We start from the raw sequence: 288,358 nt of genomic DNA on the forward strand, positions 1-288,358 counted from the left end.
AGCTACCAAGAGTATCTCGCCTGCACCGGCAAAGCCTGGCAAGCTACCCGTGACTTATTAGATATACCAAACATAGTAACAATTGTCACAATGGAGACGTTACTGGGCCCGCTCGAGCAAATCGATGAAAGACGGGAGAACAGTGCTAAGAACAGTGCTAAGGTTTGTATTTGTTGTTTTATAAATGAAAGAATGTTGAACAGGACCTTCAACCAAATTCCAAGGACAGAGAAGAGATAAGTAGCTCCACGTTCTAAAGAGAGTCCCATACTTTTGCACCAGTCACCTGACAAAACAGGCCCCATTCTTGCCAATCTTCAGACCTCAGCAGTTGGGGATAGATGGGGCAGGGAGGCACAATTTTCTCCAAACTCTGTAAATACGGGAGGAGTTGCAAAATTCAGAGGTTAACTGGTGTGGGAGTGTAGCACGATTAGTGGGGTGCTCCATCACTTCCCTCTAGGCAAGATGAAGTGACTGCAGGGAATGCAAAATCAAAGCAACTTATCATTTCACACAGCTTGGCCAGAATGAGAAAAGCAGATGAGAATTAGTATAGATAAGGTAGGGGAGAAACTGTTAATCTCATGAATCTACTGGTGGAAATGAAAACTGGTACAGGCATTTTGGGAAAGTATGACAGTCCCTCAGAAGGCTGAACATCAAGTTAGCTTATAATCTAGCAATTCTACTTCTAGGTATACACTCATGAGATGAAAACATATGATCACACAAAATGTGAGCCCAAGAGATCATAGCAGTATCATTTATAAAATCAGAAAGTGGGAGTAAGCTAAATGTCTATCAAAACGAAATTAATTAAACATAGTAGTAAGCTAAATGCCCATCAACAGAGAAATTCAATGTGGCCTTGTCCTACAATGGAATACTACTCAGCCATAAAAATGAAGTACAAACACATCTATCGCATGTACGGACCTTGAAAATAAGTGAAAGAAGCCAGTTACAAAAGTGTAGTAATCTATTTATATACCATGGTCATGACAAGCAAATACATTGAGACAGAAAGTAGATCATTGGTTGATTTCATAGAGGGTGAGGATTTGGGAGGTTAATTTGTGGAATGGTGGGTAAATAGCATAGGGTTCTTTTTAAGGTGATTTGTGAATATATTAAAAGTGAGCAAATTGTATACTTTTATTGGGCAAACTCTATGATATCTTTGTAAAGCTGTTACCAAATAGAAGATAAAGAAGCAATATTAAAAACAGAGATAGTACAGCAGATAAAGTGTTTCCCTTGCATGCCGCTAACCCAGATTCAATTCCCAGGAAAACATATGGTCCTCCAAGCCCCACCAGGAATTGTCTGTGAGCACAGAACCAGGAGTAAGACCTGAGCATTTCAGAGTATGGACCAAAACCAAAAATATGCAGCATTACTGCCTCCCCACCAAACACACAAACACACACACATACACACGTGCACACGTGCACGCACACACACACACACACACACACACACATACACAAACTAGCTGGATATTTTCTGAAGGACAGACTCTCCAGGCTCACCCTAATTGTATGCATCAAATTAGAGGAATGTTGGGGAGTTTGGGGGGAATATGTGAATAAGGAACTGGGTACCTCCTCCTAGCCTGTATGTGCAGAATGCATAGAGCAGAATGAATATTGGAATGATAATGACATCACCTTGGAATGACAATAAATAAGGCTTGCAATGAATATGTCTGCATGATAGTTTTGCAATGCCTAGAGTACTTTTCCCCCAGGACAAGAAGACATTGAGCAAGAACTCCTTGGGCTTGAGCTCTGGGCTTGAGCAAGAAGGCTGTCTACTAGGCAAAGGCAACAAGGGACTTGTGGCATCCACCCAATGGCAGCTGCTGAGAGAGAAGGAAGAAAATAAAGCTCAATCAAATCTATTCCATCAAGGACCTTTCTAGTGGAAAGCCCCCACCCCACCCCCCACGCCTACACTACTTTACTGTGCTCTCAGTATGGTCCATCTGAGCAAGTTGTTCAAATGTAAGTTCTGATTCCATTAGTCTGGGATGGGAGTTTGCCTTTTAAACAAAATCCCAGTTGATTCGGATTCTACTGGCATATGAACCAGTTTGGAATGACATAGCTCAAAAATCACTGGTTCTTGAATTCTTTCTCTAGGAACTTTTGCAGTTTTCAAAAATTATTGAGGTTCCCAAGAGTTTTTATATTATAGCTATTTCCATTTACTATATTCAGTAAATACACAGGGAAATGAAGTGTGTATTGATAGGTTGATTTAAAATTAACAATCAAGTCTATTGCATGTTAGAATAGTAACATTTAATGAAAAATAGCTATTATATATTTCCCCAAACAAAAACTGAGCTAATGGCGCTATTTTACATTTTTTAAAATCTCAGATGACAGCCGGAATCTCAATCTGCTTCTGCTTTGAATCTGTTGCAATGTATTTGTTTTATTAAAGAACATGAAGATGATCTATCTGGTTGGTATGTGGTTGGTAAAGAGAGGAATATTTTAATAACCTTTCAGATAATTACAAATTTTCTATTTTAATGCTATGCTAAGACTTATAAGAGATAGTTTCTTAAAGGTTAATTGCAGTATAGAATCTGAAAACATAAAAATGAACCTTTAACAATTTATTATTCTAAAATCCATTCGTCTATCTTGTACTTTAAATGGATCTCTTACCCAAATATAATTGTGTTAAATTATGCATTATAATTTGAAAACACTGGTTTAGTAATCTACACAGATGCTCTAAATGTTAGCACATTCCATTATATAATTCCAAAAATTCACATTTTCTGCATTAGAGAGAGTTCAACAGGCTGCAGTATATGTTTTGCATGCAGGAGACCCAGGTTTGATATCTGCCAACACATGGTCCCTATAGAACTGCCAGGCAATGACCTCTGAGCACTATGAAAAAAGTTTGGTTTAGTCTCTGAGAACTACTATGTATAACCCCCAAACAAATCAACTTTACACTTTACTTTCTATATTGGTAGGATCAATATTGTCAAAGCAATCATTCTACCTAAATGATTATATAGATTCAGTACAATTTCTGTCCAAATTCCAATAAAAATCTTCAAGGACTTAAAATGGTCAATAATAAAGTTTGTAGAGAACCATAAAACCCCAAATAGCCAAAGCCATAGTAAGAAATAAGAAATTTGCAGGTATCTCATTACCTAACCAGAAACTATGCTATAAAACTACAGTAATCAAAACAGCATGGTGCTATAGCAAGGCAGACTTACCAGCCAATGGATTAGAACTGAGTACTCACAGACATATCCCCAGATCTATGGCCAACTTATTTTCAATAAATAAACCTGGTATATGAAATTGAGTAAATGTAGCCTCTTCAACAAATGGTGATGGAAAAAATAGATAACTGCATGTTTAAAAATGAAGATGGGGAAGAGGGGCAGAGCAATAATAAAGAACCGAGGGCATTTGCCTTGTACGTGGCTGACTTAGGTTCAATTCCTAGAACCCCATATGGTCCACCAAGCCCTGCCAGGAGTGTTTCCTGAGCATAGAACAATGAGTAAGCTCTGAGTACTAGCGATTGTGACCAAGAAAAAAAATAAGCTGGATCAATATGATATACCTTACACACAAGTCAACTCAAAGTGGATCAAAAACTTTTGTTCAGAACAGAATTCAAGAAGTATACTTAGGATAATATAGGCAGAACACTCCAAGATTTTGGACCTCGAAGGTTTTTCAATGATATGATTCCATTGTCAGAGATAACAGAATCAAAAATAAACAAATGGGACTACGCTATAGTAAAAAGTTTTTGCATGGCAAAGAAATATGAGCTAAAGTTACAATGTGCCCAACTGAGTGGAAGAGAATATTCACACTCAACACATAAGACAAAGGATATAATCAAGACATGTATAAAGCACTCACAAAGACCAACAACAAAAAATTCCAAAACCCTAACAAAAATGGGGAGAGGAAATGAACAAACATTTCTCTGAAGGAGACAGATGGATGGACAGTAGGCACATGAAAAAATGCTCATCTTCACTTATTATCAGGAAATTCCAGAGCAATGTAATATCATCTTACATCAGTGATAATGACACATATCAAAAAATCTTTGTTGGAGAGATTTGGTGGAAAAGTTACTTTCAACTCTCATCTACTGCAAGGTAGAAATGTTGCCTGGTTCAACTTCTATGGAATATAGTATGGATATTTATCAGAAACATAAGAATAGAGGTACTATAGGACCCAGCAATTCCACTTCTTGGTTTCTACACCCAAGACACAAAAAATGTTTATGTAAAAAGACTTTTGCACACCATTATCCATTGCAGCACTTAGCACAATAGCAAAGATATGGAATCAACCCAGGTATCCATCAATGGATAAGCTGATAATGAAGGTATAGTATATATACACAATGGAATATTATGCAGCTACAAGGAATGATGAAACCATGCTGCAACTTGATGCAATCATTTACAGCAACTTTAATAAAACTGTAGTATGTTGTTTTAAGTGAAGTAAGTAAGAAGAAGAACAAATATTGGATGAGAGACTCACAAATGAATCTCGAAAGAGAGCAACACACTGCAGAGATGCCTCCCCACCCCAAGCCAGATTGACATCATCGAGGCACATTGGAGGGTGACAGATGTATCCCCCACCTGCCCCAAAAGAACCCCTGCAGCCATAAACCTCCACAACACAATCATTACCACACTTATGGTCAACCTTCACAGGCTTGTCCCGAGCCCCCTTTGCATGAGATTGAGTCTGCTGAAAAAACCCAGGTATGCAGGACTTGTGACTGAAATCTCCAGGCTCATGAAGTCAGAAATGGGCACCTCCCCCATCTCACTGCACTTCTGCTTTCCTGGCAGTCATGCCCAAGAACTGCCTTTGGGCAAATTTAAGCCCATTAACAGCCATGATCCAGAATCACAAATGAATCTTGGAAGAGCAACATGCTATGGAGATGCCTCCAGACCCCCCCCAAATAACCATCCAGTTAAAAAAAATTAACTCCAGTTCTATCACCCTATGAAAAAGTTTAGAATCCCAGGAGCATGTGACTGCAAAAGCAGCCACACAACATCTCATACAATTATGCCAGTGATATGCCAAGTCTATCACACCACATTTGATGGGGTTTAAGGTAGAAGATAACCAATCTTGATTAATATATATATGAACATATATATGTTCATATATATCTCTAACAACCTAATGATCTCTAATACAGGGGCTTAATGGCTCCAAGATGAGAAACAATTTTCACACACTTTCCTCTAAAGGAAATCTTTTTGGATCATTTTTAGTCAATTACTCATAACAAGCAATACAAAATAAATTATTTATTATCTACCTTTGGGGCAGACTTGGGTGATGATGAGAAAATTCAAAATAATGGTGTTAGGAAGGTGTAATGGTGGTGGAATTGGTGTTGAAATATTGAATAATTACTGTTAACAACTCTTTGAAATAAAATTTAAAAAATATTAGATGAATTCACTTATCTGTTGTATATAGGATAACGGGACAAGAGAATTCAAGGAATCAAATGGGAGAGACCTTGATTATCCTGAACCCTGGCTAACAGAAATGAGAGGGAAAGGGAAAAAAATTAATCAAGGGGAGAAGTAAGAAGGGGTGGGAGGGACGCAATAGGGGCAGGGGCCAGGAGCCCCGAGCACATTGGTGGTGTATAGGTGAGCCAGCAACCCTGCAAATAAGATACACAAATTACAATTACTGAATTTAAAATGTGCTTTCCAAGGAGGCAGACAAGGGATTGGAGGGGAGCCTGGATCATTGATGGAGGTAAGATCGTACTGGTGAGGGGACTGGTGTTGCAACATTATATGCCTTAAACTCTATGATGAACAACTCTGTATATCACTGTAACATAAGTTTTAAATAAGTGTTTTACATTTTTTCTAGATTTTATTTTATAAAAGCATTGTGATTTACAAAGTTATTCATAGGTGGGTTTTAGACATACAGTGTTTCATCACTGGTCCTGCCAGCAGTTTTATCTTCCTTCCACCAGTGTTCACAGGCTCCTTCTCCCACTCTGCCCCGCCCCCACATCCCTAACACTCAGCCTGCCATCTTGGCAAATTTTCTAGCATCACCGCCCCTCTTACCAGTCAGCATTCTGGAAAAGTTTTAACAACTGGAAAGCTTTTATGCTTGTAATGTTGAATACAACTTTTGCAAATTTTTGATTTGGGCTTGAAACTTCAAATTTTATATTTATGACAAATTCTTTTAGTTGTTTTCTGTAAATGGGGCAGGCTTACTTATGTCAGTCATTCACAGGAAAATAGTTGCCAAATACCCAAGTCTAAATTACTATACTTTGTCAGACATTATTCCAGGTGAAAATGTTTTTCTGTGAAAATAAATTACTAGTTCAACTCACAAGTCAGTCTACACATATTTTTTCCAGACAACTCTCATATTCTGTACACAGCCAAAGTGCTGTATGCATTGTTCCCATTTTATACCATAGAATATTTAAAAGGCATGTACTGGATAGTCAAGATTGAACACAATTAGTAGTTTTTACTGTTTAATCAAGGACAGTCCTGATTGCAATTGAATTCTGTCTTGCTCTCCTCTGTTGCCAAGAGTGACAGTAATGAAGAGTACCATGACTACTAGTACAGTTTGGTGCCACTGCTTTGATTTGTACTAAGGCACAAGATGTTTTACTTACCATTGCTTTGGCACTATCATTCTAACAGTAAAAAAGATAAACAATATTTTGGTATTAATATGAACACAGTCTTGATCTCATAGGCCAAACAATGGCTCTCTAAGAACCACTTCCCTAAATAACTCACCATGTGCAAAAAAAAATGTCAGCATTTAGAAGTCAGCCTCTAGCAAGGTAGAGAGGTCTGGCAGTGTGCACCAAAGAAACCATAACAACCAATAATGACCAACGATAGCAGTCCATAAGTTTAAAAGAGCCTTGTCCCTTTTCATCTTCTAACTCCCCCTGCCAACATGCTTGGGGAGTGAGGCCTTGGAGAGGGCAGAAGATATATTTTAGAACTAGACTTGGCCACTTCAACACAGCTTAACCTTAGGTTTGGACAAGAAGATGAAATGAGACTGAGATCAAAGTTAATATTGAAATTTTAAACTAGACTGGACTTCTAACAATTAAAGTGACCAGAAAGTTATGGAATCTGCCCAAGATGTTATTAAGAAAACGGGAAAGGGAAAAAGAAAGAGCACAGTTGGAAGCGGAGATTAAAGTTAAATAAAACACTTTCATGTTTCTGTCCCTACTGAGTTGAAATTCTTCATTAAACAGTTATGTCTACTTCCCCTTCCATTTATAATACATACGTATTTGAACTAATTGAAAAGCTCCCTATGTGACATGCCATATTCCTTTTCTTCATTGTCAACATTGTATCATTTATCCATTCAACAAAGTTGGATTGAATGCCTACTGTGACAGGCACTTTTCAAAGAGCTCGGGAAAGACCAATGGAAAGAAAAGATGAATATTGTTGGACGGAGCTTACATTTGTGATTGTTGCTTTTGAAAGCTTTCTATTTTCAAAAATTTGAGCAGCCTAAGTAGTAAAGTATGTTGGAATCTTGAAATAACGTACCCTGAGATTAATAAAGTATGCCTAAAAATCCTCAGTAGTCGGTATGGTTGATCTCAAAGAACATGACCCGCAATCTGTATCACAGTGTTCCAGAGTCTTTCCAGCTTGATCCAACAATCGAAATTTTCTGATAATGTAATGAGTCATAACCCAGGGGCAAAGAGTTCTGGAAAAATTAATAATAGTGGTGATATCTTGATTTCATCCTTCTAGGAGGAACCAGCATCTGCAGTCACAAGAGACAAGGGACAAGTCTGGAAAAGGGTGGGAGGGGTTAGGGTCTTAACAAAATAATCTGGTGTTCACTTAGAAATTTTAGTCAGGAACAAAATCCAGCTTATAGGATAAAATAGGCACTCCAGACTGAATTTCATACTGAGGGCACTACCATAGATACGTGACTATTGAACTGTTTAAAGGGTGTTTTCCACGCTCAGCTCTAGTCTACTAAAGATGATATTCTTAAGAAGACATATGATATGAATGAAAACACATATAAAATAAGCATCAGGCCGTCCAACAATTTTTTTTGCTTTTTCCCATGCCATCTTTTTCACACTTGTCTTAATATTGGTCCAGTTCCTTCAAATCCTTGTGAGACTGTACAGACACACTGTAGTGTGTACATACATGTGTTGTAATCTCATGTTAGGCTGTTTCAGAGGTCATCAATTCTGGTCTAACTTGAATGCTAAAGATATTATCAAGAGCATACCATGGAAATTTCAGAATGAACCACTTGCATTCCTGTGATTAACCCTCAGCAAACCTTCAGTCTCTTAAGTCCCTCTCATTTGGGCCCCCAAATTGTTCCTTCACCCCATAATCATCTACTACACGAATTAAATCAACATATCCGAGAAGGGACAGAACTCTACTTTTTGATCAATACCCTTTCACTACCATTGGAGTATATAGAGTATTAAGAAACGTGGAATAGGATTAGATTTCTAATTTTCTAATGGCTTCCACAAATAAAAAGTGCCTTCTACCCTATCCCCCCTCCCCCACCAAAAAATCCAATTTTAGTCAGTCCTCCTTTTCTTATGGTTAAAGCATAATACTTGAGTCTACCACTCACCATTATAATCCCTAGGCTAAATTTCCACTTTGTATCAGGGGAGCTATTTTAGACAAACCCTGTGAACTTAAATAGGGAAAGTGATTCATTGGCATGTAAGGTCCGTTTCATGTTGATGTCAGGATGGAGAAATCAGATGGTGCTAAATGTTCTCTCAGGTCAATACTTGATGACTTCATAGCTTTCACCAGCATTTATAATGGTTCGACATTTAGCACTCAAGTCCAGGAGCTTTTTGCCAGCTCTTTGTGAAGGGGGAAGAAGGGGGAGATGATATTGAAAGGTTTTTTTCAAAAGGTTAGTTAATGCACTAGGGCATGGATTTTATTACATGATCGCATAACACTGAGTGGCAGAACATATAGTAGGCAATCTAAAGATAATTACTGCTCAGATGTCGATTAACTAAAGGTTGGCTATGAGCCAGGCTTTGGAAATATGAAGCTGGGGGCTGAGAGAGCAGATCCTTGGAACCCCAACCCTTCATAAGGCTGCAGGTTGGGAGCAACTAAAATCAAGTTCCTCCTTTTACAAATCTTCCTCACTTCCGTTTTCTAGTCTCTGTGATCACAAGTCCCTCCATACATAAGGGAGCTGCAAAGGGTTAAAGACTGCTCCTTTTTTACATGACGAGTCATCTTCTGTATGTTCCAAAACAGTATACGTGACCATCAGTGCTTACCTGTGGTATCATGCTCTTTTTTTCATAAGTCTCACCTAGAAAAGTGCAGTGATTGAGCTGAGACCAAGGGAAGAAAGAGAAGCTAGCCTAGGGTGTGGCATGTAGTTCTTCTAAGACACTCCATCAGAAATGCTGGGGAGAGACAGGGAAAAGTGGACCTGTGACTGAAACAGGCATCCTGAGCTTCCACTTCTGCCATTCACCTGGCTGACAGATCTTTGCCTCTCATCTCCCCTGTCTCCTCCCCTCTTCCATTGCCACTGAGAATTCTTGGAAGGCAAAGCTAAGTTCTGTTCATTCTCAAGTCCTTTCTGCCTGCAGTACAGTAAGCTCAGAGCATTTTGGTTGAGTGATATGTTAGTAATTAGCTTGTAAATCAGGTTGATACTGCCAGAAGAGAAGGAAGAAAAAAGGAAGGAAGGGTAGATCCAAGAAACCAGCAGAAAGAGGTCCCAATGGTCCAGGATATAATGGTTTGGACAACAAAATAAAGATAGTATTGGATATAATCCAAATTGTTAAGTAAATATTCATGAGTCTGTAGTAATATAAATATGTGACTAGATTACAAATGTGGGAGAAGAAACAAATCTTTCAAGCAGTACAATTTCAAATTTTGCAGCAATGCACCCTAAATGAGGAGGTTTCCCTCCAAAGAGGCCCTCCCGTTGATCGTCGATTTTGCTCGAGCGGGCCCAGTAACGTCTCCATTGGAGACTTTGTTGTTACTGTGTCTGGCATATCAAATACTCTCGGTAGCTTGCCGGGCTCTCCGAGAGGGGCGGAGGAATCGAACTCGGGTCGGCCATGTTGGCCTCTTGTAAGGCGAATGCCCTACCCGCTGTGCTATCGCTCCAGCCCTCCAAAGAGAATAATCGGAAAAGGAAAGAGTAAGTTTGCAAACACGGCTTTAGCCAGGTGGCCAAGATTAACCTCAAATGAAGTCCATCGGTCCAGGAATGTGGTAAAGCCCATGCCTTGCTTGTGTGAAGTCCTGAGTTCAAGCCTCACCATAATATTAAAAATAACAAATGCAGTCGATTGTTCATCGTGTTGATGGCAGGTAGCATTGATCATATGTGATGAAAATGATGGCACTTGACCTATATCATTTTCCTCCCTATGCCCATCACTCCAATTATGAGAAAAATATCAGATAAATCCCAATGGGGGTTGGGGGCAGCCTCAAAACAGCTGACCAGAGCTCCTCAAGACTGCAGGGATCATCACAAAAAGGGAAAATCTGAGAAAGGGGTAGGGGGGCCTCACATGGGACAATGCAGCATCAAGGGGGAGGGCTGCCTGGGACCCTGGGAAAAAAAGAACAGAGTCAGGGAAGTTAAGGAAATATGAATAAACATGGGTTTCTTTATGTCGGTGATTACTAATTGATCCATTTATCAGTATTGGTTGGTGAATTATAATAAACATATCTGGTAATGCATGGTGTTAATATTAAGAGAAACTGGAAAAAAGGGGAAGGGAGGCATATGATTATTATATGTACTAGCTGATTGATTTTTTCTGTGAATATAAATCTGCTCTGAAAAAATCAAGTCCTTTTAAAAATAGGAAGAGGGGCTGGAGCAATAACACAGCGGGTAGGGCGTTTGCCTTGCATGTCGCCGACCCGGATTCGATTCCCAGCATCCCATATGGCCCCTGAGCACCACCAGGGGTAATTCCTGAGTGCAGAGCCAGAAGTAACCCCTGTGCATCGCCAGGTGTGACCCCAAAAGCCAAAAATAAATAAATAAATTAATTAAAAAATAAAAAAAGGAAGAGCGTAGGAACTGAAGGAAAAATAGGAAATGTAAGTTAACTCTATGCTGTTGGCCATGCCCAAGCCTACTACAGAAAACCTATAAAAACATAAATGGAATATTACTAAGACCCATTGTCCAGGCACAGCTAAAGTTCAACAAGAATTTCGGCGACCCAACCTGGGCTATAAGTCTATGTGAGTGCCAGACGGTCACATCTGATTATAGAAGTTGTTTCTGAATACCAATGTGAATTTAATAGCACAGTCCTGGGTTCTCTGACTGGGGACATCTCGCAGTTTTCAGGCTGCTGAGTTCACTAAGGAAAGCAAGAGAAATAAGAGGGAACTGCCTCTAATCTTTATGTTACCTTGTAAGTATTAGTGGGTGCTTTGGGAGAAAATGGGTGTAAAAGCCCCTTACCATTACCCAAGTTTTCACTCTCAACCATCTTTGTAACTGAAATCAGAGTCCATAGTCTCTCTCTCATTGTGTTTGGGCCTGGGGTTGCCTTGCCCAGTGAATACTATTCTTCTATTCTGAATATCTGGCCTTCCCAGTGAACTCATATCTACTGATGGCTGTCTGAGTGCTGGCACGCTTGATGTGTTGTTGCATTAATGTTATTATAGATGCTATAGGGTTATCTTTTCTCACCCAAAAATGAGAATTTGAAGTACTAGAAGGCGTACAAGTTGAGATGATATGGCTAAAGGCAGAATGCTTTACACTTCTCCAAGCAGACAGCTAATGATCATAAGGGTCCAAAGGAATAACTCAGTGCATTAGAATGCCTGCAGGCACATGTAAAGTCCTAAGTTCAATACCCAGGGCTGCCACTGTGTTGAACCTGATTCTGGCAGATCAGTAGTTTGTGATCTCTGGAGCCTCAAGCAATTCCAGCCACAGTGCAGCTAACAACCAAGGGCTGTCATCCCCAGCGAGCACCACAACCAAATATGTGTCACCGCCAGGATGTGTTGTGTCCCCCAGGCCATTGAAACAACATCAGCAAGGAAGTGAAAATGGATAAGAAATAAATTGTATGCTATAGGTACATAGCACTGTAGCATTGTCCTCCCATTGTTCATCGATTTGCTCGAGTGGGCACCAGTAACGTCTCCATTGTGATTCTTGTTGTTACTGTTTTTGGCATATTAAATACACCACGGGGAGCTTGCCAGGCTCTGCCGTGCGGGCAGGATACTCTCAGTAGCTTGCCAGGCTCTCTGAGAGGGATGGAGGAATCGAACCCAGGTCAACCACGTGCAAGAAAAATGCCCTACCTGCTGTGCTATTGCTCCAGTCCCATATGTTTAATTTATTAAATATATTTAAAACATATATGAGAGACCCCGAGTTCCTGCTGGTTTGACATTGTCAAGAGCAGTTTTTGCTTTTGTTCGACCCTCCCAGGGTAAACCCCACATCAATAGCAGAAGTTCACATCATGATTAGCATAACTACCACTGAGATTCAAAGACTCCAGGTTTTCTTCCAGTTCTCCCTCTGACTAGTTGGAATATTCCTCAGCGTTCATGCTGGCACATTACACTGATGGGCATTGCATGGAAAACGCTGATGAACGGGGCACATCTGTTCATTTCATTCATTTTGATAATAAGTAACATTTTTATATCACACAGTCTGAGGTAGTCACACAGACGCTGTTCACTTCATTTTCAAAATAATACTCTGCAAAACCCAAAAGAATTGTTATTGTTTTCCTTTTGCTGAGAAGAGAGCCAAGATGTCTATAAAGTAGGCAACTAGTAAACGTTAATATAGCAAGGAAGATAGTCAAGGTGTGAGGAATCTAGCAAAAGACTCCTCCTGACACCTGCCAGAAGCAGCCTAATGGTTTTTCCTGGGGTGCCCTTCCTGCTTCTCTTACATGTATATTCCACCGATTGGTCTTTAATTTTATTTTTATTTATTTATTTTTTTGCTTTTTGAGTCACACCCAGCGTTGCACAGGGGTTACTCCTGGCTCTGCACTCAGGAATTACTCCTGGCGGTGCTCAGGGGACTATATGGGATGCTGGAAATGGAACCCGGGTCGGCCATGTGCAAAGCAAACGTCCTACCCGCTGTGCTATCGCTCCAGCCCTGGTCTTTACTTTTAATGCCAAACTCTCACAAGTCTACAAAATGGCATAGAAAGAAAGAGAAACAGGATCAAGTTTATTTTTACAGTATCATTCAACTCAGAAGATCTCAGTGAATAATATTCCAGTTTTAGGCACTGGGAGAGAGTACAGCAGTTAGACACCTGGGCTCAATGCCCCGGACCAGATAGATGGAAACTCCAAGAGCACTGCTTGGAAAGATTCTCCCACATAGACACAACTCAAAGAATTTTGTAATAAGACAACAAAACTCCTGAGTCAGCCTTGTCAAAAGGGGCTGTCTAACCACTAGACTGTCCAACAATCTAACCATTAGATCTGTCTCCAGCCCAGATTTCTCCTGAGTTACAGATCTATAAAATTTCTGGTTGGAAATTTCCATTTGTGTGTCTCATACACACCTCAAAATCAATATATTTTGTGTGTTTATGTGTGTGTGGTTGTGTGTGTGTGTTGTCAGGGATTGAGCCTAGGCTCTAGCATATAGAACTTGCCATACATCTCTCAAACTTGCTCCTCCTTGAAGGCTTCTGCCTGCACCAGAAGCCAGCCCATTGTGCAAATCAGAAACGTGGTGGTCCTGTGATAGTCTCTCTTCCTCTCCCTCAGTCCCATATTCAGTTGATTAACTTTCTCAATTCTTTCTCTTAATTATGTCTCTAACCACCGCCCTGCTTCATGGCCTCACTGTCACTCCATCCTTTATCTTCTACAGTGCACCTAATGATCTCCTTGCCTCGGGTCTCTTGCCTCTGCTTGCTTCAAACTGACTTAGCTACTGATTTAGCCTCATTACCCTTACTTCACCTCTGGCATATTGTGTTCCAGCAAGTCTTAAGTATGGCCAGTCGACAAACATCCATTCTTCTGCCCAGAATGCCTTGTTCCTGCTTTCAAGACTCAATTTAACCACCACTTTCACTTCATCTATGAAGCAGTCTATTCCCCAGGGAAAGTGGCTTATCATCTCCTTTGTAACATCCTTATACCTTGGACAATTCTTTACCTACATGCCTTCCCTCTACAGCAACCTCATGCTGAGTGTGACAGCTAGCAAAGACAAGGTCTCTCTCATCTTAGCCCCAGTTCCAATACATAATCAGCACTCCATGCATAAGCACTGAAGTGTATTCTGTATTCATCACCACTGCATTTTTCTTTTTCTTTTTTATTGAATCACTGTGAGATACAGTTACAAAGCTTTCATGATAGAGTTCCAGTCATATAATGCTCCAACACCCATCCCTGCATCAGTGTACATTTCCCACTACCAATATCCCCAGAATCCCTCCTGCCCACCCCCACCTGTCTCTATAGCAGGCACTTTTTTTGTTTTCTCTCTCTATCTCTCTCTCTGTCTTTATCTCTCTGTGTGTCTGTCTCTGTCTCCATTTGGGTATTATGGTTTGCAATACAGATACTGAGAGGCCATTGTGTTTGGTCCTTTGCCCACTTTTAGTACACATTATCCATCCAGAACTATCTCTTCCAACCATCACTGTCATAATAGTTCCTTCTCTGTCTGAACTGCACTTCCCCCAGCCCCTGAGACAGGCTTCCAACCATGAACCATTCCGTGGACCATGTGTCCTGACCTTTGTTTCTACTGTCCTTTGGTGTTAGTCTCACACTATGTTTTTTTTAATGTACCACAAATGAGTATCATGCATTTTTCAATCACTTAAGAAAACTTAGAGCAACTTGGTCTAGCCCAAACCCTCATTTTACAAATAGTAATACGGAGAGAGGTTGCAATCTGCAGTACTACATAACTACTCGGCAGTGATGCTAATGAATTGGCTCAGATCTCCTGCACAGCTTCCCTCCTTTATCAGTTCCCTTTCCGTGATTCCTTGCCTTTCAGACACAAAGCAGAAAAGCCAGCGACACAAGTCTGTCAGTGTCTCTGTTTCCACTCAGAGACAGCGGAAATTACTAATGCCTTCCTTTTCTACAACATACGAATTTTATTTAACTATGGTTGAATGCTGTCTGTAAAAACGCTTTGACTTCAGAGAAGTGATACACCACAGCATAGACTCCGTGGCCCACCACTTTGATTTCAACTTCTCAGTTTACTCTCTCACTTCCTCTATTGACTTTTCCTCCCATGCAGCCTGCAGCCCAGCAGAAGCTGGAGGACAAAGAGATTTGCAATTTCCTCTTCTACTCCAACTCCACTTAAGTGAGGAGGAAAGCACAGTAAATAAAATACAACAAAGGTTCCTGTACAGCAGCGTTAATGATATTGCCAGTGATTATAAGTTCTGGATGCAAATAAAAGGGGATACAAGTTTAGAGTCCTGCACTGGGAATAATTATATAACTACATTCGTCCATATGTATGTGTAGAAAATAGCCTGCCAAACCCACCAGATATTTTTTAATGTCAATGTTCTATTTTTAGAAAGGGTGAAGAGTGAGTGACTTAGCTTGCTGGTAGAGAATATACTTTACATGTCTGAGGCCCTGAGTTCCGTCCCCAGTAACAAAAATTAATTAAAAAATAAACAAAGGACCAGGGTTAACTTGAACAATGACAGTGTTATAAAGAAAAGATGTGAAAATTAAGGCATGCAAAGGAGACTTGATAGCTAAATGCAAGATCTGACCCTCTATTGGGACCTGTCTTGAATGAGAAATGCCATAAAGGACATGAGTCCATTGACAAAATTGGAATGATAGCAAATTTTAGATAGAAATTTAACAATATCAAATTGCTGGAAGTTTATCAATTGTCCCTACTCTTAGAAAAATACACACTGGAGTATTTCAGGCTAAAGGCTTATGAAATGTGTAACTTACTCTCATGTGGCTCAGAATTATACCACACACACGTGTTTATGTGTGTGTGTGCACGTGTGCATGTCTGTGGTGAGTAAATGATATATGACAGAGAATAGACTTGTAAGTAAAGAGAATACAGAAGATAAGGTTAAATGCATTTAGCAAGTGATTAAGTAAATGTACATAAAGCATTTATAGGTGTTATTTATTCTATTTTTATTTATTCACATTCTGTACTTTGAAATTATTTTCAAATAAGCTTTTTTAAAAAATCATATATAAGCAAGGCTCTGAATTTGTGATATTTAAGTTCAATTTGCTGTATTCTCATCCCTTGTCTGTCCATCTACCAATCTGTCTGTAGATCTAGCAATCTTTCTGTCCCTGTCTTCAATAATCTTGTCCCTGGACGTGGTAAAAGCAACAGGGATTAGAAAGAGCAATAGGTGATTATTTTCTTTAAATACTAGTCCATAAAGACTTATGTCAACACATAAAAAAGTAGAAATGATCTTAAGCAGTCAATTCAGACAGTAAAACATGTAGCAAAGAAAAAGGAAAATGGACTTTTAGGACTTTCAAACAGAGAGAGAATCTGAGCTAGGCCTGGAAATGGAGACTGGGTCCGAAAAAAGCAGAAATGTGGAATGCACCAGGAGGAAAACCAGTAGGAAAACACGCCGCTCCCATCATGTGAGTAGTATAAATGGAGACATTTCATAGGAGGGGACAAAGATCAGATGAGGAATGTAGATTGGGTAAGTGGGTAAACCTGGAAATGTCAGGTTAAGGAGTTTGGACTGTATTGCAGATGTCAGAGATTAACAGTCTTAGAAGTGGCGTCTGTCTTCTGAATAGCACAGATAAAACTGGAAGAGGCCTTTGCCTTTTATGCAAAGACACCAATAAGTCTCCAGGATCCTACCAAGGAGAAATACATTTAAAATAGAACTCTCTTTGGAAGCTAATTTGGTACTTATTGTTCACAACTGAGTGAACACTTTAATCAGATAATCGTATGTCTTGCCTTTAACACGTGGCTGTTTCCATGTTTCCATTCCATGCAGAGGGAATGAAAATTGTTTAATTAAGAGTTTATTGATCTGGGGCTGGAGGGATAGTACAGCGGGTAGGATGCTTTCCTTGCACATGGTCAACCCAGGTTCAATCCCCTGAATCCCATATGGTCCTCCAAGCACCACCAGTAACAATTTCTGAATGCAGAGCTAGGAGAAATCCCTGGGCCTCACTAAAATGTATGCCCCCCGCAAAAAAAAGTGTATTGATCTATCATGGTGGTACAGTACTATCTGGCTTTCGGCTTTACACTTCATAGAAACCTCCCCGAAAGAGAATGGAAATTTTTAAAGAAGGGAAGAGAACATTAATTTTGTAGAATTGAGTAAGGTCATACTGAGAGGGCCCAGCAATTATGCTAGCACTGTAACAACACAACAACAAACTCAGCAGTTTAACATAGTAAAGTTCCATTTCTAAGTCATTCATTCATTCATGTACATAACTGGGTCAAGTAGGAAGCCCCTTGGTAGTTCTCCTCTAATAGATGAACTCAGGAATCCAAGCAACTTCTGTCTTACACGCGGCCTCCAGAGTCTACCTGGAAAAGAAATACTAAGAGGGATGAGCACAGCAGGAGTTTTGAGGCCAATCCTGGAGGTGACATGATGTATAACATTTCTGCACATGTGTCAGAGCCTAGTCACATGAAGTTGACCAATCTTCAGAAGCCAGTGGAATGTGCAGTTCTGTGTGCCCTGGAAGAGGAAATGAGTTGGTGAGCTCTTGGTTCCCCACAAAAGCCAACTCTGAAACACGGATGTGGGTACTAGCAGTTTAGGTGAGAGGTGGTCTCAGAACACCAGTAGGTGATAGAGAAGTGAAACAGGAAAGGAAGCACATACAGCAAGCATTAATAAGCATACTTCGGGCACCTCAGGCTCACTGCTGCTAGTAAACTGCCAGAAGACTATAAAACAACCCCCCAGTTACTGCCTGGAAGGTGAAGAAGGTGTTATATTTATTTATTCATCAACTACTATCCAGTGATTAAGGAATGCACTCTGGGAAATGGACTCTCTGGCATTTCTGGCAAATAAGCAAATATGCTCTGGTGACCAGAGAAAGTCCTCAGGCTGAGTCACACGTGCTTGTGCACGATGCCAGCAGTACAGACTGAGTTGTGAGTACTGAGTCCCTATGAAAGGAACATGAAAATGAGCACCTTTCCATATCAGATAACTCCTACAGTCGTGCTCCTGGGAAGCCAGAGAGCACTTCCTGAGGCAATGACTGTGGGATGAGTCCTCAAAAGGTCAGTGAATTCCTGAGTTGGGCCCAACACAGTGCATTTACAGATGAGCGTGGAAAATACCTCCTGTTCTCTAATTCCAGCCTCCATCATCTCACTTCTCTTGCACACATTCTAGTGAAGTCACTCTCTGAAGGGCATCAGTGTCTTCCTTCTTCAGATCTTACTACCTCCTCAAGTCCTCAGCTTACCCTCTTGCTTGGCAAATGTCATCATTTCCTTCTTAAAACATTCTTCTTCCTTTTGTATGCCCTCCCTCCTGGGACTTTCCATGATTTCTCGGGTGTTATCACTGCACCTAGTAAACAAAGCATCAAACTCTTCTTTGGAGGCACACAGGTTTTTTTCTTCTGCTTTATTTTTATTTATTTATTTTAATTTTTTATTAGTGAATCACTGTGAGGTACAGTTACAGACTTACAAACTTTCGTGCTTTCGTTTCAGTCATACAATGATAGAGTACCCATCCCTCCACCAGTGCCCATTCACCACCACCAATGATCCAGGTAGCCCTCCCACCACCCCCACGCCATTCCCCCCATCCCACCCCGCCTCTCTGACAGGGCATTCCCTTTTGTTCTCTCTGTCCTTTTGGATGTTGTGGTTTGCAATAGAGGTGTTGAGTTGTTTGAGCACACAGTTGCTTGAGATCATTACAGCAAGACTTTGAAAAGAAAGCAGGAATGGTAAGTCAATTTACTAGTTATGGCTGCATTGAGAAGGGTTCTGAGACGATCTAGTCAATTAACTTTGTCTTGTCACCATGGGTGTTAAGGGCATTGGCATGGGGAGGGGCAACCTGAGTTTAGATATTAGATCTGCTGCAGATCTTTCCCTAGTTTCCATCGTACATGATCTCCCCTGACAACCTCATATAGTTCCAATATTTTACTTATCATTTCTATATAGACATTACCTAAATTCATGACCTTTCTAGGGAGTTCCAAATCCATATTCCCAACTCTTTTGGAAGAGAATACATTAACCTTAATATGTAGTTTCTAATTGCAGTCTCATCTGCATACTCCACGCCATGGGATGACTTTGCCATCTCTGAGGACACAGTGTAGAACCTTGGCAGCAACTTCAATCCCTTAGTGTTTCATTCTTTATTTTTTTTCTAGCATTTACCACTATGGGCAATAAATTGTATTAGAATTCATTGTTCACTCACTGTCTTCCCCTAAACATCGTGGGTTCATGGTACAAAAGAACCATATATAATTTAGCTTGCATCTCCCGCTGCCAAAAGTGTTTCTGGGTCAAAATAGACATTAAGTGCCTGAGGAAGTATTACATATTTACATATAAATAATGCATGAGTTGATATAAATTTAATGTACAAATTATGTCTATGTCTATACTGCTTCTTTTTAAAAAATTCTTCCATCCTTCTTACCCCACATCTCTAATTCAGCATTAAGCTAAGTCCAGCCAGTTTCTTCACAAAGCACAGATGTCAGCTCTACTCTCACCCTGTTGTCACAGGCTGGGTCTCCCAGAAAACAGACTACGGGACAGAGATTTGAGTGCAGAAAGTTTATTAGGAACAACACCTCTGGAGAAGTGAAGACCGAAGGATTGGGCAGGAGGAGTTGAGCTGCAGTAAGTTACCATCAGTCGCTGTTTTTTGGTGAGCTCTACAATTGGGCAGTGCCCTGAGAGACTGGAGAAGGTGTGGGAGCCATTGTAAGGCCCATTGACCAATCATTGGATGTATGTAGCACTGTAGCACTGTCTTCCCATTGTTCATCGATTTGCTCGAGCAGGCACCAGTAATGTCTCCATTGTGAGATTTATTGTTACTGTTTTTGGCATATCAAATACACCACGGGGAGCTTGCCGGGCTCTACTGTGCGGGCCAGATACTCTCGGTAGCTTGCCAGGCTCTTCGAGAGGGACAGAAGAATCGAATTAGATGTATATAGCAGAAACAAAAGAGATTGATTTGAGGCTAACACACTTTCTTCAGATGAAGGAAAGATCCAAAAAGACACTCAAACAGTCCTAGCAACTTATCTAAAGAGTGCTGGGTCCTGAAGGGGGGTTCTTGAAAGTGCTCTAAAAGCATCCACTAGAACACTGCTGTTCTGGTTCATGCATGCGAGTCTTCACCTCCTCAGCCAGAGGCATAGTGAAGCAGTCTCACTGCCCCCAACCTCATTTTTCCCATTCCTTGCCCTGCCACCCAGACTAATTTTTCAAAGAAAATCTGATGTGTTCCCATGCTCAAAAGCCATCACAGCTTATGATGCGGTATGCAGAAATCCATTTGTGTGGGTGAGAGAGAAGGAAAGTGACCACTAATGGGGAAAGGGGCGTGCACAATCTACACATAGAGAGTGTCTCTGGGAAAATCCATAGAGACAGAAAGCAGATTAGTGGTTTCCAGGGGTTAGCAAGAGAGGGAGAGGAGAATGACTACTAATGGGGATGGGGCTTTTCTTCTGGGGGGTGATGAAAATTTTCTGGATTCAGACACTGTTGATACTTGCACAACTTGTGAGTATACTAAAACCCACTGAAATTCACACTTATTTTTTAATGGGTTCAATGTGCAATGTTTTATGTATTTGGGGATAAATAGCTCACCCTGCAGTGCTCAGGGGCTATTTCTGGCTCCGCTCAGGCATGACTCCTGGCAGTACTTGGTGGGATGCATGTAAGGCAAGCCCTGTGTTCCTTGTACTATCTCTCTAAAAGTATAAACTCCCTTGAAGTTTATACTTTCAATGATACATTTTGTGATTTGTGAGTTACATGTTCGTTTCTCAAAAGTATCTCAGAGTTGACCTGTGAGAATGATAGCAGTGATTATAACAGTTTGTGTCCTTTATTGTTGAACATTTTAGATTTTTATGTTTCGAGACATCTTTTAAATATTAACCCGAGAAGAGTAAGATTTCTCTCTTCCAAATTGCCTTTCTTCTTTAAAACCTTTGAAATTGCACCCCTGCAGGTGAAGAACAAACTCCTTGCAAAGTAATTCAGCCCCTTCCAGAGCAGGCCCCTGCCTGATGCTCAGATTCACTCCCCCATGATTCCCCAGCCCTGAGTCAGCCATTTCTGGTTTCTCCATTGACCAATGTGCCTGGGCTTCCTGCCTCCAAGGCTCTGTTCCCTGCCACCCGCCCCTACCCCACCCACGTCTTTGTTTCCTCTCCCACCCAGTCCTATCTGCAGAAATATTTCCAGGGCCAGATCAAATTTCACTTCCCTGAAGTGGCGTTTGAAATGGCTCCTTCTAGCCCTGCTCAACACTGTTTGGCATCTATTTTTATAGCATTTATTCCTTCCTGCCATTTTGTCTAATCAGTTGTGAATTTCCCCTTAAGCTGATTCACCTTTGATGAGTGAAGTGACATAGAAAATAGATATTCAATCAAACTTAATTTTTGGTTTAACTTGTTTTAAATGCAAATCCACATTCATTCACTTGCTCAGTTAAGTGCTCGCTAATGGAATCCTGTGTATAACGCAGTAGGGCTGAAGTCAGAAAATGTCTTTGTTTTCATGGAACCTGCTCAATGTATTTTCTGGTTTTAAAATTTGTAGATATTTGTTTTTAACTGTAGGCACTGTGATTTGCAATATTGTTCATGATATGGATTGCATACATATAACATTCCAACACCACACCTTCAGCCAGTGTTCACTTTCCTTCACCATTACCTTAGTGTCTACCACCTCATACTACTACCCCCCAGTCCCCCAGCCATGCTAGGTTTAGTTCAGTAGACCAGCTCTCAGGGAACCTACTTTTTTTAGACTTAGTTATATTTTCCTATGGCATACATCAACACACACAAAAACCTTAAGTATAAACCTCAATGACTTTAACATATATACATACCCATGTAGCCACCACCCATATCTAGAGAGAGTGTTTCCATCCCTGCAGGCTCCCTCACAGTCAGCTTCTTTCTACTCCGAGGAAACCTCTATTCAAACTCCTTCTACCGTTGATTTATATTACCTATTCATGAATGCCATAAAAGTAGAATCATACAGTATATTCTTTTATGCCTGGCTTCGTCATACTTTCTGTGGAATTTATCCATGTGTATGTAATTCATTGGTTTTATTGCTGTGTGGCATTCCGCTGTAAAATATGCCATTGAATAATCAAAAATTTGTTTATCCACTCTCCTATTGATGGACAGTTCATTTGGTTGCAATTTGAGGCTCTTATGACTAAAACTATAATAAATATTTTTCCATATGGCTTTTGATAATTATAAATCCTCATTGTTCTGAACTAGATATGCTGAGGAATTGAATTTCTGGGTCATTGCTGGCTTTAATATATACTTCTCAGGGTCAAAGCAATAGTAGGGTGTTTGCCTTGTGTGTGGCTGACCCAGGTTCGATCTCCAGCATCCCACGGTCCCCTGAGCACAATCAGGAATGATCCCTGAGTTCAGAGCCAGGAATAAACCCTAAACATTGATGGGTGTGGCCCCAAAATACATATGAGGGGAAGTGACATCAAAAGTTAAAAGCAGATGATGGTACTACATTAAATTTGGTGACCATTCAGGGCCTCTCAGAATTTCACCTGAGCCCAGGATATCAAGAAGTCAGTGTGCCACTAGGGGAAAAGGAAACTCAGATAGAGAAGGGAGCACCAAATAAAGGGTATTGGGAGATCCTCCCAGGATGGGAGATGCATGCTGAAAGTAGACTATAGACTGAACATAATTGCCACTCAATGCCTCTTTTGCAAACCACAGAATCCAAAAGGAGAGAGAACAAAAGGGAATGCCCTGCCACAGAGGCAGGGTTGGGTGGGGAGATGGAGGGGTGGGAGGGATACTGGGATCAGTGGTTGTGGAGAATGGGCACTGGTGGAAGGATGGATACTCGATCATTGTATAACTGAGACCCAAGCACAAAATTTTGAAAGTCTACAACTGTACCTCATGGTGTTTCACTAATAACAAAGAAAAAAGAATTCAGCGTGCATGTCAGGAGAAAACTAGTTCAGGTAGAGGGCAGCAATAGCAGGGACCTTCAGACTGGGCAGGAAGTTTCAGTCATTGGGTAGTTGGGAAAAGAAGGGATGGAAAGGGAAGGAAAGGGAAGGGGTGGGCAGGGGAGGGGAGGGGAGGGGAGGGAGGAGGAGATGAAGGAGGCTAGAATAATTGCACAGCAGGTAAGGGTTTGCCTTGCATGTGGCCAACCCAGATTTGATCCCCAGAATCCCAGATGGTCTCCAAGAACCACTAGGAGTAATTTCTGTGCTCAGGGATCAATCCTGAAAGGCCTTGAGGGACCATATGGGAAGCCAGGGATTGAACTCAGGTCAACCATATACAAAGCAAGCACCTTATCCACTGTACTATTTCTGTAGCTCCATAGGAATAGGAATAATTTCTTGAGTACAGAGCCAGTACTACTAACCCCTGAGTTAGTGTGACCCAAACCCAAAACCAAAAAGAGGTTTTTGTAAAGCCAGCTGCCACAATCAGTAACTAACTGGAGCTTAATTCTGTGGTCAAATCATAGTAAAATAATATAAAAAAACCAATAGTATAAAATAATGTATGCCATTTGACATCTCTCCCACTGAGAGCTGTGAGAACTGGGGTGTTTTATGTACCTACTTACATGTTTGAGGATTGCTGCTGTCAAGAGTGTGGGAATAGATGTTAAGTTTTCAGCACTTTGGCCTTTAAATGACCTTCCACAATTTGAGGGGGGGCGGGGCGGAGAGAAAAACCTTAGGGGACAGAGGTGCAGATACTGGTTTCTGAGAATTGGGAAATATGGGGTGAAGATATACTGATAGCTTGGTGATCCTTTCTTACATTTGTTTTTTTTAATCTGTTTTCTATCTAAATGTGAATCACAGGTACACATCTAATACAGGTATTTGCTTCCATTACTAGAGTTTAAAATCTTTCTCTTTACCTAGACTGTTAAGGTCTTGCTGTTGTCATTGTTCTCTTGGACTCTTGGCCCTAAAAACAGCTCCTTAAATTCACTCTTCTCCCCTGCTCTAATTATCCTCAGTCGTTTGACTACCTTCATTCCCATGGCCAGGCTCTATAGATGTCTATCACTTACTTTTGCTTTTCTTGTGCTTTATTCTTCAAGTATTCTACATATTTGAGTGCCCTGTGAATAATAGTCAGTAAAAAATGTGCAGTGAGTATTGGAAGGGGATTCATAGCCTTTCTGATTTGAGAGATCACAGTATTGTCTTAGATCTGAGTTTAGTTCTCACTAATCCCTGCAATGCTTCCAGTCTTTTGTATTTCCTGGATGCTTTTAGGCATCTACAGTGTCATTCTCTGTACCAGTTATCAGTCATTGCCTGCAACTGTATATCAGAATACCATCCCCCAAATTTGGTGCCTTTAAATAGTATGATTTATTTAATTCACACACCTCTAGGTTGCCCACTTATACTGGTCTTCAAAGTACAGTACTTCTGGTCTCAGTTGAACTCACTTAGCTGATCTAGGATAACCTCAGCTGCAGAGATCGAAGCAACTCAGCACTGTTTCTCCTGTCACACATGTCAGCAGCATGACTGCGGCATACTTCGTAGCAAACACAGAAAAGCAAGACAGTGAGAAAACTCAGTGTCTCTTGAAGCCTACACTTGAAACTGACCATATTCTTGGAACGTAAAACTTGGAATTTCCACCATATTCGATTGACAAGAAGTTAAAGGTGCAGCTCGGCGTTTGCCTTGCACACAGCCAACATGGCCGACCCGAGTTCGATTCCTCCGCCCCTCTCGGAGAGCCTGGCAAGCTACCGAGAGTATTCGATATGCCAGACACAGTAACAACAAAGTCTCCAATGGAGACGTTACTGGGCCCGCTTGAGCAAAGGTTTAAGGTGAGGGAAAATAGATCCTGCCTTCTAAAGAAATCTCAAGTTCACGTAGTATAGGATGTGGCTATAGAAATAAGTGAAAAATCAAGGCCATTCATGCTATCTGCCCTATTTTATGATTTGACTTTGACTTAGATGATTGGTCATATATTCCCTGTCCTTTCTAGTTCTGTATTTCTGTTTTAAAACATCAAAGCAGCAGTCACTGTCCTCCCGTTGTTCATCGATTTGCTCGAGCAGGCCCAGTAATAATGTCTCCATTGTAAGACTTTTTGTTACTGTGTTTGGCATATTGAATACTCTTGGTAGCTTGCCAGACTCTCCGAGAGGGGCGGAGGAATCGAACCCGGCTCAGCCGGGCTGGCTGCACACAAGGCAAACGCCCTACCACTCTGCTATCAAAGCAGCAGTATCTTTTTAATTAAAATTATTAGATATTGTGTCATCTTCTATTTCCATATTTGTAGAAATCAAAAAATAACTATGGAAGTATGGTTTTGGTCATAAATATCCTTAGAGAATTTTTAAATTTTTAAACCTTTATTGTGTATCAGGTAACATGGTTACAGTGGTGTCAACAATTCTGGGTTTGGGTTACAAAGTTATTGCACCTTCACCACCATTAAGATTCTCCACAACTGTCCTTATGTTACTTCTAGTCCATCAATTCTTCCTGCCCTCAACTCCATTCCCCCACTACTTGGTTATCTCAGTTTTCTCAGTTTTGTAATCTGAGGCCCAGGATTTTCCTTACAGATTTTTAAAACTCTTGTTGCTAGCTAAAGATCCACCCAGAACAGAAGTTAGACAAAATCATGCTCAACAAATCTTAAACAAAACAAAAATTTTTAAAAAATTATGGTCTATTTTATCTGTATCAAATGCTCTTTCTGCATATAATGTCTTCAAGGAAAAGGGGGATGTACAAGAAGGTGATTAAATTGTGTGCCACTTATAAAAAATAACAAAGAAACTCACTATTATCAATGCTGCTGGGCCGAATCATTTTAAGATAGAGAGGTTACTAAATTGTCTTTTCAAACAGGGTGTCTCCTCATGAAACATCTCTGCCACTGACATCAGCAGGAACATCAAGTACAGATTGCCTAGTAGAAAGAACATTAAAAAAACACACAATGATGATAATCTTGTGAATCAAAATGCCCTGCTCAGCTCAGCACTGTTTCTGTCCTGTGTGAGGTGTGTGTTCTGAATTTGATTTACTATCTCTACTGCCATGTGGTGTGTGGGTGCAGCAAAGGACTCCCATTATGGCCCTGAATATCACCATTGTGCAAAAGAAGCATAACAATTTGGAACAGCCAAAGTTGTAGAGAAGAAGAAAGATGTGAAGTCAGCTCGTTCCTAATTTCCTACTTCCAATGGGATTAAGAAACCAGGTCTCTCCTCCTCTCTGAGTCTAGACTCTGCTGTGGCTGGCTCCATCACCTAGGGCAGGTTTGTTATTCTTTTACGCTTCCATTTCTTTACCTGCTAAACGCTGGCTCGCTGGCTCGACTGTTAAAACAATTTTGAAACTTAATGGAGGGGATGAAATCCATATGTAAATCCAAGGTACCTGGCCCAAACAATAAATGTGAACTATTGATTTTTTTTTACTTGAAAGAGCTCAGCAAGGTCCCTGTTTGCAAGCTCCTCATTCAGAAGATGAAACATGGGGCTGGAGCAATAGTATAGCGGGTAGAGCATTTGCCTTGCACGCGGCGAACCGGGTTCCATTCCCAGCATCCCATATGGTCCCCTAGCACTGCTAGGAGTAATTCCTGAGTACAAAGCCAGGAGTAACCTGTGTGCATCTCCGGTTATGACCCAAAAAGCAAAAAAAAAAAGAAAAAAAGAAAGAAAAAAAAAGAAACATAGAGCCCCAGAGAAGCTAAAGGAGTCACCCTACGTTGCATTCTTCATGGCAGAGTCAGGGCTGAAAGCTCAGGTTGGCGGTGCAGTATCCCTCCATTGGCACAGCCTGCTGCTGCCCACAGCCAAGATACCCTCTTTCACAAAGTGAAGTCTCAACCAATAGTAGAGTTTCCCCCTCTACCCTTAGAGATCCACATCCCAGATGTAAGCAACTCAGAAGGGTATGGAATTCTCTAACGTGGTGCTCCCCGCCCGCTCACTTTAATCTGCTGCAAGTGTCCCTGGGAAATAAAATATTGGCAGGTTTGTCCAACAGCTGCTCAGCCTAGAGACCACAGCTTATTTTGGTCCATTTATGTTAACTCATCTGCCTTAAGCTCTTTGTTAGTGACTCACCGCATACTGCTACCAAAAATATACACCAAAATCCAAAAATCATTCATATGAAGGGCAGACCTCTTCCTTAAAATACCACAATTCTGCTGTCTTGTTTTTATGAAGTTTTTCCTTCCTCCCGCCTCCACATCACATTTTCTTCTTCCTTCTCCATCTCTCATGGTCCTTGGTGGCACGGAAGCTTCCTGACATGGTGAAGAAGAGAATCACAGAATGGGGATCGGAACACCTGGCCCTGTTGCTATCCTCACCTTCCTTAGCTCTAAAAACCGAACAAATCACAAACTGTACGAGATTCAGTTTCCTGGTTCTGGAATATGGGAGGGCTGTATTAACTCTGCGAAGCCTCACCACCAACACCCCAGTGCAACCACCAAATTTTCATTACTTTTCCCTTCAGGGATTTTGATCTTTGAAAATGCTCCCCACCTTGTCAACTTTAAAAGTTAAATAAGATTAATGTTCCCCATTTCCATGAAAGGCAGATGTAAACTGATTAATATGCATTGGACTCAATAAAGAGTAAACAAGAAATTTAACATTTTAAGGATTAAATTGAATTAACAAAATGATTTATCATGCCAGTCTTACCATATGGAAATGTGCCATTTTTGATAAACTTGGTGAAATATTGAAATGGTTCATATGCTGTTTTGTGTATTTAAAAATAGATGTGGGAAGATATGTACCAACTTCAGGATGATGCTGATTTCAGGTGTATCTATAAGATTTCATTTATTAAGTTCTGAAGAAAATATAAGATAATCAACAATCATTCTTGTTAATAACATATTGACTCTGAATGGTAAATATAAGCCTATCAAAGATCAATATTTTATCTTTGCATATATCAAAGTCAAATACTTTCTCAAAGTATTTAAACTAAAATATCAACCAAAACTCTTATACATTATTTATGAGTGGGTCAAATGATATAACCACTTTATTAAAGTATGGCAGTTTTTAAAAGTGGTGCCTACACTGACCATATGAGCCAGCAGTTCTCCTAGGATTAGATCCTAGATAGACAAATGTATACATTAACCAAAAAGACATACACAATTTTCATAACTTTATTTATGATAGCCCCAAACATAAAGCAGTGCAAATGCCCACCATCAGTAAGAGAGTGGAAAAACAGTAGTATAATCATACAATGGAGTAATAATTAGCAATATAAAGGCGAGAACTCCCTTTATCTGAAATATGAATAAATATCAAAAATGTATTTGCTGAGTAAAAATGAAAAGTCAGGTAAGAAGAATATGTACTCCATGATTCCATTTACATGGAGCTCTAAACCAGGTAAAAACAAATTCATAGTGATAGAAATTGGAACGACTGGCATACAGTAAGAAGAGTTTGCTTGGAGCAAAGCTTAAGAAATTTCTAAAATGGGGGGGCATGTCTAGAGGAAATACTTTGAGTGGAATGGTAGTTATTTGGGAGCTTGAAATGACAGAAATCACTTAAAATTATATAAATGTGCATAATTCATGCATTTTATTAAATATAGCTTACCCCCATACCTGTCACTGTCACTGTCCTCCTGTTGTTCATCGATTTGCTCAAGCGGACGCAGTAACATTGTGAGACTTGTTATTACTGTGTTTGGCATATCGAATACGTCACAGGGTAGCTTGCCAGGCTTTGCTGTGCAGGCGAGATACTCTCGGTAGCTTGCCAAGCTCTCTGAGACGGGCGGAGGAATTGAACTCAGGTCGACTGGGTTGGCCACATGCACGGCAAACGCCCTACCTTCTGTGCTATCACTCCAACCCAGATACCTAAAGACCATAAAGTCACAAATTGCTCTTATGGATTCCCAGGAACCCTACAGACCTCAGGGTAGATTTTTCCCTGGAGTCATCATTTCCTTTTTGAGCAGTGTGGAATTTTATTTTCCTTACTGGTCTTCACTCTTCTTACAAGTGAGGTCTTTCTGTGAGGATTACTCCTGGCAGTGCTCAGGGGACCATATGGGATGCTGGGAATCGAACCCGGGTCGACCACGTGCAAGGCAAATGCCCTAACCGCTGTGCTATCTCTCCAGCCCCTGAGGATATCTTTCAAAGGCAATGTGATAGAAAGCATACAGATTTTAGAATTCACCAAAATCTTGGATTTAAGTTCCCTGGATCATCAGCCGAATGATTCTGGGCAAGGAAGTGACTTCCTAAGTGTACACAGGAAAGTATAAAACCTACTTCCGGGGTTATGTGGAAAATTAAATTAGATCACACAAGCAAAATGTCTCACATGCAGCGAGGCTTGGTACAGATGCTACATACATTTTGGTTTCCGTTTCTTCCTTCCTTTACTTTTTATAGAACCTCCATGTGACAGAAGTTTCATATCTCTCCATCACAGTTCAAATCCTAAGGATATAGGGAGCAGACTCACATTCCCATTCAAGGGTGAAATGCCAGAAGGCTTCCCTTACACCCTGGTAAAAGGGGCCTCTGCCCTGAGCCCCATGATTTTTTTTTTTTTGCTTTATTGGGACACACCCAGCGATGCACAGAGGTTACTCCTGGCTCTGCACTCAGGAATTACCCCTGGCGGTGCTCAGGGGACCATATGGGATGCTGGGAATCGAACCCGGGTTGTCCACGTGCAAGGCAAACACCCTACCCGTTGTGCTATCGCTCCAGCTCTGAGCCCCACAATTTTGAGAGGATTGTTCTGTCTGACCCTCTCCCCAAAGGGCAGTGTCAGTGGGATCAGTGGGTTATACTTATCCACATTTTGGTGTCCCACGACTCAGATTACCAAGACTTGCTTTCCAAGGGCAGCCAGAGTTCCTGTCCCCAGCTGAGCAGACAGTGTCTGGGATGGAAGCACCCTTCGTTCTAGATGCCATCAGAGGACATCTGTGCATCCAGAGCTTGGACACGCAGGCAGGAGATGTCAGCTCACATTGTGCAAGGCTCCTCGTGGTAATGAAGGCTCTTCTGTTTGGAAAAGAATGATGAGAGCTTGACCTCTGACTGGAACCAGAAATGAATGGTTGGCTCCCCCATACCACCACGTCTAGTGCAGGGCTGTGAAGAATCCAAGAATTCCAAATCTAACCCTGATGTTTCAGGCCAGTACTGAGGTGTACTTGTTAAGTTTGCGTGGCAGAATATGCATTATAACTTCCAACCTTTAGGCAGAGGACATAGATGGTCATTTGCGCCAGTACCCTGGGCCTCACAATGTTAAGGATAGACCTGGCAAGCATAATCTCCTCATAAGGCCTTTCCACTTGCTGTTCTTATTTATACCTAGGAATCCTCAGATGGTGACTTGGCTTCCTCCATCCTTTCTTTTGTGCCTCCCTTTCCCATCTTCCCTTTTCACTTCTCTATTTTAAATTAGCTCCCAGACTTGGAATCTTCTATGCCCTGGCTATAATTTTTGGTGTGATCATTGCTTGATATTTTATTCATCTCGAGTGTCAGTCCGACTCTCAATCCAATTTGGAATTTGTACGCTGTTACAAATCATCCAAATATTTCCTTCTTTGTTCATTACTGTACCCCACCCCCTACATTTGTGCCCGGTATATAGGAAGGGCACGCAAAAGTATCTGCTGAGTGAATTAGTGAGTCATTGAATGGATTTTAATTTCTTATGCCCTTTTTCACTGTTCTGGTCCTAATGTTTTACAACATAAAAATGAAATGACAACAAAGAAAGACTTTTAAAATCGATCAACTCAGTTGCATTTCAGATTTCCTTTGTTTTATTTCAATTTTAACAAGACTGCTGTACACAACCCTTTAACCTCCCAGTTCTGTGGCTCTGTTTTGTTACCGTTATATCCGTTTGTACTACAGAGACCTCTAGCCCCTTGATATCTCCTGTTCTGCCTTCATCTGTCAGCCTCCTTCCACCTCCGTCTCCGTTCCTCTGCTGCCTCTCAGAATTCATGGCACTTCATTTCAAGCATTCTTTTGCCTATAAACTCAACTACCCTGCTTTTCGGCCTGGTAAAACCCTGTGTCTGGATCAAATCAAGGAGCTTTCCCATCTCCACACTTGAGTTATGTCAGAGGGTAATAAATTAACAGGGGTAGCCAAATGATCTAAATATATAATCATTTCTTTCCTGGCCGAAACTCTTGCCTACCAACTATTGCACATTCTTTACATGGCTAAAATTAAATATGCATGTCTTCTGTGGCATTTAATTAACAATCTGGCAGAAAGAAAATTCTGCTCTACTTTCATTCACAAATTGTAGTCTAATTACATTCCATACCCTATTCCAACCAAGATGGTTGAGTTCAAATCTCTGGTTAAGAAAATCTGAGGTAAATATTACATCACTTTTGAAATTCTTGAAATTCACACAGCCAGCACATGTTGCCCCCACCCACCATTTTTATTTCTTTTCGGCTAGAATGGCACAGCTTCCTTAGTCCTATTTTTCAGTCTCCTAATAGAAATTCCAGATCACTTTTCAAGAGAGCTGACATTTAAAAGCAGAATATAAGATTGTATAGCTACTATGACTGCTACTACGTTTAAAAATAAGAACATGTGCAGACAAAGAATAGAAAACAGTCAATAGAAATGATAGTGGTGTTGGAAATGTTGTGCTTTTTAACACATAGATGCTATATGTTGTTTTTATAATCTAAGATGTGGAGAGGGTAGGGGAGAGGGCAGAACACCAAATGTATTACAGAGTGGATATGATATCACTGCAATATTCAAATATCTTTTGAATTTCAAATCAGCAATATTTTGTTCCACTAACACCTAGAAGCAGACATTTCTCTGACCTTTAATAAATGTCCTAAATAAATCAAAGTGGTCATAGTAGGACAATTATAATTCTGTGTTTTTAATGTCACATTCATCCTGCTTATTACAAATGTCAGCCTCTTTTTAAATCCCAGAATACAAAAAATTTGGACTGTTTCACGTGATCCCACAATCTGGGTACAGGTGAAAGAGAAAATCACTATAAAGCTTTATGATAAGATGACTTTAAAGATTACAAATAACAAATATATTACTAAAATCACATTGCAATGCATAAATATTGCTTTTCCAAGAAAAAAACTGGAAATACAAAACAAAAAAATCTCAATTTTATAGGGGAAATATATCTAAAACTAGAGTAACTCTGAACTTAGAAAAAAGTGAAAGGGCCTTATCAATTCTTTCAGGTTCAGGGATGCAAAAACCTCAGTGTAAACAAGTGAGTAACCCATTTATGACAGTTGTAATTGAGGTGACTTTCTAATCAGAACTAAAGACAACTCTACACGTAAACGCATTTCGCTAGTAAATAACACCGCAAATCAATAATTATATCCACTTTCTTGGGAATTACCTTATCATTCCACATTCTTCCATAGAAATATGAATTCAAATCAAACAAATTAAATAGGAAACATGCTAGCATCTCAATAGATTTACTTTGGATATATATTTCTTAGCAATTCTATTACTGTTACTTACAAAAGATTTTTTCAAACACAACTGCTAATTTATCTTACAGAATCCTGTGAGGGGTGAGAAAACTCAGTTTATGCTTTTAATATAGAATAATGGCTAAGTATAAACATTTGACTTAAATTATGAACTACATAACTCTGCTGGCATATAACTTACTCCAGGAGCAAATTACGTATTATTTCATTTGTTTATTATGTTTTTACTTGCTTCCAAAATGTGTTTACAGAAATAATGAAGATTGAAATAAAATGAACTGCATAGATCATGGAACAACATTTGTAGAAATAGCAGCAACTGGATGTGCCACCTCTTTAGCAAGATACTGCAATCATTTCGTAAGAGGCCCATTATACTCTATGTAAAGTGGAATTATTGAATAGTAAAGCATGAACAGTGTGAAACATGATGGAATCATTCACACTATTTTGCGCCGATTGAACTAAAGACAGGGAACATCTCTGCTATTGAATGTGTTTTATTAAGGAACAAAAAGGAGCTTTGGGAGGTGCTTTTGTAATGCACATTTTAAAATAAGAACCAAGGAAATCCACCAGCACAAATTATGTACAAATCTTTCAAATAAAAGGTAAATCACGCTCAAGAAAATGAATTTTGAGTGGGGAGAATTGTGACAGTTATTCCTCAGTAACTGTTGGTACATTCCTAATGCACTGGGATTCAATGTGGACTGGTGTGTTGCTTTTGAATTCTTGCAACCTTCAGGTTTCATATTTGGGACAGGGTACTTAAATATTTCCCAATTAATGACTTAAAATACTTTCTGAGGGGGCTGGAGCAATAGCACAGTGGGTAGGGCGTTTGCCTTGCATGCAGCCGACCCAGGTTCAATTCCCAGCATCCCATATGGTCCCCTGAGCACCGCCAGGGGTAATTCCTGAGTGCAGAACCAGGAGTAACCCCCGTGCTTCGCTGGGTGTGACCCAAAAGCAAAAAAATAAAATTAAAAAAAATAAAGTACTTTCTGAAGAGTTCACCTGAATTGCTTAAGGTAATATGTGGAACCTCATGGATGATTTAGGGGGGGGAATGTAAGTGCCATTTTTTAACAGTTTGAAGTGAAATGTAGTATCGTTAAATTTTTTAAAACAGAGTTTCTGAATTTTCCAGAGTTACTTTAAAGAGTTACTTTGATGGGCTGGAGCTATAGCACAGTGGGAAGGGCAAGTTGCCTTGCACGCAACCGACCCTGCTGACCTGAGTTCAATTTTTCCACCCCTCTTGGAGAGCCTGGCCAGCTACCGAGAGTATCTCGCCTACATGGCAAAGCCTGGCAAGCTACCCGTGATGTATTCGATATGCCAAACACAGTAACAACAAAGTCTCACAATGGAGACGTTACTGGGCCCGCTTGAGCAAATTGATGAACAATGGGAGGACAGTGCTACAGTGCTACTTTAAAGGCATAGGGATATAAATTCTTCAAACTCTATCCACTCTGCAGTACCCTAGAATCTGGGTGTGGTGTTTGGATCAGCCTCAATGTCTTTGGAGGTCCTTCCGCATACAGAACTGAAGTCTAGTATTCGAGTAGTTTATTTAAGAGGCAATCCCACTGCCTCAGTCTTGGCCAAATCTTGCGTCTAACCTTTCTTAATCTTCTCCAATGCAACATAAGTAACAGGCCATCATAGTCTAACATATGACATCTTACTCCATGCCACATTGACAGACAATAACATAATGTTCCCTTCTCAAATTCTAAATATTGCCTACTCTGAGAGCTATATAGCTCTATAATAAAGTTATTCATAACTGACAAATGATATCAACCACTTTCATATTTCCCGTTTGAGTTACCCACTTCTTTTTCTTATTGTTAATATGCATTAATCAAGTGACCTAAATTAATCATACTCTGAAATTACAAAGTGCCAATTCCAAAGAAACAAAAGAAATTTGCTATCAATAGCAATGATTTTTGTTTGCCTTTTTATCACACCAGCAATTTTTTTTTGCTTTTTGTGTCACACCTAGAGATGCACAGGGGTTACTCCTGGCTCTGCACTCAGGAGTTACTCCTAGTGGTGCTAAGGGGACCATAAGGGATGCTGGGAATCAAACCCAGGTTGGTCGCGTGCAAGATAAACGCCCTACCCCTGTGCTATCTCTCCAGCTCCCGCACCAGCAATTCTTGAAGGCCACTCTTTAGTTTTGGAGTGATGCTAAGGTGTAAGGCTCCTGTGTACACAGCATATGGCCAGTCTTTCGAGTTATCTCTCCAGCCCCAGATCAATGATTTTTTTCTCCTGTAGTGAGAATGAATTTATAAAAATGCTCCAAGGACATATCATTTGATACCTTGGAATATTAGAGGTAGAGAAAGAAAAGCTGTGATTTCCATTGCCACTTTCTTATTCTACATCAAAATTACTCTGGTTTTTGTACCCAATAACATAATTCAGGTAAAACCCAAAAGAGCTATTACCCTTGCTAAGTAGGTATGGGTGCAATAGGTCATAGCAGGCCATGGTTTCTTCCTTGAATTTACATTTCTTTCCTGTGTGACACAAGTAGTATTTGCATAATAGAATTGTTTTCAGCTATCATACAATATACTGAAGTCATATTATTCCCTGATTTTTGCTGTCCCTTCCTAACATACTCCATTATCTATACCTAATAACATTGTTCCTTCAGAACACAATGCTTTTAACTTAGTATTCACTGACCTGGGCTAGAGCAATAGCACAGCAGTAGGGCACTTGCCTTGCACGCAGCCAACATGGCCGAGCCGAGTTCGATTCCTCCGCCCCTCTCGGAGAGCCCGGCAAGCTACCGAGAGTATCTCGCCCGCACGGCAGAGCCTGGCAAGCTCCCCGTGACGTATTCGATATGCCAGACACAGTAACAACAAAGTCTCCAATGGAAACATTACTGGGCCCGCTCGAGCAAATCGATGAACAATGGGAGGGCCTTTACCTTTACCTATTCACTGACCTGTTGGTCCTTTAGTCATCCACTGGATCCTATGGTGAGACATTCCACGGGGAAAGTTAGAAGAGGCGTGGAATCATAATTTTAATTAGACTTATTATGAGCAGTTTTTCTAACTCAGTTTTGTTTTTAACCAAATCATTCTTTTTTTTAAGGTTGCCTTATGTGTGTGTGTATATATATATATATATATATATATATTAATCACCGTGAGATACAGAATTACAAAACTGATCATGATTGGATTTCAGTCATACAGTGTTCCAACACACATCCCTCCACCAATGCACATTTCCCACCACCATTTTCTCTAGTTTCCCTCCTGTCACCCTCCCTCCAGCCTGTCTCTATAGCAGGCAGTTTCCCTCTCTGTCTCTGTCTTTGTCTCTATCTCTGTCTTTGTCTCTCTCTCCCCCTCTCTCCCCTTCTCCTCCCTCTCTCCCTCTTCTTATCTCTGTTCCTCTCTCCTGCTTCCTCCCTTTCTCTCTCTCTCTCTCTCTCTCTCTCTCTCTCTCTCTCTCTCTCTCTCTCTCTCTCTCTGTCTCCCTCTCTCTCTCTCCTTCTCCACTTTGGGGCATTATGGTTTGCAATACAGATATTGAGAAGTTATCATGTTTGTTTCTTTACCTGTTTTCAGCACATAGTTGATCACTCTTATCCAAGTATCTTGGTCATGGTGATCCTTCCCTATCCCAACTGCCTTCTCTCCCAGCACTTGAAACAGGTTTCCAACCGTAGACAAATCCTCCTGACCTAACCAAGTCATTCTTAAGACTTTTTGATTGCGTGAAGTAATAGCATCATACAATGCAGAACTGAAAACATGCTTAGATTTTTCAGTCCTATTCTTTTCCTATACAACGAATGGAATAAGTTCAGAACAAGGAAATGATCTACCTGAAGTGACAGACCTAAGTATTAGCTGGGATCCAGTTAGAACCAAGTATTCTAACTCCTGGGCAAATGATCCTTGGTCTATGTATTGAGTACATATATCTAACACACCAACTTTAGGCGAAATTATTAAATGTATTAAATTTCTCTTCTGCTTTATTCCAATTTCATTTTATTTTTTTTTCTTTTCTTTTTTTATTAGTGAAACACCATGAGGTACAGTTTTAGACTTAGAAATTTTTGTGCTTGGGTCTCAGTTATACAATGATCAACTATCCATCCCTTCACCAGTGCCCATTTTCCACCACCACGGGTCCCAGTATCCCTTCCACCCCCCACCCCCACAATCCAACCCTGCCTCTGTGGCAGGGCATTCCCTTTTGTTCTCTCTCTCCTTTTGGATGTTGTGGTTTACATAAGAGGCATTGAGTGGCAATCATGTTTGGTCCAATTTCATTTTAAATTATTTTTATTGAGGTACCAGGATTTACAATACTGTTAATCATACTTTTTATGCATTCATCATTCCACTACCACACCCATCACCAGAGAGTTTTTTCCCTCCACCAGTGTCCCAAGGACCCTACCCACACAATCCCATGGAAACCCAGCTCTGTAGCCGAAGTTTTCAGTTCCAGTGACATTGACCATTTGTTGTTCTCTTGCTATGTTTCTTTTTTATCCCACATATGGGAAAGATCTTTTTGTTTTATTGTGGAGGTGGTGACACCTACACACATATAGATGAATAGAGCTAATCTCCTGAAATTACTCAAAATTGTAAATCAATGACAAGCTGATAAAGTAAAATTTTTCAAAAACCATTTCTTTCTTTTTAGAGCTATCTAAATTTAAAAATACTAGTATAACTAATTATGTCCTAATGCATTTTAAATTTTGTATGAAATACGTAAATGCTAAAAATATAAAATTAGTAAGAATTTAGAAAAATTTAGAGGAAAATACGTATTTTATCTTATGAGAGGTAATACTGGCTCTGTTATAAAACATTATATTATAGATACAGCTTAAGTATCTGAATTAATAAGTAAAAGACTATAATAAAAATCTCCATGGATTAAAAAATACTTGATTAGACATTAAGCAGTCAATATAAATGAAACTTTCATTTGTTATTTAAAATGTATAAAATACTGTAGCCAGCCAGCAGTGAACAGACCTCCCTTTTTCTAGTAGAGGACAATCATATGCACCATAAATGAGTACTGTTGTTAGTGTCGGTTCTGGGAAGTTTTTCCTGTCTTTTATAAGTTTCTTATTGTTTTGTGGTTAGGTATATCATTTCTCCTACCACAATGAATATATCTATCAGTTCATTCTTTCATTCACTTACCAAACAACATCTTAGTTGCTTGCAAATGTTGGTAATTCTGAATACAGCTGCTGTGTTTTTTTTTTCAATAAATAAAGAGGTTCCTTGAATGCTTTTTGCAAAACTGGTGTCAAGGATACAAATTCCCTAAGATGTTGCCTGTTCCTGAAGCACTGCATTGTTCCTTCAATTCTGAATGATAATCTAGCTAGGTAGAGTGTTTATGGCGAGATGTTTATCTCATTGAACTTTTTTCACTATATCCTTGCATTCTCTTCTGGCTCATGGAGACTCATCTGAGAGTCTGCTGTGAAGTTTATAGGCTTTCTTTGTATGTTAGTTCCTTTTTTGATCTTGCTGCTTTCAATATTCTGTCTCTGTGTTTGGTTTTTGGCATTCTGAGCACACGGTGTCTGGATGTTTTCCTCTTTGAGTCTGTTTTTGCTGGGACCCTTCAGGCTTCATGGATCTGGATGCCTCTATTTCCTCTGGGAAATTCTTATCTATGATTCCTTTAACTATTCAAAATTTCTTCATCAAATTTGCCTTCCTATTCCTCAGGGACTCCAAGAACTCTTATACTGTTCCTCTTGAACTCATCCTATAGTTCTCATTTGTTTTCATACTTTTTTCCCATCTCTTGTTGTTTTCTAGAGGTTTCCTCCATCTCATCTCAGAGCTCCTCGATCTTTTCCTCAGCTATTATTAGTCTGCTCAGACTTTCTATTGATTTTTTTTACATTGTCTACCACGTTTTCATTTGTCATTTCTGATTGTAATTTTCTCTTTTGTTGTTGTTGTTTTTGTTTGGGGAGGGGGGCACACCCATCCATGCTCTAGGCTTCCTCCTGGCTCTGCATTTGGGAATTACTTCTGGTGGACCATATGCTGGGGGTACCGTATGGAATGCCAGGAATCAAACCCAGGAGAGTGGCGCACAAGGCAAGTGTTTCTACTCACTGTAGATCACTCCAGCCCCTGTCGTTTTCTCATTTTGACTCTCCTAATTTCTTGTGCTCTGCTGTGTGTTCTGTGTTATTTTCATTCATTGAACTCAGTGGGCTTCTCTGCATCTTCCCCATTGGGTGTGCAGTGTTCCTGCAATGCTGACAGTGAATCTGTAGTTGGGAGACTCTAAAGGAGAGTTGGGGTGCTGTGGGATACTCTCTTTTCCTTCCCTGCCTGTCTTCACCCAGTGCCAGGAAGTATAACTGGAAGGGTAGAGAAGCAGGTTGAAGTTCAGGAAAGGTGACATTGGGCCCTGTAATATTGCAGAGGTTGGGCATGCTGTCAGGACCTAGCCATAAGGAACGGAAATCTGCCTCCATTCTGAAAAGGGTCCAACGATGTCAGCCCAGGAGAATGATTTGACCTGAAAGGCTGGGAAGCTTTAAATTTTCCTTCTGACCCTCAGCCCTGGTTTTCTGAACTTTGTGTTCTTCCTTAAGAAAACTTTTTAAAAATTCACCTATTTTCCTTCCCAAGTCCTATCAGAGTTTGTTTGTCCTTAGTCTTCAGCTCAGGCACATCTCTGCTGTGTTTCGGGTGGAACCTAAGTAATGTGATTAAGTTGCATGAGAGTATCACATGGATTCATACTAAGTTTTTCAGATATGGGTTGCCATCAGTATAAAACCATGTTCTATGGGATATTGGAAGCCATGGATTAAATATTATGAACCACCTTTACCAACCATCAAATTATTGTAAGAAGCTTCTGTGACGAGAGTAAAGTCATCTTTGCTCCCTCATTTCTCCACTCCATCCCTTCTCAACCCAGTTCTGTGCCCTTTAAGGCTGACCCATATGGACTTTATTAATGACCTCCCTTGTATTCTGACTTCCAATCGGGTTTGAAAAATATAAAGGAAGCATCAGTAGATCAGGGGGTAGAAAGAGCAAGAAATTGGAGTGTTTATTCCCCCAGCTCTGGCTAATAGCCCCCTGCTCTGCTGAAGAGCTCACTTTTACCTCCAGATCTAGAAGCTCATAACAGCATCTTAATATTGTTACTTCAGAGAAATGCACTACCCCTTCATGCGTTTCTTAATGCCTACCTATGCTTTGGGAAATAATTGTTTATCTATTAAGCCCTCTTAGTTACCCTCTTCAGTTGAATATGTCACCTGTTTCCAGGCAAGACTAATTGAAAGAGCAAAACAAGACATTAATTGATTTGACTAAGAGATGTTAATAGTTCATATGAGCAGGAACATATTAAAAATAAATTAAAGTTTTAAAAGAATACATTAAAATCAAAGTGCAAAATAATAATTTATTGTTCTCTGCCAAAAGGCAACTCGGTGGAAAATTTCAGCACACACTGGCAAATGTAATTCTCTTTCTTAGGAAATTTTAGGATAACTAGAACTCAGTCAGAACTATTGCATTACCACATTTTTTCTGGTCTGGCTTATAGTAAGAGAGGAAAGGGAAACAAGAAAAATGAAAAGAATTTCATGGCAGAAATTCAACTTACAAAAATGTTTTCAAATTATGCCCTGAACTCAGAACATTACTCTTTAAAAATCTGGTGTTCACATTAAATTTTTTTCCATTTTACCTTTCTTCTTCACACATACAATTTTTCAAAAATGCATAAATGTGGTTACATCACATACATTTGGATTTTTTTTTTGCTTTTTGGGTCACATCTGGTGATGCACAGGGGTTACTCCTGGCTCTGCAGTCAGGAATTATCCCTGGCGGTGCTCAGGGGACCATATGGGAAGCTGGGAATCGAACCCGGGTTGACTGCCTGCAAAGCAAACACTCTACCTGCTGTTCTATTGCTCCAGCCCCACATTTGTATTTTAATATTTTCCATTTCTCTTGTCTGCTTGAATTTCCTTTCTCTGTCTTTCAGATATTTAATATATATACTATAATAATATAATATATAATATATAATAATATATAATATGATATATAATATATCACATATAATATATATATAACATATGTTTCTTCATTCAAATAACCATGACAACTATTTAGTGTCTATACGTGCATTTTTTTTGGTTCAGGCTTATAATTTATTTATACACACACACACATATATTTGAAGGGGTGTTTTGGTCATTGTTTTAGAAAGATGGGACTATATCATCCATGCTTTTTCTGCATCTTTATTTTTTCATTCCAAAATACCACTTGGCGGGTTAGTGATAGAACACCACCAGCTCTGTGTTAGCACACTTGCCTTGTATGTGTGCAGTCCTGGGTTCTACCCCTGGCACCAGAGAAAGAAAAATACTATGTGGAAATTTTCAGTTAGTTGATTCATTTTTAAGCTTGTACCATATTCCACTGGGTTTATGTTCCAAAATGTATTCAAACACTCCCTGTTAAGGGGCATTTGCTTTTACAATCACCTTCATCACTACAAGTCAAGAATATATGTTCATAAAGTAACAAAATAGGAGACTACACCCAAGAATAGCCGAGATAAGTATCAGGAGGATTACTCCAAGGCTTTGAGGACAGCCGCACATGCTATGGGAAAAGGCAGCTCAGATAGAGAAGGGAGCACCAAATAAAGGGTGCTGGGAGGTTCCTCTCGGGATGGGAAATGCGTGATGAGAATAGACTATAGACCGAACAAGATTGCCACTCAATGCCTCTTTTGACAAACCACAGCACTCAAAAGGAGAGAGATAACAAAAAGGGAATGCCCTGCCACAGAGGTAGGGTGGGATGGAGGGATGGGGGTGGGAGGGATACTGGGACTGGTGGTGGTAGAGAATGGACACTGGTAGAGGGATGGGTATTCGATCATTGTATAACTGAAACCCAAGCACAAAAATTTGTAAGTCTACAACTGTACCTCATGGTGTTTCACTAATAAAAATTTAAGAAAATAAAAAGAATATATGTTCACAAGTTTAGTTCTGGATTTCTAAGAGTTGAATGTTACTCTGAGATGACTAGGTCAAATGGCATGGGTATTTTTAATTTTAATAGATGCTGCCAGATTGTCTTGCAAAAGCTGTAGCAGGTCAAATTTCCTCCAGCAATGAATGAGAGTGCCCTTTCCTCTGCATCCAACCAGCAGTGAGAGTTAGAGATACTTTTTAAAATGTCACCGAGACAACATTGGTTTATAACATCATATAGGTTCTAAGTATCTAACATTATAAGGCAATTCCTGCTTATGTTATGTTACTTAATATTCTATACTGAAACTCTAGTTTCTATCCCCCAATTATACAATTGACCCCCTTTACTTTATTTTTCCTCTCTCCAATCACCTTCCCTTCTATAGCCACCATTTTGTTTCTCATAACCTAAGAGTTCGCATTTTGGTTTCTTTTTGTTTGTTTGTTTGTTTGTTTAAGTTTCCAATTGTGCAGCTTTGTATTTTGAAAGCTGTATACTACATTGTGACCACTACTGAAATTCAGTTTTACATTAGATCCTTTTAAATTTCGTGGATTTGGGGCAATGTGTTATTACTACCTTGATTTTCATTTACTGTCACCAAGACCATCTTTTTACATGTTGATCATGAGGGTTTGTACTTTGTCCTATTTTTCCTATTGACAAAGAAAAATTATGAATAAAGCATAAATGTAGAAAGTTTAAAATATATAACTGAATTTTCTTTATATAATTATATTTAAATGTTCTACTCTACAAAGAACATTGTTAAGCTATACAAAATATAAACTTATACTGGGGCCAGAGCAATAGTACAATGGTAGGATGTTTGCCTTATACTGGGCCAATGTGGGTTTGATCCCAGACATCCCATATGGTCCCCCAAGCCCCAGGTATAACCCCTGAGCACTGCCATATGTGACCCAAAAAAGATACACATACACAGATCTCAAGATGGTTTTCAATTATCCAGTTAAAATTTTTCCTTGTAGCTGGAGAGATAGTAAGGGTGAAGGAACTTGCCTTGTATGCAGCCAAACCAGGTTCAAATCTCAGGTACTGTGGAGGATCCACAAGCATGACCAGGGGTCACTCCTAAGCACAGAGCCAGAAATAGCCCCTGATAACTGCTGCACATAGCCCCCCCCAGTAAAAACCCTTCACTTCATTGTTTTGGGGCCACATTCAGCAGTGCTCAGGACTTATTCTTAGATCTCTGCTAGGGATAACTCCTGGTGGCCTCAGGGAACCATATGAGATACCGAGGATTAAACTCAGATAGGGTTCAATCATGTACAAGGCAAACACCTTACCCTCTGTACTGTTGCACCAGCACCTAAATGCATATACATATGTGTATATGTATATATATACACTTATATACTTAAATTTAATTAAATTTTTTAAAATTTCATCTTATTTTATAAGGTGGTCCACAATAATTTATTACATTCAATATTCCAACACCAATCCCACCACTATTACACCTTATCTACCGCCAGCATTTAGAATTTTCCCAACCACCACCCAAGCCTACCCCAATCACAGGCCCTAAATAATTTATTTCATATTGCTTGTTATGAATAATTCTCTAAAAGTGATCAAAAAGGTTTCCTTAGAAGAATGTATGTGAAAATTGTTGTACTCACCCTGAAGCCATTGAGCCCTTGCATAAGAGATTACTAACATGTTGTTACAGGTTGAGTCTTGTGTGCTAATATTTTTTTAATTGAGATTGGTTGCATTCTACCTTACATCCTATCCAATGTGTACTACTCCAGGTACATCAGTGGTATAGAGTATGAGTTGAAATTCTAAAATTTTAAATAGGATGATACAGCTGGAGTGAAATTTTTAACCAGAGAGTGGCTTTGGGGTCTGAGGCATCTCTACAGCTTGTTTATCTCTTTTTTTTTATTAGTGAAACACCATGAGGTACAGTTGTAGACTTACAAATTTTTGTGCTTGGGTTTCGATTATACAATATCCAATACCCATCCCTCCACCAGTGCCCATTTTCCACCACCATGGATCCCAGTATCCCTCCCACCCCCATCCCCCCCATCCCACCTTCCTCTGTGGCAGGGCATTCCCTTTTGTTTTCTCTCTCCTTTTGGGTGTTGTGGTCTGCAAAAGAGACATTGAGTGGCAATTATGTTCGGTCCATAGTCTAATTTCAAGCTTGTTTATCTCTTGAGATTTATTTGTGAGTCTCTGGATCATGGCCAGTTAATAAGCTTATATGGTTCCAGAGGCAGTTTGTGGATATGACACCAGGTTCCTGAAAGAACAGGGGGGTTGAGGGAGGTTGCCCACCCTTGACTCCTTGAGAGATTGGAGATTTGATTCACAAACCCCACATACCTAAGACTTGCAACAGATTCATTCATGGATGAGGCTCATCTGAGCCTGTAGAGATTGACCGTGAGCATGGCAATGATTGGGTTCTGGAGATTTTCAGCTGCCAGGGGCTCTGTTAGGGTGGGTGGTAGGACTCACCCGCCCCTCCCTCAGGGGTGATCCAGATATGAAGTTCAGCCTGGTGTGGGGTCTGGTGGCATGGCTACAGCTTGCTGATCTCTTCCAAGATTTACCATAGGTAAAGGTAAAGGTAAAGGCCCTCCCGTTGATCGTCGATTTGCTCGAGCGGGCCCAGTAACGTCTCCATTGGAGACTTTGTTGTTACTGTGTCTGGCATATCGAGTACTCTCGGTAGCTTGCCGGGCTCTCCGAGAGGGGCGGAGGAATCGAACTCGGGTCGGCCATGTTGGCCGCTTGTAAGGCGAATGCCCTACCCGCACCATAATTATATTTTAAGTGATTTTCCCCCCAGCACTCCTCTGGGCCTAAGCAGCACTACATCTCCAGGCCCAAGAGCCAAACCCAAGGCCCACACTTCTAGGTCACATATGATTCCTGGAGCCCCAAGCATTGCTGAGAGTCCCCACAACAACAACAAAAAATGTGCTCTTTCAAAAACTTGAGTTTTTTTTTCTTTTTTTATTAGTGAAAAACCATGAGGTACAGTTATAGGCTTACAAATTTTGTGCTTGGGTTTCAGTTATACAATAATCAAGTGCCCATTTTTGAGATCATCACATTTTAAAATCTTTTGCTTATTTTTACATTGAGTTCAAAAGTTCTTTGGGAGGCTGAAGAGTTAACTCAAGTTAGGTAGATCACAAGTGAGCATGCTGAAGCCTCTAGACGCACTGAATAGTCCTAGACACACTGAATAGTCCTCCAAGCACTGCTGCGTGTGACTCTAGTGGCCCCCTGAGCATCAAACAGAAGGACCCATGGGGCCCAGAAATTGTCGTATGGAGCCCCTATAAAATTTTTTAAGTAAGAAAGGAAAAGTTGGGTCAGAGGATAGGGGATAAGGCAGAAGCCTTGCATGCGACTGGCTCCAGTTCCAACCCCAGCCCTAAAATGGTCCTCTGAGCATCACTGGGTGCAGCCCTGGAGGCCAGGAGTACCGTTCAGGTAGGCCAAATAATCTCCTGGCACCGCTTATCCTGAGCAGCACCGCATCCTGGGGCCTCACATTGAACTACTGAAACAGTTGGTGAAAACCTGCTGGAAGGGGCCCCCAGACTTCCTGAGTACCCATTTGGAGGTCCCAAAAAATATTAAGAAAAAAATAAAATATTATTTTTGGTAATATATCTGAGGATTGGATTGATAGGACAGAGGGTAGGGCACTTGCCTTGCATGAAGTGGATCCAGGTTTAACCCCTTAGCACCTCCCCTGAACCCTGGCAAAGGTGATCTCTGAGCACAGAGCTAGGAACAAGTCCTGAGCACTACCAGTTGTCCAAAAATTTTAAAAAAGCATCAAAACAAATATATTATACTGTCTTTTGTGACTAAAGTTTTCACAAATATACTATATTTCTGCAGTAGAACCGAGATTATATTGAACATTTTTTTAAAATTTTATAAAGCCAAACATACCTGAACTCAATTTTGGTTAAGATCCAGTCTACTAACCTGCTTCGTGTAGTTTCTAGGATGTTTATTATTTTATTTTAAACATATAATTGTTTAATCTGGATTAAATGTATTTATTTATATGAAGTAGAAGATCAAATTTTAATTTCTTCCAGATTCACCCTTCAGTTATGTCTGTCACATATTTTAGTTTATCTCATCCCTATGTTCCTCCCTTCTCTCTTTTTTTTTGGTAGGGAGATGGTTAGGCCACACATAGCTGTTCAGGACTTGCTCCGACCCTGTATTCAGGGATCACTCCAGGTGATGCAGTGCTGGGAATCGAACCTGGACCAGCCACACGCAAGTCAAGCACATCAGCTGCTGTCCTACTTTTCCAACCCATTCCTCCCTTCTCTTTCTATAATCTACCCCCTTTTTCACATAAGTCTCTATTTTCTCACATAATTGTTTTGCTCCACTTATCTGATTTCATTCACAATTCCTTCTCTCAAAATTCCCTTATTTGATTGTTTATTTGTTTTTAGTGGTGGAAGGGATTGGTGACAGGCCTCACACATGAGGGTCATGCAGTATACCACGGAACCCATACCTCCCTGGCCTGTTCATAGTTCTTATCACACAAATCCTTGTTTTTCATACAGCTCTGTCTGAATTTTTTCTATTATTGTAACAATTTCCAATTCACTCCCACACTATCTGGTAAATCTCAATTTTCTTTCACTTCCACAATTCTTTGTCTCTTTCAAAATTTCTATCCCTCCCACACTTCCTTCTGCCTCCCACATTGTTTCTTCATAATTCTCCCATAATTCTTTCATCTCCCAGAATTCTTTGTCTCTACCACAAATCCCCATTTTCTCTCACAATTTTCCATTCTCACCCACATTTCTCCATTTTCTTCTACTACTCTCTAGTTTTGTCCTTGATTTTTTTTATTTTCTCAAGGTTTCTTGTATTCTCCACAATTTGTTGCTCCCACAATTCTCTCACAGTTCGATGAATTTGTTTTCTCCAATAATTGTCTATAACTCATTCAACTCTCTTTTTCATTATTCTCTTTTATAAAATTCCCTCCAGAGAGAGAGACAGAAAAAGAGATATGAGACGAAAAAAAGAGAGATAAGAGAGAGAAGAAAAGCAACTGCTATAGAGGCAGGCAGGAGGTAGAGAATAGGGGGTAATGGGAAGGAACTTGGGGACACTGGTGCTAGGAAATGTACACTGGTGGAGGGATGGGTGTTGGAATGCTGTATGACTGAAATCCATTAATGAGCAGCTTTGAAAGGGTCTATCTCAGAGTGATTCAATTCAAAAGTTAAAAAAAATTAAATTAAAAAATTCCCTCACTTAATTCTTTGTTTTCACTGCAATTTTCTGTTGCTACCCATGTCTCTATTCTTTCCCACAATTACTTGCCATTATTAAATTTTCATATATGCTGAAAGACTTTTCTGCACTCTACTTTCTTCTATTAAACTATTTATTATTCAATTATCACATTGATTGGGTCCCATAATTTGTTTTTAATCTGCGAAAAATGTTATACCTTTTAGTTTGATATTTCAATAATTGCCTTGATGTTTCTCATGTATGTTTTCCTCCCAAGTAAAACCGTGTTTCCATAAACAGTAAACAATTCTATTATTTAAAACAGAGCATTAAAATTCACCAGCAACATTCTAACTAGAATTAATAGAATGATTTGGAAAAAATTGAATTTTCATATTGCCTCCTTCAAGATTTGAAGTGTCGGGGGCTGGAAACATATTACAGTGGGTAGGGTGCTTGTCTTGCACACAACTGACCTGGGTTCAGTTGCTGACATCTCATATGGCCCGTCAAGCACCTCCAGGAATAATTCCTGAATGCAAAGCCAGGAGTAACCCCTGAGCATCGCTGGGTGTGACCCAAAAACATTAAAAAAAAAACCAATTTGAAGTGTCTTTCCATTTGGTCAGATCATGTTTTATGACCTTCAATTCAAGTTTATAGCCTTTTCATGGCAGTTCTGAACCGTTCATATTTGCTTTGCGTTATGAATCTCCTGTGTGTTTTCAGTGTTATGAATGGAGTATATTTTTAAACTTTATTTTCTAGTTACTTATTACTAGAAGAGGGGGAGGTATTGATTTTTTCAGAAATATGTAACTTCCTATTTCTACACAAGTTAGCTGAAGGGGTAAATTATATAGAGAGTTGGGGCGATAGCTCTCCGGGTGAAAGGGAAAGAGCACAGGCCGAAAGGATGGTATGTTTAATGAATCAATAAGTGGTAAAAAGATCACCCTTGTAGGCAACAGTAAACAACGGGAAGAGTAATAGAAGATTCACTCAGAGAAGTAAACTTGGCCATGATTACATAGTGTTTTATGACTGTATCACTTATCTGTTGCTAAATAACAAATTGTCTCTAACAGTCTATTTGAAAGAATACTATACATTAGTTCACAGTCCTTTTGCATCAGGACTTTGTCAGCTTGGAAATTCTGAGTCCTGATCTTTCTAGAGGTCTCCATCAACATGGCAGCCGAGAGGATCAGAAGGGCAAGAACATTTGTTGCACACAGGAGGTCCGGGTTCAATTCCTGGCCCTTCAGGGTCCTGTGAATTCTTCTGGGTGTGACCCACAATCCCCAAGCCAGGCTCAGGGCTGGCCCCAGACCAAACAAACAGAACAAGCTAGGGCCTCAGTAATCTAAAAGCCCGACTAAAGAATCAGCTTCTAAGATGATTCAATCACAAAAAACTGGTACAGGCACTATTAATTTCAATTAATTTATTTCCTGCTTGTCTAAAGTGAAATCCTAAAGTATGTAAATAGCCACTTTTCTCTGACTCTTTCCTTATGCTAATTTTGAAAGACATGTTTTGAATAAACCTCTCTAAATGTCAGCCCCTGGCTACAAATGTCACAACCCTTGTACATTTCTAAAAAGTGTAAGTTCTTTCCTTTGGAAACACAATAGCGTTCATGAGATCAAGAAGATAGTAAGCTAGGAGGCCTGAATATGTTCAAGCAAAGCAGGAAATGTGGAGAGCCTCCATACTTTGACATAATCTCTTTGATGAAATATGGTGTATAGCTCCCACTTTATTGCAAATATAATAATAAAAAGGTGGTATCTCTCAGCACGGAGACTCTGTTACATCTACCTACTTATAACAGGGGATGTCTCACAATGAAATAGGAGCAGGCATGGGCGGAGAACACTTCTTCATCCTCCAGGAGTGCAGTCTCTCCTCTTAAAATAAGGCTTCACAGTTTATTCCCCGGTAGTGACCCTGCAATTTGCATACGTTCTCATCCCATATTTTTCTTTTAGTTGTAATAGATTTATTCTTATTATGGGCTGGAGCGATAGCACAGCGGTAGGGCATTTGCCTTGCGCACAGCCAGCCTGGCCGAGCCAGGTTCGATTCCTCCGCCCCTCTTGGAGAGCCTGGCAAGCTACCGAAGAGTATTCAATATGCCAAACACAGTAACAAGAAGTCTCACAATGGAGACGTTACTGGGCCCGCTTGAGCAAATCGATGAACAACGGGAGCACAGTGAAAGTGACAGATGGGAAGTTGAGTTGTTCAGATTTCTCTAGAACCTCTCCTGGTCAAACCTGCTGGGCCTGGAGCATAATAAAGAGCTCCAGGCCCAAGAGGTTAAGACAGAAGTCAGGAACTACATAAATAGTAAATCAGTCAAAAACCAAAGAGCCAGAAATGTCTCTGATGAAACTTCATAAAATTCAATAATATATCCAGGAAAATAGCACAATAAAAAATATTGTCAGTACAGTGAATAAAATATCTATGTCCCCATTACATTTTCCATTCAGTTTTATAGAAGAGTAGTTTATTATAATTTGGTAAAGCTGAATACTATATCAATTCTCATTGTTTTCTCCTCTCTGTAATTCCATCTTGGTCATGAGCGTCTGATAAATAAGATGGTTTTTAGTTCTATCAGGAAGGCAATGTCTTGGAGGGAAGAAAACATGATTCAAATCACTAGAAAGTGCACACCCCTCTATAAATTAATAAAATTCCATTCAGGTTCAAAAACTGGACTCCTATCAGTTTTATTTTATGGTTTGTTGAGACCTGATTGCTTCCTAGAGGAGGAGGAAATAAAATGGCATGCTGTTGTTTCTTTTCCTTCTCATTTTACATTCGAAAGGAAAATCAATACACTAACGTTGAAAGCACTTAAAACTTTTAAAAATCTTTCATAGTATGGATAGAGAAATCTGAACTAGAGAAAATTCTAGAGGGTAGTATTGTTACCATGAAGCAATGTTCTATTTTTACACATGTGTACGTGTAAATACATACAAAAATCTAACCCATCAAAAGACCTTTTATAAAATCTAACCTGTTAATATACTTTTTATAAATATGAGTGTTTAATTTACTTCATTGAATAGACAATTCATGCCCAATTAGCAAAATCTATTAAATTATAAGTACACTAATTTAACATTGTTAGTTTAATACTAATTTAAAACTAAATTAATAGAGTTCTTAACCTCTGGTGAATCCTCTGATATTGAAGGACAGTTGAACATAGTTTTACATGTACTAAGTAACTATTACAAGTGAAAAATACTCAAACTAAATTTGTTCAAGCAGAAAGAAGTAGGAGTAAATATTTATCATAGATTCCAAAGTAAAAAATTGACAGAATTAATTGACTGTAGCCTTAGAAACTACTAGAATAAGAGACATACTCAGTTAATTCCATCTTCTCTCTGCTTGTCAAATATCTTCCCCATCCCTTTGCTAGGAGTTTTCTCCATGGACTGAAAACCATGGGTAACAACTGCTTCAGAGACTTCACTTTGCAAGTATCTGAAATAATATCAGCCGTCTTGTTCCTTTCCCTTTCGGAAAATTTAGGCATTTTACAACGTTCAGCTTAAGCCCTGATTGACTTGACTGGGGTCAAGTTATCATCTGCTAACTAATCAAATACAGCCACAGCTGAGTTCTTGTGTCATCAATGGGGCTCCTATGATAACTGATTGGAGGTAAAGGCAGTTTCCAGAATAAAGGTACTAAGAAGATAATCCCAATGTATGTCTGATACCTTGAATACTGGTTTGGGGGTTTAAATCCATAAATCCCATAAAATTATCAAGCGGTCATGATGGGCAGATAACCATATATTGCCCTCCAAGATTCTATAATCCATAATTACTTAAAGTAAACACAATTAAATTCCCACAAATTACAAATTACTGGAATCAACAACTTTATCATGCCAAACAGATTCCATGGTCAATTTCTTAGCAGTGTTTCATTGATATTTCAGTTATACATTATTATTACTCAGTTTTGTGTAATGGGAGACACCAATCATGTCTTTGGTTAGAACAAAATCATCATAATGTGTGTAATTTGTCAATGCCTGGAAATGATAGTTCCAAGATTTATACTACTAAGTAATGGAACATGAGTTATTTCGAACTGAGAACCAGAACTCAGCTAGACAAATCCCTGCCTCTGTCCATAATTACTCTTAATGTAGTTTATAACTAAGGATTTCTCCCGATGCCTGGACTTCTTTATGAAATAATAACTTCTAGAAATTGCATCAACTCTCATGATCTCCTCATTCAACTTTTATTATAGATCCCACTAAAATGTCTTGCTAATAAATTTCACATACAAATTTGATAGAATAAGTAGCTATTTTTTGTAGTTACCTAAAATTCTAAGGTATATTCAAGAATTGTCTTATAATCCAGCTATGTTTGCTCAATTTTATGGTCTTCCAAACAGGAACAAATTCTGCAATTTTCAAGCATATCGCTAATGGATCAGTTGATATGAAAGAAGCATTAGTGACAGGTAACAACTGTATATTTATAACTAAAGTCAACAGAAAAGTAAGAATCAAATTTCAACCTGTTTGGATGTATATCTAGGCAATTGGAGTAGGAAAGAAAGATCCAGAATGAACCAAATTTTAGACCTGGGTCTAATCTCCATTGTATTTTCATGATCTGGGTATATGTTTCAGACCTCCTTGGGTATATGTTTTAGACCAACTGTCGAATGAGAACAGTAAGCTTCAACTAAATATGTGATTTCTGTAAATAAAACTGTATTTATCTGACTGGAGAGGCAGCACAGAAGGTTGTTTACTGGCTCTCTTGCATGTGTCTGTGGTGGCTGCAACCTGCTTCAAATCCCCAGGACCACATAAAGGTCCCTTGAGCACTACCAGGGGTCATTTCTGAGCACAGAGCCAGGAATAGTCCCTGAGCACTGCCAGGCGTGGCCCAAAACAAAAATAAACAAAATTTTCTCTCATATAAAAATTTAGAATTAAGTAACCCAAGACTGGTAGGTAGAGCTTTCCTGCTTAATCCTCAGGTCCCCCCTTATAACCCTAGGGTGATTCATGCCTTTTAGCCAACAGTGTCCCTCATTTTCATGGTCTGGAATGGTGGCTGGAGTTCCAGTCATCAAACCTATGCTTTAGGCAGCAAGATAGGGAAAGAGAAGGTAAGATGAGGCAATAAGAAAACCCCATCTGCCCTTAGAAGTAAGAGACCTGTAAACTTCTATCCATCAGTTCTGCTAATATCCCATAAATCATATAGAGTTGCAAAGAAGAGCGGAAAACATGTAGCCTTTATTCTGAGTGGCCATGGCACCAACAAAGCATGGGCAGAATGGTTATTGAGGATTTGAATCAACTACATACATCATCTAAAAAAAATCAACATTTCTAATAAGATACCTGAAAACGTCACTTAATATTTCACAGTAAAGTTTTTTTATTAAAACCTTTTCTTACTTTAATTCACTTCAACTAATTTTTAATTGTTTCCCTTTGCTAGTTTCTAGGGAAACAAAAATGAATAAGACTGGCTTGGGCCCTATTCACACAAGGCTTACGTTAGAACGGGGGAAGATAAATAACTAATTATTAATGTGATTATTCTTACATAAGAGAACAAATAGGGTGTTTTCAAATTTGGGACAGTTTGTATGCAAATTTCTCTAGACTTTGGATGGAAAAAGAATTTGAAAGGCTCATCCAAAGGCTCATCCAAATGATGCCAAGAATTTGAAATCTATGATCATATTTGTCACTAAGACTAGAAAAAGAGTTTTCTAGGACATTGACTAGTCCTTTGTCCCTTATCATCTTTCCTGTTTCTCCTATAATGCTGAGAAGTGGCCTGCATATACCGATTTTCCATTAGAATGTGACAAATTACTGTCAGTTTCTATTCTGAGAGGCAGCTTATTAAAATCACAGACCCAAACCTTTGAAAGTAGAATAATAACAGTGCCAGATATATTTAAGAATAGGTTTCTTTGAATTTATATTTATGGAAGAAATAAGTCTTGAGAAAGATTGTTTTCTCAAAGATTGCTCAAGAACTTTACTGACTGGAACTTTACTGTTTAGGAAATTCTATTGAATTCAGAATCCTTCTTTGTATTTATAGTTAAATACGATATAATGTGGATCTTCTGTTTCTGTTTTTGTTTCTTTTAATATAACTGTCTTGAAACTTCACATCTGTATGTTTTCCATTCTCAATCTTTCACTGGAGTGCAAGTTATCTTGTACCTACAGTATACCTATTTCCTTGCACATATATGTGTGTGTACGTGTACATGCACATATGAACAAGAATACTATTCAAAGGTTACCCAACACCCATAATGTAGTCAGAGAACATAAAAGGAGCCCTCAAAAAACAAAAATCAGGATTAGCAAAGTTGTATAAATAGGAATGTGTTAAACTGTCACATTTGAGAAATATAATTTTAATAACAAACAAAATGTATTATCTTATCCTTGTTCTTCATGTTTTCCTTCAACAAGCTACTGACTTTCTTTTGATGAAATTACTTTTCTTTTCCATTAAATTCTAAAGGCCCCATAAGTCTAGAAAACATCTAACACCAAGTTGAAGTTAAAATTCATGTCCACCCAGGGCTTTAAAATTGAGCTTATTCAAAATATTAGAAATTGAGCTCCCATTTGACCCAGCAATACCACTCCTGGGAATATATCCCAGAGAGGCAAACATGTATAGTCGAAGTGACATTTGCACTTGTTTGTTCATTGCAGCACTCTTTACAATAGCCAGAACCTGGAAGAAACCTGAATGCCCAAGAACAGATGACTGGTTAAAGAAACTTTGGTACATCTACACAATGGAGTACTATGTAGCTGTTAGAAAAGATGAAGTCATGAAATTTACATACAAGTGGTACAACATGGAAAGTATCATGCTAAGCGAAATGAGTCAGAAAGAGAGGGATAGACATAGAAAGATTGCATTCATCTGGGGAATATAAAGTAACAAAATATGAGATTAATACCCAAGAATATCTGAGATCAGCACCAGGAGGATTACTCCATAGCTTAGAGGCCGGCCGGGCATTCTAGGGGAAAGGGCAGCTCAGATAGAGAAGGGAGCACCAAATAAAGGGTGTTTGGAGGATCCTCCCAGGAGGGGAGATGCATGTTGAAAGTAGACTATGGACTGAACATGTTTGCCACTCAAAGCCTCTTTTGAAGACCACAACACCCAAAAGGAGAGAGAGAGCACAAGGGATTGCCCTGCCACAGAGGCAGGGTGGGATGGGAGGGATGGGGGTGGGAGGGATATTATCCATGGTAGTGGAAAATGGGCACTGGTGGAGGGATGGGTATTTGATCATTGTATAATAGAAACCCAAGCAAAAAAAATTGTAAATCTACAACTGTACCTTGTGGTGTTTCACTAATAATAATATTTTTTAAAATTGAGCTTATTTAGGAATGGGATCTTTGAATATGAAAATTATTTAACATGAGGTCATACTGGAGTAGGATATACATAATCCAATAACTGCCATCCTTATGAGGAGGGCACGTGGAGATACAGAGACCCCTGTGGGAGGAGACTATGTTAAGGCCACAGGCAGTGGTTGTCGGGATGCAGCTAAAAGTCAGTGAATACCAAGGATTACTGGCAGCCAACCGAAACTACAAGAGAAGCATGAGCGAGAGTTTTCCCCAGAACTTACAGAAGGAACCAAAGCTGCTGACAACTGATTGTGGACTTTAGCCAACAGATCTATGGGGAAATCAATTTCTGTTGTCTACATATGGCAGTTGGAACTGTTGTGAATATCTCGCAATTCTGGTGTAAAAAGGTTGGGGACCAAGTTCGGAGAACGATAAAGCAAAACTATGAAAATAGTAGGACTTGAATAACATTGTCAAGCCACTGAAGCCTCATAATCACTCTACTCTTAGACCTCTTGTGATATAAGATAACGGGTTTTTTCTTAAGTTACTTCCACTTGAATCTTCAGCTCTTTGCAGCCCAAAGCATCTTAAATGATAAGCCTCCCCTACTATAAGTATAAAATATCAAAACTGTGGATTCATTTCATATTAATTAGACTCATGTCCATTATTCCAAAGACTTAGCCACTAAAACATAAAAAATTGAAATTTTGTGTAAGTGGAAATTTTCCTATATCAAATAGCTTGAAGAGAAAAAAAGATTATTCATCTTTAGTCAAATGTTTTTGTTCAGATAGTAATGACATCAATGGTCTTGAATTATTTAATACTTTGTTCCACAGTGTCATTTATGAGCAATGTCTTTTGCAACGCAGGATTAGAAGCATCTGAACTTTGCATTTCTTTTTCTTTGGTCACATAGTTTGCAATTATATCTTTTATCATGTTGGCTATGCTCCAATTTCTTTTTTCAATTTATTAAAACTCTTCTGGATTGAGCCTGAAAAAAATAAGAAAGAATACATGCAAAACACAAAAGTAGATAAAATGTAAATAAGCAATTATTACACCAAATAAACAAACCACAATTAAAAACATTCATCTTTCTCTGAAAGAAATTAATGAAAAATATATTTAAGGAGCAAAAATGATCACCAGACCTTAGCAACGAAACTGTGAATAATTCTACTAGATGAAAAATACATCCAAAAACATTTCTCTCTGAGGAGAAGCTGTTATGACATAGATGGGCATGGTGAATGAGGTTAGATCCTAAGTATAAGCTTGAAATAGTACCCGGAAAAAGCAGAATTCAGCAACAAGGACTGGAAATCTAGAAAGAATAAGTATAATGGAGCCTTGTAGGAAGGCAAGATCATAAAAAGCAGTCAATTTAAGGCCCAGGCCTGAGATTTGTGTAATTAAAGTGAAAACTTTTCCATTTTAGCAACTAGATTATACAGAAATGGATTTTGATAAAAAACTCACCATTAAAACATTGTGAGTGTGACCCCATAGTTGCTACCTATCTATTATATAGCACATACCCATAGCATTCTGCTGGCTGAATTAGTCATGACTCATTGGCAAGTTTTGAGAACATTTAGATGCATTGGTTAAGTGAACATTTCAGGTAGTATTGTTCAAATGTACCTCAATCAGAACACTTCAACAGTTTCCACAATTTCTAATAAGCACTTAAACACTGAGAAACGCTTTAAAACATTTCATAAAGTAGACTGTAGTGAATTATGCTTCATTAATTTCATAGGAATTGAATAGCCAATGATGATTGTTAGCACTTTTAAAAACTTCTCATTCCCTTCCATTTGTTGTAATTTTCAGGGATCATATTCTTAGCTGTGGTGCTCACTAGGGGGTGTACACCTTAGCTCTGGGCATTGTACCAGCAGTGCCACCAAAAACTGCATTCTGTGATGCAGGTTTGCTGGAATCAAACACATAAAGCAGGTGCTCTCCCACTGAGGCATAGCCCCAAGCTCTGTTGACACTTTTCAAACATCAATAATACTTCCCTTCAGTAGAAATGAAAAGTGAATTTGGTTATTTGTTCATACACTCAACATTTTTTGTCAGTGTCACTCTGAGCAAAGCCCTGTAATAACCCATGTTGTGAATGTTCAGATTAATGAGCAAGGATTCTGTCCATTGTGGTACCAGAGTTTATTTGGGAAGACAAAACACATATTCGGATGGGCCAGAAGTAGAGGATGGGCCTGGTAGAGGAAGTACCAGGTAGGGTACTTGCCTTGTACGTAGTCGAGTCAGGTTCAGTCCCCAGTGCCCCAGATGGTCTTCCAGCACCAGTAGGAGTGATCTCTGAGCACAGACCCAAAAGTAAGCCCTGAGTACCACTTGGTGTGACCCCCAAGCAAAAACAAACAAACAAACAGACATGCCCAGATGACTATAACATGATATAGGAAGTTTTAGGTGCTAAAATAGAGAGCATAAATTCAATAACAGGGGCCAAAGATAGAATATAGTGGATAAGACACTTATCTTGACTGGCAGACCCAGGTTCTGTCCCTGGTATCTCATAGGGTTCCCTGAGTCCTGCCAGGTGTGTTCTCTGAGTGCAGAGCCAGGAGTGCCCCCTTAATCACTTCACTTAATCACTTAACTTCCCGTTAGTCGTCGATTTGCTCGAGCGGGCGCCAGTAACGTCTCCATTTGTCCCTGTCGCGTGCTAGTGTAGCCCAATGGCATCTCTTCGCTCCGGGAACATGGAGGGCCTCAAACCGATCGTTCATGACCTTGACAAAGAAGTCTGACCATCTGGTAGGTGGGCGGCCACGCGGTCTCTTGACATCCCGTGGAATCCAATCAGTAACAGCTCTAGTCCAACGGTCGTCTTTAAATCTCATTACGTGACCAGCCCATCTGATTTTCGACACCTTGGCAAAGAACAATTCTTCTCCAGTGTCGAAAACGGCATGGTGAGATTCGTGTCTTCTTGTCTCGGTCAGACCAATGATGTCGTACTTGATCATTCGCGCTTGTACCATCAGGTCCTCGATGGATGCATCTGATGCTAGCGTACGTGCATTGAAAGTACAGACGATCATTTTTGTCTTCCTTCATTGTGGCAGCCTAGGTCGGCCTTGAGATTTTGTCGGCCTCTCCTTTCTCATCCTTCTCAGTGCTGCCATGTCGGTGAAGCCTTCAGGGTCAGGTGAATGAGACCAGTTGTAGTTACTGGTTTTGGCATATCGAATACACAGCGGATAGCTTGCCAGGCTCTTCCGTGCGGGCGGAATACTCTCGGTAGCTTGCCAGTCTTTCCGAGTGCCCCCCCCAAAAAAAAACCCAAAAGTAACTAAATAAAAGGAAAATTCACAAATAAGTAAATTGCCACCAGAGAGGTACAGGAAAGGTTTTGTGGGGGAAAATATATTGATTCTGAATTTGCTTCTTAAAGAAAAAATTACTCAGAAAAAGTTTCTCCCTCCACTGAAAGTGCAATCCAACAAGGAGCACAGAAATAAGTAAATAATAATTTGAGAGTCGAGTGTTTCAGGAAAGGGAAAATTGCTTGGCAGGTCAAGACATAGAAATAGGGACATTCAATAAATAAATTTTAGCACAGCGGGTAGGGCGTTCGCCTTACAAGCGGCCAACATGGCCGACCCGAGTCCGATTCCTCCGCCCCTCTCGGAGAGCCTGGCAAGCTACCGAGAGTATTCGATATGCCAGACACAGTAACAACAAAGTCTCCAATGGAGACGTTACTGGGCCCGCTCGAGCAAATCGACGATCAACGGGAGGGCCTTTACCTTTACCTTTAAAAAATAAAATGAAAAAATAGGGACAATGTGAATTAAGTGTCTCAAGGAAAGGGGAGAGTGATGGGAGTTGAAATAAAGTGGGCAGGGGCTGGAGCAATAGTACAGCGGGTAAGGCACTTGGCTTGCACGCGACCCACCCGGGTTCCATTCCCAGCATCCCATATGGTTCCCTGAGCACCGCCAGGAGTAATTCCTGAGTGCATGAGACAGGAGTAACCCTTATGCAGCACTGGGTGTGACCCAAAATGCAAAAAAAAGAAAGAAAAAAGAAAGAAAGTGGGGAGGGTTCAAGTCATGCAAGACCATGTCGGCCTTAGCAAGGACTTTGGGCTTTACTCTTAGAGTTTTGTGAAATCACTGAAAGATTGAGCAAGACAGTAATAGGGTCTGGTTGGCATTTTTTTTAAAAAAATCATTGTGCTACAGGGTTGAAAAGGGATAGTAAGGATATTAGAGTGGGAGCAGGGACACCTCTAAAGGGGCAACTAGAAAAGTCCAGTCGAGAGAACCTGGGGACTTAATTCCAGCAGTAACCAGTGCCTGGAGAAAAGTGGAAAGATTCAGTATCGACTGTGAAGATAGAGTCAAAGGACATCTTGCCAGGTTACATATGTAGTATAAGGGGAGTATCGCGGTAACGGTCCTCCCGTTGTTCATGGATTTTCTCGAGTGGGCCCAGTAACGTCTCCGTCGTGAGACTTGTTACTGTATTGCATATCGAATACATCACGGGTAGCTTGCCAGGCTCTGCCGTGTGGGTGAGACTCTCTGTAGCTTGCTGGGCTCTCCAAGTGGGGCGGAGGAATCGAACTCGGGTTGGCCATGTTGGCTGCGTGCAAGGCAAACGCCCTGCCCCCTGTGTTATCGCTCCAGCCCAAGGGGAGTGTGGGGAAAGCAAAGGTGACTCATAGACTTTGATTTATGAATGGTGACTTTTATTAAATCAAGAAGTAGGAGTGGGAGTAAAAGAAGAAAGAAGCAAGAAGGATCACTTGACCACATTTAAGCTTAAAGTACCTGTTGGACATTCAAATGGAGATATCAAGTTTACAGTTATATATACAAATCTGGGGCCACTATTTCCTAGAGGTACTGAAAAGGTGAATTTGGAACAAGCTTCAGAGTGGAAATCTCTAAAAAAAGCAAAGAACAAGGAATGCTTTTGGTTTTCTCTTTTCAATTTTTCCTATATCTCTGGCTGATCCTGGAAGAACACATGTGCAGATGGAAATAACAGGTAGAGATGAGAAGAGCGCTTAACAGGAAGAGAGTAAACAAAAGGTTCAGATAAAAAAAATATGTGTTGAGCACAAGTGGGGATCATAGGTAATTCTTGGAGCAGGGGATACCTGGCAATGCTCAGGGGATATTTCTGGCTTTGTGTTCAGGAGTGACCCTTAGCAGTACCCAGGACCATATGTAGTGCTGTGTTGAACTGGGGTTTACTACATGCAAGACAAGCACCTTACCTCCTGTACTATCTGTGTGGCCCTAGGGAGAGTTCACAGTGGATACCAAACCCTGGATTTACCCCCACAGATTTCACTGGGGCATCAGCTGATCCTTGTAATGATTCTACTCCTGATAATGTCCAAGTGGCTCCTTTGTGACTATCCTTCTCTACACAGCTAGACAGAAACTTTAAACTCCGAACAAGATTCTATTTAATCCTACCTGGAGATAATAGAGAAGAAAAGCAGACAGATACTGGAGAGGGCTGACACTTGAAGGACAGCATCTCCTCTCTGTGAGTTCTCCGTATTTGACAGATTTTTGCCTGAAAGGCAAGTCCCTGTCGTCACAAACTGGGAAGATAATGCTGTAGATTGTATATAATACCATTAGGGACGACCAGGGAGAGGCCCCGACGGTTCTTCCTGTAGCTGCCTAGAATCTGGGGGGCCCTCCCGGGCCGCTCGCTCTGCCTGGGTGAACCAGCTCATGGGGCAGTTGGTGGATGGAACGAGGACCAAGCTGGTTGATTGATCAGATGCCGTTTATTCCATTCTCCCGATGCGCCTGCCCCAGTCTCTCTGAGACCCCCATTCTAGTCTCACACTTCCCTCATTCCCGTCTCCTCCTGTCTCTCCCGCTCATCTCTCCATGCTCCATCTCACAGCCTGGACTCTCTCTACCTCCACGCTCCTGCTCCTGTATTCTTCTTCTACATTCTTCTCCCTCTGTCCCCCTAGCTAGTCTCTCCACACTCCATCTTACCACCCAGCTTCTCTCTCAGCTCTCCAGTACTCTCCAGCTCTCACTGTAACTCTCCAGCACTCTGGGCCAACACTGCACCCAGTCAGGTAGCAAAATCAACATAAGAAAGCCCTTTGAGGGCCCACCAGGTTCAAACGAAACACTGCCTAAGAGGTATTCCAAAGCCCTTCCTGACTGCCCCCAGGCCAAATACCTCTTAAGGTGTTTTTCTCCTTTCCTCAGTCCAAAAACTCAATCAACATCTTAATACTAGTTATTTTTGTATGGACAAAGTAAGAAATAACATTGAGGCTTGTAGGGCAGCTCTCCTGGGAACATCTTGCCACAGACTCAGACTACAGAGCTCAGGCCAGATTAATCTTTCCTAACCCTAGCACGGTCCAAATCTAGTTATTACTTTTTGAATCATGAGAGCATTTGTCCATGACCAAGCTCTTAACTTATAGTTAAGCATTATGGCACTTTGGCCAGGCCCATCTCGATGCCAGGGTAGCACATAGCTTGCTGCTTGCCCTGGGTCCATCCAGTCCCTCCTCCGGACCCTGCCTTTGGGGGTGCTGGGAAGCAAGGGCAGCTGAGACTTAGGTCGAGAGAACAGATGCCAAGGAGGAAAATATCGCTGAGAGTCATGTTATAAAAGCATAGCATATACTGTCTTCTTGTGTCCATATAAAAAAGACATTGATCTGAATAAATTATGCAAAGAACTTAGGGAGAAGAGAAAAAACGATATTTACAAGCCAACAGAGCACAAAGAAAGAAGTTATAAATTAACACAAAGAAATGGGAGCACTGTGATAGGAGCAACCCAATAAACCTAAGCTACCTGATGCTATGCAGAAAGGACAAAACAATGTTATCCTACATTAGCTCAGGGTTAGACTTGCCAGCCTTGAAAATGTGAGACTACAAATTTGCTCCTTAGTACTGCCCCACACACCCAAAGGTGACCCCAGCCAATCAACTGTTTGCCACAACTAAGTGTGCAGTCTCTGGCATACCATAACCAAGTATGTGCAAGCATCATAACTGCATAACTAAGTATGCAAGCACCATAACCAAGTGTGCAACTCCCAGTAAGTACAACCAAGTGTGCAAACACTGCAATGAAAAGGGGGTATGAAGGGAGCATAATACTGGTGGTTTTGTATCACTTGTATCACTTCTCATTTGTCATCCCTTTGCTCATCGATTTGCTCGAGCAAGCGCCAGTAACATCTCCATTCATCCCTGTTGTGTGCTAGTGCAGCCCAATGGCGTCTGCTCACTCCAGGAACATGAAGAGCCTCAAACCATTCGTTCACGGTCTTGACAAAGAAGTCTGACCATCTCGTAGGTGGGCAGCCAGGCGTTCTTTAGACATTCCATGGAATTAAGTCAGTGAAGGCTCTAGTCTAGCAGTCATCTCCAAATCGCATTACGTGTCCGGCCTATCTGATTTTTGACGACTTGGCAAACAAGCCAGCATCCCTGATCCTCTTTCATCGACAGAGGTCGAAACTCCGGAAACCTTCGTCAATGAGGTGGTTTTGTAATATATAGAATTATAGGGGTACAGAGAGCTAGTACTGAGGTTCAGGTGCTGGCCAGGCTGACCCCAATTCAATCTCTGGCACTGCATATAGTTTTGATTACCATTGCAAATAAACTCAGAGTGAGTAATCTTGGTGGCGGGCTCACTGCTTCCATCAAAAGAATCAGAGGAGAGGGTATGGAGTAAGTTTAGGTGTGGAAATCCTCTGAAAAGAGAGATATAAAGGGAGTACTTCATTTTTAAAATTTTTTTTTATTTTTATTTTTTTTCCCGCCAAAGGGAGTACTTTAAATTGTGTGTATTAGCTTTGCCTAAGTCTGTGGCTGATCCCAAAATCTCTCTCTCTCTCTCTCTCTCTCTCTCTCTCTCTCTCTCTCTCTCTCACACACACACACACACACACACACACACACGACAACATTCAAGAAGCCCAGGTAAAGAAACAAAAGACAAACTGGACTAAGCAACCTAGCAGTAGCCCACTATGGGAAGATCATTAAAAATATGAGCTGAGCCAAGTTGACTGCTCACATAAAGAAACAAAAAAGCTCCTTTGGAGGAAGAGATTCCAGAATTTTTTAAATGTGTCATTTACAAAACTTAGCAAGCAATCTAAAAATTTTGGGCATTAAAAATATAAAAGCGTGACCCATACTCAGGAGAAAAATAAGTAATCAATGTGATAATCAATGGCAGTGACCCAGATGTTGAATAGGCAGAAATAAGTAAAGCATACTTAAAATGAATAAAGCTGCAGAGTGAATTCATCAATCTGCATTTTCAAAGAATGAATCTAAAATCAGTGTGAGATTAATTTGAGGATGCAGAAGCCAGAGATTGGAAAATAGCAAAGAAGATCTGATGGGTAAGTAGCTCTATAGACACAAAGAGAATTAAGATGGCAAAAGCAAAGATACTTTGAAAAAGAGCACCTAATTTTGGAATAAGTGAGATGAATCATGTTTCAAATGTGGATTCTCCGTGTTTTAGTTTGGGGACCACACCTGGTGATGTTCAGAGGTTACTCCTGGCTCGGCATTCAGGTATTACTCTTGGGGATGCTCAGGGGATCATATGGGATGACGGAGATCGAATCCGGGTTGGCTACAGGCAAGGCAAGTGCCCTACCTGCTATACTATAGCTCTGGTTCCTCAAGTATGGTTTTAAAATGGTAGCACTGCCAAAAGAAAATAGAAGTATCAATAGAGAACATAACACTTAGATATTGGATTAAAAAATTCAGTTTTGGAAATTTTGATTTTGAAATGTTTGTGTAATATCCAGATGGAGCATATAATATGGATTTACAATTTCAAGACAGAGGTCTTAAATATATCAGGTCTTGAGAATATCAGATTCAAGGCTGGGGAGAGGGAGTTGGAGTCATTCAATATATGTTATTATTGAAGTCCTTGTGTAGTTGGATTAAATTTCCAAGGAGTAATACATAGAGTTAAAAAGAAATCTGATCCATTAGTTATATATTGCTGCACAGCAGATCAAAAAATGCTTGATTACAATTATTTATTTGGCTCATAATTCTATTGGTTAGCAATTTTTCCTGGACATTTATACTGTTCTTTTGTGGGCTCACATGTATCCGCCATCAGCTGCCAGGTTACCGTTGCTGACAGTTGTTGGAATTATGTTGGAATGGATTTTTATAAAACTCACCATTCAAACTTTATGAGTATGACACAGTAATTGCTATCTATCCATTATATATAATGCACGTCTTTTAGGCCTCAGCTGAGATGGCTCATTTCTGCTCCCCATGTTCTCTTATCCCTTAATAGTCTAACACAGACGCTCTCAGGCTGCAGGAGGCACAGAGTGGCCAAGCCTGAGACTATACTGCCAGGAATATGGAGGGAGGGAAGCAAAGGTAAGCTTCTCCCTTTTTAATACAGTTGTTGCTCTGTAGGAAAACAAATAGTTAAATGCAGGCTTCTTCACCGGTATTCCAAGAGAACACGCAAAAGTGTACAAGAATCTTAAGGCTCAGACTTGAAAGGAGTAACACATTCCATACATCTCATTCTATTAGGCAAAACTCGTCATTAGGCTGTGCCAGATTCAAACAGTAGAGAAACTCTATTCTTTGCTGGGAGAAATCGTAATGACATATCACAAAGGGAATACAGAAAGGGGAATGATTCTTGGTCATTTCTTAATCTTCTACAGAGTCAAAGAACTTTCTATTTGCGTGGAGCGATAGCACAGCGGGTAGGGCGTTCTCCTTACAAGCGGCCAACATGGCCAACCCGAGTTCGATTCCTCCGCCCCTCTCGGAGAGCCCGGCAAGGTACCGAGAGTATTCGATATGCCAGACACAGTAACAACAAAGTCTCCAAATGGAGACGTTACTGGGCCCGCTCGAGCAAATCGATGATCAACGGGAGGGCCTTTACCTTTTACCTTTACCCATGTTCACGGCAGCATTAGTCAGAGTAATCAGTAAGCAGAAACAACCCTAAATGCCGATCAACAGAGGAATAGATATACAAAATGTGGTATAGATACTCATGGGATATAATCCAGGTTATAAAAGTAGAGAAATCTATACAAGCTACAACATGGATAAACACTGGGGACTTTGTGCTATGTGAAATAAACCAGTCAAAAATATCATTACTGTATGAGTCTCCTTATATAAGATATCTAATAAGGAGAAGTTCATAGAAACAGAAAGTAGAATGGCAATGGCAAGAGAGAACAGGGTGGTGTGGTAGTTGTTTAGTGAGTAGAGTTTCAGTTTTAGAAGATGAGAAAGTTCTGGAGTCAACCACACAATGATGTGAATATACTTATCATTACTAACCTATGCACTTACAAACAGATAATATGGATCCAAAACAAGTACAGTGAGTAGGGTGTTTGCCTTTCACGGGGCTGGATGTGACCACTGGCACCCCAGATGGTCCCCTGAGCCCACCAGGAATGATCCCTGAGCACAGAGCCAGAAGTAAGCCCTGAGCCCTGCCCTATGTGGCCCCAAAATAAAAAACAACAACAAAAAATTGATAATGTAGTAAAATTTTTATTACTCATTTGTTATCATCATTGAAAAACGAAACGCTTGCCAGGGCCAGAGAGATAGTACAGTGGGTAGCATGATTGCCTTGCATATGGCCGAAACAGGTTCCATCCTAGGGACCCCATCTGGTCCCCTGAGCTCTGCCAGAAGTGATCCTGAGTACAGAGTCCGGAGTAAGCCCTGAGAATCACTAGGATTAGCCCAAAACAAACAACAAAAACATTTTATGTCCAGAGATCGCTCAAGTGGCTGCAGTGTACCCTTTGCATTCAGATAGCCCAGGTTTGATCTCTGGCACTACAGGGTCCTCTGAGCACCTTTGGGAGCAATGCTTGAGCACTAAATCTGCTATGGAAAACTTTTTAAATAATAATAAAGAATTTTTAATGGGACTTTGAATGTGACTCACATTTGAGGGAGAAAATAGAAAAAAGAAAAGAAAAATATTTGCCTCATCCAGAATTCATGAAAATCAGTTGAGCAAGTGGGACTTCAGAATAGTATTCTACTCTTCCATCTTCAAAGTTTTCTAGAATTTAGCCTTTCCTCAGCAGAGAAAAGAGAAGAGCAATCTGCTTTTATGGCCCTTTTCTCTCCAAGATTCTAGAATTCATTTGATTACACAGGCTTATCATATGGTAGAACGTCCAACCCCAGATCTGCCATCATTTTTCAGGTCCTGGACCTCAATTCTGATTTTCTGACTTCATATCAAATTTATTATTTCCTAATAATAGTACATTCTACCCCTCACCTCCACTTTTCACAGAACCCTGATTCTAGCTTTGTCTCGTAGGCATTCCTGCGAGAGTGGGCCTAATTTGATTGGTTCTAAAGTTCAGCTGCACTTGGAGATTTGTTTGCTATCAACTGTCCTTTTGCTTCTAAAAATTGTACCATTCCCCTACCATTCCAGATGTGCATATTTGCCCAACTCTTCCTTGTTCTGCTTGCTAACTCATTATATCGGATGTCTTATGGTATCCTTCTCCTTTGACTGTAGATGGCAGAGTCAGGAAAATGAACGTACCCCAAGAGACCAATGAGACACCAAAGTTCAGTAAAATCAAAGAGTCCAGGGTCCTTTCCTTGCATGTAGTCTATCCCAGTTCCACTCCAGGCACCACATGGTCCCCAGAGTACAGCCAAGAGTGATTCCACAACACCAGCCCTGGAACACCCCAATAAATAAATACATTTTAAGTTCAGTAAAATCTGAAAATACAGCAAAATTCTGCCCATAAACTTCATCATCACCTAAAAATATAATAAGCTCCTTTGAAGCAAGATAAAAACAAGTCCTGCACGTTACTTCTGGTTTTTCTCTCTCAATATTAAGTGTTACCCTCTACCCTTTTATACATTTCACTGCAGAAAACAGATCAACTAAACCTCAAGAATATTTTACTTTCTTTATGTTTGTCTATGTGCTTGGTTCTGGTATCATTTAATTTCTTACTCTAATCTCCTTTTCACCAAAAAACAGGTTTGGTCGAGGGCAGAGGTGTCCAATGGAACTCTCAGCCATAATGGAAATGTTATATAATATGTACTAAATGCACAGTCACTAGCCATAGGTGAAAAGTCACACTTGACTCGTGGTTAGTAGTATTTCCAGTATTCCCAATCAAGATAACTCTTCCAAGTGGAAAAACAAACATAATGGTAACCAGTCGTGGAGGGAAAGGTTGATGGGAGGAAATAATAGAGAGGGTCAGTCTGATAACAGAAATGGCACTAGAACTTTGGTAGTGGGTCCCATGAAACTGATACTTATTAAAGTGTGAAGTTGTACTATCAAGACTTACATAAGTGTAAATCAATGGTACTGCACTGCACTGCACTGTAACACTGTCTTCCCGTTGTTCAATGATTTGCTCGAGCAGGCCCAGTAACATCTCCATCGTGAGACTTGTTGTTACTGTGTTTGGCATATCGAATACGTCACAGGGAGCTTGCCAGGCTTTCCCGCGCGGGTGAGATACTCTAGGTAGCTTGCCGGGCTCTCCGAGAGTGGCGGAGGAATTGAACCGGGGTCGGCCAGGTCGGCCAGGTGCAAGGCAAATGCCCTACCCGCTGTGCTATCGCTCCAGCCCAAATCAGTGCTACATGAATAAAAAATTTATTAGTAAAAGAAATGTGGATAGTAAAACTGAGGAACTGATTTTTAAATTTCAATTTAAGTTCATTTAATTAAAACAGCTGCATGTGACAAGTGGATACCATATTGGACAGTGAAGCTCTAGAGGCTTAATTGAATTCCACTTCAAATTTTTGGAATGAGTGCTTCATTGGAAATAATACCACGTGCTTTCTATTCCGTGACACAATAAGCTTGGTTGTCCTACCTCTTTTTTTTTTTTTGGTTTTTGGGTCATACTTGATAGTGCTCCTCAGGGTTTGCGGTTTGATCCTGGCTCTATTCTCAGAGATCACTCCTAGCAGTGCTCGGGAGATCATGTGCTATACCAGGGATCAAACCGGAGTCAGCTGCATGAATGCTAATATTAATCACTGGGTTCAGGTGGGAGAACCTAATTCTTCTAATGTCATGTTCTACATCCACATTCCATCTAATGATTTCTTTCATTTACAATCATTACCTAAACCTATTTTTCCATTATGTATGAGTTTTGAGATGGTGTTTTTCTAAGTTTGTCACTCATTCTACATTTATCAGCTGGAATTATTCTGTAAAGAACATTTCTTACATTAGCCAAAATTATATGTTGGCTGAAATAGAGTTTATAACAAAAAAGATATCATGGTCACCATTTATATTAGATCCAGGGCCAATGTACTCAAGTATGACCTCATCTGAAGTATTTCTCTTTAATTGCCATTAATGGCTTGAATTTTATCTGAAACTCTGGAAAGCCATTGTGGGTTTTAAGCAGTGGATGCGCATGATGAGATTTTCATTTTAAGCACTCTTTGGCCAAGGTATGGAGAATGGGTAGTCTTTAGGGTTCTAAATGGAGCTGCCATAATTCAGGACAGACATGAGAAGAACCTGAATTCTGGGGCAGATGCTGGGAGGGAATGTAGGAAGCTTTGACAGCATCCAGTTCAGAAAGTAGAATCAACAAAATATAGCTGTCAAATAAGTAGAGGGAAGAGAGAACATACTGAAGGATGACAGGATGGACATTAGATTTCAAATCTGATGAACTAAATAGTCATACCATAAACCACCTAGAGAACTACAAGAAAAGTAGAGGTTACTTTCTAAATGAAAAAAAATTCTTCCCTAACACAGACCTCAGAGACAGAGGGAACGATTGAGAAAGCTACAGTATTTTTTTTTTTCATTTCAGCCTAATAAATCATAGTGAAAACTTACAATACTCTACTGGGAATAATTGCTCATATAGAATCATCTGGATTTTAGAGATCTATACATTAAAAGCAGGGATTATTTTCTTAATGTTGTGTATAACTTAAAGAAGTTAAATTCTAGGCTCTATTCCTACCTCATTTTTTAAAAACTACATATTACAAATACCTCTGCGTGGTTGCTTTTCCCCTGTTGCTTACAGAGATGTACCTACTATTTTAGGAAGTTCCTAATAGTAGATATACTGTTTCAGAGATGAAAAATGTTCTGCAAGTGTATAAGCAAAAACGTTCTCTGTGTTTACATTAGTTTGTTAGGGCTGCCAAAATAAAGTACCACAAGCTAGGTGGCTTAAAACAAGAGATATTTAATGCCCACTGTTTAAGGGCTAACGTGGCCCTCTAAAACCTGTCGAGGAAACCTTCCATGCCTCTTTTTCGCTCTGCCTCCCCAGCTTCTGGGGGTTTGCCAGCAATCTTTGGTGTTCCTTGGCTTGTATGTAGATGCTTCATTCCAAGCCTCTGTCTTTCCATGGCCTTCTGCCTGTGTCTCGGTCTTCACATGACCATCTTCTTATAAGGTCACCAGTCATATTGGATTTGGGGCCCACTGTACTCAAGTATGACCTCATCTTAACTAATTTTATCTACAACAACCTTGTTTCCAAATAAGGTCACAACACATTCTGAGGAGGTGGGGGTTAGGATTTCAACTTATCTTTGGGGTTGGGGGGACAAAATTCAACCCATAAGAGTGATCTGAAGATCCATGATGACTTACAAAAAGAGAGTTTTCATTTGAAAGTTATCTCTTTGAGCATTCTTTCAAATCTTGCTTTGCTCTTTGGAGAAACTGAAAGTTATTTTCACTTTCTCAAAATGACATTCGCAGAGAGACTCTTGCTGTCTCCTCCAAGGTGAAATACACTAAAGAACAAAAAGCAGCATGACAGAATCAGGGAGATGGTGCAGAAGGTTAGAATGCATGCTTTGCATGTAGGGACCCTGGTTTGATTGCTGAGCACTACCAGGACCACCCCAAGCACTGAGATGGGAGTGTCCCACCACACTTCTAGGTGTGACCCGCAAAACAGACAAAAATATATGACATACAGATATATTTAATGAAAATACCTCTGAAGTGTGGGCTGGAGCTATTGCAGGTAGGGAGTTTGCCTTGCATGCAGCTGACCCGGGTTCGATTCCTCTATCCCTCTCGAAGAGCCTGGCAAGCTACCGAGAGTATCTCCCCTGCATGGCAAAGTCTGGCAAGCTCCTCGTGGGGTATTCGATATGGCAAAAACAGTAACAACAAGTCTCACAATGGAGATGTTACTGGTGCCCGCTCGAGCAAATCGATGAACAACGGGAGAACAGTGCTACAGGACAGTGCTACCTCTGAAGTGCATATTTGTATTTTATAGTACATTTTCCTGAACTTTTAAATTATAATGAAAAACATTTATTCTCCATCAAACACTAATCTTTGCTAGAAATAAACATTGGCAGAATGAAACATAATGGATGTAAACCAGTTAATAATTTGTGAGGAGTCAATAGCTGTTAATGGCTATTAATAAATATTTAGTATTCTTACCATGAGATGATTATTAAAGAGTGATTCGAGTACGTGATACAGTTACAGTGGTGCCTGATATATTGCATGTATGCAATAAATGTCCAACTGTAACTATTAACATCTCCAAAATTATATAAGATTGGAAAGAGCCAAAAATTCCAATGCAGGTTCCTATTGGTTTATTCTTGTTTACATTTGACCTCATCATTTGCAGATAGTTTTATTAGGTGTGCTTTTAAAAAATTGTATTTAATTGCTAGAATTCATTCCTGATTTAGCAGGCAATCACAGGTTATTTAAATTTTATTTCTTTTTAATAATTCACTAACATTTATACCTCATGCAGTTTTTCTTTTACTAGTTACCAGAACATGATTTAGAAACAATCTGCTAATATAATAATCAACATGTGGTTTGATGGAAATATATTTTATTTACAAATCTTACATTATTAATCTATAGCAAATTTTCCCAGCAGCAGACCCGATTTGACACTGCCTCATTCACACAATTTTTGTCATTAAAGCTGAAGATTTCCCGGGCCTAATTATTTAAGTTCAGTCCATGCTAGAGGAATAGAGCTCCATCAAAGTCCCCAGCTTTCCCCAAAGTAACTCCCAATTGGGGTCTGCTTATGTACTGGGCTAAATGCAAGTCAATAAAAAAGTAGGATATTGTTAAAATATCTTTTCTAGCTGCAGACAAATCTACAGATAATGGTACGGATACAAAGTAATAAAGTGTTTTAAAGCACAGGCCCAATAACAACCACGCTTATGAAATAACAATTTCATAAATTTTGCTGTCCCCCCCCCCCATAATAATAAGTAGGGACTGGTGGTCTTTGGGATTTTGCTTCAAATTAGTTTGTGGACTGAAAGAATTTGAGAACCACTGCTCTAACCAACCTAACTAAATTGATAGTTATAAAACAGGAATGTTTATCCTCTGAAGGGATACTTTATACTGTGATTTTTTTGTTAATGTGGAAACAGCCGTTTTTAATATCAGTTTGAAAATGAAATTTTAATGTATTATCTCCCTCTTATGAATTAGTATTTATCAACAAGAACATTGAGTGGGTCTTTTCTGTTCTAATAAAATGAAAACTGAAGGGAAACTGTAGCTTATGAAAGCTCTACCAATGACTTCTTAGTTCCTTGTCAAGTCCCAAAGCCCCATAATTCTCCCCCTTCAAACAAGTCTGAAACAAAATGACACCTCTAAGGATTAAACATTTGGGACACCAATAAAAGAAGAAAACATTAAAGCATGTGTGACACAGACCTCTCTTCCATACTTCCCTGTTCCTCCCAGCAACTCTACTGTAAGTATGAGTCAGGTAATGTTAACTTTGAATCATACATTTGTTAGTTTCTTTTGAGCATTACATAAACAAAGTTTTGATCATAGCCTGTGAGGCAACTGACCTGTAATCATTTGCATTTCAACATATGTGGCTTGAAAAACAAAACAGTAAGTTACCCTACATGCTCTTTTATTTGAATTCCACAGGAAATTACTCACACTATCTTTTTATGTGCGTGTGATACAAGAGTGCCCTAAAGAAATTGATTATACCACAATAAAATACTCACACAACACATGGAAAGAAAGAACTCTGAGAGTAAAGTGTTTGGATTACATTATATATGCAGGAATACACCCATTTTAAACCTGACAACAATGGTTCCGTTGATCGCTTCCTATGTGGCAGGCACTGTGCTTAGAGCTTTACAAGACATTTTTTCCATCTCATCTTCCCAATCATTCAGATGAGGAAATCAGAATTACTTTGAAAATATTTATTGAGCAATTACTATGTGCCAGATTCTATTTTTAGACCTACAAGTTAAAACTTAGAGATACGAAGGAACTTGCAGTTGACACACAGGCCTAACTCTTATTCCATATTTCCTTACTCAGCATAATGTTAAAGAAAGTTTTGCAGGGCCAGAGAGAGAGCTCGGGGGCCAAAGACCAAGCTTGATACCTGGCATGTCCTGGTTCCCCTTCTACTCTCAGATATAGTCTTCATGGCTCCCAGAACCACAGGCCTGAGCAGTGCTGCACTACTGAGCAGAGCGTTAAACCAACCAGCCCAGCTAAGTATCCCTGTGATTTGACTTCACGTCTCCTGAGCACTACTTGAGAGCCACTGCCCCCGCAAAAGAGAAAGCATTGTAAGTATTTGTATTTCAGGCTGTCTTCCCCTTAGTTCTTTATAGATTTTACTTAGCACCTTTCCTCTTAAACGACTCTAGAATCACTGAACTTTATAACTGGAAGGGAACCTAGACAAGACATTTTCCAAAATTTGAGTTGTCTGGAAGAAGAGGGTGAAATAGATGGGGCAATTCCTTTTGTCTCTTAAGTGGTGTAACAGTTTTAAGTCTGTGAGCGAGAAAGATGGCTCCCGGGGCTGAGCACATGTTTTACATGCCAGAGGCCAGATTTGATTGTCAAGAGAGGAGCTGGGAGTAGCCCCCAACGCCAGGTGTGGCAAAGCAAATGAACAACAATCAGATGACTGTCAAGTAAGAAAAGATCATTCAAATTTCAACTTAGGGAATTTCGAAGAATAAGTGAAATTCATATACGTGAAGATCGTTGTGTATCTTCTTTCTTTTCTGAATTTTGAGCCTATGATCTTCTCTCTGGAAAGAAATAGTTCAAAGTTTTTCATGATTAGTTTGGCTCTTTAATGAAAAATAAATAGGCTTCAGAGTGTGAAGGGAAAATGTCTTTTCAGATTGCTGCTGATGAAAAACCTGCTTTTTAATGGGTGCTTTACAGTACTGATAAGTTCCCATGTAATTGAGCTGTGAAATTTGGAAATATGTGAAGTTTGTTGTACCATGAACCACATAGTCATCTTGTAACATTTTCAAACTGATGTAACTCCATTTTTTTTGTACAAATGCTATTTTGTTAAGTAAATGCCCATTTAAACTTGTACACAAAGGTTATAATTATAGCAGGAAATTGTTGTGGACAGAGGAGGTTAAATCTGCTTGTCCTCTCATACCTTCGGAATGATTTCTTGGAAATCTAGTCCAGATTTTTGACTGAGGTTTGCTATTTGACTCTTCTGCAGTTTCAAATAACAACTTTCCAATATTTTGGTTCTGACAGAGATTCATGTGAAGGAGGGGAGGCCTGGAGTCAGGAGGTAATGGAATCAGCCCTTTCCAGTGATTTTGCAAGAAATCCAAGGGACAGTGCATTGTGAGGACATCACTTAACATTATAGGACTTGTAGGATACATAAAAGCTCAAGGTTAAAGGAATGTTCTAAATCAGCACTGTTCTACAGAACTATAACGCCAAGTCTAACAAGTAAACTGTAGATGTTAAGTATGTATTTCATAGCCACATAAAAGAAGAAAAAGAAACAAATCACATTGATTTGAATGAAACATTTAAATATATTTAAAATAGAATTGTACCATGCAGCCAACATACAATTATTTAAAAGATTACACTCTCTTTTTAAAAAATCTTTATCAAGGTACTGTGATTTACAGTGCTGCTAATGATGGTTTCATGCTTACATCATCCTAACACCACACCTGCCATCAAAGTACCCACTTTGCTCCACCAAGTTCCCAAAGGCCCCTCCTGTTCAACACCCTGCTCTGCTCTGTGGACAAACTCTCCAGTTCTGCTGCCTTTGACCATTTGTTGATCTAAGTCTGTGTATCTTTAACTCTGCATATGAGAGAGATCACTGTATCTGTCCCTTTCCTTCTGACACAGTTCACTCAGCGTGCTATCTCATAATCCCATCCATGTAGTAGCAAATTGCATGATTTTGTCTGTTCTCTCAGCTCCATAGTATTCCATATATATATATATACCAGAATTTCTTTTTTTTCCCCTTTATTTTATTTTATTTTTTTTTTACAGTTGTAGATTTACAATTCTTTGTGCTTTGGTTTCAATTATACAATGATCAGATACCCATCCCTCCACCAGTGCCCATTTTCCACCACCATGGATAATATCCCTCCCACCCCCATCCCCCCATCCCCCCTGTCTCTGTGGCAGGGCAATCCCCTGTGTTCTCTCTCTCCTTTTGGGTGTTGTGGTCTGCAAAAGAGGCATTGAGTGGCAAACATGTTCAGTCCATAGTCTACTTTCGACATGCATCTCCCCTCGTGGGAGGATCCTCCAAACATCCTTTATTTGGTGCTCCCTTCTCTATCTGAACTGCCCTTTCCTCTAGGATACCCGGCTGGCCTCTAAGTTATGGAGTAATCCTCCTGGTGCTGATCTCAGCTATTCTTGGGTATTAATCTCATACTTTGTTACTTTATATCCCCCAGATGAATGCAATCTTTCTATGTCTATCCCTCTCTTTCTGACTCATTTCACTTAGCATGATACTTTCCATATTGTACCACTTTATACCAGAATTTCTTGATGCATTCATTTGCAGTTGGGAGTTTGGGTTGTTTCCTTATCTTGACTAAGATAAGCACTGCTGTGAACTATCCCTTTGGATTGATGTTTTTGTGCTTCGAGGGTAGATGCCAAGGAGTCTTCATGTTGCTGGGTCATGTCTTTGAAATCGGGTGTGAAGTTTGTACTTAGAACGCACCTCAAATACAACCAGTAAAATATTGGTTTGAATATGAAGTGTTCAATAATCATATGTGGCTAAAGGTTGTCATGTTTGCCTGAATAGGGCCAGTGATTATTTGATAGGCAATATTTAGCTTCTCCTTTCCAATAATTCCCTTTACTGTCACCCACAAGAACCATCTCTCGCCAGCTCCCCTCCCCCACCTCATTTGATTTTTCCAAATTCTCCGAGCCAGAGAACTGTTACACCACTCTTGGGTCTTGAATTTAATTTTTTTTAGTGGGGGGGGGCGAAAAGGGGTAGGATGTGGAGCAGGGGTGGCATTCATCGTTAACTGAAGCAGCACTTTTCTTTGGGGGGAGCAAAGAAAAAATACTGTTTTTCTAAGTCAATTCACCAATACTTATCAAATATCCCAAGTGCCAGAGAGCTGTACTAGTGGTACTATAGCCCATAGCTAACACTTCGTTCACCGCTAAATTCGTGCAACATGATTACTGTTCACATTACTTTGCAGATCTATTCATTTTGTTTTAAAATTTATTCCTCTAGTTTTCAACGTGAAAAACACGTTGTCTTTGTAAAATCGTTTTTAAGAAAAGATTAAAAAAAACTGAATTAATTGGTCAGCACGTGGAGGTGGTAATTTATCTTTCACCAAGTTGACCAACTTTTTGCTCTAAGCAAAGGTGTCGTCACGTTGCCATCTCCATGAAACATAAATTCCGTGTGAATTTAAAACAACAGTACAACTCATCTTCCAATTTAGGTTAGCTGAGTTTAGCGCCAGGGATCAGGGAGACGCGGCTGCCAAAAGATCTGCACTTGCATCAAGTCGGTTGGGGACTTGAGTACTCTGCAACCTCCCACCCCGCTGAGACCCCGCTGAGCCTGCCCAGATGTTGCTCAACCCCGAGCAGTCCCTGGGAGCGAAGGCTGCGGGAGAGGGCACGTAGCGAGGATTTCCGGCCGCCTGCCTGGGCTCCCTAAACAGATGGAGCCTCTTCAGGTGGCCACGAGGCTCCCGGGCCTCCAGCAGGAGCCAGTGGGACCCCGGTTGGCGGGGGGTTTGGGGGTGGGGGTGGTCGACAACCAGGGCCCAACACCTGCCTCTCTGCGGCCCAGCTAGGAACCTCGCGCCGCAGCTGCAGACCCGGCCGCCCGGCCATGGGGCTCTAATCTCCAGCTCACACCTGCCTTAGGGGGGCAGGGGAGCGCTCCCCAGGTGGCCGGGGCCCGGGAGGATGAAAGGAAGCTGTTCAAAGGCGGGCGCTGGGCGCGCGGCGGGGGACGCGCTGTGGTCTGGGGCGTGGGAGGACCGGGCGGCCGGGGCCGCCGGCCCGAAGGATGAAGGGCACCAGCGAGCCCGGAGATTTCCCTTCACTTTCATGCTGCTCCCCGAAGGGCGCTGAGCCAGAGACTGCAGTAGCTTTCCACTCCGCCCGGCCACTTCTACCCGATTCGGCCCCGGCGGCCCCGCTCCCGCGCGGCACCTGGTGCAGGCACTGCGGGGTCGAAGCCTCCCGGAGAACCGTTCCAGCCGCCCGGGCCGCTCCCACCCAGCTCCCCCGGTCCCCGGGGGCTGCCAGCCGGCCCGGGATTGGATTTCCTCCTCCCCGGGCTTCCCCATCTTGGGCGGGAGGAGGAGTCAGAACCCCTCCCTCTTCGCCCTCCTCCCACAGCCTCCCTGAATTTTTAATCTAATCTTTTATTGAAAGTCAACTGAGCAGCCGGATCCCCGGGCGGGCTCTCGCCTCGGGATGTTTTCAAACAGTGCCCCCCCCCCCCCCCGCCAAGTCCCTACCCTCTCGGAAGGGGAACTGGTTTTCCCCATCATGAAGGTCCAGGGAGCAAGGAGTGGGGAAGGAGGGGGGGGTCGCATCGGAACTCGCGGCCAAAGTCCAGGAGCTCCAAGGGCTTGGGGTAGGGGAGGGGGAGGCGACCCCTGCCGAACAGATGAATCCCAAATGTTTAATATTGAATCCAAGAGCGTCAACTTGGAGATACTCGTATCACACCAAGGGTCGAGTTCTTAAGGAGATCCCGGGAAAGAAGCTTTTGTGTCCCGTTTTGAGAGATGCGGGGGTCTGGTGGGGGCGGGGGGGGGGCTGGTGCGGCAGGTAACTAACTGCCCAGTGACTCTGGAGAGGGTGGGTATCTTGGGACGCGCGGTGACCACTAACGACACGCGCTAAGGGGGACCCCGGGGAGGAGTCCCGGCCGAGAAGCGATCCCACGCCCCTTCCCAAGTTGCTGGCACGGGACCGCAGCCCCCTGATGCCTGGCGCACGTCCCTCCCGGGCTGGGCGGGAGTACTGTTCTCTAAGATCGCCAAGTGAGCCTCGGCCCCGCGCCGAGCCGTGGGAGCCGGAGGTTCCCAGCCTTTCGCCCCTCTCCTCCAGCCCTCCGCCGACGACGCCCCCAGATCGCGCCGCGGGCTCGCCCTTCCTGAAAGTAGGCGAGGCGGCCCAGCAGCCGGGGGGCCGGGGCGCGGAAGGAGGGCGGGGCCAAGCGGCGCGGCCCAGGAGGAGCGCGTCTGCCCAGGCCCCGCCCCCCGGGTGCGCGCGGCGGTGGTGGCGGCGGCCCAGCCTCGCCGGGAGAGACAGGTATCGCTTAGGCGCCATGTTGTGAGCGGAAGTGGGGGGAGCGCGCGGCCGCTGCTGTTCGGCTGGGAGCGGGCGCGGGAACCGGCAGGGGAGGGGGGGGGGGGGCGGAGCTGTATAGTCCCGGCGGCGGAAGGAGGCGAGGAAGAAAGGGGCGAGCCCCGGTGCCTGGCAGCGGCGCGAGGCTCTCGCTCGACGCGCGCGCGGGCGTCTCCAGCCGGGCGCGCGGGCTTCCAGGGTCGGTGTCGGCGCCGAGCCCTCAACCCCGGGCAGCCGCCGCCACCGCCGCTGCCACCGCCGCTGCCGCCGCTGCTGCTGCTCGTGCGCCTGCTGCCGCCGCCGCTCCTTGCTACTGCCACTGCCGCTGCCGTGGGGCTCGGGCGGCGACGGAGCGGGGCCGGCCGCGAGCGGGCGGGGAGGGAGGAGGCGGTAAAGGCGGCGGGCCGGGGGGGAAGATGCCGCTGGCACAGCTGGCGGACCCGTGGCAGAAGATGGCTGTGGAGAGCCCGTCCGACAGCACGGAGGTGAGTGCCGCGGGGCGCCCGGGGCCGGCGCGCCCCCTCCCCGGCCGCGGACACTCCGCGGGGGCAGTTGGGGTGGCCCCGGGGCGGCGGGGCGAGGCGGGGGGTGCGCGCTCCCCTGCCCTGGCTCCCCGCGCCCTCCGCTCTCGCTCGGGGGCTGCTGGGGGGGTGGCGGCGCGCGTGGGCTCCGGAGCGGGCGCCGGGGCTCGGGTTGTGGCGAAGGACCCGATTTGGGAGCAACTTTGCGTGGGGTGGGGGGTTGAGGGGGTGGGCGAGCGGGAGGCGACGCGGGGGGGGCGGCGAGGACTTGGGAAGTTTGACCCTGCCCGCCCGGGGGTTTCCCTGGGACCCCCGGAGACCTGGAGGGTGGTGGGAGGAGGACGGGGGGGTGCCGTGGATCGGGTCGACTGGGGAGCAGGGAATTCTCGAGTCCGGCCCGGGGAGGGAGTTGCTGCGGGAAGACTGTCGCGCGCGTGGGGGGTGCCGCACCAACCGGCCCGGGGCTGGAGATGTCTGGGGGACTTGGGGGACTTCGGGGGTTGCGGGGACGACACCGAGAAGGAAAAAAAAATCTGCCTTCTTCCCCCCCACCTCCCGCCACCCCAACCTGCCGCAGCGGTTTCTGCAAAGGAAAAAGTGGAAGCCTGAGGTCCGTCCGCCCGCAGCACCCCCCCCCCCCCCACCCCTCCTCCCCGCAGTTTCTGAGGTCGCTAAGCTTGAGGACCCGGTCCCTGCGAGTGTAACTTGAGTTTCCTGCCCGCCGAGGTGAGAGAGAGAGTGATAGGCAGGGAGATCGGCGGGCGCCCGAAAAAAAAAAAAACACTTTCTGCTGGTCCGCACCCGGCTCCAGCCGAGCGCCCCCCACTCAGTCGGCCCTAACGTGGCCACAGGGGATTCCCACGGACGCGGCGGAGCCCCGAGCGCTTCTGTCCCGGCACCGACTCCCGGGTCTGCGAAAATGATCGAGACAAGACCCGGTCCCGGGCATCCACGCTCCGCTCTGCTCCCGGAGTAGAAAATCAATTCCTGATGGTGGCGCGTCTGTGCTTCTTCCTTCTTGACTTTTTTTTTTTTTTTTTTGCTGGTCTTCTCTCCCCGCTGCGGACTTTGGGAGATTGCAGGATGCTCGGCTATGTGTGTAATAGTTAGTGAGTGACCCCATTTCTGGAAAGCATGACTGAACCGCGGGGGTGGAACGGGGCAGGCTCGGATGAGTGGTGGACTTGGCGGCGGCCACTGCCCCGCCGGCCTCCGCAGTGTGAGAGGTGGATTGGGTTACTGGCTACGTCAGTGGGACGAGGCTCAGTTCGATCTGAGATGCAGGACACTTGCATTCTTGGGTATAAAGGAGGGGGAGGGGGATCAGTTCAAAGCACTTTGCAATTTCTTCCCCCCCCCAGTCACCTCTGCTGCTGTAGCACAATGTTCACTTGCTTTCCCTAACGCCAGCAAAGTTGTGATCGTGCCTACGATTGGTGCTGTAGTCTTTTGCCATTCGGATCATTTCTTTAAAACTAAACACTGTGGAAAGGATTGGTAGGTTTGCTCAAAAAAAAATTTTTTTTCAGGAAATCGTGGTGTTTTTTTAAGACTGGCAGAATTAGGAGATTTTTCATTGAAAAATTGTTAGGCAGTCTAATACTACACATCTATAGGAAAGTCAAATTTAGAATTGTTAATTACCCTGGAGTGGATTTTTAAAAATGAAACTATGCCAGAGGACTATTTTTCTCTTCACAAAAATTTTTACGTTAAGTAATATAGCTGAAAGATTAATGAAATCTGCTCGCAAAGTGTTGGCCTTGTGGAAAGAAATTGGATTTGTTTTGAGCTTGATTTTTTTTTTTTCAGATGCAAACGTTAACATTTGCAACTCAGAATCAGTCCACATAGAGTTTTGGCATGAATCAATGTGTTAAAAATTAATTTAAATTCCACCTTATCCTTTTTCTATATAGCATACATTTGGCTAAAGGAGACACAAACCTGATATTTATTTAGCACTTACTATATGCCAGATACTGTGCTACATGCTACTTCATGTTGTCCCTCTTATAAACCAACAGGGTAGGGTTATGGTCCCCATTGTCACATATTCAAGTATTACAGAATCTCAGAAAAAAATCCCAGAATTTATGGGCACAAAGATTATAAATAGTAAATGGCAGAGCCATGATTCAAAGCCTAGAGGATAATTCGTGTGTTTTGCTTTGTCCTAGGGTAGATGATTCCAATCCTTTGTGCAAAAATTCAGGGTACAAATAAGTAAGTCAGTAGTTAGAGATCATGTATTTTTCAGAAACAATGAGGATATTACGAGGTCTCATTTGTTAAAGCTTAGTTATTTCAGTAGCTGTCATGTTTTCCAGAACCTGGCAGCAAGGATTCCACAGTTTGCCATTTTCAAAGAATTTTTTGATAGTCTGACACAACGTATGTCAAACGGAAGCAGCATTGCCCAAATTTATTAAAACTAGATTTTAACAAATTGCCTTTAGCTATTTTGTTGCCTTTGGTAGTTCAGCTGTTTAAGTAGATTTCTTCTGTACAAATTTAGAAAAATTGCATTAAAAAGGGAAGAGTGGGTAATTTACATTCAGAAGTTTAATACCGGGCTAACCATTATGACTATTCTGCCTTCTCCCCAGTAAGTTCTTATCAGAGAGTAGTTGTATTTTACCACAGTAAAATCTTTCTGAAAAAGATAAGAGTTTTTGAAGTAGTCATTTGAGTAAATGCATTGCAAAATTTAATGGGCTAAAAGATTCCAGAGTTGATCTGTATAGGAATTTGCTTCTGTGGTGTGGTTCCCAGTAGAATGTAAACTCTTGAAAGCAGAGACTTTGTTTTCTCTGTATCCTCAGCACTTAACACTGTAGCTGGCATATACAGTTCATGGACCCAGTTGATGGGTCTGAATGAATTATGAATGTCAGGAATGGGGTGACTATCAGTATTATCTGTTTTAATTTTAACCCAACACTGAAATGTGAACAATCTTAAGACACCTAAGAATTTCACTCTAAGTTGCTGCTTTAAGTCCTCAGATTGGTGTCATGGTGCTCAAAACAAAAATTCCTGCACTGCGCTGAAACGTGGGTCATAATATGATAGGTCGAATGTTTAACACGGTGACTTGACGCTGGCAATGCACTGCAATTTGTGTTAATTAAACCACATTCAAGTGTGCACCACTGGTGGTGCACGCTAGTGTCAACGTTTTGCAGAAGCAAGCTTAGGATAATAAAGGAAGAACTCTGTAAACAAAGCTAAGGTTGGTACAAGATTAAAAACAGCATGCTAGTCCGTTTCTGAACATTTGACAGTTTAGGAGATGGTTATTGATGAAATATGCCTGATTTTGTTCTACAAATTCCACTCCACTAGTGTCAGGAACATTTACTGGCTCATATGCCTAGCCTAAAGTAAGACTATTCCATCTTAGTAGCGTGTAAAGGATTGTAAATCTGGATACAAAGAAATTTCAAAAATAATAAAATCTGTTACTTTGTCTTTAAAGAAATGTGTTCTATTAAAAGGCCTCCTTGAATTCAAGTACCAATAATGTATGAAAAATAATAACTGTAAATCTTTTCTGTATGAGAAATAAGATTCTTGTATTGGAGAACAACATCAATGACTGTGCAGCCGTTTTTAACCTTAAAGATACTGGGTTCTAGAATATTTCTATGATATTGTTATATTTCATACAAAAGGGAAAATTCTATTAAAGTATGATAATTGATTTTGAAGAAATGTTTTATTAAGCTTCTTCTCGTTTTCCTGTTTCACTTTTACCCATCTTTCAGGTTTTTTTCTTTCCCCCAAGTGAAGATCTGAGGAGAGGACAGGTATTGTTACGTGTCAACTGTCAAGTACTCGTGACACAATACTGGACACTTCATTGTTTTCAGTGCTTATGATACAGAATGTCAGTTTTGTTAAACAAAAATTTAGGAATTTCTACTTTGTTTTGGCAACCTGAGAGTTGATCCAAAAAATGTGTGCAGCTTCATTTATGTTCACTTAAATTTTAAGATAAAGAGAAAGGAATGTAGGGAGCCTTTCTCTTTAGTACGTTTGTGTAAATCACATCTTTTATGTACATTTTCATATAGAAGGGATGCTAGGATTGGGGTGTGCATTCTTCTGAAAGTCTATGACATTTAGCAAATTGTAGAATGATTAAAAGTAGTGCAGATCATTTATCAGAAGTGTGAATTGGAGAATTGTTCTAAAGATTTTTTTAAAATTTGTCATCCACTAACAAAAATATACCACTGTGTTCGTTGACAAGATTTACTCTAGAGTTATGTGCTCAGGGACTTGCCATCTGCAAGCTGTGAATGATGGGTGACATCAAGTGGTCCATCTCGCCCAGTGCAGATTGAATGCTTTAGACCCAGTGGATCAAATTACATTGTAAGGTATCTTGGTAGTCTCTTGCTCGTGTATAAGTATGGTTAATACTTGGATGTTCATGTGTTTTTTAGTTCTTTTTTTTAAATAGGGGCCACTAAAACAACTTTTACAGCCTTGGACTGCAGTTGAGAAAATAAACACATCACACATTCCAGTTCACATAAAAGATAAAGCAAGCAACTGTGTTTTAGTACTTGGTACTAGATATCTTCCCCCCCGCCCACCCCATCATTGTATTTTTAGAATTAACAGTTTACTATATCATCAGTCAGGATCAAATAGAATTGCTCATATATTCTGGTTTATTGATTTAATACCAAATAGTATAAAGCAAAGATAAAACAACTATTAAAAACAAAGATAAAATAACAATTTGGGACAGGATATGGCTCAAGCGGTAGAGCACTGCCTAGCGTGTGTGAGACCGTGTGTTTGAGCCCCACTGTTGCCTGTCCCTGTCCTGGGCAGCACTATAAGAGTGGCCCCTATGAAGAAATTAATTTTTAGCTCAAAAGTAATTTTAAAAAGTATAAATCTTAGCTGTTAAATAAAATGTGCTAGCAAAACACACATATATATTTGATAAAACATCTTCAGGATAAAATTGTCTATAGAACATAGCTATTAATACATTTGGCCTATTTTAAGCAAATGCATTCATTACTTCCAGTTAAATATTTCAATTTTGCTTATATGCTTAAAATATAGAAGGCTCTTTGTGGGATAATTTGGATGCGTGGAAGAAGTGCTAACATAAGCTTTGGAGCCATAAAGATGTGGGTTTAAATCCTGGCTCGCCACTTAATAACTTTGTAATATTATGTAGGTTATTTATTATATCTATGCTTTAATAGTCTAATATGTAAAATAAGGATGAAAATAATATTTACTCAGGGTGTGAGAATTAAATAATATATCTAAAGTAATTGCTTCAGTATACCATTTGTGTTTAATAGCTAATATAGTTATAATCATTGTCCTACAGAACTGTTGAAAGGAAGTTCTGTGCTTTTCCTCTGGGGTAATTTTCAGAATCAAGAACAATTTAAAAATATGTGTTGGTTGATCTCTTGCTTCACATGTCCCTGGGTTGAATCCCTGGCCCCGCAAAAAGAAAAGAAATGGCACATTTCTCTTGTTAAACAGGGACTTTATAGAAAAATATAGTTTAAAGTTAACAACAGAAATTGTAGAATTTTGACTACTGTCCAAAACAGAAAGCACATCTTTATTCTATTTTAGTTTCGGTGCTGTTTCTGTTACTTATTTTTTGCAGTACCAGGTATCAAACCCAGGACTTAACACATGCAACCAAGGTGAACTTTCTGTCGCCACATAACTGGTCCTGTTAATGTCATTTTTGTTTAGTTTCTTGGGCCACCATCTGGCCAAGGCTTACTCCTGGCTTTGCGGGCAGGGATCACTCCTGGCTAGACACAGAACTGTATGTGGTGCCTGGGATTGAACCCAGCTCGGTCCTGTGTGCAAGGCAAGCACCCTCCCTGCTATACTATCTTTCCAGCTCCTGTTAATGTCTCTTTTTTTCCTTTTTGGATAGCACCTCGCAGTGCTCGTGGATTATTCCTGGCTCTGCATTCCTGAATTACTCCTGGCGGTGCTTGGGGGACCATATGGGTTTGCCGCATGCAAGAAAATGCCCTACCCCCTGTACTATCACTCTGGTCCTAATGCCATTTTTAAAGACAAAAATTCATACAGAAGCCTCCCTTACTCTTATGCACATTTTTGTTTCTTATGATTTAAGAAAAATTTGATGCCCAGCATCAAACCCAGGGTCTCACACATGGAAGCATGTGTTCTGGCCCCGAGCCGTACATCCCATTGCCCTAAACAGTTTGTTTTGATTACTTGAATATGCCATGAGTAACTGTTTGGGGCTTGTTTTGTTTTGTTTTGGATTTTGGTTTACAAATAAATTCCTTTGGGCTTGGTTTGTTGTGTCGTAGTGGTACTCAAGGCATATCATAATTTTTTTTTAATCTGAGAAGTGTCTTGAAATATTAAAGATGTATCTGTGCCGTAACAATTGTATTCCCCTGCCCAAAAGGCTGGTGTGGTGGCAGGGGAAGCAAAGCAAAAGCACACGGATTAGGGAAATGTGGGGTTAAACAAGAGTGAACCAGTGTTTATTGCGTAACTTCCTAGAAATTTCATGTTTTTTATCTGTTTGGGGGCCGCACCTGGCAGTGCTCTGGGGTGACTCGTGGTAGTGCTTTGAGCTCTATCTCTCTGGCCACCTTAGGTTTTTTAAGATCCTGTGCATGGTCAATCTGTACAAGGGATAATATAGCCCACAGCATTTGGGATTTGATGTCAGATCTATTCCCCCACCCTTGTTTTTTATGAACCGTCTTTTAAAGTATCAAGGGCACAAGTGTTCTGCAGAACATGGTTTGGAAAATCTGCTAACTGAAGTAACGTGATCCATTATTGCCTGGAAATGAGCTGTTGGGTTTAATTGACTGAATCGAAGCTTTTTTAACTCAAAAGTTTTTTGTTTCATTTTGAATTAAAATGTTTCTAAATTGGACAACAATTTTCCTTCTTACTAAAAATGGGTTAAATTTAAGTATAATTTAAATGAAATTTTTGCATAAGTAAAAATTTTATTTACTGCTCTCCAAATTAATGGTCATATTTTACCTTGGCATCAAGCTAATTGCCTTTAACTGAATGACTTCTGCATTGACTTACTCTGTAGCTTATGTTTAATCTTCGTAGTTTAAAATAAATTCTTTAAATTGTCTCGTTCTCGATCGCTTACTTCTCCTGTTACTCTTTTTAAATCAGTTGTTTCCTTCAGTTACTAGAAACCAAATAGGTAGTATTAATATTTTGATGGCAGCCATTTGTAACTTGGGAACTCTTCACACACACACAAAAATTAACCTTTTTACTTACTGCTTGTCAAGTACTGTAACCCTTATTCTGATCTCTGCCCATCACAAACATATACAACTGGGGTGAGAAGTACTTGCTTAATAGGTATCTTACCTACAAATAAACAGTGATTTTTTACATCTCAACATACTATAACAAATGGCTTAATTGCAGGAATCTTTCTTCCACTTTTGAAGGTGTTAGCCAGAACTGAATTTGAATGAACTAAGGAACAGGCAGCTGTAATAGGGAAAGCTTAGCCTACTGCCCCACCTGGAGTCAAATCTCTGTATTGTCTTTTGGGCTTGAGTGTGTATGTGTGTGATTGGGTCGTTCTCCTTTCCCCCTGATATAGGACAAGTTTCCTGAATATCAGAAACCCTAAATTCATGTGTAAGTTCAAAAGGACTTTTATGTTGCCATTCTCTAGTAGTATAAATAGAAGTAAAGAATTATTAATTCACAGAAATATCTTAGGCCAGAATTTCCCATCTAAATGATTTGTACATAGCTTAAAAACTAATTACATTTTACCCATCATATAAACTGATTTTTCTAATCTTCCATATAATGATCTCTTCAAATCTGACCTGGTCATCTGCTTTTCAGTGAGGTTGCTGCTAATCCTTTGGTCCACAAAATTTGTTGGAGGAAACTTGGTTCAGGTCATTTGATATGTGTTAGAAAGAGATGTCAGTTGATAGCCTGACGCGAAAGAGCATTTCTGACATTGATAGATTTAATTGCGTATCAGGTGTAGTGCTTTAAAAATAAATATTTACTCCAGAAATCTTGCAGACACTATACTAAAAACCTCAGTTATTCAGAATATTACTTTAGTTCTTAACATTTAGGAGGAGAGGAGTCTACATGAAAATAATTTAAAATAGGAAGATTCACTTCAAAGAAAACACACCTTCCAATATCAGCACTAGCCATTTGTGCTATTTGAAATGTTGCGGGTGTGGCTAAGGAGCTGAATTTTAGTATTCATTTTAATCTGTTAAAATTTTTTTTGTTTTTAAATACTAACATGTAGGGGGTCATGGATGTGGCTCAGGAGTAGAGCCTACATGTATGAGGGTCTAGGTTCAGTTCTTTACACTGCCAAAAAATAAAACAAAAAAGCAGAATTAATAGTAAACTATGGTTTGTGTTTGCCACATTGAACAGTTTGCCTTACAAGTGGCCAACATGGCCGACCCGAGTTCGATTCCTCCGCCCCTCTCGGAGAGCCCGGCAAGCTACCGAGAGTATTGGATATGCCAGACACAGTAACAACAAAGTCTCCAATGGAGACGTTACTGGGCCCGCTCGAGCAAATCGACGATCAACGGGCGGGCCTTTACCTTTACCTTACATTGAACAGTGCTCCTCTAGCTTATAGATTTAGTATAGTTTAATCCATTTTCCTGCATCATTTTTTCGACTCTGCCTTCTATTATTTGTAATTTAGAAATTTGAAATTGATAGACTAATACTTATAGATCAAGAATATATCAATATGTGCCTTTTCAGGTAATGTCTAATTGAGTTTATCATGTTTGTTCCCTACCTGAAGTTTTTGATAAACTGTCCTAGGTAGTACATGCTTCACAAATCACTGTTCTATACTTCGTGTAATTTGTTTTATAGGAGTATTCAGGTGATAACACATAGGCTTTAGGGGAAGTCCACTGGAAAAATGGATTGGCACAGGAAAGAATTTTTAAAAATCATGGCACAGCGGGTAAGCCATTTGCCTTGCACACGGCTAACGTGGCCGATCCGGGTTCGATTCCTCTGTCCCTCTCGGAGAGCCCAGCAAGCTACCGAGAGTATCTCACCCACACGGCAAAGCCTGGCAAGCTCCCCGTGATGTATTTGATATGTCAAACATAGTAACAACAAGTCCCACAGTTTGTTGTGAGACGTTATTGGTGCCCGCTTGAGCAAATTGATGAACAACGGGAGGACAGTGCTACAGTGCTACAGACATAATTTTAGAGCTGAGATGAATTCAGCCCAACCCTGCTTATATAGGAAAATTGAGACCCATTGAGGCAGATCAACTCGCTCATACATTAATAGAGCACTTGTATATAGCATGGTTTATTTCAGTAACATTAATTTTACCATCCATTCACATTTCAGTATGACTTTTTTTTTCACTTTTTTGGACATATGTAGTGGTGCTTAAGACATCCTTGTGGCTCTGCACTTGGGTCACTCCTGGTGATATTCAGAGGACCCTATGCAAGCAATTCCTGGGATCAAACCAGGCTTGGCCGCATGCAAGACAAGTAGCTCTACCCCTGCATTTTTTCCTTCAGCTCTAATATCTTTAATCAATGCTATCTCTGTGTACCAAATCTATCGTAACTGCAAAATATGAAAGAACCATCCTACCTTTTAAAGGTCAAATATACTTTATTTCTGCCCTCTGTTACTTTTTGTCTACTTTCTTCTGACTACTCATCTGTCAGAGTAGTCAAATCCAAAATAAATTAATAAGTATTTAATTTAGTTTTAATTTTTAAGTCTGGAAAATAAAATTAGCCTTTAAAGAAACAACTTCAGGGCAGTTTTAAATGCTGGGGAAATATTTTAAGTTCACTATTCTTTTGCAGGTGAAAATAAGATAGGAGACTAACATTTACTGAATGTCCTCTCACTAGGCTCTTGATTTCAATCAAATCCAATGGTTTGACATAATTGTCTCAACTTGGAGATTTGGAAAGAGGAAACTGAAACCTATAGAGATTAACTTGTTTATGGTTGTACAGCAGTAGAGGAGAACGCAACCCCAGATTGCAGAAATTTAGACTTACACTAGAATGTTTGTTGAGTTGAGAAGAACACATAGGTGAGAGGCTCTAGATGTCTAGATGAAATCTCTTATAGGGGGAAAGGACCCAGGTGGTTTGCAGGGGCGGGGGAAGTGTGTATGTGTGTGCGCGCACGCCAGCGCATAGGAGGAGGTCTACTGCACTGCACTGCACTGCACTGTCCTCCCATTCATAGATTTGCTTGAAGCAGGCCAGTAACGTCTCCATCGTGAGACTTGCTGTTACTGTGTTTGGCATATTGAATACATCACGGGTAGCTTTCCAGGCTTTGCCTGCAGGCGAGATACTCTCAGTAGCTTGCCCAGCTCTCTGAGAGAGGCGGAGGAATCGAACCTGGCTTGGCCCGGCCAGCTGCGCACAAAGCAGATGCCCTACCGCATCGCCCCAGCCCTCCCATTGTGTAAGAATTGATAATCTAAAAAGACAGGTGCCTCCTCACACATGTATGACATGAAGCTCTCTTCTCACAACAGAACCTAGGGAGCAAATGTGATCCTGACATGAACTACAATTGTTGTTGTAATTGAGACAGTATTTAACTTGTTGATAGGTAGAGTTGGCAAAGTAATATTCAGAGCCAGCAGATATGTCAGAGGGCTGGTGACATATTTGCATTTATGCTCAAGACCCCAAATTTGCTCCCATTTCATACCTCCATGAGCACTAGTAGGTGTAGTAGAGCACTAGTCCTGGTGACCCCGGAACCAGGAATGAATGGCCTCTGGACCTTCAACCCCATGAGCCGCACTGATGAGGGACTCACCACCCCAATCTCCTGGCTCCCCACGCCAAAGGGGAGAGGTTGAAATTACTCGCCAAGTACAGTTGAGGTTCAGTCGGCTTTTTGTATGGGAAAGTGTTTTTGCATTTTCCAAACAGCTATCTTAAAAACAGACATTTGAAACAAAAATTAACTCTGTTTGGGAAAGGGGGACTGCTTAGCTGCCACAGGCCCATCAGATAGAAACTCCTGGGTGTGTGCTTGAAGAGATGTGCTGGTTTTTGTTTGTTTGTTTTTCAATTTTATTGAATCACTGTGAGATAGTTACAAGCTTTCATGCTTGGGTTGCGATCACACAATGATCAAACACCCATCCCTCCCAGTGCACATTCCCCCCCACCAGTATCCCCGGTATACCCCCCTTTCCCACCCCCCCTGCCTCCATGGCAGACACAATTCCCCATACTCTCTCTCTACTTTTGGGCATTATGGTTTGCAATACAGACACTGAGAGGTTATCGAGGTTCTGCTCTGTTTTATAATTACAGTTTATTGAATAATTACCTTTTTATGTTTGCTTCTTCTCTGAAAAACCTATTTTACACTAAAAGTTTCAAAAAAGAATCTGGCTCAACTGGAAAACTTTAACTGTTATGTTGCTACAGTTGAAGAAAATAAAATGTAAAGGAAAGTTCCGGTTACTGCTTCTCTTTCCCTTTGGGCATGTCAACTGTTAGATCAAATTCTCTAAAAATCACTTTTAAAATTCAGATATAATTTATATACCCTACAATTTATTTTTGTGAAATATATAGACAATTCAGTGGTTTTCAGTATATTCACAAGGTTTTGCAGCCACCACCACTACCTAATTCAAAACCGTTTTCATCACCCAAAAAGAAAATTCCATACTTTTTAGCTGTCAGTCCCCAAGCCCTTTATCCACAACTCCTGATAACCAGTAATTTACTTTATGTTACTATATATCCTGGACACTTCATATTAATGAAATCACAATATATGTGGTCTTTGTGTAGGAATTATTCGCTTATTTTTAGGGGTCATCCATATGGTAGCATATACCAGTGCTTCATTCATTTATTGCTAATATTCCATTGTATGGGTATAGTACATTTTATTTGTCTATTAGATGATGGGCATTTGGGGTATTTCTGTATTTTGGGCTATTAGTAATGCTGCTGTGCACGTTTGTTTACACATTTTTATCTGAGCATTTGTTTTTTAATTCTTTGAGGATGTACCTAGGAATAGAACTGCTGTGCCATATAGTGAGACTATGTTTAACATTTTGTAGAACTGCCAAATTGTTTTTCAACTTGTTTGTGCAGTACTACATTCCCACCGTATGAGGATTCCAGTTTCTCTGCATCCTTGCCAATGCGTGTTATTATCTTTACAGCCATTATAGCTATTCTGTGTGTGTGAAGTGGTATCTCATTATGGTTTTGATTTGCATTTTGCTAATAATTAAGGATGTTAAAAGATCTTTTCATGTACTTATTGTATATTTGTATACATAATTTTCTAGTGCTTATTTTGGTACTGATTTGAGTACTTAAAATGCTATTTTGCTCTAGTGCTGTTTCAGAAGATATTTACCCATATTATGTTATACATAACTCTTATCAGGAAACCGAGTTTTAATACAGTCTTTAAAAATGTTCCTTTATTTTTAGATGTGATAAATACAAACCTTTTCCTAGTACAGTGGTTTTCCAACTGGATTGATTGACCCCTGTGTTCTATGGCATACCTTAGAAAACTTTATCACTTGGTCTACCCCTTCTCTGAGCCAGAGCAGAAATCCCAAAGGAACACAAGGAGCTAAAGTTTAACTATAGAAAGCGAAGATGCAAGTAATGGCATTTTCTTTACAACACCACCAATTTTATAGTATCTTCTAGATGCTGCTTTTTCTATTTTTGTTTCAGCATGGCAGGGGTCAGGTGGGCACCCCTGGCAGTGCTCAGAGCTTACTCCTGGCTCTGCACTCAGAGACCACTTCCCTGGTGGACTTGGGGTATTATACATAGTGCCATGGATCAAACCTGGATGGGCTGCTTGCAAGGCAAGCACCCTACCTGCTGTCCTATCGCTCCGGCCCTATCTAGCTTCTTAAAGCAAGAGTATAGTAATTGAAGGTCAACCAAAACAAAAGCTCCATCAGAGTCGATTAAAAACAAAAGGTAAAATTAAATGTCTACAGATAAACCAGTTTTTCCCCAAGAATATCTTCAAGTGTGAGATGTACAGGTGTTTTTATTTAAAGAAATAAAGGTGTAAAACAACCCATTTGCCTTCTTTCCTCGAGGTTCCTACTCATGGTTAGTATAATTCAAGAATAATTGTCGATTGCAGTAAGGAGGGCTTATTAAGGAGATAAATGTCAGACGCAAGTTAAAAATAAATTATCTTAGATTATTAAAAATCAAAGCTCATAAATGAATTTTAAAGCTATCCTTTTTCCCTCCTGGCTGTTCTGAATGTGTATGATCTTGTGTTAGATGATGATGAATAAAATAAAATTGTATTCCTTGGAATATTATAGTCTAAAAGTACTAGGATGACAGGCATTTGAATAAAGTGGAACGAACTAGTTTAACCAGGAGAGATATAAATAGATGCAACTAGATCTGCAGAAGGGATTATTATTATTATTATCTATAATGTTCCAGGAATTTCCCATAGTACATGTTTAACTGTAATGTGGACAACTAGAAACCAAACGTTACCACCTTAGCACCCGACAGTGCTACCTTTAACACACAAGAAAATAGGACCAGGAAGACTGGAGCATGTATGTTTAGTCCCTGGTACTGCACACATTGGGGATTAGATTGCTGTCATTGCTGAATGTGCCTCTCCGAAGGAAGAAAATAGAAAATATGTGGATTTTCAACTTAAGAATCACTTGAAGGAGCCTTTTAATTCTTCCTGTCAAGGTGGAAGAACCATATTCCACCAGATAGCTGCTTGGTAACTAAAACATCTTAGACATAACACAGCAAACAAGCACAAGAATAGTCTGAAAGATGAAAACAAGACCAATTCTGTATATCCTGACATTCAAGAAATGACACAGTACCCTAGGTTTTCTTACTGCATCCAAGTACTCTGGAGAGGGTGCTGTAAGATCTTCCAACCCGAAAACATCCACAAGCACGACAGAAAGGATTACAAGAGAGATATGTTATTTTTAACCAATTGGGAGAAAGTGTAGCCTTAAAAAACAGTACATCTTTTTGGTTGTACTCATTCTGTCCTAAACAAATGGCAATATAAAACCCCTATCCCACCCCAAAGCAGCCAGAAGCAGGACTCAGATCCCCCCCCCCCCCTCAAGGGTGTTGGCTGAGCAAATCAGGGATCTAATTTCCCGTTCCCTGGCTAACAAAAGCAGACAGCACTTGGATTCCCCCTGCTGGGTGCTTCGGGCATGTGTAACCAGGTATCCGATCATCCTTCACTCCTTCCCACCCTCACAGAAAGCACTCATTGTGGCAGGGACCGTCAGTCAAGCCTCTACTCCATCCTGGAAGCAGTGAGACTTAGTAAGGCGGTGTAAAGCAAGGCTAGTCCCTGCTGAGCTGCCTCCTGCCCTGTTTCTGTGAGGAGCCAAGTCCCTACACTCCACCCATCGTCTAGACAGCAGACGATTCTTGGCCGGTGAATGAGCCAGCAGTGCTTCTCCCCTTAAATCAGCACAACCCAATAGAGAACTGAGACTCCATCTCCATTGGCATCTACAGGTATAATAAAGTGGTACCCAAATGGTATACTCCACTTCCTCTTCTTGTCGACTGGGCCTTCTGCTTTAATCTGCCGCAGTACAGCAGTATGAGTAGACCCTCTAGTTCCTCCTTTTTGTCAGCAAAACTGATCAGGATTCTGGGCTGACACCCCTATTCAGAGGCACTGTGTCCCACTTTCATGGAGATTAGGAGTGACCTGAACTTGTATCCCACCAATCTGCAGGGATAGGGAAAAAGCCTGAATCCTTGCTCCACTTTTGCCAGGGTGGTGTTGACAAAGCCCAGAACATACATACTCACATACATACTGTTCTTACACTGACCTCGGGGCACTGCCTACTGAAAAGAGATTAAGTTACCATACAGAGTCTTGTGGTATTCAAGATATTCATTATGCAGTCAAATAATTTCATCCCCAAAAGAAAATTCGCAGTATGAATGAGAAAAATTGATCAACAGATAGCAACACACTACTTCAGTGTTGAAGTTTTCAGATAAGGATTTTAAGGCAGCCATTGTAAAAATGCTTTAGTGAGCAAACAAACTTACTTGAAACAAATGAAAAAAGTCTCAGTAAAGATATAAAGCAGAAACATGAAGAATACACTAACATAAACTTTCTACATGGACTCAATAGAAGAATGGAGGTGACCGGAAAGAGTAAGTGCTGAAAATAGAGCAATCTGAACAACAGAAAAAGTAAATTGGAAAAATGAGCGTTCAACCAGTCTGAGGAACATTAACAAAAGACTTAACCCTTAACAGTCATGTCTTCAGAGTCCTGAAGAAAAATGACTCCAATTTCCTCAAATCTGGCTTAAAATGTAAACAGTTTCCAGAAGCTGATGACAAATAAGATAATCGCAAAGACATCCACACCTCAGTACATCAAAATCAGATCTTTGGAAATGAGTTGTTTAATTCATGTAGAATTTTAATTTTGCAGGATAAAGAGCTTGCAAATTAGTAGCACAACAATTTGAATATCTGTACTACTCTGAACAGTACACCGAAATGGTTAAGATGGTAAATTTTATTGTATATTTTTACCACAGTTACAAACAATTTTAAGCTTTTGAAAAGTATAAAATGAGTCTGGAGGGCAGCCAGAGAAAATGCACTATTACTTATAGATAAACAATTATTGAAATGACAACAGATCTCACATTAGATGAGAAAAGTAAGAAAATTTGACTATCAATGGAAAGAATAAAATTAGTTATTTAAATAAAAGGAAATAATAAAAGGAATATATGGTGCATACTTGGAATAAAGAAATACAAATGACATGAATTACATAGAATCTATATCAGAAAATAGAAAACACTTTAAAACTTATTTTATGAAGCCAGTGTCACACCTGATACCAACGCCCAAATATAGTACATAAGTGTATAGGCCAATATATCTCAAGAACAGAGGCACAGAATCCTCAATAAAATATTAGCAAAACAAATCCAGCAGCATATGATAAGCCATATTCTGTGTCCAAATGGTTTTATTTCAGGGTTGTAAAACTGGTTCAGTATTCAAAAATAATCTGTTGTAGTCCATATTTAAAAGAAAAACACTATAATAGTGAGACATACAACATATTGAATAGTCATCTATAAAAATTCAGAAAATTAAGGATGAAGAGAGTTTTCTCAGCTTCAAGATGAACAAAAAAATCAGAATCCCACTGCTAACATCATGTTTAACGGTGCAGGACTGAATGCCTTCCTGTTCAGGTTAGCAGCAAGGCACTGATGTCCACTCTCACTGTTGCTGTGTAATATGGTCCTGGAAGTTCTTACCAGTGGCCTAATCAAGAGAAAGAAATAGAAAGCATACAGATTGGAAAGCAAGAGATAAAATTGTTCTTATTTGCAAACAATATGGTGGTATCTGGTTAAATTATGAAAAATATACATAAAACTGAAACTGACAGTGAGTTTAGCAATGATAAAATACAAAACTAGCACACAATATTATAATTATATTTATAATTATATTAGTAATGAATTGTGAAAAATTAAGAATGGTTAATTGCTTGAAACTAGGTATAGATATGGCATAAATCTAAAAGTACAGAATTTGTATGCTGAATTTTTAAATGATTAAAAGACATTTAAAATGAAAAATTGGTAAGGTGTACTGCCTTAATAGATTGTATATAGTAGTAGAATTGTACTACTATGTACTACTATGATTCAACATAATCAGTACAATCCTACTACTAAACAGTAGTACTACTTTTTCATTTATTTGGGGGGCATGGCGCCATACCCTGAAGTTCAGAGGTCACCCTGTTGGTGCTCAGGGGACTATACATACATGTATGTATATAGATAGATATATAAGTGACACACACATATATACACACACACTCATACAGCACCAAGTATCAAATTGGTATTGGCTTCGGTCAAGACAGACACCTTAACCCCTATACTATCTCTCTGGCCCCATGTTCTCCATAAATTTAATACTAGGTAACTCAAAAACGTCTGTGTAAAGGAAAACTGAGGATAAAAATAATGTATAAGAAGTTGTTTTATTTGCTTTTAAAATTTATATTTAGCCTTAGTGATAAAAATGAAAGGGAAAAACATTGTTGGAACACAGTAATAACCCAGAAGAAAATTCATACAAATATGACCAACTGATTTTATCCAAGATGCAAAATAGAGGAAGTATGGATAATCTTTTTTTAACAGTTATGCTTGGCAGCAATTTGACATTATAAGTAAAAGAATGAAGCTCAACCTAAATATCACAGGTTATAAAAAAAATTATAGTGGGACATAGGTTTAAATAACAAGTGTAAAACTTTAAACCTTAGAATTTGGACATCATACAAATTTTTCAGTACCATGAGCTAAGAGGAGAGTTCTCAGACCCAGATACCAAAAGACCAATCCATTAAAGAAAAAATAGTATACTGTACATCAATTCAAAACCCTTGTTCTATGAAAAAGACCTTGTTATGGGAATGAAAAGAAAATATTTGCATACCTATATTGAGACAGGACTTAAATCTAGACTATATAAAGAACTTTAGAATGAGAACAGCAACAACAACCCAATTAGAAAATGAGCTAAAGACATGAACAGACATTTTCAAAGGGAGACGGAGAAAAATAAATCAGCTTGTGAAAAGATGTTCGTGTTTATCACGGAAATGAAAATTAAATCCACAGTGTATTTCTAAGGGCTGGAGCGATAGCACAGCACAGCGGGTAGGGTGTTTGCCTTGCACGCGGCCGACCCAGGCGACCTGGGTTCGATTCCTCCGGCCTTACTGGAGAATATCTCGCCTGCACGGCAGAGCCTGGCAAGCTACCCGTGACGTATTCGATGTGCCAAACACAGTAACAACAAGTCTCACAATGGGGATGTTACTGGGCCTGCTCAAGCAAATCAATGAACAACGGGAGGACAGTGACAGATATTACTAAACCCTTATTAGGACAGTCAAAGGTAATCTCCCATTTACCACTGGTGAGAACATAAAATGATACAGTCCTGCTTGGGGACCAGGCAGTGATGGGGAGCAAAACCAAGGTTCCAGGATGCAGAACATACCATCCAGCCCTTTGAGCTATCTCCCTGACCCATTGTCTTTAAAGCAGCAGTCACAGTTCCGAGCATTCCAGAAAAACATTAAAGCACCTATTCACAAACAAGTCCGTGCATGAATGTTCTTGGCTTTATTCAAAGCATTCAAAAATGAACCATATCTCTTTCAATGTGAACAGTTAAACAAGCTTTGGTACACCCACATGATGAAATACTACTGAACAACAAAAAGGAATAAAATTATTGATATATGCAAAACTCAAATGACTCACTAGAAGACTTGCTGAGTGGGAAAAAGGATTACATACTGTATAACTCCAAATTAAGTAATATACTTGAAATGACAGCATTATAGAAATGGAGAATAGTTGTTGCTTGGGGGACAATGAGAGATGGTGTCATTATAAAAGGACAGAATCCTTGCTGTGCTAAACCCTGAGGAGAGACACAGGGACTCGTGTGCGTTTGTAAGATGTATAAGCTAAGCAGTAGTGGAGCAGGTAGAACATTTGTGTTGCAGACAGGCCACCGGGTTCCCCACAACGCATCAGGTCCCCTGAGTGCCACTAGAAAAATTTCTTGAGTGTAGAGCCAGGAGTAACTCTTGAGTACTACTGGGTGTGGTCGCAAAATAAAACAATGAAGATATATCCACTGGGTGAACAATTTAGGAACCAACCGCTTTGTTATTTCTTAACTTCCTGTCAAAAAAGCTTAAAATTTTAGCAGCATTAGCTAAATTTCCAGGTCTAGCTTCAAAGAAAATTAAGGGGGAAAAAACCCATCTAGTAAAATAGGAATAGCAGGGCTTGTTTTATTGTTACCTAAAAGAAAAAAATCTCAAAGTAGTATCCAGCGTTGGGGACCTATTGAAGATGGTCTCCTTCTGCCTCACCTTCATTTTTCCATTCGGAGAGAAGTTAGCAATGCATGTAGGCAAGAAATTCAGAGTATTCCAAAGGAGGATAAAAGATTACTATTTGTAGATTAATAAATAGTAATAGTAATTTGTAAATCTACCTAGCTCTGAGGTTCCCAAACTTAGTTGGTTTATTGACCCTCTTTTCAGAAAAACTGAGTACCCCTCTCCCTAGAAATCTCCCTTCTCCAAGGGAACAGGACACCCCTCTCCCAATTGTACAAGGGGCTACTCCTGCCTCTGCGGCTCCAGCGCCCCCTGGGGGCAGTATCACCATTTTGAGAAACACTGATTTACGTGAATCTAAGAGATCTACTTTTTTTTTTTTTTAAATTAGTGAAACACCGTGCGGTACAGTTGTAGACTTACATATTTTTGTGTTTTGGTTTCAGTTATACAATGATCAAGTACCCATCCCTCCACCTGTGCCCATTCTCCACCACCAATGAACCCAGTAGCCCTCCCACCGCCCCACCCCGCCCCACCTCTATGGGAGGGCATTCCCTTTTGGTCTCTCTTTCCTTTAGGGTGTTGTGGAAGAAACCTACTTTAAACATTTGTTAATTTAGTAATAGCTCTCTGGAAAGAAAGATGGCGGCTGCACGGGAGCCTTGTGGACAGCAGGTTTGAGCCAGGCTCGGCGGGAGCAGCAGGGACCTCATGGGAAGGGGGGCTTTGTGGGCCGTCCCCCACGCCCCACCGAGGTCGCCAGCTGTCCCCCACGAGCGGCTCTCCGGCATGGCCACGGCCCCGGAGGCACAAGGACTTAGCACAGAGAACCAGCAGCTTGGAGCAGAAAAGCAAATGGACTATGTGTTAAACAGCGCCACCAAGCCTGCCTGGAGGGGAAAGGGTGTTGACCGGCCCGCCTGCTCCTCTCTGGAAAGAAAGATGGCGGCCGCACGGGAGCCTTGTGGACAGCAGGTTTGAGCCCGGGCTTGGCCGGAGCGGCAGGGACCTCATGGGAAGGGGGGCTTTGTGGGCCGTCCCCCACGCCCCACCGAGGTCGCCAGCTGCCCCCCACGAGCGGCTCTCCGGCACGGCCACGACTCCAGGGCACAGAAACCAATCTCTTAACTATCTAACTTTTAATAGAAATTCTTCCAGGGTCAATAAGTAAAGTAGCAGAAATTCAAAACCACGCGGCCGCAATAGCGGCCGCGCGACATCATTTTATTCTTAAACCAAGTTGTAGAAAGCAAATCATTTCACAACGCTGTTTCAGCATATCTGATTGTGGGGGGTGGGTCGTAAACTCTAAACAATAATTGTGCATCTTCTATCGAAACAATCTATCTAGTCAAAGTAGATAGAGTATTAACTAGAACTCATCTGCCTCACAAGAATAGGGAGGGGTGGGAGGTGGGGGTCTATTGGGGTTCGGGGTTAAAAATAAGTATTGGTAAAGGGAAATGTGTTTGATATTTACATGACTGAGACCTAAACCTGAAAGCTCTGTAACTTTTCCCACAGTGATTCAATAAATAAATAAATTATGAAACATAAAAAAAAATTAGTAATAACCTCATGAGATGGTACTGTGCAAAATATTTTCAACAACATATTGTGTGCCAAGTTAAAAATGAAAAATGGAAAAAACATGTATCTACATGTGTATATATATCTACTCTGAATGTGTGTGTGTGTGTGTGTATATATATATATATATATATATATACACACACACATTGGACCAGAGAGAGTACAGTGGTAGGGTACTTGCCTTGTACTTGGCCGACCTGGGTTTGATCCCCAGCACCATGTTTCCCCAAGCCTCAGGAGCAATTCATGAATGCAGAGCCAAGTGTAAGCCCTGCACACTGCTAGGTGTGCTCTTCATCCCCCAAGAAATATATTCGTGACGTTCAGGGATTTAGCTTAGCTCAGTGGCACAGGACTTGTCTTGCATATGTGAGGGCCTGGATTTGATCTTCAATGTCCCCTGTACACTAGATATATTTATATATACATACACAGACTAACACACATATGCCCATTCCCGGAGATAAATATAATAGTGAAGGGCCGGAAACTCATACATTTAAAAATGACTTGAATTGGGGCCATAGAGATAGTACAGCAGGTTGGCACTCACCTAGCATGCAGCTGACCTGGATTCAATTTTGGCACCATGTATGATCCTGCAAACATGGCCAGGAGTGATCCCTGAGCACAGAGCCAGGAGTAAGCCCAGAGCATAGCTGGATGTGGCCACAAACCCCCTTCTCCAAATTATTTTTTAAATAAAAAGTATGTCAATAACCTCATAAAAAAAGACAATGGTTAGAACTAATCATGAGGATTGCAAGATAGAACAGGAGTTAAGTGCTCACCTTGTGCAGGGCCAACCCCAGTTTGAACCCCAACACCACCAACAGTGATCCCTGAGCACTACTTGATGTAGCCCCAAAACAATAAGAAAATGATTAAAACAGAAAATCATGAACATTGTTGGTGGTATTGACATAGTAGCTCTGCAACCACAAAACAATTTCAGTAGTGTTGTACACTATGATACCTAAGTAAAAAAGTAAATGAAAAAAATAGAATTGATCATTGAACTGATTAAAAACTATATTTCTGATTATTTTTCAGAAGTAAGCCTTGCATAATTTTTTAGAATATGTACTCTGGGTTGTTTTTTTTTCTAAGTAAATTCAAGCTTACCTAGAACACTTAATGTTAAAATATAGTCAATACTTAAAAAATAATTCTGCTTGGATTTTAAGCTCTGATTTATTTTGTATTTGAACAAGTCACATTCTGTCTCATTTCACTTGTAAACTTTTAATGCTGTCATTTCTGTTTATGAGGGTGTAAGAATGTGTATATATAATGTTTAAATATTTTAAGTTATTCTTAAGAGTTATATTATCAATAATGTATATTGGACTCAGTTCAGAAAAGTTAAGCACAGATGAAGAGATAGATTCAGGTAATTTTACAGATGAGGAGATGGGTTCTACTAATTTTTCCCTCTAGTCATAGAGCAAAGAAAGGTGAGGGCTTCATTAAGCCTCTGGAAACCAGAAGAAATCATTAGACTTCTTCCTCAGAATCTTAAATTAGTCACCCAAGTAATGCATTGAAGAATTGGCTAGTAAACAGATTTTTAGCTCTCAAATTGAAAGTGGATCCATCAAGGCAAAGGGACTCATCAGACTCCCCAGAAATCTCTGCATTTGTCATTTTCTCTGTTCAGATAAGCAGGAAGAAAGGAAAGGTCACAGTTACTGGATAACCAGCGTGATAGGCCTACTGAACTTGACTGCTTCCTCCAGCACCAGTAACAACAAAGTCTCCAATGGAGATGTTACTGGGCCTGCTCGAGCAAATCGACGATCAACGGGAGGGCCAGCACCACTAGTATTCAAAATGCACACTGCTGGAGGGATGGGTGTTGGAACACTATGACTGAAACCCGACCATGAACAGCTTTGTAACTCTGCATCTCACAGCCATGCAAATAAAAATTTTTTAAAGAAATTTTAATAATTAAATATTCAAATCTTCTGAATTTGAAAACGGGCTGGAGTGATAGCACTGTGGGTAGGGAGTTTGCCTTACGTGCGGCCCACCTGGGTTTGATTTCCAGCATCCCATATGGTCCCCTGAGCACTGTCAGGAGTAATTCCTGAGTGCAGAGCCAGGAGGAACCCCTGTGCATCGCCGGATGTGACCCGAAAAGGAAAAAAAACTGAATTTGAAAACAAATTCATGTTAAGTACCTTGTCCAAAGTCACAGTGATAAATAAAGGGCAAAGCCAGATTTTGAAACCTGATACATCTGGCTCCAGAACCCATGTACTCTGCAATGCCCTGGGTTTGTCTGATCGCAGGAGGCATCTGAGGTGTCTGTTTAAAAACTGAGATACAGGGGCTGGAGTGATAGCACAGCGGGTAGGGTGTTTGCCTTGCATGCAGCGGACCCGGGTTCGATTCCCAGCATCCCATATGGTCCCCCAAGCACCGCCAGGAGTAATCCCTGAGTGCATTAGCCAGGTAACCCCTGTGCATAACAGGGTGTGACCCAAAAAGCAAAAAAAAAATAAATAAACAAAATAAAATAAAAAACAGATACAGAGCCACGAAGCTTTTGGAAATTCTGATTCAGCTTCATTTTACAGTAAGGCCCCAAGTAATGTATCATTTACAGAAATTTTAGGTAATTCTGGTCATTAGGCACATCTGGGAAATAAACTACCAGCTCCAGTGAGCACTGAAAGTTGGAGTTTGTATTAGGGAGGCAGGAATTGGATTTTGACTGGAGCTCATACTGATTTTTTTTCTACTAGTAAAATAAGAACAGATTGTGGAAATTAAATTGGGTTCAGTTCCTTAAACTATATTGAAAAGAAGTGTTTTGCTAGTTTTATTTTTATTTAAGAAAGCCCCAGTGGCCCTGGGGTTTTTGGGGTTTTGCTTTTGAGCCACACCCAGCAGTTGCTCTGGGGACCTTTGCAGGTGCTGGGGATTGAACCCAGGCCTCTGGCATACAAAGCATGTGCTCCAAACCTTGGAGCTATCTCCTTGGCCCTTTTTATATTCTTTTTGGTTTTCTCTGGCATTATCCTGTTTACACTTGAATACAGAGACAGCAGTGAAGAATTGTGATAAAATTATAATTTGGATGCAGACAAGAAAGAAGGAATTAAACTTAAAAATACCATTAAAATTGTTTTAAATCATTGGTTATCTCAGGCGTAATAACCCCAATTAGCTTAAATAACTAATCTTATAACCACGAGATTACAGCATTTTCTATCTGCAAGAACTCTTGATATCTATATATTTTTATGCATGCATGAAGAAACCACAGCTCAGAGAGGATTAGGGACTTGCCCACAGTTAGTGGCAGACTTCAAATCCAAGTTTCCATAGGAACTGTTACCAGTCTTAGGTCATGCTGCTTTTTAGAAATAAATTTAGTGACAGATCATGTTCATCTTATATTCCCTACTTTACCTAATTTTGTAGTTTCTTTTTAACTTGCCTTATTGAGAATATGAAGAAGGTTCTTTTTCGGAATTTATATAGTTTGGAATATATCTTACCAGTGATTTATTAGAAAACTTGAGTGATTCCCTTCTTAAAGTAGTATATTTAACAAATAGACACTCTTGGAATATGTGTTAAGCAAGAAATCTTGGTTTTCTTTACCTTTTATTTCAAGGCTTTTTATTAAAATAAAAAGTACCTTATAAAAAGATTAAAATGAGCATGTCTAAATGACTAGATACAATTTCTAAGAGTAATATAATAACATTTTTATATCATAAGTTAGGGGTTTTAGGTCTAATTATCTTTTCTACAAATTGAAAGCTCTCTGATATTGGACAAATTAACTATCAACTTAGCTCTTACCTTCTATAAGTAATGACACTTTTTTTGTTTATTAGTGATTGGATTTAAATAAGAATGTATAAAATGACCAGCACTGTCTTGAATAAGAGTCATTCCATAAGTGACGGATCTAACTAATTTACAGGAACCAGTAATAATTATTTAGAACAATTTTAATTTCTGGAAATTAGGATTTTTTGCTTATTCATTTTTTTCATATTCAGAAAATATGAACTGTATTATTCCTTGCTGTTAAGAATTTTGCTTTACTACTCTGAGTTTGTGACCAAAAAGAAATTCCTTTGTTACTCCTTTCTGGAAAAAAATTTCGTTTACTTTGTCGCTGAGGTCTATCTTTTTAACTTTTCATAGATACTTAAATAATCTATATTTTCACCTTATAAAATTCGTTGCCTACCAAGCATAATATAAATTCTTCAAATGTCTGCTTCTTATTCTGTTCAATATTCTAGTTTATATTACTATCTTAGAATTTCCCCTTCAGTTTTATTTTCATTTGGTTCATGTTATAGTTCCAAAAGTATCTCTTTATGTGGCTTGTGGTTAGATTAGTCTGTGGTTAAGTGTTCAATACTATTTTGCATTCATTACTTTGAATGACCTCTTTGAAAAAAATAATGTGCTAGTTGTAGAATGTATAAAAACAAACATAGGAGATAAGCACCTTTGCTTTTATGAAGTATGATTAATAAATTTATAAACATGATAAAAAGTCATAAGGGTTTAGATTAATCTGTTATAATCTGATTTATAACCTGTTTATCAAATAATCAAAACCCAATTCTGTTTATCTTTTGGCAAGGTACTGGACGCTTCTCATTCAGCAAATTTTTATTGAGTGCCTACTATGTGCTAGCCATTTTGCTAGGGATTGAGGATATAAAAGGTTGGCATACCTATTTTAGCTTAATGTCCTCATTCGTAAATTAGCAGGCTTGCCTCACAAAACTGTTAGACATATCAAAGATGATATATACTGTTTAACACTTGTCTGGTGTGTGATAAGAGTTCAAAATGGTGGCAGTTATTATTGCAATATATCCTTAAGTACTGATTGTATTTCTAGTCAAAAATTAAATGACCTTTTAAATTGACTTAAGTTTTTCTGTCTCATCTTATTTTTGCTAAAGTATTATACTCCTTTTTTTCTAGATCCTGTTCTTCACTTGTTTTATTTGGGTTTCTGTGTAAATAGTCAATATTTGGTTTTTAAATTTCAAATATAACCCAGGATGCAATCATTTTTATCAAGCTATCAAGCACTTCAGACACAAGACTGAGTGGTGAGAGCAGTTATATTAGTATGTTTTCATACTAATAAGAATGGAATACTCAGTCACAAGAATCATCAACCCCCACCCAACACACATACATACACAGAACTGCATGCTATGTTCTCTTTAGTCCAGTTAATCATATTGAAGCTAACCCTAGATATATAAATTCAGATACATTTGCATTTCTTAAGCAAAGACTTTAAAATACATAGGTACCATACCATCACCACTTAGAAAAATTTGGTTGAAGAAAGAATTATGGAGGTGGAAAGACGTGGGTTTGAATACTACATCTGCCATTCACTAATTAATCTTGCTGAATCTTGCTTTCCTGATCTGTAAAATAGGGGTAATTATTTCTACCTCATATTATTGCAGTTGAATGCGATGCCTATGTAAAGTGGTAATCATGATCTTTGCTAGATTATTTTCTCGAGTGATTTGAACTGCAGTAAATAAGCAAGTTCAGTTTTTGTTACTGCATTTTTAAGATATCACCCAAATTTACATTATTAGCTAATTGCAAAAATTATTTTTTAAATATCCTTTTTTAGGGATGACAGAATTTAGAGTCTCTTCTCCCTTCTTCTATTGCCTCTTTGAGTCCACAGTAATTTAGCCGTCGGTAAAAATCTTATCTATAACAGTTTAAAGTTTTGCATTGTTAATATACTTACAGCAGTTATTTATTCTTCGTACTGATCCTTTTGTCTTTAGTAGTACGGTTAAATATTTTATTCTGTTATTTCTGTACATAAGTTGGTGTTAGTATACTTCACCAGTTCTTTCCTGTCTGAATATTCTTGAGTTCTTATTTTGATTCTCTTTCAATGGTCTCTAGAAGATACTTTTGAATAATTTATGAAATAAGATACTAACAGGATGGTGAGATTTTGTAAGCCTCTGCAGATCTAAGAATAATTTCCTATGTCCTTTTCATATGAAACACTTGGGACAAGATATAAAATTCTTAGCTCATAAGTTTTCTTTTCAACTCTGTAAGTCATTATTTCATTGTCTTCTGGCGTTTTATTGTTACGGAGGAGAAATCTGAGGTCAATCTGCTTTTAGTTTCTTTAAAAATAACCTGTTTTTTTCTGCTTGTATGCTTGTAGGATTATATCTTTATCCTTGAAATTTAAAAACATTTGCCAGGATATGTCTTGGTGTTGATGATCTCTGTTGAACCTTCTCAGTCTCCAGTCTCAGGTATTTTTTCAGAACTGGAAAGTTTTCTTATACTTTTGATTGATTAAACTGCTCTGTTTTTTTTTTTCCTTTAGGAACATCTGTTATTCATAGATTATTTCTCTGTCTGTCCTCCATAGTTTTTGAATTCTTTTTTTTTTTCATTTATTCAAGTGTGTCCTTTGTGGCATGGATTCCGTTTTCTGCAGTGTCAGGTCTAATACTTGCTGTTCACAATGCAGATTTAATTTTGGCTACTGTGTTTTCATTTCTTTATTCTTATCTTGACATACTCTTGTTTCATAAGCAGGATTTCCCTTAGGGGTACACTTTACAAACATGAGATGGATTCAGGCCTAAAAAGTATTTTCTGAGGCCACAACCATAGGACCAGAAAAAAAGGGTCTGAAAGGGTCCTCTTCAACTTAAAAATGTAGCTATAACCAGAGATTACACCTCCCGTAGTATAGAAAATAGAACATATTTGTTCTTGCAGACTTTAGATGCTAGAGGCATAGCAAAGTAGGTGTTAAAAGCACCTTAACTAGAAATAAAATGAATTTTTAAAATTGCATTTATTGTGTTATCTATTTATAAAAAAACAATACATAATAAATGTATATAATTTTTGAAAGTACAGTTACAAAGAAGAGAATCCTATGTCCAAGGTAACTATTGATAAGATTTTATATATGTTTTAACAGTTACATGCACACATGTTGGGAGGGGGGCTGCAAAATTGGGGTCATACTATGTAGTTTTGTATCCTTTTTAATTTAGCATATTGCAAGCATATTTTTCATCATTAATTTTTTCTTTGAGGCCCTGATTTTAACCATTGCATAGTATTCCTACATATGAATAGATGTATTATGATTTATTTAACCCATCCCCTGTTGGTCATTTAGATTGTTTTCTATTTTTCAGTATAATGAGTATGATGAATATCACTGTACATAAGTCTTTATGCACATCTCTGATATTTCCTTAGGATAAATGAGGAGCTGATTCTTAATCCTGTCACATTGGTAAGGATTATATACATTCCTTATTAAGAATATAAAATGCTTGTTTCTTATTGTTTCAATGTGATTGCATAGAAGATTCTTTAGATTCTGAACAATTTGATGTTACCTTAACTGTTTGAGAGAGGTTTCTAATGCCTCATCCTCAGCACCTTCATGGCATTCCTACTCAGTATGCTTTTTGGGCAGGAAAACCACTGCTGTTATCAGGGAGTTTGGAAGTAAGAGATGCTTGTGAAAACTTGAGGGCAATGAAAAAAATGAGTGTGGTCCTTGGGCATGCCTACATCCTGGGTCTCCAACTTAATATTTTAAGACTCTCACACCTTTCCTTTTTTTCCTGTTCCCTTACTGTTTTTTCAGGCAGTCCTCTGTAAGGAACTCTTTTCTTCCAATGTTCGTAAATATATTTCATGTCTGGGTAGGAAGATGCTAGTATGTCCTATTATAGTTTCAGGGTGGCACTTTAGCTTCTACAGACCATTTTTTTAGACTTGGTATACTTGTACAAAATGATGGATTCAAAACATCTTTTTTAATTCTATTATCTTTGGAGGCGTCAAACAGCAGCCTGTAAATACGCACATTGTTGTAACTTGCCCTGTGCAACCAAATAGCTGCTTAAAATGGCATTTTTAATTGGTCAGAAGTTTTAATATTTCAGAGCTTTCCTTAAATATTTGGGATCCTGAAACCTCGATTCAGAATTATTGACTTGCACTGTTCATCTTCTTTAAACCTGGAAGGTTAACTGAAGTGATAATTTTATGCTAAAGCGTGGGAAGTTGTTTTAAAAGCAGTTCCTGCTGAAACAAACTAACACTCTCCTTTGTATCTGCTTTGTTCTGATGAGCCTCATATTGTGGGTTCTTTTCATTTTTGCATTTTACACACTTCAGACTAACAGAAGCTTGATTAGAAATTCCTAACCTTTTCCAGTATTTCACATAATATTTGCATATGTACAATCTGCCAAATTCTGTTATTTCTTGGCTTGAAGGCCTTATGGTAGAATGAGAGGATAAATACAATAGCCTCACTTTGAAACTATTCTTTTTGTTCGAGTTCATTCCTGAGCTACTGTAATTAAAGTATATCACATATGAATATCTCTTGCACCCTACTTGACCGGAAATAGGCAATAGTAAGCGGCGAAACAGGTATTCAACACTCTCCTGTACTGCTTTACTTCTTTAGCAGTTAGTTGTAGAAATGTAGATACGACATAGTCGATTGAGGCAAAAGAGGTACGGAAGCAGCATTTACTAAGTTCCTACTGTCCCTTGAGTCCTTTCAATTACAATATCCCTGTGAAATAGGTGGCTATTACATTCATCTTTAACATGGAGAAATTGAACCACAAACTGTTCAGTAACTGGCCTAGGGGCAGGATAATCTCAGCAATGAAGTGACAGAGCTAGAGTTTAAACAAAATATTAGTCAACTTCCAACCACACATTTTGTTTCTTAAAATTAGAGGGGAAAAGTCACTATTCCTTGAACTTTCAGAACTGGAGAACCAGCACTGTTGAGTCAAACGCTGTGTATCCTAATACCCAATGAGGCCAGTAGTTTTCTTCTAAAGGGAAAGCTTTTACTACAGAAGTAACTTCATGATGATTTCTAACATACAGCATTTGAATCCCCATTTAATGATACAAAAGACTTGTTCAAAATAAGGTGCTTTTTGGGAGTAGAGTTTACAAAAGCTTCATTGGCTTTCATATTTCCCCACTTTAAAAACTAAATTGTTTAAAAGTTGTGAAACTAACAAAGGTGTTATCAGATATGTTTGCCCCAAAGGATGTATTTTTAAATACCTTTAGGTTATGCTTTACTTTGTATTTTCTTATGGAATTTGTTACTACATCACCATTAGTTAACTGGATGATGAATGCATAATAGAAAACTCATTGTAAAATTTATGAATGATGTGAAGCTAAAAAATAGTTGAAGAGGCTTATTAGCAGATTTGGAATCCAATTTATAGAGAATTAAGCAAAGGATAAGAACTGGAACTAGCTAAGAAACTTAGCATAAGACTTCATTCATGGGACTAAATAACAGCAGGTTCAAGATAGAGAATAAGGTTCAGGATAAAGAATAACTTACATTACTTGCAATGTAAGTAAATTTAAAAAAGGATTTATTTAGTCAACAAGAAAGCATATTGTGAATCAGTGTCCTCCAAGTATCAAAAAATAATACAAATACTACATTAATATAATTTTTTATCTAGGACAAGAGATATAATCTGCTCTTTACTCTGCGTTGATAATTGCAGGGTTAAAACGTTAGTCGTATTCATCTTTATATCTACTTGTTTCAGATTGTTAGTAAAGAGGATGGTCTCATCTATCTTAAAGGAATGTCAGAAAGAATTTGAATAACTTAGAAAAGAGTAGACCTAGCGTGGTTTATAGTTACAGCTTTGCACTGATTTTCTATAACTTTGTAGGTACAGTATAGATAAATTAGTTGTCATGTATTAACAATTCCCTTAAAGGGAGTGTGTGACCAAGGAAAGCTGTAACAGAACTTTATGTAATAGTGCTTTTCCTGAGATTATGTTGTAGGACGGTGGTGTTCAAGTATAGATGAGAAGGGGATGTAAGGAATTGAGCCACTTAATGCTTATTTGGAACCTATGACTTTTGCCATCTTACCAAACCTCATTTTTAAATTTGAATATCAAGAGGACTTTATGGAGTGTATATCCTCGTGTAACTACCTCTGCTTAATTGTAATTCTCCTTGGTACAGCTCAGCTTACAAAGTGTTGTTAGGGGTTACTTCAATTGTGCCGCTAACGGTAACCCTTTGGGTAGATTAAGCAAGTATCCCATTTTGAAGAGAGTAAGTGATAGGCTATGCCAAAGTCTCAATTGTTGAGAATCATAGATTATGAGTGACATACCTAGGACTCTCCATGGTCTGTCAAGCCCGAGTTTAGCATTTTCTGCAGTATTAGCTTGCCTTAAAAGTAAGGTAGAAGTCGTAATTCCTTTGCCTACACAGAACCACAAGGAGCAAATGGTGTAGCTCAAGTTAGACTATGAGATTTAAAAGCCTGATTAATAATGGCAGCCTTCTGAACAGAACTGTGTTATGGTAAAAGAACTCTGAACAATAAATTAAAAAATCTAGACTACTAGATGAACAAAGGTAACATTCACTAAGGCTAGTGGGCCACAGAGGGAGGATTGAAGTTTGGACGTAATAAAAATTAGTTTGCTAAGCACCAGGCACTGCACTTAGTGTTTTATATCATGTCTCATTAGTCTTCACAGTTCTGTGAGGATAGTTTTAATCCCTTTCCATATGAAGAAACTAAAACTTAGCTAACTTAAATAACTTGTCCCAGGCTTCAGATTAGTAATATAGGAGCATAAATATGATGACTCTCTCTCCAAGGCCATTGTTTCTAAGAGCTAATTTATGGTTTTTCTGGGCCGTTCAGATAGGAAGTCAGTAGTTGGAAAAAATGGTTGTGACTTCTAGGAGGAAAAGGTGTCTGGGAGTTTTCCTTACCATAGAAGTGGACAGTAGTATAAGCTCTAAAAATGCCGTAAGAATTGGGGCTGGAGAGATAGTGCAGGAGTAAGGCACTTGCCTTGCATGCAGCCTAGCCGGGTTTGACCCCTAGCATCCCATCAGGTGTCTCAAGCCTCACTGGGAGTAAGCTCCGAGTGCTGCCAGGTGTGGGCTGCGAAGCAAAAATGAAAGAACAATGCCTAAAGATTTTATACCTTGGCCCTGCTTTCTATATTTTGGCACATATTCTGTGCCTTTTGCTATTTTCATCCTGCCCTCTAAAGGGTGAAAATGAAAAGTACCATTTTGGGGGTCACTTGACCTGCAAGATCGTTGGTGGGGGTGGCGGGGCATGTTTTGTTATAACTTTGCATCTCCAGGTTGGTCCCCAGAACATAGTGGGAATGAAATTAAATGGATGACTGGGTGAATAAGTAGGAGTGCACACAATAGAAAGAGAAATGCCAATTCACAAACGTAGAATAGTTGTCTTCTGAGCGATGTGGGTTAAGTGGGCTGCCTTTAATTCCCAGCCAATAATGTCCTAAAGATGCTTAGCTTAGAGCCTTGTATATTTATTGAAATAGTATGTGGTCAGGGACATTTATTCCTTTTTTTCAGTAAAGGAAATAAAGAAGATAACCATGCCCTGACTTTTGTTTTGATTACACAAATTGCATACATTTATTATAGACACATTATACAAAAAAAGCAAAAAATGAATATAAATTGCCTAAAATTCCATGACCCAGAAATAGCCACTGTTAACATTTTGGTGTATATCCTTCCAGAGTTTTTCCCATACAAATATATACATTGAAGCATGTATATATTTATTTTAAATGGGATCATAAAATCCATATTGTTTTTGTAAACTGCTTTTTCACTTATTACATGTGACTGTCTCTCCATGTCAATAAATTTACATCTTTACCATCATTTTAAATGACTGCATAGTATTCCATTATATGGGTGTATCATACTATAGTTCTCTATTGTTAGACTAAATTTAGCTTTCCAGTTTGGAGTTTTGGGGGGAGGGAGTTATGGTGAGCCTTCTTAGGTGTACATCTTTGTACACTTAGTAATTTTTTTCTAAATGTGGAAACATTGGGACATTTCAGAGTCTTATGTGTCTTTTTTTAATACAGACTTAGATTGCCTTCCTGAAAGGTTGTGCTGATTTATACTTTGTCCAGTAGTATTATCCTGAGTGTTTGTTTCACCATACCCACATTTAGCAATGGGTGTTATTTTTCCTATAGTGTTACCTGTTTGAAAGGCAAAAGGTATCTCTCAGTTAAATGCATTTCTTTGATTAGTTCTAAGGCTGAACACTTTTTTTTTCTCTTATTGCTCATTTCTGTTGAGGTTCATCATTTTTTTTTCTCGAAGGTTTGTAAAAAAAAGCTCTTCATGTACTGAGGATGCGACCCTTTGTCATACGTTGTTTTTATTTTTTGTAATTAATTTGTCTTTTATCTTTTGTGTAGAAAGCAAAGTTTTAAACTTTTTTAGATTTCAGTGTCATTTTTTCTTTATTTTAACCATCCTTATCCCTTATGTATTATTCACCTATATTTTCCTCTAATACTTGCATAATTTTATTTTTGACATTTAAATGTTAAATCCATCTGGAATTAATTTTCACGTAGAGAATTAACTTAGTTTCTCCCTAATTAATCAGTTTCCCTGATTAATTATTAATGGAGTCAGAATTTAAAATGCATTTTGTCATAAAAGTACTAGAAATGATCTTTGATGAGGTTTAAATAAGACCATTCGTAATGCATTTAACTATTAAAATAAGCTCAAGGGCTCACCTGGAAAGGTAACATTATTTCCTATTACTCTCACAGAACAGTGTTTTTCTAGTTTCCAGTCATTGATTCACCTATTATTTTGAAGCACAACCTGTTGCACCTTAGCAACTGCATACTTCTCCCATGGTTCTCAGCGTCATTGAAAGTGTTTAGGGGTACAAACATTCCTTTTGCTCTTGTTTTGTCTGCTTTCGTTTCCTTTGAATGGGAGGTTCGTTTTGGTAACTTTCTACTTGCTGTGCTTTTCACAGAATGGACAGCAAATTATGGATGAACCTATGGGAGAGGAGGAGATTAATCCACAAACTGTAAGTAAAATAGCTTGTCATAAGGGGTACAGAGAAATCCGATTCCATGCCATTGAAGTGTTTTTATTTTTAAACTGAGCAAAGTAATGACTTAGTAATATTTAGAAATTTGTTAGTGCTTTCACATTAATTTTACCAGAATATGTTCTTAAATATCTCAGTGACATTTTAAAAAACTTGTTATTTAAGATGAATTTTAAGAGGATAACAGAAATTCCACTTTATATTGTTAAAAGGTTTTCATTGGTATTTTAAACTTTACTAAAAACTAAACTACCCCTCCACCCATACACACACACACACACACACACACACACACACACACACACACACACAAGGTGGGGAGGGGCAGAGAGATAGTTCAGGGATTTAGGCCCTGGCTTTAGACGTGGCTGATTCAGATTCGATCCCTGGCACCGCATATGGTCCCTGGACACTGCCAGGAAGAATCCTGAACATAACCCAAACAAAAAACTGAGTACAGTTGGGTTTGGCCCCACCATCCCCCCCCCTCCCTCTAAAGAGATTACAGGAGGTAAGGCACTTGCCTTGCATGCACCGCTTTTGCTATGACTCCCAGCATCACGTATGTAGGCCTAAGGATCTCCAGGGCTCAGCCCTCGAGCACTTCTAGCTGTCCCTCACGCCAAAGAATTAAATTAACCAGAGATTTATTAAAGGCAGAAACAAAGGTCATACTTTACAGAAGTGCTTAATCTAGAAAATGAACATTGACCACATCTTCATAGTTTTTGTGTGTTGTTGTTCATCCCTTGATTTCCAGCACCTAGACAAGTGTCCAGTACATTAAGAGTAATGAAATATTTCACAAATACATTGGCAAATTGTCACTTTCTTCCCTAAAAGATAACCATTGTTAGAAGCTGTTATTATCTTTTTGTTCTTTATATAATAATTACTGGTTTTACAAAATAGATGTATTCTGTAACTTGTGTTTTTGCTTAAATAGTTTTCTATATATATTTGATCTCTCTCTCTTTTTTTGTGAACTTGTGTTTCTGTACCAAGTAGTCTTAGGAAAGAAAGTGCTGAAATATAGGGTATGAATGTTTAAATCCCAGTAGACATTGTCAAACTGACTACCAAACCAAAATATTGTAAAAATTTCATTGTACAAGAGTGCCTCTTCTACCATACCTTTGGTGTTTGGTTTGGGGGGCCATACATGTTACTCAGGTGCTTGGTCCTCAGGGATAATTCCCCAAAGTGCTCATGAGACTGTCTTATACGAATGCTAGTAAAGTTGAACAGTAAAATAGTTTTGCACTTTGATATAATTTCTTTGCCCAGTTTCTTCTGGGTTACTTGATGATTCCTCATTTCCTGTGACTACAATATATATCTGGACGTTGCCTCCTAATACATATTGTAAATATTTGCTCTATTTTTCTAAACATTGATTATATTGTCTTTCATTGTATATATTTGAAAGTTTTCATTTTTAGTAGTAATATCAGGCTTGTGTGTTTCAAGTTTTGTTGAACATTCTTTCCCTGTATGATGATTATAAAAATATTAGAGTTTTACTTACTCTTTTGTGTTAGATCCTCAATCCACTTGGAATTTTATTATTATATGATACAATCTAGACACCTAACTTTTCTTTTCCATAGAGTGTGTTGTTCTAATCCCTATTTATTGAATAAATAAGGCTCATTCTCTTCCTATCATGGGAGATCCCCTTTTACATAAAATTACCATCGCGCCTTGGGTTAGTTTTCCAGGACCACTAACAAAGTGGCATAAGGCCACAGAATTTTATTTTCTGTCTGGAATGCAGGAATTGACATGTCGACAGAGCCCCATTCTCACTAAAGACACTTGGGGGAAAGCCTATAGCCACAATCCTGGGCATTTCTTGACCTGTACTCATATCCCTCTAATTTCCACCTCCATTTTCTCACAACATTCTTTTTTTTTCTTTTTGGGTCACACCTGGCGATGCACAAGGGTTACTCCTAGCTCTGCACTCAGGAATTATTCCTGGCGGTGCTCGGGGGACCAAATGGGATACTGTGGATCGAACCCGGGACGGCAGCATGCAAGGCAGATGCCCTAACCGCTGTCCTATAGCTCCAGCCGCTCTCACAACATTCTTGCTTTGTGTCTCTGTATCCCCATGATCTTATAAGAATACCAGCCATTGGGTGTGTAGCCCACCGCACTACAGTATGACATTATCTGAACTTGATCATGTTTGCAAAGAACTTACTTTCAGATTGGATCACCCGCACAGATTCTGAGGATAGAACTTGGAACATACCTTTGAGGACAGTACAGACAAACCCTCCCTCACTGCTTAATGTTTTGGTATTACATGAATTCTTTAATTAATCTGTTATGTGATTTCATACGTGGCAGGGCAAAAACTGGCACCTTTTGTGTTTTGATATTATGGTTTTGCAGTCTTTAAGATGAATTTCATAGTTCAGTACCTCTGAAAACTTGGCTGGGAATTTTTGGTTAGAACTACATTAAATTTACAGAATAACATGAGGAAAATTATTTTAGTATTAAGTCTTCACAGTCAAGAATATTCATTTTTGGGGCTGGAGTGATAGCACAGCGGGTAGGGCATTTGCCTTCTATGCGGCTGTCCCGGGTTCGATTCCCAGCATCCCATATGGTCTCCCGAGCACTGCCAGGAGTAATTCCTGAGTGCATGAGCCAGGAGTAACCCCTGTACATTGCAGGGTGTGACCCAAAAAGCAAAAAAAAAATTCATTTTTTTCTGATTTTTTGTAGGCTTTTTCAAAACGTTATGATTTCTTACAGAGATCTTTTGTATTTACTATTAAGATCATCCATTTTATAGTTTTTGTATATTGTCAATGGAATTTTCCTTCTCCTTCCATCTAGTTATTACTAGTATGCAAAATTCACATTTATTATTAGTATATAAAATTTTACACATTTATGCATTTCTTTTTTGTGGGTCCCTTCCCAGTAGAACAGGGAGTGACCCAGTACCATTCTTGGGATACTTGGATATTTGATCTGGTAGTGTAGGCCTTCAGTTCCTTGGCCTATGTTGCTCACTTGTCCTGGGGGCCATTCGGCCACACCATTAGTACCCGAGGGACCATGTGATGCTGTATATCAAACCTGGCATCTCATATATGCCAGGCATATACTTCAGATCCTTGAGATACCTTTTTAGCCCCTGGTTTTTGCTTTTTAATATCTTGGGATACTTTTTTTTTCCTTTTTGGGTCACACCCAGCGATGCCCAGGGGTTACTCCTGGCTTTGCACTCAGGAATTACTTCCAGCGATGTTCAGGGGACCATATAGGATGCCGCATGCAAAGCAAACACCCTACTCGCTGTACTCTCTCTCCAGCCCCCTCTTGGGATACTTTTTACCGAAAATCAAATAAGGGACAGTGTTGTGAAGAGCTTAGCTTGCATGTAGCCGATCCCGGTTCAATCCCTGGTACCCCATAGGGTTCCCCAAGACCATCAGGATTGATCCCTGAGTGCAGTCAGGAATAACCCCTGAGTATTGCTGGGTGTTGCCCAAAAACAGAAGGAAAAAAAATCAAATATATCATGGACATTTTCAGTTATAGAAGTGTGACATTTTTTGAGTTTCGTTTTTTAAAACCCTTCAATAGTTTTATGCTTCTTTCAAATAAAGTCCAAACTGCAGTGTAACTTATCAAACCCTGTAGAATAAAGATTTTTTGTAGTTCTTCACATCTTCACATCATCTCACATTCTGCCCTGTACTGACACTGTAATCACTTTGCTTCTAGGCCTTCACAGGTCGTGGTCCCTCTCCCAGAATCCTGACCATCCTTGGGGTTCAGGTTTTAGACACCTCTACCGCTCAAATGTCTTTCTGACAGTTTCTACTTCCCTTTCCACCTATACTGTTTTCAGTTTGTGTTGCTATAGCTGTGTATGTCTATCCTAAGCAGCAATATCATACAGGATTCCATTGCTTATTTTCTCTCTATATTTCCTACTAGTCTCGGGGCTCCTTCAGTTGTTGACCATGTCTGACATAGCCCTTCTTTTATTTCTGGGGCTCAATACCCTGCTGGTTTTGAATAAGTGTATTTCAGTTTAGTGAGTCCATGAATTCCGTACCCTTTAGCTAGTACAGTATAGGGCCTCTTGCATGGGCTCCCTGTAGTCTAGAGTCCTGCCTCTCCCAAATAATTTGAGGCGTTGTGCTTTATTAGTCTTTAAAAAATATATACTTCCGTTTAATCCGATGTCTAAAAAAACAAATCAGTGTTAATACTGATTTTCCTGCCACCATCTATCTACTTGCTTTTTTTTTTTTTTTGCTTTTTGGGTCACACCCGGCGATGCTCAGGGGTTACTCCTGGCTCATGCACTCAGGAATTGCTCCTGGTGGTGCTCAGGGGACCATATGGGATGCTGGGAATCGAACCTTTGTTGGCCATGTTGACTGCGTGCAAGGCAAGCACCCTACCCGCTGTGCTATCGCTCCAGGCCCTATCTACTTGCTTTTTATGTAACAATTCTTAATTCTTTTAGAAGGAAAACTTTCAGATATTTTTTCTATTCTAAAGCATTTTTAATTGTGATGTTACAGGGCTCATACTTCCCCTCAGAGTACACACAGCATTAGAAACAGAAACAGTGAGAGGAAACTATATTCTAGATATTGCAAAAGTGCAAGACTAAGATGTTAGCAACGATGTGGGTGAAAAAGCTGTTGAGTAGATCATTGCAAATTAAAGGAATTGGGTCTAAATAAAATAACCTAATTATATTTTAGTACTGTTACATCCCAAATATTGTATTAGCTGTATACTTTTAAGTAGTATTTGCATTTTTTTGTCAATAAATGTTACTCTGAATCACAAAAGTTTAGAGGTCATATTAGTTAACCTAGTTGATGCAACAAATTACTCAAGACTCAGTGACTTAACATACATTATCTCATCATCTCTGTGAGCTGAGGATCTGGTCATAGCTTAGCTGAATCCTTTGACTCAGAGTTTGTCATAGATTGCAACCAAGAACTTGACCAGGGCTGGAGTCTCATCTGCACCTTGACTGAAGAAGTATCTCTTACCAAGCTCATGTAGGGTGAATTCAGAGTGCAACGATTAGCCAGTTTTGTCCGTGGAGGTTCCATTGAATTCATGAAGAAAAGAAATCTGGGTCCTTTAATGTCCTCGTGATCTCTTCCACTAAACAAGTACTACCATGGGACCCAGATTTCTTTTCTCTTGTTATAGGCTGATCCATGAGAGGAACATAGGCACTTACCATGTGTGTGTTTGCATTTGGAGGTTTTTGTCTTACAGCAGCTTAATCTGTACTCTAACTATATCTGCCAAGTTGTTAATAAATGTCTGTTGGGGGGACGGGAGTGATAGTACAGCAAGGAGGACATTTGCCTTGCTGTGCCAACCCTGATTCGATTCTCGGCATCCCATATGGTCCCCCGAGTACCGCCAGGAGTAATTTCTGACTGCAGAGCCAGGAGTAACCCCTGAGCATCACCGGATGTGACCCAAAAAGCCAAAAAAGAAAAATACATAAATGTCTTTTTGGTGCAAGAACTCTAGGTGTTTGGGAGGCATAAAAGTATGTAAAGGAAATTTGCAGGTTTAAAATAGGAAAGTAAATCTATTTGTGTCTTTTTCTCATCTGAGAAATTATTGCCCAAAAAATACTGAATAAGAGCCGGAAGAAGAGTGTAGGGGTTAAGGTGCTTGTCTTTCGTGGAGCTGGCTCAGTTCAATCCTCAGTACCACATGGTCCCCTGAGCACTGCCAGGAACAACCCTGAGCATCAGTGGGTATGGGCCCCAAACAAACAAGTGTAATAAAACAGAGAACTTGGTCTTCAAAATTGTAAGTCTTCTGAAATTTGAAGAATAGCATTTAAATATGAAAAGTAAATAAAGATTTTTTTAAAAGAGTAATTTATGAGACCACCATGATTTCAAAGGTTTGTACCAATGGGAAGCAAACGTTATTTATTTACAGCCTCTAAAGCCTCAAAAAACTTCAAGAATACAATTACCAGATACAGTGCAAAGTCCTGTGTCCTCCTGTTACCGATTTGCTCGGGTCCAGTAATGTCTCCATTTTGAGACTTGTTACTGTGTTTGGCATATCGAATACGTCACGAGGAGCTTGCCAGGTTTTGCCATGCGGGGGAGATACTCTTGGTAGCTTGTCAGGCTCTCTGAGAGGGGTGGGAGAATCGAACCCAGCTCTGCCCGGCTGGCTGCGTGCAAGGCAAATGCCCTACCGTTGTGCTACCGCTCCAGTGCAAAGTAGACGACAGAAAACTAAATGGACTAATGGGCCACACATGGCGATGCTCAGGGATTGCTCCTGACTGCACTCGTAAATCACTCCAGGCTGTGCTCAAGGGATCAGATAGTGTGCTGGGAAACAAACTCAGGTCAGCTGAATGTAAGGCAAGTGCTCTCCCCTCTGTACTGTTAAACCAACTATTAAAGAAAACCTTCATTCTTGACCCTCCCCTACACAGAGAAAAAAACAGAAGAAATTTCAGAGACAAAAATGAAACAGAGAAGCTCTAAGTTTGGGACACCCCAGTATACCAGGAAGTAGAGTTAGACACTGGAATAGAAACAGATCTCATAAAGGCATCCTACTTTGATGATCTGAATGATCTACCCATCATTGGTATGATTGCTTACCCCACGATGGATATTTCCATTTATTTTCAGAGAGGATTATTGAGCCTTTTTTCCTGGAGGGCGAAAAAAGAATGGCATCTAAATTAAAGACCCTCCAACAGTGGCATTTGGAGGTCTTCAGTGTAAAAATTGGCTACTTGGTTTGTTAACCTACAAGAAAGCCTGCTAACTCATAAGCTGAAAAACGTCTAGTGCACTTTTTACTGCCACACTCTTGAATATTAGTGAAAATCCAGGTATCGACAGATAACTGAGAAAGACTTCCAAACTGAAATGAGACCTTGGAGGAACAGGCAATGTAGGAGAAAGAAAAGTTAAATTATTAATATCCACTGAATAGTTAAAATAGAATTGAGACAGCACAGCAGGTAATGCACTTACTTGCCTTGTATGTGGCCGACCCAGGTTTGACACCAAGCACCAAATGTTTCCCCAAGCACCACCACAGGTGAGCACAGTGCCAGGAGTAATCCCTGAGCACAGCTGTGTGTTGTCCCAATACTATAATCAAACAAAACTTGATTCCCTAAAACAAGAATAGGATGCTGTAGAAAAAAAGCAAACCGAAAAACAAGAAAGTCTGAGAAATAAAAATTGTGAATGTTTAAATTTTAGTAGGACGTTTAGACACTAGTGGAAACCTCCATCATACAGAATGAAAAGAAAAAGAGACAGAAGATAGAAGAAAAAGAAAGAGGAGCACTCTAACACCATCCTAATAGAAATTGTAAAAAGAGATCATGGGAAGTAGAGGAGGAAAGTTAAATCAATAATGTACATCTTTGGGGTTAGTCTCTTATTTTTATGACACATTTCTTATCTGTTTTTGTTATAGTTTAGGTAACATGGTTATTACAGTGTTAATACTTGTATTGACATACAGAGTTACTGCAACCCACACCACCAAAATGCCAAGACCCTCCACTGCTGTACCTATGTCAATGTGACACATTTTAGGAGACCCTACCCAGCAGTGCTCAGGTCTCACTCCTTATTGCACAGAACACTCCTCGTGGGGTTCAGGTCAACATATGGTGTGTCGGAATCAAACCAGGATTGACCGCATACAAGGCAAATGCCTTACTCACTGGACTCTCTTTCCAGCCCAGTGTGACACATCTTAATTGGAAATATTTTTCCATTTATAATGATCACTGTGATAATTTTGCTCTTAGATCATGTGGAATACAAAAATATAAGTGCATGAATATCCAAACTAAGCCATTCCACTGAAAGACTGTTGATGAAGAAAAACTATACTCTCCAGAAGAATCATTATTATGAAATATCAAAGCACCAAAGTTTCCAATGCTGATGTCTTAATCTCCATTGTGCTGATACCATCTTGTAGCTACAGGCTTTGGGAGATCAGGTCATTGAAGGAAAGACCTCATCAGTTGGATTATTGGTGCCCTTTTATTAAAATGAAAGAGAGAGAGAGAGAGAGAGAGAGAGAGAGAGACCCCAGATAGCTCCCAGATAGTTCCTTCCTCCCTCTGCCATACGTGTACTGTGACACAATGAGAAGGCATCAGTCTACAGTCTATGGATTGAAGCACTAATTTCTGTTGTTTGTTAGAAGCCATTCAGTCTTTGATATAGCTGTGATAGCAGCCCAAAAAGAATGAGGAAAGCTTTTAGCTAGATTGTAGGATAGCATATATAAAGGATTCAGTATGGGAATATCAAATATTTCAACACTGGAAATGACACAGATCAGTGCCTTTAGAATGCTTATTGAAAATTATTTGCAACAAAGATATGTTCTGACACACCTGTTCTTGGCTTCTGGAAAATGGGCTCTGCCAACGCTAGAGTTATTAACTGAAAAAGAGAGGGATTTAGGCAACAAAGGATCTAGCATTTACAGGCATAAAGAAGAAAGTTGCTTCGTGTTATGATGCATAAAGGGTACTTCAGGAGACTAGTTCATTCAGTAGTCACATTCCTAACATTCCTTACCTCAGCAGTGAACAACATCTGCGCAGTTATAATTACAAAGACTAAATATTGACTTAAGCAGATTTTGTGATCTGAGTCATATGTAATAATCCTAGCTATAATGCTTGAAATTGAGGAATTGAGAAAATAATATAAGATTATTGTGTATCATATAGAGGTAGATGCCAGTGGGAACAAAGAACTAACCAAAACCTCTGAGTTCCTTTGTACCAGTATTTGAATATTTAGCCTTAAAATTTTTTTTTTAAAAAAGGTAGAGTTTAAAATAAAAGTTGAAGGGGCTGGAGCACAGCGGGTAGGGCATTTATTTGCCTTGCACGTCGTGGCCAACCCAGGTTCGAGTCCCAGCATCCCATGTGGTCTCCCGAGCACCACCAGGAGTGATTTCTGAGTGCAGAGCCAGGAGTAACCTGTGAGCATCGCCAGGTGTGACCTCCCCCCAATAAAACAGGAAAAGAAAAGAAAAATTGTAACTGCTGTGGTCAGATAAAAATTAAACTCAGTTTTGAGAAGAAAATGTCAACATTTGGGTGAAGATATTTTCATGGGGGTGTAAGAAAAACCAAGGGTGAGCAAAGTAGAAATGTTTCAGAGGTGCTAAATCAATTTGAACAAAAGCAATAGCCCAAAGGAGAAACAGACTTCTACAGATAAATATCTTCATTCAGAACTTGATGTAAGAGCTCTGATGTTTCTTAAACGTATCCTCGAAGGGAGGTGGTGAGATAGTACAGTGGGTAGGGCAATTGCCTTGCTCACAGCCAACCCCGGTTCAAGCCCCAGCACCACATGTGGTCCCGTGAGCACCTCCAGGAGTAATGCCTGAGCGTAGAACCACAAGTCCACTTTGAGCACTGCCTCGTGATAGCCTAAAGACTAAAGAAAAAACTTACCCTCTAGATTACAATTTGAGGAAGAGCCATTTCTTTTTCTGACTATAGAAAAGCTTTCATCAGCCCCATGGTTTTCTTTGTTCTTTGCCTTGCCATCTGTGGCCACCCCATATCTTAACTCTTTCCCTGTGCTTAGGCACCTAAGGCTAAAAAATTACATTTTCGCCATGCTTTTCATAATAGGAGGAAATATATCTCTTGAAATGGACGCGTAGCAGAATATAATGAATAGCTCTTCCCGTCCACTGTCTCCTTCCATTGGAAATAGTTGAGGAAAGAGACTGCAGTTACAGCCGAAGGTACAGTGTCATATAATACCTCAAGTGAAGATAACATCCATACTTTCCCGTCCTTCCTCAGCTGCCCAGAGGACTGCATAATCGTTGCAAGAGCAGTACCCATATGAAGGACAAGCTGGAAGGAGTATACCAGCAGTTCCTTCTTCTTTTTAATCCCCTGAAAGCATGTGGTCCTCTACAGTAGTTTCTTCTAAGTTCCACACAAACCGTTACCTCATATAGTAACTTAGACTGCGCTTAGACTGCAGTGATGTGTCCAAGGGTCCTCGAAGTATCCAAGGAATTTGATCAGTTCCCAGCTACCTGTGGATTTCCTCCGTTTCTTTGACTATTCCCTCAAGCTACTTTCAAATTTGTGTTTGACAGCCATAGAGGGAACCAGACACTCTTGCAGAGGGTGCAGTGCTGGAATATTTTGTTTGAAATCCTACCAAGAACAGTTTTGTAAGCCATGGTGCCCAAGACAAACAAACAAACACTGTCCTCCCATTGTTAATTGATTTCCTCAAGAGGGCCCAGTAACGTCTCCATTTTGAGATTTCTTGTTACTGTGTTTGGCATATTTAATACGTCACAGGTAGCTTGCCAGGCTTTGCCGTGCAGGCGAGATATTCTCGGTAGCTTGCCGGGCTCTCCGAGAGGGGCAGAGGAATCGAACCCGGCTCAGCCAGGCTGACTGTGCGCAAGGCAAACGCCCCACTGCTGTGCTATCACTCCAGCCCAGTGCCCAAGACAAGATTTTTAAAATGATTTTTATAGCCATGAGTCCAGCACACTTTTGCAGTCAAACACAAACTAGACTACAGAAAGAGAATCCCTTCACAGAGAGCCAATAGATAGTGAAGAGCTCTCTCAACATAGAAAGTATTGGCAGGGAGTGTTACTGAAGTGGTACTTTAATACCGTTTATTGAATAATTAGGCAAAGAATTATCTGTTGCTCTGTCATTGGCTGAGAGTATATGCATTTTAGCACTTAAAGCACGGGGAATGTAGTAGATTTAAGTGTATACCGCTTGGAAAAATATTTCTGAGATACATAGCATTATAATTAGCTCTGCATGGTGGCATTAAATGGAGTATGTGAGCAGCAAGATTTCCAAACATGCAAGGTTTCCCTGTGCTATATTTTTGGCTCTCTTTCAGAGCTATTTTTCCACTTCCTGGTGTTCTTTCCTCCACCAGGAAGAGCTTTGAAAAAAATAATAACCCCTCCCCTTTCTTTTTACCATGACTTTCCTATTTTATATAGTGCCTCCAATCCAGAATTACTTGTCTTCTCTACTTGACTCTTGGGAATATCCACTTTTTTCCGTATGAATTATCTAATCCATAATTGGAAAGAGAGTAACTGATTTGATTAAGTTCCATTCTCAGATACATGATTTATTGAGTCAATGTGAAATACTGGCTTATTGAAAGATATAACCCCTCTACCTAAGTGAGCTTTTTAATTTAAGCATCTTAGACAAACGTGAATAAGTAAAAACTCCAAGCTAGGCAGAAAAAGTGGACAGGGAAATGAGCAGTACTATCTCGGCGTTATTACTATTTGTTGCCAGAAAATCTGACCTGTCAGGGGTGCTGCTGCCCTCCTGCCCTGTCTTCCTGTCGTCCGAGATAGTACAAGTGACCATAGCATGATTCTCTTTGAAACGGAGCTGTTAGGTCTCGGGAAGCTACTATCGTACACCTCAAGTTAATGGTCATGAAACTTATTAACTGTAGCACTATTGCACTGTCATCCCATTGTTCATTGATTTGCTCGAGCGGGCACCAGTAACATCTCCATTGTGAGACTTCTTGTTACTGTTTTTAGCATATGGAATATGCCCCCGGGAGCTTGCCAGGCTCTGCCATGTGGGCAGGATACTCACAGTAGCTTGCCAGGCTCTCCAAGAGGGATGGAGGAATCGAACCCTGGATGGCCACGTGTAAGGCAAATGCCCTACCTGTTGTGCTATTGCTCCAGCCCGAAACATATTAACTATCTCTGAAAACCTTAGAACCATAGCACTGTATGACAGGACTTACTGTTGGATTGTGCTAGATTCTAATTCTGCTGTATTTAAATAGAGTCTGTAAGTAGTGAAGTATGTAGTACCTTAAAATTGAACGATCCATACAGAAATTGTATCTGAAGGAAATCAGTTAAGAGCGTGTTAATTTCAAATTTTTATTATTAGGCTTGTTCTTTTTTCCAGCACGGGTCAGCCACCATGAGTTCATGGGGATGATTGATAATTGGGTTTGATATATATAGCACAGTGGGTAGGGCATTTGCATTGCACGTGACCGACCCAGGTTTGATTCCTCCACCACTCTCATAGAGCCTGGCAAGCTACCGAGAGTATCTCGCCTGCATGGCAAAGCCTGGCAAGCTACCTGTGACGTATTTGATATGCCAAACACAGTAACAATAAGTCTCACAATGTTACTGGGCCCGCTCCAGCAAATCGATGAATAACGAGAGGACAGTACAGTGCAATGCTACACATGTAATATATGTCATAGAAAAGCCTTTGGATTCTCTGCGATGATTCTTCAAAGCTATCTTCCTTCGGGGTCATCTCAAACAACCTCACACCTGGTTTCTTCCCTACACAAGCCATTAGCCGTACAGATAAGTACTACTTCTCCAGATAGAATTATCTGATTGTGCTCTCACCAAGATTACAGCGATTCCCAACTAAAAACTGTGTGAACTTGGACATCAGCTTCCTTCGTTTCTATCTCAGTAATCTTTTCTTCATCTCTAACTTTTAAGAGAGTACTTTTTTTTGTGAGATTGAGTATTGTCATGTAAAGCATAGCACTTAGAATATATATAATTGTTAGAAAAAGAACATATAGTATATTAAATGATATTGTCATACCTTAATTATTATAATGAGGAAATTCAAATAAAAAACTGAGGACTCAGTGAAAGAGCTAGAAAAAGAACTACAAAGTAAATCTATAAAAAGCAGAGGAAGGAATTAAATATAAATTCCAAAATCAGTGAATTAGAAAACAGGAAAAAAAAGGCAAAAGCACATTAGGAAAGCAAAACAGGATATAACCACAGATAGGAAGGAGATTAAAACATAACAACTGAAATATTTACAGATGGAATGATACAATGTCTGGGATTTGCTTCAAAATTAATTGTGAGAGTGGGAGGAAGTGAATGAGTATATAAGACAAGATTGGCCATGAGTTGATAATTGTTAAAGCTGAATGCTGTGTAGATAAGGATTTGCTATACTATTCTACTTTTAGATACACATGATATTTTACTTAAATATAAAAAGCAGAGTAGTGTTACTCAATAGTGGTATGAAAGTCTTCCCAAATTGATGCATTTTTCTAGGACAATCTAAATGTTTTAATAGGAATATCTAAAAAATAGATTTTATCAATCACAATTAAGAAATTTAAGTTAGTATAGAGTAAGCACCAACATATACAACCCCCATACAGTACCACACCCCTTGGTGTTAGGTAAAGGTAAAGGTAAAGGCCCTCCCATTGATCGTCGATTTGCTCGAGCGGGCCCAGTAACGTCTCCATTGGAGACTTTGTTGTTACTGTGTCTGGCATATCGAATACTCTCGGTAGCTTGCCGGGCTCTCGAGAGGGGCGGAGGAATCGAACTCGGGTCGGCCATGTTGGCCGCGTGTAAGGCGAACGCCCTACCCGCTTGGTGTTATAGGAGAAAATTTTGAAATTTAAAAAAAAATAATTCTGTAATCTTTAAATTGTCAGTGTCACTGTCCTCCCATTGTTCATTGATTTGCTCGAGCGGGCCCAGTAACGTCTCCATTGTGAGACTTGTTACTGTGTTTGGCATATCGAATATGCCACGGGGAGCTTGCCAGGCTTTGCCGTGCAGACGAGATACTCTCGGTAGCTTGCCGGGCTCTCCAAGGGGGGCGGAGGAATTGAACCCGGCTCAGCTAGGCCAGCCGCGCACAAGGCAAATGCCCTACTGCTGTGCTATCGCTCCAGCCCTAAATTGTCACAGACATAGTGAAAATGCAAATTGCTCTCTGGTTTGTTCTAATAATTAGCATAAAACTGATAATGAAAGTGTAGAAAAGGAAGCTAAGCCAACTTATTTATAACTATAAATTTAAAAACTCTAAAAAATAGAGATCAGACTCAGGCATTAGATTTTTCCTAACATTGCAAGCATATTTCGACATTATTAATAATCTAATATCATATTAGAGGAGAAAAGTTATGTAACCATATTAATAAATGCTAGAAGGCATTTTAAAAAATGGAGTGTTCATTCAGATTCTAGGACAGAGAAAATGGTCTGATCTTAATATGGTAACAGATACCTAAAACCCAAATGTTGACATCTTATTTAATAAGTCAAGTCAGCATCAAGGTAGCCTTTATTATTCCTAAATCAAGATCAGAATACCATTTATTAGTGCTGACTCTATGCTCTGTAGTCAGAAAGTTGCTTTTTAATCTCTGTTTAAGGTTATTCTATTGCAGTGAAGAGAAAAGATTGTATAGGGGAAATTGGAAGCAAAGAAATTAATTAAGATGGCACTCATGGGGCTGGAGCAATAGCACAGCAGGTAGGGCGTTTGCCTTCATGTGGCCAACCCATATGGTTCCCCGAGCACTACCAGGAGTAATTCCAGAGTGTCTAAGCCTGGAGTAACCCCTGTGCATCGCCGGGTGTGACCTAAAAAGGAAAAAAAAAAGATGGCACTCATTATGTGATGGTGACTTATATTGAGAAAGAAACAAGAAATTAATTTTAGGATTATTTGAAACAAGTGAGAGTATGTTGTTGAATTGGCTATGAAGGGAAATAATTAGACAAAAAGGACATACATATTTTGGTGTTCTATGATGCTGTTGTGCCTACAATTGTATACAGATAATTTAATCTAAATTCAAACTTATTGGGGCTGGAGCAATAGCACAGCAGGTTGGGCGTTTGCCTTGCGTGCAGCCAACCCAGGTTCGATTCTCAGCATTCCATATGGTCCCCTGAGCACCGCCAAGGTTAAGTCCTGACTGCAGAGCCAGGAGTAACCCCTGTGCATCGCCAGGTGTGACCCCTCCCCAAAGCAAAGCAAATTTATTGATGATCTGTAAGGCTGTACTTAATATAACTCTAACCTACTTCTCCCTCTCTCCTCGGTGTTCACGACACGTTAGCCACTGCAATCTTTCCATTGTGCTTTGAATTCATTTCAAAGAACTGAATTGAGAAACTGTACTCAGAAAAGATATTTGCATTCTTATGTTCAGTGTAGCACTATCTACAATAGCCAAATCTGGGCCAACCCAAGGGTCCAAGAATACATGACTAGGTAAAGAAACTGGTACATATACACAATAGAGTGCTCCTTGGCTATACGAAAGGAAGAAATCATGCAATTTGCTGCTCCATCGATGAATGTGGAGAGTATCAAGCTGAGTGAAGTTAGTTAGAAGGAAAGGACAAATGCATTTCCCATATATGTGGTATATAAAGAAAATATAGTAAGGAAACAACAGATAACCAAAAGTGACAGTAATGAACTGGTCTTCAGTAGGAAGCATGTCACTGATGTTGGGACAGCGGTAGAGGGAAATGCACACTCCTCTGGAAAGTATGATGTTGGAATGTTCATGCATGAAACTCTGCTGTTATCAATATTACAAGTCATGGTGCCTAAAATAAAATCTTTAAAAACCAGTTGTCATTAATATGCAGATAGCAGTGGGGCAATACTAGATCAGGCCCTGACCACTAGGCCTAATTGTTGTTTTCACCTTCCCAAGGTTTTGATGTAATGCCTTCATTATAAATATAGACAATTCTGGAAGACAATTTGGCAAGTTAAGGTAAAAAAAAATCTTTAAAATGCTGCACACTCTACTTCTAGAAGTGCAACTCCACTTTAAATTTTTCTTTTAAAAATTTGGAAAATTTTTAAATCCCTACAATAGGGAATTTGTAAAGTTTAGACCTCTAATCATTAATGACCTATTAAAGATCATTTAATACTAGAGAGTGGGTATCAAAAAGCTACACTCAAGATCTGTCATCTGTTTATATAAATTAAGATAGTGAAACACATCGCTCATTTTTTTGAAAATGGCAGTAGCAGAATTGACATCTTATGACCACAGCCAAAATCATCTATATCTGACCCTTTACAGAAAAAAAGTAATAATAGTATAGAATGCTCCAAGTTTTATGTATGTATACACAGTAAAAAAGGCTGGAAATAAAAACACCAAATTGGTGGATTTTTTCCCCTTTTTCCCTTTTTATCGTTTTTAAAAAATGTTGATTATTTAAGTTTTTTATAATGGAAATCCATAAACTATAATTTGTGGTTTCATGTGCACAGCTGCATAAGCAGCATCTGTTTCCAGTTTCAGCGTATCACACTTCCTCAGGCAGACATTATTTGAGGGCTTCTAATAGGCTCTTTGTGATGGCAGTAAAATGATAAGTTGTGGTGCCCATTCTCAAGATCAGTCTATCAGGAACTGTCATCAAGGCACACATTTGATGAGTTTGCTATCTCTAAGGAGAGCTCAGTTCAACACCTCTTTACTAAGCATTCAATTGTGCTTAAACAATAATAACTGTTTAAAGTGATGTGCCAAGCACCTTCAGAGCTTTCATTTTCTTAGGTCAGCATCTGAATAAAGCCCTGCGATGATTTGCAACATAAATGATACCTACACGTCATTGTGTATGATGCTTGATCTGGAGAAGTTTTTGAATTTTAAAATAAAATATTCTTTACTGTATTCTTACTTGGTTTTGATTCCTAAATCAAAAGCCATACCCACTGATGCTCATGGCTTACTTCAGGCTCTGAGCACAAGGATCACTCCTGGTGGTACTTGGGTACCATATAAGGTAGCCAAATATCTGAACATCTCCTTCAGTTCATTTATCCCTTTCTCTTAAACAGCAGTACCATTTTCTTTTAATTAAGATATCATGTTGACTCAGAAACTTATTTCAGATTTTGATTTCTGAAATATCATTGTCTTAGTTCTAATATTGAAATTCACAGAACAGCATAATATGGATGATTAACTTGAGCATCAATTGTCACTAAAACCAATTTAGACAATTTTCCAAAAAAAAGGGGGGCAGAGTGATAGTACAGATGGTAGGGCAGCCTTGTGCTGGCCAACTCAGGTTTGATTTCCAGCACACCAGATCGTCCCCTGAGCCTTTCTGAGGGGACCTCTGGCCTCAGAGCCAGGAGTAAATGCTGAGTACTGCCAAGTATGGTCCCCAAACCAAAAAATAAATTCAAAACAACTATTTGGTTGCTCTGTTCAGGGGTGTGACTTGAATAAAGTTGATGACTGCTGTATAGAGACTCCTATTTTGTTTTGTTCTTAATTGTTCCATAAGCATGATTTTTGCTGCTTCTGGCTGTTCTTAAGGGACACCTCAGTTTCAGACTGTAATTTTATATTAGAGCCTTGCTTCCCTTTTGCAGCATTGTAAGGAAGCTTAAGTCATCCATTTAGGAAAATGAAAGGGTTCGTGTGTGATGAAAAAAATTTAAGTGCTTTCCTTGGTAAAATTTTTTCAAAGAATTATTTATCACGGATTTACAATACTGTATAAATTCCAGCATACCAGTTTCATACTTCTTTGTATAAACCTCACTGTTCCCAACACCAAAAGCTCTGTGGCCATTCCTACTTAGGATAACGTTTTAACTGAGCCATTTTCCAGTGATTGCTTAACTCTCATTAGCTTGTTCATTTATAGAACATTGCCATAAATATTTGATTTAGCAGGGAAACAGGTTTTTCATAGAGTACCTGGAGCACCTAATGGGTACTCTTATGTTTGCTTAATAAAGGAGTGACTGGCTAGTGGGTACGAAGCTTGCCTTGCATGCAGCCAACCCAGGTTTGATCCCCTGCACCATATATGGTCCCCTGAATCCACCAGGATTAATCACTGATCCACCTCCAGCTGTGACCCAAAACCTAAATGAATAACTAAAAATAAAGGAGTGCTGAACTGAGCTTCCATTGTAGATAGCAGCAGCGTCAAATATGCCCCTACTGTGACAACAGTTCCTTCTTCCAGGAAACAAGCTGATTGTTCTCAGGGTTTCTAGACTCTCAAGCAATTTTGCTGAGTTTTTTGTTGATTCCACAAAGATTAAATGTGCACTTACATGGAGCCATTTTCCACAGCTCTCCATGATTCTTTCTTTTGGCAGTGATCATAATTGTCATTATTTTGGTGACCAGGTTCTGAAAATGGACATACCATAAAAATATTTTAAAGAACAAATACACTGTGCTATTAAAGCATGAAATGGAGTAATGGGGACCCTTCCTTTTCCAGATTGGCTTCTCCAGGAAGTGTTCCTTTTTGTTTATTCATAGCCAGTTTACTTTTAATCTCAATATGAATTTTAGCTTTGAGCCTTGAAATATCTTTTTTAAATTGAATTACTGTGAGATAGACCCTTACAAAGCTGTTCATGATTGAATTTCAGTCATACGGTGTTCCAGCACCCATCCCTCACCCAGTGTACATTTCCCAGCACCAGATTCCCCATTTCCAGCACCGCGATCCTTTCCCCACCTGTCTCTATGGCAGGCACCTTTCTTCTCTCTCTCTCTGTGTCTCTCTCTGTGCTCATTATGGTTTGTATTACAGGTAATAAGAGGTCATCATGTTTGTTCAGGGTTTTCAGTATTTTTACTGGACTGGAGCAATAGCCCAGTGGGTAGGGCATTCGCCTTGCACACGGCTGATCTGGGTTTGATTCCTCCATTCCTCTTGGAGAGCCTGGCAAGCTCCCCATTGCGTATTCAATATGCCAAAAACAGTAACAACAAGTCCCACAATGGAGATGTTACTGGTACCTGCTCGAGCAATTTCAATGAATAACGGGAGGACAGTGCTACAGTGATTAATAGGAAGGCATAGCTGGAGTAGCTTTTTATTTTTTTTAACTGGGTGGCGACTTTGGAGTGTGCTTGTGACTGCCTGGCTTCCAGAGGTAGAGGGAGCTAGGGGGAGGTAGCCCATCTCGACTCTGAGAAAGTGTAGAGGTTTCAGTGACAAAACCCGCATACTAGAATTTTCAGCTGGTTAATTTCTCTGTGAGGTCCTTCCCAAGATAGTGGAGTCCATCCAGCAGCATGGTGGGGATTTTGGATTGCAAGAGCAAGTGGCTGCCCCGGTGGGGTTCTGTTTTTATTTATGGGTCTCTGAAGCAAGGCTGATAAATGAGCTTGTCTGACTGAGCTCGAGGTGGTTTGTTGGTGCGGCTCTCACATGCCTAACTTCTGGCGGCTTAATTTCTGGGGAGACTTGTACCTGAGTTGTTGAAGTCTGGCCTGAGACACAGCTGTGGTTTGGGGGTATCAGGAAGTCTGAAGGCACCATCAGGCTGCTGATGCCCTCGCCCCACGGGTCCAGGTTGACCTATGGTAGGACAGCACCCCCTGGGCTCCAGTGACCCCGGCAGGACCCAGGCTAGGGCTGCAGCCACCAATCCAGCAGAGCCTGGATGTGGGGGAATGGTATATATGCCCATTCTGCGTCTCCAGACAGTGAGCACTCAGGGGGGTCTACATAGTCTGCTGCAGGTGGGGGGGCACCTTGGTGGTGGTTTTCAGTCTTGGTGCGGCTTTTGGGCCCCTCCACAAGTTTCTGAACCGTTCAGCCACCCAAGCCAGCCGCTCACAGCAGGTGATTAGGGTCCCACCGTGGCTCGGTGGGTCATGCCTCGAGTGGTGGTGGTCTTAGTCTTGATGCCCGGCCAGCCTTGAGTTTCTGGAGTGGCCCAGCCACCCAAGTCAATGCTCACAGCGGAAAGCGCCACACTGGCCTTGAAATGTGCCTTTGGGACAAGGCGCCACACTGGCCTTGAAATGTGCCTTTGGGACAGTGACACAAGGGCCAGGAAGATTGCTCCGTGGTTGGCAGCCTGCCTCATGAGCTGGGGAGAAGGCAGCTGGGATAGAGAAGGGATCACTAAGTCAATGATGGTTGGCAGGATCATTCGGGATGGGAGATGTGTGCTGAAAGTAGATAAAGGACCAAACGTGATAACCTCTCAGTATCTGTATTACAGACCATAATGCCCCAAAGTAGAGAGTGAGTATGGGGGAAAGTGGAAGGGGTAGGGGGAGTAATGCTGGGGACATTGGTGGTGGAGAATTTGCACTGGTGTTAGGATGGGTTTTCGATCATTGTATGACTGAAATTCAAATACGAAAGCCTTGCCACTATCACAGTGATTAAAAATATCTTTTTTTTAAAAAAAGTCCCTTTGAAGGAATGCTCTGCCACAGAGGCAGGGGGGATGGGGGGATGGGGGGTGGGAGGGATACTGGGATCCTTGGTGGTGGGAAATGGGCACTGGTGGAAGGATGGGTATTTGATCACTGTATAACTGAAACCCAAGCACAAAAATTTGTAAGTCTACAACTGTACCTCATGGTGTCTCACTATTAAAATTTTTTTTTAAAAAGTGCCTTTGGAAAGAATTGACACATCCACGCATTCCCACAAAATGATGGAGAGTTTCGTTCTGTGGCACCCGGCACTTGCGGGGGCCAAGAGCTGTCACGGCCCCACCATCCCTCTGGGCTCTGAGAGACCTTTGAAATCTTCACAGTGGTTGAGAGTTCATGTTCATAGCCAAGGCGAATTTTAATGTAGTTTATTTTTATTTAAAATAGAAATAATTTATTTTTCTTAGAACCTAATGAAGAAGTTTATTCTTGTCATTGTCTACCCGTAGTTGTTATATTTTTCCTCATTGTTGGGAAACTCCCTGACAAAGTCTAATATAACCTTAAAATATTCTCTCAAGACTATCCTTTGGAAATTTTTCATGTGCACCGGTGGCATATTGTTTTAATAGAGTTAGTAATTCCAGTTGCTTTTAAAGAATCATATATTTTGGAAATACTGGCATTTCTTCACGCGTTGTGAAATGACCTGAATTGGTGGGAACCAAGAGTCAAGAACACTTCAACAGGATTTTGCTATCAGCAAATCTGTTTTGGTTTCCTGTTCTGGCCTCCCTACCTACCAACTGCATTAATGCTCTCACCATTACGTTTCTCCTTTATTTTACCACAGGAAGATTGTCAGGCCTCTTTTTCTAGCATTTTCAGGACCCGCCTGACAGGAAATTTTCTAATTGCCGGAACAGCTGGTAGGAGAAAACTTTACAGGGGCTTGGTCTTTCCTTTCTAACTTAGTATTTTACGGTCAGAAATTCTTTTATTACCATCATGGTTTCATAGCCATGTTCAAATTTTTGTCTTTCCGTGTTCGCTCTATTCAGGTAAGCTTTGTTTGATTTCTTTAAAATGTTTTAGTTGGAGCCAAGTATAATTGCGCTAATTAAACAATTACTTCATTTATGTGTTATTTTAAGAAGCTTTTCAAAATTCAAAACCAGCTTTTAGAAGAACTTGTATAGTATTTCTATGAACTAAAAGTAAGCCAGTTATGTATGGTATACTTTACAAATCTGTACATTTTGTAAACTTATTTTTGCATTAGCTTTTTAATACTAAGGTCATTTTAATCTTGTTACTGTTTTTCATTTTTTTAATAATGAAACAGATAACAGTTTTAGTCCAGGCATGAAAAAAGTTTTAACTTACTAATATTTAGGAAATTACAATAATGCAAAGAGTATTTTAATAGGTTACAGAATGTATTATTTTAAACAGCTTAACAACAACTTAAAATCAAACTTAGTTAAAATTGATTTCTTAAAAAACTGTATTTAACTTTAAGCAAGCAGTTTTATGTGACTTGGCATAGACAGATTTCAAAGCATTACTTTTGTTAAAGTATGCTTAGTCGATGATAATTTGATATTTTGCCATGAGAATGGCGCTATCCTGTTACACTTTAAAGAGAATTAAGTGTACTGTTTGTTATTCCTGAAAGGGAGAAAACTTTGTGTTGTTTATGGTAGTGATTGAGAAAGTTAGTCTAGAGAACTAGAGATGTGCTTTTCTTAAACATAGAAACGGGAAATTGCTTTAAAACACTATCTTGACGAATTTGGTTAGATGAAAAATGCAAACCATATTTATCATCTATTAAATGCAAATCATGTTAATTGGGTTTAGTTAGTTTGTAATCTATAATAAATTAAAATGTGGTTTCTCATTATAACTTGAACAATTCACCTAAATATATGTCATAGCCTGATAATTTTATATATCTTGATCTTTAAAACTACTGTATATTATAAACTATAGGTTTCTTTATAGAGAAACGTTAATTTAGATACTTTAATTTAGAAATTTGTTTAAGATATAACGTCGATACTTTTCATTTATAAGTTCAGGGTAAATTTTACTGGATTTTACCAAGAAACATTCATATACTTGAAAATTTAATAATAATATTCTTATATTCAAAACAATTAGGAAATACAAATGCCTTAAGAACACACTTCCTGACTCAAGGGAGGAGAGGAAAAAGGAAATTATGTATACAAGGCAGGGCATAATGCCAAATGTTGAATCATTCTTTAAAATCAATTAATACCATCCAGCTTGTTTTCTTACATTTTAACACATTAATTTATTATTATTTAAACATACAACACTGATTTCAGTTTATTTCATCCTATTTTACATTTTAAGAAGTAGAATTGTATTTTTCCCTCTCAAAGTAAAAAAGGTAGAATTAAGTTAACTTAGGCCCATTACAAGTTGAACCATAAAGGCTATTTAAAAGGAAAATAACAAGGTGACTTTCTGTTTGATGAAAAGATCGGCTGTTCAAGAATATTCTGTCTTTTATCCTGTGATATCCAATACAACTGTCCTGGACATTTTCCACAATGTTTACTTATGCCTCTTTATAACAACACAGTTTATTTTATTTGTACAGGAATCATCCCAACTTGTATTTATCTAAAACTGTAGATAAATTCCTGAAGGACAAATGTGCTTTATCTTGGTATGTCTAACACCTAGTGTAGTACCTGGCCATCCTCTCAATTGCTGACTAACAAAAAGGAGAATATGTCATTGATGAGAACATTTTCATTGGAACCAAGCTATCAAGAGCATGAGAGCCATCTGAATTTTAGTCCCCTCTCTTCCTCGGCTTGTCGCATTGCAGGGAATATTCGTTCCTCAGATACTTGATTCCCTAAAATATTTGAGTATTTGCTCAAGTAGCACCTTATCGATAAAAGTGGCACTTTTATTTAAAATTGCAAACTCCCAGGGCTGGAGTCCCCTTTCTACCTTTGTTTTTCTGATCCTTTTTACCCAATTTAATATATTTTTTCTATTGTATTTGCCATGATTTAAAATACCTATAATGACAGTAGTAGTGATATCTTCCCCCAAGTCGCAGAGATGACTATTAAAATGGAACCTTGTAGATTAATATCTTTTAAAATGCTAAAGCAAGAGGCTTTTATGGTAATATACAGGTAACCATATAAATACATCCACTTAAAATAACAGCTGTGGCAGAAAGGTAAAAAATAAATGAGCCTTAAAAATTAAAATGGGTATAGCTTAATATCTAGGCCACGTTGCACTGGAAAAATTCATTTTTCCATAATATATTTGTTTCACAGTATACTTAAAGGCAAAAACATAATTTTACAAACTGTCAAACTTCTGTTTTCATGTGACAGATTTATTTCAGTAACAGGTAATTTAGTGACATAAGATGTGTTTTCCACAACTGTCATCTGTTGTTGGGTTATCACTACCTTCAGAAAATTGATACTACTCTCTGCAGCCATAATGTTGGATCCCAGATATAATCTGCTTTCCTACCTATTGTCCAAAGATTAGAATTATATGTCCCAGTTGAACCTCAGATTATTTCTAAAGTACTCCTGGCCCCATAACTCGAAAAACTGGTAATATTAAACACAGTCTAAGCATCAAGCTACCAAGCAAGGATACTTTGCCTTTATATGTATACACAAGTGAGATGAAAATAGTTTTCTGGTGTGGTTAGGAAACTTTTAACTTGAAATGGACGGAAGAATGTGTTGAGAATAAAACAGTGTCACGTTTTTGGAAATGTGGCCATTGGCAGTGATGGATCATTTTTTTTAACCCCCAAGAACATTTTATTACTCTCTAGACCCTAATGCAGAAGATTTTTATCGAAGTTTTACTTTAAAACTGGAGCGATAAAACTGGGGCTGGAGCGATAGCACAGCGGGTAGGGCGTTCGCCTTACAAGCGGCCAACATGGCCAACCCGAGTTCGATTCCTCCGCCCTTCTCGGAGAGCCCGGCAAGCTACCTAGAGTATTTGATATGCCAGACACAGTAACAACAAAATCTCCAATTGAGACGTTACTGGGCCCGCTCGAGCAAATCGACGATCAACGGGAGGGCCTTTACCTTTACCTTTACTTTAAAATAAGATGTACCAGAACAACAAAATTCCGTCTGAGAGTATGAAGATAAAAATCAAAGTAGCTTCTCAGAATATAGTCAGAAAAATCTGAGAGAGAAATAAGCATCAACTGTAGACATAAAATTTCCATCTTATACAGGAATTGCAAAATTGGCAGACCCTTAAAAACGGATTAAAGGAAATTATCAAAGAAAAGTTAGATTTCCCACAGAAATAACTCCGTTCTTTTGGGGTGGAGCCGTTTACAGTAGGTAAAGACACTTTCCTTTCACGCAGCTGACCTGTGTTCAACCCCTGGCACCCTATTGGTTCCCCAGAGCAGTACCAGGAAATTTCTCAAAGCCTCCAGAAACAGATGGGGGGAGCCCCAAAGAGTATAGTAGGCTGCACCACTTCTCAGTAGCATTCAGTGGGAGAAGGCCACAAACCAATGGTGACAATATTCAGAGGCAAAGTGACTTTTGGTTCTGTAATTTGATACTAGACCATTACCAAGCAAAAGTGGAAGGCAAAATAAAAATACTTCCAGATGTGTGAGGTTCAGAGCATTTTCTTCCACATAACCTTTCTTAGGAAGTTCCCAAAGAAGAATTTAAGGAAAGAGAGACAGAGACAGAGACAGAGGAAAAGAAGTGGGTGGGGGGAGATCAACCAGGAAAGCACTCAAGAGATATCCTGAGATAAAGTTGTGCAGCAAGGCCTGGAGAACAATCATTCCCAATGGGAGGGTAAGGAAGGAATCTCAGAAGAATGGAAAATATGGTTAAGGGATAATGGATGCTTAAGGATCATTGTTAAATTAACCTGTCCCTCACAACGACTTTGAAGGCTGCTAGAAACAAGGAAAATCGAAAACTATACAAGAAATTCATGATCCAGATGGAAATCGAATTAAAATATATTGTGAATTAAAGTGATTTTTTTAAAATAAAGCAGTTTTTTAAATAAAGCAGTTCAAGAACAGGAAATGTCCCAGATTGGAGATAATAGCAGAAACAGAAGCTATAGATGCCCTCAAGTGGCAAGGTGAAGTGTCAGTGCATTTTGTTTGGGAAAACTTGGAATATTTTAGCTCTCTCTTCACATGACTCGACTTACCTACCTTCAGAGTATGAGTTCATCAAGAGGATGAATCAGAGTGGCAGTGGTAGGAAAGGGTGTTTGAGTAACCTAATTAATTACTTGTCTTGAGTAACTAGTTTCGGTTTTGCAAAGGAAAGGCATTTACAGTGAATGATGCTTTGGAAATAGAAAAAGGAAGAATGAAAAAGGACAGAGACATAGTACAGAGCGTAAGGCACTTGACTTCCTTGAGGCTGACTCTGGTTTGATCTCCAGCACCGCCTGATCTCCTAAGTACTGATGGGAGTAACCCCGTCACCTACCCAGCCACAAAAAAGGAGGGGGGGAGATATTAAAGGTATTCCCAATATTGTGCTTGATTATACAGTAGATGTTTTAGTATGAAGGGATCAAGGCTGAATTTTTAGTAGCATACTTAGAGTCATCAAAAATGAAATCTTGTGGTTGGAGTGATAGCACAGGGGTAGGGCATTTGCCTTGCACGCGGGCGAGCCGGGTTCAGATTCCCAGCATCCCATATGGTCCCCTGAGTGCAGAGCCAGGAACACCTGTGTATTGCTGGGTGTGACCCAAAAAGAGAAAATTAAATTTGAATAGCAATTGCTGTTCATTTTAAGACTCGGCAGAGTAAATCACACTGTGAGATTGAGGCTTGATTCGATGTACTTACTACAAAATGCAGTACATTTATAATTGAGTGACTTCTCTACTGTCCATGTGTTACACCTTTATCAGATGTACAGCAATTGTAGTAAGTATTTTGCAGTTAAATATAAAGTGAAAAAATACTGGCCTAATAAGTCACATCCCACTTACCCAATAAAGAAAAGTGATGAAACATGTAGATTATAAGTCTTCACAGTCTGTTATATAAGGGCGTAAATGGTCACTAAATCCTAGTTACACTCTTGAGCAGGTCATCTATTCCATGAGAGATTAACTGGCACTGGTTGGAATTTAACCCATTAATTTTGCCTCAAGAATTCACACCGTAATCTGCTTGTCTTCAAAGTACATTGTGACAGACTTTAGCACAGAAAAGAATTGCTTTATAGTTTTGATTCCATGTTTTAGATAAATAGTGATATAAAAAGTTCACGTATATGATTTATGAGCCAGTAAGTATCCAATTAGTGGATATATATATATATATGCTATTCTTTTAATGATAAGAATGGTCACGGTCACGGTCCTCCCGTTGTTCATCGATTTGCTCAAGCAGGCCCAGTAACGTCTCCATCGTGAGACTTCTTGTTACTGTGTTTGGCATATCGAATACGGCACGGGGAGCTTGCCAGGCTCTGCCGTGCGGGTGAGATACTCTCGGTAGCTTGCCGGGCTCTCTGAGAAGGGCGGAGGAATCAAACTCGGGTCGGCCTTGCTGGCCGCTTGTAGGGCAAACGCCCTACCGCTGTGCTATCAAAATTTTTATTATGATCATTTGTGGTGCCAGTTTCCAAAATGAAATTGGAATAGGGAGATGCTTGGAAAATTGAGGGGAAAAAGTTTTGCTTTTTAAATTTTTACAAAAACATTTAATGAAATGTGCCATCTCAATCATTAAAAATAAATTCGGAGATCACTTCTCTAGTCAGCAGAGCTCATTGACCAGAAGGTACAGACCATTTACAAAGCCTCAGGAAATAAGTTTCTATGTTCCACTTCCTAGTCTTACATAAGGAACTAACGAGAGCCTCTGATAGTTTCAATGTGTTCGAATGATTTGGTGGTACCTCTTTCCTGATGTTAAAACTAAGTCTATGAGTTACTGTCTTGTGATCTTTACCTAATATCTTTAAACTCCAAAATTGATCATTCAAACCAGTTTTGAAAAGTTCTCTCATTTATGGTGCTATTCTGGGGATCCTGAACATTCTTAACTGTTTTTGCTTGCTCTGGGGTATATTCAATATTTTCATTAACCCTCTCCAAAAGGTAAAAAAAAACACCTAACAGACAGACTTGATACCTGGTATGTGTTACACAGATACTTGCTGAGTTTTAATCTAAATCTTAAAATAATCTACATTGTTCTTTGAATGTTTTTTTAAAAATAATGTACTTATCCCTGCCTTTCTGACATATAGGTACAAATACAAATAACCCTTATACATTCATCTCATTTGGAAAAGCGTTGGGGGCGTTGTTCAGAAACATGGTTGGGTCACAATTTCAGAATCAGGTAGTACTTGATTCTGTCCATTTATGTAGGATAGTTGTGAGACTTAAAAGAGATGATGAATGTAAAATTGCAAAACTATATTAAGGGGTTTTTTTGTTGTTTGATTTTTGTTTTTGTTGTTTTGGGGGTTTTGTTTGTTTTGGGAGCCATACACAGTGGTGCTCAGCGAATATTCCTGGCTTTCCGGTCAAAAATTACTCCTGGTGGGTTTGGGGAAATTATATGGGATGCTGGGGATCGAACTAGGGTTGGCTGTGTGTAAAGCAAACAGCCTCCCCGTATGCTGTACTATCACTCCGGCCATATGGAGTTGTTTTTATTACTGTTGCCAAAGTTTCAACAAGTTCAAAAGAATAAAGCTGCATACATATTTATAACCTTTATTTTACAGAGCAAGTAGAAGGAAGGCCTGGTTTTCTTTCTTTTTTACAAGTACTTTTCTCTCCTTTTATTTCTTGTTCTCAAGAGTTAGCCTATTTGGATACCCTGATAAATATTTCTGAGAAATATTTGTCATTCTCTTTTTCACTGTCACTGTCCTCCTGTTGTTCATAAGATTTGCTCGAGCGGGCCCAGTAACATTGTGAGACTTGTTATTACTGTGTTTGGCATATCGTCTCTTTTTAATTTTTTTTATTTAATTAAATAACATTGATCTACAGAATTACTGATAGTTGAGTTTTAGGCATTATGATATTGCAACACCAAACCAGTGTCAACTTCCCTCCACCATTGTTCCCGTTTTCCGTCCTCACCGCACACTTCACCAGCCTCAGCTACTGTGAAGTTCTGGTGGTTGCAGTTTAGAGCTCCTATTTTCCGTTTTATTTTTTCTGTTTTCGCATCTGGAGCTATACCACTCTCCCACATCCCCAGTATAACTGAAGGCCCCACCCCTGTTCTTCCCATTAATTCCCTTTCTGGTCTTTCCTCCCCCTTCCCCCTTTGATTTCTTCCCCTCTGTGTCCTTTTTTCCTCCCTAAATTCTGGTGTCAAGGGTGATCTAGGTGTAATTCCTTTATTGTGAACATTCTCTGTATAGGAAAAATGTTAATTGATCTCACACAACTATATGCAATGCAACAGCAACAAAAGTAACAAATTGTTTGTATAAAACTTTGAATCTTGCTAGTGATACCTGTGCACCTAACATTACATGCCCCAGAAGGTAAAAATACTCGCTGTTTCTGGTTTTATTGCTATAATTTTGAAGTATATATACAGTGTCTTGATTGTAAGTGTTCTGTATAATTTTTTGTATATTTTAGCCTTTCTTTTCTATTTCCTTTCTTCAGAAACCAAAGTGTCCATTGTCTTTAAAATTTCTTCTCTTAGCCTGGAGATCAGGCCATCATGCAAAACAGTTTTTCTGTGTCTAATCATCCATCCAAACTTTAGACTTTTTTGATTTTATATTTTAGAATGACTCCTTTTCCCCCTATCCGATCACAGGTAGCCCTGGGACAATATATCATCTTAGGTATTTCAAGCAGAAAAGAAAGCTTTCATATTTATTCAAATATGCTTGCTGAGGTTTAAAGTCTTCATATTCACCCTGAGTGCTTTTTTCAAGTATACTCTCCAAAAAAGATGGTTTTTCAAATGTATGAGGCATTAGTTCTGCCTTGTACATCCACATATCAGAGAACAACTGAATACGCTGATGTTTTGATATTTCTTTGTTACTACTTTCCTCATCTTATGAAGCAAGTCTAATTGTCCTCAGCAGGTAATGATGACTTGGAAATGCTCAGTACTAATGTTGTACAGATGTTATATTGGCCTACCCAGTAGTCTGGTTTTAGTCTCGGTCTAACTTGAAACTCTATTTGCCTGACATATTTTACTTGGTCAATTAATAAATGTGGTTTGAGGATATATGATATATATGATATGATATGCTAAATTTATATAGTTTGGTTGTGAGAGAACGTGCCTCTAACTCTTTTCTCCTCTATATTTGCCTAACAGGAAGAAGGCAGTATCAAAGAAATTGCAATCACACATCATGTGAAGGAAGGACATGAAAAGGCAGATCCTTCCCAGTTTGAGCTTTTAAAAGTGTTGGGGCAGGGATCATTTGGTAAGGTAAGTCACGTACGCATGCTTTTTAAAATAATTGTTTTGGAAATTCATATATATGTGTATTTCGTGCACGTGAGAAACAGAAGCATTTTATGAAATGCTACCAATGGTTGGTTTTCTGTGTTTATACTTTTCTGTCAATAAGCATGGGAAAGTAAAATCAGAGTCCATTGAAACCTTTTGAATGTTACAGTATTCATATTATCTCCATGACCTAGGACTTCTCTAAGTGCACATGTTGAGTGATTAAAAATCAGAAGACATGACTTTGATGAGCTTGGTCTCTTTGAGTCTCCACGAAGAACGGGAGGGGATCTAGCAGCATATCCCAGTCCTCCACAGGGTCCCTAATCCAGCTAAATATGCATGGGTACTCCCAGTAGGGTAGCATGTACCTTCTAACAAGAATGAAAGTTTGGGAACATATAGCTTGTCTTTAAAATGAATGCACTGCTTGTATTCTAGTCAGTGATGTTTAAAGTTTCCCAAACTAAAACAAATCTACTTGGTCCATTTCTCAACCTGAGAAGAATTCAGCCTGCCTTCAGCTTTTCACATTGCAAATGCTTCCTTACCACCTGTCAGTGAGGAATCATCTGAAGATGTAATGCTTTTTCAGGCTTCAAAACACTATTCCTTAAATAGTCCCCTTAAAACCTAAGTTTAGCACTCTTATGTGTTACGGGGACTATTTAGCACTTCTTAGTTAATAGTTTCAGCTGTTGACCCCTTTCAAGCCCCAGGTTATACTTGGACCCAAATATAGATGAAACGGCCAACAAAACATAGTGGTTATAAGTTTAGACTTTAGGTCACCAGCCAAAAATTTAGTTATTTTCTGTTTATGTACCACGTGTGCTTGTGCACATACTCGACCTCTGTAGCCCCATGCTTTCCTTTCCTCTAATGCTTAAGTATTGAAGTTCATCAAGGTTCCATTCTAAGCTGCTTGTTCTCTCTCTCTATTCACTATTAATTGTTTTTTGTACCCACTCTATTAATTGTAACCCACACACAACTGACATAACAGATTTCTATCTCCAATCTAGATTATGCTTCTGAGTTTTGACTTCTATGTATAGCTGCTTATATTTTGTTCATGTGGCATGTTTCAGAGGCACTTTTTAAAATTATATTCTTAAAAATATTTCATCTTTAAAGTCTAAGATGGGTTAAGACCAAAGTCATGATGATTCCCTTACCTCCAAACCTGCCCTAGTTCATTTTTCTCTATTACTATGATTAGCACCAGGTAAAATAAGTGAAAAATTTGGAAGGCATTCTTGACATACCCTCCAGTCCCCAGCTTTTTCTCTACCTCCACCATCTGCCCCCAATCTATCTGATCTGTCAGTGGATTTAGTAAAGGAATCCTCCCTGTCCTCTCCTCCCCTGCCACTCTTTCAGTTCGTGTCACCACCTAGTGAAGGAGGCTGCTCTTTCTGGCTTAACAAATTTATTTTCGCCTCAAGTATTTGCATGACAGCCAATTCTAGTTCATCTTATCATTTTACCCCTTTACCCTTTAATAGCCTACCTTTGCTTTTAGAAAAAAAAATCTAAACATCTCTTAACATGACAAGGGCTAGGAGGACTTGTCAGTGGTTGCAATCTACCACAAGCATGTGTGTGGTAGAGGGTAGGTAAGATAGAGAAGAGAACAGTATGGCAATAATAGTTGGAAATGATCACGCTGGACAAGAACTGAGTGTTAAAAGTAGGTAAAGGCAGTTCCTGAATTGCAAATCACAGTGCCCAAAAAGGGAGGGAGGGAGGGAGGGAGGGAGAGAGAGAGAGAGAGAGAGAGAGAGAGAGAGAGAGAGAGAGAGAGAGAGACCTGCCATAGGGGTGGGGTAGGCAGTGACAGGAAGGAAATTGGGGACACTGGTGGAGGGATGGGTGTTGGAACACTACAACTGAAACCTAGTCATGAACAGCTTTCTAAGAGGCTATCTCATAGTTTAAAAAAATTCTTAAGACGGCTGAGGAGCATCTCATTCCAGCCCCTAGCTACCTCGACAGCAGCATTTTATATATTTTTCACTGACTCTGTTCTGGCCACATTAGTATTTTTTTTCAGTCCTTAAGCACCTGTCTCCCTCCCACCAGAATTCCTCTATTCGAACCACACCACCCACCATCACCCCTTCCTCAGCTAGGTAGCTCCTTTCTGTTGTTGTTGTTGTTTTGTCATTTTTTAAAATTTAGACTCTCAAAGTTAAGTCTTCCCCGAAATCCCAACTAGATTACATCTCTCCTCTGTACTCTGTTAGAGCATGTGTGCCCATATTCATAACAACGCCATTTTATTTTTTTATTGTATAATTATTTATTGTTCATCTTTGTCACTAAACTTCCTTTAGTACGTGGACCATGAATTGTACCATGTCTTAACATTGAACAAGTAGTATATTATTCTATCATATTATCCTAGCTATATAAATTACATAGACTATAGAACAGAATATACTTATTCTGTATATATTATTCCTCACATATTATTACAAAAAATGAGTAAATAACCATAGGAAAGTATTGAAGCAAGTGAGATAAATCAAATATATCATATTTGTGATGAAATTATATTTTACTGCAGAATATTATTCATAAGTCAAACAAATGCTTGCTTGCTATATGTTAGACTTTCAGGAAAAATAATATTTTAGTTCCCTGCTAAGTTCACATGCTTCTTCCTATGTTTCTTTAAATGTAACTTAAATACTTTACTATAAATAGCAAACATTCAAAATAGGGCGTCTCCTCTCTTACTCATCCTCAAACGCCACTCTAAGCCAAGGAAGCTGGAATGACCTGTCAGAGCCTAGAATAGCTTCATGGGGGAGTTCGAAAGGTCACATGCTCTGGTGGGATCAGATTCAGCATCTGCAACTACTTCTGCTCCTCCTAGGCTGGTGACCGGCCAGAGGGAACAGATTAAGAGTGCCCTGAGAAATATAAATCAGAACTACACTGAAGTGTCACCTGCACCAGTGAGAATGTCCTACATAAAAAAAAAAAAAAAGATCAGGAACAGGGAGGTAGAGAAAAGGAAGTCCTCACTCACTGGTCGTGGGAATGTAAACGAATTCAGTCTTTCTGGACAACGCCACTGTAGGACTACATCTCCTGTATGTTTTAGCAGTTCCATTGATAGAAATCTATTCCAAGACCACAAACATTGATTCGAAAGATGTATTCACACCCATATGTTCATTGAGTGTTAGTACTGGAAGTCCAAAAAGCGTGGGTGCGCAGGACACATGTGTTGGGTGGCCAAGAATCGTTCCTGCAGCTGGCCCACGGCGACAGACAAAGGAATGGAGGAATGGGGAAACAGGAACCAGGCCCCAGACTGCTGTAATCAGTGACCATTTATTTCATTCTCATCCTCATCCTTATACCTCCATTTTCCTACAGCGTAGTTTCTCCCCCATTCTCTCTCCTACTTCTCACAATGTAGCTATTTTTCCTTTCCTCTCCTTGCCAGCATAGTTATATAGAAATCATGAAGGCTAGGGCTACACATAGGTAGGGTTGAATATTACAACAACAAACAGATATAGAGCCCCTCTTTCAGGGGGATGTTCTTCTAGGAGGACTAAAGTCTCATCTCAAGGACAGAAGTCTCATCTAAGGGTTCAGCAATCTAGATTACTAGGAGATCTACTCAAGGGTGGGAGTTCCATCTAAAGGTGTATTGCTTTCTCCTTTTCTTAGCTAGTAATCCGTTTAAATTATCATATTGAATAATATTTCTAGTAATTTTGTATGAACACAGTAAAAGATTTTTTATACAACTTTATTTTTTATTTAATTTTTTTTTCTTTTTGAGTCACACCCAGCGATGCACTCAGGAGTTACCTCTGGTGGTGCTCAGGGGACCATATGGGATGCTGGGAATCAAACCCGGTTCAGCTGCGTGCTAGGCAAACGCCCTACCCGCTGTGCTATCTCTCCAGCCCCAGTAAAAGATGTTTTAAGCTTAAAGGTTGGCTCCTCCTGGGGATGACATCTCACTATACATCCCAGACTATAGTCCTCAGGCCAGGTTAGTCTCTTTCTAACCTTAGCAGGGTCCTTATTCAGTTACTCCTTTTTTAGGTCATGACAGAGTTTGTTCCATGACCGTGCTCTTACCATTCTATTTCTTAAGGCTCTTAGCTTGTCCTTTTACGATCCTAGGGTAGCTTACAGCTTGCCCTGGGTCCATCCTTGTCTTTTGCTCCGAACCTCTTTTTGGGAGTGTTGGGAAGTAAGGAAAACTGAGGCTTAAATACATAGGATGGATGCCCATGAGTAAATATTATTCGGAGTCAATTAACTCCCATGTAACAAAAGCATAGCATCCACTGCCTTCCTGTGTCAGTACAAAAAGGACATTGCTAAACATGCAAAGGACATAAAGGAAAGAAAAAAGCAATATAGGATTATTATTGCCTGATGGAATTGGGTGTGCCTCAGGAGCACTGTTGTGAAAGTAACTCAGTAAACCTAAGCTCCTGTAGGAGAAGCAAGGACAAATCAATGTTCAGCAACAATTACAGTAGCCTAAAACTGGAAATAGCCTCGTGCCCAGCAACAGATGAATGGACAGAGAAATGGCACTTACACAATGGAATACTTTCAACTTTAAGAGAAGATGAAATCTTAAATTTTACTATAACACAGGTGGTACCTTGAGGATGGTCATGTTAAGCAAAATAGGTTTAAAGAAGAAAGGAAAATACCAGATGATTTCACCCAGATGTCATACACAAAGCAAGCAAGCAAGCAAAGGACTAGACAATATCTAAAAAACTAATCCTCAGCCTCTGCTGACAGAACAGAGGTTGCCACAGAACGTTGGGGTTAGGAATACGTTAAGTTCGGTTAGGAATAGGAATAGGTTAGGAATAGGAAGGGTCCTGTAGACACTGGTGGGGTGGTCTTGGCATTTTGGTAGTGGGCGTGGTGTGGAACATGGTGCTTATAAAACTTAAAAATTATCTCCTGAACTGGGAGTGGACCCTGGTCCCCCAGAGTTCCACTTGGAAGGTTCTCAAAACAAGAATTGAAAACATTTCCATTCCTGTAAGCCAGTGTTACCTCCAGTCATAAAATTATTAAATAAACACATGGGACATTGTCAAGGGAAAGGAGTCAGTCGCAGAAGGAAGGAGATGGCTACAGTATGATCTCTCGTATGTGGGACTTTAAGATACACAGCAAGGAAGCAAGAATGCACCAAAGCCTATGCAGTGGCAGAAATGGTCCTTTTGGTCCTTAGTGTAGAGAGGTTGGAGCTAGGTGTGGTTTTGGAGTTATGTGTGAGACAAACCAATATTACCAGTATTGCAAACCACAAAGTCTCCAATCAGTTTTTAAGAAAGTTTTTAAAGTAACGTGAGCAGAAGTACAGGATTGGGTGCCTTTGCAATACTAGTCCTAATACCTCCACTGTGACTCAAGCAAATTATTTAAGCACTCTAAGCTCTAGTTTAGGCAACCATCAAACACTTTTTTATGTTGCCTCTGAAATGATTTTTGATCTATTACAAATACTTGTGAAAGTGCTGAAAAGTGCTAAAGTTTTTTCAGAGATGGATGAAGAAAGTTTGGAATTCAACAGGAGAATTTTCTTGTAGAATGTCACAAAGAAGCTTAATAGGGAATCTTAAAAACAGATAAATATCAGATAAATCCTAGTTATCTCTGCCAGTGTAGAATTTATATCCGTTCAGAAAAATTCTTAGTAATTTTTGATAACCTTGAATGTTTGAGCATCATTCTGCCTTAGTAAGAAGCCATCCTGATTAACAGTGGTTTCTCTCCATAGTTTGACTCCCTGCGACTAACTGGAAAAATAACCAAAGGGTGCTGCAAAGGCTGGTGGGCGAGGGGGAGCAATTTTAGGAGAGGCATACTTAGGATCTTTGCAGAAGTTCTGGAGTTTTGCACTCGATGTCGTTTTCCATCACCTTTGGCACCATTTCTTAAAATGAGCAACTCTGCCTTGCCCTAGAGTCAGTTGGATGAATTATGTTTTGATTTTGTTCTAATGGCTTGGCACACTAATGTAGATAATTGGAAACTGACCCTAAAGTTAATTCCTTATGATAATTGCATTTCTTCTTCCCATTTGTGGCTGATAATAATACTTTTTAGAAAGAATGAACAAGAGAAAAAAGTTGAAATTCAGGTCCATTTTGCAAGTCTGTTCAAAGGTTTGATTGCAAAGATCATGAAATTAATGGTCAAAATGAATAGATTTTTTGATAGTTTTATATTAGCCACATTGTAACATGGCCATTAATTATACAGAGAAAATTTTTATTCCTTTTTTGCTTAAGTCCCATAAAATATTTTGAAAGCAATTAAAGATATTTGGAAAACCAGCATGCTTAATAACATATCTAAGAATTGTGCTCTTCCAAAAATTTGTAAGTCTACAACTGTACCTCATGATGTCTCACTAATTAAAAAAAAGAATTGTGCTCTTCATATTTAGGTATATGATAATATGATGTGAAAAGGGGTGGAAGAGGCAGGGATGTGACTAAGTCATGATAAATGTTAAACATGTTATACTTTTCTTTAATTGCTAAATAGTTTTAAAGGTTTTTATTTTTGTTTTGTGTATCCTGTGGTCTTACGAGAAAAGGCAAACCACAGAAAAAAATATAATTCACTCATTTACACCCAGTTACAACCCTGCTTATAATTATAGTTGTTACATTAGGAGGAAAACATACTCTGTATCTTGGAATTGTTACTGCCCTGCTATGTAAATATTTTTTTTCAAGGGGAGGTGTGGGAATGTAAATTAATGCAACCTGTATGGAAATCACTATGGAGATTCCTTAAAATATAAAATTGTATAAATAAATAAATAAATAGTCAAAAAATATATAAAATTGTATCCTGTGACCCAGCAATAATACTTCTTAGGCATTTATCTGAAGTTCATGAAAGCAAATCATTTGAAAATGTATTTGCACCCCTATGTTTATAGCAGCTTTATATAAAATAGCCAAAACATGAAGTCAACCTGAATGTAAAGACCACTGAATGAAAAAGCTATGGTGTATATGCTAAATAGAATATTATTCTGCCATAAAACTTGTGATTATATGTGAAGTAAATAAATTAACGTAATTATCATTGCTTTTATTTGTATGTAGAATGTAAGTCATGCAAACAGACTCACAGAAGTTAATAAAACTTGAGGCTGGAGTGATAGCACAGCGGGTAGGGCGTTTGCCTTGCACACGGCTGACCCGGGTTTGATTCCCAGCATCCCATATGGTCCCCTGAGCACCGCCAGGAATAATTCCTAAGTGCAGAGCCAGGAGTTAACCCGTGGGCATCACCGGGTGCGACCCAAAAAGAAAAAAAAAGTTTATAAAACTCGCTCCCAGACTTGGTGACAACTACGATTATTGGAGGAGAGGGAAGGATGGGTGGACGGAAGGGGTAGAGATGTATTTTTGGTGGTGGGATTGCACTGGAGGTGGTGGGTTCGCATGTTGAGGTATAAAGCTATATCCCTAAAGTTCTGCAATGTTCAGATTAATAATAAATCATTTTTAAGACAAAAGGGTGACATTACTGTTAAAAGCATGGGCTCTTGTAGTTCCAATTCTTATGGTTTATTCCCAGTTCATTCGTTTTCTTTCTTTCTCTCTCTCTCTCTCTCTCTCTCTCAAGCTTAGCAAGATGCTTACCTATTTGATCCCTAAGTGTTTTTGTATCTTGTTTTGAGTTTTTGGCTTTACACCCAGCAATGCTCAGGGCTGACTCCTGGCCGACTCGAGAGACCATGTGAGGCTCTGGGGATGAAGCTTGGGTCGGCGGTATGCATGGCAAACACCTACCCTCTGAAACTCTGTACTGTCTCTCTGATCCCCTTGGTCCCTCGAATTTTTATTGGTAAAATTAAGTACCTTATCCATTCATTGGGTGTCATAATCCTGAACGTAGACTATAAACCAAACATAATTGCCCCTCAGTTCCTCTTTTGCAAACCACAGCGCCCAAAAGGAGAGATAGAACAAAAGGAAATCCCTTGCCACAGAGGCTGGGTGACATGTAGGGGGTGGAGTGGTGGGAGGGATACTGGTATCATTGGTCTTGGAGAATGGGTACTAGTGGAGGGATGGGTACTCGATCAGTGTATAACTGAAAACCAAGCACAAAATCCTGTACGTTCACAACTGTATTTCATGGTGTTTCACTAATAAAATTTTTTTTTAATTTAGTTTTTTCCGTGATTATGAAAGACTGGCAAGTGGCTGAAAAGAAATAGAAGATGCATATTTTAGGCAAAGGGAAAAAATGCTATCTGGATGGCTAGATGAAGGAACTGGTTTTACCTACTAGAGAACCAGAAAAAAGTCCATTTTGCCTGTTTTTTATACCACCCCCCAAAATGGGCATTTCTTCAAAACAGCAACTAGCAGAGTAGTTGTCTATTATGAGTCAGCTGCTTGCAAAAGTCCTTCCGCTCTCCTGTAAGCCTGCTTGGACATCAATAGTCCACTCCTGGGCCTGCCTGGGCCTTCCTTGAGGGGGCACAACCACCCAGCGATGCTCGGCGACTACTCCCCACATATTGCTCGTGGGTCGCACCTGACAGGGCTGCTCAAGGGGCCGTGTCAGACCGGCTTGGAAACCCTAGCCTCGGGCCTGTGCAGCATGTGCTCTAATACCTCGAACTGTTTCCCTAACCCAGACCTTTCTGGTAGGAAATGATATTATGGCCAGGGCCTTATTTGGAATAGTGGGATCGTGGGTGACACTGTGTAAACTTTGTTTTTTGAAATACAGGTTTTCTTAGTCAAAAAAATCTCCGGCTCTGATGCTAGACAGCTTTATGCCATGAAAGTGTTGAAGAAGGCCACTTTGAAAGGTAAGTGCTGCTCTTGTTTAATGTTCATGTAGTATGAACGTACTGGAAAGTCTCAGTAGATCTCTGGAGAGCCCCAGGCTGACTACTGATATTCTGAATATGTTCCTATTACTGTCTATAAAGCTGGACTGTTTTCTGATGGTGCTTGGAATCAGTTGCTCTACAACTGAGCCATATCCCGAGCTCACTTTGAACTTTTTTAAGTGAATTTTTACTAGTAGATTTAGAAATCGCATGACTAATAAGGTTATGAGTTGCCTAATTATAAAAGAAGTTGCTATTATGCGTCTTGAATTTTAGGCAATTTACCTTTTGTTCATTTAACTTTCTGAATTTGAAGGAACCAATCTAGTAGCTACCTCAGAAGTAATGAACAGATGGCTTTTTTTTGTGTGTGTGAGCTTGCATATCTGAAATTGCCTTTATTCTGCTTTCCCTGTAATTTGGCTGAGCATAAAATTCTAGGTCAGAAATAATTGTCTGATATTTGAACGCATTGTTTCCTCTGTCTTTTGTTTTTCTGTGTTGCAATTAGGAAGTTTATTACCATTCTGATTCCCAGTCCTTTGCGTGCAAGTTGCTTTCCTCTTTGAAAGTCTTTTCAATCTATTCTGGATCCCTAGGGCTCTTAAATTTATAGCATGTTGTTTCCTTAGTGGGAGGTTTTAAAACACATCACACTACATGTGAAGTAACCTCTGTTAATTTAGAAACTAAGTTCTTCAGCTGAAAAAACTTCAAACTTTGGGAAAAGTCTTTTGCACTTCTTCATCCTCTAGTGGCTACTCTTTGAATGTATTCTAGATCATTCTTTAATTTTCATATTTTCTAAGGAATGGCCTCAACTGTTGCCTAGTTTTTCTACAGAGTTTTAAATTTTTTACTATCATTTGTAATTTCCTGTATTTTTCTTGTCCCTAATCTTTCTATATTAAAAATTTTAATAGGGGCCAGAGCATTAGAGCAATGGGTAGAGCACTTCCCTTGCAGACAACAGATCTGAGTTTTAAGTTACATATATATGTGAGTGTGTATATACATAAAATGCTTATTTTTAATGGAAAATATCATCAGACATTTACAGAACGAAACAGAATAGAGAGAAATCCCACATCACTTATATTTGCTTCCGCATTGCCCATCACTAATCTCTGCTTCAACACGTTCAGGCAAAGATCATTCTTTTTTCTTTTCTTTTTTTTTTTAACAATTTAATATTTTTTTCTCTTTGGGTCACACCCGATGATACTCAGGGGTTACTCCTGGCTTTCTCCTGGCTTTGCACTCAGGAATCACTCCTGGCGGTCCTCAGGGGACCATATGGGATGCTGGGAATCGAACCTGAGTCGGCCGCGTGCAAGACAAACGCCCTACCTGCTGTGCTATTGCTCCAGTCCCCTCATTCTTTTTTTCATTAATTATTCTTCCTCTTCCCTGGTGGTGTTATATTGAAGCAAATCCCAGGCATTTTATAATTTCTTCCATAACTAGTTTAGCACGTAGCTCTTAAAGAATTCTAAAAGAAATAGCACACTTTATTATTTTGCCTTAAAATGCTATATAGTGCTCAAATTTTCTTTTGTCCCTATTTTTATGTCTTGATTTTTTTTTGTTTTGCAGCTATTAAATCAGGATTTGTATTAATGTATGTTTTGCCATTGGGTTTTCCTTTTTATCTCTTAGTTACCTGTCTCTAATTCCTTTCCTTTTAAAAATGTTTGTAGTTTACTATTTGGAGATACTGCTTCCATCCACCCACTCCTTTTAACGTTGCTTATTTCATGATTTCATGATTGGCATATCATCTTTTTCTATCTCAGTAGATTTAAATTATAAGGTTGGATTTTTAAGTTTTCTTCTGCTGTTTATATTCCATCTATTTCTTTTTGCTTATTTTTATAACTGATTATGTTTAGAGCCATTCTTCTGATACTTGTGAATTTTTATATTTTTCCTGGGTTAATAGTAAAATACCAAAAAGCCGATTGGAAGGGATTGTATGGCAAAACTTTGCTTTTTTCTCATTGTCTTACTTCACTGAAACTTAGAATTTTAGTTTCTCTGATCTGCTGTGTGAATGACTTATCTTCTTTCTCTTCTATTCTTTGTCATCTGACTTTATGTGTAATCGTTTCTAAAAAATCATTGAGGTTTTGAAAGAAAACAGGTGAAAGCATTCATATTTGACTATAGGTTTTTTCCATTTTAAAATTCTTGCAAAAAAGTAGAGTCAAATAGAAGTCAGCAGCATTGCATTTACTTTATGAGACCGACCATTTGTCGTATGTGTTCTATGGACCTAAAAGTAAGCCGTCGCTTAAAAGTTGTCTAGTAATCATCCTAGTAACATTGGTAGTATTTCTTCTTGTTCTTTCATGTTGAAATAAAGGAGGATTTAAAATTTAGTGATTAATGTGCAAGAAATTTCAGAGGAATGTAGTTGCTTTGCCAGCATGAGTCATATGAAAAAATTCTGTTTAAACTTTAGAATTCAGCCAATGAAAATATGCCTTCTTTGAACCATTATATCCTTATCAAAATTTCTGAATGTGGGCTAATTTATATTTTCCCCTTGGTATTTACAAAAGCAAAATAAACCAAATTAGAATTACTATAAAGTCCTCTCTTAGACAACATGAAGGATTTCTTTAGTGAGCGAATCTTAGTTTTCATTTTCAACTAAACAAGATCGTATCTGTATATAAGATAAGGAAGCGATCTCGCAAGATAATAATTCTTAAAATCATTAAAAGAAAAAGAGTAAATAAATTGATGGATACTTTTGCTCCTTACTAAACAGAGGAATGACTTTTCAATAATAAACTTGGTAAGCTTTGTAATTATTGAAAGAAGTAGGCATTTGGAATCCAGGTTTATGATAATAGCTACCTAATTCAAAGTAGTATATACTGAGTATCAGTAGGAAAGAGTAGATTTGGGCTAGACTGGAACAGAATTTTCAGCAGGCCTAATGATGTACCTTATTCACATAAATAATAGAAAAGGCCTGTTGGATATAAGACACCAGAGTTGTGGTGATGGGATAAGATAATGAAATCCGAGATTGATACTGAATTTAATATACCAGCTGGGCCAGTAGTCAAAAGAGCAGCTGCGTAGACATCAAGAGCAATCAGTTCCCATTCCTCATTTGCCCGTTTTCAGTTACTGGCACAAAATATTCATCCAGTTAGAGGTGGAAAAGAAGTAGAATGGAAAAAAACAGGAATTATATCCTTTTAAAAATTATTCCCCCCAGAGGTCCTATTTCTGCCCTTTTTTTTAAGTCTGTGGTCACCTAAAATTGAAAAGAAAATGAACTCATATTTCTGTGTCCCCAACCCTAGCGCATTCTTTCTGTTTCACTTTTGGCACAGCTATTAAGTCATTCTAGCCAGAAAAATAGGAGTCATTTATGATTTAAGTTTTTTATTATGCAAAAAGAAGAAAAATAATGGCCATTCCCCTTTATTGGTGAACCCATTGAGCTAGTAAAGACTATCAGAATATATTCTACTCATGTATTTGCTGTCATTCTCACCTGATTGAGCTTCTTGAATAAAAACGCATTTTTTAAAAATCTCTCTAGTGCCTCACAAATAGAATTTGTTCAGAGAGGGGTTGGAGCAATAGTACAGTGGGTAAAGTGCTTGCCTTGCACATGGCCAATTGAGGTTCTATCCCCAGCATCACAGATGGTCCCCCGAACACTGCCGGGAGTCATTCCTGAGTACAGAGGCAAAAGTAACACCTAAGCATCGCCCCATGTGGCCCCCAAACCAAAATAAGTTAATTAGTTTTTAAAAATTGTTCAGAGAACGGTAAAAGAGAGCTTTGCCTACACAGTCAAAAAATTCATCCTGGCATTTTAATTTGTCAAGAATCCTGGTCCTCACTTCTTCAACTCCTGAACCTCTGTTTTCACACTCTGGTTCCTTCCGACCAGTTTCCTGCACTGGTACTTTATACCTGAACCTGACTCCTGTAAGCCCCACTCTTCCTGCTGAGCCTTCTAAATTCTTTTCTAAAGTTCTTAAACGTGTACCCTAATGCTACCTCTTCCCACTGGCCTTCCTCTACGAGAAAAACTAAACTTTTCTGGAGTACATAATTTTGTCATGTTGTGGTTACCATTTTGTTGGATATTTCATTCAACATATTCCAAGCTCTGGGATGTGCAAACCTTATCCTGGATCTGATCACACAGTCCCCAACAGTACAGAGATATTATCCCGGTTTTATAGATGAGAGGTAAGAGATGGTGAGAAAATTTAAATAAGTAACTTGCTCAAGATTCCAAAGGTATGAACTAGATCTAACTCAGAAAAATCTGTTTATTCAGTTCTACCACAGTATGTCTATTTTTTCCTCCTTCCTTCTCCCCTTAGAATAAAACCTTTAGTATATGTCCTTCATGAAATCTACCACATTTTATAAACATCTAAATATTGTTGTTCGAATCGAGTTTCTACAAGTGTTGAAAACCATTCTACCTTTTAGTGCTTTTGTATTTTATTGCAATGCTTTGTTTGGAAAAAGTAAAAGGCACCAAAAATGATTTTGTTTTAAACTTGTCTCTGAAAATTATTGCAATGTAACCATATCTATAATGTTCTGTAGTTCGAGACCGTGTTCGGACAAAAATGGAGCGTGATATCTTGGTAGAAGTTAATCATCCTTTTATTGTCAAGTTGCATTATGGTAAGTAGTGAACTTCCTCCCAGCTTATCCTCCACTTGCCTGAGTTCATTCAGATATACTTTTATATATAAATGTATATTTGTGTGTCTTTATGTGTTTAGCAAATACATATAAAATCATGGAAATAAAGCCATTACTTCTTAAACAAACGTGGGAAGCTTTTATTGCATTAGATTATGTTTCTTTTAAACGTTGTAATTTCTGAGTCAGCCATATAAACAGTTAATAATAACCAATGGGTTTTGTAATAATATGGCACCATTTTATAGTGTTTGCCCCACTTCAAAACAAGGAAGCACCTTATGCCAGATTTCTGACATTTTCATCCCCTTCCTCTTCTCAAAGCCATTTGTGCTGTATTTTTAGGGGCTAAAGGTATACTGATTTTACCATGGATAATTGAAGTTAAACAGCTTACATTTTTGTGTAGCTAAGTGAAAGAGTTTTTGTATTTTGTTTCATGGTTAAATAAGTCCCTTTTCTGATGGGAATTATTCTGGTCTTGTTTTAACACAATTGTATCCTGAGAGACCATTGCCTGAAGAGAGAAGTCTAACAAATGTTGTAATGGTTCCATAATAAGAAACACTACCTTTACATTTCCACGCGAAAAAGAGAGAAATCAGTGGCTATATAATTAGTAAAAATCAATGTTGATCTTTGATATGATCATTAATTTACTGAAAATGTTCACTTGTGAATTAGTAGACCTCCTGTGAGCTTAAAGAAGCAAACTGTGATTATATAAATGGAAATTTCTGTTTCTTCATTCAGCTTTTCAAACTGAAGGGAAGCTGTATCTTATTTTGGATTTTCTCAGGGGAGGAGATTTGTTTACACGCTTATCCAAAGAGGTATATAATTTATCTCTATTTTAATCTTTTTATATGCATCCTGTTTCAACTAAAGCTTAGTGTTATTTCAATATTATGTTTGTCGTATTTTCTCTAGTGGCATAACATTTATATTAAAGAATCAGATCCAAAAAGATTTCTTTTTTAAATTTTATTCTGAAAATTGTACTTTCCATTGGTAAATGGTGTTTGTCTTTCATCCTGCTTCTTTACCTTATAGCTTATATAGAAACAGTAATGTTTCAATAAGATGCACTTAACCAAATAGCAATGGAAATTCAGCATGCATATGTTTAAATAACTTATTTTTAAGACATTACTATGGTGGGGCAATGGTGATAGAATCTTAATATAGTTGTCACTTAACAAATGTAAAATTATTTCCTACACAGTACATATTCACTTTTAGCAAACGAATAGTTATGTTGGGTTATGACGTGATTTTTACAAATTTCTTTCACAAGTTAACTGGCTACATCAACATACAAATTAGCAAATTTATGGATTTTTATACTATTTAAACTTTAGGGTAAAGCTTCAAAAGTAAAAATCACAGGCACTAAAAGAAAATAAAATCAGAAAATATATTGTTTTATTTCAGGTGATGTTCACAGAAGAAGATGTCAAGTTCTACTTGGCTGAACTTGCACTTGCTTTAGACCATCTCCATAGCCTGGGAATAATCTATAGAGACTTAAAACCAGAAAAGTAAGAAATCATGCTACTAAGTTGAATACAGTATGATATAATTATCTAGAAGGTAATAAAAAATAAAATATCTTCATAGAAGAAGTGCTACAGGCATTATATTAGAGTGCCTATGTTCTCATACTTTTAAATTTATTAATTTTTAAATGTTTTCCTTCATTTGTATGGTTTGATTTTTATTAGGGTTGAGATATATGTTCATAGGTATATAGGGTTTGGGTATATTTTTCTATTCACATTGATTTGTAAGGGATATTTACAAGTTAGAAGGAAACTAATACATATTGCAAATCAGTTTTTGTAGTTTATCTTTTTTTTTTCTTTTTGGGTTATACCCGGAGATGCACAGGGGTTGCTCCTGGCTCTGCACTCAGGAATTACTCCTGGCGGTGCTTGGGGACCATATGGGATGCTGGGAATCGAACCCGGGTCAGCTGCATGCAAGGAAAACGCCCTCCCTGCTGTGCTATCACTCCAGCCCCCAGTTTATCTTTTATTTGTTACTTGAACCTACATAAGTATTTTTTCTCTTCATTAGCTCTGCTAATCTTTTCTTTAGTGATTTTTTTCCTTGACTTTTATTCTTAGAATGACATTTTCAAACCCCTTTTCCTTTCTTCCTTTCAATATTTTCTATTTGGGTCACACCCATCTGTGCACATTTCTTACTCCTGGCTCTAGGGTTAGAGCTCACTCCTGGTGTAGCTTGGGGTACCATTATAGGGACTGGGGTTGAAGCCAGGGTGGCTGCTTGCACGTTAAGCACCCTATCCACCGGACTGTCTCTCCAACCCTAGTCCACAGGTGTTGTTTTGGGGGGGGAGGGGATGTAAGATATGCTACAAAGCTAATGTTTTCCTCCAAATACTGTTTACTGAAAATGTTCTTCTCCAGGGAATCCTGCCTAGTAGACACCTCCCCCTCAAATCTCTTTCTGCCTCTTACCCATTCTGTCTATTCTTTTAAATAAATTTTTTTCAGGGAGAGGTAAAGGCCCTCCCGTTGATCGTCGATTTGCTCGAGCGGGCCCAGTAACGTCTCCATTGGAGACTTTGTTGTTACTGTGTCTGGCATATCGAATACTCTCGGTAGCTTGCCGGGCTCTCCGAGAGGGGCGGAGGAAGAAAATTTTCTCCTCCATCGGATTTTAAATTTTAAGTGTGAGTTGAACAAATATCCCATCGCAGTTATCAAGAAATTAGTATTACTTAAACTGCATGTACCTCTGTGGTTTACTTTTGGTTTTGCTTCCTCTCTTTCACTATGAATACAACATTGATTTCCTTTTCTGTTTTATTGTTATGGTTTTGGATTTTTTGTGGCTTGCCTAGCAGTACTTCGGGGCAGGGGAAGGGAAGAGCACTGCACTGAGAGTCTGTCTGGGAGGTGCTGCTACTTAGTGCGAGGTGGCGTTTTTTCGTTTTTGAAGGATGCAGTCAAAAGCCTTGCTCTCCCAAAAATTGTTTTAATACAACATATCAAGATGTAATTCACATAACATGCCGGAGATTTTAGCCGTTAAAATTTACAGCCCAAGGGCTGAAGAGATGGCTCAGTAAATTGAGTGCATGCAAGAGGTTTGGGTTCAGTCCCTGTTGCCACATAGGATCTCCGGAGCACCATCAGGAGCAATTCCGGTGCACAAAGCTGGAAGTAGCACTTGAGCAGCATGAGATGTGGCCCAAAACCCAAATAACTAAACAAAATGCACATTTCAGTGGGGGATTTTTTGGTTATTAATAGCAGTGCAACCACTGTTTTATTAAGAATTTTAAATTATGTTTACATGCAAAATTTGAATCATGGATTACAGCAGAAAGCAGGAAATACTTTTTTGGAATCTTGTTAAGTCACATGCTGAAATTCTTATACTTTGTCTTTTTTTTCATATATTTTATTTTCAGATTAGTTTCATATGGTTCTGTTTTTTCCAGATTAACTTCTGATATTTCTCATCGTTTTTCCAACTTATGTTATCACCCAAAATGATAAGTTCTTTATGAAAATAAGTATTCAGGCTTATACTCCTTAAAAGAAAAAGAATCCCTTAGTAATGTTAATGTGTGGAGACCAGGGACATAGCTCAGAGGTCAGGGAGGCATGCCTTTCATTGCACAAGGCGTCAGGTTCAATCCCTGGTACTACATGTTCCTGTGAGCACCACTGAATGTGGTACTGATGTCCCCCAGCACCACGGAGTCCAAACAGCACTGCGTCACCCGGCTTTAACATTGATTGCCTGGATTGATCCAAAGTGTTGTCAGCAGTGACCCCAGCCTCTTGAGTACCCCTTGGGAGACCTCTGCCCCAGTGCATTTGCCTTACTCAGATTTACTGAGAGTGACTTGCAGTATGGTTTGTTGGCACTTGGGAGTATTTTTTGTCTTTGGAACTCCCTTTCATGTACTCATTATACACAAGGGCGTAAGTACCACTCTGCATGATAATTCCTTTTGTATTCCCTAAGTGTGTTGCTCCATTTCTTATCAAACATAATCAAGATGAGCATCTTTGTTTTGTAAGTCCCTTATCATGAAAAACATTTGAAATATATGCCCTTGTTGAGTTACCCTCATTGATAAACTTTATTAACATAGTCAGATTAATGATGGAAGGAAGGTTGGGAAGTATTTTTGACATAGTAAAATTTTATTATAACAAGATTTGGCTTTTCTATTTTTCAGTTAAAATTCGAAGGACGTTTGGGGCTAGAGAGATAGTATAGTGGGTAAGGCTTTGCACACAGGTGACCCAGCGTCAGTCCCTGACACCCCAGATGGTCCCCTGAACCCAGCGGTCGTGGGCCAAAAACAAAACAAAAAGTTTCAAAGGAAGTGCCTATATTATGGTTTAGCTTTGGAAATTATTTATTACTTCAGCTTTGAATTCAGGATACTAACTTTGGATTCAGTGTACTAAATTACCTGTCCAGATATAGTTATTGTTTTACAGCTTAATACTGTTCTCTACAACACCTTGGGCTGGAGGGGTAGCACAGCAGGTAGGGCGTCTGCCTTGAATGCAGCCAACCCTGGTTGCTACCAAGAGTATCCCGCCCACACAGCAAAGCCTGGCAAGCTCCAGTGATGTAATACGATATGCCAAAAACAGTAACAAGTCTCAAAATGGAGACGTTACTGGTGCCTTGTCGGGCAACTCCATGAACAATGGAAGGACAGTGCTACAGTGCTACAACTCCTTAATGACATTACTCGCAGGCAGCTGCTAAAGTCAAAACCTGTGTGCCTTTTCCCTTTGACCTTATTTACATGATCTGTATCTAATAAACCATCAGGATTGAGCCTAGAGCTCAGTCTTGGAGCACATGCTTTGTATGTAGTGGCAACGGTACAAAAGAAAATCACTAAAAACCCTTTATGTTTCCCTCTAGTGTTTTCCAAAAACATGATCTTTAGTGCCCTGGAAAAGACACCTAAACTATTTAGAATGTCTTGTTGGCCCCTTTCAGATAGGCCTTATTCACTCATCATAGATTTCTTTTTCCTTTTCTCCACACACTCTCATACAGTGTTTCTAAGGAAGAGGAAGCCGGTCCAAAGTGATATTATAGCGGACAGGGCACTTGCTGACTCAAATTTGATTGTTGGCACCCCAAATGTTCCCCGAGCCTGCCAGGATTGAGCACTGAAAGCAGAGCCAGGAGTAAGCCCTGAGCACCAACGTGTGTGGACTGGATGGCCACCCAAAAGGGGTGGCATATAGCCCCTTGTGGGACCCCAGGGCAGCCTAAGGTGTACAACTAAAAATCATGACAAAAGACTGGGGGTTCACCTCTAGGGTGGGGCCATGGGAAGGAAACAGGGTCAGCGGGAGCCCACAGTCTGAGTTAAGGGTGAGAAAACTTGGCTGTGGTAGATAGCTGCTTTCGGAGAGATGGAAGAAGGCAGACATTGAAGCACCGCGACTGAATTATGTGGCCCCTCTGTCTCCTGTGGCATCACATCTACAGAATGGGCATCGAAAGAGTAACTGAGAAGATTCTAGGTTTTCGTTCTTTTTTCTAACAGTGCTCTCACTTACACAAGTTTATGGCTTTGTCTTTACGATCTATTATTTGTGTATGCAAAACTGCATTTTGAGGGGCCAGAGCGACAGTACCATGGGTTCGGCATTTGTCTTGAATGCAGCCAACCTGGGATGGGTCTCTGGCATCCCAGATGGTCTTCAAGTCAGCCAGGAGTGATCCGTGAGTGCAGAGCCAGGAATAAGTACTGAGTAACTATAGCATTCTCCCCACTTCTCCCCGTCCCCTGAAATGAATTTTTCGTCTTTTGCTTTTTCTATTCATAACATAAGGCAATATTTTATAATACGTTTTGTAATCTGATGCCTAACCCTAATTTCAGTTTTAGATTCTTTAAATTTCTAGTTGTTTGAAAACATTTCTAACTTTTCTTTCAGCATACTTCTTGATGAAGAAGGTCACATCAAGTTGACAGGTAAAACACCACATTTCATTAAATTAGTTTCTTCTGCGTGTACTGTCATTTAAGATTGAGTGTGGGGGGGTTGGAGCAATAGCACAGTGGGTAGGGCGTTTGCCTTGCACTCGACCGACCTGGCTTTAATTCCCAGCATCCCATATGATCCCCTGAGCACTACCAGGGGTAATTCCTGAGTTCAGAACCAGGAGTAACCTCTGTGCATCATCGGGTGTGACCCAAAAAGCAAAAAAAAAAAAAAAAAGATTGAGTGCGAGGCTGGGGATATCATTCAGTGGTACATGCCCTGCAGCTGGGAGCTGTGGGTTTCATCCCGAGCATGGCAGGTTCTGGTGAGCACTGCTGTGATAGTCATTTCCTGAGTACCACTGGGTAGGATACCAACTTCCTCCACCCCCTGAGAAAAGATCAATCATGATACAGATACTAATTAGCATATTGTATTCACATAAACGGTCGTAGCTTAAGGGTAGAGTTCATGCTTCACACGTTTAAGGCCCTGGTTCAAACCCCAGCATTATTAATTCTTGGGACTCAAAGTCTAAACTTCATGTGTATAAATGATTATAGTACATTTCTAAAATCAATGTTGCTTTGCAGATTTTGGCCTAAGTAAGGAGTCTATTGACCATGAAAAGAAGGCATATTCTTTTTGTGGAACTGTGGAGTACATGGCTCCAGAAGTAGTTAATCGGCGAGGTCATACTCAGAGTGCAGACTGGTGGTCTTTTGGTGTGTTGATGGTAAGGTTTGCGGTGCTTTTTTGTGAATTTCAGTAATGAACCAGTAGAAATATGAATCACTTGTATGATTATATGGCATTTTTTAAAGATTTTTTTCTGGTGATGCTTTTCTTACCTTAAGGCTTGAGATTAACAGTATCTGACTAATGTTTTTGATTATTTTTCCTTTTTGTAGTTTGAGATGCTCACTGGTACACTGCCTTTCCAGGGAAAAGATAGAAAAGAAACAATGACTATGATCCTTAAGTAAGTACACTCTAGTGAATATGTTGTGATGAGACTTGAAAATATACAGACCAGAAGGAACATAGGGACTTTGGGGGAGGGTATTGGGCACTTTGGTGGTGGGTGCAATAACTTCTTTCTTTTACCGTAAACATTAACGCTAGTATGACCACATTACCTAAATTATAAAGATACTGATTAATAATTGCTTCAAAATAAAAATTGAGATTTTAAGGGTCAGAAATATTGAAAAATTCATTAATATGTGCTTTTAATGCTTCTAAGAAACTTCATAGATTTAGAGTATATGTTATCTTCGTACTAATGTTGAAATATTTTAACCTTCCCCCTTTGAGATTTGGAATGACAGGATGCCTATTCTACTGTTATTCTCATTGTCCTGCAAGTGTTAACAAGCCGACTGAGGGAAGCAAACAGTATTTGAGGTTGGGTTGACCATAGAGTATAGCGGGTGATGCAGTTGACTTGCATAGAGCCAACCCCATAAGGTCCCCTAAGCACAGCATGAGTAGTAGGGTCTGAGCACCACTGGGTGTCATCGAAACACCAAAAACGAACGTAGGGTGAATAAAGGGAAATAAAATTGTCATTATTTAAGTAAAATAATTATATCCATGAAAATCAAATTTTTCATAAAAATACTTGAAATAAGAGTGTATCAATTTTGCTGAGTAAAAGCAATAAACTCTTATTTCCCGTGTGTATGCTTTTGTGGGGGTTGTTTTTTTGGGGACCACACCTTGCTGTTCTTAGAGGCTTCTTTGGGTGATGCTCCAAGCAGTGCTCAGAGGCCATGAAGTGCCTGACTCCAAAGTGGATTTTTTAAAAAAGATATTGTTTACAATAGGGGGATGGAGAGAGAGTAAAGCAGGTCAGACTCTTACCTTGCACATAACGGACCTGTGTTCAATGCCTGCTACCCCATCTGGTCCCCAGAGCCCCCGAGCACAGAGATGGAAGTAAGGATGATTACAGTGATTACAGCTATCCCTGGCTGTATTCAGGCTTACTCCTGGTCTTTGCTTGGGGATCATTTCTGGCAGGGCTTAGAGGAACATATGGGATTCCAGGGATCAAATCCTGGTCGACCATGTGTAAGGTAAGCACTCTACCTGCTATATTCTCCGCCCCTCCCCCGCCTGTATTCATACAGAAGAAACACAAAACTCTTGTCTAAGTAATACAGATATATGTAAAAAGACAAGAGTTTCTGTAGGAGAGGCAAAAAAGTATAGTCGAAGTGACATCTGCACTTGTTTGTTTATTGCACCACTGTTTACAATAGCCAGAATCTGGAATTTTTCAACTCTGAAGTTTAGAAAGTAGTCTTTATAATACAGAGTCATCAAGGAAATGATAAATTATGAATAGGTTAAAAATTAGTAACCTTATAAATTAAAAAAAATTAGTAACTTGTTCTTTTCTACAGATTCGATTAAGAGAAAGGATAAGAAATTTAGAGCACATAGACTTGAGATAGCTTAATGAACTGAGTGTATGTAGAATGTCGAAGTGTTGGGTTCAAGCCCTAGCACCGTGTGCTCCCCCCCTCCCCCCCCAAGCAGTACTGGGAGTAGTCTCTGAGCACCACCAAGTGTGGCCCAAAAAGACAGGAAAAAAATTCATTTTTAATGCATGGCACCAATTTGTATGAATTAGATATCAGATACATCAAAAATTAATGAGTGAAAGAAAGACCAATAGAAACATGGGTTGGAAATGTAGAGACTTCCCAGAAGAGGATAGCCAATGGCCAAAACGTCACAAAAGAAGATAGCCAATGGCCAGTAGACTTACAGAAAGGCATTTACTCTCATTAAATTGGAAATTCCACATTAAAATCACACATTGTTCAATGGTAGAACTAAATGTGACTCAGTGGTAGAGCGCACGCATTGGGTTGACTCTGGGCACCAGAAACTTAAACACACAGTAGGGGCCGGGAATGTAATTCAGTGCTAATGCTCATGCCTCGCCTGCTTCAGGCCCTTGTGTGATTCCAGTACCATAACACTATAGTGATGTAACAACCGTAACCGCACCAAGTAGAAAGACTGACAGTAGGAGTTGCTCTCCGGATGTAGAGCATTTGGGAACTTGCATACATAGCTGAAAGATGTAAATCCTTTGGCATTATCTTTGGCATTATCTTCTAAGGTCACCTATATTTTATATGTATATACATTTTCATACATACATATATACATATATGCTTATCCAATAATTCCCTCTCCTATGCACCCAAGTTATTTATATCTAAGTACTTGCTTATGCGCACGTACATAAAGAAACAGGCATGGGACCAGAGTGATGGTATGGCAGGTAGGGCACTTGCCTTGCACACGGCTGACCCAACTTCAATCCTCAGCACCCAGTACGGTCCCCTGATCCCTGAACTCAGCCGGAGTAATCCCTGAGCACTGCTGGCTGTGACCCAAAAACAAATTTAAAAAGTACATAGATACTCATAAGAGCGTTGCGTATAATAGCCAAAAACTGGAAGCTGATGGGTAAAGTGGATTACTAAATTATTCTGTATTCAGTGTACTGCAGTAAGGGTTGATAAACTGTCTCTAAGTACTTTGGGACTTCCTAGCACCTTAAAGACACGAAAGTTCTTAATTCAAGAACCGTGTAAGAAGGCAGGAAAGACAGTACAGTGGGAGCTTGCCTTACACATGGCTGACCAGGGTTCAATCCCTGGCTCCATATATGGTTCCCCTGAGCCCTGCCAGAAGTGAAACCTAAACACTGAGCTGAATTAAGTCCTGAGCACCACCGGGTATGACCCAGAATAGCATAACAGCAGATCAAGGTCTTTGACCCGTGGGTATAGTATGCCATAGAATTTTTTTTTTAAATCACAAAACACAGTTATATGCAACCGCTTGAATAAATCTTACAAGAATGTTGAGCAAAGGCAGTACAGAGTAATAAAAACTACATGATTCTATATATAAAAGTTTAAAATTAGACAAGCTGAAGCATAGTTTCTAGGATCCATTTTTAGATGGCAAGAACCTGAAGCAACATAAGGGGAAAGTGATTACATTGGATGAGGGGTTCTGGCAACGATGTATTTCTTGGCAAGGTTTCTCTTCACTTTTTTAGGGGGGGTAAATCATTTCTTGGTTTTGAGTTTGGGGGATTTGGGGTTTCATTTCACTTTTTATTTTTCACTAATTTGCTACGTAAACTAATACTTACTGAACCTTCATCACCGCATCTGCTTCTTGCTTCTTCCTTTCAACTGATACTCTCTCATGAAACAAACTAAACCCGTAGCACTTTCACAGGTCCTCCCCTGGGCAGTGGGGCCAGGACTTGGTAGCTGGTGCTAAGAGAAAATCCCCTGGATTGCATCCTTGGCCTGGCGCTGTGCCAGCGACATCTGTCACTCCGTGGGACAAAACGAGGAAAAAATCCTTTCTTTGACTCAGCTTTCCTTACCATTTTCTTGTGTCTTTCCAGCACAAAACTGCTTTCGAGAAGAATCTGCTTTCTGTTATTATTTATTTGGTTGCTTTTATTCCAAGGCTGACTGTCTTTTCCTCCCCATCCCTCTATGGGAACTGCTACTATTTTGCTCCTCAGTGATCTTCTGGTTGCTAAAATCAGTGGCAGCATATCAGAAAGGTGACTGGAGCATTTGTTCCCACAATTTTTTCAACAAATGATGCACATCTTAGGATGGATGGAGCATCGAAAAGACTGGCAAAATCTCTGACCTTCCCAAGCTTTCATTCTTGGGGGGGGTGCGAGGCAGCGGAAAGAAGGGACTAATATTTATATGAATAAGTTTAATTTCAGGTAGTAACATGATGCGGAGAGAAATCAACTGGCATGCTCCTGAGGTGTGAAGGAAGTGGTAGGGGACAGGATTCATTTTATATGGGACAGTTCTAGAAAATTTCCCTAGCCGGGGAGATAGATAGCAGGACCGGCACACACAGGGCTCTGGATTCGGTCCCCGGCTCCCCACGAACCTGGGTGGATGTCACCCTGCCAGGGAGCCCCCTCACCAAAAAGGAAGCTGTCTCTGGGGAATATTTGATCCATGCTGGACACTCCTCCTCTCCCCAACAACTATTAATTTTTTTTCTGCTTATCTGCCTTTCCTGCTCACTCCAAGCTGAATAGACTACTGATCCAGGGTTCAGGGAAAAGGTGGAGTTGGAAAATCTGGTTTTCAAAGCCTCGAGTGAGCTGCCACCGTCTGTAAGAGTGTATGCAGTCTCTTCCCCGGAACTGGTGCTCACGGGTGTGCACTCGAGCACGAGGGAGTCAGTCTGTTCTTGTTTCCCGATCTCCACGGCCGGACAGCAGTTCCTGGCTGGTTTGCGAAAGTACACTCACAGGGAAATTTTCTTTGATCAGCAACTGAGCGAATGTAAAACAGTTCTGGTGACTCTTGTGGTTGCAATAGTAATGAGGTTTTCCCTAGGAATGTGGAAACTTCTCTATTGTCTTTGTGATGTTGTTGAATTCGTTCTCTTACCCAGTTTTGAGTTAACTTTTTGGCAGGATTATTTCAGAGCTTATGCTGTTGCGCCCTATTGCATCACCTCGTGAGGCTTGCAACACATTAAGTGCCGAGTTCCTGTGGTTACAGCTAATCCTCCCTTAGAAATTTCCCTCTCAGGCTTTCTTCTAATGGTTTTATTCATTGAAAATCATTATTGGAGTCATTGAATTTTTAAAAAGGATTTTTAAATTGTGATTTTCAAATTGCTATTTTCTTTCCTCATTGATTAGCTGGTGTTTTCCAAACAATGAGCTTCCCATCATCTACCCTAGAAGTATTTAGTTACCTTAGAATAAGATTTCAACAAGAAAAATGTAATAAAATGCGTAATTCTTTGCTAAATTATTTCCCATTGCCAGAGCTTTAATTACTGCCAGAGCCACTGTTGTCCAGTGAGTTGAGTTTTAGTGTTCATTTTTACTATTATTTTTTCACGATTAAAAACTCATGGGATTTAATCATCAGTATAATTCAGCCGATTGCTTTCATTATATTAATGCCTAGTTTGTTGAGGTTTTGTTTGTTTGTTTGAGGGCCACACCCGGCAGTGCTCTGGGGCTACTCCTGGCTCTGCATTCAGAAGTTACTCCTAGCGGCTCAGGGGTCCATATGGGATTCTGAGGATCAAACCTAGGTCGGCTGCATGCAGGGCAAGCATCCTGCCTGCTGAACTATCTCTCTGGCCCTGTTGAGGATTTTTTCACCACCTTAGAAATGTTCTTGTTTCCCAGAGTTCCATCTCTGACATATTTTTCCCATTCCATTCAGTTTCTAGGCAGACCTCAGTCTTTCCTATATCTACTGTCAAAATTGTAATGGTTCCTTTTGACTTATCAAAAGCCAGACCTGTATTTCTGTTTGCCCATCCGTTTGGCTGCCTATGACAAGCAGGGATTAACATCTTTAAAGTAAATACATGTCCGTTTGCTGGTCTATTTTTCATCTTCCCAGTAAGTAGCATTTTTATGTCCCTTACTTCCCTCATCAGGGAAATGAAATCATTCTTGATTTGTTGCTCTCTCTTGCATATGCATATATTCACCAAATTCATCCTCAGAAGTACTTGAGTGTTCCAGCAGGGATCTGCTTACAGATCTGAGACCTTGCTGACCTCCTACCCACGCTTGCTCCTAAGTGAAACATCTGCTGCCTGTCATTTCTTCCCATTCCAGTTTATTTTGTGCTGCGCTTGGAGTTACCATCTCAAAATAGCTCTGATCATGTTAGCTCACTGTTCACAGACTTCTGCTGTGTCCTGTTCCCTAACAATGCTGTTTCCCCGGGTTTGTTCACCAAAACACTAGTTCTTTACATTGTTAGTAGATACTCTCTGAAATGTGAGCGTCAAAAATGAATGTTCATGAAAATATTGATTTCCAGAGAAAGGGTGTAGAGGGAGAAGAGAAGTCCTTGCCATAGAGGTGGGGGTGGGGCGGGACAGAGACAGGAGGGACACTGGGGACATTGGTGGTGAGAAATGTACACCAGTGAAAGGATGGGTGTTGGAACATGATATGACTGGAATCCAATCATGAGCAGCTCTGTAACTGTGTATCTCACTATGAATCAATAAAAAATTTAAAAATTAAACAAAAATGATGATTTTCTGGGGCTGGAGCGATAGCACAGCGGGTAGGGCGTTTACCTTGCACACGGCCAACCCATGTTCGATTCCCAGCATCCCATAAGGTTCCCTGAGCACCGCCAGGAGAGATTCCAGAGTATAGAGCCAAGAGTAACTCCTATGCATTTCCAGGTGTGACCCAAAAAGCAAATAATAATAATAATAATGATTTCCTTATCAGCCTTGTATATGTGATGTACTAAACTGTGTCACTGTAGAGAATATGGGGGAGGGAGAATATAATATTTAACATTCCACATATCTGCCAAATATTGTGTAAAATCCAATGCCAAAATATTAGAACATGAAAGTCTTTTGTTCTTGCAAGTACCTAGTGAAATTAATGTTACTCAGTAAAATTTGGGAGGAACACTGTCCAAACGAATGAATTCTGAATCTTTAAATTATGTGTAAGGCCTTTCACAGTCTCTTGTGTTAAATAAGCTATCCATATGTCTTTCATTAGCACTTTTTTCATGTGTCTAAATGTGTCTTATTATTTTACTAAAATTGCCTATATCCATCTTGGCCATGGACTAGGGTTATCTTTATCTGTCAACTCAGCACTAAGCAGTGTGTACTCCAATAACAACACACTGAATAATAAATGGATGTATTTTTGAAATAGAAATTTCTCAGCTGGTCATTTTTCCCAGCAATGTTTTCATTTCCATACTTACGGAATGATTAATTTCCTTAATTTGTAGACTGGGAAAAAATTCACAGAAACAGACCTTTAAGCTCATATCAGCCAATGGTTTTTATACTGTGTGTCACAGCGCCTGAGGTGTGCCCCAGACCCCTTTCTCACCAGTTGTTCTTCCCTGCAGGACAGTTAAAGAGAATATGAGGAGAAATTAGGCTTATGCAGCACATTTTCTTTCTGCAATTTCAAATATTAAATTTCTTAAATTGCCTTTGAAAAAAGGAGTTCCAGCAAGACCACACCGTGGGCATCATCTGCCTGATTGCCCTTGTAGGAAGTGATAAGGGGCACTCAGCCATTGACTTAACCCCTCATCACAAAGTCCTTTTTTGCTTTGTTTTGTTTTGTTTTGTTTTGAGAGCCACATCCAGCTATGCTCAAGGTTTTCACCTTCCTCTGTGCCCTCAGAGGACCATGCCAGGGATTAAACCTGGCCAGCCACAGGCAAGGTGGGCATAATACCTACTGTAATCTCTCCAACCCCATGACAGTCAGCCACTAAATATTAGAGCAGCTTTATTCATAATAGCCCAAATTTGGATTCAGCCTAGATGTCCTTCAGCAGGAAAATGAATTAACTGTAGTACAGTAAGAATTATAATTAATTGATTGCAAAACAAATTCGCAATTAAAAATTAACTTTGATACACACAACTTAAATGACTCTCGTGGTACTTAAGCTGAGTGAAAGAAGGTAATAAATAGTATGAATACGTTGAATTTTTTTAAAGAAAACTCTTAAAATTATAAAAATGGAAACTAGACGACTAGTCAGTAGGGATTAGGATTGAAGGCAAGGAGGGAGATGGAAATAGTTATAAAGGGGGCAATGTTAGGGATCCCTTTCTGATATACTCTAACATGGATTTACTGTGCTGCTGGATACAGGAGCTTCCATATAAAATTAAAATTACAGAGAAGTATACATACCCATGCTGCGCTGGAGAGATAGTATAGCAGATAGGGCGCTTACCTTGCTCACAGCTGACCAGGTTTCGAATTCTGGCTCTGCCTGTGGTCCCCAGAGCCCCAATAGAGTGACCCCTGAGCATTGTCAGGTGTGGCCTAAAAAGCACCCCTCAGAAAACACACACATATATAAATAGTGTAGTTAAGACTGGGGAACGGGGCTGGAGCGATAGTACAGTGGGTAGGGCGGGTTCGATTCCCAGCATCCCATATGGTTCCCCCGAGCACTGCCAGGAGTAATTCCTGAGTGCAAAGACAGAAGTAACCCCTGTGCATCACCGGGTGTGACCGAAAAAGAAAAGAAAAATTAAGGGCTCCAAAACATCTGAATGATGAGCTAGATGGATTGTGTCAATACCAGCATCCTGGTTGTGATAGTGTATTACAGTTCTGTATTGTCTGGGGAAACTAAACAGAGGATGTGCAAAATCTCTATCATCTCTTAAACTTGAGTGAGTCTACACTTCTTCTCAAAGTAAAGTTTAATTGAAATTTTAAATTAAAGTAGATGCCTCTAAAAAATAAATGCTGTTATGTGAATTTATTATTTAGAGCCAAACTTGGGATGCCTCAGTTTTTGAGTCCTGAAGCCCAGAGTCTTTTACGAATGCTTTTCAAGCGAAATCCTGCCAACAGATTAGGTAAAAATTTTAAATTAATTTGTTTCTCGTGTGTGGTGCTGTTTATTTTAGGGGGAGGAAAGAGGTATATGTTTGTGTTGTGGGATTATGAAATATTAAGTCATGTATTGAAAGCAATAAATAAATGTTGAATAAATATTTCCCCTTGAAATAAAATTGCTATTTAATTATGATCTTTCATTTTAATAGGTGCAGGACCAGATGGAGTTGAAGAAATAAAAAGACATTTATTTTTCTCAACAATAGACTGGAATGTGAGTATAGTATTATAACTTACTTGGGAGGTTATTTTTCAGTGATTTACACATGTGTATCACTGTCATCCCGTTGATTGTTGAATTACTCCAGTGGGTACCAGTAACGTCTCTATTACTCCCAGCCCTGAGATTTTAGCAGCCTCATCTTGTCACATGTGTAAGTCTCTCTTTTTATTTTTTAACCTCCAGAAACTGTACAGACGAGAAATTCATCCTCCTTTTAAACCTGCAACTGGCAGGCCTGAAGATACTTTCTATTTTGATCCTGAGTTTACTGCAAAAACTCCCAAAGGTAAGAAGAAAATATGAAAATCCAAATATAAGACTATAATTTTGTTTATTATCATAAAATGTTTTCCATGCTGCCCTTATGTCTATTTCATCATATTCCTGGCACAATAATTTGTTAGTAAATACTTTTCAGCACTTTATAGCAGTTAAGGTCCTTGTAAAATCTTCTAACAAATTACGTTGTGTCTGAAACTCTGATAATAGTTAATTGGGAAAATTTGATTGCGCATTTACTTACCTGTAGCTATTATTACATGAAATAACTTCAGCATAAAAATGCTTTTTAAAACTCTAATACTAGGTAGTAATCTGGAACGACTTGTAAAGTTTGAATCCTAAACATAACCGAAATTTTATATAAAGTGTGATAACTTTAAAGTTGTTCATACCTTGTGTTATGTGTTAGTCTAAAGTAGCATTAACAGTGACTACTACAGAGAAGTGGTCTTTGAAATGGCGAGGTATCATTAGCATCATTAGCATATAACACAGATACAATAACTGTTTCGTACCCTTAATACTGAAGGGGTTCCAGTACCAGTGTCTAATTTGAGGGAATAGCCCACACCAGCAATGCCCTGGATAATGCTGAGTGTCTTGCAATTCAAGTAAATTGTGACACGCACCCAGGGAGAATAGTCATGTGAGTCTGTTCTGCATGGGGAAACCCAGAGATAAATGCACATGCTCAATAAAACTTCAGGCAAAGGAAATTCAACTTCTTTGTATAATATCTTTTTTAGTATTCCAGTTATCTTTAATCCAGTGAGCTATTACATTGTAGTATTCTCTTAGTGTAATTGTGTTCTGAGTCCAGGATTTATCAATAAAGCTGTAAGTTGGCTATTCACAGGTATCCTATAGCAAGGAATGAATAGCAAGGGGTCTCATTGATGTTGGGAGACCAACAAACAGCAAGTCCCTTTGGCCCACTCAGTCTTAAGTAGTGCTATAACAGTATAAAACCTTGTATTTTGACCTCATCAGTGACCATGTTGTTCTTTCTGAACACTACTATCAGTCTCTCCCCTTCTCTTTTTTTAAAAATTCTTTTATTTATTTTTATAAAGGTATTCATGCTTTATTACAATCAGTATTTCAATCAGTACCACCACCATTGCATCGTCCCACCATTATTTCCATTTTTCCCAACCACCCCTCGAGCCCATCCCCATAACAGGCCCTGAAAAATTTATTTTATATTGCTTATTATAATTCGCTACACATGATCAAAAGATATTTCCTTATAAGAAAGCATGTGAATATTGTTGTATCTGACTATGGAGTCATTAAGCCCTAGTAGAAGAGATTACTCACATGTTGTTACAGGTTAAGCCTTGTTTGTTTATATTTTCTTAATGGAGATTGGTTGCCTTCTACTTTACATTCTATCCAGTGTAGTGTGCTACTCTTGGTTTATCAGTGGTGTAGAGTTTGAGATGTTGTACAGCTGTAAATGCGGCCATGAGCTCCAGGAATTTTGAATGTTACATTTTTAACTGGATTGTGACTTTAGGTGCCTCAGGTGACAGAGTCTGGCACAGGGCCTGGAAGCATCTCTGCAACTTGTTGATCTCTTTTGAGATTTAGTTATGAGTCTCTGGATCTTGGCCAGTTAAGGAACTTATTTGTCACCAAAGGCAGTTCATGGGCGTGACTGCCAGGTTTCCAGAAGAACCAGGGATATGGGGTGAGGTACCCGATCCCTGATTCTGTGAGATCCTGGAGATTTCCGTCGCAAAACCCACATACCTGTGATTGTCAACAGATGATTTTCTGGATGAGGCTCATCCCGAGCAGTGGAGTACAGTCTGGAGCATGGCGGTGATTGTGGTGTATGGAGGTTTTTGGCTACCAGGGCTCTATTTGGGCAGTTGCTGGATTCACCCTTCTCTGGGGTGCCGTGGGCAACTCAGTCTGGCAATTAAGCCTGGCATAATCTCCCCCTTTCTCTAGTTAATTGCACTGTAGCACTGTCAGGCACCAGTAACGTCTTCTCCGAGGGACAGAGGAATCAAACCCGGGTTGGCCATGTGCAAGGCAAACACCCTAACCGCTGTACTATCGCTCCAGCCCCTCTTGTTAATTAGCTCGGAATATTTTTGTGTGTCTATAGGACCCATGAGCAGAAGCCGAGAGAACAAATTAAGGGAGTTTTTTGGTTTTGTAGCACTAAGGTTAAGGTGTCTATATGAAAGGGTCTTCTTAACCACAGTATCTGTCACCACCTGGAGCGTTGCACATATTCAGCATTTTGTCATAAAACCAGTCCCACGAGGCTTGAATACTAAAGCACTTTAGCAGATCATTCCTCTGAGAGTAAAGCAGCCTTACAGTGACTTTCATCCAGTCCACCAGGCTGGCCATTCCCTCGGGAACTTTTTGTATCTGGGCCCAGCCAACCATCTGAGCCATGGGTCAATAATCAGTCCTCAACACTGCAGCATTCAAAGCCGGAGACAGTTGCCAAATGAGCCATTCCCCTTCCATTTCAGTGAAGTTTCATCAGGCAGCTGATAATACCAGCAACAAAACAGAACAACTCTTGGGCCAGAGCAGTAGTACAGTGAGTAGGGTGCTTGCTTTGTACGCAGCCAACTCGGGATTAATCCCTGGCATCCCATATGGACCTCTGAGCACCACCAGGCTTGAATCCTGAGAGTAGAACCAGGAGTAACCCCTGAGCATCATAAGGTGTGCCCCCCCGACCCCAACCACCACCATTAAAAAAAAACCTAGAAAAACATTTTTCATACTGTACATTCTGATTTCATTGGTTTCTTGATTGTGACTTTCCCCTACATGACTTTCTTGATCAGCAGGCGTCTTAATGGTCCTTATTTTTGTCCCTGAACAATTTTAACCTTAAAGGGCAGCAAACTTCTCAAATCTGAGTATGCTTTTGCTTGAAGATCCAACCAGACATCTTTTAATTTGGCTGTCATGGCTAATCTTGTTTTTAGTTTTTATTTCCTTAAGTATCCGGCTCTAAAGTCCATTTGGGACTGTTCCCTTAATAGCTGAGAGCATGGCACAGCTGCTAATCCAAACCATGAGGGGTGGGTCATGTGACTACACACGAAGCAAAGGTTCCTTATTCCCTACCCTTTTGTCCTTTGTCTTTGCTAATCACAAGCTTTCATCAGCCGGGAACATGGTAGAAAATTACACTTTTCCAACCCTTAAAAGAGGTGTTCTCTGTACCCAATTTCAATGAGGGTAGGGTAGCTTTTATGCACCTCCTGCAACATTCAGAACAACTACTGGGTTTCTTGCAATACAGTTTGCATCTGACACTATGCGGATCCCACAGGTTAAGGACTCAGTTACACACATACATACAGACCCAGACTCCAATAACAGACTCCGACTCCAGCTTGTTGCTTTGCTTCTGACCAGTTGTAAACCAGAGGTTCCCATGTCCCCCTCTTTAGTTTCTTTGAATTTGCTAGAACTGTGTGCAGGCCTTAGAAACATTTTACTTACTGGACTTCCAGTTTATTAGAAAAGGATGTGGTGAAGGATGCAGATGACCTCCAGGTAGAAGAGATGCATAGAGTAAGGTTTGGTAAAAAGCTTTGAGCTTTATGCTCCTCCAAGTGCAGTGCTTATAACTTCAGCAATGTTCTGAACGCTGTCCTTTCGGGTGTTTATGAAGGCATCATTCAAAAGGCATGATTGACTAAATCATCGTCCATTTGGTTGGGACTGAAACGTTTCAACCTTTTGACGAGAGAGGATGGTTCTCCCAAAGACCATTTCATCAGTCAGTGAGCCCTCTCCTCCAAAAAAAAAAAGTCATCTCATTAACATAGTAAAACATAGTAAAGACTCCTTTATCACTGCCCTCAGGAAATTCCAAAGGTTTGGATCATATAAATGATTTACTATAAACTTAGTTTACAAATCACAGTATCACAGACACTCATTTAGGTGTACCATACATCAGACTTAGCATGTATTTGTAGTAAAATAAAAAGAAAGTGTACTTGCATATGTTTTCTGTATTAAAAAGCATTCAAAACTTGCTGTAGGCAACTGAGAGATAGGAAGGAGTTCTGAAAACACTTGCCTTGTTTGAGACACACTGGTTAGATCCCCAACATGGCTGGTCCCTGGATGGAGGGGAGCCCTGCTATTAAAGCTCCTCAGGGGCATGGGGTTTCGGAAGGGTCTGTGCAGAGAGATAGGGCGTTTGCTTTGCACAAGGCCAAACTGAATCCCTGGCACCTCATATGGCGCCTTGGTGCCCCACCAGAGGTGATCCCTTGCATCACCAAAGTACAGTATAGAATAAACCATCCCCACAAAGGCCAGAGAAATAGCTCAAAGAGGTAGCCCAGAACACACAGCCAGAGGGAGTGTCTCTGGACGGAACCTCCAGAGCCCCCAGCAATGCTTGAAAAGCACCACACACAAATCCTCTCACTCTGTATTTATAATAATGGGTATTAATATTTTAGAAGTTTCGAAGATCAATGGATGAAGAAATATGCATAGAATTGAAGATATACAGTCATTGCTTTAGTTTGGTTCTTTCTCAGTACTGTTTGTCCTGCTAGAGGAAAAAAATCTCGTGTAGTTTTATACTGCATTCAGCCCATATAGGTTCTTCTGGCAGAAACCTTAACCATAATACTTCCACACTATGTAGTACTGAAAATAATGAGCTGGTATTTTTAACTTTGCAGTTGACGTTTCCATGTACTATTTGTTTTTATCTGCTCTTAGTCTTTATAATAGTAGCACTATAGCAGTCCTCCCATTGTTCGTTGATTTGCTCGAGCGGGCCCAGTAACATCTCCATTGTGAGACTTGTCACTGTGTTTGGCATATCGAATGCATCACAGGTAGCTTGCCAGACTTTGCTGTGGGGGCGAGATACTCTAGGTAGCTTGATGGGCTCTCCGAGAGGGGCGGAGGAATCGAACCTGAGTTGGCCAGGTCTGCCACGTACAAGGCAAATGCCCTACCCGCTGGGCTATCGCTCCAACCCCTTTATAATAGTATGTTTTAAATATTTTATGGTGAATTTTATGTTTCTAATGATTAATAACATTTTTGTTACTTTCATAATGAATATGAATTATATCGCCAAAGCATGTCTTCATTAATGCTAATAGACAACACATCATTAGAGTAACAATACATATCATGTCCTAAAATATATTTCAAGAATTACATATTGAGCTTATTCAAGAAATTACTTTTGTTCATCAAATATATGTGATGTATATGTGACAATTTTTAACTTGGGATCTATATTTCAAGGTTCTGACATCAAGTATACGACCACTGGAAACCGAATTTCTTTAGATAGACCTTTATTTTTCCCCAGCCTACAACTATCACTTTCTTAGGCTCTCATTTAGGCATAATATCCAGAATGGCAGTTAGTTGCCACACGTAACTATTTAATATGATATAGCATTTTATATGTGTGAGGCCCTGGGTTTGATCTGACCCGGTAATTGATTAATTTATTATAGTCTTCAAATGAGTTGGCAATTTTCTGAGCTCTCAGAAGCTAAGATTTAATCTGATTAAGTGCCTCACTGACGTATGTTGGAAGCAAGAGTTACGCATGAGCCATGGGTTCCCCTTAATTTTTTTTTGCCTTAATTACGTTTTAAAGCAATTACCTCCTTAGTAATCGCTCTTTCTTTTCAGATTCACCTGGCATTCCACCTAGTGCTAATGCACATCAGCTCTTTCGGGGGTTTAGTTTTGTTGCTATTACCTCAGATGATGAAAACCAAGCTATGCAGACAGTGGGTGTGCATTCGATTGTTCAGGTGAGTGAACGTCAAATCTGAAATGTGCAATATTGCTTATGAAGTATGAGATTATAGAGTAGATTTGTTTGCTCAGTTAAAGTAGCTTTCAAAAGGTTGCATGCACCAGAGCCAGAGTCTTGTATATTTATTAGGCTTCAAAGTAAAAAAATTTTTTTGGCTTTTTGGAACACACCAGGCAATGCTCAGGGGTTATTCCTGGTTCTGCACTCAGGAATTACTCTTGGCGGTGCTCAGGGAAGCATTCGGGATGCCGAGGATTGAACCCAGGTCAGCCACATGCAAAGCAAATTCCCATACTGCTGTACTATCGCTCAGGCCCTTCAAAGTAAAAATCTAACGAGATAAACCTGATTTTTCTCCTTTCCTTTGCCTCAAAATTTTTATGAGGCCTAATTTGTTTCATTCTCTCCCTCTGTTAGAGTAATTAATAGAAATTAAGCTCTCCTGTTCCCTTATACCTTAATTTTTAAAAAGATTTGAGGCCTGGTAGACTATGTGATATCTGTTTTGATTCACCTTCCACCAAAGCTAGCATAGACAATATATAAATACAGGGATGTAGCTTGTGCTGATAAAACTTTGTTTAGAGGCTCCACAATGATAGTACAGTGGATCAAGCATTTGCCTTGCATGCGACCCACTGGGTTCGATCCCTCACATTCTATATGGTCCTCTGAGCCTCTCCAGGAGTGATCCCTGAGTGCAGAGCCAAGAGTAAGCCCTGAGCGTTGCCAGGTGTGATCCTTAAAATCAAAACAAAGCAAAACTTTGTTTAGGAAAACACGTACTAAGCAAAATTTTGCCCACAGGTCAGAGTTTAACAATCTCTGCCATAAAAAGAAACAAGTTAAAATGAATACAAATCATAAAGTTTCCAAGTTTTGGGTCATTCTTTGCCTTTAGGAAAAATGGTCAGATGATTATGTGTATGCCATAGGGTGTCCCTACTCATTATCAGAGTTAGAAGTAAGTAGGCATTAGGAAAAAAATATGTGTGTACATGTGCCCCCTACTCATTACTCATCTTTATCATGGTTATAAAAAAAGAGTTTAGTCACATAAGACTTCTAGGAAGGTAGGTTGTGTGTGTAAGAGAACAGGTAGTGGGTCCCAGAGTGATAGGACAGCGGAGAGAGCATTTTCCTTGCACGCCACTGACCCGGGCTCAATCCCCAGCATTCCATATGGTCCCCCGAGCACTGCCAGGAGTGATTCCTGAGTGCAAAGCTAGGAGTAACCCCTGAGCATCGCCGGGTGTGACCCCAAAAGAAAAATAATAATAATTATAATACAGGTAGTTCAAACCATTAGATTAATTTCCTCCCATCACAATGTCACGAAGATAGATTATTTATAACATATTTATAAAAGAAACAGAACTGGATATATTTTCCAAAGTAGTGAATCGTTTTTTAGTGTATAATTGGTGCTTGATTTTGCTTCATAATTCAGCTGCTTGTGTTCTAAAGTATTTTCATCAGTCAGCCATCTTCTCACTTTCCAGAAAACCAGTTCAAACAGTGATTTGAATGGCGAGTCAGAAGCATATGGGGTCTGTTATCAACCATTTCTCTCAGCCTGGTTATGGAATTGGTTTGGTGTTCATCTTCCTTCTACATGTTAGAGTCCTTAACCCATAGCTTCTTTAGCAGAAGTGTGTCAAAGCTGTGACTTCAGAGTGGAGACGAGAGGATACAACTACTCAATAATCCAATATAGTGTTAACATGTCACATTCAAATATGTTATTTGATTTGATCCTCACCATTGCCCTGTGGGAAATACAGGTTCAAGATTACATAGCCAACAAATGGTATATCCGAGGCAGGTTCTTATTCCATCTTTTCTTTTACCCCAGAGGTTTCAAGCTTCTCCCGATTTGTATAAATATAGTTAAATGACCCTCACCAGTTGGGTAATGAAGTGAAGCAAAATGACGGGCAAAGTTGTTGGCCCCTTATCGAGTAGTTCTACATTATTTGTTGAAAATACCCAATTTTTCCTTTTTGAAATAAGCTTTCAAAGTGTAGATTGCTATGTATTTATCATTAAAATTTGTAAATTGTAGTCCTAGAGGAATGCATGCATTGGGCCAGGGATGTGAGCGGGAGTATTAAATCAGTATTACTATATTCACTTAATCACTTAATACCCCTGTTATTCGTCGATTTCCTCGAGCAGGCCCCAGTAACGTCTCTTTCATCCTAGCCCTGAGATTATATTCAAGGCTCTTTAAGAGAATGAGACCCATCATTGTTACTGGTATTTGGCATATATGGTACGCCACGGGGAGTTTGCCAGACTCTGCCCTGTGGGCAGGCTACATTCGATAGCCTGCAAGTTTGTCCAAAGTAGGAATGAGATAATAAGATGTCATAAAAGATGTCCTGATAAGATGTCTATATTATATTATTATATTCATTTTTTTACTGATAGGCATTTATGTTTATAGATAAAATAAGAATGCATGCTGAGTGCATTCAATGCATTCCCACATTATGAAATGTAGCAGTGTCATTATAGAGCTCTTCCTCAGTTTGTATTTGTATTTATAGCAGCTGCACAGAAACAGCATCCAGTTTACTGATGGATACGAAGTCAAAGAAGATATTGGAGTTGGATCTTATTCTGTTTGCAAGAGATGTATACATAAAGCCACAAACATGGAGTTTGCAGTGAAGGTAAATGTTTTTTTTTTTTTAACAGTTCTTCATTTAAGAGCTCTTCCTCAAACTTGTAATACCACTTCAAAAATGCAATCTTTGGGACTGGAGAGATAGTACAGTAGGTCCGGTACTTACCATGCATGAGCAGACATGGGTTCAATCCCTGGCACTGCATGTTCCCCGAGTACCGCCAGGAGTGATCCCTGAGCACAGAGCCAGGAATTAACCCCCAAATTGCAGTATTTCCCCTTGATATATGTGCCCTGTGTTATTAAAGGCAGGGTAAATTCACATATCTGGCTAGTGATCTCTGGGGATCTAATAAAGAGTTTGGATTTCCCTGTACGCTAATAGTAAGTATGCATAACATTTTCACAGTATCACTTTATGCATGTCTTAACCTATAGCAGTATCTCTTTTGTTTTCAAAAAGTTTCACATTTTGAGAATTCCTCAAAATATATGCCAGATTTTGTACATTTTCATTTTTCTGATAGTGTTTATTCTGTTCTTCATATTTTAAGGATCTGTGATGGCCATAGAGAGCTCAGTGGCCTGAGGAAGGGCTTTTCATACAGGAGACCCAGGTTTGGTCCCTGGCATCCACATATACCACATGTACCAAGTTCCAATCAGGTTAGCCCCTGTGAACGGCTGGATATGGCCCAAGAACCAAAACAATTTTTTTAAAAATAAAAGGATCTGTGAACCAGTAAGAGAAAAGAACCACTGTCATAATATTTTAATATCATAAGCTCTTTTCATTTCATCGAATGTCCTAAGATATAGCAAGTTTTTCCAGGCACAAAACCAAGGCACATGACAATATGATAACTTTCAGTTTGCAGGTTTTTAGTTGTATGTGAACAAATACTTCATTCAAGTCTTTGTCTTTCCGGTTAGATTGGTGGTCTCTGCTCTCTCATTACAAGCAAACTTAGCTTATAAGTAGGGCTAACTCATGTTTAGTTAGATTGGCATCCGTCGAACTCATCATATGCCTAGATACAGTATGATCTCACTGTGTAAAAATTGTCCAGGAATATGGCTCAAGTGGAATCCTTGAGGGCAATTCCTGGCATAGCACTGCCCCTCCAAATATGGCCAAGGAATAGCTCTAGTGTTCCTTGAGCACTGCTAAGTGTAATCCCTGTTTAAAACTTTTTCTTGTGTATATGTAGGTGAGGATCTTGGGATATGGCTCAAGCTGTGGGTTCTATCCCTAGTAAAACACCCCCTCTCAGTACTGCTGGGTGTGGCTCTGGGAACCCTAGAACATCATGGACCCCTGAGCATGTTCACTGCCAGGTGTGACTGACCCCCCCCCACAAAAAAGAAAAATAAATTTTAAATGTGTTTTATCTTTTCACAGGAAATATTAAGGGAGGTATACACACAAATGTTCTTGCTGATTTAAACTTGGATGTTAATTTAGTTAAGAAATCATGAGTGTCTTGACAGGCTTTCTGTCAGTTGTAAGGATGATCCATAGAAATGTATTTTTATATTAACTTTTACTCATTGCTTATATTGAAATCTGGGATACATAGAAATTGTCAGATTGTTTGCATGAAAGAAGAGAAAATGATCAAGGCAGTTTAAGAATGTGTCTTGCCTCAGTGAATGCATCAGACAAAAGCAGGAATATCCTGAGGTCCCCTCTGAATTACAGACACCAGATCCTTAAGAATATCTCAAAGACATTTGTAAATTCTTGTGACTTAAAGTGGATTCATTAAACCGGTTCTAGCACAAGTGGATTATGCTGAAATTACTATACATCTAACATCTGTAAGCACAAATGTGCTTATAATGTAACCTGGGCACAGATTAGGGGATCAGAGAGAGAATGTTGCCAGAAATAATAGCTCCTGTTGAAACCCTGTTCTGGTTCTCAGATGACTAGGGCCCTGATCATCTCTCTTGAATTCACATCTTCTATGTTTCCTATTTATCACCCATTTTCCTAATTTTATTTAAAAACTTTGATTTATAAAGTTATTGGTAGCTGAGGGTTTTTTTTTGGGGGGGGGGTTGGTTTTTGACATACAATGTTTCAACATGAATCCCACCACCAATATCAACTCCCTCCACCAGGGTTCCCATATTCCCTCCCTCCCCCAATTCCCATCCCATCCCCCACCTGTCAACTTTACAGGCACATTGCAGAGTTCCAGTGGTTGCAGCTTAGCTCTTATTTTTCCAGTTTTCTTGAGTCTGTGCTTTGTTGGAAAAATACCTACACCATTCACCCATATCACCAGTATAACTGAAGCCCTGATGCCTGTTCACCCATTACTTCCAGTTCTCTTCTCTCCCCCGCTCCTTTATTTCTTTCCTTCTCTATCCTCCTCCTCTCTAAACATTGGGTTCAAGGGTGATCTTGGCATCTTGGCATAGGATTATTTCCTCATCCTATATTCTGGACCACAGATAAGTGAAATCACTGTTTTTTTTTCTTTCTTCTTCTGGCTTGTTTCATGCAATATGCTATCTTCCAGTTCCAATCAGGTTGCAGAAAATTGCATTATTGCTTCATTCCTTGAAGCTGCATAGTACTGCATAGTTATGTATATATAACACGTCTTCATAATCCATTCACCTGTCATTAGACACCTAGGTTGATTCCATATCTTCACTATTGCTCTGAGTGCAGTAATGAATAATGATATGTATATGTTCTTTTGAGAGTGTTTTTATATCCTGGGGGTAGATGCCCAAAAGTGAAATTGCTGGGCCATAATGACAGTTCAATTCTAAGTTTACTGAAGAGTTTATCTAAGTTTCCCAAAGGGTTTGTCAGACAGCATTTTCATTGGCAGTGAATAAGAGTTCCTTTTTCACCACAACCCTGCCAACACTGTTTTTGATAGGCGCCATTCTCACTGGTGTGAGATGTTATCTCATTGTCACCTTGATTTGGATTTCTCTGGGATTTGGATATCTCCCTTGATAAGTGATGCTGAGCATTTTTTTTATGTGCCTATTGGCCATCCTCCTGTTTTCCTCTGAGAAGTGTTTATTCATTTCCTCTGCCATTTAGATAATTATATACTGTCATCTGCAGTTGATTACACTGGACACCTATGTTTGTTTACTCTGCTCTAGAAAATCAGAACTATTTTACAAATAAATTGATTTTCTATAGTATATTTGGCTCTTATTGAAAGTTGCCAGCTTTTTCATAGGTTGCTGGAACACTTGGGTACTCATTACATGCAGACAGTAATTACAATTTAAATTGAAAATATGACAGTCACAAAAGTTGTTTCAGACTCCCCTTATTATGAAATTAAAGCAAAATTTGTTATCTTCAAAAATATCCTGCTTTATACATTAAAGTATTATATGTATTTTTTTAAGAAGCAACAGACATAGAAAGAAGCCTTGGAGTTGTCAGAGAGATCACATCTTGATTTGACCCCTGGTACCATGTTTGGTACCTTGAGCATCACTAGGTGTGATCTCTGAACACAGAGTCATGAGTGGGCCTTAACACAGCCAGGTGTGACCCCAAAAGAAAAAAAAAAGGAATTGGAAAGCCACAGTAGTATTTTATGTGTTTTATTATAATGATTAAACTTAATTCCATGTAAAGGTATGGTTTTCTGTATAGCTTTTTGCTAAGCTTAAAAATTAATCTTGTTGGGGCTGGAGTGATAGCACAGCGGGTAGGGCATTTGCCTTGCATGCGGCCGACCCGGGTTCGATTCCCAGCATCCCATATTGTCCCCTGAGCACCACCAGGAGTAATTCCTGAGTGCAAAGCCAGGAGTAAACCCTGAACATTGTTGGGTGTTATCCAAAAAGAAAAAACATTAATCTTGTTTTATTTAATGGTTAGTTAATTTCATGTAAGTAAGTACTAGTAGTGCGGTATTCTGTTGAAGCATTTTAGTAAAGATATTAAAGTTAATTAAATAAACAAATATTGATGGTGTTATTCTAGCTCTTAATTGTCTATTGATAGGAATTGAAGTTGACTGAATTCCCAGTGGTTTAAGACATTCAAAGATAGAAGATGTTAACTTTTTTCTTATTTCCATTTCTTGAGACTTTTGCATTTTCAGTAAGTCTTAATTTTACTACGAACTTACACAGACTGTGTAAAAATGGTACTTATAGCATAGCATTTATTTCATAGCTTTATTACCTATATCAGGACTAATTTTTAAATTTTTATTAGACAGTTTCACCAACTATTTGAACAAGACTGGTTGATAAATGCTTTACATATACAATATGAACATGATATAATACCCATTGGGGCTGGAGAGATAGAGAAGTGGATTAAGGTGCTTGCCTTGCACACAGCCAACTCTATTTCCATCCCTTTAACCCAGGCCCTGGGAGAGTGATCCCTGAATGCAGAGCAGGGAATAAGCCCTGAGCACATCTGGGGCTGGCCCAGGAAACAAACAGAAAAGGATAGTACTTGGAACTATAAATACTGAAGCTCATGAGATTTTGTAAAAAACTATTTTCTTCTTAGATTATTGATAAAAGCAAGAGAGATCCAACAGAAGAAATTGAAATTCTTCTTCGTTATGGACAGCACCCAAACATCATTACCCTAAAAGATGTAAGTATATTCTTTATTGTTAACCCTTTGATTTCATTATCAAAGTCACATTTGAAGTATTTTCAAATATAATATAGTAGAAAAGAACCAGACATAGTTAAGTAAAAAAATTAACTTGAAGGAAGGCCAGGAAGATAGTCCAGATAGTCCACATTGCCCGCCTGGTTTGATCCTTACCACTGAATATAGTTCCCCAAACACTATCAGGAGTGATCTCAGAGTACAGACCCAGGAGTTTCACTTCAGCACCACCAGAAATGGCCCAACACCCCCTGCCAAAGAAAAGATAAGAGGCCAACATATGTAAAATTATTCCACTTATGAAGAAAAAATGTGGGGTTGGAACACAGTGGGTACGGCATTTGCCTTGCACAGCTGACCCGGGTTCGATTCCCAGCATCCCATATGGTCCCCTGAGCACTGTCAGGAGTAATTCCTGAGTGCAGAGCCAGGAGTACCCTGTGCATCACATGGTATGGCCCAAAAAGCAAAAAAATAATAATAAAAATAAAAGATATTGGGGAGCGGAGCAATAGTACAGAAGGAAGGTCCTTTCTCTACACGTGGTTATTTTGGGTTCAATTTCCCAGCACCCCATAGGGTCCCCCAAGCCCATCAGGAGTGATCCCTGAGTACAAAGTCAGGAGTAAGCCCTGGGCCCAGCTGGGTATGGCCCAAAAACCAAAAAAAAAATGTAGGTTTACATGTTATTTTTTTTTCTATTTCTGCCTCAAGAAAAAAATATGTTGCGAACATTATATTTATGTCCATATGTACGTGAACATTTGGGTACCAGTATTGTGGAATAACCAGGATTCCCCAAAGCGTTTTCTATGCTACTGTCAGGGAGCACTCATACTCTTACCTAACCGTGACACTTCTTGTCCCTGTCTTCTGCCACAGTAGTTGTCACACTTTTTCAGATACCCTGTGTACCAGCTATGCTCCAGCATGTCCGTAGTTTCTTGACATGCTTCATTTCTCTAATGCAGCTCAGTAGAGAGTGCCTTGGTGTGGATAACCACCACCCATCTCAGCCTTCATTGAGACATTGTTTACGCCAGGAAGCCTGCACTTCCCATCTCCATTCTCAGGACAAAGTGTCTTTGCTTGTGGTTTTTATCATAACATTGCTCTTGGCTGGGGTGTCAACTCCCCCAGGCAGCATTCAGTGTCCTCTTGCTCATGGGGCTCAGACCTTAACCTGGGTGCTGTAAACCAGAGACATGGCCCGATCTTACGGTTAAGCCAGAGAACTTCCAAATACCTCAGAGATTTAACGAATTCCCTAATTTATCCTCCTCCTTCCCAGCCACAACTTCAGTTCCCACAGAATAATTTAGCATTGTGCATTGTTAGAAGGAAAATGTTAGTCACATTAAAACACAAAGCTGCTTATTTTACGTGATACTTCGCGACTAGAACCATGTAAATGAAAAAAAGAATCATAGAAAGTACATTTTCTCAGGCTTGGCTTGGAAACTGGCCAAGATGTTAACTATTTGTTTCAGGACTTTGTCCCTTCTTTTCAAATTCAAAAATTTCCCATGAGTTTATTACAACATCCCCAACACTTTCACCTCTTATTTCCATATCTCTCACTGCTAAAACAAAAACCTGCTTGGCATGTATCTTCGTTTCTCCACTTTTAGGGCTCCAGCATTTGCCTACCTTTTTTGAAATTAAATAAAAGTATACAATAGCTCTATGATGGAATGATTTTTAAAGGACTAATCTTTAATGAGGGAGTTATTTCACCTCAAAATTGCCTGCAGTACAATTCTAAACTGTAGAGTTTTCTATTCGTATTTTAGGAGTTCGCTGGTATACTTTGGGTGGTGGGATGGAATTTTTCTCTGATACCGCACAGCAAAGCCTGGCAAGCTACCCGTGAGGTATTCGACATGCCAAACACAGTAACAACAAGTCTCACAATGGAGACGTTACTGGGCCCGCTCGAGCAAATTGATGAACAACGGGAGGACAGTACTACATGCTACTTAAATCTTCCCACTCTGTAATTTGTCTTTCAGTTTAATGAAACAGTAATCTATTTTTCAACCATGTACTTAAATATAGAACACCTGTGATTGGAATTACAAGGAAAATCAATAGATAGAAACGAGATCAAGAAGAACAAAACCTAAGGGCAAAAGTTTAGTGCGTCCTTCATATACAATGCCTGTGATGAATTTTATTATCATGAATTGAGTTTCACAGAAGAAAATTTCAGGATATTTTTGATGCCCAGTCTTCATCAGTTCCCATTTTAATATTCTTACGTGTATATGGTTATTATAGGTTTTATGACCTCCATTTGTTGTGATAGATAAAATTTTCCTTGAATATAAAAGGAGTTAATTTTCCTTTATGGGACTGGAGAGACAGTGCAGGGGGTTCAGGTACTTGCCTTGCATGAACCCCTGTACTACAAATGGCCCCCCGAGCCCTGCTAGGAGTCATCTTTGAGCATCAAGCCAGCTATAAGCTCTGAGCACAGCCAAGTGTGGTGCCCAAAAAGAGGGTTAATTTCTGTTCAATGTACAAAACATTGTTCTGGCCATATATAAAACTTCGAATAATTCTTTACATCTTGATGTTGAATTATATAGGTGTATGACGATGGAAAATACGTGTATGTTGTGACGGAACTTATGAAAGGGGGGGAACTGCTGGACAAAATTCTTCGACAGAAATTTTTCTCTGAACGAGAGGCCAGTGCTGTCCTGTTCACTATCACTAAAACTGTTGAGTATCTTCATGCACAAGGGGTAAGTACTTTTTAACATTTTATACATCAGCGTACATATTTATACACATTTAATACCTGCAGACCTTTATTCTTGCCTCTTTTCCCTTGGTGTTTGAGATAAAATTACAATGACAGAAGTTGCTGTATAGAGAGAATGGGAAATATTAGCAAAAGTATTCTTCTGTGCTTCCATTACATAAATGCCCATTGAGCTTCAGATGCTACTTTGAGGTTCTAGGTTGTTTAAGTTAAATTCCTCTATTTTCTAATAAAAAGGGAGGGAAGTTTTCTGACATGGAAAACAGCACTGTTTGTGGCAAACCACCCCTGATGATTAAAAGCTGGGCCTGTTTCAAGTGCAGAAGCAGAACCAGAGAGACTGGAGTTGTACTTGTGTATAAAAGAAAATCCTTCAATGGGGGCTGGAGCGGGTACTGTGGGTAGGGTGTTTACCTTGCACGCAGCTGACCTGGGTTCAGTCCCTGACATCCCATATGGTTCCCCAAGCATTACCAGGAGTAACCCCTGAGCATCACCAGCCCAAAAAAAGAAAAGAAAATCCTTCAGGTGTCTGGGGTGTTGAGTTACCCTCTATCTGGCTGGCGAATGCTTTCATTTCTTTGTTCATACAGATTTTTAACAAATGGTTAAAACAAAACAAAGTTGGGCTGGAGTGATAGCTCAGTGGGTAGGACATTTGCCTTGCATGTGGACAACCCGGGTTCAATCCCCAGCATCCCCTATGGTTCCCTAAACACTGCCAGGAGTAATTCCTGAGTACAAAGCCAGGAGTAACCCCTGTGCCTTGCTTGGTGTGACCCAAAAGGCGGAAAAAATAAAAATAAAAAAGAATAAGATTGAAAAGACAGGGAAAATAATAATAAAACAAAACAAAGGTTTTAATGAAGGTAAGTCTATGAGGGCAAGAGGACCGAGGAGAAAATGTGGGTTGGGGAGGAGCAAAGAAGAGCAGAGACTAATGCTGAGATGACTGATTAGAATATAGACTCAGAATCAGCTGCTGGAAGAAACACAGCAACTGATGGTGAAGGTCAGCGAGGGTTATGATAAAGGTATTCAAATAGGTGATTAAAGATGGAAAATAATACATAACTCCAAAGGAATGGGTCAGGAAGAGAGAGAGAGAGAGAGAGAGAGAGAGAGAGAGAGAGAGAGAGAGAGAGAGAGAGAGAGAGACTGTCCCTGGGATATCAAACAGGTAATACCTAAAGTCTGGAGTTTTCCATCTACACCCTTCCCTGTTTCTTGGAGCCTGTCAGCACTTGTCTTGACATCTTGTGCATGCCATTCCCTCCACTTAGAATGGCCACCCCCACACTGTTCATGCTTGCTCAGTGTTCTTTGTGTCCTGGTTCATATATCAAAGTCCTCTAAGATTCCCCTGAACTCTCCCCTTACACATTATCTCTTGCCTGTTAAAGCTCTGCCTTTCTCAACTGCTGTGTAGCCCCTAGCATATAAAGCTGAGGCCCGTAGGAGCTTTTTCATCACAGTATATGATGCCTCTTCTATAATACCCTGGCACATGACAGGTGCTCAGTAAATATTTGTTGAGTCAGTGAGTATCCTGGATACAGATTTTATTGCTATTCACATTCACTTACTCTATTGAACAGAGGGAAACTCTGTTCTTTCTTCCTTCTCTCAGTCCTCCAGGTCTGTGTTATTAGAGTTATGCTCATATTAACGGCATTTTACGATGTTAGGATAATTAAAAGGTCAGTACTCATCGTCCTCTTAAGTGCATTGCTTGACAGTTCTTGAAAAAAAATTCTGTAATGGAAATATATTGCTAATGTAGCTCTTTACTTTGTGTTTCAATTAGGTGGTTCACAGAGACTTGAAACCTAGCAACATTCTTTATGTGGACGAATCCGGCAATCCAGAATCTATTCGAATCTGTGATTTTGGCTTTGCCAAACAACTCAGAGCTGAAAATGGTCTTCTCATGACTCCTTGTTACACTGCAAATTTTGTTGCACCAGAGGTATGTTTGAGAATTTGTGTGCAGTATTTCAGCATATTTTAGAAATCTTTTGCTGTGCTTAATTGAATAACTAGTAGTTGTTTATGGAAAGACTTACAGACAAGTAATTAAATAAAGTGCCTTTATTTTTTCTTATGTTGGCAGTTTCTTCTGTCATTAATCCACGACAATTTATAATCCTTTTCATGCCTCAACCTTGGTCTTTCTGTATAAACAATTATGCTTGTGTTCGCCTTGTTTCTTCGGACCCTTATCCTTTGCTGGTTTCTTGCCAACCACCTTTCTGGTTTCACCTGAACTAAAATGTCAACTAAATTGTCCTTCATCACTAGTTACCAGCTCTGTTATCCAGAAATTTGGATAAACAGTTTGGAATTTCTCAGTTTCCAGAGCAGCCATCCTAGCCCCTAATTCCCTCATTGCACCCCCAGGTGACTGCCACAACTCAAGTCCACATTGCACCCTCCTTTATTCTACGACAGTTCCACATAAGAGCTCCAAAGCTGCTCCAGGCATCCTCAAGGACTGCATTGGTCAAGCTGCTTTTTTCCTGAGAAATTAACAGTTCTCCTTTGAAGCACATTTTATAAAAGGAAAGTAAAATTCCATGCCCCCTAAGGGCCGGACAGAGAGTACTGCTGGTGCTAAGCTTTCCTTGCACCTGGCTGACCAGGTTTGTTCCCGGCACCCCCTTGTCTTGCCGTTGGACCTTTGTTGTTACCTTGCTGTGTATCTTCAAGTCCCACATAGGAGAGACATCATTCTGTATCCAGCTCTGACTGACTTCACTCAGGATGATACTGGAAAGGATTTTAACATTGTATTCCCCGTCGCCTATTTGCTGAGATTTTTGTCAAATTTTTAACTCTCTAATACAAATTATATATGTGTACTTATTTATTTGTATTTTGGGCCACACCCATTGTGCTCAGGTCTTACTCCTGGATCTGTGCTCTTTCATTCCTGGCTGAGCTTGGTGGCACCATAAGTGGTGCTGGGGATTGAACCTGGGTCAGCCATGGATGAGGCAAGTGCTCTACCTACTGTACTATCTCTCTGGCCCATAAAATAATATTTTTGAAAGTAATACTTACGTCTTTTCTCCTAGCAATACTAAAAGTACTGAGCTGCATTTGATTTATTTTGTAACCTTCTGCTAGTTAGTGCCATAGTAGCACTTAGAAATAATGCATCAGGGGCTGGAGAGATAGCACAGCGGGTAGGGCATTTGCCTTGCACGCGGCAGACCCGGGTTCGATTCCCAGCATTCCATATGGTCCCCGAACACCGCCAGGAGTAATGCCTGAGTGCATGAGCCAGGAGTAACCCCTGTGCATCGCTGGGTGTGACCCAAAAAGAAAAAAAAAAAGAAAGAATGCATCAGATTCCAACATAAAAATACGTATGTGAATTTATAGTAGAAAGCTCTAGAATAGGACTGATATTTTCTTTCTTAATCATGTCCTGTTGAAATTGGTCTTATCAGTCTGATAATGGTGACTATCATTCCGTTCGCAGCCTACTCCAATATACGTAATAAACAATGGTGTGGTAATACTAAGGTTTCTTCCTAGGTTTTAAAACGACAAGGCTATGACGCTGCTTGCGATATATGGAGTCTTGGTGTCCTCCTGTATACAATGCTTACTGGGTGAGTGCACACTATAGCATACGATCATCAGTATTTGTTTAAATTATTTAGGTTTCTTTTTTTAATTTGTTTCCTCTTTCATTTTTTCTACATGTTATATATAGATTCTTACAGTACTAGATTTATCAGTACAGACTTTGATATTGTACAGTTTTACTTATTCTCTCATTGATTCTTTTCCATACAGTTTTTGTACTCTTACTATGGAATAAACACTTAATCTTTTATTGAATCACTGTGAATTACAAAGTGACAGAGATATTTATGATTGAGTTTCAGGGGTACATTGTTCCAACTCCAATCCTTCACCAGTACCCACTGACCCCACTAGTGTCCCCAGTTTCCCTCCCGCTCTCAGCCTGCCTCTGGGGCAGGCACTTTGCCCCTCCGCTTTTGTCCTAGTGTTTCCTTCCTTAACTCACTCCCCCATCTCACTCACTCACTTGCCCTAGTGCAAGCTCCCTACCGAAGACCAGTTCTCCTGCTCTTCCTTTTGACTGCTTTTGGGCATGTAGCATTGCCCTAGGAAGTTTCTTTATATCCACATACTAGAGAGATCATTCTAAGTCTGTTCTTCTCCCCTGGCTCATGATACTCTCCACATCAATCCACGCTGCGGCAAATTGCATGACTATTTCCTCTCAGAGCAGAGTAGGATTTCACTGTGTTATCTGTATGCTGCTGGTTTCTTTTTTTTTTTCTTTTTTCTTTTTTGCGGCGGGGGAGGGGGGTTACACCCAGCGATGCTCAGGGGTTACTCCTGGCTCTACACTCAGGAGTTACTCCTGGCAGTGCTTGGGGGACCATATGGGATGCCAGGGATTGAACTCAGGTCGGCTGCGGGTAAGGCAAACACCCTCCCCGCTGTACTGTCGCTCCAGCTGCTATCCTAGTTTCTTTATCCAGTCATCTGTATGTGGGCATTTGGGTTATGTCCATATTTTGGATATTGTATGTAGTGTTACAGCTAATATAGGAGTGCAGGTATCTCTTCTGCATTGTGCTTTTGAATCCTTGGAGTATATTCCCAGATTCCCAGGAGTGCAATTTCTGGTTCACATGTGAGCTCAGTTCCCAGTTTTTTGAGGAATATCTGTATTATCTTCCCAAAAGCCTGGACCATTCAACATTCCCACGAGCAGTGAATGATGGTCCCTTTCTCCCCACATCCTCGCCTATACTGGGTGTTTTTTTAAATGAGCTTTCCATTCTGTGGTGTGAACACTTTAAAACATTTTATCCTTTAATGTATCGTGTTAAAATACTTAAATTGTTAAATTTATTATAATATTAAATCTATTAGTTACATGTAAATAATATTTAATAAGTTTTATTTTGATCTAATACTTTGTGTAGCTTCGTGTTTAGCTTTATATCTTTTACTTTCAGAGTTTTCGGCGAAGTATTAACTGAATTACGGGTGTTTTTGACACTGCAAATAAAGATTACTAGCCAAGAAAGAAATGTCATTAATTAGTATTTTCATTCTATTATAAACTAGTTACACTCCGTTTGCAAATGGCCCTGATGATACACCAGAGGAAATACTGGCACGGATAGGCAGCGGGAAATTCTCACTCAGTGGTGGTTACTGGAATTCTGTTTCCGACAAAGCAAAAGTAAGTCTAACTTCCTTTATAAACTTCAAGAAAGTACTTTTTAAGCAGTATTTTGAAGGGCCAGAGACATAGTACAGTGGGTAGGGTGCTTGCCTTGCATGTGGTCAACCCAGTTTCAATCCCTGGCACCTCCAGGAGTGATCCCTGAGTGCACAGCCAGGTGTGCCCACCAAAATAAAGTTACCAAAGTTGTATTGTGGAATGAGGTTATTAATTTTAGTTTAGAAATGAGCCAGTTAATTTCTTCCTTTCCCAGAAGATACTGATTTGCCCTATGATCTGTACATCTAATGCTTTCTGATCAGTGAGCATGATGAATAATAGTCTTCATGATTTTTATGTCTACTGTCTCCCATTATACTTTTCCTAAATTATCTTCACTTAATCCTCCTAATTCTATAAAATAAGTGGTAGGACCCCCCCCCCCCGTCTGACTGGTTTCCACTTAATATGTTCAATTAGTGTTGCAGAAGGGCACATTTACATGACATTTCACAGTACTAGATTCTGCGGGTACAGTGTTTGTCCCCTAAAAGCCGGTCAAATGGAAGAGATGCATCCACTTCACATAAAGCCCATTCAGACATACCTGTTTTCCTACAAACGTTTATCCTTAATTCCTCAGCTCCTGTGTTCCTTCCTGCAGTTTCTGTTAAATTTTGATTTACAATTCCAGGTTGTGGGGGGAGTGTTTCCTAAGCCAGATATAGTATCCATCCTCATAAAATATTCAGGTAAAGTAATAAATTTATTCAGACAGTATCTGCTCAAATATTCCAGCTTATGTTCTTTCATCTTCTTATAACCACGTTCAGAGTTTTACCAATGGATTCTAGTTTACAGAATCCTTATTAAGGAGTACTGAAAACTATTTTTCTCCATTTTATGACCATTTTACTGTGGTGCAAAAGGCTTTGAGTTCTCAGAAAGGAGAGTAACCGAAGGACCCTGGTCCTTTTCTCCACCTTTACTTTCTTGTTTCTGTTTTGTATTGTGTTAGGGTTTGGAGCCACACCCAGTTGTGCTCAGGGCTTACTCTTGGCTTTGTGCTCAGAAGCTAACTCCTGGCAGTTTCCAGGATACTATATGTGGTATCAGAGATTAAGCCAGGGTTGACCATGTACAAGGCAAGCGCCTTAACCCCTGTCCTGTGTCTCCAACTAGCCTTTCCTTTGCTTAATCTGCCGCATCAGTACCCCCAAGCATTTGCTGGTCAGGTTTCTTTTTAATCTCCGCCTTCTGACTGTTATTAGGGTGGACAGTACATGTCAGAGTTGTTATCAGCACTGGTAAGTTAAGAGATGAGCATGCAGGAGCTTATCTAGCAGTGATAAAAGAGCAGAAGAAGGAATTCAAGGGATCACCACCATTTAAGGAGAAAGCTTCCAAGTGCCTACTTGAAAGATAGTAGCAAGAAGGGAAGTGGTGATAAGTGACTTGTCCAGAAGTGCCATGCTTCACACCGATCAGATTAAAATTATGATAGACGTTAGTTTTGCAACCTTCTGTGCATTTTAAGCACGTTGGTCTACTTTCAGAATTTAGAGTGAGAAGTTCTCGGTCACATTTTAAATTTCGAATTCTGTACCGTTAAGTATTCCTCCTCTTAGCTCTTAGTGATGACTAAATCTAAGGAACTATAAAGCTACAGCTTCTCCCCAGTTCAGCCATCAGGTCCTGGTGATGCTTTCTCTTAAATACCTCCATTCCAACTCCCTTATACCTGCTCCTTTTACCCCCGCTCTTGTACTGATGCTGTCATCTGGAAGCTTTGCTAGTGTCCAGGAAGTTTGAATTTCTAGGCTTTCTCCATTTAATGCATTTCCTCCACACTTAGTATAATCTCTCCTAGTATACAAACTAGGATACCTATCGCCATTGCTTTAAATGTTTTATCCCCTCCGGAAGAAATCCATATTAGTCTGGTCCCATCTCACCTGTCACACTTGATCTGCCCCCACGGTCTCCTTGCAGTTGTCCTTTCAGTTGCTGAATTGTGCCTGGGCGCCCTTACACTTGAGGGCTTTCCCCCAAATATATTCTTTCTTTCTTTGATCCAACTCTTGACTATCCTTCAGAGTCACCTTCTTAAGAAGCCACTCCTCAGCCACACTGCCCTGCTCACATCAGGTGTTTGTGTTCTTCAGCTCTGCCTCGAGTTTATTCCGCTCCTCAGTGAACTTCCTGTTCGGACAATTACAAGTTCTTCAGCTCCCCCTCAGTAGGATGGAAGCTTCATGAGCTCAGAGTTCATTGCTGTCTTGTTCATTACTAAATGCCTTTACCTAGCAGAATATGACCTTTAATGGATGCTCCTTAGGTCTAAAATGAAAAACCAGTTTCATTGAATTTGTGTTATTTGAGAGAGTGGAAAACCATGCAGCGGTGTTAGTCATCTTTGATTCCATACATAAGGAAGAATTTGTCTCTGGAAGAGTAGGATTATGAATATTCTTTAGCTTTTCTATATTTTAAGTTTTCTGAAATGCCTGCGAGTCCCCGTTTAAGTTTTAAAAAATAAAACAAACCCTTTAATCTTGGGAAGTCATTTCGAGCCAGCCCTCCAGGTAAATGACTTGGGGGTGGGAGTGTCCCAAGCTTGTTCAGGACCCCATGTGCCTCTGGATACTGGGCCCGTGAAGCCACGCTGCAGTGCTGGAGCCGTAGGGTGATGAGAGGCTGCTCAGTGCTCAGGCCACCCCAGCACTAAAGGCAACAGCACACAGTGCCAGAGAGGTGGTGGGAGGGAACGATCTAGTACCAGGGACTGAACAGGGTTGGCCACATATTGTCTCTGGCCCCTCCAACTAAATTCTCTTCCTCCCCTCCCCTCCCCTCCCCTCCCCTCTCCTTTCCTCTCTTCTCTTCTCCTCTCTTTCTTCTTTCTTTCTTTCTTTCTTTCATTTCTTTTTTGTATGTTTTTGCTCAGGGGGTATTCCTAACTGTGCTCAGAAAAGGCGGGTGGGGGGGGCATATGTGGCATTGGGGATTTGCACCGGGGTCAAAGGATACAAGACAAGCTTCTTCAATCCCATATACCCTGTACTGTCTCTCCAGATCTCCAAGTAAATTCCTGCTGTTGGGCTTTGCATTTCAACCAGCAGCACCAAAAAAGTCTTACATGCTAAAGATTGACTTTGAAACAAACTGCAAAGAAGTGGATGAAAGTCAGAATATCTGAGGGGGAAGCGCCACAGTCCTTACAGATATATAAAATCTGATAACTGTAATCTTCGCAGTACACAAAAATTACTATTACTTGGGGAGGAAAAAAAAGGTTGAGGTTGTTTGGATAAATTGTCATATGGATAAAATTGCTGTGAGTCCAAAAGGTGGAGGTAGTGTGTCTTAGGAACAAAGAACGGCCGATTATGGAGTGCTGTAGAAGATGGAGCCAATGGAATGAATGGAAAGGCTTTAGGGGTCTTGAGCTGTGACTCCTGGTGCTGGCTTTGCTAGCAGGAGGACAGGGCTTGCTCCCCAGAACCCCGAAGACAAGAGAAACCAAGAACCCAGCAAGGGTTAAGCTGGTCTTACTCTTTTTCCTATTATAGGACCTGGTGTCCAAGATGCTTCATGTTGACCCGCATCAGAGACTGACTGCTGCCCTCGTGCTCAGACACCCTTGGATTGTCCACTGGGACCAACTGCCACAATACCAACTGAACAGACAGGATGCCCCACATCTAGTCAAGGTGAGTCTCCTTTGGTCGGATCCTCTCTGGGGGGCGGGGGGGGTCCTTTTCATTTGCACTTTTCTTTCTTACATACAGCCCCATTCCCCAAATAAAACCAACTCTGAGGTTACCTGCAGTGGCCAAATGTGGACTCGGAAAGAGCACGCAGCCCTGCAGTCTCATGTTAAGAGATTGACATGGAGGAGGTGGGGGAGTCCTGAATGGAGGAAAAAAGTGAGAATTGTTTGTTAGGAGTCTGTCCCTGTTTTCTTCTTTTTCCTTTTTTTTGGGAGGGGGGTCATACCTGGTGATGCACAGGGGTTATTCCTGGCTCTGCACTCAGGAATTACTCCTGGAGGTATTCAGGGGACCATATGGGATGCTGGGAATCAAACCCGGGTTGGCCGCGTGCAAGGCAAACGCCCTACCTGCTATGCTATCGCTCCAGCCCTTGTCCCTGTCTCCTTGTATGTAGTTTAGCCTCCTTTATTGTCATCTGCAGGGTTAGTTGAATCAGAGCACTTGAGCAGTGCAGTTCTTTTCATTCGGAGTCTAATAAAATCGATGTACGTTTGTCAAGGAGCAAATTGTTTGGGGGGGCGTGTTTTCAATTTGTATTCTTTATGCACGGAACTGTCCCCCCATTGTCATTTCTGTGTGACCTTTCTTTCCTATCATCAGGGTGCCATGGCAGCTACCTACTCTGCTTTAAACCGTAACCAGTCACCAGTTTTGGAACCAGTAGGCCGCTCGACTCTTGCTCAGCGAAGAGGTATTAAGAAAATCACCTCCACAGCCCTGTGATGTGACCTCAGTGAGATCATTGGTACCATGGTGTACGCTGATAGCACAAGTTCTGGCGACAGGTAGCACATCCTGAGAGACACCTGCAAGCACACACTGTCCCAGCTGGTACCCATAATGCTGCTGCTCCTGCTGCTGCTCCCGCTTTCGTCTCTTCTCGCTTTAAATGATTGTTAGCAAGTTAGATTTTCCCGGAGCTTCGGACGAAACGAAAATGGAAACAAGATGAAGATGTATTCACTGAATCAATGAGAAAAATAATGAACACATGAATACCACCTAAAATACACTGAATAAAGTACTCTACACCATATAGCATTATTTTTATAGGAACTATTTCATGTCCCTGAGATATTCTTTGTTAGTTATAGGGATGGACAGTTTATGTTAAGCACTTAGCTTAAACGATCCGTTTATATTAGCACTGTATCCCTTGTGCCATCCAACATTTTGTATGTTTTTGTAAACAGTTCATACACAGTACATTTCTGTACTGCTTTCTTTAATGTATACATGCCTTGTTTAAACTTGCAATCTCTTACTATTAATCAATTGACGATTAAATCTGGTTCAATAGTTCACCTGGATTAACAGTATTGTTGGACAGCCGTGAAAGTGGTCAGATAGTGGAACAGCTGTTGAATGTAATTCCCCAAAATGTATATATCTTTCCCCATGTCTCTTTCACTGGTTTGTTGTCTGTTGCTTAAAGTCAGGTGCTCTGTCAGACTTCCCTAGAGAGCTGTTTTGGTAAAGAAAGTCTCGTGTGTGTGGCATGACATCAAGAGTACTACACCTGTGAAGTTAGTCCATATACTTTGCAACTCCTTCGGTTATTTTTTCCTTAAGGAAGGAAGTAGTCCTTACGCTTTTAATCGTAAATTGTACCTATATTTAGTATTTGGCACATAATTGGGATTTTATCAATATGCTTTAAAGGACTTTAAGAGTCATCGTGAAGAGTCGTTGGCGAACGAAATTAGCAACTGGTCATTGAGGTCTCACTATTTTATGTTTAAGTAGATCAAAATAATTTAGCCTATGAATAATAAATAGTTCAAGAACAGGGTGCTCTTCTGGGGAACAAAGTAAACCATGAATATTATCTCATTACAGTGCTCTATATTAAACTCTAATTTGAATGCAATAAAGGCCATGAGCCGCTATACAAAATTGGACTCAAATTATCTTATTCTAGGGAACACAGCATTGATCAGATAAAATCTCTTCTAACCTGAAATCATAGCTAATGTAGGCTAAGTGGATATCTAGCATTGAGTGTTTTATGAATCCCTCTTGATGATTTATAGTCATAATGCTTCTTTTAACTTTAGAAATGATCCATTTTCATGATGGGAACTAGGTCTGCTGAAATTATAGTATTCATTATCTAGACATAATTTGGTAGCTTAAACAATTTTATTAAATAAATTTTTATGTATCTGTTATCACTAAGCCATTTACATCAGAAATCCTTTTTTCCTTTTATAAGCTCTGGATATCTCTGGAAGTACAAAACCAAGAAAATATGGTTTATCTAAATTTCTTAGAGCCTCTTGTTATTCCTTAATTTCTCCTCTGTGCAATTGAAGAGGGGAAAATCTATAATATTACCCTTGCCTGTGACAAAAAAAAATTATTACATAGAAAACAAATGTAAATTTATCTTCTAAATAAAATGTATCAAAGGAGTGATTTCAGAATATCTAGGGTGAAGGAAAGTTTTTTTTTAAACTTCAGGAGTATATGGATGTTAAACAAAGCTGCTTCCCACTGCCTGGAGAGAAAGCTGCTATTTTCTTTCTCTCTTTTCAGTGTTTCAAACCGTGGTCATACCAAATATTTGTCACTTTTAAAAGGCTAATGTAATTTTGGGCAGAAAAATGATTTTCCTTTTAGATTTTGGACACTGATGTTAATCCATAATCGCTTGAGTGTATTGTCCATCAGTCTTTTAGAACCAGAGGTAATGTCTAAATCCGTATCAATTCTCCAGTACATTTCTCTTATACTGCATGTAAAGAACCTGACACCCAAAACATAGACTAAAATGCTTCTCATTCCGTTTTCTTTCCTTATAACACCATGCTGCCTTCCCTTCATATTATCACCTGACAAGGAACTGAGTTATTTGAAAGCTGCGTTGTTTCTCGGGGGCAGTCCTGTACCTCTACTGGTATAGGAATGCGAGATGCGTTGCTATCCGAGAAATTGCCTCCTTTGCCTAGTTCACCTGCCGGTTTTAGTGAAGAAAATCTATAATTATACATTCTTCACAGAACTGAAGATTATCGGCCTAAAATGTACTTCATGAGCATAATTTATTCCATCTGTGATCCTAATGTTCCTACTGCCTTTGATTGAACAGTGGACAAACTTGGCAAATAGTGTGCTCTAAATGTAATGCTTGTGCTGATTGACCTCCCACTGATTTCTTTAATCCAACTCTTCCAGACCCTTATAGTTGTGGTAGTGAGGCCTTTCTCCATGCTGCTTCTTACCAGGACTTCTACCAGGAGGTTTCGGTTCAGTCATAAAAATATTTTCGTGTGAGAGAACTGACACATCGGTTCACTTTTACCAACCTCCTGGTTTATAATCTGGAAATACTATCCCAAATGGTAGATTGCATTTAACATTACCAAGCACATCTTGGAAAGTAAGGATTACGCTACCATCTGTATTCTCTCTTCTTTTCAAGTGCTGATGTTGAATTAAGGTAAGTTTTTTTTGTCCTTTTGATCTTCTTATAGAATTCATGTCAGTTCCTTCTAGTTTATATAGCAATGTCATCTTTCTAACTACAAGAGACCTTTGATTTGAACACACTGAATATGGATTCACTTATTCACACCCAACTCCAAAACTACAAAAATAGGATTTTTATAAGCCATATTGTTGAGATGTTATGTGGTTGGCACACAGGAAAAGTTACTTAGCAAATTACCCTGGAGTAGGTATGCGCCCAAGTGTCCCCATTTGAAATGTGCTGAACTGCAAAGAGTGGGCTGGATCAACCACTCCATATGAGCTATTTAGGAAGTGGTTGTTATTGGGGCTAGGGGCCATCAAGGGAGATGGGGGTGGTCTATTGTCTTTGCCCTGTACTTAACAGGCTTAGGAGACTTGGAGAGGGAGAGAGGAGGGGGAAGGGTTAAACGAAAAGGCTGGAATGGATTGGGTAGGAAGGGAGCTGGGGTAACTCCATCCTGGGATGAGAAAAACATTCAAGATTTGGGGACTCAATAAGGATGTGCTTCATCTTCATGAAAGCCAGCAGTATACATCTCAACAGGGCTTTGCTAGTTTACTTTCTGGCCTTTATGGATAACCTAAATTTGGCAACCCACTTGCTTATATTTTATAGAGATAATTCTGTTATGGTAGAATGGAACATTGAGATTTATGGAGGCATTTAGGACAGATATCTCAGGAATGTAAAGGGTCAGAAAAGGTTTGTTGTGAATGAGTAACAAAATCTAATGAATTCCATGGCTGACCCTTGGTGCTTAAACCAGGCGGGAGGTTCTATCTAGTCGTAAGAGTTCTGTCCTCTGAAAGGTCTAATTTCATGCCGCTAAGCTTAAACTGGATGTATACTTTGAGCCTTATTTAAATCACAGATAAGTTCATTAATGAAAATAGTCCTTTTCACCTCCAGATTGCTTACATTTTGCTGGTCTCCCCAAGTGGCCATTGGTGGAGACCAGTTAATGAAGGAATGAGATTTCACTTTCTTGGGACTGTGGTATTCTACAGAGCCATGCTTAACCACTTTTTCTAGTGAAGAATCTACAGAATGATAATACCTAAATATGGATGGCCAAGAAGAATTTGTATCTACAGTGCGCTTTATGTATTTTTGACACTGCTGTATTCTGTGTGATCGAGTGACTTGTAACTGGTTCTAATGTGATTGAGTGTGCTCAAAGAATTCTAGAAACTAAGTCCACTTAATTTTCCTAAGCCTTGTCTCACATTTACCACTTTGATTCCAGTCTTTAAACTGTTTGTAACAGGGCATACCAAGGGTTGGAATGAGAGCCTACTTCCTACCTCTAAAGGCACTTTCCTCATTATTTTGCCATATAACCTTGAAGTGCATGATAAGCTGTTAAATGTCCATGACTTCTCCCAGAGCAACTAGTGAAGTATATGACATTGACTAGAGATTAGTGGAAAGGAAATTTAGAGACTAAGTTCAGAGGTGGCAAGCCTCAAGAAATTCTTTTTAGAGCATGTACCACTTGAGTACAATATATGTAGACGTATGTAAGAAGAGAGTCTCTGTAATAGTCCTCTCTAAGTAGATTAGTTCAATATCTAATGGAAGTGAAAAATCTTTACTCCTATTATCGCTATAGTACTGAATGAACTGTATACTGAGTTTTTTCAAACAAGTATTTAAAGTAGAACTTTGAGATACAAAGCAAGGGAATAAGGATAAAGGATTTGGTTTGTGCTTCTCTAAGTGCAGTTTACCATCTAAAGCTTTGTTTTTTCATTTTAAAAGAGCTTCAAGGTATTGCCATTCCTTAGCATTCTTAATAATTATGGGTGGTGAGTTTTTAATTCTTAAAATTATGTATGTGTGTTAGTTTTATCTTAATTCTTACCCTAAACAAAAGGGGAGGTATACAAGGAAGGGATGTAATTATTTTACATTTTTGGCCATGGGTGGGAATGGGGTGGGTATCTACTTAATCTGTTTTTAAAAAAGAAAAAAAATCACAAATATTTTTCTACTATTATATATGATCTTACTTTATATTAGTTTCTTTGTAGTAAGGCATGCCAGAAGCCCAAGGTACCATATTATGAGTTAATATGTATTGTACCTTTTATTGATGGTTAAATTGCATCAGATGCTTGGCATTGCGCCATAATTATAAAGTGCTTGTAAAGGATCAAATATCACTGAATACTTTAAATTGTTTTCCTTCAGAGTCTAATCTGGGAAGTTTTCAAATCATACTATTAATGTATAAGCTCTTTCAGATGTATCCATGAATAATCCTGGAACAATATTGCTTGTATTCCTGTCAAAGAACAGGTTTTGTAATCTTTAAAAGAAACAAAAATTTATATAATAAAGTTTCAAATAAATGCATGTATGTCCCTTTATCAGATTATTTTGATTATATGATTAGCCATTATTAAATCATCTTACATGAAGTATACATTTATCAAGTTCAATTGAAAGAACTAAAACAAAAATGTTCCCAAGTTAATAAGAATTACAAAATCATTTTTCTGTGCAGTCCTGGTAACCCAAAAAGTCTGTCAAGTAAGATTTAGTCAGATCCCACCCGATGCCTATTTGGGGTGGAGGCGTTCATTTTTGGGGGGCCACACCCAACATTGCTCAGGTTTACTCCTGGCTGCATTCAGGGATCAAACCCATGTTGGCCATGTGCATAGCAAATGCCCTGTCAGCTGTACTATTTTCTCTTCCATTTATTTGGGGGCTATATATGACAGTTCTCAGGGGTCACTCCTGATGCAGTAGGGGTAGAGAGAAAACATGCAGTGCCTGCATTGAACCTCAGCCCCAAGCATGCAAAATTAGCCCTTTAAACTGTTTCTCTAGGGGCTGGAGTAAAAGAGCAGGTAAGGTGTTTGCCTTGCACGCGGCCTACCTGGGTTCAATCCCCGGCATCCCATATGGCCCCCCTGAGCAGCATCCCTTGTGGTCCTCCCAAGCAATGCCAGGAGTAATTCTTGAGTGCAAAGCCAGGAGTAAACCCTGAGCATTGACAATGTGAGCCCTCCCCCCACATACAAAACCAAATAAACTTTCTCTTGCCTTAATTCCAAATTTAATGATTCAAAGGGTGATCACCAAGCACAAGGGAAACAATCTTTGAGAAGCACTGTAGCACTGTCCTCCGGTTGTTCATCGATTTGCTTGAGCAGGCACCAAGATAATTAGACTTAATTCCAAAATGCCCTATATCTCTCTTTAAGGTACACTTTGGTTTGGGGGCCACACCACCTCACTGTGCTCACAGCTTACTCCTGGTGATGCACGGGGAACTATGAGGTGCCAGGGTTTGAACCAGGGTCAGCAGCATGCAAAGCAAGTGCCTTAACCCCATACTATCTCTCCAGCCCCAAATATTTACACTCTTTATCAGAATTTCTATCCCTTGTATGCTAGTCCAGACCACCATCATCTTGCGAGGACTACTGCATGGTGTCTCTAACCATCCTTGTGGTTTGCAGTTCTACAATTTTTTTTTGAGTTGGTTTATTTGAACCACAATATCAGTGCCTGTGGGCTGTCACTCTGGAAAACCATGTATTACTAGAGATTAAACTGGGGTCTGCCATAGGTAAAGCAAACGACTTTACTTTCTCTAGACCCATCTGGAAACTGCATAAACCTGAGAGATCAAAATCTATTGAGGATTATAACAAATAATCTGATTTCCTTACCTCTCCAAGCTCATCTTCCTGAACACCATCAATCCCCGGCTTGCTGCACTCTTTGTCTGTGTGGCATTTTTGCTGTTCCTTGAATATGCCAAGTTTCTATCCACTGTCTTGGTCCTTGCTGTTCTCTCTGCCTAGGTATGGTTCCATGACTTCCTTTCTTTCAAGTAAGTTTGATTATCAGACCTGGGATCCATCAGATAACAGAAAAATAAAACCTGATGTTTTTCTCCTTTTGGGGTTATATTGAGTAGTTAACAGGGGCTTTCCTAGTTTTTATCATTCCAACCCACCCACTTCCCTTCCCTTCCTTGTTCTTAGTGTTGGGATGACCAAGAATCACACAAATGCCTGGCTTATGGAGGTGCGTTCGTATGACAGGCTTTTGATTTTTAAATATTTGAACTTAACAAACATTTGGAGTCCGACTACTTACTCTATGATAGGCACGATCCATGAACAATAAATGTATTAGATCAATTTATTGCAAGAACCCACTGTGCAAAGTACTATTCCTGCTACCAACTCACAGCTGAGAAAACTGAGACTAATAAAGAGGTTGACTAACTTCTCCAAACGAATAAAATAAATTGCTGCAGAATTAAAATTTGAAATCAGACCTCTAATCCCAAAGCCCAACGTCATCATCATTTGGCCTTGGAAAAACATTTAGATAAACTTTACAGTTACATTAGCATCCTCAAGTGCATAAACTGCAAATAGGAGAACGCTGGGACTTTCAGATCATTGTAAATTTATTTATTTTTGCATTGCAGGGAATCAAACCCAAAACCTAACACAAGACAAGTGCTGTATCACTGAGCTACACACCCAATCCTCTTTAGATTTTTTTGATTTTACCCTCTTCCTTACCTTTCTGACTGTTGGAATGACCAGGGGTTTCACACAATTTGTTGTGCTCCCCAGGGATCATGCTCCTGGCTGCAGTGCTCACATTTTTTTCTTTTCGCCACTTTATTTAAACTATGATTTAAAAAGCTGTTCGTAAAGATTTGTTATAGGCATTCAATTTTCCAACGCCGATCCCACCATCAGTGTCACCTTCCCTCCAAAATTGTCTCTCTTTTCCCAACCACCCTTCAAGCCTGCCCCCATAGCAGGCCCAGAATAACTTATTTTATAGTGCTTGTTACAACTAATTGACTAACAAAATGACCATAAAACATTTCCGTAGAAGAAAAACAATTTTTTTTTGCTTTTTTGGGTCACACCTGGCAATGCACAGGGGTTATTCCTGGCTCTGCACTCAGGAATCACTCCTGGTGGTGCTCAGGGGACCATATGGGATGCTGGGAATTGAACCCGGGTCAGCCCTAACCCTAACCCTATCCACTGTGCTATCACTCCAGCTCCCCGTAGAAGAAAATTTAAGAAAATTGTTGACATTTTTTTATTGGTCTCACCAGGGTTCACACACCTTAGAGTTCTCATGCTCACGTGACAGCGTGCTGAAAATGGCACACTCAGTGGTGTCCCCCAGGGTCCCAGACAGCAGAGCTGTCAGAAGCAGTCTTGGTGCATGTGAGATGCACAGGAGTTCCAAATCAGGGCCTCACACTTCCAACACAGATACCTGCAGACACTGAGGCAATCACTGGGCAACCCCGTGGATCCTTTTTATTTTTATTTTTTTGTGGCTATTTTTTTTATTAGTGAAACACCATGAGGTACAGTTGTAGACGTACAAATTTTTGTGCTTGGGTTTCAATTATACAATGATCGAGTACCCATCCCTCCACCAATGCCCATTCTCCACCACCGTGGATCCTTTTTAAATACCATTTCAGTTTCCCTTTGAGAAGTTCATTTGCCATGGGTGTCGTATATCCAACTCCATATAATGCTTTGTTTGGGGGAACCTGTACTATGCCCTGTAAAATGTTGAACAGTGTCGGTGCCCTCTGCCCACTTAGTGTTAACAGCACTATCCTCCTGCAGTGGTGAAAACCAGGAATATCTCCAGATGCCATCAACTGTCCCCACCAGAGAATCACTGTGTTCTCTGATAGTTCTTTCTGCCTCTTAAGTGTGCATTTCCCTAAAAAGATAATATTGAAAACCTAATGTTAGCAGAACTGTTATTTTAGATGGTACTTATATATGGAGTTATTTGTTTAGAAATGTGAAGCTATTCATGCAATTGGCCGCCTCGTGGATGGAACAAGAGGATATGCTGAGCAAAATCAGTCACGGAAGTAACAGGACAAATCCAAGAATGATCTCTCTCGGGGCTGGAGAGATAGCACAGCGGGTAGGGCGTTTGCCTTGCACGCGGCCGACGGGGTTCGATTGCCAGCATCCCATATGGTCCCCTGAGCACCGCCCAAAGTAACTCCTGAGTGCAGAGCCAGGAGTAATCCCCGCACAGGTGTGACCCAAAAAGGAAAAAAAAAATTAAAAAGCTCTGACTTAAAAAAAAAAAAGAATGATCTCTCTCACATGTGACACTTAAAGATACACAGCAAAGTAGCAAGCTAGGGCCAAAGGCATGCAACAGGAGATCTGAACCACATAATTGAGATGGGAGGGGGATGTTGAAAAGGACAGGCGCACTGGGGTTCTTGAGGGAGGGAGGAAGGTGCACTGGTGATGGACGTGGCATTGGGATGATGCGCATGAGAAACAATGGTCCTAAAAATCACAGAACCTCAATAAAAATAAATATGCGAACAAGACCATAAAACACTGTGCACGGTGAAGTCATCCTGCATAGTCCCCATATGCCTTTGCAGGGGCTGCCATAGTACCACAGTCACTCAAACAAGAACATAAATTTCCTTGCTGTTCTGGAGGCTTGGAGGCTAGAAATCTGAGCTCAGGGTGTCCGAGTGTTTCTGCATAGGGCTCACCATGGCTGGTAGATAGCCACCTTCTTGCCCAAGCCACGTTCACCCTCTGCCTGTGTCCTAATCTCTGTCTCTGTCTCTGTCTCTGTCTCTGTCTCTGTCTGTCTGTCTCTCTCTCTCTCTTTGCTTTACACCCGGCGATGCATAGGGGTTACTCCTGGCTCACTCATGCACTCAGGAATTACGCCTGGTGGTACTCAGGGGACTATATGGGATGCTGGGAATCAAATCCGGCTCAGTTCCGTGCAAGGCAAACACCCTACCCTCTGTGCTACCGCTCCAACCCCCTACTCTCTTCTTACAGGGATGTTGCCACAAAAGTGGATGTATTCCTGGGCTTCAAAGTCCTTGAGGATTTTATCAAAGATTTTATACAGAACTCAGTTGCCAAAGAAGTACAAGCTTATTGTACAGTTTTTAGTCGAGGAGTGCAGGCCCCTCGCCAACGTTCTGGCCCCTCATTTAACCCCTGTATGACATCCTATCCCCCAGGTCCGGTCCAGATGAGGATGTCATGATCTTGCCCCTGCGCCGCCATCTGTCTGCCCACTTCAAGTGCACGATGGCTTGGTCTTGTCCTTACACCTGGATTGTACACGTTCCTGATTTAAAATCTGTAGCTGGAACCCTGAACCCTGTCACCATTGCTGGGGCTGATTCCTCTGTAATATATCACTGGGATTTTCTAGTCCTGTATGCCAAGCGGTTCCCTGCGCCCTTCGCTTCTTCAGGCTCTGGTTATGATCAGGTGCATGTGGCTGCGAAGCTCTGCTACTGTGTCATCCATCTGGTGTAGGTGAGGGGACAAAGAGAAGATGCCTGGTTGAGGACTGCCTTTGATCTCCTATTTCCTCCCACCCACAGCAGATCCATAATCTAATATGACGAGATATCTTTTCAGGGGGCATGATTGAAATCACCCATTACATGAAATCTTTACCTGACACCACTCTCCACCAGTTAACTTCCCCTGTAAAAGATCACCTGTTCCTTTGGTTTAGGGTCCACACTATGGATTGCATCCCCTTTCAACTTGATTACATCTTTAAAGACCCTATGTTATGCTTTTTCAGCATGTCTGATTGGGGGGGGGGTAAACTCTAAATAATAGTGGTGAATCTTTTATTGAAACAATGAATCTAATCAAAGCAGATAGAGTGTTAACTAGAATTCATCTGCCTCACAGGGACTGGGAGGGGTGGGGAGTGGGGTTTTATTGGGGTTCTTCATGGTAAAAAATAAGTATTGGTAAAGGGAAATGTGTATGATATTTGCATGACTGAGACATAAACCTGAAAGCGTTTTAACCTTTCCCACAGTGATTCAATAAATAAATAAATAAATTTAATAAAAAAAATAAAGACCCTGTGTTCTCATGCAGTCATATTGTGAAGTACTGGGGCTGAAAGATTCAGATATGAAATGGAAGAACATTTCCACTGTGTGGTAACTGTACCTCACGGTGATTCACTAAAATTTTTTTTAAAAAATAGAAAATTGGGGCTGGAACGTTAGCACAGCGGGTAGGGCGTTTGCCTTGCACGCAGCCGACTGGGGTTCGATCCCCAGCATCCCATATGGTCCCCTGAGCACTGCCAGAAGTAATTCCTGAGTGCAGAGCCAGGAGGAACCCCTGTGCATTGCCGGGTGTGAACCCCCCCCCAAAAAAGAAAAAATAAGTAAATGAAATGGAAGGACATGATTCAGTTCATGTCACTTGTCTTTCCTCCTCTTCTTTCCTTCCTATTGTTGAGTAACTAAGAACCAGGCACTGGGCTGAGTGTTGGTAACATAGATGCCTTTGCTTAGTAGTTTATGGTGAGACAGGGAAGATGGATATTATAAAGGAAAAGTATTATACAAATACTATGCTTTGGTAAGACATTAGAAGAAAGCCTCAGACCCCAAACCTGGCTGCGAGAAAGGAAAGACTGGATTTAAACTTAACTGCATTATCGCTCTCCTATGTGGGATAAAAAGAATGATAAGGAAATAAATGTCCAAAGGTAACAAACACAACTGGCCTTCAGTAGGAAGTTTACCATGTGGGGCATAGGGAGGATACTGGGACGATGATGGAATGAAGGGGACACTCTGGGGACACTTTGGGGGACGGTGTGGTGCTGGAACGTTTTATACATGAAACCGTAACAACAATCTTGCAAATCTCAGCGCCTAGAAAGAAAGTTAAAATTCCAAACCGAACAAAGTTTGCTGTGAGCAGAGTCAATGAGGATGCAGCGCAAAGCCTGAGATACGGGTTTGTTCACAAGCGTTCCCAACCCCGCATGAATCAGCGCCGGGCTCTGACGCAGCGGCCCCGCCCGCCCCGTCGGCCCGCCTTCCTCTCAGCTCAAGCCCCGCCCCCCCGCTGACGTCGGCGAATTGCGAGGAACGCGTTTTCCTTGGCGTTCGTGATAGGCCATCGGCCGGCCACGCCTGCGCCTTAGGGCCCGGGGGCGGGCTCGAGGAGAGGGGAGGCGGGGAAAGGTGACGTAAGCAGCCGCGACGCCATTTCCTCCGGCCGAGCGTGAGTGTAGGCAGGTCTGGGAAGAAGTGGGGCTTGAGACGCTCCCGCGCACGCGAGCCTTCTTTCCGCCACTACTTGGTTACGCGTGGTCGCGCTCTCCGCCGTTCGCGCCTCTCGAACAGGCCGCCGCTTCCGCCGTTCCGCGAGTGAAAAGCAGACACGCCGCGAGGCCGCCGCCGCCGCCGCTGCCGCCACCGCCATGCCCAAGAATAAAGGTAACATTCCGGGCGTGGGGGAATGCGGCTCCGCTCGCTTCCCGGCTCGCAGGCTGGGCCTCCCCGATCCCGCCCGCCGCCCGGCCGCAGTGACCTTTCTCCACTCGTGGCCTACCGGCCACGGCGCCGGCCGGACGCCGCGCCGGGCTCGGGAGCGGAGCTGGGAAGTTCGGGTCCATCGGGGTGGAGCCGACGCCATTTTCGTCGGGCCTGCCTCCCTCCCGCGGGCGCCTGTGGGCTTTGGCCGGCGCCCGCGACCCCTCCGCCTGGGTATCTTACTGGACAGCGGCCAAGGCTGCTCCCTCCCCTATCAACGGGAATCCAAACCTGATGCCTTCTTAAGGTCTGTCTAGAGACGCGCCTTCTGGCGGGCTGTGGGGGGAACCGATCTCTTTTTGGGATTCCCCCCCCCCGCCCCCCCCCCCCACACACACACACACTCAACACTTTGTTTCTTATTTGGCCCGGGTTTTTTTTTTTCTGGCTTTGGTTTTGGCTCTTCTCATCGGGCTTGTGTATTGCGGGAGTTGCAACTAAGTTTCCCATCTATACCGCAGGGAAACGGTCCCGGGGTATTAGAGTGAAAGATCAATTTCAAGGTCCATTTATTCAGGAAATTTCAAACTGGAAGGCGTGAGACAGGGAGATAGGGAAAAGCAGAGGAGTCCTAAGGAAATGCTCCTTTTTAATTAATTTATTTATTTTAAGGAGACTCCTGGGTGTCTCTTGTCTTTTTTTTTTTTTTGGCCAAGTTTATAATTGACCAAATTTATAATTTGGTCAGTCTTGTCATTTCACCACTGGAAATTGTGCAGCTAGAAACGGAGATGGTTCTGCGGGAGAGGAGCATTTGCTTAACCACAAGTTTCCTTTGAGTATCATCCTCGACCCTAGTCTTCACCTGAGGCTCTGTTCTTTTTCTTTTTTTTTTTCTCATCAATTTTGCTCCAGGACTTCTTTCTGTCCTCTGCCCGCTGTATCCCGAGGGGCATTTGGGTACAGTTTCTTCAGAACACCTGCTCGGAAATAGAACTTGTAGGTCCTTTTTTTAAACAAAGATTTTAGTACCGATCATTCTGGGGAAGACCACGTGGTCGAACTAAGGATTCAGAAGTCCTAGATATCTTATAACCTGTATTATCCTTTATTGTTTCTGAGATAACTATTATTTCAAAAAATAAATCTTATTCTCACCTATATGTCTAGCTATGAGATTCCAGTTCCTTTACTAGACGCATATTATAAAGGTCAGTGACACTGGTTTATCCACATTGAAATGCTTGATTAAATAATAGGTGCTCAGTAAGTACTTGTTGCAGTAACTCATCTCCCTACTTTGGTCTCTTCCCTTGGGTGAATGAGAGGTCTCTCTTTGGTTTCAAGGGGAATAGCACTTGTTCATGAAGTCATTTCTAGTTCACTAGCCTCTTAAAAGTTCATTCTATGACCAGGTAACAAAAGAGAGAAGGGGGTGGTCAGGGTATAGTCAGTTCTGGTAAGTTGACAAGCGATGAATCATTCCTGTTAAATTTGAGCATGCCATAAACAAAGTAATGAACACCTGGGAATTCATTGCTCTAAACTTGAGAATTGGGACACATTTCCAGAAGCTTCTGTGTCCTGTCGCTCCTGCCCCCCAACTCCCCTCCCGAGGCCCCTTCTCCAGATCTCTCTGTCTCTCCAGTTAACCACCATTCTGAATTTCGTGGCTGCCACTCCTGGACATGTAAAGCCAGTCTGTCTGTTATCTTTCTTAGAGGGGCAGTACTTCTCAAGACACCTACATTTTGTGAAATTCTATTTACTAATAGACAACAGATTGGCGTTTTTCTTTATTGGATCGGCACGAGCCCTGTGAATATACTCTTGATGGTTATACAAGTAAAGGTTTATGTTGTCAGGAACTTTGTGTTGAATGAATTGGACTGATTCTTATCAGCTTATTTCACCCAGAAATTTTGAAGATTCGTCCTCAAAAATTGCCAAGCAGATAAGTTCCTTGGCCCTAATATAGCTTATATATATTTTATTTATTTATTTATTTATTAAGATTTGGCATAAATAACGACTTGATGCAGAAGCAGCATTTCTTCCCAGGAAGTTAGTTTTTGTGTGTGCCAAGAACACCTCAGACACTCAAGTAAGAAATCTCGGTGGGCTGGGCATAATTAAAAGGCAGCTGAATGGTCAAGAATAGTGCAAGTCAGGAAAAGGACAGCCAGGAAATGATGGGTAGTATCATTTACAGTCTGAAAAACGAGGGGATGGGAAGAATAAGAGGCTTTCATTGTTTCGGTTTGGTTTGGGGGTCACACCCAGCAGTGCTCAGGACCTGCTACTAGCTCTGTGCTCCTACTCAGACTCAGCCATATGTGGTGCCAGGGATCAAACCCAGGTCAGCAACTTTCGAGGCAAGTGCCTTACTCGCTGTCTTATTGCTTCAGTCCCAAATTAGGGGTTTTAAGGATACCTTTAAGATTAAGAATTTTAATGGTAGCAGGTGAGGAATATTTGGGTTCTTTGTCCTTTCACAGAGACTGGAACTGAGATCCTGGGAGGGTTGGGGGGTAAGATCAAACTTGAAGGTGCTGGGGTGTTTCTTCAGACAGACTCTGCTCATGTCTTGCTCCTGGAAATGCTTGGGAGACCATAACTGAAGTCGGCTGAATGCAAGGCAAACATCTTCACCACCACCTTTCCCAGCCCTGGAGAGGTGTGTGGGTTTTTTTGTTTTGTTTTGTTTTGTGTGGGTTTTTTTGTTTTTTTAGTGTTGGCCCGCACGTAGCAGGGTTTACTTAATCTTGCTTCACGAAGCTCAGGGATCATTCCTGGTAGGCTGGAGGGACCATAGCAGGTACTGGGGATCAAACTCAGGACGGGTACATATAAGGCCAGTGACTTACCCACTGTACTACTACTCCAGGTCTAAAGAGGTTTTTTGGATAAAAGGGCTGTGCATCTTTTACTCTTCTTTCACTCTTCATCTGGTCATAGGTCTCTTGTTTCCATCTCAGGCATTTCTTTTTCCCTTCCTCATCATAACTAGACCCTAGCTTCTTAAATTGTGGGTCACGACATTCATAACTGAATATGGGGGATCAGAGTATTGGTCAGCAGCAAACGTTTTCTGGATGTGCAAAGACAAAACATTAATTCAAAATCAACAGCATGAGGGATCCAAGGTGTCTCTGGCAGCGGCCACTTGAGCTGCCTTTCAGTTTGCCAGCCCAGAGGGCAAACCTCTGCTTTTTGTGGAAGTATTTTTTAGTGGAGATTCAGTGAATAGTAAATATATTCTCAGTTCAGATACCGGGAAGTATAAATAATGAGGTGCTTTTCCTCAATTTCCTTATTGCCAATTCCACATGATTGTTGACTCTTGTAGACATCCTTCAAGAGATTTTATGAATTAGCAATTTTTTTGATGTTATTTTCCAGGGCCATACCTCATGGTGCTCAGGGGCCACTGTTAGTGAGAAGCTGGGGGACCTTGCAGGATCAAACCTGGGACTCCCGGCATGCTTTGCATGCACTCCAGCCCTATTTCCCTTTATTTTTATACCAGTGGTATCTTTATTCTCTTACTTGGCCTTTTTTTATTACCCCCCCTTTTTTTTGTATTGGGGCCACTGCTGGGTGTGCTCAGGACTTACCTCTGACTGCACAGGAATCAGTCCCAGCAGTGCTCAGGGGACCATATGCCCTGCTGGAGATAAAACCAGGGTCAGTGTTGTACCTCTGATATTGTCTCCCTGGCCCTGGGGCCACTCTGAGGATTCACTGAGCAATTTGTTCAGACAAGTAGGTGATTCTCTTAATGATCCAGTGCATTTGGGTCATTAAATGCATATGTCCTCAGAAAGGGGTCTGCATATTTGCACATAATAATCTGCTTTGGGTTTGTGTTTTATACCCGCAATATTCCAGAAGGCATTTATGTGTATTTGTTTTTAATACTATTGAACATTATAAATTGCATATGACGATGAATTGGGTGAATTTTTTAATTTAAGTGATTGCTTTAAACATGTGTTTCAAGTCTTAGTTTCTTTTCCTACTGCTTTGCAGATAATTAATATCCTTTTCTTTAAACCCATTAGGTAAAGGTGGAAAAAATAGACGCAGAGGTAAGAATGAGAATGAGTCCGAAAAAAGAGAACTTGTGTTCAAAGAGGATGGACAAGGTAAGTTTTTTAGTAAGTTAGGTTCTTTTCTGGTAAAACTTTAAAATTATGGATATTAAAGATTTAATCATAAGTTCACAAGCCTGGGGGGGATAATGGCATGTCCTTCTTACTCTTTTCCTTTTTTTTTTCTTTCTTTGTTTTTGGGCTACACCTGGTAATGATCAGGGGTTATTATTGGCAGTGCTTAGGGTAACATATGGGATGTTGGGGATTGAGCTCTGTGCAGGGCAAGTGCCCTATCCACTGTACTATATCACTCTGTCCCCACTTCTTTTCTTCGCCCTCACAATTTTCCAGAGCCTTTCCTTTAAAGTCATTTCTTGGTCTATTCAGCCTGCACTGGGAAATTTTGGTATTGGTGGCATTTTTATAAACATACAGGTTTCATTGTCTTTTGTGAGCGTTCATATCTAAGAATGAATAGGCTATTAAGTATAAGTTAAAATTAAGCCTTAAGAACTGTGGTGGCCAATTTCTTGCTGTTTGGGGGCCACAATCAGCAATGCTCAGAGGTTATTCCTAACTCTGTGCTCAGGGGACCATATGCAGTATCAGGGATTAAACCAGGATCAGCCATGAGCAAAGAAAGCGCCTAAATGCCCTGTACTTAAATGCCCTGCACTAGTTCTCTGGCCTCTTGTTGCTTTGGAAACCTCACAGGAATGAAAACCATTGGAAAGGGTTCAGCTCTGCTAGGAGTGGCCCCGGAGGAGGGAAGGATAGGACGCACAAACGGGAGCCATTGCAGACTCAGGAATGTCATAGGAGATCTAAGATCTGAGAAAATGCTGGTATAGCAGGAATTGGCTACAGCTTCAAAAAGGACAAGAGAGGTGGACCTGGAGCTACCAGGCTGCTTTGCATTTCTCATTTGTATTATTCTGCTGTAGGTGGCAGCAGAAAGCTTGTCATCCCAGCATATTCCTATATACTTTAACCCTTAACTGAGTGGCTTCACAGTTTTTTTTCTGGCTTTATTTGGGGCCCACAGAAGAGAGTACTCAGGTGTCACCCCCAGGAATCAGGTGGTGCCGAGGATCAAGCGTGGGCCTCCCTCATGCCAAGCATATTTGCAGCTCCTTGAGAAATCTGTCTCTACAATCCTTCAAGATTTTTTGGACAATAAATCTTTCTACATAATGTTCCTCAAACAGTGGATGTTTGAGGCACGAGTCTGACAAAGCCTTTATAGGCCCTTTGCATGGCCATTAGTAATACAGTTTCATTTTTTATTTTTATGGTTTTTTTCTGGGGGGGTCACATTACTCTTGGAGGTATTCAGGCAACCATATGGAATGCTGGAGAATTGAACCCAGGTTGGTCACATACAAGGCAAATGCCCTCCCTGCTATATTATCACTCCAGCCCCTATAGTTTATTTAAAAAACAAAAAACAAAAAGACAGGATTTGATCGTTTTGAAACAATTAAGATTTATGGCTGTAACCATGCCGCTGGACCCCACGCCAGGCTGCTTCACTCGACGCCCTGGAAGGGGGTGAGTTAGACCCCTCCCCTCCCTGAGGGACCCAGCCTCAGTAGCCAACAATCTCCAGAACCCAGCCGCTGCCATGCTCACGGCCGCTCGCTACATGATTGGGCTGAGCCTCACCCATGAGTGAATCTATTCCTCGGCTGCGTGATACTTCAAACCGTACACCCTACCCGTGCTCCCAAGATTACGGCAACACATTTGATAGGGTTCAAAGTATTCAAAGTAGGAAGCAACCAATCTTACAGGGAAAATACACCTTTTTTTTTTTTAAATAGATACATGGGCCGGAGAGATAGCGTAGCAGGTAAGGGGTTTGCCTTGCACACGACCAACCCAGGTTCGATTCCTCTGCCCCTCTTGTAGAGTCTGGCAAGCTACCTGTGATCTATTCGATGCCAAAACAGTAACAAGTCTCACAATGGAGATGTTACTGGTGCCTGCTCGAGCAAATCGATGAACAACAGGAGAACAGTGACAGATACCTGTGTAAAAAGCCCACAAGACTCAACCTAGTGATCTCTTATAGAAGGGCTTAGTGATCCCTGGGTGTAATGCAACAATCTTCACGCTCTTTCCTCTAAGGATAGACTCCAGGTTGGCTGCATGCAAGGCATGTGTCTTACCTGTTGTGCTATAGTTCCAGCCCCAGTTTTTAGGTTGTTTTTGGCTCTTTGTTTGGCCCTTTTTTTGGGTCACAGCCAACGATGCTCAGGGGTTACTCCTGATCCTCGGGGGGGACCATATAGGATGCCAGAGATCAAACCTGGGTCGGCCACATACAAGACACAAACACATACAGAGGTCAAACCTGGGTCGGCCACATACAAGCCTTACCCTCTGTACTATCACTCTGACTCCTCCAGCCCCAGTTTGTGAGTACTTTCAAACCTCAGGACCCGAGGTAGAGCTCCACCAGGAGTAATTCCTGAGTGCAAAGCCAGGAATTACAACCCCTGTATGTTGCAGGGTGTGACCCAAAAAGCAAAAAAAAAAAAGTAGTGGACATTGTGAAACTTCCTACATCATTTCTCATAACAAGTATATTTTCTTCTAACTAAATTACAATCAAATAATTGACAAATATAGGCTTTTTTTGCGTGTATACAAGTATAGTCTATAATTCAAATTATTCTTTGTGTGCCAATAGTTTCCAGCACTTCATTGGGGTTGGGAGTCATTCACAACCCAGTTCAGTACCAACTTCTAGCTCTGTACTCAGGGATCACTCCTGGCTGGCTCGACCATACAGGGTGCTGGGGATTGAACCCTGGTCTGCCATGCAGGGTAAAGACTCCTACCTGCTGTATTAAACCACCCCCAGTTTCCAGCATTTATTGAGGGAGGTATGTGTTCGGTTTTGGGCTACACCGGGCTGTTCTTAGAGCTTATTCCTGTCTGAAACTAGGGACCAACTCCGGGCAGGGATCAAACCCCACACACAAGGCAAGCATTCTCTGCAGTGTATGGCTGCAGCCCCAATTTCCAGCACATTTAACAATTAATTTAGTTTATCTTTTTTCTAAAACTTGATTTTTTTTTAATGCTTATAATCTTAAGAGTTCTTCAAGTGGTAGTGAAACTGAGCAACTTCCTGGGAACCATTTTGAAAAGATTCTGAGGTTTAGCATTTTGCCCAAGAACATTTTTCTAGCTTTACAAAATCCTTAGAATAATCACTAAGATAATTTAACAGTCTTTAACTTTTAAGCTACTTCATTTGCCAGCTGTACCAAAAACTGGATTCAGAATATTATCTAAAGGTTCTGAGGGAAAGGAAACCCCAAATTGGACAAGGAGTCAATGGTGGAAGATTGATTAGAAACGGTGTATATTTAGGGGCAGGACTTAATCTCAAAGTAGAGTATATACTCATGAAGAGGCAGCAGTGACTTGACTCAAAATCAGTAGGAAATTCATTAGCATTTGTGATTACTTGGCATTAGGGTCGTTTTTGTCTCTGCTGTTAGCTAGATGAGTAAGTATCACTCTCTTGTATTGATTATATTGCCTATATGTATTCCCAACTGATACTACTATGTACTCGGTTTTCTTTGGACTTTAGGTTTGCTTTTATCAGAGATTGAATATTCTGTACCCTTTTCTCTCCTTCCTCCAGAGTATGCTCAAGTAATCAAAATGTTGGGGAATGGACGACTAGAGGCAATGTGTTTTGATGGCGTAAAGAGGTTATGCCATATCAGAGGGAAACTGAGGAAAAAGGTAGGTGTGAAGATTGCTTTTACTAAATAAAAAATTAGGCTTAAGGTGAGGGCAAGTGGCTCTGGTAACCTCAGTTTTGTTAATTCCTTAAAGGTCAGTAGAACAATGGTTTCACCTCTAAGATGGTGTATAACTATAGTCTCATCCAGATTCTATTTAAAGACATTTATATCACCAGTGTTGTACTTCTGTCACAAATGTCTAACTTGAATTTAATCATGGTGAAACAATGAAAAAATAAAAGTTGAGGGCTGGAGTGATAGTAAGGTGGATTGGGCGTTTGCTTTGCATGGGGCTAACCCAGCATCCCATGTGGTCCTCCGAGCACCGCCAGGAGTAATTCCTGAGTGCAGAGCCAGGGGTAATCCCTGTACATCGCAGGATGTGACCCCAAAATTTTTTAAAATTAAAAATATTAAAAAATCAAAGTTGAGGGTATCTGTGAAGCAAATTACTGTCTTGGTTCTTAATGAAATGTTAATTTCAAATCCCAGGAGTATAGCTTAGTAATAGAGCATTTCACTTACTGCCGTCCTTGTGGGAGGCCCTGGGTTTGATCCCTGACACCACTAAAATGGTGTGTCGGATCAAAAAGACAGATGCGCTGCTGAGTGCAATAGCTAGGATATGCAAGCAGTCCAGTTTCCAACGACAGGTGAAGGGATAAAGATGTGTATGTGCTCAACGGAATACTACACAGCTGTAAGAAAAAAATGAGGGAACTGAAGGGCATCATGTTCAGAAAACTAGAGGCAAAAGAACAAACACCAGATGATGATCACTCATTATATGATAAACAAAATAAGGGAATAAATACTTGTTGATTGAAGTCAAGCCCCTGGCCTTTGTACAACAGATTATGAAGTGGGGAAAGAGGAATAGATTCCAGCGTGTACACAGAAACGCTGGAGAGATAATGTTTCATCAGTATTATTTATTCATCAGTGCCATGAGAATTAACAATGTTCTAATTTTGTTACAATAGGGACTGGAGTGATAGCACAGTGGAGAGGGCATTTGCATTGCACGCCGCCAACCTGGGTTCGATCCCCAGCATCCCATATGGTCCCATGAGCACCGCCAGGAGTCATTCCTGAGTGTAGCCAGGAATAATCCCTGAGCATCGCCGGCTGTGACTCAAAAATCCAAAAAAAAAGCCATCTTGTTACTACAAATATATTCTTTTAATTGGTGTCAGGAAAAGATGGGACTATTCCAGTTTAAATGGTGTTAATACTAATGGATTCATGTCATAGATTGCTCTTGTTTGGATTCTGCTGAGAGGGTGGAGAAAGTAACTAAAATAAAGCCCTGGAAACATTTAAAATAATTATTATTGATTAGATTCCTGAATTGTGGTCATGAATGAGTTGCCTTGGGAAGTAATGAATAATTTTCCATCACATTAGGTATGTGGGCAAATTTCTTATTAAGTTATATTTCCCTGCAGCTATGAATTTTATGACTTGTTTTATTTTATTGGGGGGGGGGGACAACACCCAGCAGTGCTCAGGGCTTTGTCCTGGCCCTGAGCTCGGGAATCACTCCTGGTGCTACTCGGGACACCTTATATGGTGCTGGGGATCAAACCCAAGTTAGCTGTGTGCAAGGCAAGTGCCTTACCTGTGCACTGTACTATCTGGCCTAGTGACTTGTTTTATTTTGTTAATTTGCCTTGTTGAACCACCTTAGTGTATGCCACTGGTTAGATTGGTGGTTATGAGAAAGGGAAATCAGTCCACGGAACTAATTTTCTGTTCTCATACGTAATAGATGGGTTAACGAGACATTTGGAGTATTTCACAATTGAAAGTTAATTCTGGAGCCCAGTAGTTGAGTACCCGCTTTAGAGGTATTAAATCCAAGGGGTCTGTTCCCAGCCAAGTGCGATCTCCTGGCAAAACAAATTGCGTGACCCTTGGTTACCACCACAACGAAGCCAAAAGAGGGGAAATGATTTCCTGTGGTGTTTCCTTGTTAGTTTTTTTTTTTTAATCACTGAGATGCGCAGTTCTTGTTCATGACTGAGTTTTGGTCATACAGTGTTCTAACGCCTAGCCCTTCACCAGTGTATATTTCCCCATTTCTTGCCACCAGTATCCCCAGTTTCCCTTCCACCCACTCCCCTGCAGCATATCTTTGGCAGATATCCCCCTCTCTCCACCTCTCCCTCCCCCTTTAGTGTCAGGTAATCAAAACAAGACTTACTTTCCTTGATTTACCATAGTATAGAAAAATTGAAATAAGCTTGGCTGTTTGCGCTAGAATTCCCCCCTTATTTCTGAGTATAAGTACTTTGCCAATAATTAGCAAATAGTATGTATACTTTTTATGAGGAGATTAACTCAGTTTTGCTCTTGGTTCTTTGTTTTTATTTTAAATATAACGGTAATGCGTTTTCTTTAATAGGTTTGGATAAATACATCAGACATTATATTGGTCGGCTTACGAGACTACCAGGTAAAATCAGGATATTTATTGTTCATTTCCTTGAATTTAATCAGCTGTTATTAAAACAAACCAGTCCCATATTTGGTCACCAGTATGTATTTGAGCACCATATAGCTGTTCACCACTGTGTCAGATACTTCAGGGCAAGTATGTCTCAGGTGGACTTTGTACTAGGTACCCTGGGGGTTATCGTTTCCAAATATCAGTATGTGGCATCCACATTTTCACGGTCCTCCCGTTGTTCATCGATTTGCTCGAGCGGGCCCAGTAACATCTCCATCGTGAGACTTGTTGTTACTGTGTTTGGCATATCGAATACGCCACGGGTAGCTTGCCAGGCTTTGCCGTGCGGGCGAGATAATCTCGGTAGCTTGCTGGGCTCTCCCAGGGGGCGGAGGAATCGAACTCAGGTCGGCCATGTTGGCTGCATGCAAGGCCAACGCCCTACCTGCTGTGTTATCCTCCAGCCCCATCCATGTTTTCACTGTAGAAGAAATAGCATGAATTTTTCACGCCATATACTGTAGTTTTAGAATGAACAATATGATACAGTGGTGGGTGTCCTTAGTTGGTAAATAAAAATGCAGTCTTCTATCAGACCTCCTTAGTTTGTGTAGTTTCATTTGTGTTTCTTAGGGATGGGGTGGGGGGGGGTGAGGAGGCGCCGGGGAAAAGGTGGTTTGGGCCACACAGCGGTGCACAGGAGTGAGCCCTGGTGGTACTTGGGGGATCGTGTGGATTGCCGTGGCTCTAATAAGGATCTGCTTCGTGCACCACAGGCACCTTATTTCCTTTAGTATCTCAACAGCCCTTTTATGTCTTGAAATCAAAATTTGGAAACCAGTCATGAAGATGACCTGGCCCTTATCCAAAATGCTTACAGACTTGTAGTGGAGCGTATAGAACAGGCACACAAAATACGGCATGTAAGTATGTGCTCTGACTTTCGATGAGCACTTTGGAAAGAAGGTCTGTGAAGTCCATTTGGTTGCCACCTATTAGAATGCAGCACCATGTGTATAATTCACATTGTGAGTAATAATACTTCTATTTTATTTGTAACTTTTTAGTATAAAGCATAAGAATAAAGAAGTAAAAAGTTAAATAAGTGGTTGTCGACCATGGGTACTTTTTTCCTCCACGAGACATTTGGCAGTGTCCGGGAGGGAGGGACAGTGCTCTGTACAGTTCTTCAAAAGTCTCCAGCCAGAGTATCAGTACTACTGAGGCTGAGAAAAGTCACACTCTTTTGATGTCCATTTTCTTCTTTTGAGGGCAGGGGTAACTTTCTTTTGAGTCTCTTTCAGGTCTAAAAATCTTTGCTGTTAAAAGTAATCAACTTTAATTCTTTTAACACAGGTTGGGTTTTTTTTCCCCCCCAGATGGGCTTAGAACAGTCCTAATTTTCTTTCTTTCTTTCTTTCTTTCTTTCTTTCTTTCTTTCTTTCTTTCTACAGACTTACAAACTTTCGTGATGACGTTTCAGTCATACAATGTTCAAGTAGCCATCCCTCCACCGATGCCCATTGTCCACCAGTGTTACCAGTATCCCTCCTGCCACCCCTATCCCTTCCCACTCCCCTACTCCCTGCCTCTGGCAGGCACATTCCCTCTTTCTCTCTCTCCCCTGGGTGTTATAGTTTGCAATACAACAGTCCTAAGTTTCAATGAGAATCACCCAGTCTTTCTTAAATGCAAATTTGTGAGTTATTCATTTATTATCTTTAGAAGGTGTATGGTTTCCACAAAGATACTAAATTGTTCATAACTCTAAAAGCCTTTGATAGGTGGAAAGATACATTAATTTTCTTAGGTCTTGATACCAGTCTCAGTTTTCAATGGAAGTATTCACTATCCCGTAAAGTATACCTTCAGGTAGCTTTTGCATTTAAAAAAGACGCTTAATCAATGGGTAACAGTAAATAAAAAGATAGCGTCTGGTGCTGGAGAGATAATATAGGGCTTAAGGTGCTTGCCTTGCATGCAGCTCACCCCTGTTAGATCCCCAGCTCCACATGGTTCCCCTGAGCACTGCAGGAGTAGCCCCCAAGCATTGCTGGGTGTGAGTCAAATTGAGCCCCCTTTACCCCCAGAAAATTGGTCATTCCCTTCTTCATGTGAAGTCCTAAACTTATTTCTTACTGCTCATGATGCATGCAAACTTCTTCACATTGGGTTAAAGCTAAGGATGTCTTAAGATCATAGTTTAAAATACTTGTCTCTTTTAAGGATAATAAAGCGGATGTCATTTTAAAATACAATGCAGATGAGGCCAGAAGCCTGAAAGCATATGGCGAGCTTCCAGAACATGGTAATGGCTCATTATATTAATCCATCATGTTGTTATTGACTGTTAGTACTTAGATCTTCTTTGTAAAAGGCCTTTGTAAAGGCCCTCCCGTTGATCGTCGATTTGCTCGAGCGGGCCCAGTAACATCTCCATTGGAGACTTTGTTGTTACTGTGTCTGGCATATCGAATACTCTCGGTACTTAGATAAACAAATTATTGTAGAATTGTGCGGATTTGACATAATTTTGTACATATCATTCGTTTTAAGTATAGTAGCCTTCTTGAGCCACAGTTTCTCTTCTGTTTTGAGTTACTACAATCTGAAATAATACTTCAAAAGGACTCGAAAGAGATTATTGTGATTATTATCTCATAGTTATCACGTAACTTTTATTACAGTACATTCTTATAATTGTTATTCTGACTCATTTGTAAGTTAAACTTTATTGTACCACGGTGCCACGGTCCTCCCGTTGTTCATCGATTTGCTCGAGCGGGCCCAGTAACATCTCCATCATGAGACTTGTTACTGTCTGGCAAGCTACCTGTGACGTACTCGATATGCCAAACACAGTAACAAACTTTATTGTGAGAAGATAAATATCATAGAAAATCTATTGGATTCATTGGTATCCACTTCTTCAGGCATCGACTAAGGGTCCTGGAATGTATCCCAGGTAGAGAAGGTGGGACTATTGTTTGCCTGCCTGTGCTTCATAAGATAATACTTGATAATCTCAAAAAAAAAAAAGTAATTGGCAGGGCAGGGGCCAGAGAGCATGGTGGGCAGGGAGCGATCCCTGAGCACTGCTGTGCATGGCCCAAAAATCAAGTGAGTAATTAGGGGTTCTGTTCCAGGTAGATTTTTGGTGAGAACATATACTCTCTGCCCTGCAATTTTGGATAACACTAGAGGAATTATTTTAGGTACTGCAACAGATTTATTTTGGAAAGCTATTTTTTATTGCTTTTTTCTTTTTTTTTTTCGGGCACACCTAGTGATGCTCAGGGGCTACTCTCAGCAGTGGTGCCAAGGTGTGAATCTGGGCCTTCTGCTTGTAAAGCATGCGCTCAGCACAGTGAAGCTCACTCTCTGACCTGCGTCTCTATTTCAGGATCATAGTGGCCCATAGGATGTTGGATTTGTTGTTTTTTTTTTTTTAGGAGTGGGGGGGTTGATTTTTTTTTTTTTAAGCAAGACCTTGTCCATCAGCCCCCACACAAATAACTCAACAGAATATGTAAAATAAGATAAAGTCCCTCATAATCTTAAAGGGGAAGTGTATGTCTTTCTGTTTGGCTCTGTTGTAGTAGAACACTGATTTTACTTAACCATGAACATCTGCTGAAATTATTTGGCTAGGCATTTTCTGTCTGTCTAGGAAATGCTAAAATGTCTGGGAGTAGGACTAGACCTTTCTGGTTTATTTTCATTGCTTCAGGATAAGCATGAGTTGATTAAATCGTTCTGATTAATGAGTCTGTGATTAATCATAGTTAGCATGTGCCAAAATTATACACAGTAATAAATGATAAGATCAGAATTAGTATAATTAGCGTCTACCTTACTTAAACTGCCTTTGCAATAAAAGAAAATGATAATGCATACTTTGAATTTTGACTGAACCAGTTTGTAGAAAATCGTGCTGTATGAAGAAGTTTGAAGAATCTTTCTGATAATGGAACTTAAATAACATCTTAGCCATTATGTTTTATCAGTATATTTGTTATTCTTTCTTTAGCTAAAATCAATGAAACTGATACCTTTGGTCCTGGAGATGATGATGAAATTCAGTTTGATGACATTGGAGATGATGATGAAGACATTGATGATGTAAGTAGATGCAACTTAGGGTTTTTCAATTTTCATTGTTGACTTGTTCACGGAAAAATAAATTTTTCTCTTTAATTTTCTTTAATTGAATTCTTAACACATGAAATGGGTTTTGAACATAATTTAACAAATTTCTTTCAAAAAGTCCCTGAGTTAAAAAATAAATAAATAAATAAAACCTTACAGTTTAGAAGACAAGTGGTCAACTTCTTTGACACTCTTGAATCCTTAAAATGTTTTTGAACCTTTCTTCCTGAGAAGACTAGTATTTGCTTTAGCAATATGAATTGTAAACATTTCAAGTAAATCCAAACTTAGTGGACCCAGAATATGTGTGACTCAGTAATATACAGTAGTATACACACTTGACTCTGAGTTCAATCCCTTAGCCAACTCCTGACCCTGGTCACCCCAGCACCACTTAGGTTAGGAAGTCACTAGGCCCATGCCACTGTGCCAAGGCATTGCCACGTGTGGCTTTCAAACCTGCTGAACGCTGCTTGGAAATAACCCTTCCCAGGACAATTAAATCTTAGCTACTTTCTGAGCGTCAGAAAGATAGATAGCTGTTAGCAAATTGACAGATGACGGGTAACCTGGGGATTTGGTGGTGCCGCAGTCCCGTGGATACAGTGGTACGCTGCACACTGGTACACTCAGTGGCATCGTCCAAGCCTTTCATATACAAAGGCCTGAGTTAAGACCTTGTTAAAAATCAAGGTCTTTTGGGTCCAGAGCAGTAGTACAGCCGTAGGGTATTGGTCTTACATGCAGCTGAGACAGGTTCAATCACTGCATCCCACATGGTCCTCCAAGCCCTTTCAGAAATTATCTGAGTGCAGAGTAAGTCTGAGCACCACTAGATGAAACCCAAAAATAAATAAGTCAAGATCTTTAGGGCCCTAGAGATACAACATCAGGAAAAGCATTTGCCTTGCTTGTAGCTGACCCATATTCAATCCACTGCAACCCATAAGGTCCCCAGAGCCCATCAGAAGTGATCCCTGAGCTCTGCAAGGTGTAGCCAAAGAATAAGTTATTGTGCTGGAGGTTTAGTCAGCAGGTTCAACACTTCCCTTGCACGCATCTGACTCGGCTTTTACACCCAGCAACACAAAAGTCCTCTGAGCACAGAGCCAGGAGGAGATACTAAGCAAAGCTGGGTGTGACCATTCCCCCAAAAAGTAGACCAAAATAGGGAACAAAGGAAAATCTTAATCAAAGATGCCAGAAGAAGGAGTCAGGGTGGGGAAAGAAAGAAAAGGAAAAAGAATCTAAACCAGAGAGCAGGGCTCTCTGGTATATAGGAAGTCATATATACCCAAAGATTGAGGTTTAAGTAGGATTAATGGGGGGTTTTGGTTTTGGTTTAGATTTTTTGTTCGGGGGCCACACCTCGCAGTGCTCTGGAGTTACTCTGGGCTCTGCACCCAGAAGCCACTCCTGGTGGGCTCAGAGCACCGCAATGTGGAACAACCAGGGTGGAACCCAGGTCTGCTGCATGCATGGCAAGTACCCTACCTGCTGTACGATCTCTCAGGCTCAGGATTAATATTTTTCTAAGGGTGGGGGGAAACTAAATTTGGAGCTATGGTGGTAGTACATTTAGGTAGGGTATTCGCCTTACACAGCGTTGACCAGGTTCGATCCCCAGCACCTTATATGGTCCTGGGAGCCCACCAGGAGTAAGCCCTGAGTGCCACTGGGTATGGCCTAAAATACAAATTTGGTGCCAGTCTCTCCTCAGAGCTGCCCATCACCTGTCAGACTGGCAGGAAAAGAGATGGTAAGAAACTTGAATTAGGGGCTAGAGAGAGAGCACAACGTATAGGGTGTTTGCCTTACATGCGGCCCACTCGGGTTTGGTTCCCAGCATCCCATATGGTCCCCTGAACACTGCCAGGAGTAATTCCTGATTGCAGAGCCAGGAGTAATCCCTGTGCATCACCAGGTATGACCCAAAAAGCAAAAAAAAAAAAAAAAAAGAAATGAAACTTGAATTATCTTGAACATTTTGCAAGGGTTTTTTGTTAGATTGTGAAGATTTACTGGCAGTAAACCAGAATGGAGTGGGGGTGGGGGGCTGTTGTGCAGGCTGTTTGTGTTATATCCCAAATAGCCTAAGGAAATTAAAGTGACTTATGTTTGGTACGTGCTGGAACATAAGAATTGTCTTCATTTGATCCCATGTATTTTTCTCTTCCAGATCTAAACTGAACTCAACACAGTACATTCCGACTTTTTTGAGGACTGTTTAACAATTTGGCTATTGGTTGTGACCTGGTAGAGAATATTCAAGTTTTATTAGTTTGATTCCAATTTGGTCAAGCAGACTGATTAGTTTCTAAGGTATATGTGTTTCTTTCAAAGTTGATAGTGCTAAATTTTCTTAATGAAATGTTAAACCCACTTTGTTCCTTTGATGTAAACCCACTATGAACCTTATGGGTAAAAGACCACATGTACTATTTGAAAAAGATACTTTAAAAAAATGTATTTCCAACTTTGACCACTTATATTAAGTAAATGGATGTATTGAATAAACCATTTTCCCTATGCTCGTGATGGATTATGATGAAATCCTAGTTTGAATTAGCCTGTTACTTTCTGTATATTCTAATGATTAAAGTTTCCTTTAGGTCCTGATTTTTAAGAGAATCAGAAGTCAGCATTTGAAGTAAAACAATGGTTAGGTCTTTTTCATAATTAAGTAGCATGTGACTATTTTTATACTAATTTTGATACCATATTCTTTTCATGATCTTATTTTCCACTATAAAATGACTGGAAAGGATTATCAAAATGCAGGTTTTAGAACCTGGGTTTTAATAAGCAGATTTGAATTTATCGGGCTGGTAGTTGCAGAAGTGAAACACCAGGGGGCACTCTTAGCATTGGAAATGATTGACTTTTATTTACTGTTTTCATAGGAAATTTTCCCAACATTAAAAAAAAAATGTTGATCATATGCATGTATATAGGATATTTTTACAGAACAAAAATACTCTTAAAAGTGTCATTTTCAGGGTGCTGGAGCGATAGTACAGTGGGGAGGGTGTTGCCTTGCACACGGCCGACCTGGGTTCGATTCCCAGCATCCCATATGGTCCCCGAGCTCCGCCAGGAATAATTCCTGAGTACAAAGCCAGGAGTAACCCCTGTGCATCGCCGGGTGTGACCCTGAAAAGGCAAAAAAAAAAGTGTTATTTTCAGAAGTCATACATGTAAATTACTGGTTTTTTATTTTTAATCACCATAAGATAACAGTTACAAAGCTTTCATGTTTGAGTTTCAGTCATAACAATGATTGAACACCCATCCCTCCACCAGTGCACATTTTCCACCACCAGTGTCCCCAGTATCTCCCCCATCCCACCCCTCACCCTGCCTTCGTGGCAGACAATTTTCCCCATTCTCTCTACTTTGGGGCATTATGGTTTGCAATACAGATACTGGGAGGCCATCATGTTTGGTCTTTTATCTACTTTCGGCACACCTCTCCCATCCCAAATGGTCCCTCCAACCATCATTGACTTAGTGATCCCTTCCCTGTACCAGCTGCCTTCTCCCCCAGCTCATGAGGCAGGCTGCCAACTGAGGAGCAATATTCCTGGCCCTCTCTCTACTGTCCTTGGGTGTCAGTCTCATATTATGTTGTTTTATATTGCACAAATGAGTGCAGTACTTCTGTCTGTCCCTCTCTTTCTGACTCATTTCACTTGTAAGCTACAATTTTGAGTGGTTTATAAACAGTGAAATCTGACATAACTGAAAATTAAATTTCATAACTTGTACAAATTGAGCCTTTTTTTCAAACTATCCATAAGTTTGGGAAAGAGATGGGAATAATTTAATTAAAAGATGACTGAATGAGCTTTATTTAAGAAACAAAATAAAAACAGCGTGATGCTGGAGAACATATTATACCGTTTAATTTGTGTGCTAGGATGTATTTTGTATGTACAGATTTTTTCTTCCTTTTTTTATTCAGAATTTAGATTTAGGCTTTTTGTTATCAATTCTAGCAAGATGAAATTTAAGGGCTTAGACTAGTTAGACTGTACTAGTCACATTGAAATCACACAAAACTGTAAGTGGAGAGACATTACATAACTCGTGGAGCTTCCATTCTGTTCATCTGCAAAGAACTTTTCAGTAATGGAAAGGAATGCAAAGGGGAATACACCTTGTGACTTCAGACAACAAGCAAATCTTTTTTGATCTAAGTATAACTTCCTTAAGTGTGCAAACTAAAATCAAACCTTAAGAGACTAGGAAACACTATGCATATATAGTTGCAGTTCATGTTTTTTTTATTTTATGGAGTTCATGAATACACAATTGAGAAAGCACCCAAGACACACATGGGCTTGTGATGCTTCTAAGAAACCACCCTTGAGGAATTGACTGTTAGTGATTGTTTCCATCAGTTTTCTAAAACTCAAAGGACATTTAGGCTTCTGGACTTCTAAAGTGTTCTGTTAAATTTATAGTGTATTTAGAACCTTCGTTTTACTATACCAAGAACAGTCTTTACTCTGCATCCATAGATTGTTCATAATAAGGATGATAAAACTCAAACATGAGGTTTTCTGCTTCTCTGAAAAAACATGGTTTGTCTAAAGATTCTTTTAGAATTTCATCCATAGCCCCAACTCATTCACTGCTTTTTTGGGGGGGTTTGGGGGGGGGGGGTGTTTGCTTATATAGTAACAACCCATTGAAGTACTATTGTATCCTAGAATATTTCAAATCATAAAGATTCAAATAGTTGCGGTAAAATTGTAGCTCAACTAACATTAGTTGGAGGGTTTTATTAACATGGCTTTAATTTGAAAAAGGAATAGTTCCATTAATTTGGTTGTATTTCAAATGAGATAGTGGTCCTTGAGAAAATTTTATTTGGGGGACTTTTGGATTATTGAGTATAAAATGTACTATAAAGGTAACTTTAAAAGCATTGTGTAAAAAGACTTGCCAAGATTTTGTTGTCTGTTGAATCCTGACTATCCATCCAGCCTCTAAAGAGACCACCTCTTAAGGTGCCTGTAAGCAATGCATGATGAAAATTCTTGTATTTTATTATGGAATTGCCATTGGTTTACTCTGTATATCTATTGAGTCACGGCTATAAGTAGAGTTGCTTCCAAAACTACTTGTGACTTGTAGTTTAACTTAATCTCATCTGTATTGTGTAAATACTAAATGATAGGATGTTAACATCTTTAATAGATATGAACTGTCAGTAGTGACAGCAATTGATTAATGAAATAGGTAAAAGCATGTTCAAATAAAATGTCTAGTTGAATTTATACTTTATTTGTATTGTGTACAGATTTAACAACAACCAGTGTTAACTGATTTGACAGTTAAAAATCAAAATAGAAGTGAGGTCTTCGGGTGTTCTCACTCAAAGACTAAAACGATTTGAATTGGTAGCAGATGTTTACATCTTTGACCTGCTTAGTCAGGGAAATTTTCATTTATACATTTGTACTTATTTTAATGTGCCATTGGTTTTATTTACCTTCAGCTACCATCCTTTAATCCTTGCTCTATCCCCCTACCCAAAAGTGGAAAGTATCTGAATTTGGTCATAACTATAAATGTGAAAGGACTTTAGACTCTCCGCGAGTAAAGAAAGACATTTCAGACGTACATAGGATTATGTATGGCGTCTTTGCCCCCACTTCCAGGTACCGAGAGAAGCAGTGTGACCATGGAGGGTAAAAAGTGTAGTCCCTGGACACGGGTGGTCTGTGCCCCAATCGCACTGTGCCTTTCACTGCCAGGCACGGGCCTTCTGCTTGTCTGAACTTCAGGCAGCTCATCTGTCAGCGGAGGGAACGGTACCTGCAGAGTACCGTTTCTGTGTTTATCCTGTAATGAGTGAAGAACAGTGCCTGCCGCTTTTCACTGGATTCCCAGGACTGTGAAATAGAATGTGCATGTCTTACGTCTCTTTCCATTTTCTCTTTTCTTGCAGTCTTCGGTTTCTATAATAAAAGAAATGTGTGAAATATATATTTTGTATGTTCATCTCAACACAAGATTTAGAATAACTACCACCACCCTCGCTGAAATCAGAATAAGGTTTAATCAAGACTCTCAGTTGCTTAAGGATGTTAAGTCTGTAATGAGTCCTATTACATGCTTTAATTGTAGATTCATTGCGGTATTATTGAGTGATAATGAAGGTTTGTTTCCTTCCTCATCTTTTGGAATGTTGTAAAGAAATCTCCTGCAAACACAATTAGTCAATAAAATATGAAATAGCCTTACAATGTATATCATTGCTTATTTTCATACTTTATGGCATTTCGTTTAAACTTTTATTCATGATTCTGTTTTTCAAGGTCTGATGAGAATAAAGTACATATGTACTGTGTACTTTCTTATTTTTTGTGGTTTGGGTTTGATAGGAATGAATCCATTCCATCAGACTCCAGGTACAGGTTTGCATTTTCTAGGCCTTTGATTTTGTGACAAATCTTGCTGAATACAATATTTTCTAATGGTAAATTAGTTGTCCTGGATTCACTCAAAATTCTACCATCACATGCAGTCGACCTGATTTTATATTACTCAAAGGCGTACAGTTGAAGTGCATGTTTACCGTTTTGGTCAGCTTGCCCCAAAGGCCAATCTTTTCTGTTCCAGTCCAGGTTTTGTTCAGCTTACTACTTGGTAATTCATAGATAAGAAAGTACAGACACACAGATCTGAGTGAAGCCTGTTGCTGATTTGATCACTGCAGAATTGGTTCTTTTTGCAAACTTGATAGGCTTTCATATTTGTGATTAGAAATCTTGGAATTTTCATTTTATCTATCGAAGGCAAACATACTCGGTTTTTTGTATTTGGACGAGGCACACCTAGTTGTGTTCAAGAAACCATACGTGGTGCTGGGAATTCAATTCAGATTCACACACCTCCTTGTATTGTCTCTCCACCCCCAGTTGTTAATGTCCAGTTTTACTTAACGATGCCCTGCAACAAACCAGGGAGATAGTGTAAAGGGCTGGAGCACATGCTTGGCATACACAGAGCCCCAGGTTCTATGTTTCGCACTGAATGGCTCACTGAGCACTTCCGGTTATGACCCTAGTGATCCTCCAGCACCACTGAGTTGGCCACCCCCCAAAAAAGATGTCACTGACACTGACAGGGCTGGAGCTATAGTACAGCAGGTAGGGCATTTGCCTTGCATACCGTTGGCCTGGTTCCATCCTACCTTGGCATGCCATATGGTCCTTGAGCATTTCCAGATGTGGCCCTCCAATCCAACAGAAGATGTTGACAAGGCAGCAAAAGTCTCGGTCTAACTCCAGCCTTTTAATTTTTCTGACAAAGAAGTACTTAGAGTACTAGTGCTTGTAATGCTGCAGTCCAAGGATATAGCTCAGTGGACGTATGCTTCCATGAAGGAGGCCATGCGTGTGAGTGCCTGCAACCCATCCCTCAAAAAAGGAAAGCACCTTGCATACCACTGTGGATTTTTATTTTTGGAGCCACAATCTGGGGGGTTCAGGATTTACTCTTGGCTCAGTGCTCAGGGATCACTCCTAGCTGGGTTCAGGACCATAAGGGGGTCTCGGAAATCAAGCCAGGGTTGACTACGCGCAAGGCAAGAAGCACCTTACCCACTGTACTATCACTCCTCCCAACTACTGTCTCTGATGGAACACCATTTTTCTACAAAGAACTGGTAAACATGGTCATACTTGGATTTGTGGTCAGCGGCTCAAATATAAAGAAAAGCAGTGTACAGTATTTGTATCCAAGAAGCTGGGCCACAATTGATGGTATAGCACACAGGGTGTTTGCCTTGCAAGCAGACAGCCCAAGTTCAATCCCCGGCACTGTATATGGTTCCTGGACCCCACCAGGAGTGATCTCTTGAGTGCAGAGCCAGGCGTAAACCCTGAGCACCGCCAGGTGTGAATATATTCCTCCTTTTTCAACTACATACCCATTAAGGCTAGACTCTTGTTAGCACTAAGATACATGGCAGTATATTGAATATTAAAGCAGGTATCAGGCTGTATTTTACTAAGCCGGGCAGTAAAGAGATTTGTAAAAAGTGGATGTACCACTGTACATTTTTATTTTTTTTAAATGTTGCATTTTAAATGGGTTAATTTTCTTTTTCTTTTTTTTTTTTTTCTTTTTTTGGGTCACACCCGGCAATGCACAGGGGTCACTCCTGGCTCTGCACTCAGGAATTATCCCTGGCGGTGCTCAGGGGACCATATGGGATGCTGGGAATCGAACCTGGATTGGCCATGTGCAAGGCAAACGCCCTACCTGCTGTGCTATCACTCCAGCCCATAATATTCTTTTAGTCTCTAGCATCATTATTTGCAAACAGCCCATAAGCACAAAAATTTTTAAGTCTACAACTGTACCTCATGATGTCTCACTAATGAAAATTTTTTTAAAAAAAAGAATGTAAAATAAAATAATAAAAAAGTTTAATTTAAAAAAAATGGTTTGTTGAGAAAAATAATTATTTGTGCTTTTAAGTATAAGTTACAACATCCATCACAGTAGCAGAGAGAAAAGTTCCTTAGACTCCTACTGCAAGTGTACAGGTGGCGAACTTTCTAGTATTTTAGGTTTGTAGGCCATATGGGCTCTGTTAATACATAGCACTCAGTTGTCATTGTAGCTTAGAGAAGCAAATGAGCAATGCAATCTGCTAATAGATGTTAAATAGGTGGGAGACAACCATTTGTCCCACACGCAGGTGTGCTAACCCCTGCCGTCAAGGGACACAGACCAAAGAATTCTGAGAACGGTTGTACCAGACTCACAGTGGTATAGTAGATTTTCATTTGACCAGTTGGAAATTTTTTTAGAAGTTAACCTAGTGGGAAAAGGCTTTCGGGATACACACCCAGTGATGCTCATGGCTCTGCTCAGGGATCACTCCTGGCAAAGCACTTCCCAGGGATCGAACGCAGGTTAGCTACATGCAAGGGAAGTGACTCATCTACTGCACTACCACTCCCAGCCTGAAAGTGTCATTTTAAAGGACTTACTTCAATAGATCCAAACAACAAACACTGTCCTCCTGTTGTTCCTCGGTTTGCTCGAGCGGGCCCAGTAACGCCTCCATTTTTTTTTTGAGACTTGTTTTGTTACTGTGTTTGGCATATCCAATACGTCACAGGGAGCTTGCCAGGCTTTGCCGTGCGGGCGAGATACTCTCGGTAGCTTGCCGGGCTCTCCGAGAGGGGCGAAAGAATCGAACCCGGCTCAGCCGGGCTGGCTGCACGCAAGGCAAACGCCCTACCGCTGTGCTATCGCTCCAGCCCATACTTCAATAGGTACTATATTAATATTGCATGCAACTAAAATTCGAGTTCTCCACGAATTAATGCCTGTCTCGATAGAATTTCAGGATTTGGGAATGAGATTAATTTTAAGTTCTTAAGGGATTTATGAGTTCCTAAGAACTAGTGGGCGGAGCAATAGCACAGCGGGTAGGGCGTTCGCCTTACAAGCGGCCAACATGGCCGACCCGAGTTCGATTCCTCCGCCCCTCTCGGAGAGCCCGGCAAGCTACCGAGAGTATTCGATATGCCAGACACAGTAACAACAAAGTCTCCAATGGAGACGTTACTGGGCCCGCTCGAGCAAGAACTAGTGGATAGATAGTAGAGTAGCTAGGGTATTTGCCCTGCACGTGACTGACTCGGATTTGATCCTCAGTATCCCTGAGCTCCCTGAGTAGTTCATAACTACAGAGCCAGGAGTAATAATCCTTGAGTATTGCCATGTGTGCGCCCCCCCCCCCCGAAAAAAAAACCCTCTCAATTCTAATGGGCAATTTACTGGCACAATAATAGATGCAGTAACAGAATGATTCAAGAGCGAAGAATTAAGCCTATGCACAGAGAGGAATTTGCTGATAAAAGCGGCTTCAGGGGCCAGAGCAACAGTACAGCGGGTAGGGCGCTTGCCTTGCACATGGCAGACTAGGGTTCAATCCCTGGCATCCCAAGCACCACCAGGAGTAATTCCTGAGTGCAGAATGAGGAGTAACCCGAAGGAGAGACTCGAAGACCATGTTAGGAAAACTCCCTTGTAAACACCTCCTCTATACAGAAAATAGATGGGGTTTTTTTTTTGGGGGGGGGGGGGGTATCACACCTGGCGATGCACAGGTGTTATTCCTGGCTCTGCACTCAGGAGTTACTCCTGGTGCTGCTCAGGGGACCATATGGGATGCTGGGAATCGAACCCCGGTCAGCCGCGTGCAAGGCAAATGCCCTACCCGCTGTGCTAGCTCTCCAGCCCCGAAAATAGATGGTTTTAGAGCAGCATTTCTCATCTAGGCTCCCAAAATATTCCAAGGGAGGGGGGAGTCACAGGTTGAAGTTGTGTAACGGGGCGGGGGGTGATACAGTAAAGACTATGGGGCTGAAGCAGAATGGGGGAACACCAGGAAATAAGGTCAAAGGGCTCACCTTGGAAAATGATCACTGCTGTAAAGGCAAACCTAGGAACCACTGCCCCAGGCTAGAGAAGTCAAAAACAGAACCTGCGAAAACACAATCTGTAAGGTAAAAGTTTGAAGGATTTTACTTTGGTTTGGATTTTATTTAGTTTTAGTATTTAGGGGTTTGTTGGAGGGGGTGGGCCACATTTGGTGGTGCTCAGGACAACCCAGCAGGCTCCAGACCATATGGAATGCCGGGGATCGAACCCAGATGCAGATGCATGACAAGTGCCTACCCACTGCACTCTCGCTCCAACTCCAAAGGACTGTATAAGCGTGGGAAAGGTTGGACCAAAAACTAGCAATTGATGGTAAACACCCAGTAACTATTTTAAAAGGGATCTTTGCACAGCCTTAACGTGCCACCCCACAGGCTGCTCGTTAGATGCAAAAGAAAAAAATCACTCTGGGGTGAGAGAGGTAGCCTTGCATACAGTCGCCCCTAGTTTGAGTTCCTGGCACCACGTGGTTCCCCAAACACTGCCGGGGGTCACTCCTGAACATTGCTAGATGGTCCCCACCACACTGTCACTGTCTCTGTCACTGTCCTCCCGTTGTTCATCGATTTGCTCGAGCGGGCCCAGTAACGTCTCCATTGTGAGACTTGTGTTTGGCATATAGAACACGTCACGGGGAGCTTGCCAGGCTTTGCCATGCGGGCGAGATACTCTCGGTAGCTTGCTGGGCTCTCCGAGAGGGGTGGAGGAATCGAACTCTGGTTGGCCATGTTGGCTGCTTGAAAGGCAAACACCCTACCCACTGTGCTATCGCTCCAGCGCACCCCCCCCCCCTTTCCACACACACACACATACCCAAAATAGTACCTCTACATGGAGAAACTGGTCGTCAATTAAAAATAATGCATCTATGTTAAATTTCTGACGTTGGTAACTTAATGTGTAAAAAATAGTCTTATTCTTGGGAAATATACACGAATGTATTTAAGGGTCAAAGGGCCATCATTATGTATGCAATTTCAGACACTTGAGGGTAAAAGTATTTGAAGGACGGGAGTACAAATGGTCAAGTAAATGGAGTAAATTGTTAACAGATGAATCTGAGTAAAAGGTATAAACATATAAACTCTTACTTAGTCTTGCAACATTGAGGTTATCGCCACACGAGTTGCTATTAAATGCATGCTTTTTGACAAAGGAGTTTTGCTAATTTTAGAAATGGCTAACGACTAAGGTAAAATATCTGCAACATTTAAACACTACAAGGAGTTTTCTATAAGGAAGTTTCCTCCTTTGAATCACCTGAAAGCTTTTGAGATTTTCCGAATTCCCTCCTAACAGGAGGGTTGAGGGCCAGACCACAATTATGACAATTACATCAAAATAGTCAAAGGAGGGAGGGAGGGGGACGGTTTCAGTGTTTTAATGGGGGGTGCAGTTGGGGACACACCTACTGGCGCTCCAGGGCCACTAGCAGTGGCCGGACCCTATTCAACCCCAGGGCACCACCTGGTGTCACTCGACACCAGAGTGACACAGCCCAGAATAGCCCCTGCTTTGGCCCGACCCTAGTTCGACACCCCCAGGCACCACCAGGTGTCACTCTTGAGCATAGAGCCAAGATTAGCCCGTGAGCATGCCAAACAGCGGCTCAAAATCTAAATAAATAGAATACAAATTAAATGCACGTTTAAGTGGTTTTAGTATACTTAGAGTCAACGATCACCATAATCTAATTCATCAACTTCAATTTCATTACCCCCAAAGAAACCCTGTCCCTTTATTCAGATCTATTTGGTTTGACTTGGAGGCCACTTTGTAGTGTTCCCGAGCTACTCTGGCTCAGTGCTGGTGGGCGGATGTCACTCCCGGGTGCTCGAGGGACCATGTGGTGCCGGGGACAGAAGCAGCAGCCCCAGCCCTTTGAGTTAGTTCCATTTGGCTTTTTTAACCATGCATTCTCACTGGGAGTAAAAACCTCACAGGGCTGGTGATCGTCCAGTAAAGAAGCATGCAGCCTGCACAGGCTGGACCTGGTCAACACCAAAAGGCTTGAGCCAGCTGTGCAAAAATGGCTTTTTCGATATACGCTTCTGGAAAGAGGATTAAATGCTCCCAAGGGCAGGAGCGAATGCATCTGGGAGCCCTGGGTCGGATGGCTGGCACCAGCATGGCGTGGTCCCCTAAGTACACCAAGTACAGCCTACAGCATCTCCAAAACCAAACACAAGTATAACCTACAGCTTCTCCAAAACCAAACGCTAGCTCCCGAGGTCCCAAGTTTAGGAAGCAGATGCCTTCTGAGAGTTCCTCCCTGCAGACTTCATTGGACCTCCAAGACCAGAGGAACGATCCAACAACTGAGGAGGAACTAACGGATGGGACCGAAGGCCCGGATGAAGGCCCACATCAGCCCCTGACCTCGGCCTAGTCTACTGGAGTCGGGGCCTGCATGGACACGAGCCTGGTGGGTCAACGGGGAGGCCGAATGGAGCACTGCTCTTGGCACTCGAACCTGGCAGTGCTCATAGGGGAGGAGGGTATTCGGGTGTGGCACGTGACACCTGCTTGGACCCGAGCCGTTTCTACAGAGGCTCGTAAGTATGCGTGTTCACATGGTGAGTGTGCGTTATGTTCGCCTGCAGTGCCACCAGGTGTGAATGTGGCCTGTGTGCGACCCCGTTATTCTGTGTGTAGAGCACTGTGCAGGCGAGCCAACCCCTCCCCCCCGCAGGGACCTGCGTGCACACGTGACAGGTGGGGAGCGCCCAGGGCCCAGCGGGGGCGGGGTGGGGGAGGGGTGGGCCGGCGGCGGCGGGGATGTTGACGCCTCGCGTGTGCACGCGCTGCGCATGCGCGGCTGCAGCCCGGCACCCGTCGAACGAACGTCAGCGCTGAGCTCACAATGAGAGAAGGCGCGGGCCTGGGCCAGCTCAGAGCAGCGGCGGCGCTGCTGGCGAGCGGGCCAGTGGGCCTGCGAGGCCGAGCTTTCTCATGAAGCCCAGCCGCGGTGGCCAGCGGGACTCTGGGGGCGCTGGGGCTGCTCGGTCCCCCAAGCCCCCCAAGAATGTGGCCGAGCAGAAGACGGTGCGGAAGTCACCGTCCAGGAACGCGACGTCTGGTAGGGTCCCGGGCGAGCCGAGCGAGGGGGCGCGAGCGGGCCGGGCACGGGCGCTCCCGGGGAGTTGGCGCGAACCCCAGGTCGGCGGGATGTGGGGTCTGGGGGCGTCCCCCGAGGGCCAGCGGCAGGATGCCCTCGACGGTGTCCCGAAGGACATAATTAATTGATATATTCATTATGTTATATTACTTATGATATATTAATTACGTTATATTTATATTATATGTTAGTCATCTTGGGGGGGTGGCCAGTGAGGGGGACTCGGGACCCCGGGAACGTCGTCGGGGCCCCTCGTGCCTGGGGAGGTCAGCGCCGGCGGGGCAGGTGGCCCGGCGTCCCGTTTTGTGATGTGCCAGGGGTGCGGACAGGTGGCCCCTGCCCGCGGCTCTGCCGGTGGACCCCTGCGTGGCCGCGCCCCGTAAGAGCCGCGGGGAGGTGGGGGGCATCGGGACGCCGCGGGGCGGGGCGGGAACCCTCCCCGGCGGGGTCGGACGGGCAGCCTGACGTTCTGTCGTCCTTGGTGGCGGGCGTGGTGCGCGCCACGTGGAACCCCGCGCCAACGCCTCTCGGTTCAGACGAGAAATAAAGATACTGTACGCCGGGCCCGAGCCCCGGGCTCCGTGACGCTGGGCAGTGACCGCGCAGTGGGACTCCATCCGAACGTTTTCTAGTAGGCGTACCAAGGAAGGGGAAAGAGTCAAGGAATATGTTCGTTAGTGTCTAGGGGTGGTGTATATTCTAATTGGAATTTTATATTTTATATTTCGTATCATTTAAATTATGATATATAGTAATGTAATACAATAGTAATTGATAGATTAATTTTGTATTATATGTGAATCTTCAAAATTAATATATAATTCTATAATGTTTATGTAATATATTTTGTATGTAATATACAGACTATATTGTATAAATGTACTATAAAAGTATATTATACAATTATAATGTATAGTTATTTTAAATATAAGATATAGTTAAACTATAACTATTACATATATTTTAGGTAATATATGTAACATAATTATAATATCATTCTATATATTATATAACATAATACATTATATTGTGTAATATATAGTTATATTATAAATATGATCACGGTCCAAACACAGTAACAATGGGAGGACCATGATCATATTTATAATATATCTATATATTATATAATATATTATTTGTATAATTTGTATAATTTGTTATTTGTGTAATTTGCCTATATATTATATTATATTATATAATTTGTATAATTTGTTATTTGTATAATTTGTCTATATATTATATAATATATAGAATGATATTATGTTAACATATATTACCTAAAATATATATAATATAGTTTAACTATATCTTATATAAAATAATTATATATTATATAATTGTATAATACTTTTATAGTACATTATACAATATAGTATGTATTATAATAATATATGTTCCATAATGCATAATAATGAATAAAATAATGTTATAGATATGATTCATAATTAAATGATATTATAAGTATATTATAAATGTATTGTGTATATTATATTTTATAAATTATATATCATAATGATATTTATTTGCTTATATAATATATAACTTAATATATAACTAATTATTTTATATATAAATGTATAGCTGTATATAACTATCACTTATATGGTCATGGATATATGTGACAATATGTCATTAATATAGTTATATATAATTTATAGTTGTATATAGTTATATATGTATATATGTCTATGTAGACATGTCTATATATGTTTATATAACTTATATGTAGAGTTATATGTACAGCCATATATGGTCATATACCTATAGACCTATATAGACATATAGCTATATATAACTATATATAGTCATATATCTGTGTATATATGTGTGTATATATATACAACTTTAGCCTTTTTTTGAACTTTAAGACTTTAACCTTTTAGCTTAAAAAATTTGCCTGTTTCTTCTGCTAGGGAAGAACCCAGAATATTAAACTATCAGAAACTAAAGCACAGGGAAGGAGAATTTGTTTTATTTTTACTTAGCTGCTAGTTTTTTGTTACATTTTACTTTATTATTTTATTTTATTTACAAAGTTGTTAATAGCAGAGTTTCAAGCACCGAAATGTTCCTAATCCAAACCCATCGCCAGTGTGGGCTTCTAGTGACCCAAGGTTTTTGCCCTGTCCCCACCTCACCTCCTTAGTGACCTTTTTTTACAATTTTATCTCTTATGCTTTGGGTCGCATGAATTTATTTTTGTGAATGATGTGTGATAAAGATCCAAAAAATATTCTTTGCATGTACTTATTTAGTTTTCCCAGCACTTTTGAAGAGGCTTTCCTTGTTCCACTGAGATTGTCTATAGATCTGAGGCTTTATCTCTAGGCTCTCAGTTCTAATCCATTGGTCAGTCTATCCAGTGTCATGCTGTTTTGATTACTATAACTTAAAAATACAGTCGGGTCAGAGCTATCGTACGTCAAGGAGGGTGATTGTCTTGTAAGTGGCCAATCCAGGTTCTATCCCTGGCATCCCATATGGTCCCCCAAGCACCTCCAGGAGTAATTCCTGAGTGCAGAACCTGAGCATTGCTGGGTGTGACCGAAAAAGCAAAATAAATAAATAATAAAGTATAAAGTCAAGAAATACGATATTTATAAGCCTCTTTTTATTTTTTTTTCTCAGAATGGCGTTGCCTATTCCACATAAACCTTAGAAGTAGACAATCCTTAAAGAATGTCTAGGAGTTTTGATGGGGATTGCATCAAATCTCTGTGATACTTTAGAAAGGATAATCATTTTGGCAGTGCTAATTCTTCCAAGCCATAAACATGAAATATTTTACCATGTTTTTGTCCTCTTCTTTTTCTTTTATAATTGACATAGTTTTCAAGGTATAAATCTTTCACATTGTGTTAAATTGATTCCTAGATGCTTGGTATTTTTGACACTTTAAAATGGAGTAGTCTTTTTATCTATTCTAGTTTATTATTTGCATATAGAAATGCAACAGATGTTTGTGCATTGATTTTGTCACCTGCTTCTTTGCTGTACTGCTTTATTGTTTCTAAAAGACTTTCAGTGGACTCTTTAGGGTCTTCTGTGTATGTTATCATGTCATTTCAAATAGTGATAGTTTGACTTCTTTTCCTATTTGAATTCCTTTTTGTTTTCAAGGACTTTCAAGTCTGTATTAGTAGAGGCGAAAGTAGGCGTGCTTGCTTTGTGTCTGAGGGAAGAATTTTAGTTTTTCCTTGTTGAGTGTGATGTTGGCTATGGGTTTGTTGTAGTAAGGAGGGTTCCTTCTAAACTTATTTTGTTTCTTTTATCATGAATGGGTGTTGTTTTTACAAAAGCTTTTCTGCATCAGTTGACATCATATTATTTTTAATCTTTGTATTGGTATATGATGTATTCACTAATTGATTTACGTATGTTGAACTATCCCTTGCATCTGAAATGAATCCAACTTGATTGTGACATATAATCCTTTTGATATGTTGTTGGATTTGGTTCACTAAAATTTTGTTGAGGATTTATATGTTGATGCTCATCAGAGATATTGGTGTGTAATTTTTTTTATTTTTGAGCAAAATCTCTGCTTTTGGCACTAGAGTAATATCGGTTTCATAGAAACTGTTAAGGAGGTTTCTTACTTGGATGTTTTAGAAGAACGTGAGGAATATAGGAAATAAGTTGTTTCTGGGAATATTTTAAATTATGGTTTCAATTTCCTTACTCCTGATTGGTTTTTTCAGGTTTTCTACTTTCTCATTTAGTTTTGGTAGGTCATAAGTATTCAAATATTTCTTCTAGATTCTCCAGCTTAATGGCATAGAGTTATTCATAATAACTTCTTATGATATGTTTGTATTTCTGAGGTGTCATTATGTCTGCCCTTTCATTTCCATTGATTTATTTGGGTTTGCTTTTTTTTTTCTTGTCAGTCTAGATAAGGGTTTGTCGATCCTACTTTTTCATTTGAACAATTAGCTTCTGGTTTCATTGGCCCTTTGTATTGTTTTCTTGATTTCTAGATGATTTTTGCTCTAATTTTTATTTCCTTCCTTCTGCTAACTTTAGAATTCATTTATTGCTCTTTGATTAGGGTATTGATTTGAGCTTTTTTCTTCTTTCCTAGTGTAAGCATGTATTCATGTAAATTTTCCCTTTTACTTTTTGGGTCACACCAGGCGATGCTCAGGGGGTTACTCCTGGCTCTGCACTCAGGAATTCCTCCTGGCGGTGCTCAGAGAACCATATGGGATGCTGGGAATCCAACCTGGGTCAGCTGCATGCAAGGCAAATGCCCTACCTGCTTGGCTATCGCTCCAGCCCCTTGGAGATTCTTTTGTGTATCTCTGGATTATGGCTATAAAGGAGCTTAATAGCTGGGGGCAGTTTGTGGGTGTGACCTCCAGGTTCCCATGGGGAAGGGGGATGAGAGGGACCGGCTCATCCCCTATCCCTTGAGTCCTGGAGTTTGCCATCACTGAACCCATGTATCTGCACTTCTCATTGGGTTCTGGAAGTTGGAGGCAACCAGGATTTTTAGGGAGCAGGTGGAGGGATAATGCCTACCCCCGTCTTAGGCACCACAGTAAAGTAGGCCTGATTTAAAGTCCGGAAGCATCTTTGCAGTGACCTGCTCAGTTCGGTGATTCTTTTGTGTATCTCTGAATCATGGCCCTTGTATCCATCTTTTCCAGAGAAATAAATTATTGGCATATGCCCTGTAGGGTATGCCTGTATGCCCACAGTGTGCCACGCCATCCGCCCTAACTGTGGCTTTTGATCTCTTTCAAGATTTATGGGTCTCTGAAATCACTGTCACTGTCACTATCCTCCCGTTGTTCATGGATTTGCTCGAGTGGGCCCAGTAACGTCTCCATTATGACATTTGTTACTGTGTTTGGCATATCGAATACATCACGGGTAGCTTGCCAGGCTTTGCCGTGCGGGCGAGATACTCTCGGTAGCTTGCCGGGCTCTCTGAGAGGGGCAGAGGAATCGAACTCGGGTCTGTCATGTTGGCTGCGTGCAACCAAAAGCCCTACCTGCTGTGCTATCGCTCCAGCCCAGGGTCTCTGAAATAAGGCAAATGAATGGGCTTGTATAGCTGGGCTGGTGGTGATTTGTGGATGTGGCTCCCACGTACCTAACTTTTGGCTGTTTAATTTCTTGGTAAACTTGGCTCCAAGTGGTTGGGATCTGGCCAAAGGCACAGTGGCAATTTTGGGGTATCAGGAAGGCACCATCTGATGTACTTGCTTCGCAGGTACAGGTTGACCTGCTGGCAGCATCATACCCCTGTAATTTTTCCATTTTTTTCTGTTGTTTTTTTTATTTTGGACCAAGGATGTGACTCAGCAGTACAGGTTCACATGTTTGAGGTTGTGGGTTCAATCTCTAGCAGTGCCAAATATTTATTTTTTAACAGAAAGGAGGGGATGTATATACCCAAATGTATCCGACTATCGATTTATCTGTGGGATTTTCATTTATTGAAGGAATTTAAAGGGACATTCTTACTAAGTTTCTGGTTGGGCACTTTATTGAAGAACCATTTTATTTATTTTTAAGTTTTTATTAGTGAGACATCATGAGGTACAGTTGTAGACGTACAAATTTTTGTACTTGGGTTTCAATTATACAATGATCAAATACCCATCCCTCCACCAGTGCCCATTTCCCACCACCACGGATCCCAGTATCCCTCCCACCCCACCCTGCCTCTGTGGCAGGACATTCCCTTTTGTTCTCTCTCTCTTATTGGGTGTTGTGGTTTGCAAAAGAGGCAATGGGTGGCAGTCATGTTTGTTCTATAGCCTACTTTCAGCATGCTTCTCCCATCCTGGGAGGATCCTCCCAACAGCCTTTATTTGGTGCTCCCCTCTCTATCTGAGCTCCCTTTTCCCCTAGCATGTGTGGTTGGCCTCCAAGCCATGGAGTAAAATTCCTGGTACTAATCTCGGCCATTCTTGAGTGTTCAGTCTCCTATTCTGTTACTTTATGTTCCCCAGATGAATGCAATCTTTCTATGTCTATCCCTCTCTTTCTGACTCATTTCGCTTAACATGATACTTTCCATGTAGTACCACTTGTATGTAAATTTCATGACTTCATCTTTTCTAACAGCTACATAGTACTCCATTGTGTAAATGTACCAAAGTTTCTTTAGCCAGTCATCTGTTTGAAGAACCATTTTAATGCACTCTCTGCTGTGATTAAGAGTTTCAAGTTGGGGCATGCAGAGGCAGACTGGTGGGTGGGAAGCAAATGGGGGAGGGGGAATTTGGTGGAGAGAAGTGGGCACTGTTAAAGGGATTGGGGTTAAACTGTGTGCGTCTGAAACACAGTTATCTCAGGCCTCAGAGTGGAAAGACTGAGGAAGGATTCCCCCATTTTCTCATAGATACAGATACTTCCTCGGAGATCAACAAACAGGCATTAGCCCAAAGACAACGAGAAGAGAGAGAAAAAAATATAGGTAAATTCTGTACTTCAGCTCTCCCCCCCACTTTTTTTGTTTTGTTTTTGGACCACGCCTGGGGGACCATGTGGTACTAGGGACTGAACCCAGGGTTAGGTCTAAGTGGTTGGCATCATTCCCTCTTCTCAACAGGCCATTTCAAAGTCCACTTCCGGGAGAAGGAAGCCAGGGCAGTATGCCTAGGTGGCTAACCTGCCCAGGGGCACCCAGCCAGGGCCAGGCACTAGTTTCTCCCATTTGGTCTGAATTCGCGCAGAGCAGGCTGACCAGGTCCTGTCCATTCTCTGTCTTTCTTCTCCCCCAGCTGCCCTAGAACAGGAGTTCTTGGCAAGACAAGAAAAAGCAAGGATCCAGTATGAAAAACTGATGGCGGAGCACGCACATGAAATAGAAGAGCTGCAAGACGAGCTAGAAAATAAGGCGGACCTGGAGGAGAAGAGGAGACAGCTTCACCAGAAGAAGGAGCGGAAGGAGGACCGCAAGGAGGAGCGAAAGGAAGAGCAAATGAACGAAGAGCGGAGGGTGCGAAGGCGTGAAATGTCTGTCTCTGCCTCCAGGACATCTCAACTTATGGCAGATGTGGCCACACTCATGGCTCCTAAACACCCAACCAAGAATGTGGTACAGTAGATTTCTAAACCCTCTCCCTTGTGGGGTCCCCAGGCTTTTCTTGACAGCATGACATGTTGCACTGGAAGCAGCTGCAGAACAGCCACAAAGACACGGCTCCATCCCACAGGCGTTCGTGTGCTGTGTGACCTTGGACAAGCCAGTCAGCCTCCCTGGGCTCTGACTTGATTATCTCTGAAGTGAGGTATTCAATCTCCAGGGTCAGGTCAGGCCTACAGTCTAGCCACCTCTCTGTGACTCAGACTGGAGGGAATTGTGGATTGGGGATGGGTGGTTAGAACTGAGGGATTATGCTGGGAATTTAGGCTCTGGGGTATGCACAAACCTATAACAAGGTGTGTGAGGGTAACAAGATCTGAAAATAAAGTGGCCTGCCCTCTAGTACAAAGGTGCTATTTGGGCTATGGATTTTTTAACAAGCATAGTTTAAAGGATGTCATTGTAGCCTTGCGCCATTTTTGTACTCACGAGGCCTAGTGACTCAGAATCAAGAGTGCAGAAGTTAGTCACCAGCGGTATAGGATGCAGAGATGTTTTTCAAAATAGGCTTTGCTCTGTATCTTTACCCCCCCCCCCCTTATTTAAAACCAGTTTGGAGCAATAGCACAGCGGGTAGGGTGTTTGCCTTGCACACGGCTGACCTGGGTTCGATTCCCAGCATCCCATATGGTCCTCCGAGCACCGCCAGGGATAATTCCTGAGTGCAGAGCCAGGAGTAACCCCTGAGCATCGCCAGGTGTGACCTAAAAAGCCAAACAGGTGCTGGGACCAAACCTAGGACTGCTTTCATACAAAGTGGGTACTCCACCACTGAGCCAGATTCAAGCATGTAAGAGCATGCTCACACACATGCACACAGACTGATCTGTTCTGAGTGCTCTAACCATTTTTCTGTGCTTCTTGGCGAGTGAGGTCTCGGCCCCGGCTTGCCATTGCTCTGATGGTCTCTGCAGAGCTGAGTCTCTAGTGCCTTTGTTGATGCGCTTCCTTCTGCCCTGCTCGGGTTTGCCCTGGTTTTTCTGCTATCTCCTTTTTGGTGGACTTTGTGTGCTCCCTTGGCCCCCTAGTGTGGCGGGAAGCTGTCAGCAGTGTGCAGCAGCAGGGAAGCCAGCGGCATGGCATGCAGGTCAGCACAGGCACGCTCTGGGGCATGGGGACGTAGATCCTCACAGGGAACCCTCTGCGCTTGCGCTCTGCAGTGACTCTGCTCACCTTCCTGGGTGCCAGAATGCAGTTTCCTTTTGTCTCCTTCCAGTTCTGTCAGCCAAGAAGGGCTGTGTAATGCCCACCAGGTCCAGCCTCTCTGGGTGCCTCACAAAAGGCCTCCGGACAGCCTCCCCTTCCCAGCCCTTCTCTGCTCCATCCATGTTCCCTGATGGCACTTTGGCGCATCCTGTCTGCCCGCAGTGAAGAGATGGCCTGGCTCCAGTAGGGCGGACCTCACATTTGTTCTCTCTCAGCAGACTTCCTTCTTTCTCCTTAAGCCTGCCTGCTTCCAGCCCCCACATGTGTCAGTTTCTAAGAGAGGAGCTATTGGATCCAGTCCTGTCACCTACTTGGGTTAGGGCTAACTACACGGTACCACCCACCTCTACTAGGGACTGTTACTTCCTGACCAGAGACCCTGGAGGGTGGGATTTGGCAAAGCCACCTCTATATTCCTCAGGCCAGAGTAGTGTCATCTCTTCCAGGGACTTTTTTTTTGGAGGGGGGCTTTTTGAGTCACACCCAGCGATGCACAGGGATTACTCCTGGCTCAGGAATTACTCCTAGTTGTCCTTGGGGACCATATGGGATGCTGGGAATCGAACCCAGGTCTGCTGCATGCAAGGCAAACACCCTACCTGCTGTGCTATGGCTCCAGTCCCTCTTCCAGGGACTTTGACATGTCACACTTCCAGACTCTCATTTCCTTCCTCCAGACCCATTAATACTCATTCAGTGAGGTGTAAATAGGGAAGATTTTGGGCTCACATGACACTGATTTTCCTCAGCTAAGAGCTGGCCACTCACAAAGGACATGGGCAGGCAAGGGGCCAGGATGCAGACCTGTTTGCAGAGAGAAAGACTTCCGCACAGCCCTGCTGAGAACCATTTGGGAGACTGTCCCCATGCTGCTCCCTGAAACACAGTACCAAGGACAGTAGAAGCATCAGAGCCAGCCTTCCTTGCCAGATAGTAGTGCCAGACGGTGCCCTGCTGGAGGCCTTTTCTGCTCTTGGCCGGCTCAGCTCACTACCTTGGTCAGGATTTTCCCTGATTCATCAGCAGATCTTGAGCCAAGATCAGGGATGAAGGGTGAGGTCTCCTCCTCCTTTGACCTTAGCCCCACCTGAAAGAGGATATTCTCGGACAGTCAGCATTGCCCATTCCCCACACTCCATTGATCATAAAACACAGCTCGAGCGAGCAGGTACTTGCTGCGTCGGGGGGGCCATTGGCAGAGACACTTGGCTGCCCGGGATAGCAGTTCAGGGTCAGGGGATGAGGTGACCATCGGGGGCACTCTGGTGACCCAGGGCATGCCTTGGATGGAACTCAGAGCCCCAGACTTGCCAAGCTTGCACCCCGCCGTTTGGGTCCTCAGCACTCAATGGTGCTGGTTGTGATCTTGCAGATTTGAGTGATCTGGTGATGTCAGTACTGTGATCCTTCACTTGGCAGAGGAAGAAACTAAAGTCCCAAGGTGTTAAATGATTACTTCAAGATCACAGCTCACATTAGAACACTTGGACTCCAGTGCTATGGAAACATCTGCCAAGCTCACGGCCCCAGTGTGGTAGATAGCAATTTGGTTAAGACAGAATGCTTGGGAGAAACACCCAGCTAGGAGCCTGGTGCTGGCTTTTCTCTTTTGGCTAGAAATGGTTTCATTTCCCTTTAAGAAGTTCTAGGAAGAAAAGTTGTGGTTGTACTTAAGCTATGAAAGCTCAAATGCTGTTGTAACTTGAGTTTCCTCCTCTGGAGCAGATCCAGTTTGTTCAGCCCACAGTTCCCAGTTCTGCCGGCGAGGGCAGAGCAGTTCCTTGGGAATCAACGCGCCTTAGGCATTGTTAGACAGATCTCAGTGGGGAAGGGACAGGTGTTGGGGCCTTGGGGAGGGCTGGGGGCCTGGGCGCCCATAGGTACTGATAGCCCAGTTGACGACTCAGCCCTGCACTGATCTTGCTCTCCCTGGTGGAACCTGCAGGTGCGGCTGGAAGCTATGATTCGCCGTACTGAGGAGCGAGTTAAGGAGCTTGAGGCAAAAAGGAAGAAGAAGAAGAAGGCGGCCTTGAGCACAGGACATCCTAAATTAGGATACGAGGGTAAGTGGTGGCAGATGGGGATGCTTTTACACAGAGGCCTTTTCAGAAGTGGCCTTTCCAACCTCTAAATTTCCTGGGAACATGCTTGTCTCGGAAGGAATAAATGTCTATGCCATGCCAAACATTTAGCAGTGGCTGCGACCCCTGGGCTTACAGGAGTTCATGTGGTTTGCCTGTTTGCCTGGGCAGAGCCCGTCAGGGCCCACGGAAGAGGCATCCAGCATTGAAATGATTGAAAAAAGACTTGAAAAGTCTTCAAAATATGATTTCCATAGAACTGGTTATGATTTTATTTGGTTTGACTCCATTTTAGATTGTCATTTGGTTTAGAGAAATTAACCAGCATGGCAGCTAGATGAGCTCCTGAGTTTGCTCGGGTTGCAGTGTGACTTGGAAGGAATGGTGTGGTGAGCACTTCTTCATTAGCTGTGAAAGCAGTCTTTAAAAAATCTAGGGGCTGGAGCAGTAGCACAGTGGGTAGGGCATTTGCCTTGCATGCAGCTGACCTAGGTTCGATTCCCAGCATCCCAAAAAGCAAAAAAAAAAATCTAATCTCAAATCTGGAGCTGCCTGTTAAGAATTATTCCCATAAACCAGGGCCAAAGACCAGTGCTTTCTTTCTTATGAGGTACCACGGATCAGTCCCAGTTTGGCAGTGTGCGAAGAAAGTCCTCTCCCTGCGGTGCTGTCACTCTGGCCCTGGTGGTCTTTCTGCTTTAAATGCCACCCCTTGAATGATAAATGATGTCTCTCCACTTTGAGCTAGAGATACCTTCAGGAAAAGTCTGCTTTCGGCTCTAACACACAGACCAAAGAGTATTCTCTAATGTCATTTGCTCTCTGTCCGGATTGTTTTTGTTGCTGTGTGGTCCATAATGCTTAAAGTCCCTGAACACGAGAGAATGGTTTGAGGGTGGAGTGAGCACAGCTGAAGCAGCTGTCAAAAGTGAGCCCAGCCCAAAGGTGGGAGAGGAGATCTTGCTTCGGTGCCAGCTGCCCTGGCTGGCACGTCTGTTTGGAGGAGAGGGCAGGGTGGTCGAAGTAAGGAAGGAAGTAAATGCCCAATGTCATTCATTCATCTCTCTGTAGAAGGAATGAGGCTCGCAAGATCCATGATAAGTATGGCAAATAAGATGGAGGCTAAGAATAAGCGCTACGCTTGCTCCGGCACCATGATAGCCTGTACGCCGGAAAAAAGTAAGTGCACGAGGGCGCCCGGCCTCTCTGCTTTCCTTCTCTCTAGTGTGAGCATCTTCACGCCCTTCTGTGAGTCCCATCCGCTGCTCCCAAATTATATGACGGTTAAAGGGAGATAAGGTAGCCTTTCAGAAACTGTGAATAGATTTAAATTTGTGTGTTGGAGGGCCGGGGGGTGTACTAGACAGCAAACCCAGGCCTTGTGCCTGCTAGGCATTCACTCTGCTACTGACCTATTGGCCTTTTCAAATGGCCTGTGTACTAACAAGCACAGATACCCACTGGAAGTCTGGCTTTTTCTTTCAAAGCAGGTAAGTTAAGGAAAGGAGGGAAACTCCATGCATTAAATGGTACTTTTTAAATTTGTTATACCTGGCAGAACTCAGAGGTTACACTTGACTTATTGCTCAGGGGTTACTTTCTGCAGTGGTTTTGTTTTGTTTTGTTTTGTTTTGTTTTGCTTTTTGGGTCATACCCAGCAATGCTCAGGGGTTATTCCTGACTCTATACTCAGGACTTACTCCTGGCGGTGCTTGGAGGACCATAAGGGATGCTGGGGATTGAACCCGGGTCGGCCACGTGCAAAGCAACTCCCTACCCACTGCACTATTGCTCCAGCGCCTCTGCGGTGCTTTAACCTGGGCCTCCTGCATGCAAAGCGTGTGCTCAATCCTTTGAGTTGCTCAGTCCTTTGAGCTGTGTCTCCAACCCCTAAATGAGCATTTTGTTTGTTCATTTCGGGCCACATTCCGTCTCCTACATGTAAAGCATGTGCTCCAGCCTGTTGAGCTCTCTCTGGCCTACTTGGTCCACATTTTAAAGCTACTTTGAGGAAGCTTTCAGTGACAGTGAAGTTCATTCATTAGCCACGTGATGCTGTTCAGGTTAGTGTCAAGCTGCCTGTGTGATGTAGATGATACTGCCTAGGTTTGTGTACTCGCACTCTGATGGACGACCGAAAATAAGTGTGTGTAAGAGTCGCCCTTTTTCCAGGGTTAGAGATACTTGGTGAGTCGATGGTTTCTTGAGTCCCTGTGGCATATCAGGAGAGAAACTAATTCCTTAAGAGCAATACAAGTAACACTACTGCTAACATATGGGATGCACACTCGCCAACTCTAAATGACACACCATTGGTTCGATTTTACTATGACGAACTCAGAAGCCATCCCCAGATGTCAATTTGCATCAGGCCCTCTTGTTTTGAGTGACACTTTTTCCAGTCTTCATCTGGTTCCATCCCTTAGCTCATCGCATGCACCTTAGTCCCATGGAAGCCCTTCCTGGTACGAGTCTGCTGACACCCACACAGGAGCCAGAAGCAGATGTGCTCTCATGCTCTTAGCAGGCGAGTGGCTCAGGTAAGAGGTCGAGCTGGTGTGACGAAGGAAGTGTCCAAGCAGTTTTAATTCACCTCAGAGTTATCCCTGCGTTTCTGTATTTTACGTCCATTTGCTGACTTTGTGGCATGTCTCTGATAATGGAAAATATTTTCTGTTCACGGGTCTATTTGTTCTTGCTGTGTTTCTTTCAAGTGTCAACAAGGTGAGTAAATTACTCTATGACTGAGAACCATGTAGATTACAGAAAGATTTGTCTGTTCAGTGAGACTCCACAGACTGTCAATGACAGTTTCAGGTGACTCACAACCAACTCTGCCATCTCCTTTTTCTTGCCACTTTGGGTAAGTTAGTTAACTACACTAAGCCTCCATTTTTTCTTAATTTTTATTAGTGAAACACCATGAGGTACAGTTGTAGACTTACAAATTTTTGTGCTTGGGTTTCAGTTATACAATGATCGAATACCCATCCCTCCACCACTGCCCATTCTTCACCACCACTGATCCCAGTATCCCTCCCGCTCCCCATCCCCCCATCCCACCCTGCCTCTGTGGCAGGGCATTCCCTTTTGTTCTCTCTCTCCTTTTGGGTGCTGTGGTTTGCAAAAGAGGCACTGAGTGGCAATCATGTTCACTAAACCTCCATTTCCTCTTCTGTAAAATAGGTTCTTTGGGATTGTTCTGAGGATTAAATGAGATAGCACATGATTGGGACAGTGAGAGCTCAGCAGCCAGGAGCATTGAGGCAGCGATTGTCCTGCACACTGGCTAGTTTTGGTTCCCTTGATAATATTTTCTGTGAGATGACGTAGAATCCTATATAGTTTCTAGCTTTCTCCCCGTAGTTATACAAATGGCCAGCAAATCTCTGCCAGGCCATTCAGCATTATTAGACATAGGGAAATGCAAATCAGAACCACAGGGAGGTATTTTTTCCCAGTGAGTAGGGTGGCTAAAATCAAAAGGAAATGGAAAGGGAAAATTCTTTGGGCTGGGGGGAAGTAGACTGGTGTAGTCACTTTGGAAAACAGTCTAGAAAGTCCCTTAGAAAGTTGGGGCTGGGGAGATGACTCAAAGGGCTCTAGTGCATGCATGTAGTTCTCTGAGCATTGCTGAAAGCAATCCTGAGCACTGCCTAGAGCAATCTCCAGCACTGTGTCGGAAGTAACCCCTGAGCACTGCAGAGTGTGGACCCAAAACAGAAAGAAAATTTAATGTAGACTTAACACCCAACTCAGGAATTCTGATGTGAGCATAGAGTCAAGGAAATGGAAAGTATGCATTCATACAAGTCATATTAACCGTGAAACAAACCTAAATGTGCAGGACTGACTGAGGTAAAGTGGAATACATTCAGCTATAGAAAAGGAGTGAAATGCTGGTGAGTGCTACAACATGGATGATCCTTGAAAGCATCCTCAGGGAAAGAGGCAAAAGACACAAAAGCCACAGATTGCCCGATTCCACAGTGAAGTGTCTGGAAATGGGCAAATCTGATAGTAAATATAATGAACTAGTGACTGTTGAGACCTAGTGGAGGGGAATGCTTAATAGCCATGGGGTTTCTTTGAAGCATATTAGAAAATGGTCTGACTAGGGCTATAATCGCACACCCAAGTGAACATTGTAAGAGCCGCTGAAGTGTATAGATGTAACAGAGTTGTGTGCATCCTATATTTTAATAAAACAAAAAAAACTTTCTGGCAAGTAAGAAGGATTCCTATTTTGAGAACAAAGAATGTGTATGTCAGGAGGTCCCCTGAATCTCCGTCTCCTCCCCATCCCCATCCCTTTAGGAGTTCTTAGAGTTCTTCTTTATTACAGACAAAGAATTTCGAATTATGACTATGGCTCAAGAAAAAATGACTTTGGAGGAAATTCGTTCTAGAGCTAGCAAAGCATTTCAGGGCTCAAATAGGATACTTCTTCCAAACAGTGAGTTGTGACACGAGAAACTGTGCTGAGCGGGGGGATTTCATTACTCAGTACCGGCGGGGGGTTTATTGAGCTCATAGGCACACCCCTTACCTCCCACATACCCCAAGTCCAGGTTCTGGTAAAGAGAGTAGACATTCAGTTCTGCATAGCAAGCCACTTTTTTAAGCAAGGGGTTTTAGGGATATACTCAGGGGATTGTATGATGTCAGGGATTGAACCCAGGGAACAGCAGAGCCCTCACTAGAACTCCACACCACAGGCCAGGGCCATTCTGCAGTATGGATCTCACTTAGGCCATTTGGGGACCCTGGGCTTCACAGGTTAGAATCCAGACCATTAGCCATCGAAGTCTGAACATTTATGAACCATCTCTCACGGGCATGTGGTAGCAGTCTCTGGCCAAGACCACGTGACTGTGGCAGAGTCCACACAGTCGGAGCACATGTGTCCCCTGGAAATAGTTTGCCTAGAGCACCCTCCTCCCTGCCGTATACCAAGGGGCCACCATGCTCAGCCCCCACCATCTTCCCTTGGCCCGTACTGAGTTCACTGTTTTCTACCTGGGGATGGGAGGGGAAAATTGATGTCTAGCAAGGTTGAGGCTCCTGCCCAAGGTGACCCCACCATTAGGTAGTAGAGTTAGAACTTTGAACCCTGAACTGGACTGGACACTTGAGTTTAGCATTTAGCTTTCAAAGACTGAAACAAGTATGGGTATGATTTGAAAGTGTGGATTGTCCTATTCATGAGCTAACAGAATTGTTTTCCTTTTACCTATCCACTCCTGCTTTTTCTGCCTTTGCTCTATCTCTGGTTTTTCTTCTGTAACTCTAGTCTCATACTTTCATTCCTTGCGAGGCCCTGATAGTTCTCTAGTTTCTCCAAATCGGTTATTGGAGCAGAAAATCATCCCTCCTCTAACTGGATTAGAAACCACAAGATCTGGAACTATTCCAGGAGCCACGTCTAACCTGGTAGGTTTATTCATTCGCGGGGTGGGTTACTCCTGATGGTGCTGGGGTGTGGGGGGACATGTCGCCATTTGGGAATCAAACTCGACCTTGCCCGTGACAGATGTGCTGTAGGAGCCTAATACCCTGACACCTCATAAACCCTCTCACCCTTTGTAACTGGTTAGCTTCCTGTACTTGACCTGGGCTGTCTGAGGCAGCCCACAGGGCATTTTGGTTTTAAATCTCACTCAACCTTTTGAAAGTCATTTTTCACCTTCGTAAATCTCAGTGTCTTGGGTCACTCTCTAAAGAATTTGTGGGTCAGAGAGAAAGTATGGCAGCTAGGGCACTTGCTTAGTTTGCAGGCAACCCGGGTTCTATCCCCAGCACTGGCTTTGGTCTCCCACGCACTGCCAGGAGTGATCCTTGAGCACAGAACCAGAAATTTGCCTTGAGCACCACCAAGAATGGTTCCCGAACTAAATTATAATACTGATAATTTAGGAATTCCTGGTCCTCGTCACAGCCTGCTCTGCTCGTTATAAGAACGCTCAGCTGTCACAGCTCTGCTGCTTTTTCTCATTTGGGGCCAGTCTTGCCTCTACAGGCAGATGAACTCTGAGGTTCTAGGTCAACTGTCCTCCACAGAGGTCTTTAAACACTGTTGACCCATTATACGGACACCATCAATAAAATGGATCATTGAGCAGGCACAATTATATGTAGTTATTAGAAAGTATACATGCCATACTGTCTGTCATTCGCTGCATAACAAACCACCCCAAACCATAGCAATTGAAAGCAAGTGTTTATAACCACATTGGCTCAGAAACTGAGTCTGTTGGAGCTGGAGGGAGTAGTCCAGCTTTCAGGATGGCCAGCTCAGCTTTGGACTTCTCTGTAGGTTGCCGTGTGTTCACATGACCCGGAAGTTGTCTTCCTCCATAGTAGGTGATATGAGGAAGAATGAACACGGGGGAAGCCTCTCATATCATTTGTTTTGTACATCCAGGGTGGCCCAGAGGTTCTGTGGAAGAGGACTGGAATATGTGTGGGAACTCTTGAGGGTTTGCTGCTAGTGGCAGAAGTCACCTACCCTCATATAGTTCCCTCTCCAGCTCCAGCACTGAGGCCTGTGAGCAAGCCACAGCTCCCTTGTTGAATGTTACCACCATCGCTGTACATTTTCTTATTGGTGATTGTAGATGTCATTGTATTCCTTCCGGTTCCTCTATACCCACGATAATAATGTGGTTCTATTGTGAAATCATTAGTAGCAATAAGGAAAAGGAAACCTTGTTTGTTAGTGGGTGGCCTAAATACGATGACCTTGTGGTGCTTCTCCACAAAGCTTCCTCCTTGTGAAAACATAGCTTCACATGAATCCTTTTGAATGTATAGCCATGCCAGGGACTAAGGCTGACCTTCCTATGTCCCTTACAGATTGAGACAATTACAAGAGGTCAGTCAGTACCTTCAGTTCTTGATCTCGGCTACGGATCTTCTGTGAGAAGATATGACACAACTGCTAAGACATACTCTACCACCCTGTCACCTAAGTAAGCACTTCTCCTTTGTTACAAGGGGTTGGTTCCAAGTGGTTTGGGTGGGAGTGGGTAGCGGTGGTGCTATATTGTGCTGGCAGTCACCTCCCTCATATCACCAAAAACACCAGTTTCCACTGACTGCATGACCACTGAAGTCACTAGGATCACTCAAACCAGCATCTTCGTTAGGACTGAGAGAGGGGAGAAAAAGAAATGATTTACTTTGGGAGAGTGGAGAAAATTTCTATCCAGAGAGGTCATGTGAACATATGAACATAGACTAATATTCACTGTGGATGTATCTGTCTTCCAGAAAGGACATCACATTACTGGAGTAATAGCATGGCGGCTGGGGGGCTTTGTGTTTGGTTCATGGCTTCCTTTCTATGCTAGTATGGCTGCCCAGCTTTGATTATGGTTCTGTCCTATTGCAAACTCAAACCTTTAGGTTGGCTGTAAGCGGTCTGTGAGCTCTGTCTTCCCTCCAAGTCTTCCCTCTCTCTGTGTGTCACTACAGCCCTTCACATTTTTGAAAGGTTCTTGGCAGCCAGGAATTTAAATTGAAACATATAATAAAACCAGGTCCTTGAATAATGTCCTTTTGTTCAGCATCGGTCAGGCTTTTGTGTTCTCATTAAAAATGATGGTAGTCAAGGACATGCTGTGCTGATGCACTCGTCTGAGACACTGACATTCAGCAAGAGAAAAGCAGCTGCGGATGTGATTCAGAGATAGAGCACCTGCCCTGGGCCCCAGCCCCTCGAGAGATACAGACTGTTCAGGCCGGGACTTTTCCAGATTTCATCTCTCTCTTTGGCACTTTCCTCACCATTAGTGTAAATTTCACTGAGGTGAACAAGGGGGTGGTTATAGAGAGGAAGAGTTAGTGTTTGGAAGCAAGCTTTTCGTGAGTGCTGTTTTTCCTTTGAAGTTCAAAGCTGTTTCAGGAACATTTTACCTTGTAAGGGACATAGCCGGCAGTGCTCTGGGACTCTGAGGCAGTACTCTTGACTCGGTGTTTTGGGTACCCCTACCCACTGTATTATCTCTCTGGTTTTTTTCTTTTTGGGTCACACCCAGCAGTGCTCAGGGGCTATTCCTGGATCTACACTCAGGGATTACTCCTGGCGGTGCTAGGGGGACTATATGGGATGCTGGGGATGGAACCTGGGTTGGCCACGTGCAAGGAAAATGCCCTACCCCCTGTGCTATAGCTCCAGCCCCTATCTCTGTGATTTTTATGAAAACTCTTTGGTCAGGGATCTCGGCAAAATCTCTGACTTTTATGTTCAATTTAGAGAAAATGTTAATCTTATCTAACTGGAGCCATCCAGTAGGTGCTTTACCATTGTGAGTAATGCAAGAATTCCAGAGGAATTGGGAGCTGTGTTCTCTGGACTAGGCCCCAGGCATGAGGTGGGAGGGAGATGCAGCTGCAGATGGGAGTAGGGTCTGGGCCATGTGAACTGTTTGTTCCTCTGAGCTCTGCAAGCACAACTCAGCTCAGAGCTACAGGAAGCCAAGTCCCTCCCTTGTGTATATTCACAGAACTTCGCACACATGCCTGTAGCATTCATGTATCTGTCAGGCACATAGAGAGCACCACTGGCTCCAGTGCTTTTCCTGACCTGCAGCGCGGGCCTGACCGTAAACAGAGAATCTAACATCACAAGGGCTGGGGGTGGGACCTGAGCCGTAGTACAGCGGGTACCTTGCTCCCAGCCTACCAGGGTTCCTCCACCACTACCCCCAGCACCCCAGAACTGTTTGCAGAGCTAGGAATAAGCCCTAGGAATGCCGATGGTGGCCCAAAAAGCAAAACAGAGAACCCTCAAAACAAACAAGCAAAAAAATTAACAGCAGGAGGTGATACGCTCGCAAGGAAAAGCAAGCCCGGGTGTTGAGGGACAGCCTGGGAGCGGGGTGCAGCGAGGGAGTGGGAAGCAGGACCACAGAGAGCAAAGGGCAAGGGTGGGGCTGGCTGCTACCTGTGGGAGATGCTAGCCACACCCCTGCCTGGAAGCCGTAGTGGACCGCCTTTTTCCTTCAGGCCTTTCAGGCGGATCCTCACTTGCTCTTCATCACCTCATCATTTCCTGGAATGTTCTGCACCTTGGACTTAGGGATTTCTCACCCCTCTGCTGGCAGCTCAATTTGCTTTTGCCACCACTGTCATTCTTGAATAGAATTGTATATTCTTACCCGAAAATTTGCTGGGAATATGTGATTTAAAGTGGTAACACTGCCGATCTGCATGCAAAGCAAGTGCCTTAGCCCCCTGTACAGTGCTCTTCTGTACAGTGCTCTTCTGCTTATTTATCCTTTTTAACATGTGGCCACATTTGCTTCCTCATTTCCCTCCAGCAATTCATTCTCATCCTGTCTCCATAGATAAACACAGACCTTGCACACATGCACATATGCACACACGCACACACAGGGTTCTCCCAGAGCCATTTGTGAATGACTGACAAACACGTGTGAGCCTTTTAGTAACAGATTGTGAAAGTCAACAGGGACTCTAGAAGATCGGATCAGGACCTTTAAGATCATATACTGTATTTTTTTGTCACTCACTGTTCTTTTTGTGAAATGTGTGACTTGCCAGTGCTTCCCTAGTTTGAAGTTTGTGTGTGGAGGTCTGGGTGATTAGAGAGAGAGGTATTTTTCAAACATACTGTCCTAGTTCTATCCCCAGAACTCCACCCTCCCCAGGTAGGAGTTGTTTTTAGATATGTAGTCATGGGTCACTGACACAGCTTGATTGAGAGTAGGAACACCCCATCTGTGGCGCAAAGAGCACCTCCATGTGATTATTTTGTTGCAGGGAACCGTAGAAAAGCTGCCAGGGCCGTAGGGATCTGACTGTTGGGACTTTGCCCACTCAGACCAATGGGCCTTGTCTCCCACGGAGGGAAGTCCTGCCCTGAATTGGAGGGTGGGCTCCTTCACACCCCATTTCCTTTTAATAGGAGCCATTTCAGCCAGCCCCCTGGGGTGTGTTGGGAGCCACACGCTGGCCTCCTGACTACTAGAGCATCACCAGAGGGTGAATCCGGCCTGCCACAAGGCAAGCCTACCCACCTAGGCCAGTTCTGAGGCGGCAGATCTGAGGGGAGAGAGGGAAAAGGACTCAGATGGGCTGGGCAGCCTTTACCCTGCACCTTTGCTCTTCAGACACTCTTCAAGCAAAAAATCTAACAGCAGGAGGTGATACCTTCTCAGGAGCAAAAGCAAGCCCGGGAGATGAGGGACAGCCTGGAAAGGAGGCTGTGGGCGGGTGGGGTGGGCCAGTCAGGAGAGCAGAGGCTTTTGTCGACTCCCTCCAGTACCAGCAGTTCCTTTCTGATGAGTCAAGATGGGAATGGTGACAGAAAGAGAGACTGCTTCTCTCCGCTGTGGCAGCCTTTTAGGACATTTACCTGCAGATCCCGCTCTTGGGACTCAATCATGGCCCTACCCAGCCCCCCTAGACTGGCGTTGGGCAGGTGTATGACTTTGAAGAGACTGGGTGTCATATAACCAAGTATCTAGAGGCTCTCCTGAAGGCACAGCTGTCACAGCTGAGGGCCCCCACTGCACTGAGAAGAGGGGACACAGCCCGGGACACTGCCTGGTCACAGTGGCATCACTGGGCAGGTGGGAGAGGAGGACATCACCAGTGGAAAATGTTCTGTCAGGAGTTCAGACAGAGTTTGACCTCAGGGGAGCGCTGCCGTTTTGAGATGGGAACTTCCGGCCCCCAGCTACAGTCCTTCCTCCTGGACGAGGATCATTCTGATTTCAGTTTTGTCATCTTTTTATATTCAGCACTAGCATCAAACAGCTACTGAGCCTTAGCCATGGGCTAGCTTTAAACAGAACATCTCGGGGTGCTTGGTGACCTCAAATATAGCAGCATTGCCATATAGGGAGGAGGCCGGAATTGTAAGAGCCACATGAACGCAGTGAGATGCAGGCTGAAACGGCATAGTTAATCACAGAAACTCAACCTCACCAGGCCTGATCTCATCTGACAACGGACCCTAATAATAGAGTACATGGGTATATAAAAGTATGTATGCACTTGGCAGCATGCAGAGAACAGGGGCTTTGGAGGGTAATGGAGGGGAGGAATTCAGGTGTGAATATAGAAATACCAAAGGCACTAAGAATTATCTTTTGAGCTCAGGCTCTGGGGGTGCCCTTGAGTGTGCCTTACGGTCCCCCTGGGGATTGTGGCACTGTGCCTCTGACCACAAGAGCTCCACTAGAGGGAACGTGTATGGTGCATCTCTACCTCACCTCAGTGCGAGCTACTTGGGTAGGGACCGTCTGGCTCTTGCAGGGACCTTTGCTCGTGTCTAGAGACATGTTGGGCTTTCACAACCTGTCTCTTAAGTTGTGACAAGGGGAGGAGCCTTTGCCACAAATGGTGACTCAGCCTGGTCCCCGTGCATATGAATCTGGCAGGCTGGAAGGATCCAGGAATACATGCAGATATTTGTTGGTGGCGGGGATGGTACGTATAGGTACGTGTTGGGGTGGAATGGAGGGAAGAAGAGTCCTGTATGTGACTCATTTGGCAAAGAAAAGTCTGGGACCAGAGCGTTTGCCTTGCACACACCAGTCGGGTTCAATCCCCGTCACCCCACACGGTCCCTTCAGCCCCACCCGGCCTGATCCCTGAGCACAGAGCAAGGAGTAAGCTGGGTGTGCCCCCCACAAAAAAAGAGAGAAATGAGACTGAGACAGCTGAACCCTAGGGCAGAGGGTGAGCACTGCTTTAGGAAGATGTTGGCTGGGTGACGTGTCACAGTGGTCACGGGTGGTTTCAAGGCCAAGTAGCATAGTGGCACAGGGAAGTGAGTGAGATTCTAAAAGAGTCTTTCTGGAGTTTGAACTTGCCCTGTCCTGCTGCCAGAAGTAAATTCTCTTTCTACCATGTTGAAGTTGTATTCATCGGTCAACAGACGACTTCTCAGCCTGTCATTAGCTAAGAGAAGGCGCAATCTTGGGCATCAGGCACTCGTCTGTTTGTCTGCCTGTCTGTTTTGGAGCGACACTTAGCAGGGCCTCTGGGATCCTATTGAATGCTGGGGAATGAACTGTCAGCCGCATGCAAGGCAAGCATCCTGCCTGCGGTCCGTCATTTTGTCCCCTGTTCCTGGACTCTGGCCACTTAGAAGTCCTGGAAAAGTCATTCCCTCTCCTTATTCTCAAATGACTTTGTTCCTCAGCATTTCAAAAGTAACCAAATGGCAGTTACATTTCTCAATAGGCTAAGAAGTGTTTTAGAAAATTAAAGAATGAAACAGGAAGCTTAAAGACGTGATGCTGAGTGAAGGAAGTTTGACACTAAAGGATAAATGCTCTGCGACTCCTCTAACGCGAGGCACCTGGAATAAGCAGATTCTTTTCTTTCTTGGTTTTTGGGCCACACCCAGCAGTGCTCAGAGAACCATCAGTGGTGCCAGAAAGCAAACCTGGGTTCGCTGCATGCAAGACAAACACCTTTCCCTCTGTACTCTATTCCTAATAGACAGTAAAGGGGTGGCTGCCAGCAGCACGGGGAGTGGAGGTATAGGAACAGGGAATTTGACTCTTAACAGAACCTGACCCTGAGCACTGGTGGTAATGACTGCACAATGCCAGTGTACTTAATGCCATCAGTTGTATACATAAAAGTAATTGGGGTGGTTAATATTGTGTTGCATGGACTTTACCACCACCAACACCACCACCACCTCAACAACAAAATTAGGAACGAGCTTATACATTGCCATATACTGAAGTCAAACTGCAACCAGGGAGTTAATCTCAAAATAGGAATGGGAGTGCCTGCCACTCCATCCTTCCATTGTCATCAGATATGGTACGTTAGTGAAATGAGGACATGGCACCACCAGCTGAGTGAACTTCCTAAAATGCTGTCCTTTACGCCAAGAACTTTTGGGGGAGGTCATACCCAGTGGTACTCAGAGGTTACTCCTGGTTCTGAACTCAGGAATCACTCCTGGCTGTGCTCGGGGGACCATATGGGATGCTTGGGATCAACCCCGGGTTGGCCGCGTGCAAGGCAAGCACCCTATCTACTATACCATCGCTCTGGCCCCCACCGTCAAGACTTTTTAAAGATGCCATATATTTCTCTCAGGGTAGCTATGCTTAAAGGATTTTTGAGTATGTGTCAAGCCACACATTTGTTCCTCTGAAAAGAGGAATTGTTCTGCTTTTTGGAAGTAGATGTTTTAGGAATAGTATTCTGTGACAAAACCAGACAAATGACAAATCATCTCTTGGCATGTTTTTGGTTTCCCAGGAGAACTTTAATTGCTTATCCACCAACTCCAATGAACAGCAAATTGTCAGACCCAGAGGTCCTTGTGAAATTCCGTTATCCTGCAATTCCAAGCCATGAAACACTAATGAAAATTGCAGATGCGAAAAATAAGGAAAACAAAGGCCCCAAAAGTCATCAGGGGGCCGCCATTGTCGGGAAGGAGGGCTCTGAGGAAAACAATGATAAGCAGGGTTCTAAGAAGCAGGTGACCGAAGAACAGCCCCTGAAGGAGTTAGCTGCCAAGACTTCTAAGAAACAACACAAACAAACTGCAGAATTGCAGGGAATTGGCCAACAGGCCACTGAGAGGATTGTGGCAGCCAGGTGGGCTATTCAGAGGCCTCAGAGGCCACCTGATCACAAGCAGGCGGCTGAGAAGCGCTTAGGTGGTACGTGGGCCACTAAGAAAGACCAGACCGACAAGCTGACCACAGTGAGCAAATCCATTTCTTGGAACTGTCCAATTAACAAGTATGCCATGGAATCACACAGTTATCCAGCCCATTTTGAGCAGTATATTATCAGCAAGCACGCTGTGGAAAACTGCTTAGACGAAACAGCTAAGAGCAGTGAAGGTAGGGCCCTCCATGCCGGCACCACCCTAAGCTTGCCCTTCTGGATTAGTTCCCTCTGACCTCACCCACGTGGGACTCTAGTCATTCCCTGGGACAACTTCCTGCCCTCCCTCTGCTTTGTCAGGCCTAGACATTCTTCTCATGTCCTGCAGTACGTGGGCAGCATTTTCCACAGAAAAGAAGTCTTCTTTTTAGTCCAGAGGTTCTTAAACTTACTGTCCTGCCAACTTCTTTTCAGAAAAAAAATCACTGTACCTCTCTGGAAATCTCTGTTTTTTTTTTTCTTTTTGAAAGAAAGCAAAAAGTGCCTCACAGTTCCACCCCCTGAATTATTCTAGTGCCCCCCAGCCCCCACCACAGGTTATCATTGTCCTGTCACCTTTGATGGCAGATGCAGCAAGTCCCCCAGAGGGGTGTAGCTGTGCTAGCTGCTCAGAGGCTTCAGCCCTTACCTCCTCCTCTCACCCCTGCTCCAGCTGGCCCCTTGCAGCTTCCCTGGCGGGACTAATTGGGTGGAGGGTGACCTCCCTCCTGAGTGCAATCACCACCTCATTTCCCTTTATGATCTCCTTTGATGCATCAGGGCAATCCCAGGCGAATTCTTGCGACACAGAGGTGTCTTTAAAAGCCCTAGCCCGTAGGAAGCGACGAGCCCAACCAAAGAAGAAGAAGAAGAAAAAGGAGAGTCAAGAACTGACATTAGAGGAAGAAAAAAAGCGGTATGTGGGGGACAGGAGGAGAAGGCTCAGGACGTATCTGGCATATGCAAGTCCCTGGGTTCAATCTCTGGCACCTCGTGGCTCTTTGAGAATCTCTGAATGTTGCGCTGGTGGGTGTGGCTTTAGCAGACCCCAAAGGTCTATCATAAAACACCTGTGATATGGTATAGAGACAGGCAATGGGGAACACAAGTGCCCACGTGATCTGTAAACAGCTGTGCCGAAAAAGCCATTTCCTTTTCTACTTGTGGCCTTGTTCAGTCCCGTTGTCCGAGCTATTCTGTTGAGGAGACAGCCTCTCTCCTGGGTGGTGGAAACAGTGTGGGCAGTGAGCGATGTTTATCGGGCTGGGCTGGAGGGATTACTCTCAGGGTCCTAGAACGAGGCTGGCCCCGAAAGGCCAGGAGATTCCACACGGAAAAATCTTGAGGCTGCTGGCTGACTTGTATTTCCCCCCAATTTAGTCAAATGGCTTCTGTCTCCCCCCCTCCCCCCGCAAACGAGAGGAGAAGGTAAACTCCTCATAGGTTTCCAGCAGCAAGGGATGTCACGACATGGTACCTAAGTTGGGGAGGGGGTCGGAATCAGGCGGTGAATGCAGTGCATGACAGCCCCTGCTGGTTCACCCGTGAGCTTACAGATAGCTGCGCCTTTCGCCAGCCACTATTCCCAGACGAACACATGTGGAAGGACCGGGGGATGAGATTTTATTGCTAAATTGATAAGATGCTTTTAGGAGAATCCCAGAGTACAGGCCAATACTGTTGAGAGAATTAGAGAGGCAGGAACCAATTTATGCTGCAGCACTCTCAAGACCAGTATTGAATTTAGAGTCATAAATAATAGGATGTTCTCAGTCCTTATTACCTTGACAGGTCATTTGTGGGTCTCTGATTATTGGCTTTTTTTTTAAAAAGGGACGGTGTGGGGAGACTGGATATGTCTGGCTGGTCCCTTCAAATCCAGGACCTCATATTCTTTGTGGTGAGGGGGCCACACCCAGTGGTACTCGGGGCTTCCTCCTGGCTCTGTGCTCAGGAATCACTCCTGGTGGGGCCAGGGATGTATAACGGAGGGTGGCAGAAGAGGGCGAATTCTCGGACCTGAGCAGGGGAGTAGCCTGATTGTGGCTGTGTGTCTAGGAAGGTGAGGGGCTCTGTGTCCATCTGCTCCTTCTTCGTTTCCATCACAGACTGAGCCTGGAAATAGCTACTTGCACTTCCTCCACCCGTAACTTATCACTCTAGGATTCATGGCTACACCCTTCATCTATTTATTTGGTGGCTTGGACCACTGCGACCTCTCCCCACCTTCTCTGGCCTCTTCTGGGTTTTTTTTCTTTACCCCAGCATGCTGCTCCATTTCCCTGCCTCCCAGCCAGAGCGGTCTTGGTGTGCTGAACACTTGTACTCTCTCCCCCCACTCTGCCCTCATCTGCTCCTGCCTTTTACCATGTTTCTGCAGCTCATTTTATCATGCTTTGTAAACCACCAGGAAGTGGCAGGACAGGGGAGGCAGCTGGCGGTGTCCGTGTGTCCTGATGAGGCCCAAGTTGGTGCCTCTGGCCTGACCTCTACTAGCAAGGGACACAAGGCCCCCTGCCAGACCCACTTCCCATGTGGCACCCCAAATGAAACACCACTAGCCCTGGGGAAAGTGCAGTTCATTGTCATACTGGCCACACTGCAGGTGCTCAAGCTAGAAGAGCAGTTTGATGGTTCCCTGGCCGCTGAAAGATCCCAGACCACACCGCGCGACCCAAGTCTGGCTGCTTCGTGCTTTCACGTGCAGGCATCCCTCATTCCATTTGATGGATTTGGGGCAGAGTCCTCAGCGCTAGCTTAGCCTCCCCTCTTCTGTCGCCTCCAAACTGCTCCCTCGCCCAGCTGTAGGCTACCCTACTAGCATCACTTTCCTCTCCTGAGTTCTATGTGGAGAGTTCGTCCGCAGTCCCCACACGGATTCTTCTCCGCCATGTCATTGTGCTGTGCCTGTCCCGAGGAGAGAGTCACTGCGCAGCCCTCAGGGCCACTTAAGCCTGTCAATAGCAACCCCCCCCTCCTTGCCCAACACACCTGCCTTTCTGCACACTAGATCAGAAGTGGTAAGAACACCCCTGCCCTTGGAGCCCTCACCCAAGTCCGGGCTGGTACATAGGACTGAAGAGAGTGGCCCTCCCAGTGCCAGACAGGCCAGAGGCAGTGGTTTTATTTTTATTTTATCTTTGCTTTGGTGAGGGGGTCACTCTCAGCGATGCTCAGGGGTTACTCCTGGCTCTGCACTCAGGAATCACTCCTGGCGGTACTCGGGGGACCCTATGGGATGCTGGGGATTGAACCCGGGTCAGCCATGTGCAAGGCAAATACCCTCCCCGCTTTGCTATATGACTCCAGCCAGAGGCAGTGGTTTTATTTATTTATTTATTTTTGCTTTTTGGGTCATGCCCGGTGATGCACAGGGGTTACTCCTGGCTCTGCACTCAGGAATTACCCCTGGCAGTGCTCAGGGGACCATATGGGATGCTGGGAATCAAACCCGGGTTGGCCGCGTACAAGGCAGACGCCCTACCTGCTGTGCTATTGCTCCAGCCCCGAGGCAGTGGTTTTAGAAGATAGAAGCGACCCGTTTGTTTTATGTTAGATAAATGTGTAGGTGACTGAAAGTAGAATTGTAGCATGGTGCCTAACAGCCAGCCCTCCCCCTCTCCCCGGCTCGTTTCTCTCTCACGGGAATGTGCAGCTTTGCTCGCACCCATGGGAGGTGAGAAGGGAAGGCAGCAGATTACCTGACACCTCCGGAAATAGGAGCGTCTTCACATCCGCTTTATGCTCAGCGTCAGCGCTTAAAGGAAGTCAGAGAAAGGAGACTTCCAGGTGAGGGACCAGAGAAAAAAACTCATACAGTCAAACCGCAGAGAGCCAGTTATTGTCGGGAGGTGGTGAGGGCAGAGGCGACAGAAAGTGGTGGGACAGGAGAGAACAAGAGGATGGACAAGGAGTCTGAATAGTTCGAATAGCTGAAGCCTAAGCAGAGAGTGAAACCTGGATCAGTCCCACTGCAGTGACATTGGGGTTCCCTCAGGATATCAATTGAGGCAGCCCAAAGGATAACTTAGGATGTGTGGGGTCAGAGCAAGAAGTTCAGCTCCCTGACACTAAAATTGCTACTATTGGGGTACATGTAGGAAGACATTTGAGTTAGGTGGCCCCCATAGCCAAGACAATGTAAGGAGAGCTGGAAGCGTTGAAGGGAAACAGGCTATGGAGACGTCCTCTTGGGAGCAACATTAATGCCAGTTGCACATGCAAAGCCGGTGGAGGCTGAGGAAAGGCTGTTGGTCTCAGGGGGGTTGGCAGTGAGCTGAGATTTGGGAGAACGTCTCAGAGAAGGGCAGCAATGCAACAGCTTGAGAAGTGTGAGAGGGTGTTAAGGGGCCCTGTGAGTGAGCTGGGAGATGCTCAAGGCACTGGAGTGCAGTTTCTGCACATGGTCCTGAGGACAGAGAACAACTATGTGTCACCCAAAACATACCATGAGGTCCTCAGTTGCGGTGCAGATTTCATTTTGCATCAGACTAGTACTCAAGACTGTCGAGTACCAGGAACTGTCCCAAGTGTCTCCGCTGTATCAGAGGATGATGTCTGGAGCCAGCCATGAAGTCACACCATGGCTTAATGACAGGAGTAAGGTCTGAGAAATGGCTCTTTCGGTGATGTCATCCTTGTGGAAATTTATAGAGCGTGGTTATCATGCACCTAGAAGGTATAGTCCAACATGCCTCGGCACACCAGAAGGTCATGAAGCTGCGTGTGACTTAGGTAGTCTCCACAGTTGTCAGACGAGGATCAGAAGTGCTGTGTGTCTCCAGGGAAGGATCCAGTCAGAATGGAGCCTCAGGGTTCTGCCGTGGCGCCTGTCCGTCAGTCTCACTGCCAGACACAAGTACAATCACTCACCTTTTCTCACAGAGGAGGAAAGTGGCACACGTGGAAGCAGGAAGGTCATTAGAAACATTATGCAAATGCTTAGACTTTAGTTCCTCTCACTGCTGAGAGTTCTTGGTTCTGGTAACACTGTCTGTCTGTGGCTAAAGAATGTCTAAGGGTCATTTGATCCTCCCCTCACAAAGTGAAAGCAGATGTTTATTTGGGCGCTGGGCCCTCTGCGAGCGAGCATCTTCCTCTGTGCTCCTTCAGGAGTTTCACGCCACTTAGAACCCAGAGTGAACCCTCGTCACTGCTCTTCAGCTGCTGGCTGGCAGAGTTGTGGCCCTCAGGACACTGTCCACCTTAACTTGATTTTAAGTGTGTTTTATTTGGCTTCGCTGTTGAAGCCATCAAACAAGAATGGGGCTGGAGCTAAAGTCATGAGTGAATCCGGCTAATTCATGTCTGTCTGTTCTTACAATAACGTTCACGAGTCACTGCCACCTGACCCTTTGCTGAGCAACAGTTAGAGTCTATGAATTCTGGGTAATTGCACAGAGTTCCCGGGAGGCCAGCTGACTGTCTTCTGTAGGATATTCGTGGGCGTCCCCACTCTGCCTGGGTCGTGCCTTCTGCCCCACTGGCAGCACACAGGCCTGTGGAGTTGGCCTCTCGGCTGTGCTGTTGTGTCTGACCAGTTATATTTTACACAGCTTGGAAGCACAGATAAAAAAGGCAGCTGAGGAGAGGCGCATACGGGAAGAAACTGCGCGCAACATGATCCAGGCAAGCAAAAGGGAAGAAGAGAGGAGGAGAGCAGAGCAAGAGGCCAGGATGGTCGAGGAGATACTGAAAGGAAAAGATGTAGAGGAAGAACGGGAGATACCAAGCCGATTTTCCTTGGAGTGCCGGGTACTGTGCGAGTCTTCATCTCTAGGCCTTTGATCGTATTAGTGAAAATTACCAACATTTGAATGACTCGCCTGAATTTTTAAAAGTACCTTTTATTTGAAGAACCGTGATTTATGAAGTTACTGATGGCTGAGTTTTAGGCTTATATTTCAACACCAGCCCCACCAAAAGTGTTCCCATATTCCCATCCCACCCCACCACCTACTGTCACCTTGACAAGCACATCACAGAGCTCTGTGGTTACAACTTAGATGTCATGTTTTTGTGTTGTTGAGTCTGTGTTTTGGATACATGGCTGTACCCCTCACCCATATTACCAGTATGTGAGTTATTTAGGGGCAATAAAAGTAGAGTAACACTTGGTGTTTATTAGCTTAGCTTTTCCTAAAGGTGTATCTTAGGAAATGAATTTGGAGCCCAGTAATTGATTTGGGAGATTACCCCAGTTCACGTTCATTGATGGGTGGACTAGTGCAGCCACCTGGAATTCACTCCCTTTGGAACTCTAAGGAAACCCAGTTATTTATCTGCCAGCTCCTATTCCTCATGGACTTCCTGGCTCCAATGTATACTACATGAAGAGACTGATCTCTCTCTCTCTCTCTCTCTCTCTCTCTCTCTCTCTCTCTCACACACACACACACACACACACACACACACAGCCTGGCCCATGTTTGGGAGCTCTCTGAAGATGTTTTCCATGGTGGAGTGAGGGTATGAGTGAGATCCATATCTACCCCATCATAGAGCAGGCTAGGTCCACACTGAATACTAGAGCAGGAATTAGGTCTTAAGTCTCTTAGCTTGATCGAGTGTATGCCCTAGCTTATCTGTGTATCTATTTCCAACAGTTCAACGACGATGATGATGCAATATTCAACTGGGCGACTAAACAGATATGTATTGGTAGTCAACACTTAAACCTTAAAGATGTCAATGACGAGGCAGAATGGGAAAAGGTAAGGACTAAGGGACAGGTGAACTGAGGTTCATAAGATAAGGGCTACAATTCAATCAACTTAATCAATGATTGAATAAATAGCAGTACTCCTACATTAAAAAATAATAATAAATATATTAACAAAAAAGGGGGCTAAGGAATCAGAAGAGTAAGGCAGGAAGTAGATCCAGTTCAATGCAGGCCTTGTATAGCAATCTAAGAATTGCCAGTTAAGTCAAGTTCCTTGATAATTCTGTGCAGATCTTTTTTCTATCATTTTGTTCCATCAGTTACTGAGAGAATAGTATTACCACTTTCATGAACTTGAATATTTTCCCTTCTAGTTTTTGTTTTTATTATTTTGAGTTTCTACTGTTATGTAAATGTACCTTTCAAATTGTTGTTTCCCTAAAATGCCTTTTTAAAATCTCGAGTGATATGTTTGCCTTAAGTCTTTGTGAGCATTTTTATGGTTAGGGAACGTTTGTATGATAAATCTTATTCATCTTTTTACTTCAAACCTAAGTTTGTCCTTTTATCTTTGGTAAACAGCATATAGTTTGGACTTGTTTCAATTTGACATTCTGTGTCTTTTAATTGTGCTGTTTAGTCCATTTCCATTAAATCTAATTACAAGAAAGTTGGGCTTAAGGCAGCTGGTTATAAAGGTTTATTCATTCTCCTGGTGTCCTAGCTTCAGCCTGGACTTCGTATTGCTGTAGACATGGGAACTGGGAGATTAATCTCTACTCTCTCCTTGCAATCCAATCTTCAGTTTACTTTCTATAGTGTGTATCTATTGAAGGACACTTGTTGGTTGATTTGTAAGTAACAAAAAAGAGGAAGGAGAAAATTACTATAAATTGACTTTTGATTTTAGCTTTTGATTCATTCTCACTCTTGGCCCTGGTTTGTAAGGCAAGAAGTGTACAGCTTCCAAACTACTGGGAAACCCTTTCTGTATTTTTTATCCTTTGCTGATACTTCTCTTTTACAAGCTTTCTGAGAAAGAAGAACTTGCAGGCAGTTCCAGCTCTTTTCAGACGCTTCTGGTTTTGTAGTCCTCTTACCTGGTTCTTTTTAGTTTCTGGAGAATAGATGAGATCATGGAAAGAACAAGAAAGAGTGCTGTATCTCCAGAAATAAATATGGCATTCAGAGCACCATTTGGATAGTCTCTGCACGGAGAATAGAAAAAGGAACGCACACTTCCGGTGAAATTGTAGTTTCAGAAATAAAAGCAGACTCTTTCCGTTTTGTTCCTGGCTAGAGTAAGGATGTTGTAGTTGCCTTGCGAGCAGTGGGAGTGTGGATGCAGGGACAGGAACAATAACCTGTGAATGGGGGAGAGAATTGGTGGCACGAATGCGGGAAATACGGCTGATCTGTATTAAGGTCGGAGGGTTTTTTCTTAAGCTGCCATGGACCTGGCAGTGGGCCCCGCAAGGTGTGAGGTATCCTCTGAGACTTTGCAGACTCGGTTGTATTTTTGTGATCCCTTTTCATGTGCCTTCTGTTTCAGAACAAAGAAGCCGAAGGAAAGATTCGGTCAGCTCCGTGCATGGAGAGCAAATCAGAACTAGACACTAAGAAAAGTGAGTATGAGACCAGGTTCCGGGTCTTTCCTTCCAGTAGGTGGGGGCCTGTGGCATTTATTGCAGGTGCAGGGCAAGCCCCGGTGCCCCTCAGAGCTTTTTTGCTCATTTCCACCCCAGAGATCTGTCCGATTAAATGAGAAGCCATGGGTGCGAGGAGGCTGACTGTGAGTTGACACAGTTGACACTTTACAGGGAGCTGATCTGCCAGCCACATTCTATAGGACACGGATTTTGCAGTCCTAGAGCAGCCTTCCAGCTCTTTTTTTTTTATCATACATCTTTAAAACTCCTTGGGTTTGAATATTTTATGGCAGCCATAGTCAGATAAGGTGTAGCCTGTGAGAGTCACAAGGAGAGCTCTCCTTCGCGACTCAGGAAAGTGACCCCCAGATGCCACCAAGCCTTCTGGGTGGGTCAGGAGCTCTGCAGACACTGAAAATATCCTTTGGCTCCTCTGTCCCCATGTGGTACTGTGCCCCATGTGGCACTTTTCAGAAAAGATGTTGCATTGTTGGTAAAACAGGGTTAAATAAATTGTCTCGATATGCACTTCCCTTGTCATTTCATTGTCTTATGAACGAAATATCCCCTTTTCATTCTGAATCAGATACACTCCAGAAAGCTGATTCCACGCCTATGTGTGTGCCATCACATACTTCTCCTTCCAACACATCAGGCATTAGATCTCGTAAGGACATTTTTGATCTGGAAACCCTTCGACTTGACTTACTTAGTATGCAGCCACGGGGCAGTTTTCCCAGGCAGTTAAGACGCAAAGAGAATTCAAAACAACGCTCAAAATCACCTAAGGACATAAGGTAGGTCAATGGCTTTTGCATTTGACCCTCCTCTCTTCTGCAAACACCCGCACCACCTTTTAATTCATTTTTTTACACACTTAAATCATCTGAAATTGCTTTGCTTCCATTCAGACAAAACTATCCCCTGGGTCAGGTGTTCTTGAGGCGGAGCCTGAGCCTGAGATTCTAGGACAGGATTTCTCCAGGGAGTTCTGGGGAGAAAGGGGTCTGAGGGAAAAGGATAGGAAGGTCTTAGCTGCCCCCACAGAAACTGGAGGAGAAATTTGCAGAACACCATCTGATTGAGACCAGGGAAGCAGACTTGTGCTCTCCCGCCAGCATGGGTGGTTCAAGGCTCATTTCTGTGTCTTCCTGCCTCACAGTAGCAAGTGATGAATCCCTAGCAGCTAGCCCTCTCTGCTGGCTCATTTGGGGACATGCCCCCTGCCAGGCAAAGGAGGAGACACATATAGAGGGCCAACGGGGGCCCCTTGTGTACAGTGTCCCATGACTAAGCGAACTTGACATTGAGACTTGGTAAAAGAACTTATTTGCTTTTAGAGCCTAGAAATGCCAAGCGCCCTCCCTCTCAAGCCCATTATGTTGCCTTTGGATCTTTATGTTGCTACCTTGCTGTGTATCTTTAAGTCCCACATGAGTGAGACCATTCTGTGTCTCTCTGTGTCATTCTCACTGACCAGTCAGCATGATATCTTCTAGTTCCTCCATGTTGCTGCAAATTTGCATGATTTTTTTTCTTAGAGTTGCATAGTATTCCATTTTGTATATAGACCACAGTTCCTTGATCCATTCATCCACAGCTGGGCATTTGGGTTGTTTCCATCTCTTGGCTATTGTATTAAGTACATCCATGAACATAGGTGTGCATAGATCCTTTTGAATGTTTTTGTGTTGTGGGGATGGATGCCAAGAAATGGTATTGCTGGATCATATAGAAGTTGTGTTCCTATATTTTGGAGAAATCTCCATATTTCTTCCCATAGAGGCTGAACAAGATGACATTCCCACCAACAGTAACTGAGGGTTCCTTTCTCACCACAACCCCACCAACACCGCCTTGGACACTTTATTTTTATTTTTATTTTTGGGCACTTTATTTATTAATATGTATTTATATTTTTTGTCTTGGACACTTTGAAAAGAGCAACTTGTCCGAGAATTCTTTTTCCCTGTTCCATAGCTTGATGTTTATTGAGCAGTTCCTTTTGTGGTTAATGCACCCTGAACTCTTCAGTTCACTAACTTCACTATCAAGGACCAAAAAAATCCACAAAATGCAGTATACATGGCTCCTCAAACCGGTTGCCTATGTCTCTAACACACACACACACACACTCACACACACACACACACACACACAAGTGCAAAATCCCGGGCCGAAAAGAAAAGAAAAATTCTGGCTAATTTTTCTCACACTCAGTAAACTTTTATTTCCCATATAGTCTAGTTCTGAGACTCTGCAGGCAGAGGTGGTAGCGCCCCCAGGAGGGGAACCTTTGGAGAGGCAGAGGAGGGGGTCTCAGTGGCTATGGATAACAAGCCCAGGTATTTGGAAAACAAAGCTTGTTATTTCCACATGGGCTTCCCTCAAAAAGAATGCTCCAGAGCTGCTCTTCCCTTCCAAGACACTGTAGGAGGCAGGGAGAATTTAATCACCCAGAAGGGAAGCCATACCAGACTGTGTGATGATTTGATTTTTTTTTCTTTTTCTTACTGAGTCACTGTGAGTTTGTAGTGAGAAGAGAATACACTGCCGACTACAGCACCACACCCCTTATTGCTCACCTGCTTTTCCTTTTTTTTTTCTTTTTACACAGGTCTTCGAAGAGCCCGTGAAACCAGTGGTAACCATGGCTATTTGTGTTTACATGAAAGAAATTTCTTTCTTTCTCCTCTTATCTCTGGATTCCTGTTGTTGTTGTTTTTTTTTATGAAAATGTAATTGCATTCATAGTAGGCCAGGTCCTGGGTATCTTAGCAACACCTTGAGCTATTGGCCTTCTCAGACTTCAGCAACCTTTCCGATTCTGGTTCTTTCTCCGGAGCTTCAGCTACTGCTGACGCACCGCCCCTACCTGTTATCATGATGATCTTCCCGATGACGCACACCATTCTGGCTTGGAGATTCACCTCAGAGCCACTCAGATTTGCTCCACGTTGGAGCACATTGCCACTTAGGTGTATTATCTTGTAAACTTTCCAGCTCTTCGCGCAGGCTAAGCCCTGTACTGAACTTGGGCTGCGTTTCCCCGCCTTTGTTCAGAAAGAAGGTTCACCACCAAACTCTGGGGTTTCTCTGTTGGGAGTTACTATCACAAAAACTATTTTCTAACCAAGTTTATCGCCCCCCCTCCCCCGCCCCCATGCACAGTGCCCTCCCCCGCATTACTGCCAGGGAGGGAGGGGATGCCTAAAAGAATATACCTGTCCCAGTAAGGAAGCCACGAAATCCCTCCCTGTGCACACAGCCAGGGCCCTGCCCACCAAGCTCAGGTGACAACGCTTTCCCTGGGACTTGGATGGCGTGTGAATCTCAACCTGGGATCTGTTTCCCTATCACTTGGCATTTTTCTCTTGGATCATGGGGCTTTCATTTGCACCTCTGCTTGCTCAATTCTGCTAAAACAGAGCAGAAATAAAAATATGACACAAGAGCCTCGTAAACCATACCTCACCAGATCACTTCAGACTTGAACTTAAAAATGCCCGAGTAGAGAGGATGACACCGGAGTGGCTGCCTCACATATGTTATACTACATAATTCCTACCGGTCTGGTTTTTCCCTTCAAGCGTGGGCCTTTGTTTGTCCCTGTGTTTGCTCAGTTTACTAAATCCAAGTACAAATAAAATCCGTACCCAAGGGGATCCTAAACTGTACCCAGCGTGCCACTTATCACACTTGACTTTTAGAAATCGGGGGTGGGGGGTGGGGGGTGGGGAGGCAGGACACTGGAACACATCACACATAATGCCACATAATAGCGTCATCTTCATTTCTTATGGGGACCTGTGTCTTTTAGATTAAAATGATCCTTCCCTCTTGGAGGTTTTTACTTTCTCCAGTAAGCATAAAGAAAATTCACCTCTAGAAGAAAGAAGTTGCAGTGGTCACCTTCTTCCCAGGTTTTTAAAACGAGTTGCAGTTTTGGAGCCCATCACAAGTAGAAGCCTTGTGTGTCTGTGTGTTGTATACTAAATAAACCCTGTGCCTTCAATCAAACGGTGCCATGGATCTTAATGAACAGCAGGGAACATCGCCTTTATGACCAGCACACAAAAAGTATGGTCTGGGACTGGAGAGATAGCTCAGCGGGTAGGGCGTTTGCCTTGCACGTGGCTGACCTTGGTTCCGTGAGCACCACCAGGAGTAACTCCTGAGTACAGAGCCAGGAGTAATCCCTGTGCATTGCCAGGTGTGACCCAAAAAGCAAAAAAAAAAAAAAGGTGTGGTCTGACTTAAAAAAATGCTGCGCCATCTTCTTTTTTTTTTTTTTTAAGTAACCAGTATCCTTTATTTTTATTTATTTATTTATTTATTTATTGAATCACTGTGGGAAAGGTTACAAAGCTTTCAGGTTTATGTCTCAGTCACGCAAATATCAAACACATTTCCCTTTACCAATACTTATTTTTTACCATGAAGAACCCCAATAAAACCCCACCCCCCACCCCTCCCCGTCCCTGTGAGGCAGATGAATTCTAGTTAACACTCTATCTGCTTTGATTAGATTCATTGTTTCAATAAAAGATTCACCACTATTATTTAGAGTTTACCCCCCCCCCCCAATCAGACATGCTGAAAAAGCATTGTGAAGTGATTTGCTTTCTACGGCTGGGTTCAAGAATTAAATGTTGGTTTTGGATTTCTGCTCTTTTACCTATTGACCCTGGAAGTATTTCTACTGAAAGTCAGATAGTTAAGAAATTGGTTTCTGTGTTCTGGAGTCCAGGCCGTGCTGGAGAGCCGCTCGCAGGGGGCAACCGGTGGCCTCGGTAGGGCGTGAAGGGCGGACCGAAACGCCCCCCTTCCCATGAGGTTTTAGTCGCCCCCACACTCCCGGCTCATACCTGCTGTCCACAAGGCTCCCATGTGGCCGCCATCTTTCTTTCCAGAGAGGAGAGGGCGAATGGGACAACACCCTTTCCCCTCCGGCAGACTTGATGGCCTGGATCAATGCATAGTCCGTTCACTTTTCTGCTCCAAGCTGCTGGGTTCTGCATTAAGTCCTTGTGCTTCTGGGGCTGTGGCCGTGCTGGAGAGCCGCTCGCGGGGGGCAACTGGTGACCTCGGTAGGGCGTGAAGGACGGACCAGAACGCCACCCTTCCCATGAGGTTCTAGTCGCCCCCACACCCCCGGCTCATACCTGCTGGCTGCGCCATCTTCTTGCCACTTTAGTTTGCGAAATGCCTATAGAATTGGGGTCCATTGCATCATCATGACCCTGGTGTGCCCCACTTGTGTGCTGTGTAGGTTGTGTTTAACAGGAAATACACTTTCATTGAAGCGGCCAGGCATGTGCTGCTGGTATGTTTGTCTCTGTGGGCTCAGTGAGAAGCAGTGCTGAAAGCAAACCAGATTTTTTCCAAACCTATGTGGGAAAAAAACACCCCAAATTTTGTGTGGGAGTTCTTTAACTATGAAACTCATTTCAATTGCTCTGTTGTCAGTTCCAAGTGTGGCCAAGTGTGGAAATGAGTTTCAGTGATGGTTCATAAGGACAGTGGATAAAGTTGGCAGAGCACGGGCTAAGGTGGCGGCAGTCCCCTATGGGAACATGAAGCACAGAAACCTGCCGTTTTATCGGGGTATGATGGGATGGAGACACTGATTTTTCCCATACAGAGAAGTTCACACCAGCTTTTTAACTATGTTGAATTCACAGCTTGTCCACAGCCTGGGGTATTGCAGGTCTCATGGTAAGCTTGGGGCTACCATGTCCACAGACAAAGCCCCAGTCCGTGCAGCCCTAGCTGTGCTGGAAGAAACTGGTGAGGACACAGCACTAGACATCCTCACTCTTCCATGTGCTGCTGACAGGCTCTCCTAGTAAACGTTCTACATTTTTCCTAGAAGTCACCAGTGTTCCCTGGGGCCAGAGCGACGACAGTACAGCAAGGAGGGCATTTGCCTTGCACATGGCCAACCCGATTCGATTCCCAGCATCCCATATGGTCCCCCGAGCACCGCCAGGAGTCATTCCTGAGTGCAAAGCCAGGAGGAACCCCTGTGCATCACCAGTGTGACTCAAAAAGGAAAAGAAAAAAAACACTCGTCTTCTCCACATCAAACGTTTTTCTAAATTCAATTTAGAGAGCTAACATAAGGACTGGATTTGTTTCTAGCATTTGTTTCTAACGCTTTGCATTGGGTGACCCCCCCACCCCACGCCACTCCCCAGGCTGCAAATTATGGAAGAAAATGGAGCAACACCTCTTTAGAGAGGTAGGAAAGAGAAATGTTTACAGCTGGGGTTTTTTGTTTGTTTTTTGAGGGAAACCCAACAGTCAAAATAGTTTCACAGGGAAGGCAACTCCTAAAGAAAACCCACTAATGGGGCTGGAGCAATAGCACAGCGGGTAGGGCGTTTGCCTTACCTGCGGCCAACCCAGGTTCGATTCCCAGCATCCCATATGGTCTCCTGAGCACCACCAGGGGTAATTCCTGAGCGCAGAGCCAGGAGTAACCCCTGTGTATGGCTGGGTGTGACCCAAAAAGAAAAAGAAAACCCACTAGTTCTTTCCCACATGAACAATAAACAGGAAAGAGAGCCAGGAACATCCCCTCTCCCCCACACACCTAAGTTCCTCAATGTAACAAGCTATATGGAGATTTTGGCCTGGGGGGTGAGGACGAGTGTCAATTGAAAGACACCTGTGTGTGGTGAGGGTGGAGGCCAGGGGGCCTTTGCACTGGTGCAGGCTTCTGGGAGGGTGGAGAGGGGACCTGCCTTGGGGAGCTGATAGGCTCTTGGGCCCTGAGGCCTGCAGAAGGGTAACCCCCACACACGCCTACAGAGTCCTGCTTCTAAATGTGCTTTCAGGGGCAGGAGAGATAGCACAGCGGGTATGGCGTTTGCCTTGCATGCGGCCAACCCGAGTTCGATTCCCAGCATTCCATATGGTCCCCTGAGCACCGCCAGGGGTAATTCCTGAGCGCAGACCCAGGAGGAACCCCTGTGCATTGCCGGGTGTGACCCAAAAAGCAAAAAAAAAATGTGCTTAAAAAAATTTTTTTTTCTTTCACCTATCATGAAACATAAAATACCTCCCCCTCCTTGTGTGATTGGGAGTGCTCCTTCTGGTGGTGCTCAGTGGGGGGATATGGTATGCTGGCGGGGGGGCCAGGGCCTTCGGTCAGTGGCAGTTGCTGTCCCCTCCCATTCCAGAGCTGGGAATGGACCCCAGGGTCTCGCACATGCGGCTCGAGCCTAAATCTCTCACGCCCGCCCCACCCCAACCTCCCTTTTAGGCGTATGGCTCCATCTGGTATATTCCAAGCCATGCAGCCATCACCAGTGTCTGTCTGGTCACGAAGCACCTTTATCTGCGTGCGATCATGCTGGCGCTTCTCATGCATTCATCCATCCAGAGCAGCAGAGCTCGGCTTTATTAGCTCCAGTTCACAGTGACCCCTAGATACAGGAGCATGAATTGGAAAATAGAGTTCACGGAGTCACTCACTTTCCCTTCTCTCCATCCTGCATGCCAGATTCTGGTGGTGGTTACGCAACTTTATTCGAGTGGACTACTTTGTGTTCCACATTTTCTGTGCATAAAAGATCAAAAGCCAAACACTTCGCTCACTTAGCACATGCCCAGCAGGGAACTTCAAGGTTGAAGAGACGACAGGGTGGGTAAATGACCGAAAACACTTTGATCTGGCCCAAGGGGTGGCTCTCCATGTCCCTGTGTTTCTGGAGCAAATGGTCCTTGTCAACCCGGAAGGAGAGAGGATTTCGCTCCTGCCTTTCTCTTGTTTTGCCCCTAAGGCTTTCAAGATCCTGAGCACTGTATGCACTGTGGAAGGAAATGGTCTGTTCTCCAGCCTAGAGCCTGCGGGGGCCAGTGGCCGCTGAGGGAGCTAATGGCCTTTAGCTGATCGGCACCCAGACCGTTGGCTCCCCGCCCCTGGCCTTCACACACCACTCTTGCTGGGGAGAAGTTTCCAGGCAGCAGTCAGGGAATGCCAAAGTGTGATCCTTCCAGGGGGATCGAGAGGGAGCAGACTCCTGGACTTGCAAGAAATTATTCAGGCGGGCCTTCCCAATCTCACCTCATCTCAGGAAAGGCAAAATATAGAGGAATGGATCCTCTGCATTGCAGAGGAACTCTCTCACTTTCCTTCTCTCCCTCTCCCTCTCTCCCTCTCTCTCAGCTTGTCATCACATTTTTCTAGCTTTGTGCACAGGATCTCCTTGGAAACAAGCAGAAGGTTGTCAACAAAGCATTTTCTGTGGCAACAAAGAAGGGTCAAGGAGGTGGGGACTGGCCAAATCTGAGTGAGCCGCTGTGAGGCTCCAAGACACCAAGGGCCTGCCCGCCCCACCGAGGCAGCCAGCAAGCAGCAGCTGAGGCCCATTTGCTGCACTCAGCTTTGGAATCCGCCCCTGCCGTCCAGTCGTTAAATGCTCCCGAGGCTAAAGTGAGGTTTTTCTCTGCAGGAAAAGGCAACGGCCCCAACCTTTCTGAGGGTCCAGAGTTTTGCCTTCATTGCAGATAAGAATTTCAGTAAGACACTTAGTAAGACAAAAGCATATTGAACATTTGTTACAGAATAAAGGAGACAGAACCTGGCTGGAAAGTTGAAAGCACCGAACAGATACTCATGGGGAAGGGAGGACTTTTTCAAGCAAAGTCCCTTTGGGGGCTGGAGCGATAGCACAGCGGGTAGGGCTTTTGCCTTACACGCGGCCGACCTGGGTTCGATACCCAGCATCCCATATGGTCCCCCGAGCACCACCAGGAGTAATTCCTGAGTGCAGAGCCAGGAGTAAACCCTGAGCATTGCCAGGTGTGACGCAAAAAAAAAAAAAAAATTTAAAAAAAGAACAAGAAAAGCCCTTTTGGAAAGAGATTTCTTGGCATTGAGGCCTCGTTTCCTTTTATGACAAGTATTGCATTTTTGGAACTGTCATGGGAGATGGGGGAGTTCATGACCACAGTACAGTCATCGCTCATATCACAATAAGGTCAGGTGCTGGCCAGCTTTGCTGCCATTATTAGTCTTTATTAGTCTCCTCCAGTTCAACCAGTTCATCCACAAGACTTCCACGGGCCTGCTGGTTAGGGGGAAGTGTCAGAAGAGGCCAGGGAATGGTGTCAGAGGACCCAGATGGAAGCCTCTGAACATTACTGGTTTCTAAGCTATCTCAGGGCAGGGGCCAGACTTGTGGGGGGAGCTTGCTGGATTCCATGAAGCCACGACAGCGGGACTTGTAGACATTGTGAAACCACCTGAAGCGTACTGGTACCACTGGGTAGAAAGTACAAATCCCTTTTACACAGTGGACCGGACCTGAAGGATGGCCACTCGAGAGCCATCTCCGTGCGACAACAATCCGGTTGTCTGGGAGGAGGTGTAAGTATTTGTCACTGGTGCTAAATTACCAAGAATGTGTCATTAGAGGGCATCACTGTGCCCTCCTAGAGCCTGGTCTTACGCCGCCGCCCAAGAGGCCGCTGGGTACGAGAAAGCTCACGCCAGCCAACCTTAGGAGGAATCCCCTTGCGTAGAGGTGCAGACGCTTTCTGTCCTGTAGAAGAAGTCCACTCCCGAGCTTACTTCTTCTGGTCTGTGGAAGAATGCACAACCAGTTTGCATCTGTTTCAATTTTATCTTTCTTACTGCAGGCACCACAATTCACAAAGTTGTTCATAAAAGAGTTTCAAGTACAGTGTTCCAACTCCAAACCCAGGTTCCCACCCTCCCCACCCCACCTGCCTCCTTAGCAAAATCATTTTTTAAATTTAACTATAATTGCTTGGGCCAGTGTGCTTACCACGGTGCTTATGGGTTTGATAGACACAGTTACCTTACCTCTCTACCTTTGACTGATGGCTCTGGTGCTACTTCCAGTCCAATTGCTTATTCCTCACCCTCCCCAACCCCCCCCCCCCACACACACACACACAAACTCAGTTTAGGTGTTCTGACATCTGCGCATGCTCAGGTTGACTCCCGAATCTTCTGATCCAGTTTTGTGCTCCTGACACTTGATGCATGAAACACACTTTAGACAGGTTCCCTGCATATTCATGTCACCACAACGCTTCCAGCCTTGGGGCAGTTATGCTTGCACAGTAGGGAAGCTGTAGGTCCTCAGCAGATGTGGCGACATTCTCCACAGCTGCCATAATGGCATGAGAGGTTTGTACTCAGTGCCAGTGTAGCGATTCTCGTGACGTGCCACCCAGACCTCCCCTTGAGTACAAGTTGGCGCTTCTGGCTGTGCATTTGTGGGCTTTCCAGAGGCTGTGCATTTGTGTGCTTTCTCTGCAAGCGGGGCCCTGGCTAGGGGAGACTGTTTTTCTGTTTTTTGTTTTGTTTTGTTTTGCTTTTTGGATCACACCCGGTGATGCACAAGGGTTACTCCTGGCTCTGCGCTCAGGAATTACCCCTGGCGGTGCTCAGGGGACCCTATGGGATGCTGGGAATCAAATCCATGTTGGCTGCGTGCAAGGCAAACACCCTACCCACTGTGCTATCACTCCAGCCCCTAGAGTGATCATTTCTATTATTGTAATAATGGTCCCTTCTATATCCTAACCTTTACAAAATGCACAAACACCCTACCCGTTGTGCTATTGCTCCAGCCCCAAGGGGAGACTGACAAGGTTAATCCCCCTCATAGGGAAGAGCTGCAACCTGTGACTGGCTACTTTGGGTCTACAAAACCCCTTGCCACAAGGTGGCCCAACTCAAGGTCTGTCCCAGCCTGTGAGCTGGTTAGCTGTTCAGTGAACCTTTTTGCAGAGACAGCCTTGCAACTTCTAGCCCCTAGCGTGCCTCACTTCCTAACAGGCCACAGTACACTGCTGTTCAGGGAGAGCCCGCCACAGACACTCTCGCACCCGCTCACTCTACCCTGGAGGCCAGGCCAGGTGCAATCTGGGGCCAGAGCGGCTAACCAGGTTCAATCCCCAGCATCCCATATGGTCCCCTGAACACCATCAGGAGTTATTCCTGAGTGCAGAGCCAGGAGTAACCCTAAGCATCCCTGGGTGTGAATGAAAAAGCAACCCCCCCCCAAAAAAAACCCACCAAAACCCTACAGGTGCTATCACTTGTCCAAGGTCACTGACAGCTAAAACATACACAGCTGGCCACCAAGGCTGCCTTTGCCTCCCACCCCCAGTTGGCTCTGGCACACCCCGCACCCCACATTCTGGCCTGAGGAACTCGCCGCCCCAGCTCCAGTTCAGAGGTGCTCGCGGTCCTTGGCCTCCCCGTTACTGTCTGGCCTCCCATTGAATCTGCTCTGCCAGCTTCCACGTCAGACATCGTTGCTGACTTCAGATCCCTAGGAATGTTCCTGAAGGCACTGGACGATCTCTGTCTCTCAGGCCTGCAGGACACCCAGTCTTCCCTATGGCAGCACAGACGGTAGGCGATGCTTCCTCCCCGGCTGGAAGGAAGGAGGCCGTGTTGCCAATGCTCATATCTTCGTAGTTTTCCTCCCAGTGGTGCTCAGGAGCATGTCTCAGCCCAGTAGGTGGGCAGGCCCAAAGATTCACTGTTACTGGGGACGACATGGGCCACCCTAGTGGGCACGGGACTCTGCAAGGCCACACCATGTGGTGCAAGGGATGGAACCAGGATCAACCTTATGCAAGGCATGTGCCTTAATCCCCGTTCTCTCTCTCTCTCTCTCTCTCTCTCTGGCCTCTTTTTCTGTTTGGGGGGTCATACCTGGCAGTGGTCAGGGGCTACTCCCAGATCGGTGCTTGGGGTCGCTACTGGCAGTGTTCAGTCTATTATGTGGTACCTGGGAGTGGACCCAGGCTGCCTGCATGCAGAGCCTGTGCTGTGAGGTAGCTTTGGGCCACGTGCTCATTTCTGGTTATCTTTTGCTTTGGGGGCTATTATTCTGGCTCTCTGCTTAGGGATCACTCCTGGTGGGGTTCAGAGGGCCATAATTAGTGCTGGGCAGGGGCGTCAAACCTGGGTCGCTCACATACAAGGCAAATGAAATGTTCGTTTCTTTGTTGTTTAGTTTTTTTTTCTTTTTGGGTCACACCCGACGGTGCACAGGGGTTACTCTTGGCTCTGCGCTCAGGAATTACCACTGGCAGTGCTCAGGGGACCGTATGGGATGCTGGGAATCGAACCCGGATCGGCTGCGTGCAAGGCAAACGCCCTACCCGCTGTGCTATTGCTCCAGCCCCCAATGCTCGTTTCTTTTAGTCTGTTTGGTGTTGGCGCCACAGGTGGGTATGCTCATGGCTAACTGCTGTCTTTATGCTCAGGGATCACTCCTGGCAGTGCTTAGGGACCAGCTGTGGTTCCAGGGATCAAACTGGTTTTGACGGCATGCAAAGAAGCACCCAAACCCCTGTATTATCTCTCTTTATTCTCTCTCTCTCTCTCTTTCTCTCTCTTTCTCTCTCTCTCCAGTCCCAGAACTGTTCGTTTCTTAAACAACCCTGTATGAATACAGGTTCCCTCCTGGGACCCAGCATTTCATTATGTCTGGAAATTGAGCAGAGAGCTAGATAGCCTCCTGGAGCACAAAGGAAAGTGTAGCAGAAGGAAAGTCAGAAGACAATTTCAGAAGGCCCCTCTGGCCAGGGGCCGGAGCCACAGTCCAGCAGGTGGGGCGCCTGCCTTGCACGCAGCCTACCTATGTTCGATCACCGGCATCCCAGGTGGTCCTCTGAGTCCTCCAGGAGTAATTCCTGAGTGCAGAGACAGGAGTAACCCCTGAGTACCACAAGATGTGCCCCCTCCTCAAGAGGGCCCTGTCTCCAAGGGGGACCTCAATGGGCCGGAGCACATGCTTTGTAGCAGTTACCCCAGGTTTAATCCTTCCACTGCATAGTCCCTTGAGCACTTCAGGGTAGACCTCCCTCCCCCCAAAAAAACTCAAAGTGACTATTTGCTATTGTAATGGTTTACTGCTATACTTCTTTTTTCTTTTGGGTTGCAGCCGGCGATGCTCAGAGGTTACTCCTGGCTCTGCACTCAGGAATTACTCCTGGCCATGCTGGGGGGAGGGGCATATGGGATGCTGAGAATCGAACCCGGGTCAGCTGCGTGTGACCCAAAAAGAAAAAAAATTAAAGGCTTTGATGTAGCTAACTAGAGTCACCTATGGGGAACATGAAATCAAAAAGCATAAGGGTGGCCAAGGAGATGGCTTAAAATATTGGGGACCAGTTAGATTCCAGGGATCAAACTGGCTCTGGCTTAATCCCCAGTGCTGCCTAGTCCCTTAAGCACCACCTGGTATTGTCCAAAACAAATAAACAATCCCCCCTCCCCTCTCAATTATGCGAGCAAATCAGAAAAAAATCATTCATGCCAGGGAGGTGACTCTGTAGTAGAGCACATGCCTCACATGTATGCCTTGGGTTTGATCCCCAGCACCCGGAAAAACAAAAATCATAAAAGGTAATCAGGTCCTGGGGAGGCAGCTCAATGCTATTAGTGCATACATGGTCTGCATGTGGGAGGCCCAGGTTCAAACCCCGGCACCATATGTTCCCCGGAGCACCACTTAGATATGGCCAACCCAACTCCCAAATAAAAATCATCAGAAAAATGATTTCCTCAGTAGCAGTTACAGGAGGATAATATACATGGTTGGCTCGAAGTGGGTTAGAGTCTCATTATACAAGACAGTTTTGTGGTCAAGGAACTGTAAGGTTTCAGTAACGCCTTCTCTGAAGGAAGCGTTATACAATCTGGGCGCTTGATAAATGGAATCCAATTAAACAACTCTAGGAAATATATGACACTTGGAAATATGTAAGCGCTCCTCTGATCCTGTTTTTTGGGTGCATGCCATTATGAAACATTTAAAGAATGTTTGTGGGCTGCTGAGCTCAGTGTGGTAGAGGGTCTTCTTTCTGTGCAGGAGGCCAGGATTGGGTCCCCAGTACTGCATGGTCTCTAGAGCAGTGCAAGGAGAAACCCCTGAGCATCCCTTGGTACGACCAAAAACACCCCACCCCACCAAAACAAAAGATTTATTTGTGTAGTCGGCTATGGAAATAAATGTTATCCTTTTGGACCTCTGCAGAAGTGCTGGAGGCCACCACAACTGTAGCCGCAGTCCCCAGGAGGTCGTGTGGTGCCAGGGAGTGAACACCGGGCTCTGTGCCAAGCAAGCGCTCCAGCCCTTCAAGCTAGCTTCTCAGCCTTGGAAAGAAATTTAGCAATCAGTGGTCTCTTATTGGTCTCTGGTACCTTAGTTCAGCCTAATCTTCGCTTTTAAAGTATCAACTGCTCTTCTTTCTGATATGGGGTTGTTTCATAAAGTATGTTGAGTCCAGGGAGACAAGTAACAATAGATAGAAAGTAAAAGTTTGTTCCCTCTTCACAGTTACACAGGCAGGGTGGATAAATATGTCAGATAAATCCAGACTCTCCCCTTTCCACATTTAGCCAGATGCAGCATCTTAGCATTTTAAAGCATCCAGTTTTTGACTTAATTCAGAGTTAGATTGAGCAATAGCACATCTTTTCCATTTGGAAGGGTAATCCCACGAAAGGATTCAATTTTAGCTTCCTTGGAGGAAGTTAACTCGGGAACTTGACTGCGAGCCCTGGAACACTGTTCACTGCAGCTTTCTTGTAACTCTCAGGGGTTTCTTTGAGCTCTGTCACCTTCTGTCTGGGCTGACGGTCCATCAACTACCTTCACCGGTATCATATAAAAATAAAACTGCTCCCAAACACCTAAACTGTTTTCCCGTGCTCCCTTCTGAGATCACTAGCTCCCTGAAAGAGGTGACCCCCAACAACACACCTCCAGAGGGTGTAGGGTGCAGTAGGGCTGTAGAAAGGATGCACATAAACAACTTGACCTCACAGCTCAAGACCTTAGAAAAGGATCAACAGAAAGAGCCTAAATCAGGCAGAAGAAAAGAGATCATAAAACTTAGAGCAGAAATCAATGACATGAAAACCAAAGATACAATCTGAAAGATCAATGAAACCAAGAGCTGGTTCTTCGAGAAAATAAACAAGATAGATAAACCACTAGCAACACTCACAAAGAAACAGTCCAAATCTGGACCAGGCAATGCTGACAAGCTTCTTATTTACATACAAAGTCTATTTATGCTGGGGGCTGGAGCTATAGTACAGTGTGTAGGGTGTTTTCCTTGCATACGGTGGACCCGGGTTTGATTCCCAGCATCCCATATGGTCTCCTGAGCACTGCCAGGAGTAATTCCTGAGTGCAAAGCCAGAAGTAACCCCTGATCACCGGGTGTGACCCAAAAAGAAAAAAAAATACTAGTCTACTTATGGTGTAACCATAATCCCAAGAAGTAACTCCCTTTTAGTGCACCGAGGTCCTCCAGGTGCCAGAACAGTGAGATACCTTTAACTAGCGGGAGGAAAGCCTCAAGGAGGAGGAAATAAAACTCCTTCATAAAATTCTCATCGAAATAGTGGCTGTCTTCGCAATCCTAACTGACCAAATCCAGAGTTCCTCCATTTATGGAGAGGAGGCAGCGCTCAAGGTGACTGTGAAGACCAAAATGAGCCTTCAGGGGGTGGGAGAGTAGCGAGGTGTTGGCCGAGCATGAGGCTGACTCGGGTTCAATCCCCCTGCTCTGCAGAGCTTTGGCCCCAAAACCCAAATAAAGAAAATTAAATACACAAAAAGACCCTTTTGTGTTTTCTTTGCCATTGCCAATGATGGGAATCTTCTTTAGTGCCATCCTGCAACTCCCTCATCTTTCCGTTTTGTTTTTCTGTAGCAAGGCAACAGAATAGAGAAGGGGCGAGAAAAAGACACACTCATTCCCAGACACCAATAACTTCTACTTCTATTTCCCTGGTAAGAAGTAGTCCTGCTAACTTAGATGCAAGGAATGCTGGGAAGTGTAGTTTCTGAAGGGTTTTCTAGATTGGTAATTGTCTCTACCATGCCACAAATGACTTCGAACAGAGCTGCACAAGAGACATATTATGTAATGACCATGTTGATTGGGGAATGGGGTGGGATGGTCTATTAAGCTTGTCAAAAGGCACCTTGCTGCATATGGTAGCACTGCACTGTAGCACTGTCCTCCCGTTGTTCATCGATTTGTTTGAGTGGGCACCAGTAATGTCTCCATTGTGAGACTTCTTGTTACTGTTTTTGGCATGTTGAATACGCCACGGGGAGCTTGCCAGGCTCTGCCGTGTGGGCGGAATACTCTCAGTAGCTTGCCGGGCTCTCCAAGAGGGATAGAAGAATCGAACCTGGCTCGGCTGCGTGCAAGGTAAACGCCCTACCCACTGTGCTATCACTCCAGCCCACTGCATTTGGTAGGTAGTTCAATTGTCCATGAAAAGTGCACATTTCCTATTTTAATGATATTGTGTTGTTAAATTTTTTTTGTTTGGGGGCCACACCCCGTGGTGCTGATACCTTACTCCCAGCTCTGAGCTCAGGAATCATTCTTGGCTGTTTCAGGGGATCATATGTGGTACTAGGAATTTAACCCAGGTGAACAGCATGCAAGGCAAGCACCCTACCAGCTGCGCTATAGCTCCAGTCCCATAATATTTTATGATACTAAAGGAAAGATCATAATAATACAGGGGGTAAAGCTCCTTGCCTGGAATGCAGCTGAACACACAGTGGCACTGCATATTGATTTCAGGTTCTAAGTAGGGGGCTGGGAAGAGGCTGGTTCACTGTTTCAACTGTACCATTAGGAAACTACCATACAGTCCATTATACTTCCTTTCCTACAGTCTAAGGGAGAGTGAGAGTTGGTGTGAAAACTTAGGTAACTGTGTGTGTGGCTGAGTTGGTAACTGAAAAAAGATGGGGTTAAACATAGCAGACGTGTCAGGCAAATGAAACTTTTGAGAAGTTCAGTTTTTGTTTTGGGGGCCACACCCAGTTCTGTCCTCCGGGGTACTCCTGGCAATCCTTGGTGGATCTTGAGGCACAGGGGCTTGAACCAGGGTCTCCTTCATGCAAAGCATGTCCTCCAGATGTTGAACTCTCCCTTAAGACTTTAAGTTATTTTTTAATTAAAAAATTTATTTATTTTTGCTTTTGGGTCACACCCAGCAATGCACAGCGGTCGTTCCTGGCTCATGCACTCAGGAATTATTCCTGGCAGTGCTCAGGGGACCATATGGGATGCTGGGAATCGAACCTGGGTCAGCTGCATGCAAGGCAAATGCCCTACCTACTGTGCTATCGCTCCAGCCCCAGTTATTTTTTTTAATTGTTGTGGGTGCCAGATTGGATATGCCTCAGAGTTACCAGACTACACTCTGGGCTGCTGGGGGGAGCTACACAGTGCTTGAGGTCAGACTACACATGCAAGGCATGAACTCTACCACTAAGCGCTATCCCCAGCCACATTGTTTTATGCTTTTAGAGTTTTTTTCATTTTCTTTTCGATCCACACCAGTGCTCAGGGTATCTGAGCTCTGTGCTTGGGGGCTGGTTCCAGCAGTGCTCAGGGGACCATGCAATGGCAGGGATTAAACCTGGGCCTCTGATACACAAGCTATGTGCTCAGCCTGTAGAATTATATTGCTGGCCTCCAGACACCCCCAGCGATGCTCAGAGGTTACTTCTGGCTCTGCACTCAGGAATCACTCCTGGCGGTGCTTAGTGATGCTGGGGATAGAACCTGGTTGGCCACGTGTAAGACAAGTGCCTTATCTGCTGTGCTATTGCTCTGGTCCCTCCAGACACTTTGTTTTAAAGCCACAAATCTGGGCCAGAGAGATAGTACAGTGGGTTGGTCACTTGCTTTGCCTGTGGTTGGCTCAGATTCAGTTCCTGACACTGAATATGGTCCACTAAGCCCTACCAGGAATGATCCCTGAGCACAGAGCCAGAAAGAATTCCTGAGCACAGTCAGCTATTGCAACCCCCCCCACTTTAATAAAAATCAAATCAAGCCATAAATATTTTTATTGAATCATCGTGAGCTATAGGTACAAAGCTTTCATGTTTGAGTTTCAGTCATACAATGCTCAAACACCCATTCCCTCCTCAGTGTACATTCTCCATCACCAATGTCCCCAGTATCGACCCCCCCATTCCCACCCCTCTCCTTGCCTCTACTTTTTTTCTCTCTCTGTTTCTCTCCTCCCACTTTGGGGAACTGTGGTTTGCAATAAGATACTGATAGGTGAGATACTGACAGATTATTGTGTATATCCCTTTACCTACTATTAACACTCAGTTCTTGTCCAGAGTGATTATTGCCAACCATTGACCAGTCCCATTTCCCTCTTACTCTCTACTTATGGAAAGCCAGAAATATTATATGACTTTCAGTCATAAATGATATCATATGTGATATCATTTGCCTATAACTGGATGGACATGGAGAGTATCACGCTGAGTAAAATGAGTCGGAGGGAGAGGGACAGATATAGAACGGCTGCATTCACTTGTGGTGTATAAAAAACATACAGTAGAAGACTAATATCCATGGCCAGGGAAAACAGAGACTAGGAGGTCTGGTCAATGGTTAGAATCAATCACTAGTGTGTTTGGGGTAGAGAGTAGGTAAGATAGAGAAGGGACCAGTATGACAATACTAGTTGGAAATGATCACACTGGACAAGAACTGAGTATTAAAAGTAGGTGAAGGGATATACACAATAACCTATCAGTATAGTATCTATCAGTATCTCATTGCAAACCACAATGCCCCAATAGGGCGGGGGGATAAAGAGAGAGAGTCTGTCATAGAGGCAGTCTGGGGGCTGGGGGTGATGAGAGGGAACCTGGGGACACTGGTGCTGGGTGTCATTGGTGAAGGAATGGGTGTTGGAACACTGTAGGACTGAAACTTAATCATGAACAGCTTTGTAAGGGTCTATGTCACAGTGATTCAATGAAAAAATAAAAAGGCAAAAGTAAACTTTATTAAAAAGAAAGAAAAATAGAGGTAAAGGCAGTGACTAGAATCAGCAGAAAGGGCTTAGCATCATAAGTCTCTCTAAAAACATATTCTGTGAAAATAAAGGCAAAGAAATGACATGTTCAGCCCTCATCCCCACCACCCCAAAAGGGCTGGTTTCATGGGTTCAAGGAAAAGAGGAGAAAGGAGGAACAACTAAAACTCATCCACCAGGGGCGGGGGAGCAGTGTCACAGCTACAGGAGTGCACAATTCAGTGAGCACTGTAACCTGATATGGGACTCCCAGCAATGACATCAAGGGCCACAGTCTTGTGTGTGTGTGTGTGTGTGTGTGTGTGTGTGTGGTGTATGCATTATTTAATACATAGACTGTGCTGCTTCAGGTGCTCCAGGTTTAATCCTAGGCACTGAGCACCACTAGGCAAAGCCCCAAAACAAAATGAGTTGAAAGTAAACAAGAGGCTTGGTATTTCAGGCGCGCTTTCAGCAGCCTCAGCCGACTGCTCACCTGGTCCTGAGGGCCACGGGTACTGAGGGCGAACGTCACTGCTGAGGGCACAGTACAAACTAACCTCAGAAACCGGGGGGCAGCGGCATCTA

At 41.6% G+C, this 288,358-nt stretch overlaps 2 protein-coding genes and 1 non-coding gene across 8 annotated transcripts; all 3 read left to right on the forward strand.

The window, feature by feature from the left end:
• The first annotated feature begins 77,436 nt into the window (after positions 1–77,436).
• On the forward strand, positions 77,437–201,505 carry RPS6KA3 (ribosomal protein S6 kinase A3). 6 transcript variants are annotated; one of them, XM_056131083.1, is made up of 24 exons: positions 77,449–77,476; positions 104,876–104,969; positions 105,940–105,976; positions 111,581–111,637; positions 141,098–141,214; positions 150,017–150,098; positions 154,719–154,799; positions 155,574–155,653; positions 156,255–156,361; positions 160,784–160,821; positions 161,425–161,567; positions 161,743–161,813; positions 170,190–170,278; positions 170,468–170,532; positions 170,725–170,827; positions 176,497–176,621; positions 179,179–179,304; positions 183,781–183,870; positions 186,483–186,641; positions 188,469–188,630; positions 190,205–190,281; positions 191,783–191,900; positions 195,455–195,595; positions 196,259–201,505. In XM_056131083.1, the coding sequence occupies exons 4-24, from the start codon at positions 111,596–111,598 to the stop codon at positions 196,379–196,381; spliced, it is 2,139 nt and encodes a 712-aa protein (XP_055987058.1). In that variant the 5' UTR covers positions 77,449–77,476; positions 104,876–104,969; positions 105,940–105,976; positions 111,581–111,595; the 3' UTR covers positions 196,382–201,505. The 6 variants fall into 6 exon arrangements, with proteins under 6 accessions (XP_055987061.1, XP_055987058.1, XP_055987059.1 ...); XM_056131084.1 differs by lacking the exon at positions 77,449–77,476 and adding an exon at positions 77,871–77,997 and having other exon boundaries at positions 105,876–105,976; XM_056131082.1 differs by lacking the exon at positions 77,449–77,476 and adding an exon at positions 77,871–77,997.
• On the forward strand, positions 165,095–165,225 carry LOC130039452 (small nucleolar RNA SNORA30/SNORA37 family). Its single transcript, XR_008794878.1, has one exon. It is a non-coding gene; the product is annotated as a small nucleolar RNA SNORA30/SNORA37 family (small nucleolar RNA).
• A 6,699-nt stretch (positions 201,506–208,204) lies between the features above and the next one.
• On the forward strand, positions 208,205–227,866 carry EIF1AX (eukaryotic translation initiation factor 1A X-linked). The gene is made up of 7 exons (XM_056131199.1): positions 208,205–208,428; positions 212,529–212,612; positions 216,226–216,329; positions 218,739–218,789; positions 221,010–221,091; positions 222,814–222,905; positions 225,112–227,866. The coding sequence occupies exons 1-7, from the start codon at positions 208,413–208,415 to the stop codon at positions 225,115–225,117; spliced, it is 435 nt and encodes a 144-aa protein (XP_055987174.1). The 5' UTR covers positions 208,205–208,412; the 3' UTR covers positions 225,118–227,866.
• Positions 227,867–288,358: the final 60,492 nt, after the last annotated feature.

Source organism: Sorex fumeus, unplaced genomic scaffold, assembly GCF_029834395.1.
Source record: "Sorex fumeus unplaced genomic scaffold, SorFum_2.1 ptg000086l, whole genome shotgun sequence".
Taxonomy (NCBI): Eukaryota; Metazoa; Chordata; class Mammalia; order Eulipotyphla; family Soricidae; genus Sorex; species Sorex fumeus.

Excerpts from the sequence above, each read along its gene's own strand:
- RPS6KA3 (XM_056131081.1), top strand. The coding sequence starts at position 77,929 with ATGCCGCTGGCACAGCTGGCGGACCCGTGGCAGAAGATGGCTGTGGAG. Across the intron at positions 176,622-179,178 it reads GTGTGCATTCGATTGTTCAG|CAGCTGCACAGAAACAGCAT; the intron begins GTGAGTGAACGT and ends TTGTATTTATAG. Across the intron at positions 179,305-183,780 it reads ACATGGAGTTTGCAGTGAAG|ATTATTGATAAAAGCAAGAG; the intron begins GTAAATGTTTTT and ends TTTTCTTCTTAG.
- EIF1AX (XM_056131199.1), top strand. Across the intron at positions 216,330-218,738 it reads GAGGGAAACTGAGGAAAAAG|GTTTGGATAAATACATCAGA; the intron begins GTAGGTGTGAAG and ends TTTCTTTAATAG. Across the intron at positions 218,790-221,009 it reads TCGGCTTACGAGACTACCAG|GATAATAAAGCGGATGTCAT; the intron begins GTAAAATCAGGA and ends GTCTCTTTTAAG.